The sequence below is a fragment of the Vanellus vanellus genome (genome assembly GCF_965231255.1).
Source record: "Vanellus vanellus genome assembly, chromosome: 3".
Classification (NCBI taxonomy): Eukaryota; Metazoa; Chordata; class Aves; order Charadriiformes; family Charadriidae; genus Vanellus; species Vanellus vanellus.
In genome coordinates this window covers 74,399,518-74,653,095 of record NC_138907.1, presented here as the reverse complement: position 1 = coordinate 74,653,095, position 253,578 = coordinate 74,399,518, and the positions used below count along the sequence as shown (strand labels likewise).

Sequence of the window (253,578 nt, the reverse complement as noted above, 5' to 3'; positions counted from 1 at the left end):
AGTCAGAACATCTAAGCAGGGGAGGCTTCTCAACTCTTACTGCTTGGGATGGGCGTTTTCTTATCACAGATTGGGTCCCGTCATATGATCAGCGGTGAACGTCTGTAAAGTCTGTCTGGGTAATGATTAACCGAGCTGACCTGCCTGTTTCCTTAGCAGTCTCTGACGTGGGCAGCTTGAATATTTCTTTTTGTTTCCTGGTTTGCCCTGGTTTCGGTTCCTGGTGGGAAGCCTTTGCTCGCCCAAGGCTGGCAGATGCCCTCACCTGGAGCACACCTGCGGCTTCTGCTCTCCCTCACACCTGGCCACTTTCCCCTGCTGAGTGCCCGCCCTCCAAACCAGTCCTCAGGTTTTGGTTTGTTTTTTTTTTTTGGCCTTTCTTTTTTTTTCAGCTGGGTTTGGCACTTCTTACAAGGAAAAATAAATATATGGGTCTTAGAGTAATAGAGTTTAATTCATTCCTTATTCTGCGTTTTAAGGAAACAAAGGAACTAGCCAAAAAAATTGCTACAGGTGGTCAGCTAATTATTCTAATCACATATAAAAATAATGGCTGTCTTCCAGTCACCAAGTAAGCCAATGAAACTGAGTTGACCAGTATATTCCCATTGCTAAAGCACCTATAACCTGGCATACAGACTGAGCCTGGATGCTGCTGAGGCAAGCAGCCTGGAGAGGTGTGTGCCACATCCCAGCAGTGCAGCCTGAGATTTATAACAGCTGGAAATCCCCACAGCCTGGGGGACACATAACACCTGGAGAGGGAACAGGAAGCACAGGGGACAGCCTGTCTGCACCATGCGCTGGCATTGCAGTTAAGACGCAAACTCTTAAAGCTAAGAGGTCAAACAAAACCCACACACAGACCTATAGCTTCCTGGTGATAAAGAAAACTGGCTCCCACTTATTTTTTTTCTTTTTTTTTTTTTTTTGTCAGCAATAACTGCTATTTTCCTAAACCATTTGCACATGTCAACTCCATTTAGAGTTGCTGACTTCTGTTGCTTTGCTTTACTAGTGCTTTACTAGAAAGAAAACTCAACTAAACCACTTAGAAACCAAAGCCGCTTGTTTTCATCACGTCTCTCAGTCCTTTGACTGAGGAGATCAGTGGCGCAGGCAGAAGCCTACTGATGGACTAGGGACTGTGGGATGACTGAAAGAAGTCTCCACTGAAGGTTTAGAACTATCAGGTGCATCTCCATCGAAGAGGGATGAGGAACTACTTACTCACTCCTCTTCTGCAATGCTGCAAAAGAAACTGGATAAAGGAGAAAGTACCATACATGTTAAGCAATCACTGCCCCTTACAACCTGCAGCGAACCTTTTGGGTCTGATAAAAAAAATGGCATGCTCATTTTGCAGATTATGAAAAACTTTGTTTCTGAGGCACCACTGGAGATGATTTTTCCCCACAGCAATTGTTAATCACTACCCAGATCAATAAGAACACAGATATCCAAGAGATATTTACTTTTCTTAGGTGTGATGGAAAATATCCAAAGTTGGGAAAAGCCTGTGTCGAAAAAACTATCTTTGTTACTCTTGTTTAAAGAATTATCTACATTTACTGAAACCAGAGAATATTAGAAAAGATGCATTAAATAATCTGGGTTTTTTCAGTTTGTATATTTGATTGGCTTTTCCAGTAATATTTCATGGTTCTGGCAACTTGGGCATAAATCCGGCAAAGGTTTGCATACACATTTACTGCACAGAACAGTTTCATCGTGACAATGGAGCCACTTAGATTGTACAGAACTAATCCCATGCCCAGCTCTTTTCAGGATCAAGATCCATCTTTACACTCAGGTACCAATATATATACACATTAGAAATCACACTGCTTTCACTGACACCACTCAAACAAATATTTATAACTGTAGCTAGAATGGGGCTTAAGCCTACAAACATTTGTGTGTGTGAATATCTTGTATCAAACAAGCCCAGGCATTAAATTCATCTTCTCTCCCAATATTTGCCCCTGCTTGGCTTTACAAGACCAGAAAGGCTTTTGCTGGAAGGGATCAATCGCTATAAATCAGATTACTTTCCTCCCAACCAACTCTTCAGGATCAATTCTATTTATGAATCAAGTGGGCTTTAACAAACAGCCATGAGATTCTGGTCTGATTCAAAACTCTCCTCAAAAAGAGAGAGGAGTGGGGCTGCTGAAAACTGCTGAGCCGGTTCCCGAGGCCGTGTGGGCCAGGACTGTGGCTGAGCTGTGGTGGCCCCAGCAAGGGTTTTGTTCCCGTCCTGGTGACTTCATTGAGGATTCTCTGCATTTCTGAAAATAAAGCCGTACTCTTTATGTTTTAGAGACTATATAATTTTATCACAGGCAAGAAAGAAAATGATCATGCAATAAAAACGTCCTTGCTAGTTTTACTGAATAAAAATAAAATCTGATAAATCCCATAATCCTAATTTTCATGCTCACAGTTTGGAACAAATGAGGATAATCATGTATATTCAGAAGCCTTTCAATATAAACTTTTGTCTGAGTTCTCTGCACTGGTATTGCATATAATTCAACAGGATAATCTTTGCAGCACCTATTCCTGGGCTTAATTTAGTTCTTCTGCCTTGCATCCAACTATGTTTTCTTTTGTATTGCTTACTGGCCTTCTGGATCTTTACTTAATTTTCTTTGGAGGCTGAGAGTCAAACGAGAAATTGTCCAAATAAATAAGCAACTGGATGTAAAGTGAATGTGAAAGACTTAATCAGATATATTGATGAATTTTATTAGCAAATATGCTTTGTAAAGGACACAAGAGTCTCACCTCATTCTTAAGACCAACAATAGCTAGCAAGAAAGATGAATTTATTATGACCAGAATGGCACATTTACAGTATAGATACTGAAATTTACTGTTCTGGCCACTATTTTATTTAAAAAAAAAAAATAATTAATATTGCAAGTAGTTTCTTGAAATATGCAACACCTTAAAACAAAGAAGGATCATTTACAATCTGTCTGACAGGATCATATAATTTAATTTTTAAAAAAGGAAACAAATCTATGCAATCAAGTAGTACTTTCCGCCTTCAAACTATGTGGTTCCCCATTGTTTTTAAAGTAGACTTCCTTGTTCCATAAAGAAAAAAGTGCATACTGATGCTGTAAGTTTGAGGATGACATATCTGAAGTTACTTTTTGCGTTCCATATGTTGCTTACAAAGTCCTAAGTACAAAGACACTTGCAAGGAGCCTTACCCCTGCTTAAAGGATTAATTTGCAGTCCTCTAAGTCCATTAAATCAAATTCTAATTAACTGAAAGTCAATATTCTTTAGGCCTTGCTTATTCTACAAAACAATCATGTTTAAACACAGCGGTGAAACATATTTCTCTTAGTCGCCTGAATGGACAGAAAAATAATGTGTTAATATGATATGTTTTAGTAAGCCTAGTGCAAACCTAATCTGCAACGCTGATATTAATTGAAGTGCTCTTGGAATGAGGTACTGCTTTGCATGAATTGAGGTATCAGACTGAGTCATATTAAATAAGTACAGATAAGATTTGTATCCATATTATTTCAAAAATCTTGTTTTGATAGAATTTTTATTTGTGTTCTGTGCTTTCACAAACTATTTTGTATGAGATTTCATGACAGATGTTTCCTATTTTTATTGACTTGTATGTGCTCTGCATGGAACTATTGGTATAATTACATAAAAACTTAGAGTTGTAGAAAAAATGAACCCTCCTCCACCTCATAAATATGCAGCACCGTATTTCAGAGACAGGGAGTGAACATCGCTGAGCACCACGCTTTGGTACTGATGATACATGATGTTTGAAACAATTCCCCTATGCCATGCAGAGAAGAATTACAGTCAGAACGGTACTCTGCTGAGGAGAAAAGAATATTCCAAGGCAATATCCACCAACAGTTTTGTTAAGAAATATGAGTCAGTTCAAGCTGGAAATTGAAAAAGAGAATGGTTTCTCTTAATAATAAGATGAGATCACAACAGAAACAAACATTTTCTTCTGCAATTGTTTCGAATGTTGTAAGCAGGAAAAAACTCCATGTAGGAAAACGAGAAATTAAGATATAAAATACAAGAATTGTAATTAAATAATGTATGAAACTGCTGCCTGTAGCAGTACTTTCTGAATTGTATAATCTTTTTCAAGTCAGTAGTTATACTGCTGCATTAATATATGCTAATTTAAACATTTGACATAATACACCTCACTTAGAAAAACATCTTAATGCATTATGATAAAGCAAGTAGAATATTCCAGCAAAGTAAAATATTCAAATAATATGATCTTTAAAGAAATTAGAAGAAAAGCAAATGCATACTGCTCTGAATCTGTGCTTGGGAAATAATTTAAATTATTAAACATTTTAGAGTTGTGTTGGTTTTTTAAGGTAACAAATTGAAATGCAGCACAGTGATTTTTTTTATTACAGCTGTCTTTTCAGCTATATTTCTTTCCATTTGCACATTAGAATGGAACACATTACCACCACTTTGTGGCTTTTTTATAATCCTTTTAATCAGCACTTCCATTTTGTTTCTGTAATTTGCAAATTGCCATTCTTTTCAATGAAAATAAATCATGTGTGTAATTTTACTCTTGACAAAATTGTTTACTCTTATTGATTAATCACGTTCCTGGTTTTGTATATTATCTTAAACCATAAATCCACAAAGACATAGAGTTAGATTTGATTCGGCATTTTCCAGCCTTAAATCTTTTGCATTTGTAATGAGAAAACTCTGGCTATTTATTTTCATAAGGCTGATCTAGTAATCCATCTCTACTCTAGAAAGCATTAAAAGTACATTTTCAAGTGCTTTGGTGATGAGGGTTGCTTATTTGTTAGTTGAATTGGGGCCTAAAACAGGCCACGTCTGACAACAAATGAACACAGAGGAATAAGGCTCTGTCAAGGAATGACAGAATAGAGACTTTCTCTATTTGTTCAAACAATCAGATCTCACTCTGCTTAAATTTAATGCGAGTTTTGCCATTATCTGCAATGGGACCAGACTTCAGCCATTATTTTTCATTTTATCATACATTATTCTAAATGATATACAGCGCACACTGTTAAAAATCGTAAGTTAATTTGCTTTCTGTGAAGCAGCCTTTCTGAATAAAACCACGCTGTGGCTCTCTAAGGCATGAAAAATACTTCTAATCGAATCTGTCTCTGGGTGGGAAAAAATATGGTAAGTGGATGACAAAGAATTATCAACGAACATGACTTTGCCATTCTTTTAAGAAAATGTATTCCAAAACTGACCCTGTTATGGATAGTTTGTAAATTTAGAAAGAGTGTATATTTATGAAGATTTTATGATGGGTCAAGATAATTTCTCACATAACTTTATCAAAGTCTGCATGCTATGCCATGGATGACTTATGAGCATGATTTACCGTCTTTATCTTCAGAAGTCGGCATTGCATCAAGAGAAGCACAGAAGTCCTAACAGGGATGGGTGGAAAGGAATAGTGTATCAAAGTACTGTACTCATTGTTTCTCCTGTGAATGAAAGCGGATGTTTTTCCCAAAAAGAAAATTAGCACTGTCTCCTGACCTGTGCATGTCGGAAAGGCAGCAAAGGAGCTAAACCTTACATTCAGAATACATCGATATACCATATAATGGAACACACCTTTTTAATTACTTTAAATTACTAAAATATTACATGTGGTACCATAGAAAAACAATAGCTATCGAGTTTAAAAGGGAATAGGAATGGAATGGAATGGAATGGAACGGAACGGAACGGAACAGAATAGAATAGAATAGAATAGAATAGAATAGAATAGAATAGAATAGAATAGAATAGAATAGAATAGAATAGAATAGAATATTTCAGTTGGAAGGGACCTACAGTGATCATCTAGTTCAACTGCCTGACCGCTTTGGGTCTGATCAAAAGTTAAAGCATGTTATTAAGGGTATCGTCCAAATGCTTCTCGACCACTGACAGGCTTGGGGCATTGACCACCTTTCTAGGACTCCTGTTCCAGTGTTGGATCACACTCTTGGTAAAGAAAGGCTTCCTAATGTCCAGTCTAAACCTTCCCTGGTGCAGCTTTGAACCATTCCCACATGTCCTATCACTGGATACCAGGGAGAAGAGGTCAGCACTTCCCTTTCTACTCCATTTTGCTTTTATTCTTCTGCTAGATAAAACATATTTATACAAATTGCACCACATTAATGTAAATTTTGCACACTTAGGATTTTATACAGCTAAAATCTCTGTAGGAAAAGGGCTGGGTCTAATAGCAGTTCATGTGATTATATGAACCCTGTGCATTGTCCATCCACCTTCTAGACTAGGTGTCCCTCTCTCCTTGTATATTTTCTATATAATTCCTTATGTCCTCTTTTCTTTCTGCTGTATCTGTCTTTCACATGAATGCAGTGAGACACTATACAAAGAACGTTACCCAACAAGGAAGACATGGTCTTTGTAAAAGCAGAGGAAAGCAGATTGGAAGTGTCCCAGAGCGGCCTCAACCTGTGCACTTACATCTTTTCCATATGGAAAGGTAGGCAGAAAAGGAAGCTATAATCCTGGGATTTACGTCAAAATGATGTTGGGAAGCAGCAGCCAGGGCATGTGTTAAACTCTGGAAACAATCTTAAAATCCACAGTGTAGCCAAGGCCAAGGGCACAACTGATTTAAAAACCGTTTTTTTACCTACTCATCTTCAGAAGCATAGGTATAATCTCAAATACCAATACTTAGGTGACTAATTTCTACATTTGATCCAGTATAAAAGGTCTTAAAATCATGTTTTTCTTACTCTGAAGTCAGTGACAATATAGTCATTGGCTTAACTAAGAGTGGGATTTCATTTTTACCTTTAGTTTATGTATCATTATTTTTGTATCAGTTTTTGACTTATGTTTAGAATAGTCCTTATGTAAAAGTAAAGATGCAGTATGTGAAGTTATGTCTTTACTGTTTTAGCATCCATCTGACCTGTTTCCTGTGTGTTCAAAATACAAAGTTTCACAAATGAAACAGATGCAACTTGTCCTGCAAATATGTATACTCTCACTTTTCTTCCTCTCCTTGTGTTTCTGTATTCTTCTCCCCTTCTCTCCTAATATCTTTTCTATATAGTTTTCTACGTCCTCTTTTCTTTCTGCTATATCTGTCTGTCACAGATACACAGTGAGATGCTGTACAAAGAACATTACCCTACATGCAAGACATGGTCTTTATAAACGTAAGGAAAGGGGATAGGAAGTAAGCACCTTTAGTGATACTCGCTTCCAAAGCACTTGCGATGCAGATTTCTGTTGTTACAGACAAAATAATTTACTCTCCTTTGACACAATTTTCCCAAAATCGTATTCCTCTGTCTTTGTTTCCACAGCTTTAAACCTTATCTGAATTCCCCCTCTCCCTGAGAACAGCATGAGGCTCAACACAACAACATAGGTAAATGAGAACATACTGTTTTCCTAAAAATAGAAGGGGTGGCTCTGACCTTCACAGACTTACATAGAAACAGATCTTTAAAAATTTATGTCAGTGTGATGGAATCTTCTTGAGGATTAGTATAGACTTAGAGTTTTAGAATATGTTCTTCTAGATCACTTCCTTCTCATCAAAATCCAGCATACGTTTTTTATCCTTTCATCAGATCATTACTAGACACCCTCTAGAGGCAGAAGCACAACAGTAAACATCAAATGCAATTTATATTCAAAATAAGCTCTTATATTTGAGATTTATAAGCATCATTGTTAGCATGTTATTACTGCAGGTCCAAGGTACATCACTGTCAGTGTCCAGTATACTCAGCAATGAACACATACAGAAGAAAATATTTCTCAAATAGAAGATCAATCACTCCTTAAGAAAGATAACTTATTGTAAAAATAAGGAAAAAAAAAGATCTCTCTACTCATCACAGTGACAGGATAGAATTTGATCTTGAAAACCCTAAATGGTGATGATGGTAACGAATTAAGTAACTTGTATGTTATTTTGAATGCACAGATTGCTGTGTTCATTACTGTGGGTTTATTATTTCTGTACTCAGCCCTAGTAAGGCCAAAACTGGAGCAATGTGTCCAGTTTTTGCTCCTGTGTTCCAGGAAAGAATAGATATGGGCTAATTTGATAATGAATAAGTGATGAATGAATATGATCCAGTTTGAGAATGAAAGCTAAGTGGGCTCAAAACCCCTCAGCCTTTAAGGAAGGACCTTAAAGAACTACACAAAAAGAGAGTGTGGGAAAACATATAGTAACAGCCTTCAAATATATAGAAGGCTGGTGTGCAATGACGTGTTTCTCACATCTGCCAGGAACAGGTCAAGATGTAAGACAAAAAGAATGCATTAGAGCAACAGAGGCTTTGTTTTGACGGGGGATGGGGGGGGTAGGGGACAGGACGACAGAGAAAGCTTAGAGTATTCGGTGTGTAAGGACTGTTAAACACTGGAAGAATTTGCCTCAGTGGCTCTTTGGACCTTTTTAAGAAGTTAGACAATTGGACTATTAGGGATGTTTGTAGCTGGATTGATCCTGCCCCAGGGCAAGAAGATGTCTGTCTTTAGGTCTTTCCCAGTTCTGTTATCTTCAAGCCTGTAGTTTTCTAGTTGTGACCTTTCCCACTGGCTGTTCAATAGCTCTGTCCTCTGGTGCAGACTATGTATGGAAATACATCAGATTTGTCTCTTATGCAATAATTAGCAAGTGTCAGGCTTGAAACGCAAGCCTGTTACTTACTCGAACAACTCAGAAATCCTCAGAATTTCTGAATTAGACCTATTGCAATTTTAGTCATGAAGAAATTGAAGCCATAAGTGATTAAGTTATCTGCAGATGAATACACCACAAATGAATGGGAAATAAGGACTGAGAACTTGGGAGTCCTACTCTGGATTTTATGCTTAAAATTGTAAAGATAAAATAATGGTATGTGAAAAAAAAAAAAAAAAACACAGAAGAAATAAGGCACCGTAAAGCATATCTACTTTGGAAGTATAGCTTCCCCAAAAGTCCCTATTTCCAGTACAATTTGTTTTTAACTAAATGTAGCATCCATCCAGCTCAAAAAGGAAAATCTTTCAAAGTACCTTTAGACAACTATTCAGAGTTTTAAAATATATACTCACTAAGGCTCCAGCAATCAGTCTTAGCTATTAATCACTCTGACAAAATCATTGATTTTCATTTCCTTCTTTCATGTTGCGTGGGAACAGCCTCAGTTAGATTACAAGATCTGAGAGAGGTGATAAGGACAATAAGCAAGCTTTTGAGAGATTCTGAGCACCTGATGGATTACTTCCTGTTTAACCTTTTAATGAACTCTCAGGTTTAGTTTTGGGAATCTTGTCTCTTTAGCACCATGAGTCTCATTTCCATGCTGGTGAGACAGAGAACGTAACCAATATAGTTCTGAGGTGCCAGATGTAATCAGATGTCCCACTCCCAGCAAGGTGCTATAAATTGTATGTGCGTGATTCTACTGAAAAAGTTAATGTGTCCATATTTTGTGCCGTATAAAAAGGCTACTATACAACCCGATAAACAGTAAAACTCCTGAAATTCCTCGAGTTTAATCAAATCTTAAAACCTGATCAATAGTCAAGTATGTTCACTGGGCTTCTCTACCCAGTAACAAGGCACCCCGTGGGTCACAGAGGGATGCCTTGAAAATTACACAGCATTTTGCTAAACTTTTGAAGGTCTGCTAAAGAAATAGTAAGTGCTAGTGACTGTTTTTCAAAGCAAACATATTTTTGACAGCTTTTATTCTCTCGCAGAGAACCAGGATATCCTTGAAGGGAATTAGTGTTGTTAGATCTATGTCTGCTAAAGCATCACTCTGTAATCAGAGTGCCTGCTTCTCTACATTCTTAGCTTATTCCTCTAACGGTTCCTAAACAAAAGTGTTTCCTTCTAAGTGCCCTAAACTCAAAACCAGAAACAAATCCTGCAATCCTGTTTAACTTTAAACATGTGAAGAATCCCCTTGAAAAAACATTTTCATGCAAAATCCTGGAAACATGTGTTGTACCTGTGTGAGTACCACCAACTGCTAATAAGTTTTTCTTTCAAGCTGTGATTTCGGGGTCAGGGATGAAGCTGGCTTTAGGCTCCCTAGGCCCTTTGAGTTAAACAGATACAGCATCCTTATGCCAAAACAACCGCGTTGTATTTGAATCTGATTATTGATCCATGCGTAAGAGAGGAAGAAGAAGTGGTGAGTTGTTGGGAGCTGCCTGCGGGATGAGAGCTGTGTGGTGGCTTTTCAGGAGTTGTTAAGGGTGGTTGTGTGCTGCTGCAACATCCAAAGGGCTCATACGCGGGTCTACCTCACACAGGAGTGACGTTAGAGCAACAGCAGTGTTTGTCTGGGGGCTGCCCCAGACTGTGGTGTGGATAAGGGGAGCTCTCAGGAGAAGTGTATGCAGAGCTGCTTGAGCCAGGACAGTTGGGTGATGCTGAGATGTGGTCTCTGTCCTCCTGTTGGTTGGCGGTGGAGGTAACAGTTCTCAGATGGGGAGTCTGTGCTGTGAAAAGCAGGGAGTTAATCCGGCGGGGAGAGCGGGCATCATACTTCAGTGAGGATGGAGGTACCCTGTCAGTGCCGGGTGGGAACACTGGGCTGTGAGGCGCTCCTCTACCCATGCACTGAACAACTTCATGGGTTAAAAGCTAAATCAAGTGCAAACCTGAGGTTTTGGCTCTTATCAGTGTGCTGAAATAAAATATTAAAAAAAAAAAAAAATTATCACTTTTTGTTTTGACTTATTCTACCCCAAAAGTAATTTTATTTATTTTTAAAAACAAACAGGAAAAAATCTAGAATGATCTGATCTTTTGTGTAAGAAGGTGTTACTTGTCCAAAATGAAAACACATCATGTCTGTTCAAATTATTCTTTTATGCTCACATATCACTATTGCATACCCTTCCATAGGAGTGAGGGGCCCTTTCTCTGTTTTAATTAAATTCTTATAGCCTTTGCCTAAATAGACAAATGGCCGCAACGGTGCAGTTGGGAAAAAACACAACTGACAAAGTCAACTTACACAGCCTGAGGCAAATAAAACCGAAGTTTGAGGAAAGTAGAACAGATTGAGGTGACAATGATTCAAAGTTAACGTGCAGTGATGCTCCATCGTATCGTAATGCTGCCCTCTTAAGGACAAAGAAAGCGAGGAGCTGGAGGACCTGTCTTCCTCAGAGGCCTACAACTTCTGTGTGACAGCTAGGATTTATTTGAGCTATTTTGGCATGGTTCTCATGCCTTTATATATATTACCAGACCCTGTTATGTTCCTTTCACACTCCGGGGCACGTTAGTACACTCCTGCGCTCTAAAACTACATGGTGGTAGGAGCCTCTTCCGTGTGGAAAGCAGTCATGAGGCACCATGAAAAACGAAATGCCCCTTTGCATGTCTGTAAGAGGCTTTGACACACCAGATCTCACACTTCACACGTGTTTCCCGCAGGTCACTAAACGCGAGGGCACAACGTTGGGGGTAGCAACCCGCTGCCCTGTCCTGCCCTCTCCATGGCCTCTGTGCTCCCACGGGTGGCACCCACTGGAAATTTCCCCTGCTAGGGCAGGATTTACGTTTCTTTCCCAATGGATTATTACCACGTATTTACAATATAAAAATAATTACTGTGACGCATAAGTTAACCGTGGGGAAACCTAAATTATTATCAGTTGGGACCTGCTAGCCTAAAAGGTCAGCCTCAGTTACGTGGACATCTCTGAGCAGCTCATGGTACCATCAAACGTCAAAGACAGAGCTGAAAAAGTAATCTGAAAAGATGCTGTTAACACATTAAGGGAGTTCAGTTGTTACGGGGAGTTTCGATTAAAGGCAGCTCTTTTCTGAGAAAGGCCCTAGAGTGGGATGTCAGGATGTTCAAAGGATTTATCTGAAAAGAAGAAGCTGAGAGACAAAGCAACGCTTTTAAGACAAAAGAAAAAGAAATAAAGTTTGGGGGTTGTGTGCTGAAAGTAAACTGCTGAGACTTTCCTGTTATCAGGTTTGTGCTGTGAATACTGAATGTGACAGTGGTATTCTCTCATTTACCTTCTGAAAACCAGTTCTCTTCATCAACATTTTCTACATTTCTTGTTGTCATAGTTCTAATTTAATCTTTAGCCTCCTGCATCTGAAATGTAACTTACTGAATTTCTTCATCGGTCAATATTGTTCCTCACACAAAGCGGTTTAAGATTAAATACGATTAGTACTTTTGTGTTGTAAATTCTAAGATAGCCTGTCGTTACTGCATATATAATTGTGCAGTACTCACAAAATCTGGATGCTCAAGATTACATTCAGTTGACAGTGAATGCAGTGACCAGGGGGTTGAACTAGATGATCTTTAAAGGTCCTTTCCAACCCAAACGATCCTATGATTCTATCAATGAATGTATGATTTTCAGTATCTGTCCAGATGTTTCAATAATGCAGTGTAAGTGTTAAGTTGTTTTTGTGGTGAGTTTTCGTACTAAATGTTTTACAGGCATAGCAAGCAAAGTTATAAATTTAAAATGTGATAATCTAAACACAATTTGGGAAGCTGCATGAGTCCTTGTGGGGGGAAAAAAAAAAGTAATTTTGGAATAAGAGAGCTGTAATGATATAATCTGCAAGTCAGACATACTTTAAGTTAAGGTGAGGATAGTGTGAAACAGCAGCTGTGGGTGCCATTGCGGTCATTGACTTCAGTGGGGCTGGAATTTGCTCTGTGTTTCCTAAATTGAGCAGCTTCAGGAAGAGAGAGAGAATGCCTTGTGCTAAGGGTTCCCAGGCTGCTGCCTCATCTTTAGAGTGGTGACCCCTGGCTGTGTGCGAGAGCCTGGATGGATCTCTTTCTGTATACTCAGGTTTCACACTTGCTAATTTGGAAAATATATACATACATGCGTATGTGTATATATATGTATTCAAGCATATATGCATATATACATTGATTTAACATACATCTAAAACATATGAATGTATCAGTACGTGTATATATAATGTATGGTATGTATATAATCTATGGTGTGTACCAATATATGGTGTGCATATATATACATACAGAACAGGATTAGAAAGTATATTAATATCTATGGGAGATACTGAGAGCCTTTGAAGGAAGCTGCTATACAATCGCTGGAGGTAAAATTACTCGATCCATTTCTTTCTCGCACTGACACCTGAAGTGCTGATCCTCTGCCAGTATTAGTGATTTTTGTTCCCCATTTCCATGTATTCCATGTATTTTCCCGTCTAGTCCATTTTGTAACCTGGTCCTGAACTTCTCATTTTTAAACATATGTGTCAGGTCACACTGTTTAAATTTCTCTCCTCTGCATCCACCTGAGCGCAGCAAAGTGACTGTTAATCCATAAGTACGTGTCCTCTCCTCCAACTCGCCAGGTGTTTTTTCCAAAAAGTGTTTCGCTCTGGAATGCCGAGTCACCATTGGACCCTCTTGCCCCCCCCCCCCCCAAAAAAAAAGAGAACATACCCGAGTGATGATTGGACAGAAGCAAAACGTCGTAATTTCCATACCATCTGAGCCGCTGCTCGGTTATGCCCCCCGTTAAGAGGACTTAGATAACGAAAGGAGGAGCGGGGCGGGGCGAGGGCGGGGAGAGGGCGGGGCGGCGGGCGCCGCCCCGCCCTCTCCCCGCCCTCGCCCCGCCCCGCAGGAAGCCACGCCCCGCCGGGGAAGCCACGCCCCCCTTCCTCCTCCTTCGCCCGCCTCCCCGCGGCGGTGGCGGCGGTTCGGCCATGCAGGAACACTTCTCCTTGGCCGATTGCGACGTGGTGGGCTTCGACTTGGACCACACGCTCTGCCGGTACCACCTGCCGCAGAGCGCTCGGGTGAGCGGGGACCGGGGACCCGGGGGGTTGCGGGGACCGGGGACGCCGTCTGCGGGGGCAGCGAGCCCCGAGCTCGCCGGTACAGCTACCCTTAGGGAAACCTGCAAAGAGCAGAGAAACACTCGCCGGCCCCTTTCTCAGCAGGCCAAGACAGCCATGTCTTCTTCCTTGAAAATGAGAGATTTCCCAACTGTAGAGACGCCGAGGAGAAGGGAGAGCTCCCCCCCCCCACCCCGCCTTCCTCCCTGCCCCCCCTCCGGCAGCTCTAGAGATGCTGCAGACGGAGTTGTAAGTCCGCAGCACTTTCGACAGGCGCCCTTTGCAAACTTTCTGGTGCTTAAAATGACACGCCGGGCTCAGGGGCGCTCAGCATCTCTTGACTTGTCCCCGTTGTCCCTTAGGGCGAGGAGCTGCTGGCGTGTGCGGTGCCTTTCCCGCCATTGGCGCTATTATTTATTTATTTATTTATTTATTTTTCATTTCCTCCCGGCTGGCACATTTTAAACTCCCTGATAACCTTTCGTTGACTCGTCCTTCTTTGTCCGTGTCAGGACTTTGCCACGGAGCGATCTTGTGTTGTGGGTGCTCACGTTGTCCCCCTCTCCTCCCTTTTTTTTTGCCTCTGTGCCACCTGCGTTTTGCACTGCATGGGACTCCTATGCCAATTGCAAGATACTTCGGAACTTGGTATAGAAACAAATGTTTATGAGGTGCCCCATTTATAAATGGGTACGGTTCAGTGCGCCCTGTGTTGAAAAATTGCATTGCTTCCATTAGCTGTCAGTGACTTTCTGTAAAGAGGCATCTTTCTTACAAAAGAAGGTTCAATAGTAGCAAGTTTCTGAAATGTGTGTGCTCTTAAGTTCCTTGTCCTGGAAACTATACAACTCCAGGCTTACCTTCCGTGTTCTGCCTGTGGTGCCACACGTGTTACATCTTGCTCAGCCGTGCTCTTCCTGATAAGAATTTTTTCCGATGAAGACAATTGTTAATTAGAAGAATTTTAGAAAAAAATAGACAATTGTTAATTAGAAGAATTAAAAAAAAAAAAAAAGCCTAAACCCAATGAGCAATATAGAGGAAAAAAACAAAAACATTTACTAAACTTAGTTCACACTTGATCTTCTCACAGCCAGAGACAGACTGACACATGCCCATTGCATGCCTCATTATCATTTGGAAATAAAAAATACTTAAAAATGCTGACAGGCACAGCTGAAGATGCACTTAGTTCTTACTCTTTCAGTGTTGGACTTCATATTAGTCTTTCTCAGACAGTATTCATATTCATTGTGAGAGCAGCTTTTGTAATTAAGAAAAAAAGGCTGGGGAACAGCTTTAAGGAAAGAATTATGAGAAAAAGGGAGCAATTACTGTTTTTGTATGGTCTTTAAGGACGTGGCAGCATTTATGTAGATCTTCTTGTACAGCTTGACCAGCACATTACATTATTAAATCACTGAGTGATATATCAGGCTTTAACAGTGTTATTCCTGAACTTACAAATAGTAAAAATTTACTTAGTAGCTGCCCGTTTCCTTCAAAATACGCTCCATTGGATACTTTTAAAATGTCCCCTAAAGGTAGTTGTTTATTGATTCAGAAGCTGCTTGTTGAGTTTTGGCAACTGTGACACTTTAAAATCAAAAAAAGATTGGGGAGGGTAGGGCAGTGACTAGTCTCAGGTACTTACCATCTTGGTTTCCCAACAGTCCTGAAGCACAGGGGCAGTAAGGTAGAATGCTGCGTACTTGGTTATGCTGAACACATTGCACCAAAACTGTTGTGTGAGCATCTTGAGCTGTTTTCCAGCCATGAGAAAAACACCCTCAGACACTGTTTCCCAGTAGTGGAAGTAGTGGGGCAGGGCCCCTAGGTCCCTGGTTTGAAATTTCTTAGGAGGCACTAACACTCGCATCTTGCCACTTTCCAGGGAAACAGCATCTTTGGCCTCACTTGGTCAATATAATTAATGCATTTATTTTTTCATTTGTAGTTAATATATGATAGTTTTGCCCAGTATCTGGTAACAGAGAAGGGTTATGACGAAGACTTGCTGACTCTAGCTCCAGACAGCTTAGACTTCTGGTGAGTACATTGAAAACAACAAACTTTCTTTCTAACTTCCTTTATGCTATAACCTTTACAAAGCTTGGAAAACAGCTTCTCTTATTGGGCAGTTGTTGTTATGATTCTTGTTTCCAATAGATAAATCCACAATTACAGTTTTAAATACTTGTTCGAAGAAGTATTTGTCATGAGATACTTCTAATGTGGTATTTTGAAGAGAGAACTGAGCATCCAAGCTTGCTTTGTCTGGGCTTCTCGCTGTCTTAGACACAAGCCTTTTAGTCCGACTTACTCTCTTAGTTTATATATGTCCTTTGTCTTCTACCTTCAGTTCAACTGATAAATCCAGTAACCATCAGAATTTAGTAATTTTTATCTTGACAGGTGTGTTTTTGTTTGTGTAAGGCAGAATAATCCCAACAGCCTTCTGAGGAACGGAGGAGGGTTGACCAGGAGGTAGCCCTTGGGTGGCGCATCAGGCACGAAGCTGTGACGCAAAAGGCTGAAATGCGAGTTGCTGCTCTGAGCTCACTCCTCGCTGAGCAGGAGCTTGAAATGTGAATCTCTGATCTTCCAATTTTAACAGGTTATTACCTAGGCCAGGGGGCTGCGAGCTTGAAGGCCAGGTAATCACTACATTTTTTAGGAGAAACACAGGGGTGTTGTTTGTTTTTTTTTTTTTTTTTTAAGTAATGAATGTATTATTGTGTAATTGTTTTGATCAGTTGTTTTTACAATTCAGTACTTGACTGGACAATTTCCAACCAGATCGACTGACAAACAGTCTCTCTGTATTTCTCATATTTTGAGGCCTTTGATGGATGAAATCCTTTGTTAAGATCTAGATATCTCGGCCTCGGTCCCTTATTGGATCTGGAGATTCATTAACCTGGACCTGCAAGCCCTCAATGCTGGTAGCCATCGTGTCAGTGCTACTCACCCAGGTGTCATTCCTGAAAGGCTGTGGTCTGCTTGCTGCCTTCATGGCATACCTTCTTTCCTTTGGGTACCTTATAACAGAGGATGAAGGTGGTACTTTTTCGGTCTCGTTTATTCATTATTATCCTAGACACTGAATGCTGAATTCTTTTTTTTTTTTTTGAACAACCTAAGAGAACGTAGATTCGGTTATCTGTAAGGTACAGATTTACTCGAAGAATTAGGACCTCTTGTTGGATGTCTGTCCTACGCTGTCAACTCTTTGCCTTGTTAGCTCTGCCTAGCATGGTCATGCTGCTGCTTCACATGTTCTTTGGATATTCAGTTGCCTCATTTACAATGATGTTCTACCCGTCTCTCCCTTACTAACTGGTATAATCAGCCTAGGAATCATAAGTAGGGGAGTTACCACCAAGAAAAAAATGTATTTCTTTAACAGAAGTGGCTTAAATATCACATTTCTTAGTTGTATGTGTTTGGACCTTAATTCTCCAACCTTATGTACATGAATACTCACCGAACTCACTGAACAGTGGAACTGGATTTATTTCGTAGGAATTTGCTATGTAAGTGAAATCCAGTCCTCGTTGTAGTAATATGTATTTGCATATATAAAGCGTCATTCAAACATGGAACTATTTGAAGTGTTGTGGTTTTGCTGCTTTTGTGTAGCATCATTGTATACCTTCTGTAACTGCATTTCACCATTCTGATCTATAACAAAGCATTCCTTTGAAAGCAATAATTTTTTGTTTCTTCCTTAAAATAAAATTATTCTTAGTTGTAAAGGCTTGCTCTTGGACATTGAAGAAGGAAACTTCCTGAAACTTGCAGAAGATGGAACAGTTTTAAGGTAATATTGACAATAAGTTTACATTGTTTAGCAAACACAAAAATTTTATCCTCTTTCTGAAAGCCATCTCTCAGTTTTATTAAATATTTAAAATACCAATTTCAGCGTACATTCATTTATTAGATGTAAAAGTTTAAATGCACTTTGGTAATGTGGTGCTCAGCTTCTCTTAATATTACACGTGCAGTTTTTTCATAATATTTCCATGATAACTGCTAGTAAAGAATATCTCACTTTTATTAAACATCTGAGACTCTGAGGACATACTGATCTTGAAAGTAAATTTACTTTTTCAATGGCTACCAGTGTACTCTTTTTCCACTTCTACTAATATCCAGGGTAAGGTTTTCCTTTGAATTGCGATTAACCTGACTTGGAGTCAGTGCTAATGACTAACAGGGCTCTTGTCATTAGTACTATCTTTGTACCATACGCGTTCAAAATCCTTCAGGCTTAGAACATGTAATTTTATTAGCCTGAAGTAAAAATCTGTGTAATTTAGTACTCAAGATAGACTCTACTTTTTTTTCCTGATAGCATATGGGAGAAGGAGCTTGAAGATGCTAGGGAAAATCAGATCTCATTGAAAGAAAGGAAAAAATACCTGTGAGTCTCTGCTGTGTATCCTGAAATTCATTTATTACCATGAATTTCGGAGTATAAATGCAGAATTCGGTACTGGAGGATATACCACAGTGAAGGGAAGAGCAGTACAGGATTACTTCTCCTAGCACTGCCTGCATTTGCTTCGAAACTGGAGCGTGTGCATTCTTTTGAGGCCCAATTTGATGGTCAAGCTGGCTGATTTTTAATTCCTAAAAAGGCTTGTGTGTACTTCTGTGTTACACAGATGCATGCAGGGCTCAAACTAGCACTTTTCCATAGTTCTGCCCTGTGCTCTGTGAATGTTCCCAGGCTTCCGAATGATGTATAGGCTTTCTGCACTGTGTTTTATTGTGCAGTGTATATTGATAGTTCAAGTATAGCGAGTGTCCTCACACAATTGAGAACATTCGAGCAATACAGAGTGATTGTGTTAGCAGGTGAGGCGCGGTACCCGTGCCCCCAGCCAACCAAACCTTTGTGTAGTAGGGCTTTTATCAAGGACTGTAATGTATATGATAAAAGCTTAGGTCCTGGGAAGCTTCTAACTTCTAAAAAGAGTTACTTCTGATCAGCTTGCATGCACCTCAGTATTCAGTTGCAATGCATTACTTTGCATTAGGAGTAGTTTGGCTGGTTTCAACTTTATCTCTTTCTTTTTTTCTAATATAAATGACTTATTGCATCAAATAGGGCAAGCCATGGTACAAAGAGCATCACATCCGAAGAGATCCTGGAGACATATGGAAGGAGGGAGTGGAAGCATTTTAATACAGTCAGTGGAATGGTTTCCCGCTCAGGTTAGCGTGTCCTTACCTTAGCGTGTCCTCTTCTTTGAAATTGCTCTGGCCCCTTCAGTGCCTCATAGTATTAGTTCCTACTGCAAATATTTAAAAATACTTGATCTGAGACTTTCTGGAACAGGTGAATGTTTTGGGGAAGAGTTGGGGTGGTTTTTTTTTTTTTGTATTTTCAACTTCTAATACTAAAGTTCAACTTAAATTTAGGTCACCAGTGATGAGACAAATGAGCTGACGTAGGCGTGTTTTAATTATAGAGATGGGTATGTTGTTCCTTGATGAGGTAGGCTGAGATTACTGGCCTATCTCATTTAGGACATATTTGGTAAATCTTAACTTTTTCTTAATTGTTGACTCGTGAACGCCAGTGCTGTTACTGGAGGCCTAGGTGCAGGTGCAAAGAACAAAGCAGGTCTGGAAACAAAACTTGTCCTCCTGCAACTGTAGTTTCTTGATTTTGAGATGGGACTCACTTTGAAGGCACTGTTGGTGTTCTTGCTAGGTGCTCTGTGCTTCCTCTCCATTTTACTTTCATCTTGGCAATTGTGAGTAATACACATAACGTGCTCAGTTGAGTTGCATTGTCCTATGTAATGGAGGTATCCTCCTTAAGATTTTGCTGATGTAAACTTGTTTGTGGTGCTTATTCTAAACTGGAGATAATCATTTGCGACAAGGTAGAAGAGAAAGGTTTCCTTTGGTCATATGGCAAATGTGCCTTTCTTATTTATTGGAAAGTGCACTTGCACTCTCTTGTGAATGTTAATCCCTGTTTTGCTGACTTCTTCTTTAATATACTTAAGAGACAGCACAGGCAAGAACATGAATACAAAAAAAAAAAAATCACTGGTTAAATCATTTCATTCCTAGGAAAGAGTTGTTGACCATGACCTCGGTCTAGGGGTATGTTTGCACCCTCCTGACTTTGTTCAGATTTGGGGGCTCATGTAGTAATGTGGGCACGCTTCCCCTTGGGCTAAGGCGTTGTCTGCAGCATGTGTGTGCAAAGGACAAGACTACGTGTAAGACATGTCCAAATGTTTCTGAAGCAACTTCTCAAACTCTTTCTTTGTGTTTCCACTGCCAGAGAAAAGGATATTTTGGAAGAGTTGAGTGATACTATCCTGACTCTTAAAACTCATGGTTCTCCCCCATCTCTTCCACCTTAACTTTTAGAACCTTAAAATGTATTTTTAAAATCTTGCTGCCTTGATATAGGTGAAGAACTTTCAGTTGCCCATTATGAGAATCAGAAGTGGGAATAAATGCTAACAAAGCTTGTGAAGCAGATAATGCTTATTTCCAGTAAAATCCAAATAGGAGCTTATACTATTATTTAAATGTATTTTTTTTATTTGTGATTAAAGCATACAATATGGTTTAATAAAAAAGAAGTAGAATTTTTTTATTATTCTTTTTTTCCAGCTAAATACTATTTGTATGATAATTATTTTGACCTGCCAGGCGCTCTCTTGTGTGCAAGGGTTGTGGACAGCCTAGATCAGGTAAGAACTGGATTGTTTGAAACTAAAGTATTGCATTATCTTTCTCTTCCCCCACCACATTTCTTGAATGCATTATTAAATGCATAGAAATAGCATATCAAACAATGTCAAGGTCTTTAGCTGTTTTCTTGTTTGGAATTTTTCATGTTGGACTTAGTGTATTAAAGTTGTCTCTGAAGCTAATTGTGAGCTACTTGGCACGTTGGAAATAAATGTACTTCCACCAGAGGGCACAAATAACTCAGATATGGATAGAAATGCACTGTTTTCCAAGTTTACTCTGTGGTATGCAGAATATAGTTCTTAAAATCTTCTTTAATTATACTTGATGATACTTGAATTAAATCTAATGTTAGTCTTCTAACACAATTTGTTAATCTGCAAGGTGTTAATGAGTTGAAAGCTTAACTCCATCCTTTTTTAAACTTGTTTTTGTCTTAAATATATTGATCTGTGTACACAGATGTAAATACACCTCTAGAATAGTATCCTTTTCTTTTTTCTCTGCTAAAAAACAAATTAAATTCTCAAGGTAGAAAATAAAATTGCTTGACCCTTTTTCAGTGCTTTTTAGATAGGTAGACTGTCCCAAATTCTACCTTTGAAGTTTGATGCTAATTGATTTGGTTGTGTTAAGTTCAAGATTCAAGCCTTCTTTGGGTGCAGCTGGGGGTAGGAGAGGGTTCTTGTGCAGTAAGTATATCGGTGTCAACAAGAGTACTGATGTGATCTTCTGGCTAAAGGTACCAAAGCACTGCAGCACTGAAAATTGCAAATACTAAACTTTGTCTGCAGAGTGAAATTCAGAGGTGTGAAATGAGTATCTGGGATCCCTTTGGGTGTCAGCTGACTTGAGACTTTAGCCTCTGCTCCAGAATAGCATGCTGAGTAGATTGCTGCCTAAGTCCATGTGCTGCATGAAGAGTTAGCTAAAGCTAGCTTATCACGAAACACTGAGGACAGGTGCGCCATAAGACTCTTAATTTTGTGGCTGATTAATCTCCTTCCTTTACTGTTCACAGCTTAGAACCCTCTTTCAGATGTGACATCTGTACTGTATTACTTTATATTTAATTTAGACTCAGCACAAATGACCTGCTTATTGGGAGAGAAAGCATGTCATAGCGTGTGTTTAATAAGCTTGCACCTTCAGTTACTAGTTTGCAAGCTGGAACACTGACCCTGGGTCAGTGCCATCTTCAGCCAGAGAGAATTAAACCCATGCCGTTCCTCCGGAGAGCTACCAGAAATGGGTCACGCATCCTCTTTATCAGCTGGCAGTTCTTGCATAGTTGACAGGGTGATTGGCCCAGTTTCAACAGGAGAGCTACAGGCATTCCCAGGAAGGTTAGCAACAGCCAGATGAGGAAGGTGCAAGGCAGGAGGTTGTCGGCCTCTCCAGCACTCGTGCCTGCAAAGTGCTGCATCTGAAGGGTTAGAAACCATCACATCGTCTTCTCCCACAGTTCTGGAAGGAAGTAGAGGCTTCCGTTTCCTGTTCTGGGAGCCTGGTTAGTAAGGGCTATTTTCTTACTCTTTCTAGAGAACGTTCTAGGATCAGGAAAGCTTCCTACTGGAAACAGATGGGAGGTTTGGGTTCAAACCGGGTGTAAACGTGAGTTGGATGCTGGGCTGCTCTACAGTGTTAAAAATGAATCTGCTGTATCCAGAGCCGTAACTCTGGATTTTTTTGGCTTTCAGACAAAGCAGAGGAGCCTCTTGGTGGTTTGGATCTTCACATTGAAGAGCTACACAAAATACTGCTTTGTCTGATAGTTCAGCTAATGAAATCACATTTGATAATCACACCAAAATCATGGTGGACTGCATGCGCATGCACAGTTTCCTCTCTGGTTTCTGGGAATTGGTCTGGTTTCTTGTATGTCTCATATGCAACGGCTGTGGATTTGCAAGGAATTAGGTTGACAGTTATTTTAGTGTTCTCTGGGGTCAGATGTTTTGAAGGAAGTGTACTCACTTTTAAACTGGTACTCACTTTTAAATTGGTATCCATCTGTCCTTAAAACAGCACTCTGATGAACTGTTAGCTCATTGCACTGATTTTTAAAAAAGAAACAAACAAAAAAAAAACCAAAACACAAAAAAGCGCAAACAAACCCAAACTAAGGAGCAAGTCAGCAATGTGGAGTATGAAGGAAGTGGACAGTTGAATCCTTCTGCCTCAAGGTTAGTGCTAGTGTAGGCTGATGCCATTACCACTGGACAGATAGGTGCTCCCCAACATCTCCTGATTGCGGCTTTGAATAATGACCTTGGTTAGCAGCCAACTGGAGTTTGACATACATGAAACCTTTTCTCTTTATTAATTCTTTTATGTATTTCTGCGGCAGTTTGCTGTACGAATGGATTTAAAAAGAAAAATTGAAAGCCACAGCACTGTATCTTTCCTACTGTTAACCTATAGAGCTGGTGGATGATAAGCAGACTGCTATAGTGCTTGTAAGTCGTGCACAAAGGGACTTGTTTGTGGCACTTGCTAGTTGTGAAATTAAGGGCGGGCTGTTCCTCTGGAAGCCTCCATGGCAGGTTGACTTCAGAACGTATAAACTATGTGGTTTTGGTTGGTAATGTTAAGGGTTGTGGGGTTTGTTTTGTTTTTTTTTTTTTTTCTGTTTCTGAATGTTTCCCTCTCTAGAAAATGCTTTATGCTTACAAAATGGGTCATTATTCAGGTATCAATGCAGTGGTCAGGACACAGAGGGTGATGCCGTGAAATGTTTTAACAGTTGCCTTGAAATTTATCCTAATGTAGGTGCGGAAAGCCTGCAACAACACTGCAAAAATACTTTCTGTGGCGTACAAACTCAAAGAGACTATAGCACCTGCTTTACTGCTGAGTACCTTTTACAAGCTCAGTAGCTAATCCGCTGCTCTGTGATATTGCCTGGCTGAATAATCGCATCTGTTTAAATCAGCACTCCTAAAATTTGTGGAGTTTGAGAGTTCTGTGGGGCTCAGCTGGTTGAGAAGCTTTTCCTCTCCCTCGGTGAGATGCTGAAAAGGCGGTTGAGGTCAGCTGGAGCACTTCTGTGCCTGGGTGGCTTTCTAGGAACGGCGAGAGGCTGTTCGCAAGTGCAGATCGCCTTCCCCTGTCCTCCTGCCAGCGCTGGGGTTTGGCAGTCTTCAGAGTACAATGTGACGCCATGCTGCTCAGCCTGGCTTCTGGGCGAGTGTTTTGTACGGTGTTTGGGGTGGAGTTGCTGGCAGGAGGACGTTACCTCTAAATTAGAGCCAAGGATTTTGCCAGTTCTGAGGGTGGAAGTGCCAGGCTGTAGATAATGTCAACCTGCTAATTAAGTACAGCATCAGCAGCTCTAAACACTTCTTTTTCCCAAATGCCGGTGGGATGGCTCAGTCAGTGAGTTGCTGTTCTGTCTGACACCCCCCCTTTGCTGTAAGGCCTTAGAGTTCCTCACAAATATGAATCCTTTCTCCTTTCCCCTTTCTCCCCCACCATAACCTTCTGAAGTAGGGAGATAACTTGTCTGCGGTTACCCAAAGTTAAGCTGGGTACAGCTGAGTCCTAATGTCCTGAATCCTACTGTCAAAGACTGTTTTGCTCCAAATACTTTTGTTTATTAATGGCATTGCTGTCACTGTTCCAATATGAAAGCTCAAAATAGCTGATACTTGATATAATGACTGGGTTCCTTTTGACACTTACAGCATGATGGTCAGAAAAAATACGACTTCTGGAAGGACATGGTGGCTGCTGTCCAGCATAATTATAAAATAACAGCTTTTAAAGGTAAGTGGGTTCACTGAAAACTTAACTATAATAGCTGAAAATATTACATGTGCTTGCCAGAGCAAATACATTTGCAAGTACACTGTAAGCTACTCAACACAGCTTTTACTTTTCAAGCTTCCGAATAGTTGTATAGTAGACACACATTTATCCTGGAATAGGACATCTTTATCATTACTATTTCTATTTCATTTAGCTGGAATTGTTTTGCTATCTTTAGTGATACTTATGATGTGCTACTTCACTGAATTTAGAAGAAAAATTGTTTCTTACCATGATTTGTATGGTAATGTGGACACACTTGAACTGTAGTTTGATTCTATTCCTTGTGTCCTTGCAGTTATAAATAAAAGCAGAAATGCATTGGGGAAAAAAATTAAAGTACTGACTAATATTTCATCATTTTCTTTAGTGCTTTAGTTTTGATTAGAATTCCTCCTGTAGTATTGACACAATAATGAGGAGACTTGTTTTGTTATAAACATGCTAAAAATTGCAGAGGATTTTTTTTTTTTTTTTATAATAGCCTTCCTCCACCCAAAGCCAACCTTATAATACCGTAATATAAACTAGAGTTGGAAAACACCTTGGATACCCTTCAGCTAGAAATTATTTTCCTTCTTTCAAAGACTTAAATTCTGAGTTTCTATTAGGCATATAAAATAAGAAGTTCAGAAAACAGGTTAACAATCTCGTGTGTGCACGCAATTACTTGAAATTGTTTTTAACTATTTTTTTTTAAAAGATTATATGCGGTTCAGTTCAGAATTCTGTATCATTTTGCTGACAGTATTTTCCAATAGAATTACCTCTGTTAATGCAACATACATTAGGTACGGGTGTAGTTTGGACCCTCTTAAGACTTACCTTTTGTTTGCCACAGCTGTACTTCTTGCTGTATTCCTTTCAAATGTAATTGACAAAATTGTCTGGGAGAAGTTCTAAACAAAAACAGAAGTTGATGTTAGGATGCATATTGTAAAAGACAGCAAGCTATTCCTAAAATGTTTTGTTTGATGTTGTTATTGTGTTTCCGTTGGAGCTTTGAGTGTGATTGGTAGTTAAAAATCCCTCTAGGAAGTCATTGATATGTGAAATAACTGTATCCTTTGTTTTCTGCTGGTATTAAACCAATGCTAATCAACTATAACTATTTTCTCATAATTTTTGTTCATTCTTTTTTCAAGTCATGAAAGCTTTTTGTTTTAAAAGGTGTGGATCATGCAGCATTTGGCAAAAAGAATAATTTTTAAGTGTTTTTTGGAAACTAATTAGATCAAACAGATGTTAAAGTCTGATCTTTGTACTCATAAATAATCGCTTGGGTTTATTTATGTATGAGTGCTTGTGTGTACATTTATGCATATACCACCCTATCAGGTACCTATTTCTGTATGTAAGCAAGGAATCTGCATACAGATGTGTGGTATGACTTAATCCTTTCTAACTCCTATCAGAAGTGGTACCTAATTTAACACACCTCATTGTCTGTTATAAAAGTAATGAGGCACATGAACAACAGTGTTGAAGATGTAAGAAAGCATAATAACTGATAAGCATCAATTATTTTGGGCAAAGCTCTGTAAAATCAGAAGTAAAACAATGCAGATCGTATACACTACTTCAATATTTTAATATATTAATATATGAAAGTACTATGCTCTTTCATGCACCACTTTGAAAGTCCTCATAGTGCTTTTATTTTCCTTTTAATAATGTGGTTCTGCAGACAAAGTCCTAAACAGGAAGTCAGAAGAACCAGAGAATTTCTTCCTGTATCGCTTACCTGTGATATTCCCATGGAATATTTCTTTTCGCCTCGGGTCCCTCAGTGCAATGAGAATAACGGTACTAATCTTCTGTCTCAAGCTTGTGCCAAAGAGATTATTTTTTTTCCCTCAGCTGCAAGCTTAACATAACTTCCTGAGGAAACTCCTAAACCTGGCTCTAGCCCAACGGCTACCTAAATACCAGGAAGCCCCACTGTCTTTCTTAGCCCAGAGCCTGGCCTGAAAACCACAGCCTCTTGACTTAACTCCGTGCCCTCGATGCCTTGTAGAGGGTTTAACCCTTCAGAGAAAGGCAGTGCTCATTACCAGTTAGTCAAGGTAAAATTTCTAAAGCAAACTTACTGAGAGGTCAGTTGAGGAGACGCAAAGTTCCCAAGTCGAAATGCTGTCTTAGTAGTGCCATTGTCAGTGACGGAGCAGAACGACTGACCATTTTATTTCTTGAAATCTCTAAGTGTTTGCAAGTCACTTTGGTTTGTTGTCAGTATGCCCTTGTTTCTCTATGTCCTTTCTCTTTTTCACATGATTTCTTTGATCATAATCAGGTGTCTGGTGGATTTTGCTTTTCATTGTCTTAGCTATGGTAACTGCCTTAGATAATTGCCCTATGATATTTTTTTTCGGTGGCTCTTTCAGATAGCCATGATTGTCCTGACTCAGCTTAATGAAGGGTGTTAACCCACTCTTCTACTTATAAAGGAGTGAAGAACTGAGGCTTGCAGAGGGAGAGCAAGACAGTTCCAAAATAGTCTTGTGCTATTCTGATCTTCCTTTCTAAAGAATAACTCAAAAAAAAAAAAAAAATTGGGGGGATCTGCTAAACGATACCACCAGAAAAGCATGATGTCAGGTAGCAGTGAACACAGATACTCATGTTTTCAAAATGGTCATTTCTTACCTAATAATATCTGCAAGAATTCCCTTTGTAATTGATAGCCAAGTTGAGCATTGAATTACTTAAGCAATCCTTTCTGTAAACCTTTCACTTGTTACTGGAATATTTTGCAGCTTTAAGGTGATTAGCAAGAATTTGTATGTGTTTCTCTTGGTTGATATTCTATATGAATTAGTAAAGAGCATTTTTAAAAGAAATGGCATGTGGCAATGTATTTTACAGTATATAAATATGTGGACAAAGGTCCACAAAGCATTATGGAAACAAAGGTCAATCTTTAGAGGAGTAATGAGGGCTTGAAGTACTGTATAACTTTTTCCACATGAAAAATTTCAGATTTGGTGATACTTGGACAGAAAAATCAATAATTTTTGAAGGAGGAAGTTGCGTGATACAGCTGCTTAAAGCAAAATTTTGTAAAATGTCTTTTCTTAGAGGCTGCTTTCTCTCTGTCTTCCATGACGGTTTTTCCATATCATTTCCCTGACACTTCTGAAAACAGTGGCATCTGTGTTTATATAGTGAAAATGACATATTTTTAACACTTTCAGTCAGCTCATAAGATTATATTTCATTTTGGAAGTAAAAAGGTCATGGCTAATACAGCAGCAGAGACTTCATAAATTGCCCATAAAAAGTCTTGATGGGATCTGCCCTCAGGTTTCAAGGATGCATCTGAGAAAACTTGTCACTGACCATCTTTTACAAAAAGGAAAATGAACAGAGAACAAAGGTGCTATACTTAAAACATGGGTTTTAGTAACTTGCATTTTTTTTCTTTTATGTGGTTGATCAGTATTCTGATCAATAGATCAGCATGCTGATGTGTGGGAAGCACTACTTTGGGGAGGAAAACTTTGGATCTTTCTAAACTACTCCATTCTGTCCCAAAAAATGTGCGCGCACGTGCACACGCACACATGTTCCCACACACAGAGGTTTTTGATTGCAAGTTTATGTTATTACCCTGTTGTCTTGGCCGAAGATAGTGGATCTAGATGTCCGTGATATGTGCATTATGTCATTTATATGCAACTTCAAATGCAACAAACAAAAAGCAAAGATGCTTTTCTGGCAAGAATCCTCCAAAAATCCTGCAAAACATGAGAAATTCCTAATGTTGATGTAGACCAGTGATGAGAGATCGTTATTTGTCTTAATTGAGAAAATGGCAACAAAGATAAAAGCAAACAAATTTGTTATACTTCTCTGCTGAGCTTCCCGGCTAAATATGGAAGGGATTATTTGGGTACTTTGTTTGAATGCTTAAGAACTACTGAAGTTTGTCTCAGAAATGTTTTTGAAGCCTTTGGAAATGAGTTTTGTACTATTACAGGCTCTTATGTTTTCATTTTCATCTCCTTGGATTTTTTTTTTTTCCTCTAATGTCCATGACCCAGAAAAAGATGTGGTATCTGGAAGAGCTTTATTTTTAGGTAGATTGCTGATCTTCATGTGGAGAAAATTAAAAAAAAAATAAAATAATTCAAGAATCTTAGACCTTCTCAATGTCCCCTCTAAACTGAGACTTCAAAGCTAAAATCAAGGTAGAAGTTGTGCTTGTGCCACAACTTGGCATGTAAACTCTGGCTTTTCAGTGTTAAGAGTTGCTTTCTTAATGACTTAGTGTCTGAACAATTACGAAAAGCCTTCAAAAAGACAGGCATGAGGTACAGGCATGAGGTATGAGTGGTAGACTTATTTGAAGTCCTATGTGCTTATTCGAGGAACAAAGATGTTAAAGGACAAAACTTGATTTAAAGTGGATGGATGATAAGGATTACTGAACTATGCTTTTAAGAATACTGTCGGAGCCCAGTTTCTTATGCAGAGACATGTTAATTGGAATCACAGGACAGTAATGTACTGCCGAGCAGCAAGCATCTCCAACAATTTTAGACATGTGCTTTGGCATACATTTCAGATGTAAAGCAATTAACTGGAGACATTACAGCTACTGAGCAGTATTTTCCAGCTGCACAATCCAGTCCCTCTATTTGTTTCTGAAACAAAAGTGGCAGATTGGTTCAATGTGTTGGCAGCAGCAAGTGCTATGTTTAAATATTGGAAAGTGTTGTTGAACTAATGCAAGTGACTGCACAGGAAAACATTTTTAGTGCAAGAAAGAGATAATTCTTAGGAGATCTGTAATTAATATTTAGCCTAAAACAGGAAGGTAGAAAAGTGAGGATAGACAATTCAGACTCAAGTGTCTTGATTTTTATTTTGGCTTGAAAGAACAGTATCGCAGGATTGTTACTTAGAAATTGAGGTACTGTCCACTGTATTATTTCCATACAAACATTTGTGTGCAGTGTTTGTAATAGTGGTACCAATTTGCCTCTGTCTACTTGGCTGCTAAAATAAGCAGATCTCAAGTTACGCTCTCTACTTAAACATTTATTATTTTACCAAAGTATAGCCTAAACCACAGGCTTCCTTATCCAGCAGCACTGAGAAAAAACAGTTCTGCAAAGTTACATTCTTGGTAGTTCTTTACGGTTTCCAAAACATTATATAGTTTTGCTTGCTAATGATGGATCAACCTAAAGGTGTCCTTGCTTTTTTTATTAATCCCAATGTATTATCAAGTACTTAGGAAATTGCTGATTTCAAATGTACACAACACAACAGGCCTCATTCATGAAGGAATGGTAATATCACAAAATTTCTAAATGTGGGCCTACGTACTTTAAGTGCAAGTGATTTAAAACTACTGTTTAAAAAAATGAAGCTAAAAATAATAGGTCAAGAGTTCATAAGGTTTTGGATGTATCTGATACTTTGAAAGCACATGAATGGTAACTGTCATTGGAAGAAATGTATGATCAAACTATTATAGTTTCATAATTTATAAGCACTAATTTTATGAAGCTATCTTTATACCATTAACTTTTCATAGTGTCATAACAGATTAATCTAATGTCTGTTTGTGAGATGTGTGTAAGTATGGTAAATATGATTGTCTACTGACTAATTACTTTCATCACCTCATAAATTTACCATGTAAGTAAAAGATATTCCCCAGACTGTTGTGTTTTAAAGGAATGAACTGTTCAGGGAAAATCAGTGCAAAGATTGTCTCCAAAATGGGGGTGGTAAACCTGTCTTTGTGAGCGTCTGCATGCTTGTGAAGGTATGTTCTTAATGTCTGGACTTGGTGATAGTTGTTTGACAGTACTCTGCATATTGTTGTTTTACAGAATGTTAGGAGCTTAAAAAAATATTGAACTAGTTTGTTACTTCAGACTACAAAATGTGCATCAAACAAAGCTAAGTGGATTTCCAGGCTTAAGTCTAGTTGCCTTTTCATATTGTGAAAGTCTTACATCTTCAGAACAGGTAATAATTTGTAAATCTACCTTTCTCCAAGGTAGTTATTCATTAATAAGGAAAGCAGAACTAAACTAAAACTGTGACAAGGTATGCACTGTATTAAAGCTGTTTTCTTGACTCCTATTTGATGGCTTAAAGATGAAGCTGATATACTTCAGGAACATTCTGCTATATTATCCAGCTGTTGTGATGGCTGTGGTGTATCTGAGACTGTTTACTTTGACTAATACCTTCAGTTAATTCAAGTATAGTGAAGTGGGATCTAGAGTCCTGGAATGGCTACTTCATGTGTCATGAGAAGTGATAGTTAGAAATCCTGATTTTTTTATTTATTTTTTTTTTAATAAAATGAGACAAAAGAGAGGCTGGTGCATTATATTAATTCATAAAATTTTAATGTTGCATTCAGTTGGACAATTGATCATAATTTGAAACAAATTTCTTACGACAATTCTCTAAAAACATACAATATTATTCTACTAAGTTTGAACCAATCTCTTCCACCTTCTCACTCCCTCCTCCATTTCTGTTGCAAAATTGAAGTTGCATGACCTTTTAATGACACATCAGATCAGTGCCCAGTTAAAATGGTCTGAAGGAGAAAATTTCAGGACAGTGTAAGTGGGATGTTGTTAGATATGAGCAAATAGGAAACCTGAGAAAGAAGAGTGAACATAGTCGGAGGAATAGAGACCATTAGATTCTGAATTGGGCAGTTGGAGCCATACTTGATCATTTTCCATGAGATCAATGACAGCACTGCCAGAAGCCTGGTCAAGGTATCCTTTCTTGTACTCATCATAGGTGTACATGAGCGGGGAACCATTTTTGTAGAGTGCAACCCAAACATTTGTTCCTTTTGCATGTACATGGTAGGAGAAATAGTACAGTCCAGGGATCCTGCAGGTGAAGATTCCTGTTCTGGGGTCATAGTGTTGCTGCCTATTGTACAAGATTTTATCAAATTTGATGGGGACTGTTGCCCCAGGGTAGGCTTTTGAGAGGATGACACTGAAAGCAGACACTGGCATCCCTGTAAGAGCTTGGTTTACTCCTTTCGTGTATGACATTCCTGATAGCTCCCGAGACTCTCCTGCTTTAACGTAGCTTTCAGGCATCTGGGGGATTGCAGCTTGGCCGGGGGGACCAGGAGGACCTGGGGGGCCTGGCAAGCCAGGCTCTCCATTGTTGCCTTTAGGCCCAGGGGGTCCAGGTGGTCCCATGGGTCCACTTAAGCCTTTTGTAGCAATACCTGCTGGGCCTGGCAGCCCTGGTGCTCCAGGCTCACCTTTTGCACCAGGGGCTCCTGGTAGGCCAGGGGGGCCGATGGGGCCTCTGATCCCAGGTATTCCTGAAGGCCCTCTGGGGCCCGGCTCGCCATTGATTCCTGGCACTCCCTTAACTCCTTGTGGACCCATTGGACCGGGCAAGCCAGGTAGCCCAGCATGGCCAGTGTCGCCTTTCGGACCTGGGAAACCTGGGTGGCCCTTAGGACCAGCAAGACCCTGCTCACCTGGGTATCCTGGTTTTCCCTCTAATCCTGGTAGACCTCGTTCACCCTTGGCCCCTGGGAATCCCGGAGGGCCTGCAGGGCCCATGTCGCCTTTGGGTCCAGGTAGGCCATTCTCACCAGGCAAGCCTTTGAGTCCTTGAGGGCCCATGTTCCCTGGTGGCCCGACAGGTCCTGGTTCTCCTGGCACACCAGCTGGGCCTCGGTCTCCTTTAGGTCCTGGAAGGCCAGGAGGACCTTCAGGCCCTCTGTGTCCCTTCATCCCTGGCAATCCTGGCTTTCCAAATCCTGGAAGACCTGGGGATCCAGGCAAGCCTGCAGGTCCGGGATGTCCCTTGGCTCCGGGGATGCCTGCTGCTCCTGGCGGTCCCATTGGCCCAGGCTTGCCAATGCCGGCTTCTCCAGGTTCTCCTGGGGGACCCTGGGAACCTGGGATACCAGCTGCTCCGGGTGCACCTGGTAAACCTCTGTCACCTTTCATACCTGGCTGACCTGGAAGACCATTTTCACCGGGCTTCCCTACCCCAGCAGGACCGGGGAGGCCCCGGGGTCCCTGCGGGCCTGGAAGACCCCTGTTACCCGGGCGGCCTGGAACACCAAATCCATTTTCTCCCTTTTGTCCGTTTATACCAGGGATACCTGGTTCTCCCTTCTCACCAGGGAGGCCCCTCGGCCCTTGAGCTCCTGGAGGGCCTTGTGGTCCTGGTTTGCCAGGAACAGAGAGTCCTGCGGGGCCGGGAGTGCCGGGGGGTCCTTGTGGCCCTCTTGCTCCTGGGAGTCCAACAGGTCCAGCTTCTCCTTTCTCACCGTTGAGTCCTCTGTCTCCTGGCTTTCCTGGTAGACCTGGCATGCCCGGCTTTCCAACTGCAGAGAATCCAGGTGGTCCTGGGGGACCGGGGGGGCCTTGGGGACCAGGACTTCCAAAGCCTGGCTTTCCTGCAGGTCCTGGTTGTCCTCTTGGTCCGATAGGGCCTGGGGGACCAGGGGGTCCTTGTTCGCCCCTTATCTGCACACCTGTGAGAGAGAGGAAACCACATCAACCGGGGCAGCTATAACAGATTTGCAGACTTGTAGCATGGTGGTGAATTGTGTGAAGGGTTAACTTAACTTGAACCTCATAGAAGTCAAGTTTCTAATGCTGCGTTTGGTCATTGAAAACCCTATGTTCAGAGCAAAAGTGTCTCGGAGAGTGCTCTTATATGAATAAGTATCAAAGTGCAAATGTGTGAAACATTTTTAGAAACTTTTGCTTTCAATATATTTAGGGTCATCAGGGAGTTTAAGAGATGCTGTGCAAGTAGATGCAAACTATTAAGGAAAAAAAAAAAAAAAAAAAACAAAAACACAAACATAACTGGTTTAGCAATCCATCAGACTTGCATCTTGATGATGAATAAAACCAGAGAAATCTTTTGCAGGTGTAGCTGCTTTTCTGAAACTACTTGGTGCTACATTTAAGTAGTGAGATTGTTGTCCCCCTCCTCCCCCCCCTCCCCAAGTGGGCCATGGCTCTCTTTTTTTGGTAGACATATGTTTTCAAATACTGTCTTAAAGATTTTTGTTTGTCATAAAAATTTCATATGGTGGCAAGGTCACAACTGATAATAATCTTGCTGCAGTCAGAATTCATTATTGTTTTGTGTTTTTAATAATACATTTTCTTAGCTATCAAAACAGCAGGTGGAGCCACTTAACCAAATGTCACAAATAGAGGAATAAACAAACAACTCACTGCTTAGTTTTCTGTGCCCTTTGGGAGAGCTTGCAGTTGGAATTACGATGCTGATTTGTAAGCTATTACAGACACTATTAACATGGACATTGTGAGCCTAGGTCAGTAGTTTGCAGCAAATGGCAGCATTATAGAATGGATTACCATACCTATGAGGAATGATAATTTAAGAATTCATATTAAAAATAAAAAGTGAAGGATCTAGAAAGAGCCTCGATTCTGTGTTGGGTTGTTGGTGTGTTTGTTTTGTTTTTTTTTTTTTTTTTTTGTAATGGTACCGTATTCTGTTTGATGCTTATTTAGAAAAGATTGATGATTGATCAACAATTGGTTCAACCAAAGTTTGCATTTCTCTTTTGAAGAGAGCACTGTGTGTGTGTGTATATATATGGAAGTTTATGGAGCGATTATTCTGCTGTCTCTTAAATAATAAATTGCTTTTTCTAATATTTGGCTAGTCTTGATGAACCAAAAATGAGATGAAGAAGGAAGAAAACTATTCTTGTACATAATGTGTTTTAAAAAATAAGAGATGTTTATATGAAATGCATTTGTTTTTCATTTGGTATTGGGAATGCAAGGTTTCCTTCTTCCTTTATTGCCAGGGAAATTGTTCTTCTCTACCAAGTGTGGAGAGTGCATTTTCTTTTTTGCTGATGCATAAAATCAGCCTAAATGCATATCACCTTGCTTTGCACACCTTCCTATCTCATCCTCCTTAAGGCAATGCAAAGAAAGATAGTTGTTAAAATCCTACACATAGAAAGAAGGCAATGTCTGACATTTATTGACAAACTGAAAATGCAAACATGCATCCTCCTCAGCTGCAAAGGAGACTGTGGAATCTGTAAGTAACAGTGATAAGTCTGGTGCAGTCTTTGGTATCTTACTGATACTGTTGGATTTCTTACTACTGAACTCCCAGATTCAGTAGGGTGCAATTGCAAGTTGGTTTGTTGTGGATTGTTATTTTTATATAGGTGACATAAGATAGGGCAAATTTTAAGAACCGCATTGTATGAAAAAATCATTTGGAAGACACTTTAAGCCCATCAGAATTAACACCCCGCAGTGGAAGTGGCATGTAAATGTTCTTTACACATTTTTCTCTTTGCCACAGATAAGAGCTGCCATCAGAGAAAAAAGCTTGCTTAACTGGAGGACTCAGAATTTATTTCATAGGTTCTACCTATGGATATGCAGGTCAGATCAAAGCCTAAATAGAAATACCTAAACCGGTTCCTGAACACTTTCTTAGCAATGCTTAAATAAGCCATTATTGCAGCCTATGCTAGTCAGGCTTAATTCAATGATTATTCACAACTAGGACTTCTCAAAAATTTCAAGCCAAAGAGCTACTGGTTTAAAAATTGTGTCCTGTTATATTTAACAAATGGTAACACTAAATACATACAGAAAAGGAAAGTATATTCTGCCTGAAGAGCTGTCAGGAGCAAGTCTACTTTTTTTATTCTTCCATGATTGTCTCAGTCTAGAAATGAGACTCTCTAACAGTCTGTCCTCTTTAGACTCTTTTAAAAACTCCACAGGATGCATGTTTTCCAGACTGAAAAATAGCAGTGATTTTCTAGTCCTCTATTTTGATGCATGACTCCCACATCTGTAAGACTGTAGTCTGTTCCTGCTTTTGAGGTCTAGTATATATAGTCTTTATTACCTTTCTTAAATAGCATTTTACACTTCTTTCATATTTAGAATAAGAACAATTATAGCAATATGCATTTTCACACACATTAGATTCTGTGTTAGTATATAAAGGGAAAACTTAGGACAACTGATTTCCCCCTTTCACCCCATTTCCTGTCTACCCTGCTCCTTCCTTAATTTGCTGCTGGTTTCCCCCATTTCAAATGTTTCTACAGAGGGGGAAAAAAAAAATAGTAGGAGGAGAAGTGAAGTGTGGTAGAAGATACCCAAGTAAATATTGTACTTCACTTAAAAATAATATAAATATGTAAATGATTCTGAATAAAGTCATGGAAAAACACTATGAAAAGTTAATGAGGGGAGAGGGAGGAAATGCAACTCTAACCCAGTGGGAATTCCAGTTAGTGAGTCCTCAGAGTAGCTGTTTATGTACATGTACCTAAATTCAATCCAAGAATGCAGGTAGGATTCAAGAAAGTCCTTGTTCTGAAGGCAAGGGATGAAACTGTGACTATATTTTGTACAGCCCAGAAGAACAGTTTGGGGGTAAGTTTCCCAGCCATGCTGCTTTCACTTGGTTCTTACTGCGGAGTGTTCTTGGAGCATGTGGGCTGGAGCTGGTTGGGGTGAGACCAGGGCTGCCTCTTTGGACTCAATGTATGCTGCTTATAAGCATCCAGACCATAGGATCAGACTAGAGCTGTTCTGAAATGAAACGTCCTCAGTGAAGGTATTATGTCCTGAACAGCAACTGTTCTGCTCTCCAGATCTTCTTCTGTTGTGCTACCCTATTTTCTAATGCAGATATAGCCTAAAATGTCCTTTTCTGGTGAAGAGAAGCTTATTTGGAAACCTTATGTTCCGAGTCCCTCATTCAATTTCCTCATTTCTGCCCAAGTATGGTTATTACGACTAAGAGTAGATGGGATACAGCAAAAGCGAAATCTAGTCTGAATAGCCTGTGGATGTCAGAAAGAAAATAATGTTGTTTGGGTGGGTGGAGGGAGGAGAGGGATGTTTACTGGGAAGGTTCAGTTATCTTCATTTTAGTGATAATTTGGAATAGACACTACTGATCATCCTTTGGGGGACAATTTATCAAATAAAACCAGCTTTTATGAAGTCAGAAGTTTTTAAAAAAAGGCTTTGGCCTAAGCATGGAAAAATAAAACTGAACTCAAATAATTTCTAACACTAAGTATAGCCACCCGTTTGACTTAAAAGGACAGAGAGGATACATTGTGACATCTTATTTCTGGGCATGGCATTGCAATTACATATTGCCTGTACAATCTGCCATAAGGCCGATTTAAGAAATGGAGAACTTTTCATAATAAAGCTAAAATTGTTACATTACTGGGAGATAAGTCTGATAGTTAAAATATAAGCTTAAATCACTCATGAAAAAAGCAATAGAGGCTTATGACATTTTTATGACTATATATTAATTTATTTTGTCTTTCTAGACTTTAAATAGGTGTTCATTTGGCCCTATGTATTGGATATGTATTTAAATTCACACCTAGGGTCTGTTTTGACTAGACATAACATGACAAACTATGTAAAAGTTCTTTCTGAATGTTGTAGATGACAGGTCTATTGTTAGAAACCCCAGTGTTGAATAAAGAAATCTGAGGATAATTAGCATGTTCAAAGCCAGGCTGGATGGGACTTTGAGCAACCTGGTCTAGTGGGAGGTATCCCTGCCCATGGCAAGGGGATTGGAACTACATGATCTTTAAGGTCCTTTCCAACAGTCATGTAGTATTATTCCCACTACTGAAGGTCAGATCTGTAGCTGTGATTTTGCTTCTGCTCTATATGCCTTTAGTGATTGTGTTTAAAAAAAAAAAAAAAAAAAAAAAAAAATTATCTGTGACAAGTGTGCCTCTTCGTCAACAGAATTAAATTGCCAGAGCCACTGCCAGTTCTTTATGCAGTCATGACATTATTTTAATAAACCTAAACTGTTAGTGGAAGTTGAATACCAGTAGTATAAACAAAGAGTTTATGTATTGACCCACTAGGAATGACTGTATTATTTTCTTATTAAAAAAATTGTAATCTTACCTTGACTCTTTACATTGAATGGTAGAAAATGTGGCCCCTTGATGCTGGATTGTTTCTGGTATCTCTCAGAGAAATATCCATCACTACCATGGACAATGTTCAGACAAAACAGCAGCAGTAAGGATATTTGTAAATGCATGTTTCCAAATCCGTTCTGTGTTAGAAAGGGGAGAAAGAGTTTGTTATTAAAATAAAGCTGTTTTGTTTCTCATATATGAATAAATGAATTTTCTCAAGGTATTAGTATTGAAAGTAACATTATTTCATGCTTACTTCTTCCTGCTTTTCACTTTAAGAAAATGGAAAGCAGTATTGTTATCACTTTGAATGGTAGAGCTCTTGTTTAGATAGCTTAGAGGCAATACTTTCACTCTTCAGAAAAAGAATAATTTTAAATGGATGCTAGCCTTTATGAAAATCACTGTCTTCAGAAACAGGGATTATCTTCCTAGTTACACTGCACTCCAAAAGTAAGTTCAGGAGTTACATATATCAAAACTCATGAAATGAAGTTTACAGTGAAAATATATAGATGCTCTACCATGACCTTATTACATCTGTCTAATGCTATAGCAAATGAAGCATGAAGTCCTGGCTTCTTCAGCATCGGTGGCAAAAATCTCACATTGCCTTGCTTGAAGCCAAGCTTTTATCTGCAGCCTTTCCAATAGCCCCAGGGGCAGTAAGGGTGCTGCTACCTGACCTTAAATATCAACCCCCTTCCTTCCCCAACCAGAAAACACATATCCTGTAGAAGTTACATTCAAAACCAAATAGAATGAAATGAAATCATGACATACCAAAATGTTGCAGACCTCCAATTCCGAGTGGTAGAGCAGTGATGACTCCTCCTCTATTGAGGAGTTCTTCTGCCACTGGTGAGTGAGCAGAAGCTGATGATTTCAAGTGTCACCCTTGAGTATTTATATGATTTTTTTCCCCCTAATTGGGTGACTGTTGGGCATAAGCTCCTCCCCAAAAATCAGTAAGCAGTAATTATCTGTGTGTATAGGTGTTTTTTTTAGGGGTGGGGGAAGCTATTTTGGGCAGTCATCCTAGATTCTGTTAACTTTTTTTGTTTTGTTTTTTTCTTCTTCTTCCCTTGGATTTCTTATTGTTGATGAAATAGTATTGCTCATAGTTAGTATTTTCTAAAATTTTACAGCCCCTTTGCTTTTAGAACTAAGAAAGGTAACATTGGAAAAAATCATGAACTTGTAAGTAAAATTGGTAATTCTAAGTGCTTCATTTGGATTTCTCTGTAAATGTTTTAAGGAAAGAACTGTACGTTTTGAACTTTGGTGAGCTGTTACTTAGTAATTGCACTAAAGTCTGTAGAGACTACTTATGTGAGTAATTGTTCATTGGGATGTAAGTGTAGAACTTTAAATCAATTAAGATGTTAATAAGGGAGTTGTGTGACAACCTAATTACTTTTAAGCAGTTACTATTTTAGGAGATTGTTATCTTCACATTATATTTCTAGACTTCTGTTTTGATGCTGGAGGTGCAGTATATGATGTATTCTGCAAGTGATGTTTCTGTATTATGCATTCTTGAAATGCAAGCTTAGCTTACACAATGAGAACTTCATTGTGTCTAGTTGTAACAAAAGTATTGAAATCCATACTGCTTAAATTTGCAAGTGTTATACAGGCTGATGTTTGGGGCTAATGGAGCTTTTTTTGAGCTTTTCTGCAGTCAGCAATTAACTCTTTTAAGATTTGTTCAGTCAAATGCAGTTATTGCTGTACTTGTACTAGATGCAAGTTCTTCCTCTTAACTGGTTTCTGTTTAGTAAATTTAACTACTGCTGTTTTACTGTTGGTGAATCAAACTTGATTACAGCTTACCTCATTTTTCTTTTTTTTTTTTTTTTTTAGTTCAGATTATAAACTGGTTTTAGCTGTTAAGAAAGCTTCTTAAACCAGTCTTGCTTAATAGACTGTATCCACACATTGTGACTGATTTTTTTTTTTTTTAATAAATAATGGAATCTTACAGTGTCTTAGCATCACTTTGATTAGTGTTCAGTACCAAATAGGCAGTAACTTTCAGCTCTTTAATTGTTTGGGACTCTGAAACATCATTTAATATCGAAAGGCAAAATAAGAGAGAAGAAACAAACATTTCTCGTTTAGGATGAAACTGCAGAACTAATATGTAGTGCATTTTTCCTTTATCAAATATTCTCAGCAAAAATACCTACTATAAATTATCTGTGTATTAAAACTCCTTTGCCAATTTCAGGCTTCTTTGACATTGTTATGTAGTATTCAGTCTTGTATGAGTTTGTTTTTTGGATGTGTTTGAAATTCTTTGTTTCCATTGCACCGAAGATTAATGGGGAAAAAAAAAAGATAAATTGTATGTGTTGCTACTAAAGGAGGCTGAGCGTGTGCTACACGTTACTATCCTGATGAAGTGAGCCTGCATTTACTTTTCAAGTTAATTTATGCCATTTGTGGAAGATGTCTGGGGAGCCTTTCAGTGAGGTACAAGCAGTATCTATGCAGAAGAACGTGTATGCACTCATATCCAAATACCAATTGTAGAAATAATGTAATCAAGCAAGGGTACTAGCATGTTATATTATAGGAATACTAATAAATAACGTGTTACTGTGAGTTCTCATGCATGGTAGGTACAGAAAGGACACCTGTTACCTTTCCAACCAAAAGACTGAGCTGGTGGCCCTGAACTGTGAGGCTATCCTGTGGAATGACAGGTTAACGAGGGCTGAATTTTACCTGCTTTGTGTCTTTGTTTAATTCCACACTCCGCAAGTGACAACTTTTTTGGCTTTTATGTATTATGGCAAATATCCTAGAACACAAGTTACTGTACTGAAAGAGACCAATGGACCATCAAGTCTATTCTGCTTACAATTGTGCTAATACCTTTGCTTACTAGAGGGCTGTATTAATGTTGTGACTTAAAGACTGCTGCAATAATTTATTTAATGTATTGTTGAACAGTTCTTTTCTTCTATTCTTCTTCCTAGCCATCCTCTAAACAACACTATGTTCCATTTTTCTTAAATAAACCCTTTCTGCTGCAGGGGTCTTCAGACCGAAGCCTGTTTTCTCTGTTAATTTTGTGTGCTCAATCTGGTCAGTGGTTTTCAGAGAATGTTTGCATGTCTGAGATGACGTTTCTACTCCCCATATGTGCATTCAGTTCCTTTTAATCTTTTGGAGAAGGAAGCTTTGTCCTCAAGTTGTTTGTGTAATTTCTCAAGGTGCTTCATTTAAAAACTAGTCTCTTTAAATTCAAATGAGAATCCAGTCATCCGCTTTTGACAGAGGTAGCAAATGTATGGGCATAGAGTTTATTTCCTCCTTGAAAAAATGCAACTCCAGCCCCTTTTTTTGGTTCATGTAAATCCAAAAATAGCTTTTGATTTTAAAACATCTAAATGTACAGCCCTTAGTGGAAAGTGTGGTTGTTGCTAATTTGAAAATATTTGGTTAAGAAAGTTAAGAACAGCAGGCGACAGCTTTATGCACACACAGTTTCATGCTAATTTCTAGCCTAATTCATAAATATCCCCAAAGCAGGCACACTTATGTTACAAAAGCAGCAATAATGTACACTGATATTTGCCCAGCAGCCGTACTTCCTGCCTTGGCTCCTTCTGGCCAGGAAGGTGAATAATCTGTGTGTGTCTCTGCGTAAATAGGGATGATTGTGGGGTCAAAACGTATATACAAGCAAACCCGTTGTCCTTGTGTTTAACTGGAGCTCCACCCTATTGTGCTATCCTGTGCTGCTTCTTGGGTTTGAGGTTTTGTTTTTTGTGGGTATGGGAAACTGAGATAGAATTGGAGTTCAGGGCTTTTGTGTGTTTTCCCGGCTGCTGTGGATATTTCCTATTGGCAGAGCACTGGCACACATTTAGCTCTAAGCATGCATATGAAAGGTGGGCTTCGGTATGTATTTGCACATGCAAAAATACATGCAGTAGACATACTTGTGTATACCTATTTACAGTAGCAGCACACTTTAAACAAGAAAGGTTATTTGCATACCTCTTCAAACTATAAACATTCAGATGCTTCTGTTGTATAGTTATGCATTTAGAAAGTTGTCTGCTTACAAATGAAGGTGTCTCTGCTGCCTCCACTTGTCCTGCCACCATAATTCTCTGGAATAACGTTTGATCCATCGCACCACTCCAGAACTTGCTTTTTACTTATGCGTTGGCTGCTCCTTCCCATGTAAAGGTAGCCATGGTAGATGTTATGGCAATGTAATAGCTTAGGTCCTAAGCTTAAGTGCAGTAAAAAGACTCAAAATAGAGTTTCTCTGGACCATATGACGTAGGTCCTGGAATCAGAGAGTCTTTAATGCCATTCACAGGAGTCTGCAGTGTTTCATCACACTTGCGGACTGAATGTACAAGTTTGCTGTTGAATGTTGTTGGACAACATGCACTCGCACGTGCTTTCCAAAGCTCCCTGTTGCTTCAGTCTTACTCTCACAGAGTCAATGAAAACACACGCATAAGTAACACAGAAGTGACACCATGATTTGGGAACTGGGAACTGACTTTCACCACAACCCTGCAAGGTACTCTCAGTGTGACTTGAATGAGTCCCGCAATAAGCAACTGCTTATGAGGAAGAAGTGTGGAACATCTTAATTAAGCATAAATTGTAATAAAACAAGCAACCACTCCTAGTCAGGCACCCTCCGTCCCCACCCTCACCCCCCAAAAAAGAGGAAAGAGGAGAGGCAAAACTCAGAGAAAGGCTGGGCTAGGTCCTTGCGGTAGCTAGGAACTACCTAAATATGTACCTGATGCTGAGGATTTTCAGTGTGAGTATGCTTAGATTTATAGGTTTGACTTACAGTACGTGATCTTGATTTTTGCGCCAATCTAAGCACAAATGGTGTGCTTGATTTCATTCTTTGAGAGTAATAATTCACAACTTTAACACAGAATTTGTCTTATTTTTAATAATTGTCTTTTAGTCTTAATCCTGAATTTTTTGCAGCTTATAATTACTATTTATGTTAAAATATAGTACCCAAGGAACTTTGGGGTGGAGGTTTACTCCTTTTGTTTGTCTAGGTAATGTCAGATGAGAAGAAAGAGGCAAGAATGTGTTTGTGGGAGATTATTCCTGTAGTTTAAAAGGTAGTCTGAAAAATTTGGAGTACTTTCATTGATGGCATAAAATCTCAACACTGTTAGGAGGACACAATTATTTTGCTGCTTCTGGCTCAGTATCTATGACTAGTGCTTTCTGATGTTGTTGGTTCCACTTTTGTTATCTGCTGGATGTAAACTTTGAAGACTACTCTAGTCTGTGACAAGTTTTCCTCTATTAAAGTGCTTATACCCAAAACTCGTGGTAGCTACCATTTTGCAAAGGACTTTAATAGCCTGTATCACAATGTCTGGTGAAGAAATTCTCCAGTCTCCGATTTTAAGTTCTCAAAGAAAGGCGCTTGGGAATGTCTGAGAAAATTTTGAAAGTCTGCCATGAAATTAAAGGAGTAATTTGGTTTCCCAGTTTGTGGTGCACTTTACGACACTCTGGAAACTCCTAAATCATCTCAGCTCCGTAGTTTAATACTGTCCTCTCTCCTTTCCGTCACACAATGGTGAAGAGTGTTTGCACGCTGCTGTGATAGCAGCCAGGTAAGCTCTCAATGAGAATGCAGAGGAACAAAGAGTTCACTGTACCTTAATGGGGAAAACTAATACAGAGGTTTTTCTGCTTCTAACTGCTCACAGTCAAATGAACCTAAAGAAATAGGAAGCGGGAAAATTTGTGAATTCAGTAGCTGTGGGAAATCTGTGTGTGTGTGTTTTGGTTTTGTTGTTATTTCTTTGTTTTATTTTGTAATTATTGTTGCTTTATATGTATATGGAGGGTATTTTCTGTTCCAACACTAGCCGATTAGAAACATCTTGGTGAATAAAATATTTACCTTGCTAATTGCAAAATAAATAAGATTTCTTTTTGAGTTTCAAAATGCATGTAATTTTGTAATTAATAGAGGCTTGTTGAGGTAATCTGCAGGGCTGTGCAGTCCTATCCATGTTCATATTTTGAGATACAATAAAAAAATTTCTCTTTAAACAAACAAACCAAAAGAAACTGTGTTACTCCTGCCGTCCCGTACTAGTCTTTTTATAAATTTAAAGTCCTTACGCTTTTAACACTTGTAATTGTGGTTGAATAAATGTCCTACTTTCAAGTAGTAATGGAAAGATGGTCTGTATTTATTCTGGCACTGCAAAACTTACTGCTGACCAGTTTGTTCTGTTCAGCTCAGGTAACTGTTGATCACAAGAGCTGTATTTAGTATAGCAGTATATTTAAATAGATGACACCCGGTTAAATATTTATAGTTGTATTCTGACTGAGTTAACTTGCAGAGACACTGAATAACCATGCTGAAACCTCAGGAAAAGATGTATTCCACATGGGCTATAGAGAAAACTTTGAGACTGACGTGAATTTCTGCTTATACATTCCTCAGAGTCAGAAGATATTATTGATGCTTTCTAACAACAGTGTTGTTTGTGGCCCCGTTTCATTATGCTTGTATGAAGATAAGATAGTCTTCATCTATCTTAGAAATTTTATAATACTAGAGTAAAAGATACCAGACAGAAGTACTGGTGTTAAGAAAGCTGTTTTCCAGTACCTTGGATATGCTGCTGGCCTGACCTTATTCCTCCCTCATTTCTATTCCTTCCTCCCTAGCCTCTGAAAGTAAAACCAACAAATTTTGTTCAAATTAATGCATTAATTTGAAACTCATAGCAGATGCGTGGCTTTAAATGAAAACTGACCAGTTCTCAAGATACTGAAAACACAAAGCTGTTTTTATATATTGATATTCATCCTTTCTCCCACAAATGCTTTTCTGATGAAGTAATGTAAATGTTTATATATTTAAAAGTTTGGATTTTCACTGAATCTGTTTAAAAGTGTAAACATGCAGGTGATGGCAAGACTTGGGTCTATGTGATGGAGAAGAGCAGAATTATCCAATTAACTCTGTGCACAATTTAGGAAAAAAAAAAATTCAAGGGGCCTGACCACTGAATAGCCTAAGCAAATACGAAAATTCTACTTTGGATTTTGACGAGGGGGTTCCACAAAACCAGGTGAAGAGGTTTCCAGTTCCTTTTACGTGGAGATGCTCATTTTCAGCCTTCTGCCTGATGCTGACTGCACTCTCAGTTGTATCAGGAAAATGGTTTATGAAGCTTTTCTGTAAGCTGTTTTAGTAAAAATTTGATTTGGACTAAAATGCAATCAGACTTTCCTGGGAGTGATGGAGGGAGGGAGGCTTGTTTTCCATAGGTCCACATCATTTCACAAGATGTGTTAAATGATTGTAAAACACCTGAAACATAGTTGATTTTTAAAGATTACTCCAAGTATTCTTTTTTTGTAAGTTCCTGATGTTCTTCTTGAGAGACCTGATATATAACAGTAAAAGAACCTTCACGTAAAGATGTAGAAATGCTAAATAGTCATATTTTCATGGGAAGGAGTATTTTTATGTTTTCTTTAATTCATGCTCTATTTTTCTCTGATTTTTATTAGATTATTTAATATCTTGCTCTACCTCTGTGCCTGCTGGACTCGAGGTTTCTGTCAGGCTCCCCTGGACCACAGTGAATAAAGTAGAAGCCATGGTAAAAGAAGGGTGGGAACCACTCCTACTTTCCCAAAGGTGAAAAGGTTCAAGCGGCTACCTCAGGTATCCCATAATTAGGGAATCTTCCAAATAGTTCATGAAAAATAGGTGTAACTGAGCTGCTTTTTCAAGTGTAGCCACTGGAGCAGGTAGTCAGCCTGCTGAATAGTCTCATTCATTGACCTTACTACCTGCTGTGGTTTGGACATTTGGCACAGAGTTGTTTTTAAACTTTCTTGTTTAAAAACAGGTGCCAAAGGTGGTGAGGGGGGGGAAATCCAGACTTTTACAGCCAGAACAAATAAAAGTAGTCTGAGTTCACCTTAAAAATAAGAGATTTGTTTGGCTTTTTTAAGTCTGGTATTTTAAATATTGCTGTTTTCTTTTAATTTGTTTTAATTGAAACTTAGGAAAATTCTTTTGGTGGGTGCATATAAACTTCCTATACTCTCTCCCCTATGCAAAATAAGCTTGAGTCCACGGAGCCTAATTGTTCCTGATGGTCATTAATAGGACTGGTTTTAGTTTCACTTAGCTGAGATTGGATTTTAAAAAGCATTATGTTGTCATAAAGGAGAGTCATAATTACGTGCTAGTAATAAAGTGCTAATGAAGTGGCTGCTATTACTATTTCAGAAAATGCAGCAGGGCTGTAAAGCTTTATAGGTGACACCGTATTACCAGATTCAAACCCACAAGCTTCAATGTCTCATGCATTTCAAAGGAGAAAAATCACATGAATGTGAAGGATGATTTTTTGAAGTGCTTTAACCAGTAGACTCTCGCATTCAAAGATTTGAGGATTGAAAGCTAGTTATAAAAGTGGTTTGTTCATATGTGGAGCAGGTAAATACTTCCAAACTACTAAAGTCATGCCTAAACTCAGGACAGGCAAACTGACAAAACTGCCGGCTTGTTTCCAATGGTGATACTTTCTGACCCTGGCTGTTACTGTGGTAAATGGTGGAAAAATGAAACCGAAAATTGAACTGCTAAAGGTGATATTAGATGACTTCTGCTCCTATTGACGGTGACATGTAAGCAAGGATCTCCATGGAGTTAATGGATTTCTGCTGCATCCAGAAGTAAAAGTGGGTAACTTTGCAAGCAGAAATTAAGCTTTGAGATTTTGAATGTGTTACTCTTGGATTTAGGCATGCAGGTTCCACTGAAGCCATTAAACCTTTCTGGACATTCACAGTAAATTTACTGTACCTTTGACCCACTTGAAGAATATAGCTATGGAAAGGTAATGACTGCTTGGATTATATGTGGTTAAAATGCTGTGATGTGAATGTGTTTAAGCCTTAACGGATTTGAGAGGCAGACAAATGAATCCACAAATGCCATGTTCCCATCTGATTCATTAACAAATAAGCTGTTTTCTTCTGTGATCTGTAACCAATAGCCAGCTTTTGTTCTTGAAACGGTTTCTCCGGCAGTAACTTAGCTAGGGATGTAGATAAAGTTTCTGAGGCTCCTTTTGTTTGACAGCTCATGGTCCATAAGCAAGGAGGAGGCTGCTCTGCTGTCAGCAGCTGCTGCCAATGACACATGCTACAGCAGAAACGGATACCAGATTTCAAGGAAGATTTTCTGATATGCCGGTACTGCTACAGGTCTGGAGTAGAAGACTACTTCCACCAGTCTGCAGTAACCAGGATAAAGAGTTAGGACCTTGGAATGGGGTTGAGAAAGAGGGTCATATAGGATAGGAAACGGGATATGGAGGGAAGGAATTGTTTATCAATGTCACATAGTCCAGATTGTGATGTGGAGTCTGAATTTTATGGTTATTTCATGCAACATCTGTCTGGAGGAATTCTTGTAGAACCTGTGGGTTTCTTTAGTAACAAAAGATAAAAGACGAGGAGGGAGGACACTGCAACTCCTGGTGCTCAGCTCATCTGTTTTCTGATCAAACTTCCATGAAATGGGCAAGACCTCTGAGCGGTTCACCCTAGTAGGTGAATGTAAGCCTATGTCATATACAAATTGGAGAGAAACAAATGGTGTTTGGGTAGAGCTTGGAAATTTAACTGTGTTAAATGTACGTACCTTAACCTGGGGCTGAACCCAGCCTTTCTGGCTCCTTGCAGGCTGTTGGACCTTAGTGCCGAAAAGCTGAAGCAGTTTCACTCTAGTTAGCAGTCTAGTTAGCAGTCTAACTAGTTAGCACTCTAGTTAGCAGTCTGGCTGCAACCTCTGTTGATCTGCTACAAAACCAGAGGGGAAGGCAGGGTACATGCCTTGTGGTTAGCATGCACTGTACTCCAGGCTGTTGTGGGAATGAGCAATCTCCATCTGCGACTAATCTGAGATTGCATACTCTGTGTTTGCATCTTAGGCATACTCATGGGTGCACTCGTTTTGTTATGTATTATACTGTTGTGGCTGAGGTTTGAAACTCACTAGAGTATGAAACTGCTAGAGTTTCATTTCATTTTGTTCTCACTACTGAATAGATTTAGTAGATCTTCGCAGCACTTGAAAGTCAACTTTAGAAAACCTTTGGCAAAAGGAGTCTGTTGTCCAAATTGCATCAGTTCTGTGATTCTAATGGGAGCTTTCAAGTGACGTTTTTTTAAAGTGTATTTTGCCTGGATGGAGAATAAATCTAATCATTGCAGCTATAGCATTAAAATATAAGGGAGTGAGAGTTGATCAAGATCTGTAGTGAACATCTACTCCAAGAATCTTGGAGTTCTTTACAGATTCACCTTGGACAGAAATGAAGAAGGGTATAACTTAAAGAAGTGGCTGTCTTTCCTAGCACATATTCCAGTCTATTCAAATGGTGCAAAGATTTGGCCACCCAGAAGATGTACATTTCAGTTTGAGAGCTAGTATAACTACTTGTTGGCAGAGGGAAAATAAATATCATATGATGATTAGGAGGGCTATTTAATGTGTAGAACATAAGGAAGGATGTATGTAAACCTTGAAGGTTCTGAGACAGCTTGCCATGTTACTCTAAATTATTTTTTCAACCAAAAGAAGTGTGGAATCTGGGAAACTAGGGCTAAAATGAATGCTGTTACCTGATATGGTATCTACATTTTGCTTGAAACATTTTATTCATGCTAGTTTCATCACATTTATCATTAAATCTGGCAGAGTCAGTTCAACATTGGCTTATTGCCATTGCATGGCTTATCCAGTTAGCATCTGGTTATCCAGTTCTGCACTAGAAACAAGGCAAAATTCTGTCTTTATATTTGCAATCTCATTCTGCATGCTAGCTTTTTTTTTTTTTTTTTCCTACAGGTACTTCACATTTTTTTGGATAAGTGAGAAGTAGACTTAGTATCAGATTTAGATGCAGTAGAATCAAAAAGGATCCTTACATACAGAAGATCCATCTGCAAATTCAGAAGTTACAGGAATGAGATTTGGAATTTGGGTTTTTGATTGAAACCCTGTCATTTACCAGCTTGAAATATTTTTATATAAAGCTGAGCGTCTTTAAACATCCTGCTTTTTTTCAGGACCTAAACATAACACTGCTTGTCCGTTGGAATATTAGGTCACCAAGAATGCATGTTAGGTCATTCAGAGAGAGCTTATTGTTTCAGAAAATAGACCTGTGTTTATAGGCCTATGGTGGGACGTATTTGCTTACCTACGTATTAATAAGTAAAAGTAAAATTAACGTTAGTAGCATATTTTCCTCCTGGTTCCTTTTTATAACCTGTCTAAATCCAGATATCTTCTGGTATGTCCTGTGTACATAAATTGTATTGGCTTTCAGAGTTGGATTCCACCTTGGGTTGTGCTGATGACCGCAGGATGTTTATGTGAGCTATGCTAAGTTTCTGGCAGACTTCTCCCTCGGAGGCCTTCATACAGTACTCTGTCCCTGAGACACTCATGTCATTTAGAACAGGGGTTTTTTGTTTGTTTGTGCACCAATAGTTTGCAGGTACTTTAAGGGAAAATATATTTAAGCTGGTTGTGTAGGGAGTGTCAACGCTGCTGGGAAACTGAGAGCTGGCAGAAGCATGAGCAAGATTTCTTTGATATGTGAAATAGAATCATAGAATCATTTTGGTTGGAAGAGACCTTTAAGATCATCAAGTCCAACCCTTAACTTAAAACTGCCAAGTTACCACTAAACCATACCCCTCAGCACTACGTATACACATCTTTTAAATACCTCCAGGGATGGCGACTCCACCACTTCCCTGGGCAGCCTGTTCCAATGCTTGATAACCCTTTCAGTGAATAAATCTTTCCTAATATCCAATCTAAATCTCCCCTGGTGCAACTTCCGGCCATTTCCTCTTGTCCTATCTCTTGTTACTGGGGAGAAGAGACCAACCCCCACCTCGCTACAACCTCCTTTCAGGTAGTTGTAGAGAGTGATAAGGTCTCCCCTCAGCCTCCTTTTCTCCAAAGAACCCCAGTTTCCTCAGCCCAGCCATTCCTCATAAGACTTGTGCTCTAGACCCCTCACCAGCTTTGTTGCCCTTCTCTGGACATGCACAAGCACCTCAACATTGCTCTGGACAGCCTTACAAAACTATTTAATAATAGTATAGGGTAATTTTAATACCTTTTCCGTTTTCTGGGCATCAAAAATGCTAAATAAAGATAAGAAACTTTTGCATTGACAAAGGAAGATCTATTTTACAAACTTAATGGGGGTAATAAACATGGTTTTGTCACGTTCTTTGTAAAACTGCTTTGGAATATTTAAACTTCTACTGGATCATCCTTTAGAGCAGAGAACAACCTCACTGTAAAGATTCATATTCTCTAAGAAAACAATCTGCAGTTTCTAGAGAATTTGGTTAGGAGCCGTCACAGTGATATTACCTATAATATCCCAGTTAGGGCTAAATGGGGAACTCAGGATCTTGGTCTTTTGAGAATGAAAACTCACAAACAATCATAGCGATAAAGGATCAGAATATCTGTTTCAGTTGAGAGTTGATTTCTGCAACTTCAAGAGTAGAGAGCAAGTTAACATTTCAATATTCATTTTTAAACTGTCCTTCTGGCTGTTCTGATGGAAAATTGCCTTGGGCTGTTTGTTCAAAGGCCTGGGAGAAGCCTCTCTCCTGAGTTGTTAACATGGTCTCCTTGGAGTCCTTTTTTCCTAGGTTACCGGAAGGAACAGTATGACACATCAGATGCCTAGATGCATGTGCTTTTTTGTGTCTAATAGCTGTGGGCAGTTATTTTGAATACTTATATGCCTGCAACTGCAAAAAAGTGATAGTTAAAAGGACTACATTTTGGTTGGAGTTAATTTACGGCCTACATCTAAAACTCCTACTGAAGTGAAACAGTAGTCAGGGAGAGGAGAGCATCTGTCGTTTTGCCTCAGTGGCCAGTCCAGTCCAAACCATGGCAGTTCTCAGTTATACTTATGTTCGAGAAAGGGCTTGGAGGGCTGTCCAGGTCTCAACAAACAACTTATCACCAAGGACTGATGGCATCTACTTATATTTAAGAAGACTGCACAGTGGCCTCTGAAGTAAAATATTCCTTTTTTTGGCAGTGGCGGCTACTCTGGTTTATGCAAATGTGGATCAGGCCTCAGATTTTTTTTTTTTTTTAAAGGATATATATGGCCCAGATCTGCATTTAATGGAAAATTAATTCTCAAACAGAGTCTAAGAACCTAGTTCTGAGTTTCTGCAGTCAAGCTTATGGCCCATCAAAACTTTACCAGCTCCCTCTACCCCTACAGTGCAGCACTTTCCTCTACCTCTGCATTTATGCCACGTGCCTGGAAAGCACATAAGTAGCATCTCAAATTTCTGCTCTTGTGCTTGGAGGTCAAAGCAGACGGTGTTATATTCTGCTACTGCCTCTTCCAAAAGAAACACAGTCTGTTTCTTTCGAGAGTGGTCCATTAAGCAGCTAAGTAGGTGTGAGGTCTCAGGGGATGAACTTATAGATAGGCTCTTCAGAGCTGTTAGCTGCCAAACTCTAATAAGTCTTTATTGTGCAAATGCAATCTGAAATTTGTAATAATTGTATAGAATTTCATGGCAGTGGCAGAATGGATATTTTGCACATTATACCAATACGTGACAAATTCCAAACCTATGAAAAGAATGAAGGACTTGAAGCTGCTTTGCAAGATGGATGTACAGAACTAGGGCAGAGACTTTTTTTTTTTCCTAATGTTTTTATTAAAGAATGGACAAATGGTTTTAAACAAATCTTTGTGAAAAAGCAAAAGCCTGAGGCATAAGAAATTGGAGTTGGAATGGTGAAAATTTGGCAATGTTTTAATTGTCTGAAAAAAGGAAACCTCACACTTCCCACTAAAGATGAAGCAAACTGTGTTATAACATCGGGTAATTATTTTCATGGTTAAGCTCTTTTCTCTTATGATTTTACAATTCAGGGCACCAGTTTTCCTTTTGAGGGAAACTACTTTCACAGTCTTTACTTTTTCTTATTACTATTAAAGAGATAATAATATTATTATTAAAAGCTGTTTAATCTACAAAAACTGGTGTTGAAAGTGCTGTGTATTAAGACTAAATTACTATGAATTTAAATGAAATCTTCACAAGAAAAAAAGCCAAGAATACAAATGTTTCATATGTGTCTTTTATAATTCTATAACTTAAAGAATGATCACTTATTATCTCTGCATTCTCACTCCTTACTGATATTTGCCTTCCTCTAAGAACCTCTTGCCAAACAGTTCCTAAGAGTAAGAACCTAGTGCTTTGGAAAAGTTTAAGTTCACAAGTACACCAGCTTCAGGTTTGCCATCTCTTCCCAATGGGATTTTTTTCTCTTCAACCCAATTATTTGTAAAGTTTGCATCTGGAGAACCTTTTAAAGATGAGTAGAGCATTGCAATGTTCCTGGCTCTTTTTGAAGAACAATGTTTTTTACTTTTGAAGTATAAAAAACAACAGCATAGTTGTTAAGAACTGTTTTTTTGAAGTCTGTTTTCCCAAGGTCTGGCATTTGTTTTCTTTAGTCTAGTACAGAACGTTTGCTCTGAATTTTAGTTATTGTCCTTCAATGTGGGGACTTAACAATGTTTTCTATATTCTCTATGTTTTGGAGCTGATTGGACTATTAAACTTGTATCCGCCTATATATATGTATATCAGAATAATCTGTAGAGGACTAAATATGGTTAGGAATATCAATACACCTTTTGGGGTGCATCCCTTTTGGGGGGTGGGGATTGTAAGCTATTTTTGGAAAATGGTTGGTAATTCCAGCATGTAAGTACGGAGACAGGATTAGTTTTAAAGCTCTGCACATATGCATAGGTGATCACTCCGGCTTTGGCTGTCAAAGTAATCAGAATATAACTATTAGATAGCCTTTTTTCTGTGGCTGTTTTTCTTTTTTTGTTTTGTTTCGTGGTGATTTTCTTTTTCCTGCATTTTTTTTCATCCTGGATATTGTGGTTGGGCAGGTGTTAAGGATTTTCATGATTATACAAGCCTCTAGCTTTCCTTAGTGTCCTCATGCCAGGAGTACAGGTGACCATAGTTCATTGTGCTCGGTTTATACTGTTGTCTTTTAGTTTAATTAAGCGTAGCCCACAGATCCAATGCCTTCCAAAGAGGTTTGGCCTTGCTGCCTGCTGTGGTGCGCACCGCAAAGTCATGGTGCAGATTTGCAGTAAAAACAACGCTTTCGGGGAGTTTTGTTTCATGGGTAAGCTAAAGTATAGATCCTCTGTCGGAGAAGCCTGAGTTGTCAGACAGGACCTGTAACTCAGAAAATTAGGGATATGCTTTATCTCCCCTTCCAGTCAGGAAGGAGGCAGTGTCTGGGGGCCAGAGTACAGCAGAATGGGAGTCGCTCCAAGGGCAGGAGTCCTGGCTGCTCAGCAGTAAACAGTAGAAGCAGAAGAGAAATGAGAGAGAAAATTCTACTGTAGTTCAGTCAGGTTATGAGAAGGTAAAAAAAGAGGGCACGCTGACAGAATTTTTAGCTCCATACTCATAAAAATAAACTCACTGTGTAGGCCTTAATCAATTTCTCCAAACACTGCAGTTCTTAATTCTGAAAACAAAGTGTGGATTAGTTTCTACTGGAAAATATAACACTGAAAGGGGTTTGAGTAGGTGGGGCTATCGCAAAGAATGCTGTCTCAGATCAGTAAAACTGATCCCTTTAAAAACTTCTGCCATGTTAGGTATTTTGACTTAACTTTTGTAGGTGCTTGAAGTACTCGCAAAATTACCTCCATTTAGGCAGTGAGACATCGAAGCCTATGCCCCGGATAGCCTCAGTCTGAAATAGTGAAGGCAGTTTCATGCTCTGAATACCACTTTTTATAGAGGCAACTAATTGCTGTCCTCAAATGAGGCTGGAGAGAAGATTTCAGATGCACACTTTTCTCCAGGTGGTTGACTAAGGGATTTTGGCACTCAATATACTGACAGTTATAAATCCATCCTGAAGTGTCTCACTGTCTTTGTCCATTGTTTAGTGAGCTTCAGTAATGAATGCTCTGTAATGCCTTCATCACTCTTTGCACCTGACCCTTAGTACCCACTGATGATAAATGGCAGAACCACTCAAAAGGACTAAATCACGGCAGAATGCTGTCCACATTTTAGTCAAACCTTTCTAAAATGTGATTGTAGGGACTTTCTGTGGTGGAGGAGGATGAGCTCATACAGACTACCACGTTTTTAATATAGTTTGTATTTAGAACAGTTAGGCAGTGGAAGATAGGGGGGATTAATCTTATGTCTTTGGACTTAGGGGAAATGTTCCGTTTCTCACTATTTTTGCTTGTACACACTCAAAAAAGAAAAACCTGCTTCTTGGCTTTTAGCTCTGAGAAGCTGCGGAGTACCTCCAGCTTGTGATGAAATGTTTCCGCTGTGATGACAGCCCAAGAATGCCGTCTGCTGTATTGGGTCAGCTTTGGAGTTCATGGTGCTTTTCTTTTGTTTATGTCCGTGAACTTGACAGAACCTTCTTCCAGCAGGAAAAAATACGGATGTTTTTGATATGCCACTTGTTTCAGGTTTCTTCTTGCAGTTGCTCAGTCACTTGTTTTCTTCAATTATATTCAGACCTGGGGAGACTGGAGAGCATTCTTGCTATGAGAAATCACTGCCAGGTTTCCCAGACATTCTGTGGAGTCTTGACATGTGTCTTCAGCTTATTCTCCCTTGAGCAAAACACAGTTCTAAGTATTTTCAGCGGCTAAAGCCAGACTGGGTCATTACAATAATTCATTCCGACTGTCATAACACAAGCCGAAGAAGCTTGCCCAGTAGCTGTTTCTGCCCAAAGCATATCTTTAAGGACATAACATCGTAGCCTTTATTTAGCTGTGGGTTGCTCTGGTTGCTTCACACACTGCTGCTGATTCTCAGGAGGAGAATTCCTACTTCACACCATGTAGGGGAGCTCCCTTTAGATGATTTGTCATCATGTCTTTTGAATGTTTGGCGGGAGTTTGGGGTTTTTTACTTTTAAATGTGAATTCTCTATTAGAGTATTGTGCAATACCATTTTAGTATGCAAACAAAACTGAACTTTGTAAAATTCTACGGGCTTGTTTTGATTTGAGAGAATCTAAGCATCTGGAACTATCATAGATGGCTACTTCAGACGCAATCTGTCCATATCTCTAAAGGAACTTGATTTTTGTTTTCTTAGTTTAGTATTTTCAGAACACCTCTCTCTCTCTCAGTTACTGCTTTAAAAATTAGTTCAGTGGTTCCATGTTCACATCTTTTTCTTTTAATCAGATTTTTATCCTTCCTTCTACTTGTTTGGATATGATACATATTCTGTATTTTGGATACAGCATATATGTTCTTAATATATATGTGCATATATCTGCATATACTTTATGTAAGTATACAAACTGGATAATAGACTTGCACAAATGAACTTTACAAATATGCTTTTTTATACAAGACATCTTTTGTGTGTATGGAGATGAAAAGTTATCTAGCATCATCTTATTTTCAGTATTTGATTCCAACACCACTTCAGACCATATATAAAAATCCTAAATGAAGGGGTTTTTTTACAAAATATTCATTGGTTTTGGAAAAGTGATGTATTCAGACAGATTTATGAAATTACATAGAAAGTATATAACCATATATTTCTGATCTGTGATTTCAACTAGTTCCTGCCTTAAAAATTCAACTTTTATACAAACTGACATCCAAGAGATATCTATCAGCTCTAGGTAAGCTATAGCAAAACTTTGTAAGTATTTTATTTAGTATGTTTATCTGCAAATTCAAAAAAAGAGGAGCATTCTTTCCTTATCAGAGGAGGAACATTCCTCAAACTATTTTTGAGACTTTACTCTTAGGTGCATCAAAATCTCTGCTTTTTCAAGTATCTTCTTTTTTCTTTTATGAGTAGCTTCAAAATTATTTCAGGCTATTTCTGTACACTAAAACTCATCTCCTTTGCAAATGATGGGGAGCGGAATGACAGACTGGACTGTTCACCAGAGCACATGTCTGGACTGGCCCCCTGCGTCTGTAAGTAGAGTCTGTTGGATCCTGACTTTGTCCATATTGACAAAAGTCCTGCCCTCGTCAAAGGTTTTCTATTAGAACAGTCTGCTAAATTAGTCTGAAGTGTATCTTTCAATCTGGAAAATGAGTTTAAACAGGAAAGGGTAAGGTCAAAATAAGGTTGTGGTAGCAAATACGAGTCAACAAAGGAATGCTGTCAAGCCTGGCAGGCCCAAAGCCTACATGACCTACATGAAGCATTTCATAGTGTTTCTATTGACAGATGCTTGACTGAACTTGCATCTGGCAAATTCTGCTGAGAGACACCAAAACAGCTCTCTTCTTTTCGACCGGAAGAGTGGATATAAAACCCTTTCTGTGACTTGGCAAACGCACACAAGTAAATTCGGGACACCAGTTTCTATTTGGGACTGTGGTAGCAGGTTGTACTTTTCCTCTGACGGTCATTAGAACTTGTGAAGAGTTAATTTCACATTAGCACTCCTCACATTCACGCTCTTCGCATCTCCAGTGCTAGTTTCTAGTTGGCCCCATTAGATTTGTTGTGCTTCCGTTTGAGTTACTGGGAGGTTGCCTCCTCTCTAGCAGCAGCAGCTTTACAGGAGGGTACTCCTCAGTGAGTTTCATGCCTCTGGCCAGCTGCACCAAGCAAATCCTGCTTTTTTTGATGTTTGGACCTCTGAGCACAACGGATGGGTCTGTGCAGCTGGCACCAAACTCTTGCACTCCTGCGGCAGTGAAACAGGCCTCAGGTAGAAGCTACGTGATCATCCTAGCGGGTGGAATGAATACACTCGATACATGTATTAGCAAGGGAACATGGCTGCTAATGCAGCTAAACTGCTTCCAGACTGCCACTGCTTCATGTGCAGCCAGCCCAAGGTGTACGCAGAGTCTGGTTGCACCTGCCTGTGTAGATGTCTCTGCTGCATCCAACAGATTGTGTAGAACTGCCAGTTCTGCCCACCTAAAAATAAATTATCAGATCACAGAGAAAAGAAATAGTTGTACCGTGACAGAATATGAGAAGAGTGGAAAAAGAATGCTGCTGGGAAGGGGGAAGGACTTTTTATTTTACAACGAACAATTTCCATCAAAATGCCAGAGCATACAAAACTGGGAATTGGCAGGAGCCTCCTCCACGCAGCAGTTCTTTGTTGGACGCTACGGGGAAAGCGGCTCTGGAGCTGGATGAGTGGGGAGGCTGGAAATCCTATTGTGTGTGCTTCTGATTTTGAACACGAGAACTTCTTCCTTCTGAACTATGGTAGTTGGTATGTGGCAAATGGTGAGGTTTGTAACAAATACGCATAACCGATTATGAAGTATGGTATGAAGCAGTGGATCCAGAGAACAGCTTTGGTGTCTGTTACCCTGCGTTCCTAGAACTTCACTTGGTGATTGAGTGATTTTAAAGAAAGTGAAAGATAAATACTTCCACACCCATTGGAAAAGCAGATATTTTCCATTTAGCAGAGAACATCTGTTGTAGTTAAACTAATATATGAAATACTTTTTTCTGAGAAATCGGAGCTACTGCAGTTTTTACAAACAGTAAAGACTGAAAAGAGGACAAAAGTCCTTATGAATTAAAGGTCCCCTTCTGTATAGAAAATAAATGCTTCCTTTGTATTAACAGATTTTACCATAACTTCCATGACTCACAGATTAAAAAAAAAAAAAATCAACAAAAAATCCCCAACACCCAAACTAAAACAAAATACCAAAAATCCCCACAGCCCCATCCGCAAGAAGAACTCTAGAGCTGTTGTCTTTCCTCATTTTAAATAGATGTAGTTTGTGTTAGTATTCTAGAAATGTAGGTATGTCAAAAGCCCTGCTTTACACACTAGACAATGTGAACAGCTAAATGTTTGTGTAAGTGACATTAGGTAGCATTAGTCTTTGTCTCTTAAAAAAGCTAGTCCAGATAATAGTATAAGAGCCACCTTCTTTAGCTCAAAAGTTGACTCATGCTTTTAGTTACTGATTCAGCTGAACAAGTTCTGCTTGCAGCACGCAAACAGCCCCATATAATCACCCAGACTACTCACATGATTTAGAGAACAATTATCTTTTTGGTTAGTATGATGGTGCTTTTTTTACCTCCATAAAGAACGTCAAGAGTCACAGAAGACAGTTTTATTTATCTTTTAAAAATATGTTTGCTTTGATGCTTGATGCTCTACTGATAAAAGCAATATTCTGGAGCTGATTTGTGGCAGGAGGAGCCTCCAAACATAAGTTAGGAGAAGTAGTGTCTGCTATTACATCAGCCAGCACTATTATAAGAGACAAAGTTTGGGACTCAAAAGTTAATTTGATGAGAATTTAAAAAAAAAAAAAAAAATCCAAGCTAATCAGTCCTGAAGGCTTTTTTACTTTTTGTAGCTATTGCAGTTAGATAAATAGGTATAGTTATACATCAAAAAATGTGGAGGAACAGAAAACAATATAAATATGCTTTGTTTGAGGACCAACCACAGCTTTGATACTTGCAATGTCGGCTACAACTAGGTGTTTTATACTAGCCTGACTTAATTCAGTGCAGTTTGGATTTGCCCAAAGTAGGTATTGATTAAAAAAAAAAAAAAAAAAAAAAAAAAAAAAAAAGAGGAAATGTCCAAATCGTTCAGTGCTGCTACAACTTAATAGCTAGTTCAATCTCTGAATTTCCAGTTCATCTATGCATAATTTTCATCCTGTCTTGGATTAGTTAAAGCTTCCAAAATAGCCTAAGGAAAATGTAGAACATTGATTTACAGTGCTACTAATGCAGTGTTAGAAATGAGCTGTTATGCCTTGAAAGAGCAGCGGAAGCAGTTATATGCAAGATGTGATTGTTTTATGTGAATAGAGATAAAAGTGACATGGTTGATGAAGTGAGCTGTTGGAAAATGTCGTTATATTCCTCAGTAACTTAATTCCCTCTGTCCCTACAAATGGAAAGAAATCTCAAAAATGTTTTAAAATCTGGATTTCATTTTAAAAAGCACTTGTCATTCAAAAAATCTTTTGTGGGGGAAAAGTTTGTAATGTGTTTTTCCCTGGGACCCTTTTTCTTCTAAATATTATTGTGAAAGGCTAGGAAGTTTGTGGCTCAGTTTCATTATTTCATACGGTCTTCATTTTCTCTTACTAAAAGCAAATTAGATGTTATATGTACGTGTGCGTGTGTGTATGTGTATTTATAGTGAGGCAGAGAAGGCAACCTTCAACCTGGAAAAGGTGACAGAAGACTAAGAAATATTTTCCCATCACTAATTTAGCCATTCCAGCTTAGTTATATATGGTCAACTAGTAAATTTCTCTTTCCAAACTGGCCTTTACTCATGAAACACAACATGTTTACTTTGGCTACAGGACCTTTAAGCAGACATGGTACGAGAGGCGGACAGGGCCAAGTTAGTTGAAAGGTCTATTAAAACATTTTAAAGTGGGCAGTGAGGAAGGAACAGTGAACTCAAAGTATTAAAATATGGAACTGCTTTCTGTGGTAGTAGAGAAAGTGTGTTTTTTCCTAGTTGAGAATGTAAGATACCATTGGCAGATGGCTGTTGATTATTTGTAGATTTACAGGAAATCATTATCTTCTATTATAAGTAGAACTATTTGAACTTATCATCTTCTGTAGATCTATTTTGTTTGCTTAGCAGCTCGTGAAAGTAAAATAGTGAAATTCATATTAACAATGAGGATGGAGAAAATATTTAAATTATTGACAGTGCTTTGAGTTTAGTCTGGGAGGATACTGTTTTTTCTGAAGCGGGAATGCAGTTGTTTTCCTTTTGTTTGCCTGAGGACTGAAGTCCACAAATTATGGCAGGTCAACTAGTCTGTGAATAGCTTTTGCTTTGTACATGCATTCCACCTTTTCTTAGTCTTTTTTTATTTTGGGTTTCCTCAATTTGTTCAGATTGTATTTTTTTTTTATTGTCAGCAACATATTTTATTATAGCCTTTTTTAAAAATCTGCATTTATTTTTTTCATTTACTATATGTAATAATATTTCTAGATGGTATCACATAATTACATAGGTAATTATTGCATTGTCTGTTCACATATGCTTAAGGATAAAATGGAAACAAGCCATATCTCTTGTAATCCTTTTGGCTACATAGAACTAAATGAAAATAGGACCTTGTTGGAATTGTTGAGCACTTTTATGTCATTGTTCTAAATATGAGAAGTCTGCTACTATTTTCCATTGGTTTTAATTGTCAAAGGTTTATGTGTAATGGACAAGAGACAGAAAGCAGAGGATTAACCCTTTTCCAAAACTGGAAGAGCAATGAAGATGTGGGAGATAATAACCGACATGAAATTTTGCTTTAAGCTGGTTCATCATAACAATAAAGTTTCTCTGCATGGCTTTTTGAACAACCTTATGTCCAATTCCTTATTTCAGTATGAAAGAGGAATTGCACAAAGGTATGTAGTGGACTGAGAACTCCATAGTTGAAAAGAATTTTTTGCTCATCACAGCACTTACCAACCATCCTATCAAAGCAGCTTCAGCACCCTCTAATAGCATTCGTATATTCATATTCAACATACAAATTATTCCTTATGTTCCTTTACATTATACTTTCTCATTTTAGTAAGAGAAATGAACAGAGAAGACCTGCGTATACACAGGTCACCACAGGTGACAAACACATCAGGTTTTATCTTCCTGCCTCCAGATTAGAAATCTCTCTTAAAGGAAGAAGTGTTTGTAAAGAACAAAAAGAATACATACCTGAGTGCTAAAAGTATTCTTACGTTTCTGTTTAAAACTAGAAGTGTCTCTGACTAATTCCCAGAGATGTTATGGTTACCTTTAATAACTCAGCTTACAATTTCATATGTGTTTTACTACAAGAGTTCAAGTGTTCAGTGTAGCACAGAAAATGTCACCTGCATGGAACAGAAGAGACTGTATTCAGAAAATTTACCCCTTGACTATTGGAGTACCAGATTCTTGCCCTTTTATTTCCCAGTAGTGCCTATTTTTATTAGTACTAGTTAGATTTAGATGTAAGGATGGTAAAAAGGGGCACTCATCTTATGTTGTAGTAGGGTAATTTGTATCACAAAAAAAAAAAATTCTTTACTAAGAATAAAACAGAAGCCAAAGGAAGTAATATCCTCAGCATTTAATTACTATCCAGCAGTCAGGATGGCCGAGCGGTCTAAGGCGCTGCGTTCAGGTCGCAGTCTCCCCTGGAGGCGTGGGTTCAAATCCCACTCCTGACATGTCATTTTTAGTGCCATCAAAACCCACATAATGGGCAACCAGGGGATCATGCCTAGTCAGCGTGGGTTTATGGAAGGCAGGTCCTGCCGGACGAACCTGATCTCCTTCTATGACAAGATTACCAGAATATTGGACGAGGGAAAGGCTGTTGATATTGTATACCTGGACTTTCAAAAAGCATTTGATACTGTCCCCCATACAATTCTTGTGGAAAAACTGGCTTCGCACGGCCTGGATGAGCATATGATCTGCTGGATCAAGCACTGGCTGACTGGAAGGTCCCAAAGAATGGTGCTCAATGGATTTAAATCCAGCGGGTGACCGGTCACAAGTGGTGTGCCTCAGGGCTCGGTGTTGGGACCATTTCTGTTCAACGTCTTTATTGATGATCTTGATAAGGACATAGGGTGTATCATCAGCAAGTTTGCAGATGACACCAAGTTAAGCAGGAGTTTTTATTCCCAGGAGGATAGGGAAGCTCTACAGAGGGACTTGGATAGATTGGATCATTGGGCCAACATCAACGGTATGAGTTTAAACAAGGGCAAGTGCCAGGTTCTGCATTTGGGCCACAATAACCCCATGCAGTGCTACAGGCTTGGGGAAGTGTGGCTGGAAAGCTGCCTGGCAGAAAGAGCCCTGGGGGTTCTAATTGACAAGTGGCTGAATATGAGCCGGCAGTGTGCCCAGGTGGCCAAGAAAGCCAACGGCACCCTGGCTTGTATTAGAAATAGCGTGGCCAGCAGAAGTAGGGAGGTGATTGTGCCCCTGTACTCAGCACTGGTGAGGCCACACCTCGAGTATTGTGTCCAGTTTTGGGCACCTCAATACAAGAGAGATATCGAGGTGCTGGAGCGACTGCAGAGGAGGGCAACGAAACTTGTGAAGGGCCTAGCAAACAAATCATATGAAGAGCGGTTGAAGGAGCTGGGACTGTTTAGTTTGAGGAGGAGGAGGCTGAGGGGAGACCTCATCACTGTCTACAACTATTTGAAAGGACACTGTAGAGAGGTTGGTGCTGGTCTCTTCTCACAGGTAATTAATGACAGAACAAGAGGGAACGGCTTCAAGGTCCAACAGGGTAGATTTAGACTGAACATTAGGAAAGAATTATTCACAGAAAGAGTGGTCGGGCATTGGAATAGACTGCCCAGGAGGTGGTTGAGTCACCATCCCTGGATGTGTTTAAGAGACATTTGGATGTGGTGTTGGGGGATATGGTGTAGGGGAGAACTTTGTAGAGTAGGGTAGATGGTTGGACTAGATGATCCCAAGGGTCTCTTCCAACCTAAACAATTCTATGATTCATTTGTGGCATTTGCAAGTGTCTTGCCATGTTTTAAAAGTCTCCGAGCTTTTTTTCTTTGTAATATAATGCTGCTTCCTAATTTAATAACTTTCAAGGTAATCTTTTGCCTAACAAATTATTGGAATAAACCTAAGAAAACTGTAACACTACGAGACATTTTTGCAAAAGTTAACCGTAACATCTAAATTGACAAGAGGAGAAGAATTTTATTCCAAATTTTACATCTGTCTCTTATTTTTAAGCAATGACTTTAAATAATTTCACGTGTTACACATCTTTATCAAGTGCATGTTTTTAATACCTCTTAAATTGTGTCCCCTACATTTCTGCAAGGTATGTGCTTCTCTCTTACTCAGTAACCCTTTTTTTTTTCCCCCAAAGTGTCATAACTATTGGAATGGTTTATGTGTATTTCTAGGAGTAGGTACTTGGATGTTCACATTTTGTGAGTAGCATGTCCTATTGTGGTCTGTTAATTCAAAGTAATTTGGAGGCAGAAGAATGAGCCACCAGCATGTGGATAGAGTCCAAAGCACAATGGTAACTGTCATCCCTCTGTTTCTGTGCTTTAACTCTGGGACACGCCGTGTAATGAATTACCTTGCATTAAAACAGCAATGTGTGAATATGTGCTTAGTAGCCTGTGGTAAATGTGAAATGATAAGAGTAATTAATTAGAGTCTTTATGGGCTAAGCCAGATTTCACAGCTGAGCCTATCTGGTGGGCTGCTGCCACTGAGAGGTCCGCTTCTCTGCCCTTGCTCTGTCTTCTTCTCCTGCTCCTGTGCTCTCCTCATTCCCTTACGCCACGTGTAGTGATTGTCAGGTTTTTCTGGGAACTGATTTAGTTGAGATATAGCTACAACTAATCAACCTTATTTGCTGGTTTAGTTTTCTCCCATTTTAGAAAATAAAAGAGCGCTACAGAGATTTTTCATAAGCATTGGATCGAAGGAGTAAGCAGAGGAGGAACAGGTCGGTAAATCACTGAGCATGTTTCATAGCCCATATTTTTAATTCAGGTCTTTGGCTCTGGCCATGCACGCTATAGGTAGTTACTACAGTTTAGCCAAGTGGTGTGATTTTTTTATGTTAAACCTGCATCTTGCATGTGAAAGTGAGCCATTTGTTCCCTTATATGGTTAGACATAAACAGAGGTCCTGAAAGTGAGCTATTTTTCAATTTATCTTTTATATCTTTAAAAGTGCACCCTAGATATTTGAAATCCTTTTGGATTACTTAGTAGTTTGAGGCATCTTGATTTAAAATGTGATGTTCTGCAGGAAATCAAACCAGTCTGGGTTCAGACCTATGATGGCCAGTAATTTCTAACTGCTTCATGCTGGAAGACAGGACTGGAGAGAAGTGTATGTTGAAGGAAGGGATCCAGTGCTTGGCTGGTCCAGCTCCTCTTTTTCCCTGTACATCCGTGACTACATACAAGCCACAACAGCAGCATCTGAACAAATCAGATAGCCAATCCTCCAGTGCAGACGTGCAGAAGTCCAGGATGTGACCACCCTCCTGCCCATGCCCACAGGTTGGTCAGAGCTAGTTGCATGTGGACTACGCTGGTGGGCTTCACTGGCTGGACTCCCTTTGTGTGTGGCTCATGCCAGGGCAGAGGAGTAGCACAAGATGTGACATTATCCTGCAAACTTCATAAATATTAAGGAGAGCTGTTTCTTAGTTAAGTCACTTTTCTAAACCTATAGGGAGAACATATTAATCTAAATAGAATGCAGATGAAACCAGGAAACCTCCAATAGTACAAAAGCAACTGTACAGATTTTTATATAAAACTTGGATGCAAAAGAAAACATATCTACTATTTCACATCATTCTATGAACTCTAGGCTACGTGTTGAAACAGTTCCGAAAGGCATAGGCAAAAGATTAGAATATAGTTGGCATTTGGTTTGGTAAATAACAAATATTGTTGTACTTCTTGCTACTATTTGATATATTCTGCATGTTTTTTAAGATCTATGTCCTATATAATTCAAAGTAGACTCCCTGAAGTTTAATTATTCTGAATCGCTCAATTTTCAATATTTTAATTACTTTTTCGTTTCTGTATTTAAACTCATGACATTTGCTTTACTGCAAAATTGTTACCATCTTCCATGCCTGTCCTCGACAAAGATGGACTGTGCTGTTCCAAGGGAAATGGAATGAGGTCACCATATGGAAATGTTTGTCATATAATAAACATCATAGCATAAAAATGGCACATAAAAGTGACAGAAAGAAAATCATCAGTGATTGACAACAGCTGAGAGGAGTAGAAGGAAGCATGTGGCAGCAGGAAAGAGTGCAAGAGGAAAAGGAGAGAGCAATGCAAAAGGAGGTGGAGTGGAAAGTTGGAAATGAGTTCCCATCGTTCAAAAAGGAGAGCACGAGAGCTTTGCATACCCCAGCAGCAGGGGAAGCTCAACAGCTGTGTGTTCACTGAAACACAGACAACATGTTTAAGTCTGTATTTAAAACTGAATGTTGGCTGTAGATGATCTTGTCGTAATGCAATGACGTACTTTGTCAAGCAAATGTCCCTGCAGCCCAGCGTTCTGTCTTACAATAGTCCTAAGCAGATGCTTGGGGAAGAGGGAGGAGCAGGGTAGGCATCCTTAGAGATGAAAAGGTCAAAAGGCTCTTCAGTTTGGTTTTAATTTTGTGTTTCTTGGGATTTCAGTCACATTTTTTGAATACTTGGAGATGACAATACTGTCTCTAAGTACACCTATCATGCTGTCTCCGTTTTATTTCCTGATAAAAATTTAGTTTCTTGGTATGTCTTGATTTTGTTAGGAAAAAATATTAAATATAATCTTTAGATAATAAAAATTGTCTCCTCTGAATATTTTTCATGTCTTAGATTTTGAAAATGGGGATACTTTTACTTTTCCTACTAGGAAAAAGCTAACCAGCTAGAACCCAGCGAAGTATTGTGTCTTTTCCTTTGCAACTTTTTGAAAGGAACCTGATACTTGGGTAAGAGTACTGCTAATGTGCTAATAAGGATTTAGTAGGTTATTTCAGGTACATGGATCATACGTAGGCAACCTTGGCCCGATGGATTGTTGTTTTCCTCTGTTTCATAAAATAGGATATGATTCTTATGTACTGCTCGTTTTGAGAACAGAGGAAGGTATCGATTGCTGTATTCATCCAGACCCCGATGTAAGAGCACCCGCCAATTGCTGTGTATTATATTTGCACATACACTGCCATCTGCAGAGTAGCCTAATGGAGGATTATGATCTTCTTTAACACCACCCATCTGGGAGGCTGTCCTAAAAATAACCAATTAATGCTACTCAAGGTAATTCCCTAAGCACATTGACTGCAACCCCTGCCTACTGCACTTACTTATAAACACCGAGCTATCATCTAAAATACAGATGAGTCATGTTATGCTTATTTTGGTTCTGTGTGCTTTAGAGTTGATCATGGCATGCAGTTTTGCTCTGCTTTTTTTACAGTCTTTTTCCTTTCATCTGTTTGCCACATTATTAGGGAAGACAACCCCTGTTATTCAAAGGATCTGAGTATTGTTTGATGCTGGGGTAGGGAGCTGTGAGCAGCGACACTCGTGAAACGTTACACCAGAAAACTACTACCTGATTGTATCCTGAGACTTAAACAGATTCTGTCCTAATGCATCGCTTAGTACAGGCCCAAAGCTTGTCTTTGCAAAAGGCAGATGTTCTTCGTTAAAGATCTAGATGTTTCCCCCAACTTCATCATTATTCTGCTTTTTTCCTTTGTGTAAATTGCTGAGTAGAGTTCTTTGGGTTCGATCTTTTTGATACTATTTTCTTCTGAACCAATAATCAGTTGTAGTTTCTATGCTCCATATAAGTATTGAGTGTTAGAGAAAGGTAAATGCTGAGCTAAAAGATAACTTTAGTATGATTTAGCCAAATTCTTGTTCCTCTCTTTCATGTTCAGAATTTATTTTCAATAGATTTATTTTTTATCCAAATTGTGTGCTATTTGTCTTTTCCCGTGTTTCACAAAAAATATTTGGGGAGCATGTCTTGGGATCGTTGTTAGGGTTGAGTTGTCTCCCAGACACCACTACCACAATCTACATGGCTGCTTTTGCCATGAAAGACCTTAAATGTGATTACATATTTATTCTTGACCGAACTCCGTTCACTGATTTATTTCTTTCTTTAATGTAAAATGGAAGTTGATAGCATCACCATTGCTGGGCCATTGTGTGTGTGTGGTACCCATGGTCACCCTGTCCAGAGACAGGAGTCACCTGTGACAGTGCTTCCCTTCTCTGGTGGGAAACTGGAGCACAGTTTCATGGCTGATGTGGGCCAGCCATGGCACCCAGACTGCCGGGGAGCAGATAATACTGGAAGTTTTAAATATAAGGTACTAGTGCAGTGCTTTCAAGTTGAATTATTTTTGTTTTCTGTAAAAATTTTCCAGGCTGCAATCAGTTTTTCAGTAATGTCACTTCTCATATCCCTACAGTCAAGGCATGCAAGAAAGTCTTTTACTCTGGTGAAAGGCATGTTTAAGGTGACTTTTTGTTGTTCAAGAAGAATAGTATTTATAAAAAGTTGGTAATTAACTTTTCCCTGAACTATGTAGTGAATGAACATGACAGTGGACATTTTCAAATGAAAATGAAATGTTTGAAAAGCGTAACTAAATCATTGCAAGCTATGGGGCGGGTAAAGGAGTGAGTGCTTTCAGAGTATTAAAAGTTGAAGAAAAATCACTGATAAGTCAGTGAGGAAAGCAATTGTAAAATCATTCAGGTTGTCTAAATTGGTTTAGTAAGCAACTAACCCTTTTCTCATCCCCCAAATAATTAACAACCAATTCCATCTTTAATCAAATTCAAATTTGGCTAAGTAGGACAAATTTATCAAACCTTTAATAATCTTGGGGCAGAATTATGAAATACATTTATGCTTCGAACTTGACCCAGAAAATGACTTAATGCAAAAATAAATAACTAATGCTGTTTCTTGGAAAGTATTAAAAATGAAAATTCAGCACTTGGAACTACTGATGTGGTTGGTAATGAATAATACACCGTCCTGTGAGAATACACTTTGGAGATCCTTTGGCTACCAACGGAAGATATGCTGAATCTCTAAAAATTGTATTCAGTAACTGACTATTATGGGAAAATAAAGCTCAATCAGCAATGGCTGTGTTTAGGAGAAACAATATTGTCTGGTACATTTCTCTCTCACTCCATATTCTCCTTTGATTTATACCACAAAGTAATTGAGGCCATGATTATTAAAATGCATACTTTTCTTTCTCCAAGCTGCTTTTAAAAGGCAGAATGATCAATTTTCATTGCAAACCATGCTAAACTCTTTTACCAACCACAAAGTCTTATGTCTTTAACTTTAGGAAGGCTGCTTAGGTCTTCTGCACAAATAAAAATTATCATGTTACATTTCCAGATAAGTTTGGCTGCTTTATATGCAAAAATGTGTTAAAAAGTAAGTGTTTTTAAATTCTTAATGCTGTTGGGCGACGATACCAATTTAGGCATAAAGGAAGGACATTTTCTTTGGGGTGCTCTCCATCTTTCTCTGATTTTAATGCTGCTCCTGTTGGTAAAGCATGCAAAGATAAGCGTGGGGGTAGGTCTCATGGTCAGCGTGCAGATCTTTGCAGGTGATGACTACCTGCAGCAGACCTTCTGATCTTCCATCTCACACTTGAAGAGTCCCTAAGAACATGCTGGGACGCAGGATGACCCAACTGAACAAACCTCCTTAAAGAGCTGGTGACCCATTACAAAGTTTGTATTATCAATATAACTGCAAATGCCTGAAATGAAAGACTATTAATTAACTTCTCAGAAATGCAAATGTTAACATTCAGTCTTGAGCCCTGAATCAGCCCAACTAAGGTGAGGGACGTGCCTAACTTTAGAAATGCTGATCACTTTCTAAAGGCGTCTTCAGTGTTTTGATTTTGTTATACAGTTATACAGAAAACATAAAAAGCATTGAGCTTATTGAACAATATTGAGCAATTCCAGTACCCGGAGTTACAGGGCTAGAGTGGGGAAAGGTGGGATATGATAGGAGCAAATTTCAGGTGCAGATTAGAGTTGGAAGGAGTGGATCCAGGTAAAGAAGCATTTTGGGACGTTACTTGGCTGACACAAGCTTTAGTGGGAGGGAATTTGACAGTAAAACCTCAGGTGGAGGTCCAGATGACATTAGGAAAAATTTATTTACCAAGAAGGTAGTCGAACATTGGAACAGGCTTCCTAGAGGGTGGTCGATGCTTCAAGCCTGTTGGTGTTTAAGAGGCATTTGGACGATGCCCTTAATAATAATATTTAACTTTAGGTCATCTCTGAAGTGATCAAGCAGTTGGACTAGATGATCGTTCTAAGTCCCTTCCAGCTTAACTACTCCATTTTGTTCTGTTCTGTTCTGTTCTGTTCTGTTCTGTTCTGTTCTGTTCTGTTCTATTCTATTCTATTCTATTCTATTCCAAAAGTATTGGCAAGGAATTGGAAGTAGAGGGGGAAAAGCAAGAGGTTTTGGGGGAGAGTTGTGGGAAAAGGAGATGGAGTTTGGTTGGAAATGGCAGTGGATGGCATGGCCAGAACTTAGGAGAGCGGAACTTTGGGGTGCGAATCATTGGCACTTCGGTATAGTGAAGATTAGATTTGGGAGGAACTGGAACAAAAGAAGTAAAGCTGGGGGCTTTAGGAAGACTAGAGAGCTGGGAGGTTCTACGGCAAAATGGACCCTGAGTCAAGATCACCTTCAGCTGCCAGAGGCCATTTCCCTCTCGCAGACTTATGCATGGTTTTGAAATATCTTTGCCCCGACTTTTTGCCTTTGTAAAGCCCTATGTTTCAAATTTCAGGGACCTTAAAACAAACACCAAACAGCTTTAAGATTCTGATTTTCCTTAAATTCCAAAGTTAAACAAATCCAGCATTCGTATTCCATCCTTGGTTCTCTGCTGTAATTGAGAGCTGTAGCTGTGACAGCTTTTGTGCTTTCCTTTTACAGACTCGTTTTGGGGCACGTTGATTTATGTGTGTCCTGGTGTGTAAGTTCCCACACCAGGCTAAGATACATATGAGAACTCATCACAAAAGCTCTAGTAGAACTGGGTCAAATGCGTTTGAGTAAATATGGTAGAGATATAACACGGTAAAAAAGACAATAATTTAAAATAATGTAATACTAAAAATCTAATAGCTGCAAGACAATGGGGTGTGAAGTACTCTTGTTAATATTGAGCAAACTAATGAGTTCTTTTGAGTTATCAGCATGCACTATTTAATTTCAGGTATGAAGGAAATGTGTGGGCAATGATAAGCCCGTACTTGCACTTTACAATATGAGCTGTAAGATAAGGCACAGAAGAAGTCATGTTGGTGGCTTCCTATGCCAAATTTGGGTCCTCCTGTATTAATGTATAACACAGTAACTCTCGGATAAGATGATTTTTGACTTTATCGAGATGGGTACTTTGAAAGCGTTGCAGCTTAGTCCAACTGTATCCATAGAGTGGAGCTGTAACAGTTGGCACGGTGAGGGTCTTCTGGAATCTTCATTGAAAGTTAATTTTTATCCCTTCAAAAGCCAGTTTTCAAATTCTAAACTTTTAGGTAAAATAAGGCCAACACAACAACTGGTTGCCGAGGAGCCTAAAGTTCAAAGTAGGATTAAACGTCACTGGGTAGATTGTGAAAAATACCTGAAGCACTTCTCCCCCCGTTTGACCTAAAAATAGCCAAATCAATTTAGAGGAATTCTTGGGAGATAGCAAAAAAAAAAAAAAAAAACCAATGTTGTGTGGCAGGTATCTGTTTACATCTTGTTTAAAGTGAAAAAAAAAAATAGAGACGGTTTCCAGTGCAACCTCAGTTTTATAGCTGTGATAAGCTGCTTCCCCAAAAAAGATGGTTATTTGTGCAACCCTATTTTTACAATTTTTCCAATGTATTTAAACCATAAGAGCAGACATCAAAACAAATGTAAGAAAATAAAGTATTTGTTTTCAGTCTAATTTTTCAGCACTTTTGTGCACCTCACACTTTTTTGTTAAGCTCAAGCAATTTTGCCTGCTGCTATTGTAAGTGTTAGAAGGCTGCTCTGGAATATTTTAAACAAAAGTCTTTTGAACACATAGGAAACACTCATTGTTAGTAATTTGTTAAATGATCAGGCTAGTGAAAATCCAACGTATGATTAATCTGGGAGACAAGTAGTATTTCTTTCAGTTGCTTAACGAGTAGGACAAAACCCCCATTCAACAGGCATCCCTTTGGAAATGTGGGTGAATTACGGCAGAAATAGTTTTCTGATTGTGTACACTGCATGAAGGAATATTAAGAGCATTTGAAGGCACAGCTAAATCATTCTACGATTCAAGCACTGAATTTAACATGAGTGGAATACTTAGTGCTATTTTAACATTTTGTGTCGTTTCCCGAGACTTGAATGGAATGTCTTTTTCCGACTTGCAGTAGTGTTTATTACTCAATTATTCAATGCTTGCTAGTATAATCATAAAATATAAGCAAAAATCAGCATATTTTGCGAAGCATCTTGCTTTATATAGTAAACATATTTTTCTTTTTAGAAAACACTATATTGTTGTTGTTTTTTTTCTTTCAAAACACTATGATTGGGGAAGGGTTGTAATTGCTATGTATTTTAATCATCGATCTAGTACGCTTTCAGTGTCCAGCTACAGGAATTCACGTTTGTCCTACCTTTTAGTTGAATGAAAGCTGTCCCTCGATAGAGGGAGTGTCTGCTTGCCAGCTGTCACCGAAAGTCCCTGCTTTCTCAAGTCAGAGGTGCTCCTCTTGCAGCAGGCATGATTCACAGGAGTGCTCAGCAGGCATTTCAGAAGAGTTAGAAGGAGGCAGCCCTCTCACTCAAAACCCCTTTTCTGGTGGCTTTTGGACTTTTTAACTTATAGAAAAGCTGAGCTGAATCATATGCTGGCTACTGACTGACGGGTCTGCCTTCTGATTCAGTTCCAGGAGAGAATAATTTTTTGTTTCCCAGCAGAAAGTGGCTCTGTATGAGAGGTGGAAGGGGATTGGGGATTCTCACTCGTTTAACCCCCATGTTCTTGTTTATCTGTGTTAAAGAGGAGCATGAAATGTATTTGACGTGTCTCTCTAATGGGACGGGCTTTTTTGGAGAGTAGAAAACAAATTCCTTTATGTTCTGTAACCAATAAAAATTGCTTCTTAGGAGGAAAAGTTACAGAATTTTCTTGTGTTTATTACTCTATTCATATTCTTGCAGCAAAATGCAGATTTCAGAAAGGGGAGACAAGCTTCCTAGAAGATCTTACAAATGCCTTCATGTCTGTTATCCATTTTTCTATTTCTGTGAATGTACAGGTCAGATACAATATCTCTGATTTTTTTCCATATTCATGAATGATAGGTAAGTCCAAAGTATTAGTGTTTCCTGGAACCCAAGAGAATCATCTCAAATCAAGATCTTTTCTTCCTTTCTGTTACCACTTCTGAATCTATTAGTTCAAGCATTGGATTTGGATGTTTTGAAAATTCCATCTTTTAAACACTGGTTTAATGACTATGATGGTCCCATACCAGACTTTCAAAGATGACTGTGCTGTGCTTTACTGAATCCATATTTTATCTCTTGTTTTCTTGTTTTCTTGGTTTTATCTTGTTGATATATCTCTTTTACTGATACTTATATTCAGCATAAACAGTTCTGCGTTATCAAAGGAAGAAAAACTTGCTTTGGAGTATATTCAGTCACTGCCATGGCCCTTGGGGAAAGAAAAAAAGATCAGAAAATTAAGTCTTGAAGATGACAGTGCAGGGTGTGAATTATCATCATATCCCTTGATTGAGGCAGATTCATCATTTTACAGTCACTGTTTCATTTTGATATTTCTCTGATGTGAGACTTGCAACTACATCTTAAGAGTGCTTCTTAAAGACCATGAGTTACATTATTGTGCTCTTTCAAAATGCAACATCAGAAAAGTTATATACTTCTGTTAATTTATATAGACAACTCTAATTGTCATGTTCCCTGCCCTTAGTTTCAGAGATATTTCAAACCCTTTTTCAAAATTTAGTGCAAAATAACTTCAGAATTCGGATATCAAAATTTTAATCAGCTCCATTGCCTTGAATTTTATGTGCAACAATATGGGAAATACTTTTTATTTCTGATTCTATTCTGCAAGTAGCTAAAATCTTGTGAGACTAATTTGTCTACAGCTTTTGATCCTGCTACAGGGAATGTATTCCTTGAGAGCTGCTTATCTGCCTGATTTATTTCAGTTTAATATGAGTCTGTCCACTCTAAGGATGAGCAAGTTTCTGAGATAATATTTACTTCATTCAAACTGCAAGTCAGTTACGGCTCTAATCCTGAAATGAAAATCATTTGTCTGCAAATTTTAATTTAGTGCCATAGAGAAGACTAAGTGGGAATGCCGATGTTAGGGCATTGCTGCTCTGGAGGCAGCGATCCCATTCATTTCTATGGCATTTTTGACAATGACTTCAGGAGAGATAAGCTTTTCACTGAACTGCAGAACTTCTCTACATTTGAAGGCACAAAGCTGTCACAGGGCACATCTCTTTCCAGGTGATCATTCGTTTTTTGCCGTTCCTTTGATCGTCCTTCAGGGACTGAGGGCTTGACATGGAGAAGGGCAGAACAGAAGAGCATAGTACAAGTGAATGGGATTTCTGTTTATAAATCAATTTAGATCAAATCAAAAATATGTCAAGTAAAGGGGCACCCGCAGTTACGGATATATGTGCCACAGAATCTCTCTGCTTCAAGAAACTTGGGATTCTTCTAGGATGGGGATAACAAAATACCAGTATCTCACAGGAATCTGATGAACGTTCATAAATATTTATAAAACTCGGAGATGCCTTGATGGGTGGTAATGCTGACAGTCGTAAGAAAGACAGTATTAATAAATTTGTGTGCAAAGTATATGCAAGCATGTAAAAAGCATATCGAAATAGTGTAGAGAGCCTGACATATTAAGAGGAAAAAAAGAAGCCGCATGGTTATAAAGTACAAGGAATATAACATCATTTTTCTGGAACTTCAGTCTCAGCTGTTTGCTTCACATAACGGATGCATAACTGGATTTTTAGGATAGATCTTATAATACAAGTGACATTTCCTGCCCTGTATTTATTGAGCTGGTGCTTTAACATGTGTTTGAACTTCCTTAATGCATCCCTTTAAATTCACAGTTTGGGACTACAGTGTCTATAGTCCAGAGTGGTAAGTGCTGCAGGAGTGTTGAGAAAGACAGGAATTGGCAACAGGTCAGCTATTGACCTCCATAAAATCGTTTCTATATATGTGGGCCTGAATTCAGTGTTTTTCAGTTCTGAATTTTTTTTAGTTGAATGCACTTGTACTTGGCCTTTCACCCAGCACTGCTGGGTAGTTAACGTGGCTGGGATGAGGACAGGATAAACCATCATTCCTTTGTAGTAGATCATTGCTTCTTCACCTCTCCCTTTGTATTTTCCTCGTCCCACTTTCCCACGTCTGTTTCTTTAAAATTTCCACCCTAGTTCTCTTCAAGATTTGTCATTTCTTGGGAGACTCTTTTGTTCCTCTCCAGAATGCCAAGGTAGCTGAGAACTCAGAAGCTCATTGCTCTCAGCTATGGCAGCTTCTCCACTGGGCGAAGGAATTGCAGGCGAAGTCCTCTTAGTGCTAAGAAGACTTGGAACAGGGTGTGTTGAGATTCTAGGCATGTATAATGAATTATGTAATCCTGCTGGCACGGCAGCGCTACGTGGGAATAGAAAATGCATAGGAAAGATGGAATCTTTGAGGAATTTTACTGCCTAAATCCATAATGCAAATTTCAGAAGTGTGTATTTTAGATTGTTGCTGAACTGTAAAAAAAGAGCACTTTAGGAGACAGCCTGTGCCATTACATAAATTTCAAGGACCTATATTGTAAAACATAAGAGTTTCTTATTAATATGATTTGTAGGTGGCAGTGGTTGTTGTAGGTGATGGTGGTGGTGGTAGTTGTTGTTGTTGTTATTATTATTATTAGCATCAAGTAAAAAAACTTTTTCTTGTTCTTTGCATTCATGGCAGTGGCCAAGGCATTTTCCTGAAACTTTGTACAAATAAATTTTTTTCAAAAGGTAAAGAAATTGATCGTGGTGCAGCCATCTGGTGTGGAAAATCCTGACTGACTAGAAGTTTAGCAATCACTCAGTAGGAGTGGAAATGCCAGCCCACCCTAGCTGTAGGTATGGTGCTTTATCTATAGATTCATTCTTTTCATGCCTTTTTCACAGCAAAGGAAATCACAGATTCACAGAATGATAGGGGTTGGAAGGGACCTCCGAAGGTCATCTAGTCCAACCCCCCTGCCAGAGAAGGGTCACCTACAGCAGGTTGCACAGGACAGCGTCCAGGCGGGTTTTGAATGTCTCCAGAGTCAGAGACTCCACCACCTCTCTGGAGAGCCTGTTCCAGTGCTCTGCCACCCTCAAAGTTAAGAAGTCCCTCCTCATGTTTAGATGGAACTTCCTATGTTCAAGTTTGTGCCCATTACCTCTTGTTCTATCACTGGGCACCACTGAAAAAAGACTGTTCCCATCCTCCTGGCACCCTCCCTTTAAGTATTTATAAGCGTTGATAAGTTCCCCCCTCAGTCTTCTCTTCTCCAGACTAAAAAGACCCAAGTCCCTCAGCATTTCCTCATAAGAAAGATACTCCAATCCCTTAATCATATTTGTAGCCCTTTGCTGGACCTTCTCCAGCAGTTCCCTGTCCTTCTTGAACTGGGGAGCCCAGAACTGGACACAATACTCCAGATGGGGCTCACCAGGGCAGAGTAGAGGGGGAGGATGATCTCCCTCGACCTGCTGGCCACACTCTTCTTGATGCACCCCAGGATGCCATTGGCCTTCTTGGCCACTAGGGCACATTGCTGGCTCATGGTCATCCTGTTGTCCACCAGGACTGCCAGGTCCCTTTCCACAGAGCTGCTCTCCTGGAGTTCAGCCCCCAACCTGTACTGATGCATGGGGTTATTCCTCCCCAGGTGCAGTACCCTACACTTGCCTTTGTTGAATTTCAATAGGTTTCTCTCTGCCCAACTCTCCAGCCTGTCCAGGTCACACTGTGTGGCGGCACAGCCTTCGGCATGTTAGCCAACCCTCCCAGTGTTGTGTCATCAGCAAACTTGCTGATGGTACCCTCTGTCCCTTCATCCAGGTCATTGATGAATATATTGAACAGGACTTGAAGGACAAATATTTTTAATCCTGTTTACAACTGTTGTTCTGAATGTAAACCAGACCTGGCTTCTTGTCTTAAGTTACTTGTGATGGCAACACCTGTAATACTAGAAAAGACTTCCAAAATCAAATCATTGATACAAACAGACTTCACTGAAGTAATTCCTGCATACAGCAAAGTATCACAGCTATATCACTTTTTGACAGGCTTTTATAAACCTTAAATCAACTCATGTTGTCGGGAACACTGTAGCTGCATATTTCTTTTCTCAATTCATACTCTACTCGACATATAACCACACATTTTCTTTGCTGTTTTAATTTAAAGATATCATTAGACCTTTTGATCAATGTGAAATCAGTGCCATAAAACAAACGCGCACACACAGAGTCACTGTTCAATTCTAATTGAACTTGCTTCTTTACTCTGAATACCTAGTTACTAACCCTATTATAATGAATGTAATGGCTGTTAGTTTTGTTTCCATTAGGGCTGTAGAGAGGTCAAAGTCTACTACTTATTGTAGAATTCTGGGTTTTGTCTGAGTTGTGTTGGACTGCTTTGGGCAGACTTTGCATTCGAAGTGAAATTTTTGTTTGATTTGCTGACACATTGATACATACTTTTGTACATCTTCAAATTTGATTTCTGTAATTCATTCAGACAGGAATCTTAATACAAGTTTCAATACGTAAATTATATATCAGTATAAAATACTTCAGTTGACTTTTGAGATGTTTTGTTACTAGATACATTGCTTATTATTCTTTGTTAATGGCATTAAATCACACGTGACTATATCCCAGTTTTCAACAACATGAATATATTTAGGGTTGAGGGTTTTTTTTCCCCAACTAAACATGAGTACATAGGATCCAGTTCTGCTGCAATGAAGCAAACAAATAGTCATAATCCATTGGATTTTAGTTGCCAAGGAGGGAGAACCTGAGGCCAGATACTTAACTGAAATTGAGATGTTGTAGAGCTGTAGCTTTCTTTAGCCATCAAGTATGTAATTCTGATGGAGACAGAGAGGTGATCACTAAAGATCTTACTCTGTTTAAACGGAATCTTTTTAGTTTCGTGGTCCCCAGCTCTTACCTTGTTTTCTGTGAAGCTTTCTGCGCTGTTTCTGGAGGCAGAGAAAGAGCTGTTAAAACCAGATAATCATGGAAAACAAATAGAGAGTGGCCAAAAAAACTGTGAGACGAGGTATCGTTGATCTAAAAGGCTTGGTTTAGTTTCAACAGATAAACATTGGATTTGTAAGAAGAGGCTTTTTCACTTTTTCTGAATTAGGGTTTATACGTTTTCTTCTTCCTGTCTCTTGATTAAAGCCTTCTCAATTTTCTTTTTCTTTTTCCTTTTTTTTTATACAATGGTTAATTATGATGATAAATGCATTTCATCCAAAACATGTTATTGTGGAAAATCTGAATATGTACAAATTCTCTTTCATCATTTAGTTTTCATCTTTCATTAGACATCACTCTGTTTACCTTAAGATCTGCCTAAGAAAGCTTTGAATGCATTTCTACTTGGAAAGGAGAAACTGGTAGTAGTTCAGTTTTTACTTTGAATTTTTCCTAGCCCAGAGTGCCAATAAATATTATAAAAAGTAAGAATGTGAAAACAGGAAATAAAAATCGGAACTTGCAAAGTTCCTCACAGTTTTGTCATCTCAGTATTTCACCTCTCTCATTTGTTTAGAAAGACATTTGATCGTTATAATTTGCTTTTAAAAAATATTTAAATAAAGATTTCAAAAGAAGTTGTATGAATGGGATTTGTGATACATTTTTTCAATACTGAAAATTAAAAGATAGCTCAAGCAAAGGAAGAAAGTGATATACTATAATCTGTGACAAACTGAATGATTTAGGAGACTGGTCATGAACTAAGATCCAAGGAATATAATTTCTGATTTGAATTCACCTATCAGATAGTCACTGAAAACAAGTATCATCTGATAACAATAACTTTTCATCAATCCGGGGGCCTTATTTCAAGTTATTGGAAGTCTTGAGCTTATTATAGGTACACCCTGATAGACAGAAGCATATTACTATTAATGTATCTTAATGGGAGAGTTTCCATTTTTCAGTGGTTGTACTGCTGATGGCACAGAGCTAATGCCAGAAGACAGTGGTGTTTCTGTTGCTGGGTCATAAAAGTCATGACCAATAGTCATGCACGTGACATTGCGTAACGGTATAGGAATACATATGGGTTTATCATGATAGTCCCATCAGTCCTGATGACTTCATAAGTTTCTGTGGGCTAGGACAGACTACCTATAACTAAGCATTAATGCACATAATAACCATGTTCACAACAGAAAGGGAAAATATCTTCCAGAAAAATTTGTTCATGCAGCTTAGGTTTAAAGTGTAAGGGTATAATTTTAACACATACGTACAATGAAGTTCAGAATTAGATTCAAAATAGTATCTGTTCTTGCTTTTGTTCCCCAAAATTGCTGCTACAGAATGTGCATGTCATGCATCTTCCTTCATTTGGGGATTGATTTTCACCCTCAAATTTGGAATTTCCTGCTTTTCATTTCTCTTGGATCCTTTATGTTGCCTGTCTTAGGTATTTTTCTAGCTGCAGGTTTTTTTAAAAACAAATTAGACACACATTTGTCGGATTCTGATATTTATGTTTTTTAAAAGCTCATTGAGTTTTAATAGATGTCGATGTTACAAAACTTAAGAATTGTCCAATGTCTTACAAATCTAGAAAAATGCTGTTTCCAGCAAACAGTGAATCTAAATATATTCCTAAACCATCATCATCATAAGATCCAAATCATATTATGTTACTGTGCTTGAAACTCATGTAAATAATGCAAGTGGCAAGGTTTAGGTTCTAGGTAAGTTTTGATCTAGGTTTGGAGGAGGGGTTGGTTGGTTGGTTTTAATTTTTGTAAGGTGCAAAATCTTGAACTTTCCTAAGGATAATACATATTTAGAGTTTTATGATCTGTAAGTTAGCAACATTGCCTTGAGTCTTTAAAACAGTACAAGAAGGGCACATTTTTAATGTAAACTGCAGTTCAGTATTTTAATTTTGTTTGAGCTACATTTGTGGAATTTTATGAATAAATTTCCATCCTATGTACAACGTATTGCCATAAGAATTCCTTCTGCAACCAAAGCAAGTGGAAAGCCCTTCTGTAATTTATAAATCCACGCTTTAAATGTTTAATTGCTTTATCACTTGGTGATTGAAACTCGAATGAAGCAAAACAAGACATTCATAGTTATGTCTTCTGCAGATACTAGAATTCTTTATCCTTCTCCTTTCTGTTACATTGCTGTTGCTTAAGAACTCATTTTTTGTTTGATTTTTTCTTTTGTTTCAAGTTTGCATCATTAATTAGTCTTTGCATCATGCCTGTTTACACCATCCTGTGATAGATCAGCCAGACGACCTCTAAAAGTTTTCACAAATGAATGTTCTTGAGGTATACGGATTTGTCTTTTACCCATGCCATCAGCTGTATTTATTTTAACTTGGTGTGATATTCGTAGGTAGTATTCAATGATGGCCTATTCCTTCGTCATAGTTTATTTTCTTTATACCATTCAGAAAGGCAACAGAAGGTATGTTACCCATATGGGGCACAGGTGCCACATAATATCAGTTATGTCTTGTGCGCTTCGTGGATATCTGTTGTATTCCACTGAGCGCAAGTAGAGACACTGGTGGTGATCCTGTGGAATAAGTCTTGATTAGTAACTTCAAATACTGTTAGCATATAAAGTGTATATTCTTTTCTGTGTACATCTGTGTGACGTTCTTTGTCTTGCCTCTGTGAGTACTTGTCCATGGATGAGTCACATCCTATCAGTTATGAATGCCCTGTTCCAAGTCAGAACGCGCCAAGACAAGCCTTGCACTATAGCAGAAGCCGAGTAGATTGGGTTATATCTTCAGCCTGGCTCATGTCCTTGTCGTACCGGCCAGATCCTCTAAGCAGCTTCCAACCACCTCAGAAAATTTGCTGAGGATTCCCACTTCCCTGCTTTCCTTTCCTCAGATTTCTCTTCACCTAAACAGAACAAAAATTTGGTGCCATCGTACCAAATCTTACTAGATTTTCACATGCGCTCCATATAGTGGTTCTTCTGTTGAACAAAGTAACTCACTATTATAATCTTATTCATTCAGTTTCGATTACAATGCTGGTATAAATAAAACATGAGCCAAAAATCTGCTTTTAATACTAAAAGACTGATCATTTTTCTGTTGCCAAACTTGTTACTAGAATAAACTCTGATTGCCACAATCTTAACTCAACTTTAGGTAATTATTTTAAGTAGGTGGTATTTCATTCAAATACTTAAATATTTTTTTTGTACACTAACTTCAGTAGAGATTTGATCTTTCTTAGTTACTATGTTAATTTCAAGAATACGTATCTCTGGATCTCCTAGAAAACAAAGAGAAAAAAATCTATATGTATAAAATTATTAAAATAATTATGTCTTTGTCCTATGTTTTTTTCAGTAAGTCATTTCAGACTGACTTTTATAGTTAGTCTGAAAAAATATTTACAACTGCTTACTGTTTTTTCTTGAGAACAAAAAACAATTCATGAGCTGTTTTGCAGTAACCTTATCCCAAAGTTAACATTTATTTCAAACATCTCAGAAAGACGTGAAACAAATGCCATATTGATTTGCTAAACTTTTGAATCATGATGCATATATTCTTGGGTTTGTATACTCTTTGTTTCAGTGGAGAGAGGGTCTTTATTTTTACACGAAAGCTAAAATGGCATCTTAATAAAGGAGAGATTCTTTAATGTTCTGTTCTGTGGGAAAGAGAACCGGGTGTTTCTTCAACAGTGGAAAAACTTGTGGTTTCTCAAAAGCTCTGGCTGCAATTTTGTCCTCAACTTCACTTTCTTATACTTAACTGACACTTCTTTCGTCTGTACGCTTGAAGAGTACGATCCCATTCATCCATCAGACGTGGTCCTCCCTTATCTACTTTGTTATTTCCTTCATGTACAGCCATCTTTCTTCAAACAAGCACCAAGCTACAAATGCGTAATAGATTCTACTTTGCAAAAATATTTTAGGTCCTTAGACACACCTAGATCTTCTTAAAATTTGCTTAGGCTTTAGCCTGGCCTAAACAGCTTTTTAAGGCTTTGTGCCATGTAAAAATGCAAACTAATTCTGAAAAGATAAACAGCGCTGGGGGAGGACAGTGTTGTGTTTAAGAATGAAAGAATATAAAACACATATCTGCAACTCATACCTGAAATGAGCAAAATAAAAGAAATGCACTCTTAGTTTGGTGTGAGCATTACTTTTCAGTGTTTTCAGTTGCACAATTATAGAAATTACGCGTAAGTAAGTTTGTTAAGAGGGAATGATGCTGCAAAAGGTTTCCAACTGTCTGCTTTGCTTAAAAAAACCTTCCTTCTTGAAAAGTGTAGTACTAGCATGGCAAACTTTTCATCCATTAAAAAATACCTGCCCGAAATTGCCCTGCTGTTAATGACCCAGAATTTATTTCATTATCACAGCTGCTGCTGCTGCTCTTGAAAAGAAGAAGAAAAGAAAACAAAAAAGTAAACCCCATATATTTAAACCTCATTAGGAAAAGTTTTGTAATGACTACTACTCTGTATGTCAGGTGACATATTACCGGTGCGAAATGGGGATGTTGTTAGAGCCCTGGAGCGGGAAGGCATGGCTGCCATCTGACCTTCCTTCACGTTGTGCAAATCAGTTATCTCTGGACCTTGGTCCCATGGGCATAAAATCGCCCCTACTGTACCGTACATGGTACTTGGTTAATGAAGAAAATGAGCTGGAACTTGTGTGATAAGCCTTTAACAGAGGAACAAGCAAATGTAGAAAAGCTGGAAGAGCAAGCTTGTCATCTCCGGAGAAGGATCTGCGCATCTTTTGATCAGGCTGCTGAGCATCTTCTTAACCACGGGAAGAAGTACTTCCAGCCTGAGGGTTCCAGTGCCTGTTCCCAGCCACATTTCCATATAGCCTGTTCAGAAAATAAATGCATTAAGATTCATAAGAAACCTAGAAATTTCGGTGCGACTCTTCATAGAAATACACAGACAGATAAGCAGGGGGAAACAAAAGCCCTTGGAGCTTGAAACTGAATTTGTCAATAGTAAAGAGATTTAAGCTAAGGCTTCTTTCTTGTTCCTTTAATTAAGTTACCACATGATATTAAAGTATTGTAAAACTAATTAGAAAATATAGATAAGATATATATCTATATAAGATATAGACAGACAGACAGAAAGAAGATAGTAATGCCATACATAGTTCAGTCAGTTCCTTATTTTCTACATATTTCTAATAAAATATGGAAACTATATTTTGTTCTGAATGTATATGAAATACAAAGACATCAACATTTGAAAGTGATTTTCTGCTCTCCTAGAGAGTTTATAGCTTTGCTTCAGAAATTAACCATAAAACCTTGTTCACTTGGCGCGTTACAACTAGGCTTCAACATACACCATTAATTCTGGCACAGTTTCACGTGAGCTCTATTTTAAAATAATTTATCTATTCAAGATATACTTACTCAGTAGCTAATATATTTAGTTACAGAGACCCCACGGTGAAGACTGACTGTGTGTATATATATATATAGGTTTGTATGTCTGTTTTGGATAAGACTGCCCCTAACATAATATCCTTATGTCTTCAACATAAAAGAATGATACTGACGCTTCATGTAAAGGAACAGAGCAAGTTCACACTAAAATCGGTCATTACCTCTTCAATCATTACTATATTCGCATGTTTTCTTTTTGTATTTATATATAGCTGGCAAGATAATGTGTAGTGTGGAAAGACAGTCAAGTTACTAAACATTAAATTAATGTTTATTGACCTCTCGAAAGTGCACTCTTCCTGCACGCTGATTTTTCAGGGAGCCTCTGCCTGCTCTTCTGCCCTGCTTTGCAGTGTTTACTCTTCTTTATCATCGTATGTCACGTCTATATAATTTTGGCTTTAAGTCACAATTTCACTATTATACTGATGCTTATCTTGGCGTGTTTTGAAATTGGCAGAACAATCCTGGATGACACTATTTGAGGTTTGTTTTCCTATCGTTAAATGTTTAGCTTGACTTTCTAAGAAAGCATGTACGGAGTCTATGTGAACACAAAAGGGTACCTTGTGTGGGCGTCACAGGGTAGATTGAAGACCTTTAGGAAATTTCAAAGGAGTTTTAGCCGTTCAAATGTAATTATATTCCAAAAAGCGTCATTAGAATTGGTAGGCAGATGAAAGAAAGATCCAGTTTACTACCTTTTGTGTAAACTCATTTGCTAACAAGCTGTAGGAAATCCACGTGGGGGAGAGACCATATGAGCTTCAGCTAAAATTCAGACTCAGCCTATGCACCAGGAACCCACAGGGTCATCAGATGCCCTCGTTTTGATTGCGCAACCAAAACTCCACCATATGTGTGGAGCGGAGTGGGGATAAGCATGTAAAGGGTACACGGCCACAATGCTCTGAGTATGGAGAAAGCTTTCTTGCGTGAAAGCAATACTTCAGGCTGTAGTTAGGGCTAATAGGCCACGTACCTACAGCTGCCGTATAGCTCTGAATACATAATATCAGTGCATCTAAGAACAGTGCAAGCGAGATCCCTCTTAAAGACAGAAATTAGCAGATTTCTTTTTTTTTTTTATGATCAGATGGAAATAGTTTGTAGAACAACACAGCTAAAATAATTAATTTCAAGATGTACGTATCCCTGTGAATAATGTAATTGATATTCCCGAGTTTGCTGGGCTTCTTTTGTTTGTTAAGAAACAGCACAGAAAAATCAAGAAATGTCTTGATTTTACCCGTATTTTTGGTTTTGCAGAAGGCTTATTGTGTGCTTTTGGATGAACCACTTAAACTTTTCATTTTTTCGTTTCCCTTATAAAATCAAGATAATGTTTGTTTGCTTCAAAGGACTTTTCAAAGATGCAAGAAAGAAAAGGTGATATATCAAGTGTCACATATAATTTATATCTTTTTACTTAACTACCTTCTTTTTCTTGGGTGAGGGGGAGGTTGGGAATTGAAGAATAACAAATTTCTTTTTTAGCATACATTTATTTTACAATTCCAATATTTTTGTCGTAAAGTGCTTGTTTCAGCATGTGCTACCCATGATCTATACTAAAAGATGCATTTGTAAGAGAAATGTAGATTCCGTCCATAGCTATTTGGTACTGCTACAATTATGACTGTCATATGGCAAAATGACAAATTGAGATTTGAAGTCCTAGGGGAAGAAATAAAATTTGATTATTCACAATTTACTTACTTACTCACTTTTTACTTACACTGATATGATTTAAACTGGACACACTGCAGAACCATCTGCTGGCTATGTTGTAGGCTTTGTAAATTCAATTTTTTGATTAAACCCTTCAATCTGTCTTTCAAATTTAGATAAGGACATCAGGAATTAAGTAGATTTATTTCAATGAATTTTAAATCTTCTATTTCATATGAAATTGCAAAAATACAGTTACTGAAACAAATTCAAGTTATAATATTTATTTTGTGCTATACATTATTTCACTAATTATTAAATTTGTTTAACAATGAGTATATACCAAAAAAAGCTCAAGGAAAAAAAAAATTAAACAAAAATAGTTAATAAAATGTTCATGAGGTTGATCTGTCCAAATGAAAAAAAAAAAAACTGTACAGAAATAGTGTTTTGCAACATATTTCAAGGGAAGGCTCATCTGTATTGTTCAAATCACTCTTTCTTTGTTTCTTCCTTAAAAAAATAACAAACCAAAACAAAACAAAAACAAAACCCCAACCCAAAACATAAAACCGGCAACCAAATGTTTGATATGATGAGATTAACATGCCCCCATAAAGAAAAACTCTAGCTTTGGATTCAGACATTTGGTTCTGTTACTGTCATCAGAATTGTCAAATCTGTTATTTCCCTCTGAAAACCTGTATAAATGTACTAAGGTTCACTGGAAAAATATTTTAAGAGCTTGGGAGATGGCTTTTTGTGGGGTTTTTTGGTTTGGTTTGGGGTTTTTTTTAAGTTTAAAATAAAGATTTTCCAGGGCATTTCAGCCCATTTCCAAATTACAGATAGGAATTCAGCTTCTTGAGTCTTCTTTCAAGCGAACATAAAGCTAGCAAGATCCTCCCGCCACACCGAGTACAGCCACTTCTTTTCAGGCCCTGCATCATATAATCTGTTTCGTAAAACTGTCCGGCTCACTTTTAAAACTCTTCAGGTTTCTAGCCTTCAGCAGCTCTTCTGGAAGGCGGTCCCACAACCTCTCTGTTCTGATGGTTAAGAAAGTTTGCAGCCTCAATCTGTTCGTGGCAGGTTTGTAGCCTGTTGCTCTTGTGCTTTTTTTAGGATGAAATTGTCCCTCGGCGTTGCAGGGGGGGCCTAATGGTATGTTGTGTATAATTATTCACGTGATTCCTGCTCTTGCAGTGGTTTTTTGCAAGACAGGCTGTCTGCGTTCGTTTTGAAAGAGTCTTGCAGAATATGGACAGCCGTGTCGAGATCTCACTAGCGGTTTTTACACTTGTATGAACTCTCTGCTGTTTCTATTGAATTTACCTTGTGTAGTGTGTCTGAACAAGTTATTTGTGTTTTACGGAGTCCCGGGTCATAAAAATAAGGCATGTTTTCCTCCTGTCTGATTTCTGGCTGATGAGCCACTATAGTGAAAATTTGTAATAGTCCTTGGGGAGATTTTTCTCATCAAATTTAGAAGTTTAAAAGTTAGGCACCTAAGTAAGTCTTCCAAACGCCCTTTATGAATGACTATAGAAAGAGGGAAGAATCTCCAAAGAACCTCTATCCCATTCAGACACATGTCTAAACTAGATAATATAAAAGTACCAGCGGACTTGTTCACATCTTTCTGGTGATTATACAAGGAGGCTCAACAGCTGTGAAGATATAAAGTTTTCAGATGGGTTGGATGAGATGAATCCCATCTTCACTGCAGGATGCTGTACTGTGTAATATTACATTTCATCCCACGTTTACTATTCTGTCCATTTTTCCCTTCACATGGAGTTCTTCCCCTTCATACTGGCAATGCTTCTCTTTTTTTTTTCCGGACTTCTTGCATTCATTCCTATTTTAGGGGTGAAATCACCAAGTAAAATAGTAAACAAAATGAATGCCAAGACTAATCCAGGAGGAGCACTACTGGAGTAATCTCTTTTCAGCCCAGAGGTTCCCCTTTCAGCACAGTTCATTGGCATTTCCTCTGCAACCGTCACTTCAGACAGCACCTTCATATTCTTTTTCTAATCTTCCTTTTTTCCAGTTTACCTAGCAATTTCCATTGTGACACCTTACCAAATGTTCTGCTGAAATTCAGATAAAATCTAATCTCTCTGTGCAGTTCTTTTGTCTGGAAAATCAGGTATCCTATCAAAGGAAAAAATCAGGCTGGTCTGACATGACCTACCTTTACTAAAGCCATGTTACATTTTATTCTGTTGTCCATTTACCTTCAAGCCATTAATTATTCTTTCCTTCAAATTTTATCCAGAGATTAACATAGAGCCTGAGGTGTGAAAGGATAAAGAGTTTTGAGTCACTTCTTATTCTCTGGTGTTGGCACAAATCCTGTTACAATTCGAGCATTTTTTGTAGCTCTGCCTGAGCAACGTCTCATTAAAAATTCTTTCTATTGCATCTGGTATCATATGGCCATTTTTCAGAGTCCTGACATGAAAGTGGGCTTGTGAGTAGACTGAAGTGCATTAAGCTGTTTAAGGTTTGCTTGTGCCTTGATTGTGATTGGGGGCATATACTTGGCTCGCCACATTGCCTTCACCGAAGACTTCCATTTAATTTGGGGATCACACGCTGATTTCTACTGTGATATTTCTACTTCTTCCCTTGAACTACTTTTTTTCCGACTATATAGAGCATGGGTTTTTTTCAAGTAAATAATTTTTAACAGTTCTTTCTTTTCCCAGTCATTTTAGGCTCTCTGCTTTTTCCAATATTGTTATTCATCCATTTAGATCTGGAGTTTATATAGAAGGATTTCCTTTTCCTTGAGATGCAAGTTCCAATCAATACGTGAATATTGGATCTAAAGAAATTCAGGTGTCCCCTTTATCAAGGTGTTGGTCTTTTTAGCAATTTTTTGTCTGAGAGGACCAGTATTTTCAAATACATCTCAAGGGAACTCTTGAAAAGGTGCTTTAAAGTATGTCATCTCTGCTGAGTAGTTTATTTTACAGGTGAAATAAATAGCTATGCATGTATAATAGTAAAATTAAGCTTATGTTGCTTACACACTTTTAAGACAATTTCTGGTTAATCAAAGTTTGTTTTCAGTGACTGTATCATCGCTTAAGTAGAAAGAAAAAGGCTTTGATATTAGTGACCGAACAACTTTTACAAAATGCTTTGGCGAAGATATAAACGCACTATTTTAAGTCATTAGAAGGTAGTAGACTAAAAGACATTTTGCAAAGGAAATGTAAGAAAATAATGCAGTGGCACTACATCGCCCAGTAACAATTACAGAATTATTGTGCTATAAGTTCACCAGAAGGATGTGGAAAGGAGAAAAGACCAAATGCCTGTAGAGCCGTACCCCACACAGTGGATGTGGCTCTCCCATGACAGTGTGGGGACTTCTGCTCTCTAGATTTAGAAGTGCTTCGAGAGGCCAACATGTTGAGCCGTTCGCTGTACAAGAAAGGAGAAATACAATTGATTAATGCCATGTTGGACCGCAGCTGCTTTGTTTGCTCCTTCATTTGTTTCTCTGAACTAATTGGACCATGATCCTAGCAACCTAGTTCAATAAACAAGCAAGTACAGTTGCAAAGAATATCACGACTGAATATTTTCTTAAGAAATCAAAACACCTCCCCGTCAGTGACACTTGGCTGCATATATTTTTCTTCTGTATTAAGTGGAGAGAAAGACAGTTATTTAGCTCAGAGAAAGAGGATTATTTAGCGAGTTTGTTCAAATGTTTAGTCAATGAGGTTTTGGAAAGTTGCTGATGAAGTACAGAGGCCAATATTCTCTTTTGCAAATGTGAAAGGAGGCTGTTATGTGCCCCACTGGGAATACTCTGCGCTATTTGCTGTATGCAAAAGGCTTTGCATGACAAGCAGGCTTCGGTCAAAAGTCTCCATGTTACCGGTTTCTTAATTCAGGTTATGGAATGAAGCAGAAACACCTGTTATTTCGAGCTGTAGTATCCTGATGTTTAGGATTGGGATCAGCTAGTTACCCTGGGTTTTTTTTTCATTCGTCTTAGCCTAATCTAAAACGAAATACAGATAATTAATTGCAGGATTTGGAATAAAGAGCATAGTTGCAATGTTTTATGAGAAAAGTGAATGCAAGTAAAAGGAGTAAACCCACATAAATTTGCTTGGCATAAATATTAGTTTAAAGGCTTCTTTCGTCTCCCTGCCCTCTAACACTGGCTGTCTTGAAGCTAAGACATCTAATTTTCCCCAAATTATGGGTGTTTGCAGAAGACAGTCAAGATTTGGCATGTGTCCTTCTTATCTGCATATTCAAAATTCATCTTTTATGAAAAGGAGGAGGAAGAGGGTGGAAAAGGAGATAATTCATATTCAGTCTCATGCCTCTAGTCATTTGGTATTCATTAATCCAATTCATTCTTGCCTAACCATTGTTTGCTATCTCCTGTTTTAGAGATGTTCATGTTTAATTTCCCCAGCTGAACAAATCTCATCCTTCCAGCCAGACTGGGTTTCATGTGGCTGAGCACTGGACATCGACAATTAGGCATCTGTTGTCTAGATTCCTTTTTTAAGCAAAGGAAAGAAACGGGCATTTGTAGCGTGTGACTCACATGATCTATTTTAGACAACTGTGTACACTGGGATGGGAGGAGCAGTGTGCTAGAGACACCCGTTTGTCTCTGCCGACTATAAAAGAAGCCTTGCCATCCTGCACAGATTTAAGGATTGTCAACCTTAGGTGAGGTGATTCCCACCCTTAAGGACTGTTCTTGTATTAGGTTAGGTTTTTACTGAAGCAGTGATTCATGAGGAAGTCCTCTCCCCTTCTCACAGAGGTGGGAAATTTCCATGTCCTAGAGAGAAACTTCTCATTCTCCCTCTTTGCTCACCCCAAAATTACAGTGTCACATAGCTGGGACCGTATGTGCATCTCAGGGGAGAGCTCTTGTTTAGGACCAGTCCCAGAAGTGACCCGTCAGTGCTGGCATTAACTGCTTTGGGAGCTTCTGACTCTTCTTCATGACAGTGTGATGAAGGTAATGAAAATCTGCCTTGGAAGATCTGGGGGACAGGCGGGAGCTCCCAGCACTGCTCTCCTCCGTGATCTCATATAGTTTCAGGACTTTGCCCGCATTCTGCTTGCACCTGCAAATGTTCCTGCAACAAAGGGAAACCAACTATGGTAATTGATGTGGAAAGTCAAACTAAGTAGAGCTTTCACAGAAACAGTGTTTGCAGTAAGTAGAAAACATTGTAGGTGTTCTAAAACTGGTGTAATTGTGGACAACTGAAAGGGTGCGTTTAGAAACATCCCTTGTGTGAGAGTATGAGTGTCTTCAGAGACTTTCTTTTGAATTGAACCCAAATGCGTGTGCTCTTAGGTTCAGTGGTGAACTGAAGCTGGATTCATGCTCCGAATGCCTGATCCAGAACACCGCATGACATAAAGCACTGGTGTAGGGTAAAATCACTTTGCTGATAAGATTTCTCTCCAGAAATATCAGGTCGACTTTGTCCCAGCAGGCTTTCTTTGAGGCCTCCGCCACTCAAACTTTTTAAAGGACTGGGTGTTTGATCTGCACAAACCAGCACAAAGTCATAATGTCAGCATAAAGAGCTTATTATAGCGTGCTTAGGGAAATGTGAAATTAACGTGATTATGCCCACACCTGACCTGGTGCAAAATTGGATGATCTGCTAGAGCACAGATCTGATGTAAGTGTCTATGGAGCTTAGGTTTTCTCCTGTTACGCTTCTGTGAACTTACCTGTTTATTCTAAGGAGAATAAAGAGCGAGTGATTAAAGAGAAACCACCTGGTGAAGGTATTAAAATGACAAAGGTGCTTGTGTTGCAACTGCACTAGTATTCCCTTCCCTAAGGAAAAGTGAATATTGTTCTAGTTCCTGGGAGGAATGGCAACAAGGGGACATTCTTACCACAATTAAAAAAAAAAAAAAAAAAAAAGAAGAAGAAAAAAAGCACATTTTAATAAGACAACACTGTTGGTGCTTGATTTATTAATTTTTAGTTCTAGAATTCCTAGTAGAAAAAAAAAACCAAAAAGCATAAAGAAGTAGAGATACTGAACTTTTAGTACTCCTTTACGGTTCAAACAATATTCCAAATTTTTGCTGGTGTAGATTTCATTTATTAAAAAAAAACAGTAATATTCTCAATATCCTAGCTGTTCCTCTACATTACAAAGCACACTAAGGCTTTGGTTTTGAAAGCTAAAATATAGCAAGCTGTTAATGGAATTTTATATTTGTGCTCCCAAGAGATTTAAGTGAAGTCTTGAGGGTAACCACAATCCCTGGCGAGAATCCTCTTTCTGGTTAAAGCTGACCTGGACAGGACTTGCTTTCATGCCACATTTAAGTTGTCCAGAGAAAAGAATCTCTGTGGGAGACATCACGCATTCTTCTTGCCTCTCTGCCTCTGACCAGCCCAGCAGAGCCACTGCGTCTTAGTCATTAGCAGGGGAGAGAAGGAAACCAATACTTCCCAGTTCTGGAAAAGAAAACCGTTCAAGAAAAAAATACTTACTAGATCCCACAAACTAATAATGAAAGGTCTGTTTGATCGCCAGCAACTTACTCCTGACCTCATGAACTGGAAAATATTTTCTGTTCTCCTTGGGTAAGTCTTGTCAGTGAATTGTTTCAGGATTTCTTGGGATGGGTGAAGTAACTTAAAAGGTGACTTGTTTAGGTTTTTAAAATATTTTCTATTTATTTATTCAATACACTTCAGTTTGCTAGTTATTTAGCCTGAGCAGAAGCAATTATCTGCCACCAGAACATTAGCAGTGAGAGTTCTCTGATGTTCCCTCTACAGAGTGAGCATCTGTGTTAAACTCTTGTTCTAACTCACCACCTGGACCTGCCTCAGTCTCTGCATTAATAAATTAAGAAAACTGGTTTGGAAAAGTTACACAATATAAACAACTTCCTTCCTAAAAAAAAAATTAACACATTATTTACATACATTTTTATATCAAGTAGATACTTTAAAGTACATTTATTTTTGCAGTTACATAGTTTGAAGTTGTAGAAGCTGCTTTATAAGTCCAAAGCAGAGATTTGCTGAATATAAACTTGCTTGCTAAATATAAACCTTGAGTGAGTTCTTATGGTCAAATGTGTAAAGTTCTTTGAAATTGGATGTATGGTGGTGTTGCTATTCTACTTTTTAATGAGGTTAAAAACAAAAGAAAGATACAGAAAGAGATATAGGTTCTAACTGCGTATGGGATCTGACTCTGTGTGCGGTGCCAGCTACTTTATAACTGCTATCAAACATCAGGAAAGAGAGATCAACTTCTTTTTAAAAATAAAAATATCAGAAGACTTAAAAAAGGATATGAGCGGAAAAGGAACCAGAAGTTATGTGTACAGTTTAAGTAGGCTGAAAAAATTTTAAATCGTTTTCCATTGAAAGCAGATAAGTGTCTGCTGAATATTGATACTGGTGGTAACTGATTTTCTGACAAAACTGGAAACAAAAAATGATAGCACGTGATCATGTGCTATTTTTGGAGTATTATAAGCGTCAAAGAAATCTGTCAGGAAGCCCGATAACTACTTTAACGCAGATTTATCACTCTGGTAACTTACATCAATCTTAGAAGGTGACTTGAACTGGCTTGCTGGTAAATTTGGAAACAGTGTGAAATATGTCCAGTCACTGGGGATATGGCATTCATCCACCTTCCAGCGTGAAAGCCAATATGTGGCATTAATGTGTATTTCAGAGGGAAACTAACTTCCAAACGTCTGCCTGCAGGGAGAGCAAGAGAAACCAAAACCCAGGGGCAGAACGCCACTGCTGAAATCCTTTAAGTCTCCTGTGCCTCTGCACCAACGATTTGCCTTATAGAGCTCTGAGCAAAACCAAACAGGAAAGATCTTAGACCTGTTGCACTGCCAAATATTTCGTGGTCGCTGGGAGCTTGCGAGTTGAACTACGAGACCTGCGTGGTATGTGAGAGGGCTGGAAAGGATTGTTTCAAGTAGGGAGGCAGTGACGGCGCTGCTGGATCTCAGTAGCCTGCGTAGGTGCCAGATGGCCTCTTCCATGGAGCTCAAAAAGGGCAAGTGGAGTGCTCCGACAGCTAGTAAGTTTATCCAGTAAGGTCAGGTGAAGTACAAAGTCCCTCATTTCAGTGACCTCTCTGCTTACCACAAGAGGGGAAAAAACCACTCTGTGGAGTTTGTGAAATCGGAGTTTTCTTTCTTTCTTTCATATATACCTTCTGGTCTCTAAAAGCTCACTGTTCTCCCATAGACCTGGTATACCCGTTTTGTGATGGACTTGTACTAGTGGCAAGCTATAGTCACAGTATCGTTTCTCTGAGAAAGAGATGGATTAGAAAAAGCTGTGTGGCGAGGCTGTCCCACCCAGAGGTGGCTGTCGTGGTATGAATGGCCATTCTTTGGATGAGGGTTGCTAACAGCGCTGGCTCACCGCAAGCTGCCACTGCATCAGATCCATCACAAACGTAAGAGCGTTGGTTGGAGAAGGTAAATATCAATGAGCCAAAGAAAAAGAGAACTCAGGTGGCTTCTCCTAGAAACTTTAAACTCACGTAACTGCACTGTATCCCTGGGAATGCGTGAACCTGGTACTTTAGATGAAAAGGTACATGCAGAATGAAGGGCTGCCATGCCATTTGTGGGAGCAGAAACATTGCGGTCACTGAGCAGCGAGAGCCATGTGCTCTTTTTACACGCGGTGAAGTAAAACTCAGCACTTCTAACTAGGTATGAAGGCAACTCTGTAAGAAAAAGTTCAACACAGTGTTTCACAGCATAGTATTACCTCAACAACAGGCCCTCAAGTCGCAAAGGAGATGGAAGGAGTCCAAGAAGCCACGACTTGTGTTCGCTTTGGATTCCTTAGAATCTCATTTCAGGACCTCCTTAATTTCTGAGCAGCCATGTGGGCAGTGTGGTGGTGAGGTACCCTGAGCACAGAAATGATGCAGCCATGAGGCAATGAGGAATGCGTTTCTCAAGATCTCTGTCGCAGAGGGCAGGCCCGGCAGGGTGGAGTGGAGGAGTTCTCCTGTACTGCCCCAGTCACAAGGCTGTGCTTGCACCCCAGCAGCCCTCACGTTGCCAGATACTGTGGCAATTGTCCTTTTTTCTGTTTGCTTGCTCCTTGCACACAGATCCTTGCTTATTGTAATAAATATGATGACCAAATCCCTGGGATGATTAGTGCCTTTCTTCCATGTGATCATAAAGGGCTTGGACTGAATGTAATATGAACCATTTTGCTACTGCTATACCAATTAGATCAGGTTGAAAAAAACCCGTAATGGATTCTGCTTTCTGCTGCTGTTGCTGCACCCTGACCAGAAACCCCGCTCACTGCAGAGGCAGCCCTTTTTCCCTTCTCCCACCGCTTCCCAGGCTTGGCCCCATGACTTCCTCCGCCCTTCCTCCCTCTTCTCTGAAATTCATTGTTCTTAGATTGAAAGCAGACTCCAAAGCCACCACAAACTGTTTTCTTCTGTTTGAAACAGCCCATCATCCTGTGCATACTGTATGTACGAAGTGACTTGCTAACGGTTTGGATCAGGCACCCTTCACCGGAGAGGAGAGGAAGGAATAAGGTGATGTGCGTGCACATCCATCCCTCAGTCCCACCGGACTGTTAAAGCACCAGAGGACGTTTTCTTCAAATATTTTGGGTTCACTTAAAAATGGCAAACCAGATAAAAGTCTTCCTTCTGATTTGACAAAACTCAGGTGGATAATCTTTCTTTAAGAATTTGGACATAACCGTGGTCACCGGTGGAATGATTAATTTTACAAAACTACATTGTTTTCCCTTAGGGTCGCTGAGCTACTAACGCCATGAGGGTTGGTTTTGACACTTAGCCAATAAATGCATTGCTCATATAAGGTTTTATCTGCTGAGCATGAAACATTAGAATTATTTACAACTTTCTTTCTAATTCTTCTTCTCTTTATTGGGTCAGGCCAACAGCTAGATGTAAAGCTTTATAATACAGGTATGAGGATTTTAACAAATTTGTGATTGTTAAAGATGTCCCAGTCTGCTGCCCTGTGTGAAACATTTGGTTTCTTGTAATATATTATTTAGCTTCTGAATCATATATTTTCAGTACCCCACACTATTAGATGCCATTTGATTGCTTAGAAGTATATATTACTTCAAGCCTGGTGTTTTGTGTGAACTATGTGGACACTTCTGAAGACACTAGATGACATGAGAGGCTATATAAAATATTATCAAGCTTTAATTTTCAGGCATGTATATGGCACAGTCAATTAAGATGGTGAGTAATCTTTTCTGTATAGCAACAAATACAACTGCCCCCTGTGGATACTACAAACTTGAGCAAAAAGCTCTTCGCCATCCAATCCCAGCAAATAAAGATAATTTTCTACATTACATATAAAACTATTTCTCAATGCCTATAAATTAATTTTGATAGAAATGGAAGATATCCTGACAGATTGGGGTTTTGTAAATGTGGATTGGGATTAAATTATTATGGTTTGGCAAAGAGTGGCTGCAGGTCAGAATCTACGATAAATTTCAGGAGGGAAAAGGAATTAAAATGAAAAAGCTGTATTTTAAACTAAAACGGAAGACCATCAGTAGTCTGAACAGTAAAGCACGGTGAAAAATTCTCCATGAGGAGAAACTGCGCTCATGGTAATGGAAAGACTACTCCTGTCTTTAGAGGTCACTCTGGAGCAGGGCACCACCAGCAACAGGACAGCAGTTGTGATGAGAACCCCTTGGGATCTCACCATGTAGTGGGTGGCAATGTCTTCTGGCCAAATCTGGGCCCCAGAAGGATTTTTATCATCGCTAAATTTTAAATAATATTAAAGATGCAGGCATACATTGTCACTTGGTCACTCCTCAAGAGCAGCTGAACAGTTTCAGTTCAAGGTTAGGACTCAGCAGCACGGTCGCTTCCGATTCGGGTGTAGGGTTTTTAGATGTGAATCATCAGAGAGACAACTGATTTGAGGGGCTTTTTCTTTTGAGCCTTGCCTAGGTTTAGTCCCTAATGGAGCATGAGAGAATGAGTTCTTTTTTTCTTGTAACTCAGTTCACTGCATAGGTGGATTTGCCTTTGATCTTTTCTATGGCTTTTTTAAAATCTTTTAGAGGAGGTACGAGTCACAACTGAATCTGTGACTTTGTGCTGTGAAGGAGGAGTGAGAGCTGATTTTTAAAAACCTGTCTGTACCGAAATAATCTTTATTAAACAAAGGTGGAAAGGCTGTTAGTTTTTCATCCCAACAGTCAGTAACAGAAGATTTTTGAACTTTGTGTGTAAAAACCTGCAGCTGTCCAAATGAAGCCTGTCCTCCTTTTTCTCCTGTTTTGTGGCTCCTTGTTACATATTTCCTCACAAGTTGAAAGTCTTTCCTTCACTGGCATATCCTCAGCCATTCCAGGTAATCTGACTAAACTCTTTTGCACCCTACTAAATGATGAATCACTGGCGGTAGCTGGGAGAGTCTCAATAAAAACATTCACTCCTGTAAATCTTGCTCCCTCTGGTGTTTCAGCAGAGCCACTGCTTGGTGACGTTTGAATCCAGGCTTATCATTTAATTACATCACAGTAATGAGGAAATTTTTGCTTTATAAGATCTGTAAAATTATTTGTAAAACTTATTGTATTCAAATCTTACTGTGAAATAAGATTTTGTTCAGTCAGCGTTTTCGCAGAGACACTCAGGTGTCACTGCAGTGAATATACAGAGCAATGCACACACCTTCCCATATGGCTCTGAATGCCGTCTTACTTATAAATAATCCTTCCATTTTATTATATTATTTCATTCCCAAGTTTTATGCTTACAGAATTAAAGAAAAATATTTTTTCAGTCTCATTTTGGAAACTTCATGTAGAAACATAGCTTGTTGTTTGGGTTTTGGTTTTTGTTTATAATGTAAAACTATTTGTATCTGACAAGCCAGAAAAAAAAAAAAAAAAAAAAGCACGTAAGCATGCTTCTAATTTAAATTATTCCCAGAGTATTTCTAGAAAGCCTGTTTTGGGAACATAAATTATCCTTGATGCTGAACTGGAATTATATTTAAGACTATATTTAAAAGCAACTTTCTGCATCCATCTGACATGAGGTATTTTGAGGGTTTAATCCTACTCCCAGTGAAATTGGTAGTACAAATCCCTTTTACTCCTTGAAGGACCAGTACCAGGCCATCATGAACAGGTCGTGTGAATAGCAATGGAGGTGACAGAAAATCCTGTAAAAAGCTTGAAGGTAGACTGATGCCTGGGAAAGGCAGATTGAAGATAATGACAGAGATACTGCAAGCTCCCTTGCAACTATCCAAAATATGTCTTGTATTAATTTTAGTGGATTATTACATACTTTAATTGCTCTTTTACTGAGATCAGACAGGTGTCCTTAACTAAAAGCATCATTGATGAACAACCAAGTTGAAATTTCTCTTGAACTTGAACAAACAGTTTCTGTAAAAATTAACTCCTCCTTCAATTGATCAGTATAAGACACGTTATGGTCCTACTACACAAGAACTTGGCGTTTCGTATTATGGCATTATTCGGGGAAAAAAAAATCTGTACCTTAACATGGTAGAAAACTTTAAATAAGCCAGTTTTCTTTTCTGTTTTGTTTTGGGTTTGTTTGGTTTTGGTTTTGTTTTTTTTTAATTTGGAGTGATGTAGTTCTGCTGCATTAGAATTTGGATACATGCTTACAACTCAAGTAAGGTTGATTGAATAACACATGAGACACATATTGTGTAGACAAACTTTGCATGTAGCCATTGAAATGTCTCTTGCATGCCTAAGATTGTAAGTCACTCAGACAAGCTTCTTACAGCACCGTGGGGAAATACTGTCACCTCTCTGGTTTATTTCTCCGCGCTTAATAAGCCAGAGTACCTTTCTCAGTCCTGGACTCCTGCAATCATCTCTATATCCGTTTTGTTTGGCTTACGTAAAGGACATTTTAAAGAAGCTGGAAAGGAAGAGTTTAAACTTCCCAGATGAGCACTGTGAAAGGTGTTTTTGGAATGGCGTTTTACATGGGGCATGTTCCTGGGCTTGCAAATGGCATAAAAAGTTACTGCCTGCCAGGGGAGATGGAGTGACTGGTTGTATATGTGCACATTAAACCTGTCCCCACGGGGAAATAAAACGTTCGCCTAAAGGAGGGAGGCAAGGAGGCAGGTGTGCAGGTACAAGTTCTCAGCTGCCAGATGGCAACTGCTTAGATTTGCGTGTTTGATCACTTGCAATCATCTGCAACACAGAAATTAAAATGAGAGCAGGAGTAGGAGCAAAATCAGCTTGTGTCTTTTGAGTGTATAAAGTTCCAGTAACATGCTCAGTCTGTCTCTTGTCATATTTAGGAGGACAAAATCCTTGAAGACCCTTGTTCCATTGAGGTCAGTGAGAATTTTGTCATGGGAATATGAACAAATCCTTAAGAGGCACACTTCTATCAGTCTATAAAATACCTCTTAGTAGTACGCAGTCAGCTATGTTCAAGTATCAACAGATGTGCACATATCAAAGTGTACATAGCTAGAAAGAATCAGATAAAGTTATTTAGACAGCCTATGGCATGATACCTTTTGTTTCCATATAGCACTCCCACTCTTTGAGCAAAAATATTTATGCAAGAATGCAACCATAGATCCGGGATAAAACAAGAAAGATTCTTATTAACACAATGATTGTGGTGAGATAATCATGAAAGACCACGAGGTTAAATAAAAATTAAAAAAAAAATTTGTATTATAGCCTTTCTATGTTTGTGTTCATAACGTGTGCTGCTGTCCTCATATTTTCTAACAGGAATTATTATTTTCTAGAAATGCAGTCACATTACTGATTTCATGAGCAGCAGCCAGTCCTGTAATCACACACTTGGCATTCGTCTTTGGCATCTGAATAGCTACCGCATCAAGGCACTTCAGAGTTGACTCATTTTACCAGTCCTATTGGAGCTTACCTGAATATTGACTGTTGTTCCAGTCCTGCCTGTACCAAGTCTGTCCACAGCTGACTATTCTTGGGTGGATTTCCGTTGTTCTCACTTGCAAGGATATATTTCATTCTTATGCACTATTTTTCCCCTTGACTATCTTGTAATTGCTCACTGTCACGTATCCTCCTCTGTTTTACTTTCTAGTATGGTTTTTACTGTATGCTTAGTCATTCTAGTCAGCAGTAGAATTGTATTACCACAGTTTGAATGTCTGCAGAAGGCGGGTTTAAGTTGCAACAGCCGGATGCAGGTGTTGTGAGTCCATCCTCGCGGTGATATCTTATATTCGATTATGTTAATACAGAAAACATACTACTGGCAGAACCTCCTACATCTTTGATTTATTAGAGACCTTATTTCTTGTATGCAGTGAGTGAAGGGAATGAACACTAAAAGCATTACATTGGATTCCCTGGCTTATCCCGGGATACTGACGTAAACCGTAGGCCAAGAATTCTGAATTCTCAGAGAAAACCAGCATCACGTTTACTATCACAGAGACTTTGGCTGTCTAACCAGTATGAAGGCAAAAAGAGAAATGCAAAGACAATTTTATATACTTTTTGTACTTTCTCACTATAAGGGAATGTGCAAGCGTATGCCCACATTTCACAAAAAATACATTTCTATGAGCAATAATATCAAAGATTACATATTATCAAGGAAATACTACGCTTGCAACTTATGCATGCAGATTTGGCAACTGTGTAATTTATACTGCTGAAGCACCACACAATTTCATAGAATCATAGAATGGTTTGGGTTGGAAGGAACCTTTAAAGGTCATCTAGTTGCTCTTTTTGATTTTCTAATGTATTTATGGCATTCCGAAATGCTTATCTTATCTACTGACTCTGTTCATACTAAGCTGTCCATCTCATGGCAGGATGTTCTTGAATGGATTTTACATGTTCTTCCACAGGTGTGCTTCCGTGCCTTCCATTACATTGGCTCTTTGTTGCTTACAGACTTGGAATTTCCTGCAGCTGAATGAAAATTATCTCTAATTACAACTGAATATATTTTTGTCCCCAAGTTTGTCCTACATCATTTTTAATATTACTGTATTCTGTATTCCATTTTCCATTAGTGGTAACAATACAATTTTTAGAAATTTTACATGTGGAAAAGCCGTAAGTTATCCAAATATCTAACAATTATATGAGCACAGATGAAATTACAGTCCTTTCTCTAAAGATTCTTCAAGTTTTTGTGTATACACAGACATGAAAATTTAAAATTTCTTTAGGTACAATTACTGATTTATTCTATCCACTAGCCCGTAAATTTATAATTGTAATGGTATAATGGCATTTTCCGTAGAAGTGTATTTATCTCTCTGCACAAATACATCTTACACTCACATATGTAATATGCGCACATACAGATTTTGTTTTGTAGCAGCCTTTACCAATGAATACAGATACAGGCAAATTCCTGAAAGGGCTGTGTATAAGCACATCTGGTATAGTATTATCAAACAGAGTTAGGTCTTTGATACTCAAATAGTTTCTGATGCCCGACAATTTCCTTTTAAACAGGAAAAAGAGAATCTTCTGTTTCTTTTTTCTTATCTTGAGTCCTTATACAGCTTTTAAAAAGCAATTGTGACCTAGCTGCTATTGCTAGTATAATTTAAGATTGTTCCTTATAGGAGCATTTTAATGATAAAAATAGAGACCTCTACTTTGTGTCCTATATCACTATAAATAGTCCGAGACCAGCATTAATTATAAATATATTTTCCCTACTCAGCTCATATTTTCTAGTGGAAATGAGGTAATAAAAGAAAGCCCATATAACACATGGTATTAACACAAAAATCTGACATTAATGTTCAGATGTCAGTCCAAAAAAGAAGTGAATGAGCATTAAAATGTTAAGTCTCATTATTGCAGAATGCATAGAGCTACATGCAAACATGCTGTATATGTCATTGCCTTTGGCATGGTAACTTAAAGCCTAAAGCTGAAATGGAACTTCTTATATGTTTGTTTTCTTGGGACTTAATAAGCAGTCCTGCAATCTGGAAAACAAAAGGGCTGTTTGTGTGGCATCTGGTTTCTTCATAAATATTCAGGGATGAGTTTTGTTACTCTGTGGAAGCTGCCTCTACAAACATTTTAACCTTACCATAGTTATAAATACGGATTAGTCATGCAGTCTTTACTTTCATAAATCCTCTGTTCGGTTTGGCTTAGCCCCACGTTAGTGGGATTTGAGTGGCAGGACTTTCTTCCTTGCAGCCTAGTGAGGGTTCGAGTGGTCACCAGGCTCTTGCCTTCTCTTTCTTCTCATCAAAGAAATTTTTAATTGAGGGTGTAGCGGGAGGGGAAGAGAATTGGAGCGGGTCTGGTGGTGGTGGGGTGGTCCACAGAAACCCTCCTGCTCCACAGCCCGCCCACACAGGAGAACAGCGGGAGGATGCTCAGGAGTGTCCACTGCTGCAATGAGCGGCGTGGGTTCTCAGCCACCCCCTGCCAGGCTGCCACCCACTGCACCATGGGGCAGGGGCTCCTCCGACCTCTGCTGTTATCCCTGCCATTTGGGATGCTGTAATATTGGCGTCATTCCTGGCTTCTGCCCTGGGATGTAAGTAAGGCAGAGGCTCCTTCTCATCAGCACAAGGCGAAGCAGAAATGAGCCCTGAGCTTTACGGCACTGTCACCATGTAGAGGAGAGTCCTGAGATCAACCAGCTGTTGTTTGCTGATCAGGGGACAACATACATTTCATAGCAGTTTTATAGCTCTGCGATTAACAGAGGTATTTTCAAAACATGTACCTTAGTCTACATCCTTTATAATTAGGGGGTTTGATGTAAGCGTGTTTGGATTGTTGGCTAGCAAAAGAGAGAGAATCATTTCCAACAGTAAAATGGATGTATTCTGTACTGTTGTAGTTGATGAACCACAAGCAGATTAGTTAACGAGGAATAAAGAAATGTTTTTTTCGAATATTATGCTCAATAAAAAGGTATTGTGTGACTTCAATAGACCTGAGAGATTGAGCCCTGTAAAGTTTGCATCAACAGATTTCAACAGTACTGGAAGAGATTCTGCTGCCATTTAAATATTTTTATCAAATATATAAATTGCCTTAAATTTCCAGAAGTTCCTGCTAGTAGCTGCAGACATCCATACAAAAATGGCCTCAGAAAGCTAAGAGTTCTCACTTGGTAGAGCCTATAGATGACCTGAAATGGCAAGTGGTCGGTCCAAATACTTACAATCTGTGTTACCATCCGCTTGCTGCAAGAGGTTTCTTTTAAAGCCAGAGCACACCAGGACACGTATCCAAATGTCTCTTCAAAAAAAGTTTGGACTCCACTGGCCTAATTGTAAATGTAGCCGCTTTGACATGGAAGTTTCTTCAAGCTTGTGTGCTAGATTGCTATCGACTTGAATTGCCTGTGGTAACATCTCTGCAACTCCTTCATAACAAACAAAGTCTGACAAAAAGTTGAGACATTTCTTACAGGAAAATGGCAGTGGAACTGGCCATAAGAGTACATGACCTCACGTTAACAGTTAATTTCTGATGAGAATGAGAAAAAAAGAGAGATCAAGCATAGCAGGTGTCCTTAGTCAGACATTTACGTGGCGTGTAGGAGGGCCTGTGTTCACTTCGTTCCTTTTCTGCTGCATTTAGGTTATCATTTTGGACCAACTGAGATTTCCAAAGGATGAGCTTGAAATACAGAGCCAGAGACTTAATTCCAGGTTTGATGATTAGGACACCCACCTGCCGAGAGTTATTATAAAGTTTGAGTCCCTGTTGCCATATGAAGTGGAGAGGGTCAGCTAAGTGAGATTAAAGCACAAAAACAAAATCACGTCAGCACCAGGATTCAGCCGACTGGAACCATGTTCCAGCAAGGCAGAGACAGTACTTCTGCCTGGCTTGCAAAATGGACTTGTGCGCAGTAAGCGACTGTCTGTCCATGTGCACGTGTGTTTCTCCCGTATTTCTTTTTCTTTTTTTTTAAGGGATTCTGTTTAATCCTGATGCGGGACAGGGGAAAACCTGGAATCCCAGAGAAGTTCAGGAGCTAAAAATAATTGGTTTTGCACAATTCTGCTTGCAGAAACCCTTTTTTCCTCCTGGTGCTCACTCCTGGAATTAATCTGGGCTAGCCACCATTCATCTGGGATCTATTGTACACCAAGTGATATTTACAAGTTTAATTTTCATCTGTTTGCCCTTCTTTGGATAATGTGAAAACAGAAGATTCAAACTAGGAGATAAAAGCATTCATAACTTTTTAATACAGATTTCCCTGGGTGCTAAAATTCAAAATTCTTGTAGACAGACTGACCAGCAAGGACCTTTCCAACAGCAATTTAGGTATAAATTTAAAGGATTTCTTCTTTTCCATTCTCCCTAGGACAGTGATGAACTCAACACAGAGGCTTTGCACAAAATTATTTAATTTAGTTTTGCAATTTGAAAAACATTTTTAATAGAGACTGTACATCTTGTTAGGTTTCTAGAAAGCAGCTTTTTTTTCTTTGTTCTCAAACTGATAGCACTGTAAGAAGAATATACAGGTCTTTGTGCTCTAAAGAATGGCATTAGAAATCGAATGCTCCTCTCTCGGCCCTCCTGTGGTGAGTTACCTGGTGCAAAGGGGAGAGGGATGGTCTGCAATGAAAGTAGCATGAAGTCAGCCGTCTGTGTCTCTCTCTTTTGTTTTGATGAAATTGTCAGACCTGTAGTTTGTCTATTGTTCAGGTTGGCAAAAAACGTGTTTTTAATAGCAAGTAGTCAAACGCTGTGCTGCTGCTCCTTGCTGAATTCATTCCTTTTACTGCTTACACGGAAATTTTCTTTCTGACATGATCATAGGCATCGTTATCCATAGGTGAGGTGGATAAATACAAACACTAGCATCACTCATGAAAGCAATGGGTGGAGATGGGGCTGCATAGTCATCTGGAATATGTAATCATAGTACTTTAAGGAACTACAGAAGATATCTTGCATTTAGCCCACCACTACCAAAGGGATGGGTTAGGTGTTCACTTCCTAACAGATAATTTTCTAGCCTCTTGTTAAACACCTGCACTTACAAGATCCTACGACCTCCTAGGCAGCTTTTCCAGTGCGTCAATACCCTTAAAATTAGAAACTTTCTTATCATTTCTAATCTAGACTTGCTTGCAGAAGCATAAGCTCACTGCTTCTTGACTCACTGACCTTGGTCTCAGGGGACAGATTATTCCTTTTTTCTTTTTTTAACTCAAGCAGGAGCTTTCTACATGTTTGAAGACTGTTATTATTTCTCTTTTAGATTTGTCTTTAAGCTCTCAAATCACCCAGTCTTTTCTGTTAAGCCTTCCCCCACACCCACACCCTGACCTCCAATGGTTGCTGTTTGCAGATCATTGCCATTTGGGGAACTGTGGAACTGGCTTGTTTCAGTTCTGTTCTGTCTTTTAAAAGTTTTATCTAGAAATTGTAGGGGATTTCCTAAGACTGTTCTGGCTTCATGGAGGCCAATAAATAGAGAAAAGGGGGGGGGGGACAAAAACAAAAACAAAGAAAAAGTTAACATCCCAGGAAATAGCAGGAATTTGTCCTCCCGACACCCGTGTTTTGATGATTCTTGCTAACAGTGTGGTGCTTTGGGCTGAGGGTGCAGCTCCCCACCCGAGGGAGTCCTCCTCTGCACCGCCCGCCGTCCCCGCCGGGGCACTGGGAGTGAGGATGCCGGAGGGCTGCGATCCCGCGGGGTTCCCGGGAGCGGGGTTCCCAGGAGCGGGGTCCCCTACTCGCTAGATGGCACCACCCGCACGTTGTACTGGAGAAACCCCGCCTGAAAGGATGAAAGGATGAGTTTCCAGCCAGAGAAGTTGCTCTCTCTCTTTCCAGTACCATATGGCTGAAGTATATATATGGCAAACAAATATGCTTACATGTAGGTTTTGTTTCCTCCAACTGTGCTGGCTTCTTAAACAAATGCCTTTATACTACGTCTCACTGCGGTGCTAAATGTAACCCGACTCTCTTCTCATATAAGCTCTTTGCGTCTTATCCTGATGGCTCTTCTTGGTACATCTTCCTGATAGTATATCTTTAATGCACGAGGGTTGACTTCTACAGTCTCATCCAGGAACTGGTTTATGAAGCTCTATAGGCCAGAACCATGAAAAGTACTTGGTATATCTGGGATTGGAGAGATGTATAAACAGGATAGCTAGTGTGAGATCACGGGCGAGAAGAGTAAGCCTTTCATTATATCTAATAAGATATGACATACTTGATTCTTGCCCTCTACTCTGCTCTGGTGAGACCCTACCTGGAGTACTGCGTCCAGCTCTGGAGCCCCCGGCATGGGAAAGACATGGACCTGTTGGAGCAGGTCCAGAGGAGAGCCACAAAGATAATCAGAGGGCTGGAGCACCTCTCCTATGAGGAGAGGCTTGGAGAGTTGGGGTTGTTCAGCCTGGAGAAGAGAAGGCTCCAGGGAGACCTTATAGTGGCCTTCCAGTACCTAAAGGGGGCCTACAAGAAAGCTGGGGAGGGACTTTTTACAGGGGCATGTAGTGATAGGATGAGGGGGAACAGCTTCAAACTGGAAGAAGGTAGATTTAGGTTAGATAAGAGGAAGAAATTTTTCACTCTGAGTGTGGTAAGGCACTGGAACAGGTTGCCCAGAGAAGTTGTTGAGGCCCATCCCTGGAGGTGTTCAAGGCCAGTCTGGATGGGGCTTTGAGCAACCTGGTCTAGTGGGAGGTGTCCCTGCCTATGGCAGGGGGGTTGGAACTTGATGATCTTCATTCTACGATTCTTAGACAATAAGCTTAACAGAATGTGTTACATCACCTACAGTAGAAGTAGTTACAAATGAACAGTGCTTGTAAGTTAGAAAAATCATGAAATTACAAAAAGCACACAGAACTTGTAACTTGAATTTTCATCATAAAGTTGAAATCTCCCTTATCGTCACAGTCTTCTATATTGCCTTTTATTTTCTGATATGTTTTTCTAATACAAATCAAAATGCCTCATTTTACACCTAGTTCTTCCCCCTACCCCATTCTTGTGGTTGCTTGCAGTTTCCTGGGGCCCATCAGGTTTCTCTTGAAGTGTGGCTGAGGCATCTGTTCGGGAATATTAAGTAGCAAGCAAAACCGGAGTCTACATACAGCTCCTGGTTCTTCTGTACCCGTTTGGAAAGTTTGCAGCTGTAGACCCAGAGGTTGGAATTGACACCATTTGTTATTGTCAGTGTGCAGTTCCTTGGGAGACAGAAAAAGATTATTTCTTGTTTTCTTCACAATGTGTACACATGTATATATGTACCTTTGTAAGTGTGTGTTAGTGTGTATATGTGCATATATAAGGGGTATATAATGCTACTGCTTCCAGTAAAAATAATTCTGAGAACTTTTAACTTCATTCTTACAGTAACAAGTGCCTCAAAGTAGCTGGTGCATACAAAGCTTCAAAAAGAATTTCAGTTCCTCCCCAGAGCTATTTTAATTTGAGATCTACAGAAAAGGGAGTTACCGGTAATGTCTTCTTGGTGGAGCAGTGCAGCTGAGTAGGACTTTTCGTTTGGTTATCAGCAACCTGTAGACTGGGTGTCATTATAGAATATCTACAGATTGTATTTTATTTCTTCAATATGCATTTCATTTCCGCACCAAACATAACAGCGTGTTTCGTGCAAGCCAACGGACTCAAGTAAGCCTCATCAGACGTATAAATAAAAATGTACTCTAATATTTGACTTCCTGTCAAATTAGGTGCCAGCATTTCTTTTAGACTACAGCAGCATCCTGAAGGGATCCCATTTCCCACCTTCTTAGCTGTATTCAGTTGAACAAAACAATTTCCTCCTTCTGCCCCAAATTGTTCGGCAGTTTTTTATGATGTGTTTACCAGGGGATGTATTTTAAAGGTGTGTGAGTTGATCCCATGTGTAGTTTAACAGGCATTGAAGTATGCCTGTTTGTTGGGAAAAGGAGGTGTTCAGTGCAAATAGTTATAATGTATATAGGAGAATAGTCTCAAATATACTTCTATAGCAAAGAGCAAGCTCGTATGACAAATGAATGTATAAGGATCAGTAGCTTCAGCAATCTGAGCATAGGTGAAGATGGAAATTTCCAGAACTTTTATGATAACTTCCCACTGGTAGGTTAACTCCCTGTAAATACTAACACCATGGCAATACTTATATGATAAATGATTCCTGTAAATCTTTAGCAGGAAGGAAAAATGTGGATTTTGCTGCTTTGAGCAATCACTATATCACCTTTCTATCTTTTACTTCTGAGCTTAAGTAACGTGTTGCATGAATCCTGTAAGACAGACAATCAGACTGATTTCACTGAGTACGTTTTCCCAACAAATAGCACTTACGTCTGCATGGGTTTAGTGCTCAGCCCGGGAGTTGCAAGAGTGTCATCAAAAATTAATTGGTCTCGTACAGTTTGATAAATCTGGTGTGTTATACTGCCAACTGGCATGGTAATGTAAAGCAAGGAAGTGAATTATTTTGAGAAAGAAATAATTTCCTCTAAAATGGAGCAACAGATCCTGTCCTTCCTACCTCCAAAGTACATCCTTCCTGCTTTGTAGTGTACTGTGGAAACATCGCTGTGTTGATGTAAACATTAACATAAAACCAGAAGGAAAAGAAAAAACGAGGAAAGAAAGAAATGCCGTTTCCAAGTTTTGTGTATAAAAAACTATGGAAGGTCTTTCAAACTACCCACATCTAGACACCTTTCTAGTAAATGTCACGTGTTACCAGTCCTCATGATGTCAGGCTGCAAACTTTGCCATGTACCATATGCTTCTCATGACTTTTTTAATTTGTCTTGTTATCCTTTACTAAAGGAAGGGATCTGCACGCGTGGGATGAGACAGGGCAAGGATTGCAGAGTGGGGCTAACTCTGGCAGTGGGAACTGTTGTAGACCAGCAAGGTAGAAGTGGTCTGGGCTGCTCTCAGCTAATGGAACGCTAATAAGCACAGATAACATATGAAGATAGCCTGGCTTTCTCTTCCAGTGCCCATGGACCCCAACAAGAAGGAAGAATAACTTTACATCCAAAAAACCATGCAAGCATTGCACTCCTGGGAGCCTTGACCGTTCTGCAGCCAAGACACTGCTGATGCGATGGGAGATGAGGCAGGACTGGGAAGCAGGAGGGTAAAGATTAGGGGCAGACTGAATGGGGGTGTTCTTTCAGATAGTAAGTGGAGGGGTGGGGCGGGGGTGGTGTCAGGAAATGGTAGTTTTTATGCTTACTTGAAAGGCTTTTGGGAAACAGTAATCAGCACGTTATGTTTTCAAGAAAAGAAACGAACTTTGGTTGGGGCCATCCCTGAAACCTTGAGGTTCGGGGCTGGCTGTCACAGGTCTTCAGTCCACTGTGAAACACAGATAGCAGGGGGAGGATGTTCAGCTAAGAGATGTCAGAGCAGCAATAGCCTCTAATTTCGACATTATGACTTCCATTTAAATAGAGCTACAGGTCCTGTGCTGTTCCTGACAGCCTTTGGCACTGGAATCTCACCTCGAAAACATGAAGGTGGGTGGGAACGTGGTGGTTCCTGCCTCGTTATGTCAGACCAGAAGCAGCAGCAGCTGCTCTTGGCGTCCTTAGCAGAATTTCTGGTTGTTCAGCCTCCTTTTAGTGTGACACCTCTCTTTAGCTACCAAAGCATTTTAATTTTTGCAGTAAGCTTCTCGTAGGCCACAGGAGTAGAAAATGAGTAGAAGACGAAAGGACCTATGAAATATTTGCAGAGGTGATGTTTTGTGTGTGTTCTGCTGAAGTGTTTCGTTCAGTATATTAAATATTTATATAGCCCCGCAGTCACTATTAATCCAAGTAGTTGTGTTTTCCCTAACCCACCGTGGATCCTTACCTTATGGTCGCCTCCTTGAAATTAGTCAAGGTGAACATAGAGTTGTCATCGCTATTTTAGAAAATGCGATATATTTCTGCCTGACCAGAGCTGGATGTTGCTAAAAATATTTAGAAGGTAAATGGTACATGAGCTGTAAACATTTTCTTTAACAGATACGCAGTCAAAAGAGGCAAATGGAGCATCAGCTGACCCTGTGTTTCCATTGGTAATATGTGATTTGTTCAAAACTGAAGTGTCACATGCAAAGGGTTTACTTTGTGATCGTAAAAGTCCTTACTTTTCTGAGAACATAGGAGGAAAAGTTTTCTCTTTAATTTGATTTGACATACTGATACATGTTCCCTATCTATGGGTATGCATTATTAATAGAATACAACTTATCATTAATATTGGTCTGTTTTTCATTTCTCTTCATACTTCCTGGCTCCTCTCTTCTGTCTGACTTCTGTAACTTTTCTTTCCCGTTCTGTTCCACTTGTACATCCAAGAGTAGCTTGAAAGATACTCTGCTTTGTGTGCAGCCACTCGCATATCTGGCACACAAGCTGATTCTGAACTTCGACAAGCAGAGATGCGTCATGCTGCCAAGGTCGGCCTTGTGACAGGCAACAACTCACCAAGGTGTCGTTCTGAATTCCTGGTCTCCACTGGCCAACCCACCCATACTCCTTGCTTTCCCTTTTCTCCTCCCAGAAATACTGCTTCTCTCTTTTTTTCAAGTGAGAATGAGAGATTTGGTACCATAATACTAACATCTACTTTGTCTCCAAACTGAGTGTCCCATTTTCACGTCTGGTCCTTGTTAACTAAGAGGTGTAAATAGCTAGTATTCTTCCTGCCTGAACTGGACCAGGACCCTTTGGTCTGCACAGTAGGGAATTGAGACAATTGCAGAAAACATTAAAATACAGAATATTTTGCATCCATCACACTTCTTTTTTTTTCTCTTATGACATTTGCCTCTTCCTAACCTCCTATCTCCTTGGACTCTCATCCTTTTATTCTGTTTTTAAACATCTTTATCTCTTGAGGGAAGGAGAGGGATGATTTATCTCTTCCTGCTGCTCCCTGTTCCTGATATCTGCCTGAATCCAGCCCTCCAGAACGTAACCACATTTTGCCCAGTCATCTCTGCTTCGTGCTTCACTCAGCTTTCTTATCTTGCTTTATGTTAACATTTCCTTTCCTCTCTCTCTCGTTTTGCTTCTGCTGCTCCTACTAGAATACGCACTTGAGCTTAAATGAAAGGAAATGAAAGACAGCTTGTCTAATGTCATTTTAACCATCACCCCCTTTCTCCTCCACTTGCTTTCATTAGATGAAATGTAAATTATTTTGCAAAATCCTCGTTAATTAATGTACTTTTTTAACGTTTCTGTTGAATGCTCATGTTAGTTGTTGGATATGTTTATTTAGACAAGAGGAGAAGACAACATCAATGTTCAAAGAAGTGTCTTTGTTCACTCTAAAAACCTGAAGTGCTGTAAGACTACAGTGGAAAGCGATATACAATGAATACAGTTGTCTGCATCATTGTTGATAGGAACACTTTATTGCAGCTCTACTCTGTTTATCAGATTAATAACGGTTACCTACAAGACTGCATTCAGACAAAAATTAGGGAATAAGTACAAGTTCTTACTCACGTCAGAGCTGCAGAGAACCTGGCTATGGGTATTGATGGCTAAGCTATCAAATTGCCTTTGAATTTAAAAGAGAAAAAAGTCACATTCCCAAATACTACTTTCGTTGTAAGAGATGGTTAGTTGTTAAAGCCACTAAATGCAAGCTACAAATTGGCAGCTGAAAGTTTATTTTTTTTGGCTGAATAGCAGGGATTTTTTTAGCCTCATACCTCTCTGTTTAGCTAAATTGTATAAATAGCGGATAAATTCTTTTTAATTCAATCAAGTAGGAGCCCCTTAGAAGCAGTGACAATACTGAAAAATACACTGTGTTCCTGTGTTTCAGTTCTGGACTGAAACCTTGCCAGAAGCATGCCTCTTGAACATTTGCCTTTTTTATAATCCAAATAACATTTAAGGGATGAAAACTGCAGTGTCCCGGCAGTGCGGATTTCCAGACATTGAGTCCAAAGGAGTCCAAAGCCCGTGGGGTGTAAACTGACCCTGCCAAGGAGAAGTGCTGGAATAAAGAGCACAAGAGAAATCCACAATTTTTTTTTTGGTTGTTTTTTTTTTCCCCCAAATAGAGGTATTACATTAGAACATCAAACTGCAGACTTCAGTAAAGTAATTCTGGGACTGTAGTAGAGGAGGGCGGTGGGATTAAAGACTGGATTATTGTCTGTGCTGGAGGACTTCTGCCAGTCACAGCAAGCGTATACAGGCTCGCTCTGAGTTTGGTGTGGAGGTTCTGCATTTCCAGCTATACGGCATTCCCATCACACTTGCTATCACAGCTGTATTACAGGCAATTAAACTGTAAGGCAAGACAATGCAAAGAACATCTTGATCAAATCACAGTGTTGGATGAGACAAGAGAAAACTAACCCCAAACTGGACGCTGAGGGAATCGCTGATAATAGACATAGAGGGAATTATATTGCTTTGAAAATACAGCAGGACATAGATCTGATAAGAGGCTCTGGCAGGACTTTAACATGCGGCAGTTCTAGACAACTCATTTTACTTACTTATATTCTGCCTTCTGCTTAAAAACCTTTTCTGCTTAAATATTTTTTTCCAAAAGGATACTTTAAGGATACTTAATGGCAATTAGTATTTTTGAAAGTGTATTTGGAAGATGATTATAAATCCCTACAGAGCCTAGGTGCTAATTTTCTATCCCAGGCTGTATTTCAGAGATGTCAGTTAAACTGCAAGTTATTTACTAACAAGAATGGAAACTGAAAAACTGCATTTGCTCCATGGCAACATACATGTAATAAATTACGAAGCTGTGCATAAAATGCTTAGACATTTGCTTTCCCGCTCCACATCATTGGATGAAGTTTTCTCATACAGTCACTGGGGTTAAATACGTTGATTGTTATGTCGATTGTCATGGTCGTCTTGTTTCCAATTTTTTATAAAATGCTTTCTTATATTTTGGCAAAGTGTTCACACTTCCAGAGACCCAGGGGTTCCTAGTGTAGGCTTTGGCATGCATGCAGATAACTGAAAACAATAGAAACATTCAAAGTGAAAGTTGGGACATTTGTTTTCTTATTGTTGTTTTGCTTTCACTGATTTGCGGGTACCCATTAATACAGGTCCGTGTCCGTATAGCCGTATGTTAAGTGATATTCATAAAACAGAGAGGTAAAGATGTACAGATTTTATTTTAGGCAGTCTACAGATGGCTGTCAGTTGTAGATCTGGTGGTGACCGCAAGTTCCCCGTTTTCATGCGGTGAATCTATGGATCAACAAAGCTTCTCTAAAGAGTGCTTACAGTTCCATTTTTAAGAGTATTTTGAAACTTGGACGGTCCATAAGTGTTATCAGGAAGGTACTGCAGGCTAGAGCCATTTCTTATTTCTCAATAATGGTGTTTGTCTGAAGAATTGCTTTTTTGCTTTTAAAGAACAGAGGTGTATGAAAGTTGCATAAAATCACTCGTTGCCGTTAACTCACTTTCTCCTTTCCTCTCTTGGCTCTGGTAAAATTAGTTCTTTTCTTATTTCTCACTGATGTGCTCAACAGGGTTTTCTTACTATTTTTATGGTTTCCCTGCTTTAGAAAAACAAAGTGCAGCATATGGCATAGTGGTAATAATAAATGAAATAAGTGGTAATAGTAAATAAAATAAATACCCTTGGAAAAAAATGCTTCATTTGCCACTGTCAAATCATTCCATTTGATTGTGAAGGTTTGACATGATGCTATTTCTCCATAACATGTTAAAAATTCCAGAACTCTTTTTGGCCAACAAGGTGCCTGTGCCTCTGCTGTCCTCCTCAGAACTGGCCCTTGGCCTGGGATAACGAGCAAGCTTTTCAGCTTTAATTTTCTTTGGCTTTCAGGAAAATCTTGCAAGCTTTGGTGATTAAACTCCTTTACAGGTGCGAGTATATATTCGACCAAACTGTGTTCACCAGACACAATAGTATGTTAGGAATTAAGTTAAACTCTACTTTCCTGGGCCATGTTGTCCTAATTACAGTAGAGTATGCTTTAATGAGGATTCTTCTAAGGTATCTCTGCCTGATATGGCAAACAGCCCAGAGGCACGCTTCAGATCCCAGTGTCAAGAACTGATTCATTGCTTGTCTGCAATTAACCGTTGGGCTTAAGGGTCTGGATAGAAAACCGGAATAAGAGTCTCTTTCAGCTCGTTTGTTGAATCCAGAGTCGTTGACCTTTTCCACTGCAGATCTAACTCAAAGGCCCACTGCAAATCTAACTCAAAGGCCAAATATCATAGATATCACATAGCAGATACTGCCCAGAGTATGGACAAAGAAGACGGTGTTGATTACAGTTACTGAAAGTCTTTAAATTAGTTACACTTCAAAGAATGGTTTTATCTTGAGTAAAAAGTGATAGGTAGCTGTATATAAAAATGAACTTTGCCATCTCTCTTTTAATTGTTTGAACCTGTGAAAGCTAATTCCATGGCCGCTTTGTTTGTGTCCCCCTTCATTCTCATGTAATGTTGTGCATTTTCCAAAACAACTAAGAAGAAAAATTGTTGTAGCATAGCGTATGAAATATAATTACTTAATGATAATACTGAAAAAAATAATGCAGCTGCTGCTCCTAAAAATATATTGCTCATCGCAAACAATATTCACACCCCAGGAAAGAGGAAGGGAAAACACTACAGAAAACCTTCTTTTGTAGATCTGCTTCATTTAATCAAAAAAAAAAAAAAAATCATTGGTCTTGGCTAGCACTCAAAGCAAATGTCATGGCATCCCATAATGCTGGCTGCAGGAACGGGCTCATATTCCCCTGGTACAGGCTGTTACGCAGCCTGACTTAAGTACTGTGAAGAACTGGACTAGTGACCTGGTTATGAGTTGGGAGATTTTGTTTGAGAGACTTTCCCCAGATATAGTAGTCCACTCTGTAGCTTTTGGGAAGAAATCTGTCAGTCCAATTGTGCCTCTTGTCTAGTTGCAGTGAGAACAGCCAATTCGAAACGCCTTTTGGGAGACTTTTTCCCGCCATCTGTAAATGTTTGAATGTGTAATTTATGAAATAGTGTGACGTTTAGCACCTTTCAGTCTTTCTTTGATACTACTGTTTCAAACATACATGTTCTCTGTCATTAAATAGCTAAAGTTCAAGTGGTTTAAGTCTTATTTTTTCAAACTAGAGAATAGCATTACTCACATACCAGAAGGCTAAGTAATGTCTGGGATTTATTAAATCATTCAGCAAAGTTGACCACAGACAGTTGCATATAGAACAAATGCTGGAAGAAAAATAATCTTCTATGATGGTGTTCGTTATACTATAACACACACAGACTGAGCACCAAATACTTTGTATCATTTCTGTCTCTACGGTTATTATATTTCTTTTTAGACCTTTAAGTAGCTTGACATTTTTGGTTATAGAGGGTTTGAGCACAAAGGAAATATGTAGTCTTAGATCATAGGAATGATAAAAAAACTTAAGTTTAATGTTAATTTGATGTCTTGGTAAAGCAGCTATGGATTATAACAAGGCAAACATTTATTGGTGACTTTAATGAATAGGTAACCTTTACTGCCAACTTAGTGTTATTGCACACTTTTTAAAATCTTACATTCCAAGTGTATTTGCAAAATCATATTGCTGTTATAGTCGGCAAAAAAGAGCATTATTGAAGCTGGAACTGGAATTGAGTTTGGGGTTTTTTTTGCATCTGTTCCTAGTATTCCACATACCTGTGAGTCTTTGCCAGTTTGTTTTATCAACCTTTCATAGATAGATAAAGGGGTAGTTGTGAAAAATGCAAAAATATTAAAATCGATGTTATTAATCAAACAATGCTAACCTAAAGTGTCAGAAGTAACTGAACTGATGTTCTTGGGAATTTCAAGTCCTTACCATTTTCTAAACATTAAACTCATTTTAAAATCACAAATTGAGTATCCAAAAATTGAGCAAAGGCAGCAGGAAGTAATTATTTGATATGTAAGACTATAATCTGTAATTTACGTAATCTTTACTCTTATAAGCAAAAGAACATCAAATAAAATAACTGAAAATTCCACAATAAAAGAAAAAAGTCATACAAACTTATTTCTGCTACAGTGTAACCTCTTGGTTGGATTGGTTTTTTTGGTTTATATTGAGTTACAACCCAGGGAAAATTTTAAATTCTGCTTCGCCTTTTTAAAATTGTATTGTTTGCACATAAAAGGATATTTGTTGTGTGGATTAAGTGGTTTCTGAGTAGGATTGGATAATACGTAATTATGTTTTAATTTTTTAGAAGACTGTGGGATGTATTTCCCAGAAGTGAAAAATCATCCAGACAAATATTTACAGAGATGTCCCGAGTCTGTAAAAAAGTGGCTGAAACAACTGAAGAGCGCTGGGAAGATTCTGCTATTAATTACTAGTTCTCACAGTGACTATTGCAGGCTCCTGTGTGAACATATTATTGGGTAAGTGCGATGTCCATTTAAAATTAAATCTGCCAGACAGCAACTGGAGATAAGCCTGAGCTATAGGGAAGTTAATTTGATTTTCTTTATGTGTTATGGATTATTTGGATCTGAGGTTTCTGGTGGTACTCTCTCTAGTAGAGCGTAGCGGGGAACTCGAGACAAAGTAGTCCATCTATGAGCCTCTGAGCTGTTATCTGACCCACAGCACGTTTACGTCCAGCATTTTTTCTGGACATCAGATGGGATTGAAGAAGGCAGGGAATATCTTTCAGGCCAACACCTGACTGGGGGCATCATCTGAATCCCAATTTTATCATATGTTTTTCCTACGCTGTCTTATTCAAGCCACTTCCTTTCTGTGCTTCTCCAGTGGTGAATGCAAGTAGTAGTAATATTTCATTTCCTTGCGGTAAATCTGCATGGAAAAGCTTACGAAGACTTCTTCCCAATAGTGGCTTCCAGGAGATGGTTGTGCATGAGAAATGTGCATTTACAGATCGCAGCAGCAAAGATAAACCCGGTAGTCGATTGCACTTGGCAATTGGTTGAGGTTGCAGTTGCTGATTACATCGGCTATTTTTTATCTGTAATGTTAAGAACATGGCTGATCAGAACAAATCCGGTGGAATGCAGCAGAACCATCACCTCCGCCTCTAGAAATGAATTCATCAGCGATGCAAATAGCTAGGTGGGTGACATGGGGAGACTCTTCAATAAATGAATCAAAGAAACAAAGTAGTGCAATGCGAGCCAACCTTGGCTGGCTGGGTATGCAGGGGCACAGCAGGGTGAATACAGCAACGCTGTAAGAAAACCACAGGTAAGGTGAAAAACAGAGCTGCCTTCCAAAACTGGTCTTGCCAGTATCACTTCTCTTTTGTACTCTCTGGGCTAAATGCTAAATGGAGCATCAGCTGTGGCAGTGCTCACTGCCTTGCATGAACATTATACTTGCTCATTTGAGGGGAAAATCTACCTCCTCACAAGAAGCAATTCTTCTTGTGAGTAAGATGCCTGTGAATTAACTCTTTTGTGTAGATCTGTCTAGTTGTTTTCTGAATGAAAATTTGGTACAAACCTAAATTCTTGCCCACATATAAAGATTTTGGCTTTCTTTTCCTTGGTGAATCGTTTCAGCTGTTTAAGGCAGCTGTAGAGATCCTGCTGGAAGACGGTAAGCAAGGCAGCAGAGAGGGTCGGTTGCCTTTCAAAAGACAGAAAAGAGATGCTCTGCTAGAAGGATACTGGATCACTCTTTCCACATAAGTGTAAGATGTTCTACAGTGTTTATTACCAGCATATTTTCCAGTGACTCACGCAATGTGGCTTCCAAGACATCTTCTGGAGAACTGAGTGCTCTACTGTCCATTAGACTTTACTGAAGTATTTTTTTTCCTGAAAATAATTCTAAACTTTTTATTGCTTTTGTTTGTTCTGTGCCTCTTATATCAGACAATTAGACTCTCTGCTGCTTTTTGCGATACTGGAATATAGTCCGGGTTCACACCTATTATCTCTGCCCTTAACTTGAATTTGACCAGGTTGATGGCATTTTATTCTTGACACCAACCCTTACGAATTACGTCTATGCAATGCTTTAGTAATTTCTTTCCCTACTTTCAATTAATGAGTATCATACTGAGATGTTCAGAACTGTATAGTATTACATCAAAAAACCCTAAGGATAAAGATGAAAAGCGGAGATGTGTGTGAAATTTTAACCTCTTGCTCCTAATATCCTTACCTTGTAACTGTTAACTTTTTTTGCACTTTGTTTAAAAAGTACCTTTTTGGCTAAGAAGTTATTGTCTGCATAAAATCAGCGCTGGGAAATTCATGCTAAGTGTATCATTTACCATTTCAAGAGCAAGCTATCCCACTTGTGTTCATCTGCCCAAGTTGTCCTTAACTGAAAGACATTTTGGTAAGGAAAGAGGAATTCTAAGAGAAAATTTTATTTCAAAATGAGAACCATTTCCCAGCCAGAGCACACACATATTGCTGGGGTAAGGCACGTAAACCTACAGAAGCAAGTGCAAGTTCATTCACACAAGTAGCAACATCATGGTGTGACTTTTAGGTTTATCTACCGTGAGAACGCATGTCAGGCTAACTGAATGTTTAGGCATTGGCAGGAGCACACCGAAAGATGAGTCAATCATCACGTAGTCACTGAAGCGGAGTGTCATTTCACCTTTCGTATTGGGTTTGTGTGGCAAGGTTTTGGGGGGGGGGGGGGGGGGGGGAGGTGTGGCTACAAGGGTGGCTTCTGTGAGAAGCTGCTAGAAGCTTCCCTCATGTCCAATAGAGCCAATGCCAGCTGGCTCCAAGATGGACCCGCTGCTGGCCAAGGCCGAGCCAATCACCATTGGTGCTAGCGCTTCTGCGATAATATATTTAAGAAGGAGGAAAGACGTGCGCAACAGCAGCAGCCAGAGGGAGGGGTGAGAATATGTGAGAGCAACCACTCTGCAGACACCAAGGTCAGTGAAGAAGGAGGGGGGGAAGGTGATCCAGGCACCAGAGTAGAGATTCCTCTGTAGCCCGTAGTGAAGACCACGGTGAGGCAGGCTGTCCCCTTGCAGACCATGGAGGTTAACGGTATCCACCTGCAGCCCATGGAGGACCCCACACCAGAACAGGTGGATGCCCAAAGGCGGCTGTGAACCAGTGAAAAGCCCAGGCTGGAGCAGGTTTGCTGGCAGGACTTGTGACCCCGTGGGGGACCCATGGTGGAGCAATCTGTTCCTGAAGTGCTGCACCCTGTGGAAGGGACCCACTCTAAAGCGGTTTGTGAACAACTGCAGCCCGTGGGAAGGACTCATATTGGAGAAGTTTGTGGAGGACTGTCTCCTGTGGGAGGAACCCCATGCTGCAACAGGGGAAGTGTGTGAGGAAGAAGGAGCAGTAGAGATGTGTGATGAACTGACCACAACCCACATTTCCTGTTCCCCTGCCCTGCTTGGGGTGAGGAGGTAGAGAATGCAGGACTAAATTAAGCCCAAGAAGAAGGGAGGGGTAGAGGGAAGGTGTTTTAAGATTTAGTTTTTATTTTCTCATTATCCTCCTCTGATTTGATTGGTAATAGATTAAATTAATTTTCCCAAGTCGGGTCTGTTTTACCTGTGACAGTAATTCGTGAGTGATATCTCTGCCCTTATCTCAACCCACGAGCCTTTCATTATATTTTCTCTTCCCTGTCCAACTGAGGAGGAGAAGTGATAGAGCAGCTCAGTGGGGTGCCTGGTGTCCAGCCAGGGTCAACCCACCACACCTTTTCATGAATGTTAGCCATCTAAAAGCTAGGAATTTTTGGAAACTGGTCATTTTGATTCCCTCTCTGATTAGTGGAGGGAAAACACTGGGCATCATCCTTGGCAATTCATTCGGTACCATAGAAATCTGTCTGAAATGAGTGGGATGAATTGCCTTCTAAAAATGTGGATGTTTCTCCATTGTCTCTGTCTGTGGTGTAGACCCCTAGCTGTGAATTCAGTGTGTGATTTTTAGGTGGCTAAAGTTATGTGAGATACATCCTACCCTTTTGTCTTGGCCATTTAGTGTAACCACAGGCCGCAGTGCCAAGCACAAGCAGTAACTGGAACAGGTTTTTATCATGTATACTTTTATGTAGTAATGCAACACAAGGCACAGGCGCTCATAAAATCAGTAGCTTTGGACATGAGATTTATTATGATTCAAAAAAGGCCATAGGTAACACCTCCCGACACAAAACATAGTTTTTTTCTTCAACAAATCAATAAAAGGTTAACCAAATCTTGTGAAAACTCTGTTCATTCTGTTTCGAACAAAGGATTTGCCACTGTTCCAGAAAGTCTTCTTAGTGCTCCCGAAGTGTTGGCTTTATTTTGAAAGTTCAAGCTTAACTTAACTGCAGAAACATTATTTGCACCATATGCAAGTTTACCTCTATCGATACTTTTCACCTAAGGACAGAGAGCCGTGCCTGTTTGCTCAGCTTCTGGAATCTTCTACACAAAACCTAATTTTTAAAACACACCATTGTCATAGTTGGTACTGGTTCTTTTAAAATGGTAGACGTTTACATGTGGTCACAAGTGGAGGAAAACAGACAGAGCTAAAATTTCATTAGAGGAAGGAAATTTAAAGACATTCTACTTTAAGGGTGGAATGTAATTTAGAGCACAAAATAGAAGCTTGAAGATAAGCTCATGGGGAGAGCAGTCAGTTTTTTAGTTAAGCTATCTCAATCTCATGGGAAATTGTAGACTACTTGAAAATAACACAGTTAGCTAGTTTTCTTCTAGCAAACTTCTCCTGTTGATAATTTTTTAGTGCTTCTACCCATACTGGGTTTGCTGTCTGGGACTTCTTTGTGTTCTGTGCAAGAGTATCCATCATTTTTCGGATGTTACAGGCAATACAGTCACCTAAGCAATGAAATATTTCTACTAAAATAAAATATGTGTCACAGATAGGGAACATTTACACTTTCTGGTAATAAAAACTGACCTCTTTTTAAGCAGCATTTGTCTAATTCTATATTTTAGTAATTTTAAAACTTGTAGGTAGGCATTATTGTTATTATGTCTTGCTATAGTTTCCAGCTTAATAATAGAAGTGAGGTCTAATAGATTCCTTAAAGTAAAGACCCTTGCTAGAGTAGGAATAACTGGAACCTTCAGAAATAGTCCCTCTCATGGCAGGACAGGTGGCACAAACGTTTCCCAAGGTTGCCTGGTTTTCCTATTGGCTTTGTAATGTTACTGACTTGCATACTGGTCTCTAGAAGTACCTAAATATAAATAATTTGCACTGCCATGCCATGCTCAAACATTCAGTCCCATTTAAATTGTTGGGATTTCCACAGTTCAGGTATTAATCCGTATTTTCATGGACCTCTTGATCTTTGAAAAATCTGAATTTAGTGGTGTGATTCAGCTGGCAGGTTAAAACTTGCACTTGGTAGGTGCTTAATTTGTGAGCCACGTGTCTAACCTCCCTGTAACGAGCGGGGATTTGGTTAGAGCAGCCAGTGGAGTCTGAAGAAAGAGTTCAGCTAACAAAATGGCATTTCAACTTTAGAGTACGTGACATCACCCTTTAGACTTCATTGGCTGTGTTAATTAGTTCTCTGTTGACTACAGTGGCAGCTTAGACACCTATTAGGCCTGTGCGTACATACAGTATGGATACCAACAGTATAAGCACCTGTATTTAGGTGTCTTCAGTCTTCACTTACTTCCAACCCCATCACTTGACTTCATATATTCTGCTTTATAAAGAAAATCCCTCATTTGCACCTTTCTATACTTGTCTATGCCTATGTTGTCGCCTGAGATTAAAATATATCATCTGTTACCTGTTCTCCTGAGATTTAAAAACTCCCCGGGCCAAAGATCTTTTTACAAATAATGAGTGATCCTGAAGGTACAGCACTGTGGGTTCTCAGCCAGCTGTCTTCTCACTTTTGACAACCTCAGGAAGAGAAGGGCAGTAGTGACGCTGAACAAGCATCAGGAAGAAAACTGATGGAAGAAAGTGCCTTAAAGAAGTGTTCTGCTGTTTTCTTAAGTCTTAAAGAGTACTTAGGGGCATCTTAACTAATTAATCAGTTTAAGTAACTCAATTTCTTTTACTTTCTAGGAATGATTTTGAAGAGTATTTTGACATTGTGATCACAAATGCTTTGAAACCTGGTTTCTTCTCCCATACCCCAAACCAAAGACCTTTCCGAACTCTTGGTAAGTTGCAGTCGTGACTCCCTTCTCATCTGCTTACCTCTATCCAAAAAAAAAAAAAAAAAAAAGAAAAGAGAAATAAACGTAAGAGGACTGGATGACATATTTTGAAAATCTAGCACTGGGGGGAAAAATGGACTCTACACAAGACTCTTCCAAAGATATTGGTAAAAGATTAAGACTGAGGAGCACTGAGAAATTAAGAATTACAGTGCTGAGGACAATGAAAAGACCGAGCTGTGAAGTAATTAAAAATGGCATTGGGGATCAGATATTGCATCATTAATGAAAAGCAAGAATCCTGTATTGTGCTGACAAGGTCATACACAGAAAATGAAATTTAGTTCTGGGAAAAAACAGCAGAAATATTTCAAGAATTTAAAGGAAATTCAAAGAACGCTACAAATAAAATTGCAAGGCCGAAGGAAATTATTTATGATGGAAATCTGACAGAATTAAATGTGTGTACTTTGGCTAAATAATGACAGAGTAGGCGAAAAGGAAGTGCCCCTGTACTCACTTAATTAAAGCAATCTGAAATGTTTGGCAATGTTGTCTATAAGGTAATTAAGGTTGTAACACAAGAGGTTTATAAGAACAGTGTTCATTGAACTGCAAATAACAATAGTAACATGGCTGAAGACAGTTAATTTTTCCATATTTTGGCAAATACCCTTATGATTAAGTGCTACCTGAAAATTAATCTTATATCCAAAATAGCCTAAGTCAGCATATATTGAACTGTATTTTAGCATTTTATGACAGGAAAGTTGGCCATTCCAGCCCAAAAGATATTTTGCCTGTGGAACTTTTACAGTAAAACTAAAATGAGCAGCGGAAATATATATTGAAACTGCATTTTAATGTTTCACCAATTTATATAGGAAAAATAAGTGAGAAATACCTTCAATGTGATTTTTAAAGGATTAGTCCAAATAGGAAACTGCCAAGTTGACAATCTGAGAAAAAATAAGCTCAGAAGGGAAATTGAAACTGGTTATATGAAATGGGGTTGAGGAAGCAAAAGCATAAAGGATGCTTGTTGAGTTCTGCAAGCATTTTATTTAGTTTCATATAATGCAAGTTGAAAATAAAATGTAATTCGCTTTGGGTATTTTTTAAACAATCAGATTAGCCTGACTTCCTAAGGAAATCCTGCTGTGTCCCTCTGTCAGTAATGCAGCCAGCAACTTTTGAACCTGTGGGCCAGTTCCAGTAAATTTAATAGACAGCCAGAAAGCTCCAAGATATTTCAACAGGGGATTTTTTCGTGCAAAAGAGAGCAGAACAGAGGCAAAAGACTTGAAATTACTGTCTCCATTGAGAGAGATTGTGTAGTATTGTCTTAATCACATTATTAGGTTGTAAGAACCGATTTTCATGAAGCTGGTTTTTTTCCTCATGCATTCAAACAGGAACAGCATCCCCTGGAGTCCTCCTACTGACCTACTGGTTTTCATTCACTTTGTATTTTGGCATTGCAAAGAGGCTCAAGTGAGGGTTGATCACTCATTGCATGAATACTTTATTAATACAGAATAAAATGTAGTTTATGTTCTGCTGACCTCACTATCTAAATAGATAAGGGACGCAAATGTAATTAAAGCAATCATCAGAGAAATAATTTGCTGAAACTACTAGCCTGTGAGTGGATTTTTTTTAATATATTTGTATTGGATTGACAGTAACTAGCTGTAACAACCAGAACATTCAAAGCAAAGAATTACACATATAGGAGAGGTTTTTAGAGACATGTTTTGAAGTAGTGAAGAGCTTGTTTAAGAGTATGTGAGGTTTAAACCATCAAAATAGGAACAATAATATGAGAAAATGTCTGAAATAATAATGTATTTTTATAATGTATACCCAGTCACTGCGGATACCAAGGAACACAGTTCATTTCTGGAACGGCATACAGTGGAGTTTCTAATACATTGCAGGGGATGGGGGTGTCCAGTTTCCAGATGTTTTTTAAGGCTTTCTTTCGTATCAGAACCACTGAAAATTCAAAATTTCGGTTTCCCGTTTCTGTCTCCATTTTGCCACTATAGATTTCAGCCAGAAGAGTTTAGCCACTGTGCTTCAGACCCTCTCTTCTCTGAGAGCACTGGACATAATATATCAAAGAGACAAAATTTATTTTTGCTTTGAAATAGGAAAAAAAAATAGAGGTGGACATCATAGTAAATATTTTCTTAAAGCACAAAGAGTGAACTTTTGTTAGTGTAATTTAGGGAAAAAAGCTCCAGTAAGTGAAACAAAGCTTGTTCTGTTAAGAAATTTGTTGCAGAAAATGAACGGAAGTAGCTGCTTATCAATCCTATCCATTTCTCCAGGGCTGCGTTTCATCCATGGATCTGAATTACAATAAATTCCTAATAATACCGTACTCCCTTCTATTCCCAGGGAATTGTGTTATAAATGGACCTAAGGCACAAAATATAGAACATGTTCTTAATTTCAAACACCCCAAGTGTTGCATTGTGTACTGGAGCTAAATTTTATTTATGTATAACAGGACTTTTGCTGCAGATTTCCTAAGGAAAAGGTTTCAAAGTTTACTAAGGCGAAGGATAAATTCTTTTCAGTGAATAATTTCAAAAAGGCAACTATATTCAGTAAACATTTGAAGAAGGATGAGAAACGGGGCAAGATGACAAGGAAGGCATTGTCTAGAAATGTGATACCGGATAACTGCTCTGCAGAAAAGCTTTTTCGGTAGAGCAGTAATTTTAAAACTAATCTGCTTAGAAACTATGAAAAATTATTTTAATTGTGCAATTAAAAGTGCATCACTGCTTCGTTTGAGTCTCAAGACATGCGTCATGTAAAGCAACCAAAACACTGTTTGAGATCTTAAAAGATTCGTGTGACTGCATTTTACTGAACCGGGGCACTGGAAAGCACAATAATTAATTACTTAATTTGCATCATTTTCTTTTGAAGTACCATTCTGTTAAGTGGAGAAGCAGTTTGTACGTATCTTTCCAGGTTTCAGAACAGCTACATTTATTTTTACCTGGCAAAATGGTTTTTATAGTTAGGGGTAGCTTACGTAGCAAAGCACATAGTTCATGAGAAAAGCGCTATAAAAAAAAAAACAACTTTACTCCCGTGATACAAATACCCCATAGTTTCCTTGTTATTCACAAGTTTACATTTTCTTTTACACAGGGAAATTCTTTAAATGGTCTTGAAAGTACTAATAGTATCTTGAGCTATTGGATCTAAGGATCAGGTCAAAAATGTTTGTGTAAATCCTACGTTGAGAATGTAGGATTTTCTTTGCTTTCAACAGCTACATCCAGCTTAAAATAATAGATCATTCTGTGAAGGACTTGAAGGAACACAAATAGCAAATACAGTTGTGACTCATTGGATAATCTGCAGTATACCAAGATTTCTGTAGCATTTGACAGCAGAGCTTTCCCTTTATCACGTCACTCGTTAATGTCTGTCAAATTAGTAGCCTGACTGCCAGTTCTGATGATTGTTGAATATATTTTTTAGAATGAAAAATTAAAATAGAAATGCTAAAGGTAACCCTAAATTCCCCAAAAGCCTTCTATAAGTCTGTGTGCACAGGGAATTCGCACTTGGCCCTCAATTAGACTTTTACATCTTTTATTTCCAGCTCAGGAACAGTTACTGTCTTTTTGATCTGTTTGGGTTTTTTGTTTTATAAACTGAAAATGTGTTGCTGGTTGTTCAGTGTCTGAATGTACAATGCATATCTAAGAGTGTACATATGTCGTAATATATATGTATACGTGTATGTACAGGCCAAAAACAATCCTGTATACGGAGTGGCAGTGGATGCCATATTGCTGTGAGGTCGTGTGCTCTCGTCCAACGCCCAGAGAAACAAACCTGCTCTCCTTCTCCTGCAGAGAGTCTCAGGTTTTCAAAGCCCACTTTCAAGCGCGCTTTCAGGCTCTCTGCCTTATTCTCGCAGCTGAATTTCTGTGCAGCTTACAGTGCCTCTGCTACGTGATACAGCCCCCGATTTAGGAAACTCTTTCAGACCTCCAATTTTTTACAGTTCTCTAGTAACTGCCATTTTAACAATACACGGCAGAAGCTTTTTTCCTCCTCCAGTCATTCCTCACTAGCCTTCTAAAAATGCAGGAAAATGCTATAAACTGAAAGGACCAATTAGAAGAAAATAAGAGGATAGGATATAAAATGACATAGTTGTAGGCTGAAGGCTGTCTTTGATTATTAGGGGCTGCAAGACTTCAGGAGAAGGTGATGTCATATCTGCTAGTTAAGTTTTCTTCTTCCATCTTCTGTGATATCTGGGCTTGAGTATCGCCAGAGATGGAATACAGAACTGGGTGGAGAATCAGGGCTGATCCTATATAACTATTTTTATGCATTTACATTCTAAGACCTTTTAGGCCTAAGGAGTGGGATCAGGAAGGGAGTGCCTTAGTTTTCCTGGAAGTTAAATTTGTAAGCCATATAACTTCTTTTAGGTCATTCCTTTTGTTTGAGACTTCTGTCTTTACTGCCAGAAGAATACCAAAATGCTACCCAGTAAATATTTTAAAGACCTTTAGTAAAACTGTAGAATATCTGTAAAAAATGTGGAAATTTTGAAGCAGATGATATTTCACCATTACAGGGGAATATATTACTTAAATAATCTTGCATTGTTCACTTATTTGAAGAACATAAATGTCATTTCTAGAAAATTCTGATTAAATTTTCAACCGAAACACGTTGAATTGAGTCTACAATGTAGCTCAGTTGCTGTAATTGCTATGTAATAGGTATCTCCGTTGCTACCTCTACAGTGAAGGCCACCTTGATAAGAGTAAAACTTTTTTTTTTTCTTTTCAATCAGCCCGTGAGGTTAGAAGTCCAGAGAGCTTGTCTTGTCTTTTTGCCTATGTTAGTTCTTCCAATCATCTCTTCTTACCAGCCTTGTCTTGCTTTAGGTCATCAGATCTTCTTATTTAAATGTAGATTCAAATTTGAATTTTAAAATATTTTTAGATTTAGCCTTTAACTCATCACAGATACAACAGCACAGTTGTTGGTGTTTTTATGCAGAGACTTGATATTTGGCAGAGCTCACTGTCCCAACAGGAACCTGGTCTTTTGCTGCACCTGTGAATCCTTACCCAAATGTATGGGTTGTGGTCCTCAGTTTGCAAATACTGTTGTATTTTCCACAGATTTGGCCTGTACTGAACTGCTCCAGCCACAAGTCATTGCTGGGATCAAATAGGACTTTTTCTTCCGTCATTTGACGTGGATCCCTGGTACACCCTTATCACTGAACGTGGAACCTCGGATGCCCACTCTTTCCCTCATGAATAGCAGAGGAGATGGGGGGAAGGAAAATCTGGCATAAATGCAGAGGTGTGCAAGGGCATGTGTGTGAAACACAGATAAAACAGAGTGTTCGGGGAGCCAGGTGACGGGAAGGGAGAGAGCGGGAGGAGGCAGAGTAAGAGCAGAGCAGCACATGTAAACACACAGAGGAGAGAGATTTCACTCTGTGGTGGGGTTTTCTGAATTTCAAGTCTTTGGGTTTTGACTTCTACCATTGCCTCCAAGGAGGACTTTTGAAATAAGTCTCCTGTGTCAAACAGATAGCTTAAACTGATTTACGCACGTACTGCGTGGACTGGCCTTGCCCTCTGGTTGCAGCAGGGGACGGGGCGCTGCCCTACCAGGGGCTCTCTGTGCTCAGGAAGCATTTTGGGGGGAAGCCCACAAAGGGCCTCTTTTCCCACTTCTCAGAAGACACGAGCAGATTAACAACACAGAGGAGACCTGTGTAATCTATGCCCCCCCTGACTCAGGGTGTTCCTTTATTTAATGCAACAGTGCTCACTGCCACTCTTCTGGAGGTGGTACCTCTTCATATCATCCTGTCTGGAAATATTCTATAACATGATAATGCATATTTGGTGCTAGCTTGTGACAGAGTGGCATATAAAGGTTGCACTGGCTGCAGACTGCATTATTCAGGAGGAATAAAGTCCATAACTGTTTCCCATATGTCTTCTAAAATGATTGCTTTTATAGTGCTATAACATCTCACAGAGCCATATAGTCTGTGAAAGCAATGCAGTTCTTTTCAAGGAAATCTTGTTTAGCAATTCTTTCTAGCGTATTGGCACTGTTTTTCACGTATTTTCTGGCTATTTATGAAAGCAAAAGAAGGGTTATAACTAATAAATAATCACATTTTATACTCTAGTTTTCAAAACCAGATTGTTTTGTACATCATAGATCATGATGTTAAGATCAAGAGTCGCCTAACTCTTTAATATCAGAAACAGGTTCTGTATGTAGCTGGCAATAGGAGGTCCGCTGTTTTAAGGGATAAGTATCTGATTCTATACCTAAGCCACCAATGAGAAATAATTCCCTACTCTTGTCTCAGCTAGAGATTTTCATTTTATCCATCATTTCTGGAGAAAGAGGAGTTTCTTTTTAAGCAACTAATTGGCGTACATGATGATATAGAATGATGTTCATATTCAGTAATAGAACCTGACCATTTTTATTTTTTATTACGAAAACCCATAAGGATTATGAAAGTGCCTTACAAAGACGATTCCATCACCCTCTTTGGCAGCACGGTCAATGCCTGGTTCCACTTTCTGAAAAGCAGCCTAGGGTAGGCCAGTAGGGCTGACAGTGGGGGACACAAACAAATTTAATGTCACATAACAACGTTTGTTTTCATACAGATATTCACCATCCACCAAAGAAGCTTAGACGGTGTTTCCAAAAATCTACAACGTCAGGCTCCTTGGCTGACTGTTTCACCTCCCATCCTTTGTTTAAATGATCTTAGTCTAAAACTATTTCACTTCATGTACTGCGTTTGCACAGATATCAACCACTCAACAGATTTTTTTTCTGACAGTGTAAACAGCTGTCTCAGGCATTAGTGGTTTCCCAATATTATTTATGTAGACAAACATTTAAAAAAATCAGCGTATGTTACCTTGCAATCAAAGGGATTTACCAATTAATCTGTTTAAAGTTTGCTAGATAGTACCTGTGTGTACTTTGAAATCAACAGTTTGGGAATCATTTGAGAACAGAGGTGATAATTTCCTATCATGTCATCAACGTTTGTAATTAAGCCATGGGATAGGTAAGATGGGAGACTGTAGTTAAGGACCTCTTTTCTAACAGTTAAATTTTATTTCATGTTTGATAAACATAGTCTTAGTTGACAATAACAGTCTGGATTTTGTTTTTTACATGTTCAGGACGGTGGTCTATGTGAAAGCATTTAAAAAAGATAGAAAAAGCAAAATAAAGTTGGGCCGGCACATACCCTCATCCTTTTGGAGAGTAGACTGTTAAACTCACAGACAGACATGATACGTTTTTAACAGATGATAGCAAAATGTTGGCATAAAGCTTCATTGTTTGTGATAGTTTTCAAAGTCCTTGGCTACCCTATTTGATCAGTAATGCAATTTCAACCATATTTGAGTGTGGCCTAGAACTCTCAGAGATACTGTAGCCTCTACAGGCTGGAGAGGAAAAAATAGGTCTGTCACTGCCAACTCAGAGAAAGGCTGCAGTGTAAACTTACCCCTGATTAGATATCGGAGCATCCATCCAGGAGAGCCTGGCCACAAATGACCCAGCTACTGGAAGAGCATCCATGAGACTTTGCACCCTATTAATCATTCAGTGAATCCAACTGCAAGACACAAATTCATAGGAAGACAGGCCCCATTATTGCCCTCTTGTTCATAAACAACTCCTTGTTTATTAGGAAAAAAAAATAGAAAAAAATTAAATAGTCTTTGAAGTATGGCACCTCTTTGTTTCTGAGTATCGAGATGAATGCTGAACTGTGGATGCATTCTCCAATGCCCATCCTTCTTTAGAAGAAAAAAATTAAAGTAAATGCATTGAGCCAAGTCCTTTATATGTCTGCATAGTGTTCAAAGTACCTCAGAGGATAAAAAGAATAAGAAGTTATTCATCCAAAAATCAAAACAGTGAAAAACTGCAACGTGCTTCTGCATAAAGACAGCAGGGGTTGCTTCAGCTGATTACCTTTGATATTAAATACTGTGTTTGGCACAAAGCTGATAGAAAGTTAGTTCAAAGAAAGCTAAAGCTGCTGCTTTCAGAAGAATGATACCAACAATATTCCTTTTGTTAAAACTGGAAAACATGTTTAGCATAATTGCCAAGTACTCCAAAACCAGAATTCTTTGTGTATGGAAAGTGTATTTTCATTTTCAAAAGGAGTTACAGTAACTAACACTAGTGCAAAATCCCAGTTATTGATTATATTACATTATATTCAAGGCCTGGATAAAACTCAAACCCCAATTCTTTAAGGTATTGTGCAAGCACATGATAAGAGTCACTTTCTGTCTTCAAGGAGCCCTCAGACAGACCAGATAAACAAATGGCAGAAAAACAAAAGTGCTGGCATTTCTGTTAGAGACAAGGAACAAAGAGATCGAATGACTTACCCATAACCATATCTGGGACAGATCTGCATATTTAACTAAGATTTCTAATGTCCGAATCCAGAGCGATGAACAACTGTAAACTAAGTTGTCATAAGGACTCCATGAGAGTCTTAAATGTGAAAATCCTTTTAGCCCTTTCCAAAGATTTACCATAATGGGGAAATTAAGAAAACGTTATTGCAATTAATTCTGCTGGATTTACTTTTTATGGTTCAGTGATATATCCTTTATAAGTTCAAGGAATTGGATTTATGAACTTTATGGGTTCTATACTGAAGTTATTCAAATTAGTCAATAATTACTCAGTAATTATTTCAAATTATTGAAAGCAATAAGCTAGAGTAATTGTTTGTTTTGGAAGAGAGTTCCATACGAATGATATCTTAAAATTGGTTTTGGCAATCAGGTCATGTTTATGTTTAATTTTAATTGAAGAAACTTTCTTCATAGAGAAGTATGTCACATGCCTTCTTAATATGGTGAATTATTTTAGGTTTTCCAAGTCTGTGTACTTCGAAAAAGTTTATCAAATAACCCTTGTGAAATAGGTCACAAAATCTGTAAGTCATGATGATGCTTTAAATATGGTTGTCAAAGAGGTGACATCAGGATTTAAAAGTAACAGTTGTTTTAACAACATTTAGTAACTATATAAACTGCAGATAATGCAAGTTAAATATAGAGGCTGTATGTAACTGCATTTAAACACGTACACTATGGGACTGGGAGGTCATTAAAAGTCAAGATCTATAGAAAATCCTCAGCAATAGTTTTATAATCGCCTTCTGGGGTTGCTATCTTATTTTCTTTTATTGCAGGCTTTTAGCAGAGAATGGAACCATGATACAGTCTGATTTGGATTGTACCTGCAGTATCAGAGAGATAAGGCATGAAAGCTCCCACATTTAGGAAGCCCAATTAATCAAAAAAATGCAGCTTGCTTTTACAGCAGAATGAGCTGCTAAGGGCCAGTCCGCCCCATCCTCACTATAGTGAGTGAGTCCCCACAGAACGTGAACTGCCATATCCTAGCCTGTGTTTTCAAAACCAAAGCCAAAATACCTAAATGACCAGTTTGTATTCCAGACAAAACTGTGTTCAGCAAACAGACTTGTCTGGCTTGCGGGAATTCTCCCCCAACATATGAAAAGATTATTAAGAGGAGATGATTTTTTCCTCCGTGGTCTGTGAGAAAACACAGCCAAACGCGATGCAAGATTTAGAAGCAAAGCAGTCAGCACTCAACATAGATCACATTTATAGTGTGATAATACTCTGACAATGTGCGATGCTGAAAAAAGGCATGGGATTTATGGAAGATTTTGCACTGAAAGTGAAGACCCAATTCTATGTGAAAGACAAAAGCAAATGCACATCTTCCACACACGAGCAAGACTCACAACGCCAACTCTCGGTGCAGCTTTAGTAGGACCCGTTCTGAAATAATACCTTCGGTTCTCATGTTTATAGAAATATTCAGCATAGAAATGTGGAAAGTTTGAAAGGGTTGGCTAAGCAATTGCATCTAAGGGACATGTAAGTTCACTTAATTTAATTTATTGAAGAGAATATTAAGATGTAGTCTTAATGATCAACTAGTTTGTGGCTTCTTTGCATTGCATACATGGGAGCTCAGACTAGTGTAACATAATACCTGAAGAATGTCTAGCAATTCCTTATACCGATAATTCAATTCTCGACTAGACTTTTTTTTTTTTAATATTGCTTCTGATTGTATGAAATATTTCTTTTCACCTTCATTCCATTTCCCAGCACACATAAGCGTGTCTGCCCATGACTGGGGGCAAAGAGCTAAACTGGAACTATCAAAAGACTGAAAGGAGCACTAGGGAAACAAACCACACACAAGTCAGCTGTTTTGGCATTAAGAGAAAGCATATTTCCTTTTGATATGTTTTGTGCATTTTTAATAGAAGATGGTTAGACAGATAAATCCATTTTATTTTGTCCACGGAATAATAAAGGTCCCACTGGAAAGCTTATTAACTCATGCAGATCATTACCAGACTCTACTGCTGTTTATAAGTGGGATGTTACACCCTTGGTAGCGTAGTTCAAAACCCGGCTTCTCTTCTTGCCAAACAAAAATTGATTCTCAACTACAATGTAAGGGTGATGCCGTATGTCAAAAATCACAGAGGTTGATTTTGAAATAAGTAAGTAGCAGGAATCATAGAATCATAGAATGGTTTAGGTTGGAAAGGACCTTGAAGATCATCGAGTTCCAGCCCCCCTGCCACAGGCAGGGACACCTCTCACTAGACCAGGTTGCCCAAGGCCACGTCCAGCCTGGCCTTGAACACCTCCAGGGATGGGGCCTCAACAATGCGGATACCACAGTGTGTAGAAACTACTGTGGCTAGCTGTCATTTGGTGCAACTGAACTAAGGTGCTGGAGGACCTTAGGGCATCTCAAAAGTCTCTAGGCCCCAGTATATTAGCAGCTGAATAGAACCAGGCTGCCTGCTGAGTGGAAAGCTGTGATCTGTGCAGGTCTGTTCCCACGCCTGCAGCAGCCAAGGTCTGGCTGCCCGCGGGACGGATCAAAACCAGTTTGTAAACTTTACCACTCCACTAAGATCCAGTGCAATCCTGTGTGAATTAGGTTGGTGGACATTTAGTTTAAACTTCACATTGTAGTTCTTAAACAGCTGTCAAAATCCACAAGAAATTTCTGGAAGAAACAAAGATTACCCATGTCATGGAGGAACTTATCAGTATGAACCTAATGAGGTTCAACAAAAGCAAGTGCAAGGTCCTGCACCTGGGGAAGAAGAATGCAAAGCACCAGTATAGGTTAGGGGCGGACCTGCTGGGAAGTAGCTCGGAGGAGAAGGATCTGGGGGTTGTGGTAGACAGTAAATTATCCATGGCCCAGCAATGTGCCCTTGTCACCAAAAAGGCCAATGGAATCCTGGGCTGCATAGGGAAGAGAGTGGCCAGTAGGTCGAGGGAGGAGGTCATTCTCCCCCTCTACTCTGCACTGGTGAGGCCACAACTGGAATACTGTGTTCAGTTTTGGGCTCCCCATTTCAAGAGGGACAGGGAACTGATGGAGCGAGTCCAGCAAAGAGCAACTAAGATGATTAAGGGCTTGGAGCATCTGCCTTGTGAGGAAAGGCTGAGAGAGCTGGGACTCTTTAGCCTGGAGAAGAGAAGGCTGAGGGGAGACCTTATTATGGCGTACAAGTATCTAAAGGGTGGGTTGAAGGAGGATGGAGCCAGGCTCTTTTCAATGGTTCCCAGTGACAGGACGAGGGGCAATGGGCACAAGTTAGAACACAGGAAATTCCGTTCAAATACACGGAAAAACTTCTTTACGGTGAGGGTGACAGAGCACTGGCACAGGCTGCCCAGGGAGGTTGTGGAGTCCCCTTCTCTGGAGCTTTTCAAGACCCGCCTGGATGCAGTCCTGAGTAATGTGCTCTGGGCAATCCTGCTTTAGCAGGGGAGTTGGACTAGATGATCTCTAGAGGTCCCTTCCAACTCTGAAAATTCTGTGATTCTGTGATTCTGTGACTTTGCAGGGAAAAATCATTCTTTGCATAGATCACATGTGCAAGCGATACGTGATAGAAATTGGGGGGTTTATTCATCTTCTCTGTTTAATTGGTTTCATCTGTTGGATTCAAAAGTAAGTAGATGATTAGACACAGAATTTCATAAAGAATTACCTTGTGATCTGATTTTTAATTAACCTAGAAATTGGGATTGAGGCAGTTTGTAGTAGAGCAAAAATAGAGAGTTGTGTATGGTACATTCCTGGCAGAACAAGGGCTGGCAACTCCTGCAGAAAGCTTCCCTTCAGCATAGTTTCCATGAATTTGTATTGCTGGTTTTCATTAAGAAGCTTTAGAGTTCTCTTGTGTGTTCTTCCAGAATGTCAAGCTTTTATTAAGGTTAGTCTGTAGAATTGTTTGTCGCAGAAAGCACATGTTATTTTTGTACTGCAGGCATCAGATCTGCTACTGGAAGCAAGTAGTGAAAGGAGCTGGTTAGGAAGCCCTAGAAATGAGCTGAGAACACGAGGAGAAATCATGACCAAAGCCGGGGCTGAGATCTGGTTCACTTTGATAAGATAGTGAATTTCTGCCTCAGTTTCCCAGTTTCTACATACCTAATATTTATGAAGCACCCGGGAGAACTGCAAAGCGGTAAGTGGCAGAGGAGAGCTGCAACAAATTGCAGGTGTGGATGGATTTACTGTGCACGGGGGAACTCAGGTGGGCAGAGAGTTACCCAGTTCAGGAGCAGCTCTGCCTCTCTCCGACCCACTACAGGGGAATGAAAGGTCAGAGAACACAAAACTGGAGATTTCTTGTCTGGCAAGCAATCGTGGGACGCTGCATTGTTTAGATGAGTAGCAAGTCCTCTGCAGCTGATGTTCAGAAGGGAATTAATTCTTGCGAGCTGAAAGCTCAAGAAAAGATAAAAGTGATGTGCCAGCTTCTTCCTCGCTCTCTTTGTTCTTTAATCTTTCTTTATTATTCACGTAGGACTCCAGATATCTTAAACTTCAATATGTATGTTGCATGTTTTTCTAGGTAGAGTTAGCGACCCCAGGACTTTTTATCTTCATTAGTAAACATGTTCATTCTAACCTGATTCTTATCTGCTGGGAAACCACTTTATATATTATTACTGTCCACAGATCCCAGGTGTCTCTGTGATACTGCCAGACTAAGGCTGAGCCTTCCAAGACGATTTTTTTTTTTTTTCTGGAATAATAGTAGCAAGAGATTTTATCTGAAATTCCTGCATATGGAGATCTGGCACAATGCTCTTGGTTCTGAGAAACAAGGTAAAGTGCATTTTCATGTAGACACTAAGTGGTTTTGCAAACCACACAAAATGCACAGATAAGGAACTGGAAAAGTATTATAGGAAGTGTCACGGGGATAATTTTTACTTCTTCAGGAAAGTCATTGCTACAAATCTTGCGTGTCCGTCTTCCCATCAAAGTGTAACTAAACATACTTTGCTACAAAAGAATAGTTTCCATTTTTACTTGCCATCTCCAGACTGGTTATATTGTTCTGAGATTTACCGTGACTGTTTCACACGTAAAAACTTTTCCTCTTTGTTAGAACATTAATTTCCTAACGTTTTTCATTTTATTTATTAAATATGAAATTCTACTATATCTCAACAGGTCTAATAGGAACTGGGTTTCTTGATCTTTTTCATTCTGGTGTTCCCTGATGCACCTGGCCCCACAGCAGACCTTAAAAAACATCCAAAGTCTCTGGTAGTTATTCTAACCCTGTCACACTCTTTGCCCCTCCTTTGAATTCATCCAATAACGGTGGTCCACAGGGCCATGAAATTGTCCCCAGACCTCAAGACTGAACTTGCTGTCACCTCTCTGTCTTCTGTCACAAGAACATGCCTTATCCTTCCTTTCTGCTCCCCATCTGCCACGGAACGTTCCAACAGAGAGCTTGGAGGGCACACCCTACATAGACAGGAGCTGCAAAGGGGCGAAAGAGGCACAGAGCAATGGAGAGAAGATGAAAATATTTCTTCGTTTCTCTGGCCCTCAAGAGAAGTTTTCCCACAGTCCCTCATCTCCACATTCATGGCCTGAGCAACAACACAGCGCAGTTACTCGTTCTTTTATCCAGAGTTTGCATAACTCCAGTTCTGCCTCCTGCGTCTTCATCTCATTTTGCCCCCCTGAGCCACTTAACTGGCTGTTGTTGCCACTGTACCAAAATACTTCATGAGCCTTAATATATGTACAGTCATAAGGCTTCTGATATATGGGAGCTTCTATTGACATAGGAAGCGCCTGAAGTCAAGTAGGAAGTCTGTGGCAGAACTGATGACCCCCTGTCCCAAAAGCCAGACTAATCCAGACCAAACCATGGGTGCAGCATCCTCCCCCTGTGCAGCCAACCACTATCTCCCAAACACTGGCTGCATTAGGATGCTTCTCCCGTGCTGCGCCCCAAGGACGAGCACCCATCCAAAGGACATCCTCGGACACAGCTCCCCACACCTCTCGGGCAAGGCACGTGCTCAAGGAGCCGCCTGCGGCTTGGCCATCCGGCTCCCCCACTGGCCCACGCTCCAGCACACCCATGGTCTGGGGAGGTTTCCTCATGTACGTTCTCTTTTTTCTCCTGTTTTGCTGTAACTTGGCGTAGTGCCACCTAATTACTCACCAGCGCAACTCCAAACGATTTTCTTTCTATTAAAGGTTTTCTGTTATGGACCCTAATGTGTGCATTTCTCATGGCAAGGGGGCACACCGCACAACCCCAATTTTTTTAAGGGTTTTTTTGATTTTTCCAGAAGGGATAGTAATAGTATAAAATGCAGTAGAGAATATAGTAAAAGCATCTAAATCATCCTTACTGCAATAAAATTGCAAAATCCCCATTGGGATTCATTGATGATACAGAGATATGTCTCCAAGAGGAGATTCTCTGAAGCTAAAATCAGTGTCAGGTCCTGAACTCTCTATTGGTGCTTCTTGAACATTTTCTTAAGCGAAGGGAAACAAAATATAAGGCAGAAAATATAACAGGAAAGAAAACAAAGTCTCTTTGCTACTGAACAAGAACACCCACTGTGATTGTTTTGATATTTGATTCTTTTTTGGTATGCTTGATATTCGTTCATGTTTATGATTTTAAACTATTAGTGGCGGTTTCTACATTTGCTGTTAGAAAATAGTCCTCAATACTTTAATGCCGTTATATTCTGATTATAATTAAAGATTTTTTCTTTTATTATTACTTGAAGTATTAAGTATTATTAAAAACATATAAAAATAGTCACAATTTAGTACATATATGAAGCAATGCCGAGGTAGTCTCTTCCCTGATAGCCATATTCAAATAGTTTTAATATTGCTATGATTTTTGAGCGTATAATGTAATGCTTCTCTTCTAACATGTGATAAAACAAGTCATGGCTCAACAGGAGCCAGAACCCCTCTCTCAGTATTCTCAGATCGTAGCTTTTGTTTCCGTAAAAAATTGATTATTCTAAGGCGTTCAGCTTAGTTTAGAAATATTGGGAATGAGCATACTTACCAATATATAAATAGCAGGATACCTGTGAAACACTGAGAGAATACGCTGTTTTCAAGTTCTTGCTCTTTTTTTTTTTTTTTTTTCTTTTGAGAACTTTCTCCTTTTCAAAGAGGAAACAAAATGTTTGAGCTTTTTAACCTCGGCAGAGCAGCGGGGAGATGCCCAGGCCCCAGTGGCCGGGCCCCTGCGCTCTCCCGGCTCAGCAGCACCACTGCGCCAAAGAAACTGTTGTGGGTTGAGGTGGGGTTCTTCTTTTTTAATTACTGAGCCAGAGGTTTTAATAACCGCTATCTGCAGCTACAGAATGCTCATACAGTTATTAACAGGCAGAAGGCTGGGAGGGTTTATTCTTTTATTCTTTTTTTTTTTTTTTTAATTCCTGAATTTTATTTTTTACCTGTGGAATCTTGAATCTTCAGTTATTCTTTAAAGGTTGATGTAAAGCTGCCCCCTTCAGAGGCAGCTGATATTTGGAGAGCTGGAACTTCAGACAAAATTTGTCAATGAAATTAAAGTAGGGATTTGAAGTAGTGTAACAAGTTAGGAAAAAAGAATGGAGCTTTCTTATAAATCATAACTCAACTTGGCTGTATAAATAGTTTTCATGTAAAAGTTAATGAAAATGTCTATTGTGTATTCCAGGAAAATGAATATGTGCATTAATTGTGCCTGCTCCTGTCTATTTTGCAATTATTTTGCTCTTTGAAATAACATATTTTAGGGAACTGAAAAAATAAAACACAAAGGCCCATTGCATCAGGGTCCGTATATTGCTTTATGGAGGTACATTTCTTCAGAATCAAATTGTCTATTCTGGTTTACATATATATTTTATACCTGGAGTATTACGATACAGGTTAAGAAAATCCTAGTCTTTCTGTATCTGAGGATTAAAGAACTTTTGTTCTTCTTTTTTTGGTTTTTTTTTTTTTTTTTTAATGTCTGTGGCCAAAGTAGATGATGTCAGGAAGTTTCTCCCCACCACACTGCAGTGTCAGTTTTCAGTGGGGATGAGTATGGTCCAAAAGCAAATTGCAATATGCCTTATTTCAGTAGGTATTACTAGAGAGACTTAGAGGGATAAGATAAATCGAAAGATTACAGTCTGCACAATGCAAAGAAGATGCTTTATGTGTCTCAATTTTATTTTAATTATGAAAACGGAGACATTTTTCTGAAATCACAGGTTAGGTCAGAACTGACTGGTGGCCCTCATCTCATCTTCTGTGCTTCCCTCCAACTTCTGCTTCCATCCACTCTTCAGATTTTGGTACAGCAGCGAAGCACACCTAGGAAGAAAGGTTATAGACAGTTGCTTGAACTGAAGTGCATATTCCTGAAATTATTATTTCACTTTTTTCCTCAATTACCATACCTCTCCTAACTTACTTGAGTTCAAAATGCTTTCTGGAAAATCCTGTCTCTCTCCATAATTATATAGGGATCTGTAGGATGCCTATGAGATTAATATTGATAGGGTTATTTGGGGACATTTGTATGGATATTGGGAGTTTCTCATCTATAAGGCTCCGGAGCCTTCTTACGAAACTAATGAGGTCCAAAATAAAATTGTTCTGGGGAGGGTATTTATTTCTTTTCTTGTGATTTTGTACCTCTCCGAGATCCCAATTAAATAAATAAATAAATAAACCCACAAAACAACCTTACAAAATGTGTGCAAGGAAGAAATGAAAATCTGTATTTATGTCTCCCTTACCCTTCCAAAATTAAAGTTCTCCGAGTTATAAATACAATTAAATAAAATTATGGAAAAAGCTTCACCAAATCTGCGCATAAACTACATTTAAAAATGAACTTGCAGATGAGTCATTTTCCCAAAAAGTGATTTTCCTTTTCCAAGGAAAAAAGGCCTTGCTCATATTTCATCATATCAGTCTTTTCAATAGAAATGCTTTGTTCATTAGCCAGACTGTTCTGGGAAGGTACAGAGTTAATGCTTTGATAGATTTGAAACAAATTACTAAATCTGTAGTGAGCTGTTATTTTCAGTTCCTGTAAAGCAGTAATCAAAACTTTCTAAAGAAACTTACCTGTTGATTTTTCTAAAGGAAATACTGATTTTCTTACAAACAAATACAACTTCGGCCTTGTCTTTACATAGCCTGTTGCTTGGCACAATTAAACAGTAAGGCAGATTTTAATAAAAACTGAAAAGGTTTTAGTAAAACTAAAAATGTAGAACTTTGGGTTTGTTGCTTGTTCTTTTTTTTTTTTTCTTTTTTTAATATATTTCTCTTCTCTAAGAAGTCTGTGGTTACATCCCCAGGGCATTTTGAAAAGATACTATCTTATACTTGGTTTTATCAGGCCTTTTAAATTAATGAAAGAACAGAAGTCCAGTGTGAGAAAAGGAATTGTTAGTAATTGGCTACATAACACTTATGAATTATTAGGAAGTAGTTTATTTTTTTCACAGGATGGTATCTGTAATTTTCTCTCAGCTTTATCGATGGTGTACTTTCAGAGTATTACCAGCTTTTAGTAGTACTGTTAATTAGTTCTCCATATGCATGAGCACATAAGTGTTGGGATTGCTAAGCATAAGAACGATGTATCACTGCCTATGTAAAATTAAAAATAATGTTCCAATTTTCAAAACTGAATTTTTACTGTGATTAGTTCAGCCTCTGTCTCACCAACCATAAGCCACCTAAAAGAAGGCAGAATGATGCAGGGGCAGGAAGGGGAGCTGGTCGTCAGGCTTTTTCTGGAAGAAAAAAAAAAAAAAAATCGGATTAGACAGCCAAAAAAAGAGATGGCCAAAATCACTAGTCACTTTGGGAAGCCTTAACCTTTTCTTTCAGCACATCAGGCTAAGGGAATAATTTGTTCCTTATCGCTTCCCTGCAGTCACCCGGTCAGGCAGGAGACTGGCAGGCGCTGGTGCGCGTGTCAGGCAGATGGATTTCACAGCTGCTTCCAGGGCACAGAAGTAATTCAGGGATGGCAAAACGCACCGTAATACCTGCGTGAACCCTGGAAACCACCCAGGAAAGGTGGTGGGCCTAGACATAGGAATTTGGGGTACTACTCTACAGAAGGGTGCCCATAGGGTATGAAGTTTTACACCCAGCAAGCTTCTCGGTACCTACTTTCTTCATGGAGAGCATGCCCACAGGGGAGCTCTGCAGCTTGTATCATCCCATCTCATTACCTTTACAACTGGAAGAAGCCACCAGAAAGATTTTACTTATGCAGGTCCCTTTGTCTCGACTGTACAACAATGTGGTTTCCTGCTCTGAGTGCCCTTCTGGAAAAGAGAGCTTGTGTTTCTCAAGTGAGCTCGAAATACCATCTAGAATCAGACTGTGCTTGCAAGCCAGGCTGGAACATAACCCAGCTTTCATATTAATGCCCTCGGGGCATGAAATTACATTATTTTAAATTGCAGAGAGGCATATCAGCATGATAGTTGTGGATCATAAAGTGTACTTGTTTTACAATAGCCCCCTGACGTGATAACCAGGGCTTCGGTGTGCCGAACACACATACCCATCTGGGCTGAGCACCCGCGCGCCATGAGAGCCCACCAGAACTGCGCATCGGGAGGGAGAGGCAAGAGCAGGTACCGGCACGAGCAGCGACAGAGTCACCCCATGCTTTTATTCCACTGCACAGTTCAAAGGAACAAAAGATATCAGGAACCCTAATAACCGGTCTAACTAGGTTTGTATGGAAACGAGCGTTTGGAGACGTTTGGCAAGCGTCAGGAGAAAGACGGGCAGGCTGAAGAAGGGGCTGCTGGGGAGCTGCGCACACACCGCGGTTGCCCCTAGCGCATCTTCGGCTGGCACAACCTCTGGGCACCTGGAGTTGCTTTCTTACCCTCCTCTCTGCCCATTCAAGTAGGTGCGACTCGGGCTCTCGGGTGAGTCACTCGCCAGTCCTCGCCCCGGCATGTGACCAACACTGGCCATAGGGCTCCCAACTGGAGGAGCCGTGCAGCATGGTGGCCTCGGGGGTGGGAAGCTGATGAAAGTTGGCCTCAGTGTAGGTGTGGCTGAGTGTAGGTGAATAAAAGTCGAAATGTAAATTCGCCCTCACCTCTTAGCTTCTCTCTTAACCTTGGGCTTGCCAAACGAGAGCCTGGTCCCACGGGCTGGGGTTTAACAGCGTAAACGCCAGCCAGGTTAGGGATAGACCTCCAGGTTCAGCCCCTGGGCTGAACGTGCAGTGCGGACACCACCTGAGCACGGCACGTGTTTAGGTTTCCATCTGGGCAGGTATAACCCATAAACGGATAGCAAAGCAGACGGCAGTAAGCAAGTGTGTGCGGAGTCTTTCCCAAGGAGCGACTCTGTGCCAAAGTAAATTACCATCAGTTGTCATTTAAATGGGAGTAAGCTTCACTGATTACTTTTTGCATATTCATTCAGAATGAAACCAGGCGTTCCTCAGCCCGTGTTACAAACCTGCAACACGCTTTTAAAGGCAGGCAAGAAAATTCTCACAAGAAAAAGGATATTGAGTCTTGTTAGTAAATTGGTTTATCTGAAAAAAACATAGCTGCTAATGGTGACAGGAGTGCCTTTCTGAATCAGAAAACATTTCCCAAGTTGTTAGACACACCAATATGCAAATTGCCATTCCAGCAATATTAATATTGCCCCAGCATGAGTCAAGCTTTGGTTGTTGTTTTTAAAAAGGAATAGTAACTTCCCCTCAGGAAAACTGCTCTGAATCACTGTTGAGGTTTGGGCGAGTGTTTTAATAGATTTTCTGGATTTAATTATTTTAGTTTTACTTGCTTGCTACCTTTACATTTCTTGTTGTGGCACGTTTTCGGTCTACAGCCAGGAATCTGGGTTGCAGTGATATATTAGACTTCAGAAGGAAGCAAGTTGCTCTATCTAAATCATCTGAGAAATTCTTTTTGGTTATCCAGTCTGTTTGAAATTGTCAGGACATCTCCTTTTCCTCCCAGCTTATAAGACCCTGAAGCATTAGCATCCCCACCTATATATGTGTTGCTTCCTGCTGAAGGAATATTTATAACATTTCTGACCTTTGAATGAACTTGTACGAATCAATAACAGCAAAGTGAAAGGAAGGTCGGCAGTAGTTTTCCTCCTGTCTGAGTGTAGCCAGTGTTAGGCTTGGAATATCGAAAATATATAATACCATAATCGCATTTATGCAGCATTTTTGCGGGAAATTTGCAGATGGCTTCAGCGCCGTCATGTAACTGCTATCTGAAGGATACAAGGCCAGACCCAATGGTGTCATTAATGGGTTTTTAAGTAGTTGCGTATCAACTTTTACATGGCAGAGCTACTACGAGAGGCCTTAAGAGCCAGTGTTGAAGGATAATCTTCCTGACAATATTTTGCCACAGGGACAGTGTAAGTGGATTAGAAACCCTTCTCGTCAATGACGTACTGCAACTGAAACACCATTAATTTCTTCATACTTCAGATTACAGAAATAAAATTGACAGAGTCACCCCTACGCGTGTGAGCACAAGCAGCCACATGAGGTGGTTCAAGACAAGGTTTGCCAGTTCAGAGTCATTATCCCTATAACCCTACAACTCAAATATTACCAAAGACCTTTCCTAAGTCCGCAGATTTCTGAAGCTCCTTCCAAAATCAAGGTGTTCCCATAATGAATTAGACATCTCAATGCTGTTTGCTGCCTCCAAGCATAGAGGAGGAAACCAGGTTTTGAAATTTCCCTTCATTCACTGCCTAAAAGCGAAGTTCCTAACTTGATTAAATCCTTTCCTTCTCCAGAGCTGTCACCTCTGCAAAGTGCTGCTTGCGCTCTCTTTTGCCTACCAAGGCATCCTGGCCAAATAGTTCAGACTGTAACTGTAAATTAGAAGCCTAAATTCCGGATGCGTCAGGTTAAGTGAGATGAATCCCATTGCTAGGGGTGACAGTAATAGATCTCACAGAGTGAGAGATCTTCTACCTTGTAATTAGAGTGAATTTTTTTGGTCAAGACTGCCCCTCCTACCTTTCCATAGAGGCAGCAAAGCAAGGTCTTGCTCTTTGCTGGAGCCTTCTGGTGCTGCTTCAATACATAGGGCTCCTATTCACAAACGCAATCTTGTGATTCAGAAAATCCCACTCATAATAGCTCCATTTTTCTCCAATATTTTCCTGACTGACTGAACGGAGAGACAATGATAGCTATGCAAACCTTTACAAATTTCGAGAAATTTTGGATAGCAGCTGAAAAAAGTTGTTTTCGTAGTTTCTTTTTCTATGTCTAAATTGTCTGAAGAATGTGTGTAGTTGTTCAGGCAGCCTTACAAATGTGTCTAAAAATACAGGGAAAATAAAAAAAATTTGCCAAAGTTTGACAATTTCTGTTTGATCAAAAGTTGTTTGGTGAAAAGTATTTCTAAAGTCAGGAAATTATTTTTTTTATGGATGCTATCATTCTTATTATTATTATTATCATCATTAGCTGTCTAAAGAAGAACAAAGGAAAAGACATTTCCACACAAGATCTGCGTGAATTGTTAGTGTCAACTTCGAATTTCCTTGTTTTTTCCTAGTTTATAAAACACCCTTAATATAGAATTGTTTCGTCTGAGAATAAATTCTGTATTTATTCAAATTCTTAGATTCGTATCATTGAAGAATGACTTACTGCCTCTCTCCACATACCTAATTTCCTCTTTTTGCTTCTTTTTTTTATTTCTTTCAAGGACCAATGTACTGCACCATGTACATCTTCAGGGCTCTTAGACATAAAGCTGTCTTGTCATTTCGCTGTTTTCCAAAATTTGCATTCCAGCTTTCAGCAGTCTCTAACCAAATGAAGTTTACTCTCTCTCAGTCTTCTTCCTAACAGATTTTAAGTGCTCAAAAAAATTCTATAAAGCTGGAGAAAAACAAGTCCTAATGTTACACCTAAGTCCAATCAAAGTACTGTATTGGCTTCTAACCGCTGTCTCTAGCATAAAAAATACGACATGTTTGACTGAGACTGAATAACAAAATCACCCTTTTGTTTAAACACTTCAATAGACAGAAGACACTAATAATATTTCTGATTAAATTCTAGTTTATCGGTTCACTAAGTGTAGTATTTTGGCTCCAGCAAGAAGCTAAAAGGAGTTCATCTGGCAATAGCACATGGATGTGAATGAGCAATAAGGTTGCGTGGACACCAGGACAGATCCAGCTGCTTTGGGACCAGCTAGAAATGAAGCCTGTGGCACAGCTGGGTGATGATGGGGGAGGGGGAGTGGGGTGTTCAGCTTCTACTGATTTTTCCAATTCACTGACAGCTCCCAGTGTGGCTATATGGCAATGTGGATTACACCACCAGCAGCAATATTGTCTGCTCGTCGTTTCTTCAAGACTGGATGATAACTGGAACTGCTTGTGCTGATCTAAGGCTGGCGATTGCCCATAAGAGCTGCCTCAGTCTGTTTTGTTGTATTTATATCAGTGTTTATAAGCGGTAGGTAATTTGTCTGTGGGGAAAGGTACATTCTGGCTCTTACAGCCTGTCTTATTTCATAGTTTCACCTTAGGTCTGTAGCAGCTCCTCCATCGATCTGGGCAGTGTGGCTTTCTGCCCTCACTGCTGCAGTGTTTGGGATACAAAGCCCATGGCTTTCATTCTTCAGCTCTTCTGTAGCCCTGGCAGATGAGGTTCAGCTGCTTCTTTTCTCACAAATCTCTGCCTACCCCCAGCTACCAAACACCCAGGCTGATCCCGCAGTCAGTACCAGGACTTGAGCCAGACACCGGAGCTGCTTTAATGTCAAAATAGACCATGATCTCCAAGCTGTGCACAGGCAGCTTCTCGCAGGTCTCACGGATACAGGAGCGTGGGCTGCTCTCACTAACAGCGAGCGATTTTGCTTGGTGATTTCAGAGAATGACGAGGAGCAGGAGGCTCTGCTGTCACTGGACAAGCCTGGCTGGTATTCCCAAGGTAACGCTATCCAGCTTTATGAACTACTGAAGAAGATGACTGACAAGTTGGATCCCAAGGTATGTTACAAGTGAGAGTACATCTTTCTGAAAATACCCTGTTTCAGTCTAAAATTCTCCGGACCAGCTTTCATTAAAGCTATTGATGGGATCGGTCACAAATTATTGTTCTGGTTATGCTTGCTGTTGTCTCACAGGCTGCGGTCCAGAACTGGAAGCAGCATATAAGTCTCCTTATCGGTAGAATATGTAAACTTTTTACATGTTTTATTCTGTGTGCATGGTCATGCATTTCGGCAGCTTTGGGGGGACTCAGATTGTCATCAATCATCATCAGTCATCAACAATCTTCCTGCGGAAACAGATCAAATAGATTAAAAGGTGGCATCAGTGAAAAAGAGGATAACGTTGTTTGAATTACAGGTCTGGATGGGTGAAAATGCACCTGGAGATTGGGGAGGCACCTTTTCCCCAGTGGATAAACTACCCCCTGGGCACACAAGAGTTTTGAGTCACCGAGAGATGCTCCGCGTTCTCCCTTGTTTCCAAAATTGTCCGACGTTCATTCCTGCATTTTAGTGTATTTTCTTGGCAGTGTTTTCCACTGCTTCCTGGCAGGCTATTGCTGTCAGTCAAAAATCTCAGCAGCGTCCCGCCTGCCGGTCGCAGCCGGGCATCCCTGTGCAACGTCCGTACAGGGTGAGAGCCAGGAGGGTGAGCAAGGCCAGCCTTGTCCTTACGGAGCTGGTTGAAGATAAAACCCCAAACTGTGACATTAATCAGATCTCTGTGTGTCATGGCCAACTGTAAACACGGAGGAATTTTTATTATGTTGTTGTAGACCTCTTTTTCTCTCTCTGTGAAATACAGTTTGCTTGTGTTTTCCTTGTATACAACGAACTTTTAATTTGCTGCTTCCCTCGTAGGTTGTTTATTTTGGTGACAGCATGCACTCAGATATTTTCCCAGCACGTCACTATAGCAACTGGGAAACTGTCTTCATCTTAGAGGAACTTCTAGAGGACAAAGTTATGGCACCTGCAGAGACTGAATCTGAGCCCTTAGAGAAGAAAGGAAAATATGAGGTAAGGGTTCCTTGCAGATGTTTCCTGGAAAGGAAGAAAGTAAGTTACAAAAAAGCCTCGTGCCACCTGCCCTGAGAATGAGCCTCCTTATCTTACCGGGCTGCTGGCAGCATCAGCATCCCTCACAGATGTATCCCTCGCAGAGGTACCCTCCTGCCCACACTGGGAGGTACAGCCCTGTCCCAGCTCAGCTTTGCAGTGGGTGACACAGAGCCTCCACCCGCAGCTAAACCGCAGACCTCAGAAAAAGAGCTGTATGTGCAGTCCCTTAACCAAAAACCATAGTCTTCTTTTCAGTAACAGGAACCTGCCCTGAGTCCCACGAGGAGAAATTTCATGGCTGCTTATCACAGGTCCAACGCCTGAACTCCGCCGAGTTTGTGACATTTCCCTGCATGTCGTGGACACCTGTAAAACGGAGGAATTTTTATGAGATTGTTTTGAAGCTCTCTTTCTCTCTCGGTGAAATAGTTTGCTTGTACTTTCGTTCTATACAAAGAACTTTTAATTTGCTGCTTACTTCATAGGTTGTTTGTTTCGGTGACAGCTGGGCTCGGATGAGAGGGACTGTTTTGAAGTCTGGTCCAATGCAGACTACTGATAGTTACCTCCGATAAATAAAGTGATTTTCAGGTTGATCGCAGCTGGGAAGCAGGGCCTTAGCACAACTGCCACACTCTAATTCCCCCACAGACGGTGGAAGGTTACTGTGGTTTATCTTTCTCTCCGCTGCCGAAGAACAAAGTAGACAGGGAATGGTGCTCTTATGGCCAAGGCGGCAGCGTTGTACCTCCAGCATGTCCTATGTAGGAACTACAGTGCAGCCTCGCTATCCGTTTGCAGTGTTTCTTCTTGTCTTATATGTTCCTAAATAAATAGGTCGTTTTCTTCTAAATGCAGAGACATATATATGCTTTTTGCACTTTGCTTTGAAAAGCACTTAACCATTTTTTTCTTTTTAAATAATTACTCTTTGCGATTAAAAAGTTAACTTACTGATAGGAAGTTTTTTTGTGGGGTGCTTTTGTACTAGAGATGTTTTTAATCTAAGAAGCATTTTAAAAGCCCCTGGTTTTTATGGAGAAAAGGATACATCTTGAGTGGAACTAAACCAATATAGATGTGACATCAGTTTCTCTGCTTTTTTTAACAGACGTAGCTAATATTTTCCCCCACTATCCTGATTTCTAAACTAAGATCAGACAAGGATATTTCAGTCACTGAAATAAGGAAATTAATGTTTAGGCTTTTTCCTGGGTTGTAGGAAAAACAAAAACAAAAACAAAAACAAAAACAAAACAAAAACAAAAACAAAACAAACAAAAAAAAAATTCAGACAAACAAACTCTCCTATAAAGAATAATGTGTTTCTCAGTGAGGAGGGAGGGAGGGGGGGCAGCGAAGAGGGAGTAGTAGTACTACATAGGTTAATATAATTTGATTTAATTAATTAATGTTATAAAAATAACTCATTCTCCTCCATAAATTTGTTCATTGTCTGACTGGACACTCTGCTGCACTGCTGCATAGGACTTGCATCTCTGTAAGGTTTGGGGTTTTTTATTCAACCATGGTTTCTTAAGCATGTTCAATATATGCTTTGGATGCACACCTTTTTAAACAGACAGACAGAATATTTTTTTTCCTGGAAGTACAAAGAAAGGGTTATTGAGTGATGTGTTTCTAAGCCCTCGATGATGATTTTGTTTTCTTTTGTTGCAATACCTCTGGTCGACTGCGCACAAGATCCATCTTCTCTATCGCTGCAGTTATCACGCAGAAAATTGGGACTTTTAGACAGGTGCTTGACATTTCACTCAGGCTGTGGTATTCCCGATAAGACATTGCAGTGTCTCGGGGGGACACCACCCCTGCCACGCACAACCCCTGTTCAGTTTACATCCGCTACCCCTGACAGCAAGCAAGCAAGGGAGAAATGAATCGCGTTGATTAAAGGAACCTGAACCAGGGGGGCCGTGGCGGGTCAGGGGTGTTATTTCATTACCACGCTGCTCACTGGAGTCTGAACAACAGGTCACATCCATATCTCTGCAGTTGACTGGACACCACTAACTTAACAGGACTAGTTCAAAGGGACTCCCTTTACAAGCCTATGAAAGTTTTATTTTCATTCCCCTAATCAACTTCTCCCATTAACCCTTTGGTTAAGAGGGGAGAAAAGCCAATTCAAAGGATTGTACAAAGTCAGGTGTTTTGGGAAAACTAGTCACTAACAGATTATATTTAGTCTTGTTCATCAGCCTTATCATTCATTGGCAATAAAAAAAAAAATACGCTACCGTTGCAGATTTGCCATGCCATGCCACGTGTACAGAAGGGGACTGAAAATGTAATACAAGATGCGATCTCGTATTATCTTTACAAAATATTATTAAAAATCTTCTATCAATCTTTACAAAATATTATTAAAGAAATAGAGTATTAGTTCTAATTTCCAATTGCATCTTTCAGAAAGAAATTACAAAAACCTGTTTTCAGTTGTTTGACTGGTATGTCATCACTAATGGAGAGAGAGGAAGAAAACAACCTCCTCACACACAAACTGGGAGGCTAGTAATTTCCATTTTCATTAGCAGTTTTTGTCTTTTCCCTTCAATTAAATGCATGATAGAAGCCAGATACACATAACTGTGAAATTATGGTAACTGCAGTCCTTTCAAGTATATGAGTCATAAATGAATGAGCAAGAGAATAGCAAACTAAAAACTATTCATGCAATTACTTGGCTCCTAAGTGAATTGCAGCATGCGGGGGGGATGGGGGGGGGGGGGGGGGGGGGGCGGGAATACCAAGCATTGTGTTGAAATAAGATTCCCCCCAGATTTGGGGGCTTGTTTGCTTGGCTGGAGGCTTTGTTTTTGCCTTCTGTTCTTTAAATGTGTGATCAATTCTATCAATGAAAGCTCAAAGAAAAGCTGGAATTTGTCCCAGGATTTCGAGGGAAATTATTACAGAGGAGCTAGTCAGTGTGTAAAAACCTTGGGCTATAGGAATGAATGGAGCAGAAATTGAAGAATGTATTGGCAGATATAGATGATATTTTTGCAGTTAGAAGGAAACACTGGTTTTTACAGTATTGCCTAGAGACTGGTTTGTTGGGGGGGTCAGAGCCTTTAACCTCCCCAAATTTCCCTGACTCCCTCAGTATGACCTTAGACGAGGGCTAATTACTCTGTGCCTTTTGGCTCTGTTTGTCTCTTTATTCCTGTTTATCTTTAACACAAATCTAACAGTACTTTCAGGAACAACCTGATGGGCTGTTGTGAAGCCTGGTGAGTTAAAGCAATAACTTTAAAGCAATAATCTTAAAGCAATATCCTGAAGTGAAACACATTTTATTTTAAAGGAAATCTGCTTATAGTGATCCATGTTGTAGTTTAGCTACAATAACTGAGTGAAACGTTTTATATGTGCACATGACTTGTGGGGGGCAGGTTCTGTGCAAAAGTCAGAGCAGTGGCAGGCTTGCCCATTTGCACTCCCAGTGTGGCTGTGTTATTCAGGGACAAGTGGTTGTTGTGATCAGCACAGCTGTGCTGGCAGAAACAACTCAAATACTTTCCGCTACACCGGCAAAAACATATTTTGAACATTGATTTATATTTTTTTTCTGGCCCTACGAGTCAGTGGTGATGTTACTACCTTGGCCCAAAGCATACAGCCATCAGTCGTATCAGATGCAGTAAAGCAATCCTAGTGCTCTGCGCTTGGTACAAAGACGATGGCATAGATGGCAAATTTCCACCTAAATAATGCCTTTATAAAATATTAACAGCTTGATTTTTCACTCCTGTCTCCTTTACAGCCTTCTTTCTTTCATCTCTTTACCAAATGTAGGAAGACTTCAGAGCTCAGCTCCCTGCCTCTTTGTAATTTAAAAAGGTCGTCTGTAAGCTGACAAATCAGTGTTACCCAAGGGTCCTGTTAACAGATTCTGTCTGCTCTGTTAGCAGGCCCTGTTTGTCTGCCGTTAATAAAGCAAAGGTGATAGTAAGTATTCCAAGTGGTTTCACTTAGTGGAAAGCCCTGGGACTTGGGGAACTGCTGGTACCATCATTATTTCTCTGAAGTCCAGACGTAGTCTAGGATGCTTTGTACCCTCAACTGACACAATCAACATCTGACCTGCTACTGTCTGACTAATACGCCTGAGAGCAACACCACCTGCTTGGGGCTTTTGCATAAGAAAGGGGGATTACTCAGCACTTCCCAGGATCTCCGGTCCTGCTGTGAGAGCAAACCCCATGTCTGGGGACTGCAGGAGCGGCTGGTGGTGCACCTTCCAGAGCTCCTGAGCCCCACTGTTGAATGTGTGCCTCCAGGCGCATGAGGAGTAGCAATGTTGATAGGGGACTTTTGCCTCATGTCGCAGATGTATAGATTCGTGATACGTGGTCTGTCCTTCATTGCAGGCTATGTATGCCGCAGATAAGATATGCACATCTTCTAGACATCAGTTAGGGATGGTAGGGGAAGTGACGTCAGATGCGTCCTAAGGATGTGGGCAAAGTTTTGACAGCTCTTTTCAGAGTTGAGATCAAGATGTAGCCTACCACACCACCTGTCATATGGAGATAAGACAGTAGCAAAATGATGGGATTTCTCTACCAGGTGACTTGATGACAACTCTCATATCTAACTGAGCTTGAGCTGTAAATCCAAAACTTAACTCCTTCGTCCTTAGTAAGGAAGAAATTCCCACTCTGAGAATCCGACCTCTGAAAAAATCAATCCATTTCCCAAGATTGCAGTTTTAATTACCTGTTGAACCAATCATACATTTTAAAAAGCAGAAACCTCAGATTTTTTTCTCTTGTCAATAAACAAGGCTCTGTCGTTTGTGCAAATGCTTATGTAGGCCAGAACTGGGGTTGTTTTGATTAATCACCTGAACAGCTGTAACGGCCTTAGGAATTTTCTGCATGTGTCATACAGCTGGCAAATGGATTTTAATTCATCATAGCATCTACATTTAATTATAACTGATGTCAAGTCCTGGGATTTGCACAGAAAAATAATATTTGGCAAAAAAAAACCAGTAAGATGCTGTCCCTGTGTGTAAGGCAAAAAAAAAACCCAAACCACAAAAGAGCCCACCCCTTAAGTTAACTGCTTTTTTTGAAACAAGATATGGGGTTTTTTTGCAACCTGTTTACATCAGAAGACAAACCAATATCTATGTTTTTCTAAATCAAATCAGTACTTCCTCCCCACCCCTAGCTATGCTCAGAGAAAAAAACGTTACACAGAATCACAAAAAGAATGGCTCTGTGTTTACTGACGTGGTCTGTTCAGCTGGATCAACAGCTTTCTTGTGATCAAAAGCCACGGACCTCTGTCATAATCACATATTATTCCAGCAGATTCTCAAAACGATTAAGAAAGCGATTAAATGGAAAATAAAGAACATAGTTCACGGATCTGGAGGTACACGCTAGCATATCTGTTCTTCTATGCTTTGCTGGTCTGAAAAGATACTTTGCACACAAATGACTTGAACAGATTTTATATAGCGTAGTTCACAGTTTTGTTTTCCATTTTTTCATCTTTCTGTAGAGGCCTCCTGGAGCTTTTTCTGGCTGCTCATGGCAATATATAGCGGGTTTCAAGATGAACTGCTAAAAAAAAATCAGTTTTCCCAATGCTACTTTAATGCTTTCTTTAAAACATAATGAGTCTACATGTTGTTGTCTGAAAATATACATGAAAAAGAAACAATTTTTCACAATTTGCTTGGCAACTGAATGGCTCTCCGTGGATCCCGAGGCTCTGTTCTCACTCATTCCTCAGCTCAGAAACAGATGACACGACACAGGTGGCATGATGCATCCTTCATAGTGACTCCATCCAGCACCGGGAGACTCCTTTCTCCCAGGAGGAGTCCCAGGCTAGGTTACAGTCTGTGCCACAGCTACTCAGCTTCTCCAGCAGAGAAAGGCAGCGGGCTATTTACACTATTGAAAACAGAAGAACGGGGAAAAGAGAAGATTTTTTAAGGGAAAAATATTTGAAGCCAACTTTTTATGTCCTAGGCAATCCATAAATTGTGTAAACAGGAGCTTGGGGACTTAAGGGAGGAAGACTATTAGTGTTTTTCTTTATAATATTTTAAAGTCACACTGCTTCTGAGATACAATGCAGTTTTCCCAGAAAATCAGGGAAACACTAAAGTTCCTTAGAATAATGCTTGTGGTTGGATAGAGAAAGATTTCTTAAAAAAAAAAAAATTACATATTTATTTCTTTTTCTTTCTCAGGAAGATCAGGCTCCTTACTTTATATCTAAACAGTGGGGCTCTTTCTTCATGGATAGATTGCCAGGCCTGGAAAATGCAGAGGAAACCTTAGTTCGCACGTGGTCCTGTAAATGTATTAGCACTTACAGCACTATTGCAATCCCTAGTCTTGAAGCAATAGCAGGTAAGGAAGACTGCTTTTTTTTTTTCCTAATGAACATGTAGCATTCATAGTAACTTTGTCATACTGTAGATCAGTATTTGAGATTACATGTATCTGAAATACGTTCAAAAATATTCTGTTCATATCAAGCAGCAGTTAATGCTGGTGGCTGTTAATTACTTGGAAGTTTATGCTTTTGCTAGTTCTCTGCTACAACAGTTCGGTTTTTTGTTAGTGCCTGCAAATATTAGATGCTTAGTTTATCCTGTGTGAGAAAGGCAACGTTTAGCAGATTTGGAGATTAGTTCCTGAATTTTGATTCAGGACTTCCCCACAATATTTTGCTGTGTCTACTTTCAGTGGTGAGTTACCTTAGGAAACAAACACATGCCAAGTTACCTGGGTTTTTAGACTTCCAAATATGTTTCTCTCTGATCTGCCTTGTTATCCTTCCTCAATCAGCTCACTTAGCCCTTTACAGTTGAAATGGAGATGAAGGAACGCAGGGATGTAATGAAGCCAAGAATGCCTAGGACTGCGCTTCTCTCTCTTTAAATGTGTATAGTGCTTTTGAAACTGCATCATTATGAACCAAGCTAGAGCCTAAAATATTCTCCTTATCTGGAAAACAAGGCAACCACAAGCAACGTCTTGTTCTCCAAAAATTCACCTAATTGAGAAACCAGTTCAGGCTTTCTACCTTCTTACATCAAGGCTGCGTCAAAGGTACAATTATGGCTGATCTTCTGATTTCCACTAATGTTTATCCCCGGAGGGACCATATATTATTTTGGATGGTTTATAGCAGTAGTTGTAGCAGTAATACCGCAATAACTTTGCAACTGCAGTATGTATTGGTTGGTTTTGAAGTGGTGGTGAAGGCCCTCTATCTGTCTATTCTTGATGTATCATTTTGCCTTGCTGAACTTTATCGATACACCATATCTAAAGGAATATACAGGGTATCAAATGAATGAGGTGCTTAGCTGTATGAAGAACACAGCAAGCATTTAGTTTACTAACCCCTCTGTCCAGCATCTGTTGCCTACTTCATGCATAAGACCAAGGAATAAAACGTTTTTCCAAGAGAGCAGTTCAGCTTTGCGCAGCAGTTGTTTCTACACCAAAACACGTGATAGACCTGTTCTTTGCAACCGTATTTTACACATGTATGTACATTGAAAGAATATCTCAAACCAGAAAACTCATACAGTGCCACAATTTATGCTTCTGATGTTTGCCATTTTGCAGTCTGTATTTCAGCCTAAAGGTACAAAGCCCAAATATACCAAGGGAAATTGCCAGGAGAGAGGTAACTTCTGTAAAACTCGTTTCTAATACCTTTCCCAGAGTCATTCTGTGGCTTGTTTGGGAAGTGTTGACCTGGAGGGAACACATCGGTCAGCCACGCTCGCTGAAACTCTGCCTCCCGGCCAGCTCCCCCGAACCACAGCGCAGTGTGCAGGCCTAGCAAAGGCTTGAGACCACAAATGTACCACCAAGTTACCAGCTACAGATGAAGGGGTGAGAACCAGAAAGGCATATCTGTGTAAATTAGTGAGCAGTATAGCTGCTTGTCAGCGGCAGTGGAGCCCCTGCGAAGTCTCTTCCTCCATTAGAAGGGACACTGTGAGCCGTCCCCCGCGGCATCGCACCGGTGTTGGGGCAGGGGCTGAGGCCTGCGAAACTTATACCCCAGAGCTAAAGGACAGGGGAGGAATAACGTTTTTTAACTTGCAGCTGTGCGCCTGAAAGCAGACTCAAAGCTGAAGGTACGAGAACATCTATGGTTTCTTACAGCGAGAGGTATTTCTTGTTTGTTTGTGCGGAAGAGCAGATGTTCATTATTATGGATGTTGAGGAATTCCTGACTCCTCTCTCAAATACCTTGTCTGACTCCTGTCACAGCAAGCTGTGAGAGCCCTTGCTTTGCCAAGCCCTGAAGTTTTTGGCTGCAGTTGTAAAGTCACCGCTTAGCTGCAGCTCTTTGGGAATAACTAGCTAGAAGAGATTCAAACGGGTTATGCGAGTTTGATGCACTCCAGCTTTTCCTTTTCTATTCATCTCCCTTAATTACCAGCAGAGGACTTTCCACTGCCAAGCTGCAAAAACACTGGCCTCTCCTCAAGATCCCCCGAGCCCAAAGGTGCAGCCAGGCTGCTGGCGTGCTGACCGTACGAGCCCAGCTCCCGGCCACCAGCCGGCACAGCCCCGGCAGCACCCACAGAATCACAGAATGATAGGGGTTGGAAGGGACCTCTGGAGATCATGTAGTCCAACCCCCCCGCCAGAGCAGGGTCACCTACAGCAGGTTGCCCAGGATGGCGGCCAGGCGGGTTTTGAATGTCTCCAAGTGTGGGAGACTCCACCACCTCTCTGGGCAGCCTGTTCCAGTGCTCTGCCACCCTCAAAGTAAAGAAGTTCCTCCTCATGTTAAGATGGGACTTCCTATGCTCAAGTTTGTGCCCGTTACCTCTTGTCCTATCACTGGGCGCCACTGAAAAAAGACTGTTCCTATCTACCTGGCACCCTCCCTTCAAGTATTTATAAATAATTAATAAACCCGGCTCAACCTGACCCAGCCCAACAATCTGCCACCTCCCTGGAGGTGTGCTCACTCCGGTGAGTGGTGGGCTCACCAGGGGCTTCTTTATCAGCAGCCTCTGACTTGGCTCTTGTACATCTACATGAGCGGCAGTGAGTGCACCATATGAGTAAATATCCCAACAGCTTGCGATCTGCAAAAATATCTGGTGATATGCAGACAATCGCTGCTACGCTGACTTTAAAATTAATTCCTGTTGTTTGGATGCAACATATATCTGTGTGTAAGGAACAGCTTGGTTTACCTCTCAAGACACATTTTTAATTGAAAAAGATGATTCCAAAAATTATTCAATGTTATTCAATACTAGTGCTGGTTTACAAAAATAACTCAGTTTTCATCAAAATTCATGTGAGAATTCTTTTGAGAGAGTTATCAGAAATTCATTTAGTGTAATGAAACCTTTCAAGCCTGTTTCTGTTTTTTGGTTTTTGTTTGTTTTTTTTTTTAAATAGGGAAAATATGTAAAAAAAATAAAAATAAGATATAGATCTGGGTTGAGAAGTTGGAATAGAAACGACTTGGACAGTTGTCTTTTTTCACCAACATGTAAGTTTGGTGCAGATGCCTTCTGATAGTTTCACCTGAAGAATTTATACACGTAACTAAAGGGAACAATGTGATACTGAAGAGCATTGTAGGGAAAGGGTTTCACAAGGAATGCAGCTGTTGTAGTTTTTGGCTATTCAAAGTATAAATTAACAGAGCATATACACAAATTGTGTGTGGAATTAGTTAAGTGACAGCTTGGTAAAAAGGTAATCCAATCCATTCTTCATTAGCTTTCTGTGCTAATCAAATGTTCTTCTACACTTCTATCCCCATCTTTACTTGAAAATTCAGTATCTGACTCAAAAGGGGGTTGCATTCAAAGATGCATCAGAAATCCTAAACTTTAATCTCGCTTCTGACAAGGAAAGTTTTAGTGGGATTGCAGATTACTGCATCACAGTTTGCCCTCTAAACTCCCCTGACATCCCCTGAAGGGAATTTGGCATTTTCCTTGTGCGTGAAAAAGGACATTTTGTATATTGTTGAAATTGCCCAAAGGACAGAATAATCTCCTATAATACCTTCTGTGTACCCTCAGTTTGGAGTGGAAATCAGATAAAGGTCAAATAAAACTCTTAATTCAACGTCAAGTTCTCACCTTGACGTTAAGACGACATGAAAAAGTTTACCTGAAGAGCAGCATTATGGTTATATCTTTGTAATTTCAGAGAAGATGTGTTAAGTTGAAAGTTTTCTAAGCAGTTCATAAGTCTTTTATGGGCTTATTCTCCTTACCCACTTTCAGTAAGCAGTGAAGTTTTTCTCAAGAATTGGAAAGCTGATGAGCTCATTATTCTATTGACAGTACATGGTTAATAAAATAGTAGAAGCCAATGCCCTTACTCCTATTCTACATGCCTCATGCACAAATCCATCTGTTTCTTCACTTTTCTGCTATTGAATCTCTCCTCATTTACAGCTCCCTTACAGATTTTGACCATTTTCAAGCACAATATTGTCAGCCAAATTTTCCAAACCAGGATCCATTACCGTGGGAATGTTCAAGCTCACACATGGAAATTAAAAGGCGTAGGGGTCTGTCTGCAAAAGGACGTTTTGCATAAACCACAATTTATAGTACATCCTCCTCCTCTTCAGAAAGTTTGGTATGAGCCAAGTAGAGGCAGATGGTCTTATCTATCATACCTGAACAATCTGAACTTTGCCTTCAAGGAGTGGGTGACTGCTACTTTGTGGCCATTTGATCAAATTTCCAGATATCCATGTAAATAATTACATGTCCTGTATCACATAGGTATTCCAACAATAATTACAGATTTCTCTGATTTACAAAGAAGATCAAATATAAATATTATCATATTCACTAAGCAAGTTTTTGTAGGAAAAAGTCACTAAGCATCTGTCGTTCGTCTCAGTGGCCAGTCTGGCCCAAACCATGACATCAGTGCCACCATTTCAGGTGGATATTTGATTAACAATTCTTTGATCCCCAAAATGATATGCATATTTCAAGCTTTTCCTTTGAATCTCATTATGGTTGGCATTTTTATAAAAGTCCTGCTTCAAAAAATTCCATGAGGAGTGACTGTGGAGTTTTAGAGCTTATAGGGAAATTTTGGTAAGTTTTGTTCTTCATTACAAAGAAAAGCTTAAGAAAGTGGGCTCTAAATCCTAATACAGAGAACTCAGACAAACTTTTTTTTATATTTCATGTTTGTTAACCTCATCTCCTGAACTTGTCGCATAACTTCTGAATGGTGGCATTTGTGGTAGGATTAAAAATTACTGCAAGCAAGAACAGGAGATTGAGCGACGTTGCAGCACTGGAGAGTGGCATTTCAGAGAAGAATTAGTACAAATGTAAAAGTTTTATGGAGACAGAGTTCATTTCACACTTCGGAGATTTGATAACCAAGCTTGTGTCATGCATGAGGATAATGCATTTTTTTAAATCTTGCGTGCTGTATGAAATCTTATCATGCTTTGCCCATATGTGTGCATAAGTTCTTCTTCATGCCTTATTGTTATTTCGATTAACTAGTACAAGAAAAGAATCTCCGTTATAATTTACCAAAGCCGTCTCTTTAAAGACACCTACGGATCTGTACCCTGCCACTTTCCGTGGGAGTTTGAGTCGTCAGCCTGCATGCTGTATAAATATAATGATAAAATTGCCAGTGAACCATGGCAAAGAAGTTCATGTTTCTGCTTAGAGCTGCAAATTATCTGCACAATGGAAAGCCCAAGGCAGCTGTGACTGGGGCATCAGAACTGGCAACGCCTGGGTCGTAGATGCACGGGTCTGCCCATCACAGATCAACTACAAATTGCAAATCTCACACTCTTTCTTCAACATGTATTTTAAAGGCGAATGGCCTTGAAGAATCAACTACTACCATGGAAGTCATGAATTTCACTAAGCATGTAGCCACGTACTCACTTCTGTGTCCTGAACAGTATCATTCCTAATTATTGCTGAAGTGAAACAAAAAATCCCCCGTATTTTAGTACATTAGTTCTATGTTTTTTCAGTGACATTACATCATTCAAAGTAAAATCCAGCTCCTATTAAAAATAAATTAGTCTTTCCTGTAACTTGAGCGATAATTACTTATTCAAATAATACTATAATAGCATATAATTTCCTTAAACATATAGAAGTATCTATATTATACATTACTTGTTAATCGGCAGTAACATTTTATATTTAATGCCTTACCTTAGAACCGTGCTTTTACTTACCAGCTTCAGTGTAAGAATGTATCTATACAATATCATCTAAAGACAAAGTTGATCAGATTGCTTTGACGATTTAAAGTGCTTTGGGGCTTAGCTGCTATAAATAGTAGTTGCTACTAAAAAGCCAAAGAGGTCATTTGTATCATGAAACGTTTTATGCAAGAAACCTATTTTTATGTTTGGTGAAAAATTGGTATACATATACAATGGCAAGATTTCTGAGGTTTTCTGGTTCTGAGGTTTTGATGCAAGTAAAGAAAAACAGGTAGCAAAGATAATTGACTAGAGAGAAGATACGTGTTCTGAATCTATTAACAGCATCTTGCTCTATGTGTAAATTGAAAAGCATCAGATAACGTAAATCTGATTCATCTGTTCCAGGAAACTAGTTTTAGTGTTCTTCATTTAAGAGAAAGAAAAACATACTCAACACAGCAGACTAATATAATGCATTTATTTTTTCAGCTCCAAAATACAACTGAAAGTAGTCATTTTCAACATAGAAAGGACAGCTTTCACTGTAGTACAATTTGTTCAGCCTTTCCCTCCTCCTCCAGAAAGGTGTATTGACTTGTGCCCCTGAAGGCCGTGTCAAATCATGCAGAACCCAAAAGATTACTTCCCAGCCAATAGCTGACAGAAATGTTCCTGCCATCGTTACTCTGCTCTCTGAGATGTCAAAGTACAGCCACCTCTAAAAGATGAAAGGGAGAACTCATGAGCAACTCATTAAGAAAGGGGGAACCACTCAGTCATTTCTGCTTTAAAGTTATCCTTCAACTCAGGCAGCATAATTTCATTTGCAGGCTGTAATTAAAGCTATAATTGGGTTTTGACTAGATCGTAGGCTTATGGGGTGGGTTTAGATTGCTTCTTTAAAAACACTAGTGTTAATGAAAAGTGTTGATAATTTTTCAGTGTGAAAAACAGTGAAAATAGGTAAGTCACAAGGTATTGGAAATATTTCTTTGACCACGTTAGAATTTTACATAACCTGCAACCTCACATGTACAAGAAAAAGTTCCTGAAAGCATTTATGTACTCTGGATTGGTGCCCAACATATTCCCTCTGGATTAAGATGGTAACACACACACACACAAAACAATGTAGGCTTTGTCTTCACTGCTTAAAAAGCTTAATGTGTGTCTGTGTGTGGCTTTTACCTTAAGGTAAGCAATGTTTGTCACCCATCCAAAGGAAAGAAAATAGGGAAAAGGAAAGAAAACATTTGTTTTACAAGAGAGGGGAACATAACAACATTAACCCGCGTTTGGAGAGTAAGGTTGATCTTGGTTGAGTTTACCTCAAAATAAAAGTAAAGGGGCGTATCATCACTGCATTTAGCTTAATACAGCTCCTTCACGGTCTCAAAATGCATCTTATTTCTATTTCGTAATCAATCAGAAATGCCTGTCATCTCAAACAATTGCTTGTTTTCAGGCTAACTTCTTCATCTTATCTCAGAAGCCCTTCCCACCACCCTGAGAACCCGGATGAGTCATTCAGACAGAAATTAATTAACAAGTCCCTGAAGGACTAACACCTGCTGGTAGGATCCTGGCATTTGCTTAGGATTTTTTTTTTTTTTAGATTAAGTCTTTATCTAATTATTTTAAAATATTATAGCCCAATATTTTATTTTGATCGGTTCCACCTCAAGCAAGAACCACACAGGGCTATTTTCTCAAAGGATCTCCAAAAATCACCATTTAAATGAAAACAAAAATGAGAAAAAATTCCCTGACATACAAATGATGAATTTTCCCATATAAACACAAAACAGCAAAGGAATTTCTAAGGCTTTCCTTCGCTGCAGACTCTGTCGGGCTCAGATGCGAGTTTAGCGCACGCCTCGTGCACAGCTGTTTTGTTCGAACCGGCGTCAGCGGTCCCTTGGCCGTAGGGTAGACCCAAAGTTGGGTCTTCTTGCTCCCAAGATAGTTGCGGTGAAACTGCGTGCCACAGGCAGTCGCAACAGCCACGATGGGATGGTCTTTCCATCCCCCCGGCACTCATCCCTCTGCAAAACTCGGATAGTGAAGCTGCTGCTCCGCATCTCCCTGCAGTTTGCCACTTGGGTTTTCTCCAGTGTCACCCTCTTCCACGTTAGATACAGCAGAAGCGTAACCAGTAAAAAAAGCCCACTGGCAGTGAAGCTCTTCCTCAGGACAAGCTACGGATGTCTGCTGGCAGAGCCACAGGCGTGATCTCCGACCAATACACCTGTGTTGGCAAAAGCTCTTATGTAGGTGCAATTAAAGCAGCAAACCTGCACCATCACTGAGGCTGGTTTGAGTCTTTATTACTGGGTGCCCAGGAGTAAACTGCCCTGGCTCACATGGCACTTCGCGAGCGCCAGCTACACCCAAACTCCAAAGGTTTAGCATCTCCCTTCTATGGAGCATACCGGTGCTTTCCCCCCTTTCTCATACAACACCGCACAGGTACCCTCCCTCCTCCTCCTCCTCCTCCTCCTCCTCCTCCTCCCCTCTTAACTTTTGAGTCACACAGTGTGCAGACAGCAGCAATGATTTTCATGTAGTTTGTAGAAAGAACACTTTCCTTGTGCTGACTTCACTATTTTGGGAGCTTTGTTTTAGTACAGCAAACATCTGACCTCCTGTTTAGGAAAATCAGCCTCAGAAGTTTTGCTAAAAATAACAGCTATCAGATAAATCGACTTCTGACCTTGGGGTTTTTGCTTTTTGCCACTAGTTTGCTCCCTCATATTCTGAGCTCTGGCTGCAAGCGCTGCTTTGATTGTTATAAAACAGAAATGGGCCAGGAGAGAATAACATCAGAATAACATCATCTGTTATAATCTGCCTGTAGATTGGCAAATCACAGAGTAGATCACTCGACCGCGCAGCCAAACTGGTGGGCTCTCCTGCACCAGTTCTGCTTACTCCACTCTTAAGAAATTATTAGTAGAAACTTACCATTAAGAAATAGTTTTTTTTTCCTTTTTCTTCAACGGCAGCTTTGAACTACAAGCAAACTTTTATGGCAAAGCTTCTAAGCCAGTGTAAATTACTGGGACTCCTGTAAAAGCAAAAAAAATTAATACTGGCTGACGATCTGCCCCTATAGTTGTTCCACCGGGGTGCTGAGCCGTAAGATAGAGCTCTCTCTGTGCTTTCTGAGTTATGCCACAATTAAGGAGTTCAAAGATTTTTCAAGTCAAAACTTGGGTATCGCTACTGAGGTTTTAGTTTTCCTCCCTGTGCTTTTTCCTTGGTGATTGATAATCAGGAGGATGTATTTGGATTCACGTAAGAAGACAACCCCGCCGTTTACTAGGAGGTTTCTGCAGTGCCTGGCTCCAGCCCTGCGGACTGGCCGGGAGCAGAGCTCGGAGAGGAGAGGGGAGTTCTGCTCTCTGCAGGGCTTCGCTCTCGTCACGGCCATGCTGCTGTGGTGTCACGAATAAAAAATGTTGGCTTTGCTTTTGTCGGTCAATACTGCAAAATGATTCCTGACATTTCTGCTGTGTATTTCGGGAGGAGTCTGTTTCCTTCTTGGACTGTGCTTTTAACTGAAAAAAAAAAAAAACCAAAAAAACAAAAACCCTTCCATCTAAAGAGCTTAGTTAAGATTATATTTGTTTAATGTATTGGTTTGTTCAAGGAAATCTCAAAAAAGGATTAGATGTGAGTATTGAGTTTATCAAGCAGGCCTGTGTCTGGATTAGATTATAATTGTCTTCCATTCAGTTACTCAAATATTTTCCTGATCACTCATCGAGAATATTATGTTTTCCCTTCTTCTTGTGGTTTCCTTTTGCTTCCTCGCGGCTGGAACTCTAATTTGTCTTCTGATAAAAACCTGTGGCTTTCATTTAGTTTTCTTACACTAACTGAACAGCACACAGCCACTGATACATTGTCAGCTTAATAACTATGAAATAAATCTGTCCGTAACACCTAAATACATGCATGGATGTGGGTATACATAAGCATCAGGGCCCAATGGCGTAATTAATGTCACTTAAGTCCTGGATCTGGATAACTGGAACACAGTAACTGACAGTAGTTACTGTTCAAACATCATCATTGCCATCTTGCTTACACCAGGGTGGCTGGAGTCCTGCAAGCGAGGTAGGGCAGGAGTCCTGCTTCTGAGCTCAGGCTAAGGTATGTAACCCATAAGGGCTGCCCAAACCGTTGGGAAACACTCTTAGCGCTGAACGGTCACTGCAAAGGAAACCGGTTCTCATCACTCACTTGCACTCAGGCACTGGTGTGGGAGCAAAGAAAGGAGTGGGACAGAAATTCAGGGGGGTGCACCTAATAACTGGCATTTCTGTCGATCTAGAAAGGGACATAGACCTTGAGACCCTCATGTCTGACTTTTAGGAGTCTCTGGCTCTAAAAGTGAATATCCCATTTTTCTTAGGAAAAAAGAAAATGAGTCTGGGTGGAATTACCTAAGTACGATAGAAAAATTCTGGGATTGTGGTCCTCAAGCAATTTGGTAGAGCCAGCTAGTTCATTCTTCCAGTCTCAAGCTGTTCGATTTGTTCAGGGTTTGGGGCTTTTTTAGGACAGTGGCAATATTGGATGAGTTTTGTGCTGAATTCACTATCAGCGTAGGTTAGGACTAATTAGAGCCTCGCTGTCAAATTGTACCTCAGAGAGGACTGGGTATCTGCCCCCTGCCTAATTTATGGCTCTCCATCGGGAGAGAAGGTGAGAAGAGGGTGCCGAGGTGCACAGGGCTGCCACGACAGCAGCAGTTGTGAGCGTGCACAGTAGCAGAACCTGGAGACATAGACCTTGAGATTATATTTGTTTAATGTATTGGTTTGTTCATAAATAACAATAAATTGTTATTTACTGGCAAAAACGCTAGGGAAAGTGACAACTTGGAAATAAGCAACTTTCTTTTGTTTTTTCCTGAGACTGGCTTTATTATCAAATACTGTGTCTTATTTTTCGCATGCTTTTGCATCAAGCTGTGGCCTGTGCAAGCATTTCAGTTTAGCAAAATGGAGCCACTTTTGTCTTCTCTGTGTCATCAGTGATAATGTGGAACAAGACCAGATATGAAATGAACTGCTGCTGTGTCCAGGAGGCAGACGCCAGACCTGTATCGATGTTCTTTGTTAATGAACCAGGATTGCTGGACTGAGTGATACTATTGCCATTTGCAGCAAAAGAAGTTGGACTGAGCTTTGGTGTACAAATGACATGGTACCTTTGCAATCCAGGGCAACTGTAATTTATTTTAAGCTGCAAAGTTTTCAAAGAGCTTAGTTTAAATGAACTTAGTTTAACTGAATAGTCTTCATCTATCACATTTTCTGGATTTTCATTTTTTTCATAGATTTTGCATTCCCCCAATAAAAAAAATCTTCATTCTTCTTTCCCTATACACTTACCCTTCTTCCTCACCATGTGTTTATTCATATCCAACAAGATTCCAAGTTCGCATTTCTGGATCAGTCCAGAGCTTTCTCATAAATATATTACACAAATAAAGCAATAATATAAAATCTTGCATATTCCAGGGAAAGCAGATGTAGGAAATGAAATCACTGAGGGAAAAAAAAAAACACCTGGAAACACAGGAAGGTTTTTACTACGTTTGTGATACATAAAATCTGCTTAATGGGTGAGGAACAGTATCTGCTTCATGCAACTTCATGCAGCATTTTTACATATGGATACCTTCTGATCATCTTCCAAAGCCAGCTTGCTTAGACAAAACCAATATTTAAATGGATGGATTGGAGTTTGAATATGTAAAAAAGTGATTATTCTCTTTTGGAGTCTTGTGCATTGTATATAGAATGGGTTTGGTGTTTAAGCTGATTGTGTAAAGCCAGTTTACCGGGAAATATCAGCAAAATTACCATTTTGATCCCACTGGTTCTTTTCTTCAGCATAAGCAACTCTGCAGCAAGTCTGCCCCATTTGTGCTGCTCTTTGGTTCAACTACTCTTGGGACGCTCCAGACTGCTAGACTAAAAAGCTAGTGAAAGCTTTTGTAGAAAAGTAACTGTATGGCATTGAATTTTTATAGCTCATAAAGATATTCAGAAATATTTGCTTTCTTCTTTGGTATTATTTGTTATTTTAGAAACCTTTGGTTTATACAGAGCTGTCATAAATAGACTCAGCAGCCAGTAAATCCATTGGGCCCTCCGCAGACTAGAAAAACATCTGCCTGTTCTGCTGTGCTCAGAACGGGCTCCAGAGATTCCCCTGACTCAGACAAAATGAGAAAATGTACTTCTTTGACAAGCTGAAGTAACCCGCTTCGTAAAGCGTAACTCACTTCCAACCAAGTCTCCTCCCATTCCTACTTCATTCCAGCCTCTGTCTGATTTTTCAGCTGGATCTAAATATTAATTTGCTTGCTTTAGTGATGTTTAATAGGGTTTTTAAGCTGCAGACCTGGATGCTGTCCTGGTGCCTGCCCATGCATGGCCTGTGACACAGACCTGAACTTCCTGTTGTTTGTGCCAAAACTGCTACGATTGTGGTTTTCGGTTTCACAAAAGCTACTGAGCGCAAAAAAAAAACCCAACAGTATTGTAGCATATAGTGACAGGATATCATCACCCCAAATTTACTCCAAATTTACTCAAAAAAAAAAAAAAATTGTCATTAGTTACTTACCGTTCAGATGAGCTGAGTAGTATTTGTGTGTTTCGCTTTGGTTCTAAACAGACAACTTGGGAAGGAGGTAACCCTTTTTGTTGGGTTGGGTTTTTTTTTTTTTTCATTTATTGTAAGGGTAATTGTTTCTTGAATGAAGTTTTATTTGTGTGTTTTTTTAATTTGGTTTCTTGAACTTTGAGTACTTGAGGTGAGCATGGGAAGTATCAGTTTTCTGGCTGTGAGGGTGGGCGGGTCACCGCTGGCAGTAAAGACTTTTTTTAAAAAAGCTACAGAAAAGAAAGCTTTGACTGTTCGGAACTATTTTAATGCATTCAGTGTTCTTTACAGGCTGGAAGCGATGAGTACGCCAAGTTACAAGTGCAGATTTCTAAGAACACTTGGTACAGAATGATGTTGTTAACACTGGACTGCAAGAAGGTCTAAGAGCGGGTGCCTTTGGGGAATCTTGCTATAATAGCCATGAAAAAAAAAACAGAAATGGACTTCTTTGTTTTAAACATAGCCCTCTCGTGAGTAGATTGCTGAGATAAAAGAGGAAGGTGACAAATTGAAGAATGAACTTGAAACTGTTCTGGTGGGAAAATTCCATCTAGGCCCAATGAAGATTTTTGTTTAGTTTTTAAGCATTAGTTAAAATCATTTTCTATGACTGGCATTATTTCAGCAATCAAGGAACTGAATCTCCTTTACTGCAGTTGAGTAAGCTCTGAAAGTCAATCCCTTGGACAGCTGAAGATGTCAAATAAATATGTAATCATGCAATCTGATTGAGTTTTAATGCTGGTGAGCAAACAGCTCAAGGGCTTAAGAAGTACAGCTATTCACCACGGGCTTATTTTTTATGTGATATGGGCTGCGTTGCTAATCAGATGTAGTATGTTTCTGTCTTTCAGATTTACCACTGGATTATAGATTTACACGATTTTCAAATAGCTCAGCAACTGCCGGGTACTACCCAAGCCCTCCGAGAGAACTGCTGCCAAACGAGGAGTCAGTGAAATAGTGAAAACGATGAAATAGGTTGTCGGCTTTTTCCTTAAATAACCCTGTGGCTAAACTGCTATCAAATGCTAATTGGTGAAAATGCTGTGTGATGCTTCATAAAATAGAATGATGGATTAAAGCAGACTCCCATGTAGACTTACGTTTCGCTTGTTGCTCTAGTCCGGCCGGACCAGGCAAGCCATGCATCCTTCTCTCTAAATCTTCTGACCACCACTACCTTTCGCAAAGTGCTGTTGGCTTTTCCCATGCGCTGCACAAAGCCTTCAAGAGAAACGTGCTAGTATAACTCATCCCAAGTTACCTTCTACATTTTCAAGGACATTTTCAGTACTATCCCTATTTAAGGTGATGCTGTTGCTACTCTAAGCCCCAGGGAAGCCATGAAACAGACCCTGAGCCATATTTCATTAAGAGTTACTTTGGACAGCCCAAGTTATCACCATAGATCAGTGTTTTGCAGGCTTTATTCTCTCACTGTAACCGCTCTTGGAGATACAGAAACACTGAGGCCCAAAGAGAAAGATGCATCATACCCAAAAAGAGACTTGAATGGGATATAGGCAGCTAAACGCAGGCTGGCAGTCCTGAAAGCCTTCGTCACGTGCTTTGTATTCCTGAAAGTGCCTAACCACTCTTCAACAGTAAGGTTCCCTACATGCCTTTTCCTCCTTTCGTCTTCAATACCTCAAGAGTCAGAGCTCTTCCGCAGAAGGAGGGAAACCCGTGTACAGTTCCCTTCTCAGCTTGAGTGGATTCAAACCCGCGTTCTCCAGCTCCCTGGGCAACTCTTCCAAGAGTAGGAAGGATACAGCACCCAGCAGTCTCCAGAGCCATCTTTGCTAAGTACAGCCTCAGCCCAGAAGAGGAGCAAGACTGAAGACAAACTGAATATGTGCTTTCTTATCGGCTCACTTAAGCAAATGGGCATCCTCTTCTCTGCAGATTCAGTCCCAAAGACCCGTTCTCCAGCGCTTTGGACAGGGGGCCATCGGTAACTAGCACAGGGTAGCGGATGCAAAAACGTGTCAAAGATATTTGTTTAGTCAGAAGTTTTGTCACACTAGGATGGCAAAAGTTTTGGATAGATTTCCCTCAAAGTTTAAAGAACAATAAACAGAAGCTTTATTTTCTTGTTTTCAGGAAAATGAATTTACTTTCTTAGGCCTAGACAATTATTAGAATGGATTGAAGTTGTGTAAACACTTAACTTGTGTCGCCACAGCTCGCTCTATATTTTTGCAGCTGCACCAGTTAAAATATTTTGTGTCAGAAACAGACACAAACACCATTCCACCTCATTTCAGAGATACCAGCTTTTGTTTCCGTACTTCTTTCCTACCTTTACATAGGATGTTATTTTTACATTCCTGTGGTCCGGTATACTTGCAAGTAATATGCAACATTTCCAATTTAACATCAAGCATTCTTTTTTTGAAAGGGAAACATAAAACAAATGAGGAAAAAAATTGAGAAAAACTTTCCTTAAAACAAGGTGGGTGAGAAAGGAAAATGAAAGGTCCATTCTCCTCCTTATAAACTATAGGCTGAAAATATTTGACTTTAGAAGGTAACGATAAGTAATTCTTGAGTTTATTTTGAAATTTTTAAATTAGCATCAATGTCTTGGGCAGCAAATCTGGCTCATCGTAAGGGTATGATTTGTATTAAGCAGAGAGATACTGAGATTAAAATCTCAGATCCCTGATTACAGCATCATTTGAAATTCTAGCCTGAATCAAATAATCCTCTGCAAATAATTTCTGAGTAGGTTATGGTCCAAATCAATATTGTGTACCTTCAGGATTTTTCTTGTTATGAATTTGGAACTGGGTTTTGTAGGTAGGGGATTTTTTTCTTGTTTCTTTTTTTTTTTTAAAGAAAATCAATGGAAAAAGAATTGTTAAAGAAAGTTAGAGTGAAAATCATCTAAGTCCTTGGTTCATGGTGGCTCAGTGGAGAAGCAGTATTTTTTTCTAGCGGAAAGGTGACAGATTCTAAGGAGAGCCTGAACACAAAGTTCACCAGAACAAATACGTATACGGATTTGCTGAACTGGGAGGTGACGGTACCTGTTTCTGACGAAGGCTGTCACTAGCCGTTTGCACTTGCTGCTGGAAGGACCACACAGACCACACAGAGAAAGAAGTGGATAACAGAAGGCTACTGTAAGCATGGCTCCACATGCCACCGTGTGCTGCAGGAAGACTTAGGAAAAATAATTTTGACCAAAAAACAGTGTTCCTGTGAAATCGGGACTTAACGACTCTTACTAAAAACTCTTCTTATTCAAGAATCTCTGAAAATTATACAGGTCTTATTACAAAGTGGAGGTTGGCAATGGAGGAACTTTAGGAGGGCAATCAGTGCTGTGGCGACAGGAGAGCTCTTGGAAGTGGAGGTGGTGTGGAGACCAGGGAGAAGAAATACATGTGGCAGAGAACTGGTAGAGAGGTGGCAATATTTAACATGACACTGTAAAGACGCCATCTTTGCTTCTTCCTTCTTTCTCTTTTTTTTTTTTTATTTAACCTCTGGAAATTTCTGGGATTTCTTGGATTCTATTGTGAGAGGCTATTGACAGAAAGATTGCTGAAGTGCCTGCAAAGCTATCTTGAGTATTGGCAGGGAGACGTAAAGTTATAAAGATTCATTAAAATCACTGTATCTGATTATATAGCCCTGAAAGCCACAGTTTTGCTTAAAACCAGAGATGAATACCAAGTCTCCTTTGGCGTCTGTTTTGGTATAAAGGACATGTGTCTGAATTTTAAAATAAAGAGAATTTATTTCTGAAACAAATGCATGTTTTGTGAATTTACTTTATAGCTGAGAGGCAAAAAGAAAAAAGGGGACAAGGTCATCACGGAGCAGTGCAAGGAGAGGTTAGTGCTACTGCCTCAAACAAGGCAAAACTTGACCCGCTCAGAATGAAAGATATATAAATCAGCCAAAAACTAGTATAAATTAATACCTTTAATAAATTAATAGCTTTAATCCCTATGGGGAAGTCAGCTTTGATGCAAAGCAGGGCTCACTGCAAGGGTTTCCTGAACAGGGCTTGTTCCTGGAAACTAAAGGCTTCTTAATGCCCAGTGAGAGAGAAAGTTAAATAAACAAATGCAGAGAGCTTCTCCGTGGTGGACACAGGGCGCTGCTGGACGCAGGGCTTTCGGAGGCTGCTGGGGCTCTCCAGCTCCTCGGACCCTCAGGTGTGGGATAGTGCAGCAGTGCTGGAGTGATTCATAAGGGGAATTCCCAGGAAAATTGACCTGATGATAGACACCAGGAACTAGCACTCCCAAAACTGGTTTAAATCTGCGTTAAGAAGCAACCAGCCGTTGTCCGCCCTGGCATAACAGCCTTCCTAGGGAAAAAACATCTATAAAATGGTGACACGGTAACACAAAAAGGGGGGCTTGTATACAGATGTGCAGCGGGGAGATCTTTTGGGATTCAGAAGGGCTCCAGGGCTCCAGGCGGTGTTGCTGGACTGGCCCTCCGGTGTCCTAGGGCTTGAGACACTGCATAACCACTGATCTCCCCTGTCCCCTCCAATGACCCACAAGGCTCCAAATGTTATCTGCGTTCGAATAAACAACCTTTAGCTCTGCCTGCGTTGCCTGGCATTGTGTTTTATAGCAGCAGTTGGCTATAACAACTGAAAACAATATGATCATTTCACTACAAGTGAAAACCACGCATGCTGTGTCCTCCTAGGTCACGTTTTTGCCAGCAGCTGTACTGGCTTTAGGGTTTTTAACAATCTTTTTGACAAATACTTTAGAAATTAAGGAAATATAACATACCTCACTGGCAAACTGGAGATTAGTTATCGGTTGCTGTATTGTAAAATAGGGTGCAGTAAATGATCTGCCACACGCAATACACAACATTGATCTTTGAGGGAAAATAAATATAAACCCTGACCCGGCCCCAAGTCATTGGCCTTCACACATCTGGATCATATCTGGCTACAGCCAGCTTGGAAACCACGTGCTGCCCCAGTAAAGGCTGGTTTATCGAATATCACAACTGAGATCGCTTGAATTCAAAACCGTTTACTTGCGTTTTCCTGAGAAACAGTCATTCTCCTGTAGAAACCTCAGTTTTCTTCTGACCAAGAGTCCTAATCCAACCTGAGGGAGGTATGGCCAGCACCTATTTCCCCAGCGAAACGAAGGATTTTCAACATGGCCTTGGAGTATTTCTCTTTCCTGTGGGTGCACGGTCATACTTTCTAGCTATGTGGAACACTACTCGATTTGTAATCGTCTTTCTCACTGTCAGTAGAGATGTGATTTTACATTTCTCAGAGTGGCCTTGTTTGAAGTGTTTGGCCATGACTTGTCCAATCGCATACCAAATAAATATTGTAGCTTCACCTTCGAGTCTTTCCTCCTGGGGCCAAGCATGCATTAAATCATACCAAGGCCAATGACAGCAGAGTGTAAGAATATATAAATTAGCAGGGAGATGCCAACAGTGAGAAGGCGGAGTCTGAGCTTCCACGTCAACCTTCTTTTGCCACCACAGGGGACAATAATGCAGTAAGTGTAATACACACCATTGTACACAACCTCGATGTTTCACAGCAGAGTTTCTCAGAAAGTCAGGTTTAGAAATAAAGTCATTTCTGTGCAAAAAGGTAGAAGTCTCACGCTCTACACCATACAGCGAAGGATCTGATAGGAAGACGTTGCTTCTGACTTCCCTGGTGAGGGGCCATGGCATGGGGCAGCCTGCTGCTCCTCAGCATTGTGGAAGGAGCAAGTCAAGTTTTCTGGTACATTTAAGCGACCGACTCTTTCTGTACACATGCTTGGAGGGAGATAGTATTTCAGCTGAAGCATAGCATCAGATATAGGAGGGAAAGCACGGGGTAAGCTACAGGAACCTTATCTCTGCAGACGGTGCCAGCCATACTGGTATAATGGCTATAACGGTGTAGCCACAGACATCTATTGTTAACAATTGCTCACGAAACAGCCCTTCCAGCAGCCACGTAGCAGATCCAGAAGCCCCCAGGGGAAAGGCTCAATCCCATTATAAATCCAGTTGCCTATAATTTTGTTTTCTGCAATTCTGAATAAGTGGAACATCAAAACCCCTTGGTGAGTCACAGGACAGAAAAAAAAATGTATAAAAAATTAGAGGCTTTCTTCTGAAAGCTTTCGATGGAAGAAACAAATCCTGCTTTTCCGTAAGCATTATAAATAGAAATGCTTAACTTGAAAACAGAGCCTGGATTAGGGCCAAAATAAGATGGAATCCAGGAAGTTAAACAGACTCGGAGATTTCCAGCTCGAAAAGCTTGCCAGCGTCTTTTCAGGGCAAACTAGGGATTCCTATCTGCAGGTCAATGGATGAGTACTGTGGCTAGCATGACCGATCATTTTCTTGGAATATAGGACAAGGGTGTAAGGGAAATCTTTTCAGTCTGAGGTGGGTACCCACGGCAGTTCTCTGGTGAGCATGGGAAGACCGCAGAGGTTTTGCAGCTGGCCAGATGTCACAGTTCACAGAAGGGCAAACATCTGAAGCACCGCGTCTAACTTCTGCCCCCGCTGCAGCTAAACTGATTTAATCACAACTGTGCTGAAAAATCCCTTGTGCTTCCCACTCAGGCTGCCAGAGCGCACACGTAGTTCTCTCACACATGGTCATAACGACTTTTAAATACTTGCACTGGGGTGAGAAACCAGCGCAGCCACTTCAAAACGATGTTATGGCTTCCAGCCCCTTTTGCAAATTAGAGGGTGCAAGACACAAAATGGTAGCAGCACAAATGGAATAACAGTCTGCACAGCGCACACCGTGGCTCCGAGAGCCTGGGCAAAGCAGATTCTGCCAGCCAGAAAAGTATTTCTATTTTCCATTGACTACTAAATGCTGAGTATAAACACTTAAACACTCAGATTGATTTCCTCTTACAAGGTTGAAGAACTTATGTTCCATTTAAGACTGAAGAAAATCATAAACCATCCTACACTGTATACAGGAGGAAAAAAATAGATGTTCTTGTCCAAAATTTACGAGAGTAGTATTTTCAGGGTACATTTTAAGAAAACAAGCCCATTAACATTCAATAGACTTTCTTCTACCACAACAGTAAGGCAACTCTGAAAATTGTGACTCCACGTGCCTAGTAGATTTACATTTAAAAGATTACTTTTTAAAGCCTCCACCACCTCTGAAGAATAAAAGTATAGGTGAATATAGCAACCCTTTTCTTGTCTTATCTCAAAATAATACCTGAGAATTGCAGGTTTCTTGCTACACCATCCCTCAGGGACCATTCCTAGGCTCACACTGGGAATCTAAATGGGTAGTCCTCGATGCTGAGCAGTCTGCAAATCATATTAGTCCAGAGAAAGACGATGCCATTGTAAATTTTGTGTAAAGTAACATGATGATCTTGAGAGATTAAAAAAAAAAATCCTTATCTTACACTGACAGAAGGCTCCAAAAATGTCTACTGGAGGGCTGCTGTGGAAGCAGCTTGCAGCGGTGTTAGAGCCAGATTGCAGCAGTGAGCTTTTCTATCCCTGTTTTTTCCCTCAAAGCTGCCCTGGAAAAAGGGCATGAATGCCCATACATATACACACATGAACAGGCAGCAATTAATGACTAGAATCCCACAACATGGAAAACCAGAGACTAAGGGAATGAGGGAGTTACCTGCCTTTCATAGAAGGTGTGAGGGCTTTAGGTCAATTAAATAAACTAAGCACTCCTAAGCAGTAAGCAGGGAAATCTCTCAATCAGTAGTCACGGTCATGGAAAATGGAGTATAGATGAAGCTCTAGAAGGTTAAGGTTGAGGGTCAGCATAAACGGACATTAATAGGGCAATAAATGGCTAGAGGGTATCAGGGAACAGAGTTCACAGATATTACAGTAAATAATAACTACTAAACTATATCTATTATCTATTATTCCTCTTTCCTCTAACATTTCTCCTCTTATTTTGCAGCTTTTGGAAGTACCTGGTACATTTCTGATATTCAGAATCACAGAATCACAGAATTTTCAGAGTTGGAAGGGACCTCTAGAGATCATCTAGTCCAACTCCCCTGCTAAAGCAGGATTGCCCAGAGCACATCACTCAGGACTGCGTCCAGGCGGGTCTTGAACATCTCCAGAGAAGGGGACTCCACAACCTCCCTGGGCAGCCTGTGCCAGTGCTCTGTCACCCTCACCGTAAAGAAGTTTTTCCGTGTATTTGAACGGAACTTCCTATGTTCCAACTTGTGCTCTGAGTTCTGTCCCGCAGCCAACTCTCAATCCACCTCACTGTCGCCTCATCTAGCCCATACTTCCTCAGCTTCCTAATGAGGATGTTATGGGAGACAGTGTCAAAAGCCTTGCTAAAGTCAAGGTAGATGACATCTACGACTCTCCCCTCATCCAGCCAACCAGTTATAACATCATAGAAAGCTATCAGATTGGACAAGCATGATTTACCCTTGGTAAATCCATGTTGACCACTTCCAATAACTTCCTGTTCCTCAACGTGTTTGGAGATGACATCCAGAATGAGTCGCTCCATTACCTTCCCAGGGACAGAGGTGAGACTAACTGGTCTGTAGTTCCCTGGGTCTTCCTTCTTGCCTTTTTTGAAGATTGGAGTGATGTCAGCCTTCCTCCAGTCCTCAGGCACCTCTCCTGTTCTCCATGACCTTTCAAAGACGATGGAGAGTGGTCTAGCAATAACATCCACCAGCTCTCTCAGCACTCGCGGATGCATGCCATCGGGGCCCATGCACTTGTGAATGTCCAGCTTGGCCAAGCGGTCTCTGACACGGTCCTCCTCAACTGAGGGAAAATCTTCCTCTCTCCAGACCTTCCCCTTTGCCTTCAGAGTATGGGATTCATGAGGGACAGCTTTAGCAGTGAAGACCGAAGAAAAGAAGGCATTCAGTAACTCTGCCTTCTCTGTGTCTTCCACCACTAGGGCACCTGTCTCATTCACCAGTGGGCCTACATTTTCCCTAGTCTTCCTTTTTCTATTGATATACTCAAAGAATCTCTTCTTATTATCTTTAACTGCAGTGGCCAAGCTGAGTTCTGATTGAGCTTTGGCCCTTCTCATTTTCCCCCTACATAGCTTTGTTATATCTTGATAGTCCTCATAAGTTGCCAACCCCCTTTTCCAGAGAATGTAAACTTTCCTTTTTTTCCCTGAGGTCCAGCCAAAGTTCTCTATTTAGCCAGGCTGGTCGTCTTCCCTGTCTGCTCGTTTTTCGAGACAAGGGGATGGCCTTCTGCGCTTTTAAGTGCACCTGCTTGAAGTATGCCCAGCCTTCCTGGGCACCTTTGCTCTTCAAAACTGCCTCCCAAGGGACACTCTCGACCATGCTCCTAAACAGGCTAAAGTCTGCCCTTTGGAAATCCAAGGTGGCAGTTCTGCTGGCTCCCCGCCTTACGTGATCAAGAATTGAAAATTCTATCAATTCATGATCACTCTGCCCAAGGCGACCTCCAACCTTTACATCCCCCACAAGACTTTCTCTGTTAACAAAGAGTAGGTCTAGTAGTGCACTTCCCCTAGTTGGTTCCTTCACCAGCTGTGTTAGGAAGTTGTCTTCCACACACTCCAGGAACCTCCATGACTGTTCCCTCTCTGCTGTGTAGTATTTCCAGCAGACGTCTGGGAAGTTGAAGTCCCCCACAAGAATAAGGGCAGATGATTGTGAGACCTCTGCCAGCTGCTTATAGAATACTTCATCAGCTTCTACATCCTGACTGGGAGGTCTATAACAAACTCCCATCACGATGTCTGCCTTATTGGCCTTCCCCTTCTTATCCATACACACTCAGTGTTGTCATCCACACTGTTAAGTTCCAGACATTCAAAACTGCCCCTAACATAGAGGGCCACCCCACCACCTCTCCTTCCTTGCCTATCCTTTTTGAAGAGTTGGTAGCCATCAATTACAGCACTCCACTTGTGTATGTCCTCCCACCACGTTTCTGTGATGGCAACTATATCATACTTTCCTTGCTGTACAGTGGCCTCCAGCTCCTCCTGTTTATTCCCCATGCTGCGTGCATTAGTATAGATGCACTTCAGCTGGGCTAATTGCCCTGCCACTTTCTTGGGGGGACAAGCCCTAATTCGCACCTGATCATACTCAGACACTACTGTAGCTACCAAATTATCACTACCCCTCATGTCTTTGCTGTCACACAATTCACCATCCCCCACCATCACTGGGACAGGCTGCAAGACCTTGCTAACACTTTTACCCAGAAGCACTGGTACGCTTCTCCCAGGCACCACTTTTGTAATCCTGGTTTCATCCCCATCCCCCCCCCCAACATTAGCAATAAAATAAAATAAAATAAAATTGTAACCTGAAGACAATTACATGAATTTGAGTAAATAGATTTCATAACTACCATTAATATGACCATCATTACATAGATATCATTAAAAGTAACTGTAAAAGTATTTGTATGCATGTATACAGATATGTGTACACATTTGGAAACCATTGCTGTGTAGAGTGCACTGCCAGTGACTCGCTAATATGGATGTTTGTATGAGTGAACAATCACACGGTGGTTACAGGGGCCCCCAAAATACTCAACAGCTGTGCCCTCGAAAGCACAGGAACAGGATGATACCAAAAGCTCTACAACAATACACGCAATAAGCAATTACTGATGCAGCCTAGCGCAAAAACCTCATGAAGGCCCTAAAACTGGGAGCAGAGATGGAGCTGTCTTTAGGGGGTATGTATGACTACAACCAGAGTGACCAGTTGGTGGGCACCATTGCTTCAGAAACAAGTGTGTGGAACTGATTGCTATGGTAGCTTCTAGTGCTGCGTATGTAAGTATTATCTTTAAGTGGAAATTAATTTTTCATGCCTGTGTTTGTGTTTGATCTAATATCCCACCTCTGAGCCTTGGCTGCAACCAGGATGCTGCAAGTCAGAGTGAGATGGTTACAAAGAGAAATAGAGAGTCAGCAACAAGTTAAAATACAGTCTCTAAAACGTACCTTTTTCATTTACACATCTCTAGTGTAAGGAGGAAGAGAGAGACACAGGAGTGACATGAAACATAAGAATTGGGGGTGGGGATACATAAGCAACTTGTAAATATTTTCATGAATTCCAGCAGTCGTTCAGTTGTCTGCTTGGCTTTCCACATATCAAGAGACCCCATAAAATAGGTAGATTCTAGCCTTAAAAGTTCCATTCATTAGAAACAGCGTGTTACAAATGGAAAACATTATTGCAACATCTCTGGCATCCAAAGAGGGACGTTGTGGTAATCAGCTCTCAGGGAGCACTGGCGAAGTCCGTCTTTAGGAGGTTTCTCTCAGTATGAGCATTCATGGTTTGTGCTCCCCGGGGGATACTGCTCAGTTTATAACATCGTAGAAATTTGGAAGGAAAGATGTTGACGTGTTGAGAAAGGTCACACATTTGAGAACATGAAGTAACAACCAATTCAGCGGAATGAAAAGCCACGTGCTGCTGGGTGCCCCCCCTCCTCCCCCCATCCCATTCCAACCTGTTCTGAGCATCGCCAGAGGAAAGGGTACGACGGGCTAAAGGAGGAGCAGGCCAGTTAGGCAACTTGGCAGCTGCTGGAAGGAGATAAACCTAAACCCAGTTGTCATCTACAGTAATGTAAAAGCAATTAAAATTATACTGTCCTACTGCTGTCATAATGGATTCTGCTTTTGAAAGGCACGGACCAGATGACACACGTAATTTTTATTGGATCCAGATCTTTTTTGGTGTTTCACAGTAAGTACCTATGTACCTGCTTTATGGCTGCTGTCTTCCTGACCACGTCTGAGGACGGTGAATCTGTCTCCACTCACCACTGTTTTACCTCTGTTTGCTGAGGTTACTGATGCTGCAGCTTCCCCTTCACTAAGAAATGGGCAGGAATTTTTTCTCATCTGACTTTCTGTCTGCTGGCCTCGGGCAAAACCAGGCTGAACACATGGTGAGAGCAAGAAAGAGGGAAAGAAAGGAAATGTAAAGCAGAGAAAGATGTTCCATTTACATACAAAGAAGAGCTGTTTAGGAAACACTTCTAGTGCTTTCCCCTTCCAGCTACCCTACTGGTACTTTGGCTACCACAACTCAGAAACGCAAAACTGCATCTGTGGGGAAAAGAGAACCATTTCCAGTCTGTAGGTACAGAGCCAGACAAAGGAGAGAAGAAGCACTTGTTGCACTAACGCATCCTTCCAGTCCCATAAAGGTACCGGGCACCTGACAGACCCGTAGGAAACAACCGCCTAGATCTTTCTTTGAGAGAAATTACTTTGCATGGCACTAAATGTGCCCCAGCCAGAAAGGTACCCTAACGAGCTTAGACAAGATTTCCAGATTTCCAACTCTTTCTGATTCTCAGGGCTCATTTCGGGCCGCTCCTTTTAATTACCTACTTTTGGAGCTGTGACTATTTCTGCCCATTGCCTGCACAGTGAGCCAGAGCCCCAAATCCAAAAGTAGTAAATGCGATGAATCATGCAACACTCTCATAAAGTTGAAGGACGTAGTAGGAACAACAACAAAGTTAGGACACTGTCTGGTCCACGCCCCGGCTGGGAAAGAGGAGACAGCCAACATTCCCCCATTTGAGGCTGGAATTGGGATAAGTTTTGAAAATTAGAGCTGCCTTCAAGTGGCACTAATAAAGTCCAGGGGGAAGAGTTGGGCAGAGCAGCCCAGACCAAGGAGGGCAGGGTGAGCATTATGCAAGTGTCCAGATTTGCAGTTCTGCAGTTCAGCTACAAGAACAGACTGGCCTAATGCTCTTGTCCTACAGATTTCAGCTCACAGCACTAAGATCAGAAATCACCACAGCCGGACACAAAAGACAAAGGGAACACAAGGGTTACTGTCATAAGAAATCAATTGTTTTGGAGAATTAGTGAAAGAATCCGGAGAATTTTATGTTTTTCTCTCTTTTCATTTGAAGAGTTTTGTCACTTAGTGACAAAAGTAGAAGTGCCTCTTACATGGAAATTAGAGACCAAACAGATCATACAGAGAATAGGACTTCAGTGATAGGGAGGTGGTTTAAAAAAAAAAAAAAAGCACAGAGGAAAAATAAAAGGAGAAAAAATGCTGTTGCATGGGCTGGGCAGGACAAAAGAAAAGAATGGCCAAGGCTATGTATGTAGAACAGACTGAATGACATACAGCTTCGCTCTTTAGGCTAACATCTTCAGTCATAAAAAAAAGGGAAACATCCCCCCATTTTCACGATTAAGTGAGAACCGAAGGCTTTAAAATGTATGAAGCACCAGCAGACACTTTGTGTCTCCTCCAGAAAGGATGAGCCCTACATCACCGGCTTCATGCAGCCCTGATGTCTCTCCTTCTCACTGCCTGAGCACAGCAAGAGGGACTTCACATCCTCATGACCCAGCTTGCCAATGCAGCAGGAAAATAAAGTGCATTTCCCTTCCCTGCGAGCCAGATAACCACAGGGCCTTCTTGGAAGCTTTCCCTTCTTGAACATCATTTACTATCAGAGGGAAAAAGGACAGATGTTCTCCACACCTTGCAACAAAGAGCTGGCTGCTCACAATGTCTCTGATGCAGCAGACACTTCCAAGACGTCCACTGCATACTTTGGTGTCTAAGACAGTGACTTCTATGCGTGTGACCAAAAAAAAATTGCCATTGTTGGAAAAGGGCAACATTTCCCACATACATTTGGCCCAGTCACAGAGACCAGACGTTTCATGTTTGTGGTAATGTTGCTACCCATAAAGGCCAAGGGAAAGTAAAGAGCATGTGACATATGAGTAGAACAGCTTCTGACCTGTACAGTTTTCAAACAATTTCCATGGAACAGGCTCTGCACAACTTAGCCAAGTCCATGGTCTTTAGCTCCAAAAGGTAAACTTAGCTCCTCTCCTAAATCCATTCTGGAGCAATGCCACCGGAAAGGTCAGTTTGCTGTATGTTTCAGTGTCGCATGATGTAATTTCAGGGAATGACAGCTACAAAAATTATTAATCTCTATGGGACTTTTCCAATGAAAAAATAAGAAAGGAACAATTAAACTAAGGTTATGATACTTGGGAGCAGAGGGAGTGAGCGATTTCAGGGACAGAAGCACTAAGGGAATGGAAATTGTATGATAGTATGTTACAGGGTCAGTCATTTAAACCAACTTTATGGTTGGTGGCAAGAATAGGTAGCTTAGGGACTTGTCACATCCCAAAGGAGATGTCTAAAACAGGTCAGATGATCTCTGCCCCGAAAGCATTTATTTTCCTCTGTAGTTATAAACAGAGTCTAACGTGACTAGATCAGAGGCAGTTATCAGCAAAGTATAGACCAAAAGTACATGACACATTCAGAGGTTAAATGGATCCCACACAGAATTTCTGCTCTAGATGGATTGTTTTATTCTTTAATTGTTTCCTTCTTGCTGTCATCAGCAACAAATTCACTGGCATGCAGCAAGGCTAGCAAATCACAGGGCGAAGATCATCCTTAGCAAGGGAGGTTATACCCATCGCTAAAGAGGTGAAGGGCATAGGAAGATCAAAGAGGAGCCGTAATCCTTCCTGTGCAGGTAGCATTTTGAACATAAGCATACAAAACAGGACTGGAAAGGACCTTGACAGGTCCTCTGGTCCATCCCTTGCTCTAAGGCAAGATCCACCAGACTTTCCAGACCTGAACTGCTCTTGTCAAATATATGTCCAACTTGTACTTAAAAAGCCTCCAGGGACAGAGGTACTGTTCACTTCTGCTCTATTTACCCTTACAGATGCTTTACAGATACTTTTTTTTTCCTATTTAGCCTAATTTTCTCTTACTGTAACTTACATACTGTTCTCAGAGGATGTGGATAAGAGATTATTATCTTCTCTTAAGCAGCTTTGACGTAGCTGAAGGCTGTTATCACATCTTCCTCCAATCTTCTCATCCTTAGGCTAATTTTTTCAGTCTTTCCATATACATGATGCTTGCTAAACCTGGGGTCCTTCTCACTTCAAAATTAGTAGTGCCAATGCTGAAATTAATCTAGAATGGACAGATTTTGCCTCTCTTAGGTATCTCTGAATCATCCTATATATTTTAGTTTATTTAATTAGCCTGACAAGCATGCTGTGAGTTATTGGAAAGTAAAATGAGCCCCATTTCGCATAAGAGGACATAAGGCAGAAAGGATTTGTCGCTCTCCACTCTGCATATGTATCTCCACCACAGTCTAACTGCACAACAGAGCAAGACCCAAAAACAGTCCAGCTCATGGTCCATGAGACAGAAACCGAGTTCACATGCTATAGGGCAGCCACAGTGTGCTTTGCCCGGGTATTCTGTCGTGACAAGGCAGCACAGTGCAGTTTCTCTAAAATATAAGTAGATCCAACCAGAGACTAAGGTCAGGATTTCAGAAGTCATTAGGGCATTATGCTGTTGAGAATTGTAAGGTCTAAGTCCATTTTACTTAGAGTCAGATACTTAATATATTTAAACACCTAATGACGCAGACATGTAACTAATATTTAGACACCTCCCATCTCATTATTTTAGGCATCCTAATGATTTTAGAAATTCTGAGAGAAATGTCCTCTTATCCACATCTGGTCTGACCAGGGGAGGCTGTAGCTCTTCTCGTGCTCATTCATGTCACAACATTAATATTTTACAACTCTACTATCAATGCAGTATAGGATACCATTCAAATAAGTGTTTAGAAACATATCTTCTAGTGATTAATCTAGTGTTTGCATGACTGAAACTGAAGCACTTAGTGCTTTTAGGCATGTCATTACTGGTAAAAAAGCAAGGCTTCATTCCAGGCTCTGGCATTACTCTCAGAGTTGCAGCAACTGCTTGTGAATCCCTATTCGTTATGTTAAGACTGTCAATAGATATGGCTGGGAAATCCAACAGGAGTGAAGGAGTGAAGAGGAATGTATAGTTTCTAGTTTCGCCTGGTTTATTAATCTTGATAGAAGAGCAGGAAATCATACTGTAAACCACTAAGAGCCTGTTTAAAACCACCCTCAAAAAAACCCAGCTTTTACATTTTAAAGACAGGGAACTGAGCACTTAGAGCCCACTGATTGATTTAGTAACATCAGTAAACATTTATTAAAATTAAGAGTAAGCTGTGTGAAACATAAACTTCAGGTAGTTGGACACCATCCTGATCTATCGCATGTAAATATTTTTATTTTCATTCCAGTAGAGTCCTCTGAAGTTGATAAAACATGCTCAGCTTTCGGCACCCAACATTTGAAATTCTTCACTTTGTATTTTTTTTTTGTTATCGTGACTGAGAAAGCAAAGAGAACTGTTCCAAAGGATCAGTTATTTTATCCTCCCTTTTATTACTTTCCTAAGCTTGAATGGTCAAGGTGTTTCACGTTTTTGTTTTTTTTTGGGGGGGAAACTTTCGTATAAGTAGTCACCCCATACTTCGAGGAGTAGATTGACATATTGGCTTTCTTTTTCATCGCTGGCTTGAGTAATCTTTTGGACGGGTGGTCCTATTGCTCTCATACAGTGCGGTGACAGCCCTAGAGGTGGATACTGCACATGAATGGGTCACCCTGGACGCTTTCACCTCCACAGCCCCCCCTTGCCCTGACGCTGGTGCCGGTACCGCCCGTCCGAGGGGCAGAAAATCAAATAGCCGTCACTCCGGGATTGGGGCCAACGCGTTCCCTGCAGAGAAACGAGCCCTAAAACGCAGAATTAGGGTATTTCCGCCAAGTACGAGATGGTGGGGAGGGGTGGGGGTGGGGAGCGGCCGGGGACTCCGTGTGCACGCCATGGATAAACAAATAAATAAGCACACTTGAGAACTAAACGAGGGGCCCGGGAGACTGTGCAGCCCGTGTGCCCGACGGCGGGGCCGGGTCGGGCGGGTTCCTCCGCTCTCCGGGCCACGGGGTCCCCCGGGCGGGGGCGGGCAGGCGGGGGGGAATGAGCGGTGCCGCGGCGCTGCCCGCCGCCGCCATGGCGTGAGGGGCGGCGGGACCGGGGGGGGCGGGGGGGTAGGAGGAGGAGGAGGACCAGGGAGAGGTAAGGAAGGAGGAAAGGAGGGCGGGGAGGTGGGAGGTGGAGCGGGAGGGGGGAGTCACTTTCTTCCTGAGTTGAAAAAAACGCCCCCCCCTCCCCTTCCCTCCATCCCTCCCTCGCCTCCCCACCGCCCGCCTGCCCGCCCCGCTCCGCTCCCCCGGGGCTGCGGAGGAGAAACTTTCCGGCGGCCGAGCGGCGGGTCCGCGCCGCGCCAGGCAGGGGCCGCCGGCGGTGAGTGCCTGTGGGCTGCTGCCCCGCTCCCCTCCGACCCCTCCATCCCTTCCCCTGCGCTCCGAGGGGCGGCCACCCTCCCTATAACCCCCCCTTCACCCCCCCACCCCGCTCCGCTGTGGGCCCCGGCAGCGCCCCTCCGCCCGCGGGGGGCTGGGGGCGCCGGTTACCGCCGGGTTTGGGGAGGGAGGCTCGCACCCAGCGCCCCCCCCGCACCCCCCTCCCTCCCCCATATGTCCCCATCCCCAAAGCGCGGGGCGTTAGCGGGCACCGGGGACCGGCGGCAGCCGGGGAGGGAGGGCCGGATCGGCCCGGTGCGGGGCCGGGGGTGTCCGGCGGGCAGTAGCCCGCAGGCACGGGCTTCTCCCGGGCCGTCCCCGGCGGAGCGGACGGCGGTGCGGTGCGGTGCGGTGCGGGCTGTCAGGGCCCCGCCGCCGGGACACCCCCCACCCTGCCCGAGGTGCGGAGCGGCCCCGCAGGGTGGGTCCCGTCTGTCCCGGGGAGGTGCCAGATGCGGGGAGACACCGCTCTTTTCCGTTTAACGCTGTGCCTCCGGGCGCCGCCTGTAACAGCCCTCTCCGCTCTTCCGTAGCACCATTAACCGGCGGGAGCCTCCGAAGCCTTCGGCTGACGAGTGAAGCCTCCCAAACATGCGCGTGTGAAAGGTAAGCGGTGGCATCCTCGTCTCGCACCGAGGGAGGCAGGAAAAGAACCATCTGCCCCGTGCAGCTTCCTGCCGCTTTTCTATTTTTAAGTTATGGGGGTTTTTTTCTTTTTTTTTCTTTTTCTTTTTCTTTCGGTTGTTATTTTTTTCGGGAGGGGAAAGCCATAAGTGACCTGGGACCACAGTTGTTAACTCACGAAGCTCAGTCCCCTCAGCCCCAGGAGGGCAAGTCGCGGTTCCTTGAGCTGGTACTGCGGGAAAGCCGTGCATCATCGCTTGGCGCAGCTCCTGCCAACTCTTGAAGTTCGCTTTGGTATGAATGAAAGTAGCCGTTCTCTCTGCTTTCCTGTCATTCCCTCTTGAAGCAATATAAAGCTGTGGTATTCTCCTGCGTTTTCAAGCTGGAGTAGCTTGTTTTTTGGACACAAGTGATGGCAATATAAGAAATAGATACAATTGTGAATGAAATAGAGGAAATATTGCTCAACTAGCTGGAGACTTTTGGTCACCCTTAGAAGATCATTTGCAATTTAAATAACACTGAAGCTTTAATATACGCTAAACAAAGGCAATCTCGGGTAAATATTGCCACATTATGTTTATCATGCCAACAATTATTATAACTCATTGCAGTATTTAAAAAAAAAAGGAACAATTCAGCTGAAGGGCAGCAGTGGGAATCAATAATTCAGATGCTGTTTATTACTCTGAAAGGCTCTTGCTGGGTAGCCTCGGGCAAGTCACTCCACCTCTCCATGGCTCTGTTTCCTTCCTCATAAAACAGATAAATGTGCTTGCTTGCTTCACAGGGGTGTTGAGAAGTTTAATTAATTAATTTGTTTCATAACTGCTTGGAGATCCTTGGGTGCATTTTTCTACAGAAGCGCTAAGTATTATTTTAACTATGAGTTCTTTTACTGTGTGTCATTGCTGGTGTGTGTTTCTGCAGTGACCTAAATTAGCCAAATTTTTAGTGGAAGTCAACAAAGTAGCAGTTCCAGATTGGGATTTTCTTGACTCTCTGTAAACTTCACTAGGATGTGAAACCAAAATATACTAATCACAGCATATTTTATTGGGACAGAACTACTGGTACTTTAACAAAGTGTCATTTTCTTTTCTTGTCACTCAAAATAAGAGTTTGGGTTTGTTGTTTTGTTTAAAGCATTGTGATACTTTGCATAATTTTGGATTGCCATGAAAAAAAAATGAGTGCTGTTATTTAATACAAGAGAAAGAGATGAGAACAGCTTAAAAACATATCTGGGTCCTTTACTGTGGAGACTGACCTCAGAAGACACTCAGTGCTGGTTTTCCACTGCATATTCATATACAGTCTCTTCTAAACCCCATTCTTTTGTCATAGAGAATATGGGTTGCAAAGGAAGAAATATATTAACCGGACAAATTGATTGCCTGTGATGAAGGCTGATAGATCTTGGTTGCCCAAGTGTGCTTAGTTTTTGTTACAGTTTATGTTAGTTGTTTTAACTAGATATTTAGTAAACCGCCACAACGGAGATGAAAATATGTTTGATTACCTGGCTAAATGTTAGATGATGTGATTTTCATAGGTTGCATACAGTTAGAAGTAAAAAGGAGTAGCTGAAAGCTAGTTTTGGAGTGACATCTTGGTTTTGGTACTTTCTAAAGGCTCATCTCAAACACCACACACATGAAGTCTGCACATACCATCTCTTTTCCTCAAGTACAGTACCAGCAAGCACAGATGCTTTTGCAGTGGCGGTAGAAAGTCATTCCCATCACCAGAGAGCTGTTGGGTTGTGAATGAACATAGTGTGCTTATTTGCTGGTGGAGAAACGTCCACGTCCATCAGTACCCTGCACTCTGAGCAGTGAGAGCTAGGGTTAAATGAGGCTGTAAATGAGTCTGTAAAACTGAAGTGTCCCTTCTCTCAGAAGCGACTGCGTTTAGCTGAAACTGAGTCACATTCCTAGGCTCGTGTGTGGAAACTTGCACATCTGGCACCCACAACAGACTCTAGCAACAAGCAGAAAGAAACTTACTACTGCTATTGTTCCTGGACATTTTGCAAGAAATAAAGCCTGTTTTCCGGGTTGGTTTTTTGGTTGGTTTTTTTTTTTTTTTTTGTTGTTGTTGTTTTTTTTTTTTCTGAAGGGATTAGAAACATAAGGAAAGAAACAACTTTCTGTAACCATTGTTTCCTGGTTTAGACTTGGTAGTCCGAGTGTCTGGAGAGTGAGAGAGAATATGAGTTTTGCTCAGCAAGTCGTATTTAATTGGTAAATATGATATCTCAGGAGCAAGTTACACCTTCTTTGCTGTCTCCATTCAGCTGAGGTGGATAAAAGAGCTTAGTTACAGTAGTGCAGTCCCCTAAAGCTGTTAAACCACGGTGCCACTCTGTGCTCATGACTGTAGCCACGTATTTATAAGAAAGAGACTCAATATTTGGCGGAAAGCCCTTCCTTTGAGCTACTTTTCTGTTTAGATAGGTAAACTTTCTACCCATGTCTGTTAGCCCAGCTAAGCCCAGCAGGGGTACGGTGAGGTGTGACACAGCTGCATTAGCAAAAAAAACCCAAACCCTTGTGCGTTGCCACAGGGTCGGTTATCTGTCCAGGATGGGAACAGAGCAGAGGAGGGGATTAAAGCCTGCTAGGAAGAAGGGAATTTAGCTGATGTCACCTGGGACCTTTCTCCTGAATGCTTTGTCAGTAGAAGTTTAGCAGAGGCGAAGCGTTGGTAACAGAGAGCTGACTGGAGGGGTCTTGGGCATTGTGGGAGTCACGTGAAGGACAGAGTGCTGGAAATAGTTTCTCACATCAGGCGCTGACATCACACTTTCATCCCCTCTTAGGACACGGTCAGGTGTGAAAGCCCAGCCACAATGCAGCCATTATGTACGCGGTCTGAAATTACCTTTGTTTGGTCTTTCTTTCTCTTTTTCCCCTCCCCTGTACAGAGTGCACAGTAGAAATCGGCAATAGCATTATGTAGAGCAGGACTGCAGGGACCTCGGTCACTTGGCTCCGGCAGGTATTGTATCTCAGTACCAGGCAAACATAGTTTTAGCATAACAGTTCTTTCACCGCCGTTGCCCTGGTATATGTTCTTGGTTTGGTTTTGTTGGTTTTCATCAGAAATAGTAAAAATGCTGAAGGTTTGATATAAACCCAGCATGCCATCTTAAGTCTTCTAATCAAATGGCTGCCTAGAGTTACTGAAGTATTTTCAAAAGTTGTTTAAAAGCGTTTCTGTGGACGTCACGTCATTTTAAAGCCCTTTAATCAGATCCTTGTAACTGTGGTGCATTACATTTTTTGCCAAAACGATGTGCCAGGTTTCAGTTCTGCTGTGGCTGAACAACCCAAGGTCAGAAATGAGGTTATACAATTCTAAATTTCATCATTAACCTTTAATTTAATGGTTGTGTTGATGCCTGCTCACACAAATTGGTCATGCCAATTGTGAGTAGCTAAATTTTGCAGGAATAACGTAGCCGCCTAACTCCGGTTGAGTCTTCTGCCCATGAAAACATAATCGTCACTTTTTATCAATCAGATTCTAGACAGCGGTGAAGACAGTAGTAATAACCCTGAAGGAACTATGGGACAATACATTTTATTGTCTCTTCAAGTCTGTACCTTGAAAAAGATCACCTGCATCTGGGTACATACGTATTATATCTATGGATGGATGGATGGATGGATGGATGGATGGGTAGATAGATAGACAGACTATATGTTACATCTGTATGTATATAAACCATAGATAATGAGATAACAGATGAAAGCAGCAGAGGTAACAACAGAATTGTACCAATAATAATGAAGAGCATATTGATCTGCAGTGAGCTGTGACTACTGGGTAGAGTGGTGCAATTTAGGTCTACAAACACAGACGCATTTATCCTATGGCAAAAGAAAGAGTAGTTCTTCTATGTGAATACATATTTGAGGTCTGTGTACACATTTATTAAGATGATATATAAATATGTAGATAATATAAAATCAAGTGTTGGTTTAAATTTCTTAGAATGAAGTCTTTTAAGTTCATAAATTGACTTTGCTGAGGCCCCTACATGCTGTCACAATACTTTAACATAAATAATAAATAAAATTTTAACATAGTTTTGAATGCAAGACTGAGTCATAAACAGGATATGGAAACGTAGTTAAAATGAATTTTGATCCCATAGCAACTGAAGTATGTGACGTGTTTTAAAATTCCTGTCTATTGATATGACGTCCTGTGGAAATGTTTCACTAGAAAAAAAATCTATTTGGTATCTTCAGCTACTGAAGTCCGTAGGTAGCTAGAGATATACAGAGAGTGAGAATTGGTTTTTTAAGACTCCAGCTGGAATATTTCATTCATTTCCAACAAGGCAACTGAATGAAGGACAATTAAAACAACAGGCAGGAAAGATTAAAACTGTTAATTATACATGGTAGAGGTGAACAACAAGCCAGGGCACTTAAATCATTTACAAGTTTTTTGAAGAGTAAAGTTCAAGAGTAGCAAAGAAGTATGAGTTGGAAAAGAGGATAGAAATCAAAGTCAGAAATGGAAACACTCGTCACGGTGTCAGAAGTTTCTGATGCTGCAATCGGCCTCCTAAAAAGTGAGGGAAGCTCCATGGCATGCAGCAGTTTGAGTGGGCTGGATTAAGCACTGGGAGGAATTTTGTTTTGACAGCAGTAGAATTGGCTTTCCCCTTTTGCATGTATGATTGTTTGGTTTTTTTTTTTTTTTTTTCCTGCCCTTTTATTTGCACCTCCTGGGCACTGTGTCACCCGCTGCAGGTTTTCCAGCTCTTGCTCCAGCACCGTGGTTGTGCCGCTCGGTCCACGCAGAGACCACGCTCCCGCTTACCGCAGATAATCTCTTCCTTCGCTCGCTTCCTCTCGCGAGGCACGGTTGCGCTTTTGGGTTGTAGGTGGCCGTCAGAGGATGCCCCAAGCGCGGTTCCTGATACTCCACAGCAAAGGGTTCGCAGCCGTATGGCCCGGAGAGGGGCTGCGGGGGGGGGCCAGGAGGATGCATTACTGCCTAGCAGCTGCTGAATGAATACTGTTTCACTACCTGAATTGCTTTTTGGTCTGTGTTTCTGCAGTGACAATGTGGCAGTGCCTGTGACAATCATAGAACCGGACCCCAAAAGTGCCCCACGTGCTATAACTGTGTAACAGATGGAGGAGTGGTTGGCAGGATTGACTGGGGCAGTAATGGAGTGGACATATAGTTAATATATCCTTTAAGCCCATATGAAAATTCTCAAACTGTCTTCCATTAGCGTTAGCTTCTGTGAAAACATTTCTAAAAAAAAAACAAAAAAAAAACAAAAACCAAACTATATTTTTCAGTATCGAAATTCCCTTTAACAACTACTTCAGCTCAGGATAGAACAAAAAATGGTGGAACTCTAAAGGAAATCTTTCCGTCATAGTTTATAGCTTTACACCTTTGATGGATGGTAAAAGGGACTGAGCTTTCATTCGCTGACTGTGGATGCCTCGACGGGCATGTCTGTACTGGTCGGGAATGATCACTTTCAGGATTCTGGATATCAAAATGACTTTCTTACTCATTCTATACAGTGACGTATGGAATAAAAGATCCCAGTAAGGGTTAGGAAAAGTAATGTTAGTGCAACCAAAAAATTATTGGGAAAGCATTTATATGGTAGGATAAATTATAAAATAGAGGAAAATTCCAAATTCCCAGATTATGGTTTGGGCATGCAGACAATTTAAGTCTTGTTTTTGCTTGAGGCAGAGAAAAGGTTATGCATTCAATGTGCGTGTGTGTACGCCCTGTAAATTTTTATATACAGTGGCAAAACAGACAAACAAGCTTTTAAATGAAGGGAATAAACAGGTGAAACTTCCATCACAGATACCTTACACATCCTACTGTAAAATTATAGAAATACCTTGCAGTTGCTGTCCTGTCTGTAGCGTGGCGGAGAATGAGTGAAACCCTTCGTTCTCCCAGAATGATGGTCTCGCACGGCTGTGTACTTCTCTAAATAGATCCACTGAATTTTGTGCGTAGATCAAAGGACCGACACGAGTTTAAATCTTGACTGCTGACATGATGTCATATACTGATAATTCCTACAGGAACTGGTTGTTTCTGGTAGCCTTTACGATTTTCGTAGCACAGCTGTTGTTCAGACACATAAGTTGATTCAAAGCATCTTGCAAGGCGTTGCAGATCGCTTCCTCACAAGTGCAATACTGACACCTGGGTACCTGACCTGTACTTTATTTTATTGTAGATTTACTTCTGAATTATATTTGGGATGTCAGTATTTAAGCTTTTAAATACCTTTGACGTTATATAATTGTGATGTAGCATATTTCTCATAGTGAAAAAAATCAGAGGAAGAAATGAAGCAATGTCCCCTGGTGGTTAAGGTCGTAATAGGTATCTTTCAAATTGTAAGCAGTGATTTTTACACCTTTCCAGCATTTTTATTGGAGAGACAGATGGTCAGTGGTTTTTTTTATCTGACTGACCAGAAGGGTGGTGGAGGAAGGACTTCTGAACTGCTCTTCTCTTGAGACACAGGAGTGTTCTGCACTGGTGTCCAGTCCCACAGCTTTGAGAAGGACTCAGCGGTACCGCTTGCTGATGTGGGAACTATACAGCTTGGGGCACTGGTCTGTAGATTTCTTGGGATTGTTACAATACAAAGATAAGTTTATACTTTTCTTGGTTCCCCTCCGTCTGCTGCCAAATTTTGCTCTGTCAGATATGTGTCTGTGAGTCAGTAGGGACCAAATGGCAACATATATGGGAACTAGTCTCTATTGACCCTTTTACCTCTCTGGTTTTGTGGACTTGCCCTGCATTGTTTAGTACTTAAATGTCATTGGATTTAGTTGGAAGACTTAATTGCTCTTCCAGTTTTAAGTATGTTTGCAAAATATTTACATCAGTGGTAAAAGTGACATCATTGGACAAAATAGCTCTCCACTTGATGCAAGCATCATGATTTTAAAATGCTACTGTTTCCGACCAATTAATTCAGTTTTCTAGATTCTTCTCCTTTATCAGCAACAAAGTCTTTTGCAATGTTTGTGAAATTTAGGATTTGAGGTATTTGGACAAAGTGCCAAAAAAAAGGTCCTACAGAAATTTGGTTTTCTCCATTGTGATCTAACCCAGCACAGCACTTCTCATGGCAAGCAGTTACATCTTGGCAGCTGCCAACTTTGGCACAAAAAGATGCTTACCCATCTACATATAGTGGAACAAGCTACCATGCACATCTTATTGCAACATTACCTGTTAGTTCCATGGCATTAGTGTGGCAGCAGCTGTTGCTGGTGGTTGACCATTTATTTTTAAAACGTCTGTGACTCTCCTACCTCTTTTAGCATTGGGTGCTAAAATTGCGTATTTTATTTTTAGTGCTGGTGCTTTTGAATGGCTTACCAAGGTGATCTTATCATGTAATTTAAGTTGTGACAAAAGTAGAGTGACGGTGGTGTTCAACATGAAATTCAGAACTGCTTAAGTGTCACAAAAAATGAGTCGAAAAAGCTTGCTTTCACTTTGAATAATTTATCAAGAAGCAATGCAAAAAAATTATGGAAGTTAAGCCCTTGCTGATTCAGAGGTCAAAGTCTAAGGTAAAAGTTTGCACACTGAACCTCAAGATTTGCTTTTTGTTAGTATGGTGGAACAGTTTTTCCGTTAAATATTTGAACACAATACTTACCAAACGCTTGTGGAGGTAATTCAGGTAATGAGAACTGTAGCCTTTGTGGAAAATAGGAGCTGCCCACAAGAAGACGAAAAGTTGTAAAATCTATGGAGGTAAATCTTTAAATGGTAATTTTGAGTTTTAAACTAGTTAATTTTTTTTTTTTTTCTTACTAGCACAGAGGTTTGATACTCGAGCTGAGTGTCAGTGCTCCTCGTACCTTCTCTGGAGAGAGCTAGGCACTTTGCAGGGGGGTTCAGAGGAAAGTCAGTGTATCCGCAGCAGAGATGCCAGGAGTTTGCCTGCAACATCTCCTGAGCAATCTAGAAGGAGAAGATAGCGTGGCAGTGGGAAGCCCAGCTCTCATCGAGGATGTAACTCCATCCACTGCCTTCTGGCTGGAAACTCCTGTTCCTGTTTGAGCGTTAACCTTCCCCAGGGTACACAGCGAGGTGGCAGAGGGCCCATGACCTCGGCAAGCCTAGGCGAGAGCTGTGTGCTGTGACAGTCACTCCTGGTGTGACTGAGTGGGCAGGTCTGACTTGTTTGTGTCCCAGCCCTGGGCTCTGGGAAGTTCTTTCATTCAGAAACCTGAGTAAACTGTGGATAAACTGTTGCGATGCCTCCAGTTTGTGGAAGTTCTAGTCACCAGAAATCCCACCTTTTCTGTTCCTGGCTGCAAAGGTTGGTGAGATCCCCATGCTGGAGGTGAGTCACGGGCCTCACCTCCATGTTGGGTGATGGAGTTGCTAGCTAGTTGCTAGTTGGAGATGCTAGCGGAGACACCCTGATTTCTGCTCTTTAAGAGGTGATACAAGTGTCTCAGCAAAAAGCATCCACAAAGCATAGTGCCTCTTCAGAACTGATACTGCAGAAAGCCATGATTTTCTACATGTTTTTATTTTTGCAATGATCTGCAAGAAGGTCAGATTGCTCCAAGGATAGCTGTGCCGGCTGAGGGTCCTACTGATCCTGTCTTATCCTCACCCCCCTCTGCTGCCCCTCTCCCACTCCTCTGCTCTCGCCGCTGGAGCGGCCTTTCTGTGCATAAATGGCAGGAGTAAACAGGGTCTCTCTTTTCCTTTAAATATTGTATTAAATCAAGCTTGTTTGGTGAACTTATTTGTATATACCCAAGTCCAGTTCAGTTATTGGCATCAGTTTTACCATACTTTTTTTTGCTTCAGTTGAACGTCTACTCATTGATGCAGATGGGGAGAACTGCAATAGTTAAGTTTTAGTTTGTTTTTTTCTAGAATAAATGATGTTCTTTACTGTTTCTTTCTGCTGGCAATGGAGTGGAAATCATGGCAAATGCTCTTTCAATCTAGGATTAAGAGAGCCTTTTCAAAGCTCATGATAGCATTTTCTTCAATGCGCAAACATCCTTCACTCTCCTTTTAATTTTTAATACTTTATCAGGTCACGGTTTCCAAACTGAATAAAAAACCCTTCATTTTCAGAAAAGGTTGAGTTGCTCGGTAAAGTTTTTCTTGGAAGTTGTGGGGTGGTAATGATGTAGTGTAATATGAGAGTAAGAAATTCTTTCAACTTTAAAAAAATGTTATTGTGAGTGCAATTTAAGTGATTAGAAAGCCCAAGCTCCTATTCTTTTGAGCCCAGTGTATCAAACAAACTTGTGGCAGGTTCACTCACAACTGCTTAGTTGGAGCTTATGCGGACAGTTATCTATACATGTCTGGCTTCACCTAAGCTATGCAGATAATCAAGGTTCGTATGTGTGTCTTTGAACAGTGCTATGTGTTTCTTTAGCTTTCAATGTGCAAGTAAGTTAACTGAGGAAACATCAAAGTATAGGGTTCAAAACAGTTCAATATGATTTCTGCATCAGTGTGCATCAGCACTGGCTTCCCCCCACCCTGGTACACTTATACCATTGCATTGAATTTTAACTAGTCCCTAAGTATTACTATCTTTGACCACGTTATTCTGCTGAAGGAGCTTTGGTTCTTTTTTAAGTTGTTTTATGTGTATATATATTATTAACTAGTTTAGTTTCTAAACACTGAGGAATGGTGATCGTGCTCATTGTCCCAATGGGATTACCTGGACAAGTCAGTGAAGTGTGTGGTCAGCTCTGGTCCGAGTCAGCACCTAGAAGTGCTTGATGGTGTGCATGGTTGAAGGTAGTTCTGAAATCCCTGCGGGGCTGGTTTGTCATGGCTGTGTCCAGAACCATCCAGTTTGTATTTCTTCACTATTTGGGTGATCATTTTTATTGCAAACCCACATGTTTATTCTATTCGGAGATCTGTGATTATTTGCGTTACTACTTTTGCTAGTCCTGCTTCTTAAGGACATCACAGATGAGAAAACGTGGAACATCTGTCTCTCTCCTCGCTCTCTGTAGCGTGGTTTGAGCCATAGCTATGCCATCCCAGAGTCTCCCATGGGCAATTTTCTCTCCACGTGGTTGTGGCTGGTGCCTCCACAGAGGTTTGCATGGAAGGGAAGGTGGAATCCTCTCTTGCTGCCTCCACCCATCCACCAGTCACACCAAGCTGAGCCCTGCGAAGTGACGGGACAGGGCTCACTGGCCGTACTGGGTCATGGCTGCCGTGGGTTATTGTATTCATATCGTAGGAACGGCATCAGTGTGATTTAACCAAGAATAAATAAGAATGACTTTGTAGGCCTGCTTTTGTCACTACCTATTGACTTTCTTCCAGATCTTGACTCTGAATATGCTGCCTACGAATATATTGTAGATCGGTTTTCCGGTTATGCTCTTGTTAGTCTAAACAATGTGGTATGGTGGTTGCTTCTCATATACAAGGTGAAAAAAGCATTTACCTTTCTCTATTAAGTGCACACATGCATAAAGGGAGAAAATGAGGGGGGTTATTGAATTCTTAAAATTCAGACTATGAATTTTAGACAACACTGGAGGTGTTTGATGATGGTGAAATACCAGGAAATGATCAGATGTACTAAGAGGGAGTTCAGGGCAACCTTATTGTATATTCCCTAATCTCTGGTCAGAAAGACCCTAATTTAGGGAACTCTTAAAACCATCCCTAAATTTATGTATGTGCTTAATTCTCATTAATGTGGAGAAGTACTTACAGAAATCAAACCAAAGAATGCATAAAGTCCTTACTGCTGACTGGGATTTTTTTTCTGACTGTGTAAGCCAGGAGACGTCTTTCAATGGATGATGATCACAGAAAAAGTTACAGGCATTTTTTGCCTTTTTTCAGATTTTTTTTGGGTTCTTTCCTCTGTCCCCAGTTCTAATGAATCATAAAGATTAAAAAAAAAACCCCTACGTGTTTTTTGATTTTTTTGTTTAGTTATGAAAAAGTAGTTATTCTCAACAGTTAAAAAAATGACATCATGTTTCAAACATGTTTCAAACATGATGTACCGGTTTGGCTGTTTTTTACCTCTTTCCTTTTAGAATATGCTGTTGTATAGTTTCCTAATTTCTAGGTGAGAATATGAGTAGACTTGAGTATGTTTGGATAAACTATGGTGTATGTTTCTTTGTATGTGTGTATGCGGTGAGAGAATATGTAGATATAGTAAAAGTATTACCAAATAAACCATCCTGTGATATGTGTAATGTGTCCTGTAATGATTGGTTTACATCCAAAAAAGGGCAAAACTTACCTGCAAAATACATTAAAATACTATGAAAATGTCATCTTCCATTAGGCTCTGTTAAAACAATTACGCTACGCACTGTGGTATATAAATGTAGGCAGTTACAGGGTGCAATATTATTTTTACCCTAGGCAGGAGTGCACAAGAAAAGATGTACTTCTTGGCCAAAGTTGCCTTCTCCCAAATTCATTTTAGAAGCTGAACACAAGCACCCAGAGGGGCTGTGTACCTGGTAATCTTTGAGGGACCAGTCTATCAAGGTTGTCTCATTGTCTATGCACATATTAATGACATTTTTGAATCAGGATGTGGGTGTCTAAATAAGGGTTTAGCAGCCTAAGTTTCTGTTAGAAAATTTTGGCATCTATAGGTAGGGAGCTGTGGGGAGAAATAAAAGGTTGCTTTGTACTTCAGTTTCTTACGAGTTTTATGACTGAATCCTATGAAACAGGTTTTCCATGGGAAAAAAAAAAAGGTTTCATATTTGTTTTTAGGTTTTCTTTCCTTCTGTCTATTTCTCCTTGTAATAATTGAAAACTACTGTTCATTATTTACATAAAACTGTCTCTCTTGGGTCTGCTTGCTGTAACCTTTCCCCTTGGAAGAATTCTAGGAATTTGCTGGCTTTCCTCAGGGGGATCCGGGCCATGTTTTATCTGAGACTTAAGGCTGAATAGTTGATAATTTTTACAAAGTAACTTACTATTTTAAATACTTGCATTTAACCTCTGCATAGATTTGCCATTGGAGCGCATTTTGAGAAGTCTTGTATGTAGGAAAATATACAAATATGCGCTTTAATTTAACCTTCAGCCTTCTTGGTAGCTGGCAGTAAATCTCCACATGCAAAATGGTGAGCCCCTTAGAAAAAAAATAATAATAATGCAAAAACCATAAGTGCCCTAAAGGCAAGGTATTTCAGCTGTTTTTCTAAGGCTCTGCCGCTTTCTGTTTCTCTCTCCTCTCTTTTTTCTTTTTTTTCTTTTTTTTTTTTTTTTTTTTTGAAAACGAGGACGTGTCAGAACCGGAGGCCTCGAGCGCTGTATAAAATGACCCCGGCACAAACCTCCAGCATTCCTCATCCTTCCCTCTCCAGCTGCTAACATCAGCCAAGGCAGCACGCAGGCTTGGCTGCCGCCAGCACAAGCTCCCTGGATCTCCCCCTTCCCGCTCCCCTCCCGCCCTCCTCCGCTTGCCAGTACAGTCAGCACTGCTTCGTATTAGGCACCATTGCAATTATTTGAAATCTCGAGTACCGGAGCTGTCGGTGTGCTCCTTCGCCTCGTATCAGCTACTAGAGGGAAAGATGCGGGAGGGTGGAGCTTTCTTCAAAGTGTGCAGGTTTTTCTTTAGGATGAATCGCTCTGTAGGTATTTTGCGTGAAGTATTCATACAGAAATGATTTGAAAGCCACCTGGACAATACGTGGGTTTTTTTTAAGTCTAGATGGAGTCGTATTTCCCAGAGAGCATCCTGAATTATAGTGTCTCACAGATTCATTTTCTAACTCTCGCTTTCACGTCCATCTGCCGTAGGATATTTCAAAGATGGTTTGGCTGCCACTGAGACTTGGAGATCTGATGCCACAATGAGGACTCACACACGGGGAGCCCCAAGTGTGTTTTTCATACACGCGGTTTGCTTCGCCTTTGCCTACGGCGCCAGGGAGGAGGCGATGGTTCCTTTTGTCAACGCCAACTATGACAGCTACCCCATGCTCTACTTCTCCAAAGGGGACATGGAGGCTCTGCGTCTCCAGGCCGCCACCACGCACCGGCACATTGCGGCTCGTCTGATTGAGGCGGTGCAAACGATGCTGTCCAATCCCCTGGAGTACCTTCCTCCCTGGGATCCAAAGGAGTTCAGCGCTCGGTGGAATGAAATTTATGGCAACAACCTCGGGGCCCTGGCGATGTTCTGTGTGCTCTACCCTGAAAACATGGAGGCCATCAGCATGGCCAAGGATTACATGGAGAGGATGGCGGCTCAGCCTAGTTGGTAGATTTTTGTCTTTTTTTTTTAAAGTTGTTCTTATGGTCTACACTGCTTGCAGTTGGAGGAGTGAGTGGATGAGTGAATTGCTTAAATTATTTCAGTTGTTCTAACATTCACTGTAACAGTGACTAACTTGCTGAATGCATTTACCCTCATTTGGACCAGCAGTGACACACAGCTTTTCACCTTCACTGAACTTACCCTGTTGCAAATTAATGCTGAAAGAAGCAGCGTGACCCTTTGTGTACCATCCTAATTGCTGTAAAGTAAAAAAAAAAAAAAAAAAGAAAATCCAAACCCACTCCCAATCAGAAGGCAGGGCTTCACATCTGATTTGTGGCAAGAAGTGCTAAAAGTATTATTTTTTAATCTTTTTTTTTTTTTCATACTCGTACATATCTTTTGGGTAATTTTTCCGTAGGAAGAATTCAGGAAAGGGGGACCTTAAAAAAAGGTGTAATTAGGTGTAGGTAAAAATGAGACTCTTGACTTTCTGCAGTCTGTTCTAACATCTGAGCTTCAGTTCAGACTTGCAGCTCTACTTGGCTGTACAGTTCTTGGGCCTCTCATTAAGACATACTAGGACATGACAGAGAGAGCTGCCTGTCTGATTACTTTACTGGAACTGCCTGAGTAACTGGCATTTTGATGACCACCTCCTGGATTAACTTCACCTGGGTGTAAGTTGTCATCCACAAGTTACTCTGTCCTCGCTGTGCCACGCTTTCTATGGGGACAGAAGCTAATGTTCTCACTGTACGAGTGAGTCTAGCAATTGGGGACCCCAAGGTCTTTCTCCTCATCTTCCTTTTCATACCCACCAGCAATTTATGTCTCTTTTTTTCTCTCAGGCAGACACATTTCCCCTACCCCCCTGCAGCAGTTGCCACTCGGTGCCCCTTACCAACCGTGGTCCAGGGTTGCTGCCACTGTGAGGAGGTCAGAGGATGGAAACAGGGGCTTTGCCAGGATGGTGGCTTCTGCCCAGGACAACAAGCTGGAGCTGGGATGGGGCACCGCTCTCCTCTATCGCAGCTGCTGTCCTACGACTCTGTGGTGGCAGCAGCTCAGCAGAAGTCTGAGTCAGGTTTCAAGTCAGCACAGGAAGAAGCATTAGCTGTTCAAGCAGTATGCATAGCTCAAACTATTACTCCTTACCTTCTTTGGATTAAGACCAACTAGTAGCATCCTATAAACAGCATCCATCCGTGGACCATCATGGGAATTGTGCTGGATTTTAGCTAGCGTAACTTGGGATCCATATCCTCCTGATAGGCAAAATTTAAAAGGCATTACAGAGCTGGGGTTCCCCTACACCAACTATGAAAGTGGTGAATGCCACAGAAATACAGCTTCAACACCTTCCTCCCTAGTTTCATTTTTTGCACTCTCTTAACTTGTCATGGGTAGCGTAAACACGTAGTTACATGGCCATCTGTTTTAATGGAATAAGAAAGAGAAGCAAGTAATATTTTGAGTAGTGGGGCTTATTTGTGTCTGTCTTTCTCAGTTTTCTGTGTCTCACTCACTGTCTCAATAACCTTATTCGAGTTCCTTGTGTCCTGTCTTTCCTGCCCTGGATTAATTGTGGTTCCTCTGTCCCTTGCCATAATGCCGTCCTTTGTCCCGGCTGACCAGATACCAATCAGAACTGAGCAGATATCCTATTTCCACTTGGCTTTGATGAGATTTACCTCCCCCAAACTACTGTTTTGTTTTTTTTTCAAGCACGTATCTTGCACGTTACCGCAGTGAAAGAGAAGCCATGCTTTTCCTGTCTTTCCCTTCTGACGCAGACGTGTCATTCAGCAATCAGTCAAGGTTTAATCAAGGTTCTCTGCTTTGCGGAAGAAGCAGGTGCAAAACGCTTGGTAGGGGAAGTGCAGAAGGAGGCAATCAGAAACACGGGCGATGGGGCTGGGGTAAGCTGCCCTTTGTGTAACCTCCAACTGGCCAGCTTTTCAAATGCTGTGACAGGGACATGGATGTGGTCTCCATTTTTATTTTTTTCCCTGAGAATTTACGGCCAAGTGCTGTCAATATGGAGTTCACGCTGTAGCTCCCATCAGTGATGGCAGTAATACCGATCCCTCTCCTTTGTCCAACAGCAGTTCTCAGGAAACTGCAGGAATGTCACATCTCTGAGGCATGTACTGCTCCGTCTGGCTTTGCTTCAATAGGTCAGCAGGTTCAGAAGCTGAAGGAATGGACCGACAGATTATGTAAATCTGGGTTTCCTAAGAAACTCAGCTGAAGAGTACCAGAAAACATGTTACTGCACACACTTCTCCACTTAGGATAAGACTAGGAGAACAAACACGGCAAAATAGGAGAGTCATGGCCTGAGCGCTACCAGCAGGCATTTGGATGTTATGGCACCTAAAGCACTGCGTAAGACTGTACCTGAACTGTTCTGGCAATGTCACAGTAATGGAATTTTAAAAAAGAAGTTGTCCAGTCTATTTAGGCATGTTTAGTTTTCCTCAGACTTTGGGGAAAAGAGAATTCTGGGTGACATATTAGAAATGTTATCCTTATTAAATAATTTGAGGGCACATGTGTTTTTATTGGGAGGGTAGAAAGAAGGGGTGGTTTTGATGTTGCCCAAGTTTGGAGCCTTGGATGTTAGGAGACTCATCTGTGAAAACTCCTTATGTCATCAGTAAAGAGGGCTTGTCCAGAGAGGTATCAGTAACATAAGTAAATTGGAGGAACGTTTCTTTCCCTAGAATTCCTCTATAATATAGATGTCTAGACTGCCATGTAAATTGCCCAAAAAAAGTCTTTTTATCACTGACAGATTCATCAATGTGTGTTGGAAAGTTAAATCTCATAGTCATACAGATTCCTTGTTGGCAGGTTGATTTTTTCAACAGTATAATCTGGATTTCTTTTGACTTCTGCTTGCGTGGTATTGACTCTAAAATAGCTCTAGAATTTTAAAAAAAATAATCCAGTTGGGTGAATTTCCTCTAATTTTTGTGGCGATATTAAATAAAATGTAAGTCGTACCAGAAGACAAAAGTGTATTTTGGTAGTATGTGAAGTAGTTGGATGAAATAAATATAGTTTAAAATGTCACTGGTTATTTGTCCCAGAATGCCAGGAGATTAAGGAGTCTGACATTTTCAGTTTCATCTTTACATTAGTGAGAATCCTCGATAGTCCAACTATGGTTTAATATCTCAGGATGTAATTATGAGAAAGTCTGCTGGTAATTGATACGTGCATGGAGAGGGCATGTAATTAAGCATTTTTGTCATTTCTCATCTATCACAATAGTCGTTTTATATCACGTAATAAAAGTAAACCCTTAATTGAGTTCCCATTCATGTAGGCTAACAGAGCTTAAGCCTTTTGTCATAACAACTGATGTTGATAGGCACGCGGCTCATAACAGAGCATCCCTAATTGCTACATCCTGGAGTAGGTTTACATTTTAAAATAAACAAAGGGGCAATGGCTAATAGCTAACTATAACAATCACCCAAAATCATATGGGAACAGGCAAAGTTTTGGAGACTAGCAAGACCAGGGAAACACAGTGCATTAATATTTCAATAAAAAATAGATGAACTTTAATGGTTTTGCCTGTAGGAATTAAAAGCTGGTGTTAAATAACTTGCTTGGTTTTCCTGGGATTTGGTATCTAGATGCTGTCTAAACTCTTAGGGAAAGTTTGTCCTTATATTTAAGCCGATTTATATCTTATTTTACAGAGAACAGAGGATATAAATGCATTTTCTGACATTTTATCTCTGACTGGCCCCTGGAGCACTCCCCACCAGAAGTGCGTTTTTGGCTGAGGGAATCTGTACTCATGATTCTTTCCATATGCTGCCTCGGCCCATTCCCGCACCGAGCAGAGTGATGTAATCGGAGTCACACACCGTGCAGAAATAAGAGTCCAGTCAGATTCTGTGTTTTGGACAAAGCGGAGAAAAGCTCTCTTCTTTACTAAGCCCGCCTTATAAACAAATGCCTTAGAAGTTCACAAATTCTGCACCCTTCTTACAGCAGGAGAGACGTCTCCATCTGCAATTGCCAGACAAGAGATTTCTGTACTTTTTTTTTTTTTTTTTTTTTTTTTGGCACATAGTCGACGCACCGTTTTTAAAGACAAGTATGTTACCAATGTGCAGTGAGGTGTGGGATTTGACAGTACGCCTGGCTCTATGGGTTTCATAGGAGAGATAATTACTGTCAAGCACGAGCAAACATTCCAAGGAAATAGCAGCAAGTAAGGAAAAGCTAACAGGAGGCTTTGGCGTAACAAATCTGTGAGCTTTCTGCTATGTCTTATTAACCAGCAATCCTATAACCTTCTGTTAGTCCCTGTTTATTAAAAGTACTGGAGGATGCTATAGGACCGTTGCCGTTAGTATCCAGACAGTGCTCGGTGTTGAACAATATGGATTACAAAGTAAAAATGCAGAAATATAAATAATTAAATGTGTAGATAAATGTATAACTAAAATAAATTCACATGCGCCGAGTTGAAATAAAGCGAGTCTCTGTGCTGACACCACAAATTTAGAACATGTGTTTGACTCCCAATAATCAACCAGCAGTCACATTCAAAGAAAACTTAGGAGGGTTTTATAGGACTGCAGCATAGAAGTTAGTATAAAAGAAGCTTGGGAGATGCTGAGATAGTCTCCTACAGGGAGGAAAAAAAAGAAAAGGAAGGGTAGGAGGATGAATTTGGTATCTGGAATATATATTATGTTAGTAAGTGAAATATCAAACCCTCATGCTGTTTTTATCTTTTTCATATGTAGCATTTAAAAATAGAAATTGTGCATGACTGTGAAATTAAATGGCTAGCTGGATTTTGAAGAGTTTCTTTTATACCTTCTTTTTTAGTTGGTAGGATCTCTAGCAGATAAATTGGTGCTGGAGTTCTGCGGTAGCTACAGGGAGCTCACTTTGCCTGGTATAAAAATTTGCTACAAGAGCTAGAGGTAATCTGTTGAAATAATAACGTAACTAAATTTCTGTGTCTGCTTAATATGGCATTAAGAACTACTAAAACAGACTCAGTTCTTGTTTATTAATGTGTCAACACAGAAGGATCATGGTTGATACTGAGAGCGAGCCCAGTGTGAAAAGGACTCTTTTGCGATCAAAGCCAAAAACGAGAGAAGAGGATGCAAAAGAAGCGTTGGAAGGGGCAGAACGATGATCATAGACCTATGGGGAAACAGAAAGAGGACAGAAAGTAGATGAAGGTTTCCAAAGGAGCAAAGTTTTAGTTGTCTCCTCAACACCTAAGCAGTACAACCCTACTTTTATAGTAAGCTCTTTGAACTTCTGAAAAATGCTGTCTGTATTTTGCCTTTTTTTTTCCATATTGATAAGAAAGTAGCCCTTTACATTTAACCACTCCTTTGCCTGTCTTCCTGTGAACTGAGCTGCAATGAACACGAGCATGTCTGGCTGCTGCTGAAACACCATGGGTAAAAAATAGGGGCAAACTTGTCACGTTTTACCTTAGACACCGGAAACATAAATCATCAATGTTTCGAGGACTTTTTTTATTCTTAACATTTTTGTTGTTGCAAATGACCAAGCACTTAGGTTGTGCAGATAATGGGGTTTTTGTTTTGGCAGCCAACCAGAAAAATGTGGAAAGGGTGAAAGCTGAGAGGTTGTTTTGGATGAAAGAGATTTTTTTCAAGGATTTTCTGTTTTTCTTTCCAAAACAAAAATTGCAAGATATTGTTCCATTAGTGAAGAAAATATCCCATTTGAGCACAAGAAAATATTTTGTTTTGGAGGCTTTGGAAGAAAAATACTGAAAATTGACTCTGGTTTATAAAATAAATGTTGGTGGTCTCATTCCCCTTGGTAGGTGTGCTCCCTCTTGGTATGTATACTCCCTCTGGCCACGGAAGGATATTTCTCTCCTTTGACTGAGGGAAGGTTTAAAGCTGTATCCCCTTCCCCCCAGCAGTGGGCCAGAGCAAATAGCGAGGGTCTGTGGAGAGCCAGGGCATTGCCATTGCTGTTGCCGTTGATGCTGGGAAGACTGTACAATTACGCAATCGATTTCAGGATCAAGAGGTCGGTTGGCCCCATTACATGCAACATTTGCATCCAGGCTTGACATTTAACATGCATTAAACTCAACCGTGCTGTCAACTAGCTACCATGCCTAAGTTAAGATTGCATCAAAATGCGCTAGAGGGCTGCCCTTGAACTGTTCTTCACCTGTAAGCCTTTAGAAAAGAGCCCTGACTCATTTCCTTTGCGTCCACCCAGTGAGAGCGAGAGGCTCAGCGCTGAGGAGGGAGTACCGATGTGCTTCCTCCAGTCATTAGCTTAATCTGCCCTCAGCCTCCAAGAGTGGTCCTGCAGTAAGTAATTTGTCATGGGGAAGTCTGGAGCATCAAACTCCAGGATGTGGATTACTCCTCTAATATATGTGTCAGGACATGCTTAATGCTTCATTTTACATGCGGTGATGCCATATTACTGATTGACATAGAGGCTAGAAATCAGGTCTCACACTGCATGGAAGGGTATTCTATTTCTCAAGCCTAGAGAGTGTTATTTTCCTACTTACTTGGGTTTGGTTTTAAGAAGTGGATACAAAGTGAAGGAAAGGCGATTCTAAACATCCCACAGGCCTTGGTCAGGGAACTCACTTAAGCAAGAGAGTTTGGTTTAAATCCTGCCTTGAACTGGGCAGACAGTGGTTTTTCCCTCTTGGCTTATATTTCTTAGAGAAATGCTAATACTTCTGGTTTCGGGAAGAGAGTAGTTATTAGTAGAGAGAAATGAGGGAAAGGTACAGAAAATCATTTCTACTGAGAGAAGAGACGTTAGTAGCATTAGGAATGTTGTCAAGACACGGAGAGGTTGTGGTAATCTTACCACAGTTTTTCTTGTTGTTTTTGTTGTTGTTGATTTTTACTCCCCATCCAAAATTTTATGCAATTGCTATACTTATTTAGAGCACGGAATCGCATTTAGTGACGGTGGTATGTATATTCTTAGCCTTGGACAACACCGTGCATGCGTGATGGTTCTTGACATCATAAATCGATGATTGAGGAATTTGGTCTTAACCCCCACTTCAGATTTATTGTTCCTTGTAGAAGGTGGCAAATCTAAAAGAGACAACCACACTGCACCGTGCTAAAATTCTCAACACATGTAGGAAAACCATAGTACTTATCCATAATACCAACCTTATCCATGATCTCTTCTTTTCTCCAGTTTCTTCATGGAGGATTTATATCAAACTCTAAATGTTTAAAATAAAGTAACGGAAATATTTTATATGACACAGATGAAGAGAACTTAAAAGAACACCCCAGACATGTAATTGTGCTGTGCCATTCACAGTATTTGTCCAGACAGCAGTTCTTTGTGCGGAACAATGCATATGGCTTTGGATGTTTATGGAGTTTGATCATTAGGCAGCAAACCCGTTCAGCACTTTTTGCTCTGTTATAAACCTTCTCAAGTTTCCAGATAGGCCCCACTTTCAAACACGGGTATAGGTATATAAGTTTGAAAAAAAACACTTTTTTTTTGTACTGTCTGTAAGGATGCATTTATGGTTTAGCTGTTATGTTAAAATAGGTTTTAGAATTTTTGGAACAGGTGCCTTTGCTAAAAGTGCTTATGTTTGCAACTAAGTAGTTGCTCTATACTAAAGAATCCATTATAGGTATTTCTATTTACTTTGGATTATTTTTTTGTAACATCTGATACTTTTAAAAGACCAAAGAGGCCAATGCAACGTTGAGGTAAAGGTTGCTTGCTGTCTTCAGACACAGTTAATTGCTAAGCTGAGGTTCATACTATCTGATGTTAAGTTTTACTCCTGAGCGGCTTAGAAAATAGCTGTTTTCCAGTGCAAAGCATTGGCGTGTTTTTGCCTATCTTTATTTCTATAAATACACACAATTTTTCTGTAATAATTCAGAGCAGAGTAGTTAATAGGTAGCCCTGAAAACTCTTTTTTCACGTACTATTTTCAGTGCAGGCCTATGGTACCGTGCTTTCCCACGGTTTATCAGGCAGGCTGTTTACCAAATCTGACACTGGAGATCCATTTGAAAAATGAGAGCGTAATTTAGATACAAAAAGCATTTAATGCTTGCTACTTGACCATTCTTCTTGTGAATCATGTTCCACATTGTTTGGTGTACATTGCTTGGTTCCATTGAAATTCAGTTAATGGAGGTGCACTGATTTATATCAGCTACAGACTTATTACTTCAAGAGAGCTTCATTTTAAGAACATATGTTGACTCTGGTTTTGTATGTTTAGAAATGAGGGTCTTTAAATCATCATCTTTAATTCTCTCTACTACTTGTGTGTATCTCCTGATAAATACTATACAACACTTACTATACAGAATTGCAATTTGAGGGAAGTTATGACAAAATTACTTTGTCTAATCTGAGGTGAGTAACTATGCCAGTATGTAGGCCAAACATAAGGTTTTTTACACTGGAGGTTCGGGGGTTTTTTTGATGAAGAAATCAACAACCTACAGTCATAACCGGTCAATTTAGCACTTGCCGTGTGGAAGAGTGCTTTCTATGTTATCACAAGTGGTGCCGCAGAGACTAATATGTGCTCTTATACTATAGAATTGGATGCAGCGTTGCATTCAAAAGCAAACATAAAGTTAGCCTGCATCTTTACAATGAAAGTTACAACAGATGAGTTACACTGACAGATCTCATTTAAGATGAAGTCAGGTAAAGATCATTAAATAGCCTTAAGCAAATTCTAATTAGCAATGAGTATGGTGTTATGCACCGTATATGGTGTATAACTGAACTTACGGTGTTATATTGAACTTTGAATTAAATGTTTTAAATTAACTCTAATTCTTTCATTGTTCTTTTCTTCCCCCCTAATGTATAGCTTAGCCTCAATAACTTTGTAATTGTTCCAGGCAGAGGCCTTTAAAGTGGTATTTCCTGTACTGATCCAGTTAACTCAGATTTTCATATTTTGTGCCTCAGTGACACAGTAGAAATAAATCCGGAGAGTCGGAAGAGTTGCTTGCCCAGTTCTGCTACGTGTTCTTCCATTGTATCTGGAGATACGGAAAGAATGAACGTCTAGGAAAAGCATGTAAATGTTTTGGCTTACAGGTCCAATTTTTTGCACAACAATCAAGTGAAACAGCAAGTAAGAAATTTTACTATACCTGGCTGGAAGTCTTCACTGATAAGTTCAGAGTTTGAACCAGGATAAAAACGACAGAAAATTGTTCCCGACATTGACCACAGAGAATGTCATGTGGATGTGGAGAAGATGAATAGTAAATTTCTAGAACTCTTTTTCCTAATGGTTTGACAGTTATTTGTTACTAAACTTACAGTCTTAATTTTGTTCACATTTTCTGTCAGTGCCTGTCTGTTAACCAAGAAGCAAAATTGTGCAAACAAAATAGTCTAGTCCAATAAAATCCCTGGTTCAAAAAAAAAAAAAAAGGTCAAATCCTCAATGCTCAATGCTGATTTTAGAAATGCTCAATGCTCATTTGAAAAAGGAAAAAATGAATGTATAACTTCGCTCAGCAAAAGATGGGATTGAAGCTGAGGGAAGGTGAACACTTAAAACTGTTGCAAATTCAGCTAATCAAAAAGCATATAGAGGCTTCCTTACACACAGGTTTGAATGTGCCAAGTTCGTTTCAGTTCTTCTAATGATGTTAGTTACACTGAAATAAAAATTAAAGGTAATTTTTCTCACTTGTACATGTTGTGTTTTACCATAGTTGCAGTGCCCTAGGCTGATGGTCATAATTTCTATGTGGGTCATTCATGCATTTTGAATGCAAATAAATGCTCCTATAGCAGAATGAGGATTTTTTTTTTAAATCTTGCTCTTCTGGGACTTTTTCTCATCTGTTTGCTCATACCAGTGTTTATACATATTAAGATGTTTATAGAGTCATAGAATAGTTGAAGCTGGAAGGTGCACGTCTTCAGGAGCACGACACAATTTCCACTGATTGTAGTAGGACAGTCCCTCATCTCAACAATTTTAAATTAATTTCTGTAATAAAAAATATATTGCAAAGAAAGTGAAAGAAGAGAACAATCATGAAAGCAATTTTTGATTATTCAGTTTATCAAAGATATTTTTTAACTATGTATTCCTTCACATTTTCTTTTCTGTAGAACCATGGCCTGAAAGTACTGCCAGTACTGGAAAGTAATGTCTTTCATACACAATATATGCTTGATTTGGGAAAAATTTTTGTTCTATACTACCTCTACCTCCATTATGAATTTTCTCAATACAAATTTACTATTTTGCTAAATTCAATATAATCACTGGATACAAGCAGGTAGTTCCTAGAAAATAATTTTGAGTAGTGGTATCATTTTACCTCTACTTTATGTTAAACACTGTTTTTTTAAATGCATTTTAAAATTCAGGATGACTTGCCTGGCTTCAGAGACATTCAGTCATGCACACCTCACAATATGTTAATGGAGAAAACTAAGTAGATGAAACTCAGTTAATTGGTATCTTTCTTTATTGACAGGCTAGTGAAGGATGCCCCATGGGATGAGGTCCCTCTTGCTCACTCCTTAGTTGGTTTTGCCACTGCGTATGACTTCTTGTACAGCTATCTTAGCAAGACTCAACAGGAGAGATTTCTTGAGGTAATTGCCAATGCCTCGGGATATATGTACGAGACATCATACAGACGTGGATGGGGCTTCCAGTACCTCCACAACCACCAGCCTACCAACTGTGTGGCCCTCCTGGCTGGAAGCCTGGTTCTGATGAATCAAGGTATGTGCTAAACCATTGGAATGTTTTTCTGAAGTGTATATCAACTCAATCAGCCATTTATGCAGCAAAGTTCAGGAACTGATAGAAATGCTTCTGGGAGTACAGTGTTATTGGGTTTCCTCTTTTGCTGCTTAGAAAAATTGAATTTACTGAATAGAATGAAGGTCTTTGGGCAGATGTACAAGGCATAACGTATGTGCATATATACCTGTGTATATAAATTCAGTTGTTAAAGTGATTCTGAAATTCTTACCTCACTGTTTGTAAGAATTAGAAATCCCCTCGTGTCCAGTCCAGATTTGCAGACAGGGTCTTTCAGGGTAGACTGTCAGTAAAGAGCGATGCACTCGGTCTCCTTACACGATGCATTGAGAAGGTCAGCAGTCAGAAACACCCCACGCTCTGAGCTGGTAGCTAGACAACAGCATAACCTGGAACTTCATCCAAGACTGCTGTCCTGTATCCTTGAGAGAGCTGCAAAGGAGTAACTTTATCCACTCAAAGCCACAGCTCAGGACCTTTCTTTCCAGCATCCTTTTCTATGGAGATGAGCAGGGCTTTACCTTTTTACCTCTGAACTATGCCCTTCCACCCCACAACCTTCATCCTAGAGGTGTCTGTGCCAGGTGTCATCTCCTCTGCTTTGGGGACGTAAACCTGTCCTTCCCAGTTCCCAGGTGAATAACCTCACCAGTTGCTTTTGGCTGCTTTTTTACAGTGTAAATGAGAATGCAAGTCATGGAGTCAGTGGGAGAGAGCAGATAAGAAATCCTGACTTTAAACCCCAGTGGTACTTTGGCTGAAAGGTAGAAGTCATGGAGCCAGCCCCTGCTTTTGTAAGAATGCGTCAGTATTTTTTCAAGTGATTATTTAATATGTACTAGAAGTATTTTGAAAAACATGATGCCCAAGGGAACTGCTTATTTGCTGCAAGTCAAGGAAAGTCTGGTTTCTGGATGCTGATGGCATTGCCAGGCTGCACAGCCCCACCAAGCAAAGGCACATCTGCACATCGTTGGAGCTTTCAGATGCCCGAACAAGTGTGACAAAAAACTGTGGCACCTACTGTGTTTGGGGGGAGGTCATCTTTTTGTTAAGTGCTTGTTAAAACAAGCGCATTCACTGATGCGCATAATGCCGAAAAGCAGCAAGAGTATGTGTGGAAGTTAGTCGCTTTCCTCCTATCTTGCCTTCCACAAATTGAAATCTCAGATCATGTTTATTCACTGGGTTTTGCTAAATTACTTGTAATTCCATTCTTCCCCAAGCCTCCGTTTATGCAGAAAGCTGACAGTTTGTGAGAGGACTCTGCTTTTCATTAGAATATAGACCATAAGTATGCTTTGTGCCAAACTATGGTAACATCGCAAATAAAATTCAGCAGTATTTCTTTCACCAAAGGTTGGTGGGTTGTTTGGTTTTTATTAAAGAAAAAAAAGCAAATTCAGCAACACTTAAGCAGTTTGAAAATTTGTGCTGATATTTCAAATGAAAATAGGTCAAAACATCCAGACGATATTTCTAAATGAAAATTCTGTCCTTTTCAATATAGAGCAACTTCATTTAAATTTCAGGTTTTTTTAAATGAAGTTTTTCTATTGGGCTAAAATTTTTTTTAAAAAAGGTTTCTTAAAAATTCTCTTTTCAAGATGAAAGGCTTTTTCAGAAGGATAAAAAAAAAAAAGGGAGGGAGAAAAGGAGTAAGCATACTAATCTCCCTGCATCAGATGCATAGAAATTGCAAATAGTGTATCCCAGTGTAGACCTTTCTTCCAAAAGGTTTAAATTTGAACTAATAATTTTAAACACTGTTCAGCTGTTGAAGCATGCAGAGACTAAATAGCCAGCTTAAAAACATGTAAACATTGTCATAGCACTGAAAAATGAGACTAATTGAAATGAATTCTAGACACGCACTTGAGTAAGGGCTAATTTGGTAAAGATACTGCTATTTGTAGGTGAGATTTGTTCTGTTTTGTTGTGTAGCCTGACAGAGTGCTGTCTGTTACGTTTTTATTCTAATGTATTGTTATTATTTTAATATACTACAAGTATGGGGTTATAGCATAGATATAAACTAAGTAAACAGAACATACATGCGTTACAATGGTAAATACGCTGTGCTGAACCGTGGAAAATAGCGTTTTTGCTAGTGCAGTAGGCAAAAGCTAGATACTGCGGCTGTTAACATCAAAAGGGAAAACAAGTGTGGAAGCATTTGGGTTTTGATTCAGACAGACTGCTGTGCTGCCAACTCCATCAGAGTAATGAAGTAGTGTCAAGATAGCTGTGAGCAAAGTAAGCAGAAGTAGAGCAGCACCACCGGCCCCTGTTGCTCAGGCCTTCCCCATCGCATTTATCTCTTCCGCCAGCGGATACAAATACCATTTTAGATCCAGGCTGTCTTTTTATCTTTTTAGGCATTGTAATTTCCCCCCACCCCCACCCCGCCCCTCTGTTAACCGAGCAGGATTTGGCAGCCTTGACAAGTAGGAAGTCTGAATTGCTCATCACTCGGCTGAGCGTAAATGCTGTAATTGTGACAATGACATGAAACAGTCTTAGCGGCGGTGCTGGAATGTCGCTCACACTCGCTTAGCCTGGCACCTGCGCTTCGTGCAGGAGGCACCGCTTCACCACGTAACAGGGTGTAATGTACGCCAGCTGAGCTCTGCTGTACGGTGGAAATAAGTCTGGTTAAATCTGCATCCCGGCACTTTGAGTGGGGCGGACACCAGGATGTCATATAGAAGCGCAAGGCAGTTGGTCTCTGGTTAGTCCTACCTCTCTTGCCAGTGGATCTGAAAGAGAATGAGAGAAGGCACGTCGCCTTTCCTCTGCTGGGCTCCACGTGCTGCCTTCTGCAATGCATCAATGCAGTGCTTGAGGCTCTTCGTGCTTGTGCCTTGTTCCGTGGTGAAGGCAGACAAACCCTGAGAAGGTCTTCTCGCGACCTCTACCCAGCTCTTGATTTGCGTAGAGCAGAGCAAATAATAAGATCTCTAGAAGTCTCTAGAAGTCTTTTTTTAGAAGAAATATAACTGGGTTTAGGGCTTGTATATACAGAGGCTGAAACAACCTAGTTTAATTTTATTCTGTAATTGAGGAATCTACATTTAGAATTAACCATGCAAATCTCTTCCAAAATTACTTTTGTTTGGATAACCCTTTAGGTTATACAATAAAATGAAAATGTAAGTAGAACGGAGCATGTCTTAAAATAGAGCATGTGTTAGTAGAATACCAGTTAACTGCAGCTCAGATGTGAACTTCTTTGTAGTTTTAAACTGAGGATCTCCTTACCACGCTGGTGATCATGCCAGTGAAAAATGACTGATTAGAATATTTGCATTATTGGAACCCTCTAGTGGTAAGTTTGTTTTCATACGGCTTTGACTTGAAAAAAAGTAGTCTTGGCGTGACTCTTCCCTTTGTGCATGTCCTGAGTGCGTTGAGGAAATTTTCCCTTTAAGATGGAAAGCATAATCCCACATTACTAGCAAAAGGTGTTTGATGGATTTTCCCTTCTCATGTGACCTTGCTTTCCTATGTTTAAATGTGGTGGTTTATTTTTCACCCAAGAACTACAGGGCCGCTGCAGCACCGGGTCGCATTTTGGAGCTCTGGATTGCAGGTTCCTTCCCGTAAAGGACCCCACTCTGAGAGTACAGATGACATAATCTGTGATCTATGGTGTTGTAATTAGATTCGCCAACATCTTTTTCTTTCAGGCTACCTTCAGGAAGCTTACCTGTGGACCAAGCAAGTGTTGGCGATCATGGAGAAGTCCGTGGTCCTGCTGCAGGAGGTCACAGATGGGTCCCTCTATGAAGGGGTGGCTTACGGCAGCTACACGACCAGATCGCTGTTTCAGTACATGTTTCTTGTGCAAAGGCACTTTGATATCAATCACTTCAGCCACCCCTGGCTCAAGCAGCACTTTGCGTTTATGTACAGGACTGTCCTGCCAGGTAGGTCATTTCATTTGGGTGAATGAAGGTGAATATTCTAATTCTTGAAGCAGCAGTAAATGTCATACTTGAAGTAGGCCATTGTTAAATAACACGGTACTTGGATTTTTAATAAATAGCTTTTTCCTTGGATTTTACCTTCATCATCCATCAAAACAGTGACATCCTTGTTTATCACTGCTTAGTAAAGATCATTGTTTATTAAACTCTAGCTTTTAAAGCCAGTCAAAAAATAGGAAGGTCATTTGGGAGAAAAAGCAATGGTTCAGGATTTGATTTCTGGTTTTCAGAGTTTGAAATAGACCTGTTTCTGGGGTTTTCCATTTGAAAAATAATATTCTTCAAGTTTCTTACTGATTTTTTTCCTTTGCCAAATATCACCCCACTAAAATACCAGGTGAAAGGAACAGAAAATTATGAAGCCAGGGTAAAAGTATCAACAAAGTATAGGAAAGTTATATATGATCACCAGTTTTCCATAAAACATCGAAATAGGTTTTTATAGATTTTTATACCATTTTTATTAAAATATTTTTCATATGGAAAACGTAATTGACTCAAATGATAGGTTTCTCTGTGCAGGGCTCCACACACCATTTTCTTTTTTCAATGTGAGAATTAAGCAGAAGTATCTGACGTCACCAATGGGTCAATTTTGCAGACTTTTTAATATTTCTGTTCTTTTGCTGGATCTCTTTGGTGTCTCACAGTGTGTTTTAGCATCTCTGATTTGAAGTCCTAGTTGTGAACCAAAAGATGGAGATGTACAAATACAAAACCAGTTATAAGTTAGTAAATATTGCTGACCCCTTTGAGCTTCCAGAAGGGATTTAGTTTCAGGCAGCCTTGCAATTTTTCACTGATGGTTTTCTGTTGCTTATTTGCAGGACAATTCATTAGGAAGGATATTGTTCAAGTTCCTGGTTGAAAAGACAGTGATAACTTTACTGGCTATAAGAACCCCAGCTGTAGCCGTGTGTGAGCGCAGCTTTGGCAGGCCAGCATAGGCACGTAAGGAATTGCACGGACTCCATGTGAGACCTCGGGCATCTACTGGGGAGAGGTTTCTAAGAGCAAAGTGAACTCATGCTAGCTGTTTCAGGGTGAAGCTGATTTTTTTTTTTTTTTCCCTTGGGGGAACCTCTGTTTTCTTGCTTTAGAGAGTTCGGATTTACATAGGAAAAGTGAAAGCTGTAAAGAGAAAGTTACCTTTGCCAGATTTGAGTGAGGAGAGGAAGTGGATGGGACATTGCTTCTTACATTTTTTGTAGCTCATAGCCGAAGAAGAAAGGTGAGCATTCAAGTTAGCTACAGCAGAAGGAAACAGCTCCTGTGTAACCTGTTTATGGCTCATTTACAAGTAGGTCTATAAAAATCTGAAAAGGCTGTTTCTGTTTGTGTCTGTTTGTACTGCTTGGCTTCACCGTCATGCTCTACAAACGCATCTTTGTACGTTTATTTGTTCTTTCTTACATTCCTTTTCACTTTTTCCCAAGGGTTTCAGAGAACTGTGGCCATCGCGGATTCCAACTATAACTGGTTCTACGGGCCAGAGAGCCAGCTGGTGTTTCTTGACAAATTTGTCATGCGCAACGGCAGCGGGAACTGGTTGGCAGAGCAGATCAGAAGGAACCGAGTGGTGGAGGGCCCGGGGACACCATCCAAAGGGCAGAGGTGGTGCACCCTCCACACTGAATTTCTCTGGTATGAAAGGGAATGAGTGGGCTCAAAAGGAACCTGACAGCTGTTTGCTGTTAGTGATAATTCGTTATCTTTAGATCTGTACTGTAGAAGCAGAGATCAAGCTGGCCATGTGCGACCCAAAGAGTTTTTAGACTCAGAAGAACTTCTTTGCTTGGCATAGATGCACAACGTGTGGTGCTACAGGAACACCTCGTTCTTGTCCTACATCTGCTTTTGTGTTTTCATTACATTGTCTATTGCTTTTATAGAATACAAGCAGTTCCAAAAGGACTGAAAATTTGCCTGCATGTATTCTTTGGTTCATTTGCACAATTCTAATGGTTTTAAATCTTGTTGTGTTCTTTAATAAGTAATTAGGTGAATATTTAAAGCATAGTTTTCTTTTTAAAGCTGTAAGTAATAATATAAGCTTTCTTTTAAAAGCTAAAGTAATGTAAGCAGTAAGGCTACTCTTGGTTGGTTTTGCACACTAATTTGCAAGTAATGCTTAGAAAAAATATCATGATAGATTACTAGATCAATATTTTCCATGTAATTTACAGCTCTGCTAACGTGTATGTCAGTCTTCTAAAGGTAAGAAATGAAAAGGCCCAGGAGGCTTTAGATATACATATAAATTCCCTCAGTTTGTGGAGACAGGTACACTTTTGAGGAGTCAGTATAGCTCTATTTCTCAATTTTATAAGAAAAATATTATTGAATATATATTGTTTTGCATTTATGATATGCACATTAGAATGCATGTTTATTAGGCTCCAAGCACCCTTCATTTTGTTGTTAGCAAAATACAGAATCTCTCCTCTACAACCCCGTTCCGTCATTCTTTTCTCCTGCATCTCCACGGAAATCTTGGGAATTTATACTTCAAAAATTCTTCTTGATGTCAAAGGGAAAGAAATTTTTAAGAGCCCCTGAATAAAAATAAAAAAAGAAAAAAGAAAAATTATCTGACTATTCCAACAATTGCCTTTTCCCTGTGCTGTAGCGTTGCTTTTGTGATGAACTTGTCCACTTGCATCGGAGTCTCAGGGAAGAGGTCTGCTTTTAGAGGAATCTCCATCAAGGACCACTAGACATAGAGCGCTGGCTGGAATTACCCGAAGCCGTATGCAGGACATGAGCTGCGATTGTCTAGGGCCTGACAGAGGCTCCTGGTTAGCTGTAGAGAATAAATCTGATGAGGAACTGTCTAACAGAAATGTTACTGGGCTTAATGATGATTTTGTTTATTTTGGTTGCTTAAAAACAGTGCCAGAAGTTTAGGTTTTGTTTTCCATGTTTTTTTGGGGTTGGTTTTTTTTTTTTCAGTTCCTGTAGAACAAATAAAACAAAATTTATAAGTATTGTAACCTTTTCTGGAATTAAGACCTCTTTTTAAACCAAATGTCTTATATATTACAATTTATACAAAAAAGCCATGCAAATTTTTCTTCAGCCTAGTTGGAGAAGGAAACTAACATACAGTAAGTGCTATAAATCATAAATATTTATCCTTTAAAATGCCTTTTCATTAATTTTTAGTTTATCGCTAATTCTGTTTGGAGACTACAGACTTCTATAGTCCTCAGTTTGGGGAAACAGATACTCTGCTTCTCTTGGTTAAGTAGTGAATAAATAGATGCAAATGTTGACATCTAGTGCAAAATAGACAGTGTCCACAGCCTGGTCTTAATGTGCCTTTTTTAAAGTTTTGTATTGCATCAGTAGCTTCATGATGTTATACAAAACCTGGCTAGTTTGAGATTAGTGGTAAGTCTTGGGTTTTGATTGCAGAAGGATTGTTTGCTTTAAACATGGAGCAGATGCTTTCAGTTATTATTCTGTAGAAAGCACACAATAAATTTGTATAGGGATCAGTAAGATAAATATCGTTACAACCATATGGTTAGTTCACTCAGGAAGCATATGTGTGGGCTTTATACTGTTAGTTTGCTCCTTGATGTAAATATTGAATTGGTTTTAGGGTTTTGTACAGGTGCTGATAATGGAATCAGTCAAGTGATTTTTAAACCCATTTTCCTCATCTTTTTGGCAGGTATGATGCAAGTTTGCGCTCCGTACCTCCACCAGACTACGGGGTTCCTAAGCTGCATTATTTTGAGGACTGGGGAGTGGTAACCTATGGAAGTGCTTTGCCGGCTGAAATCAACAGGCCTTTCCTTTCCTTCAAGTCAGGAAAGCTGGGAGGACGTGCAATATATGATATTGTTCATAAGAACAAGTACAAAGAGTGGATCAAGGGGTGGAGGAACTTTAATGCTGGCCACGAACACCCGGACCAGAACTCCTTTACTTTTGCTCCCAACGGCGTACCTTTCATAACAGAAGCTCTGTATGGGCCAAAATATACTTTTTTTAATAATGTGTTGATGTTTTCCCCTGCCGTGTCCAAGAGCTGCTTCTCCCCATGGGAAGGGCAGATTACAGAAGACTGTTCCTCAAAGTGGCTTAAATATAAACATGATTTGGCTGGTGACTGTCAGGGACGAGTGGTTGCCGCCATGGAGAGAAGTGGGGTGGTTTTTATCAGGGGAGAAGGAGTGGGTGCATACAATCCTAAACTGAAGCTGAGAAAATTGCAAAGAAACCTCATACTTCTCCATCCCCAGCTTCTCTTGCTAGTGGACCAAATCCATCTAGAAGATGACAGCCCCCTGGAGGCAGCGACCAGTTTCTTCCACAATGTGGATGTGCCTTTTGAAGAAACAGTTGTTGATGATGTCCATGGGGCCTTTATTAGGCACCGTGATGGGATATATAAAATGTACTGGATGGATGACACTGGCCACAGCGAGAAGGCTACCATCACCTCAAGGATGTATCCCCGGGGCTACCCGTACAATGGAACAAACTACGTGAATGTAACGACCCTCTTGCGGCACCCCGTCACGAGGGCCATTTACCTGTTCATTGGGCCCTCCGTTGACGTGCAGAGCTTCACTGTCCGTGGAGATTCTCCACAGCTGGATGTTTTCATTACCACCGGTGAGCACGCCTACACGGTGTACCTGTGGCCCATTGAGGATGGGTCCCGCTCTGCCTTTGCACAGGTTATTGCAGACCGCCAGAAAATTGTCTTTGACCGAGCCTCTGCTGTTAGGAGCCCCACGGTGCCAGAAGTGAAGGACTATGTAGGGATCGTGGAGAGGAACCTACAGCATTTTAAGCCCGTTTTCCAGCAGCTTGAGAAGCAGATCTTGTCTCGTGTACGCAACACGGCTAGCTTTAGGAAGACTGCTGAGCGCCTGCTGAGGTTTTCAGATAAGAGACAGACAGAGGAGGCCATCGACAGGATATTCGCAATCTCACAGAGGCAGCAGCAGCAACAGCACGGCAGAGCAAAGAAAAACAGAAAGGTAGCCAAAGGCTACAAATTTGTTGATGCTGTTCCTGACATTTTTGCACAAATTGAGGTAAATGAAAGAAAAGTGCGACAAAAGGCACAGACTCAAGCACAAAAAGAGTTGCCTGTAGATGAAGACGAGGAAATGAAAGATCTTCTGGATTTTGCAGATATCACTTATGTGAAGCACAAAACTGGGGTGTCAATCAAAGGCCGATTGGGGCTGGCACAGATGGTGACGACTGCTCGAAGTAGTGCCCCATCAATATCAGCTTCTTATACTCGCCTCTTTCTAATTCTCAACATTGCTATTTTTTTTGTCATGTTAGCAATGCAGCTCACGTATTTTCAGAGGGCCAAGAGACTGCATGGCCAAAGATGTCTGTATACAATACTTTTAGTAGACAGCTGTATATTATTGTGGCTGTATTCTTCCTGTTCTCAGTCACAATGTTAGCAGAAGACCTCTACTAGTTGACCAGTTTATGGTCATATACGTCTATGCAAAAGCATTAACCCTAATAGGGCCAAAGTTTATCTTTTTTTTCTGAAACATTCCAAACACAGCTGGGGAAAGATTGGTTTCAGACCAGAAGGAGTAGAAGAATAGGGCGAGCAATGAATATCTCAGAAAACTAAGTACTTAATAAGTACTCCTCTTTTGTGTTTTGACTTGGGCCTCACATCTGAGGGAATGTTATGCTTTGTTCATCAGAGTTCAGTGATGTAAAGTTGTAATTAATTTTTGGTGGGAAGAGCCCTCATAAAGGATTTGTTTCTAAGGGCTTTCTTTTTTATGCAGAATGGGGTTTGCATTTAGTGAGATTCCATTTCAGGCTGCTATGGATGTCTCTGGACATTCTCTTAAGAAAAGGACATTCAAACACAAATATGCAAAGCAGATCTTAGCAGTAGATGTCATTTCTCTCTGCCAAACCAAAGAATGCTTCAAGGTGGGACAGTCCCGTATAACTATCACAGACCCTTACATCATGTCATCTCTTCCATGCTTTACAGTCCGGCATGGTGGGAAATGGCAATCATGTCGATACTTGCCAAGTAAGAGGCGCAACGCCTAGTAGGCAGTGGCAGAAGGCAAATACGGGACTAATTCAAAGTAACACAATTCTCAGGAAAAAAAACCTTTATCTTTCAGTCAAGTGTAGACTGTAGAAGGATGAATGCTGTAGGGCCTGTTCTCAGTTTTACAAGGCAGAGTTTCACAAAAGTTTTCTCTAGTTTGAAACATGTCTTGGTAGGGAAATAATGTCCTAGATCAGTGCCCTTCCATATGCATTTGTAAAAATACAAACAAAAAACCAAAGCGATCCTGTGGTAACCTCAGCAATTGCCAGTATGGAAAAAGAGGTAGTAAGGAAGTATTTAATGTCTTTTTTCTGTTCATATGGCTAGAAACAGAGGACAGTTAAAATTGTGTGAACAGCCTGTTCTCTATAAAGCACCAGCAAGGGTTCTGCAAGCTCTCGGTGGCCCCGGGTCAATTATTTGGGGATTAGTGGTAAATGAAATCATGTGGTTTATGACAAAAATAAGTTTGACGTCTCCACATACATCCCCTTCTGTTCATTAAACTGATTTCAAAAAATCATAGCTATTTGAGAGAATGGAAGCTCTATGGAATTGGGGCATATCTGTATGTCTTTACAGAAAAACAATTCTTCCAGTACATTTGCTAAATAAAAACATTGTAATTGTCTCCTTGGAAAAGTTGTTTTTCTTTCATTAAAATATTTTTCCCAATAATTACAGTAATGATGTTCATCACCCCTTGGTTAAACCACTAACCTTCCTTACACACGTTTCTTCTTCCTTGCACCTGTTCAGATATCTGTTATCTACATTGCTGCTCTTAAGCCTTCTGCGAGTCGGAGTGTTGAAATGTGATGACCTTTCCTTGTCTAAACACCTTCAGTGAACGGAACGGAACATGTTCACTAGGTTCCAGCTACTGAGCCAGTACTGAGCACTGTATACACATACATAAGCCGTACTGCAGTCTCCAACGCCAGGATTTATCCAATGAAATCTGGTACATTTAGCCTGAGCAAAGATTTAGGACTCCAGCTAATTTCTGATCCCTGCATAGTCAGTGGAGGAGGAGAGCCTTCAGATAGCTACTTGGTCCACCTAAGACCTTGAAACACCCTCAAGTCATACCTTTCCCTTTTCCCTAATTGCAAAAAGGCATGTCGAGTGGTTAATCACCCATTTCAAATCACCCACTTAATTGCTTAAGGTGAAGGGAGCTGAGCCTGGGGAGTGCTGCCCAGTATAGCTGCATGTTTGTAATGGTGCCTGCTGAAAGTAGGACTAGATTGTGACAGGCTGTGTGTCACTGAACATCTCCTTATTTCTGCCTTTGCACTGTGATGACATGAAGGCATGCAGAAATAGCTGTTGGGTTACGTTCAGTTTCAAAGACACGGTTGGTTAGTTTTTCAATATTAGATGATACTTTTATTGGCCATGAAAGACTGAAAAATCAAGATGGAGGTACTCTTGCAGTTTAGTTGTACGGCCTGGCACATCCCTCCACTGGGAGCCAGTGCCATAAAATTGCCCCAGGGTAATTCAGGGGATCGTTATGCCTTATAAGCAAATAACCTGTGCTTGTGTCTTCATGTCGTCTTTGCAGACATATGAAGCTTCAGGAAAATAAAGAGCTGTGGTAGCTTTTAGACTGTATCAGGCTAATGTCAACAGTGGAGTTCGTACAAATATTTCACTTTATTTCATGTCTGTGCACATTTACCCTGTGTCAATTTGCTATTGCTTCGAACAATCAGCCATAGAAAGGCAACCTATAGTCTAGAAATGTTTTGGGGAATACCTGCATTTTTTGGTCTGCTTTGTAGTGTGGCAGCTGAATTCTAGTATGGGATTTGTGTAGCTGTCAAAAGAAACTGCAGAATTACAGAGATTAGAAAGTAAGTTATGGACGTGCATGTTAGCTCTCATTTACGCTACGCTTCTCTGCACCGTTCTAGCAATGCAAAGGGAAAGAGGTGGTTGCAAGAGCTGCCCATGCTCACAGCCAGGTCTTCAAGCAGCTTTTAAAGCAGACCAGCGTTCAAATGAGTAGTGTACGTGCGATGATGGAGTGAAGGGAAATGAAATGTACCAGCCTGTCCTCCTGAATGGGAGACCAGACCCATTTCAGCATAAAGTGGGAATCCAAGGGTTTTCCAGCCTGAGCCTGGTTTGCATCCGCTATACCTTTCTGTTAAAGATTTATGAGTTACCTGTGTATGATTGTCATTACTGGCCACTTTGAACTCCACTGACACAGATGTAACTTTGATTCAGACAGGGCACCTGAAGTTTGCTTCAACTAGTGATGAAGCTGTAATCGTGCTGAGTATATTTTGGATGCGAAAAGAATCTTGTGTACTTTCTTACTTATTCTTTTCCAGGCCAGAGCCTTTAAAAACTCCCTCTCCAGCAGTCAAATGAGTTTTGTTTCCACTCTTTGCTTCCATTCTTTTTGTCCCTCTCATTCCTTATCAAAGATCATAATTTTTTAATGGAATTTGAAACAAAGGGAAGAAAAGATGGTTCCGTGCCATCAGCAACCAGCAACTTGGGCTGTTGGGTAGAAGTGGCTGTGTCACATTGAAGAAGCAGTTCAAGCCCTCAGATGGCAGCATACCCTGAAAAATCTGAGCTGCCCTTTATTAGGAAGTGCAGTGGGGAAGAGCAGGCAAATGGGATCAGCCCATATAGCCCTACTGGCTGGTGGGAGGGCTGGAGAAGGTTGGTGTTCCTCAACGCTTGCTGACACAAGAGAGGATGCTGTCCTCACCTTTGTATCCTTTGTCTGAAGTGCAAGAGAAAAGCAGCCTCGGTGAGCCCTATGTCCACGGCAGAGGCACTCGGCACTAGTTTCATCTGGATTGGGTGTACTGAACAACTTTTGAAATGTCACTGTATGGTACCCAGTAGCGAAGTTAGCTTTCACTCCCTATTTTAAATGAAGTCACAACACTGGAGTGTTTCTGGCACCTGCCTCTGCTCCAATTCTTATTCTGCATCTTTGTGGTTTCTAAAGATTTTAATTTTTCGCATCTCGGGCCACAGGAAAAGATGGCTGTTCTACAACTGGGTGTATGTGGATGGGTTTCTGTATTCATCTGAGACCCTGCTGACTTCACACAACTTCTCTTCAATAGCTGATGTTCAGTCATGCATGCTTCATTTCAGGGCTGCAGTCTAAATTAGTCTAAAGTTAGTTCAGTGTATTCTGAACAAAGTGGATGGCAATTCAGCCCACAGGTAGTGGTGTATATGCTTGAGGGTGGAATCTGGTTCTTAGATTTTTTAATTATTTTTGAGTCTAGCTAAAAATTGGCTATATATGTTATTATATACATCATTGTGACTAAAGGGAGCAAAGGGAATGGAGCACATTACCTCATTTCTTAAAACTTGTAAGATCAAAGCTTATTCTGAAGGATTATATGTCTGAAATACATCAAATTCTTCTGTTGGCCTATGTATTTTCCACTGACGAAATTTTTTTCTTTGTGTTTGAAAGCATAGAGTATTTGGAAAATTGTTGTATTTCTGCACAGGACATTACATTCACATTTATTTGGTCTGCAAAAGTCTTAGTTAGGATCAAACATACTTTTGCCTAACTTTAATCCTTTTGCCCTGGCTGCTCTATTAAAATGCAGTAGAGTAACTTCCAGCTGGTTAGTCAGACTCAGCTAACAAAGCCAAGGTGTTATTTTCTGTCCTTTCTTGGCAGTTGACTCCAGGAGCACTCTGCAGCAGAAGGCCTATGCGATCCATACTGTCTGTACTGTCATCAGTACACAGACTGTTTTCTAAACAAGGTCAACCCTGAAACAATGTCAAAGCACTTCAAAGAAAAGAGCCCAAGCTCTTTCTGTGCTCCTTTCAATGAAGGAGCATAGCGGTTGTATGCTTGAGGCAGGGAGGAGAACTGGACCCAGCTACACAATATATCATAGAATCATAGAATTGTCTAGGTTGGAAGGGACCTTTAAGATCATCAAGTCCAACCATCAACCTAACACTGCCAATACCACCACTAAACCATGTCCCTTGGCACTACCTCTACCTGTCTTTTAAATACCACCAGGGATGGTGATTGAACCACTTCCCTGGGCAGCCTGTTTCAATGCTTGACAACCCTTTCTGTGAAGAAATTTTTCCTAATATCCAATCTAAACCTTCCCTGGTGTAACTTGAGGCCATTTCCTCTTGTCCCATCACCAAATGCATTCTAAAAAATACTCTGAAAAATGGGTTTATAGTTGGGTCTTCCTCAAAGCTGGCATCAGTTTTTCTTCTGATAATAACTGATACAGATGAGTGACTAATTCAAATTTGTGCTTGCCTTGGTTGCTACTCTACACTGCATAGTGGCTGCAGCCATTTAAGTCAACAGGAAAAATATTGATTTCATGAGAATTTAGATTTCATCTTCAGTATTCAGTGAAAGTGAACATGACTGCAGTGGCCACGAGATACTCAGGAGCACATGAATCCGTATATACAAGGCCATATCATCTCTGCTTTAATTCGTATTAATAAAAATAGCAAGAGAACAATGTAAATCATGCATTGTGGTAGCGATGTTCCTGTGGTAATGGAATTATGCTGTTTAATCCCACATATTTGTTCTCAGTCAAATTCCAAAAGGCAGAAAAAAGCAGGAGGAGACATGTCTTTATATGTCCATGCTCTCCACAAGAATGCCTGCAACGCTACCAGAGTTACTGTGGGAATCCTCATTGTACTGAAAGACAAACGGTGGGATCCTGATAGTCCCCCTGGGCCTCAGTGATGCAGTGAAAGTTGTGTTCTCCTCATCTATTCTCATGTAAGCTTTAAATTGTAGGTGTAAGGTGAGCTGGGACTTCAGAGCTCTTCAGCTCAGCATCTGACTTGGGGCTGCCCAACAAATGGCCCCATCCACCTGGGCTGCAGATATTCACCAGTCACAGAAAGGAAAAGCGCTGTGGGATCCCCGAGGAAAGATAGCTATGAGGAATGGGCCACGACCACCATTTGTCTGGCTGGTAGCCTGTTCTGTGTACGAGAGACCCCTGGGGAAGACATCAGTCTGGCAGGGCCTCCGTGACTTGTCACGGTGGTGACAGCCCACTCCCAGCTTCCCTCTTTTTTAAGAACCTCTGACACATGGACAGGCAGCAGTGTACTGGTGTTCACATGCACAGCATACACACAGACAGAAAGGCTGGCATGTGCCAAGCCTACTACACGAGTTGTATCACATCCAGTCATTTGACAGGACAGGGTCCAGTACATATGTCCTCCATCACATACCAAGTGTATCCCACTGCAACAGTGAAGTTGGGCATTGCCATCTCAGCAAGGGGCACTTGCTTTTTCTTCATACCTAAGCCTGCTGTAGGCAATGAGCTGTGACACAGACGTATGCCTCTATGAGGAAAGTTCCCATTCTTTGACAATTTTATCCCAGTGTATTGAGCCATTCCTTCAGCTAAATGCACCAGTAGCATTTCCCCCAGATGCTACCTTTTGTCCTGGATTGAGGTAAAACAGGACCAATTTTGTTCAGTAACTTTGCTTCTTAGCTAAACCTCTTCTAACTACTGAAATTAACTGCATATCATGCAGACAGTGTTCACTCTCAGAGTGATAAGACCTATGTCTATAGCCGATGCCCAGGCGTGGGATGCAGAGAGGCTCCTGCTTACACTTATTGCTGTAACAGCCACGGGCAGTGAACTTTGTTATTTGCCCCATTGGAGGGTCAGAAGCGGAAAAGCGTAGAGGAGTCCCACCTGCGGGGAGGAGCAGACTGGACAGGCGACCCAAAACTGACCAACAGGGTTTTCCATCCCATCTGCCTCGTGCTTAGTATAAAAGCTGAGGGATCAAAGGGTCAGCCCTCTTTCTTCAATGTCCAGCATCCAAGGAGGACTCTGTCCATCTGCCTTTGATCTCAATCCTGAATCCAAATCTGGAATCCAGTTCCCATCTGTCACTGAGACCAATTTGGGACTTCCCCAGTGCCAACCAGTGACATGATCATCATCCTGGAAGCTTGATATGGTTTTGCATATAATTCATTATTTTCTTTTTATTTTATTATTAATATTTCATTAAAGTAGTTTAGTTCCTTCTGAACTCCTAAGTCTCTTTTTCCCTCCTCTGCCTCTCTCTTTGAAGAGAGGTGGGGAGGAGCATCTGTCGGTCCCATCTGGGGTGCCCCATGTCCCCAGGGGTCAATTCAGCTTAAACCATGACACCTTTCCTGCCAGATTCCTCAGGCTGATAAAACAGTATTCATAGCATTTGTGATGATTTTGCAAAAGCTTAGGGACTCAGAGAAAAATTGCTTAACATTTGAAATGCGTTGTTGTGTAAGAGATTTTGCATGATATTGTGTCCTTTTTGCCCTTTGACTTGTGCCCAAAACCACCAATGATTTTACTGGTTTCACTCTGGCTCTGGGACAATCAAGAGGAAAGCTGTCACCCTCCAACCCCCAGGGCTGCGCTACCATAATCCATAGCGAAAGAATACAAGAATTTGTGACTTTCCCCAAAACACTAGCATATTTTCACCAGCAAGCACTTTCACTCCAAATATTACACACTCAGTTTACATAGGTATCTACCACCGGTTGGAAGGCAATCTTCAAGGAGGTGGAATGATTCTAAAATCGTGAGTATAAAATCCCTGTTTTTCCACTTTGTCTTTTCAAAGGTTGTAACACAGGAAGGCAGAAATGCCAGGGAAGATGGGCCCATTGAATCTGCCCACAGGAAATGCCAATGAAGAAAACTGAAGGAGGACGGGACGCGGAAACTTCCCTAGATTGCCACACTGCTGTGAGGGTAAGCTAGATGAATTCAGCCTGTGGCAAAATAGAGTAGGTGATCGGCATATGCATTTCTTTTTCTCCCTAAAGAACAGGACTATCCTTAGGTTGAAGAGCTGAACTCTTCAGGACACGCTAAGAAAGGCCAAGTTGCTTCATGACCTGGTAAAGATGCTAAAGCAGTTATATTAGATCTTAACTGATAACTATAGTCTAGAAATATATTCACTTCTCTCATGCTTGTCTTTTTTTATGTGGCATAACCCTCATTTCAATCAAGTAAAGTAATTGTATTCTTTCATTTATTAAGTTTGTCAGGTAATGAAGGTGACTGTGATTGACCCGTTGGCAATGATGGGATCCCATTTCGCCAGTGGATGGTGAACAGTATGCAATGGTTTAGCCTTAAAATGTCATATATCTCACTCTGCCTCAGAAGGCCCAAGGCTGTGTAGGATATTCCTCCAATAAGCTGTGTGGAGGATCTGGCTCTGACAGCAGAAGTGGTAAACACTGGTAAAACAAAAGCTTGTATGCCTCCTGAAGTTCCCTCTGGTGGCCCCAACTGCAGATTGCTAGCAATGGGAAAATGGGCAGAGGACCAGAGTCCCTGGGAGGGCACTTAAATGACTCTGCCTTTACGTAAGGTAGAGCAATATAGAAGATGTTCAATAATGCTATAACAGCTGCAAACGCCTTGCAAATAAAATGGCAATGATGATGGAGTATTTGGACACTACAGAATAAATGAGGGCAGATCCAGAGATTTGGAAAGTTAGTACTAACATAAAATATAGGCAGCTGGGAATATTTTCTGCTTATGTTGTCCCAAACCTGGGTTCTTTACCCGGTGTGCAAAGAGCCAATCAACACACAGAGTAAAGATATTTGTTTATTTCATGTCTGGGCAGAGATGGGTGCTAGGTGGAAACTCCACAAAGCTAGCACACCTTGACTTATATATTGTAAGCTTTTATATTTTACAAAAATCAACTACTTGGCATACTATAGTTATCATTGGCAGCTCATGATTTCACAATAAGCTCCTATTGGCTACTTGCATTCTTGTTTTGAATTAAATGTGTAATACATTCATAAATTACTATGCATGCTCAGTGAGTAGGGGTCTCATCTAGGATGCGCATAGCTTAAGATTTGGAGGTGTGGTTTTCACATTATGATGACCTAAGTTCACATACTTTTATTTTCAATACTTTGTAACAACCAGCAACTTTGCAGTTTTAACAAAATGCCCCATTTTTCCCGAATTAGGGTCCTTGTGTCTTTTTGCTATCTACAGGCTGATATTTTCTTTGATTGCCCAAGGTCTTTTCTTCCTTAGCAACGTTTTATCTGCTTTGCCTTCAACAGTTATGTCCCATCTATCATTCTTTCCATTTGAATCATATCTTCCTAGGGAAAAAAAAAAAAAGAAAAACAAACCCAAAACCTAAAAAAATGATTAAAATATTTTCTCTGCCAGTTACAATGTCGTAGATTCGCCCAAATGGCAGGATGGGCTGAGAGCAGGACTAGCTGCATATAAAAGGCAGGCACTGAAAGCCTTTAATACAAGCCAGAGGTAGCTACCATGGAGTCTGACACAGCTCCTGCCTTTGCGGTAAGCGGAAACAGCCTGGGTCTTCTGCAGGTAAGGAATGAGGTTGATTAGAAAAACTATATCAGCAAGTGAGGCTGAGGACCAGAAGCCAGAATCTTCTCAATTCTGTAAGAACAAAACACAGTTACAGGAGACCGAGACCTTTGCTAAGCCTCCCTCGTGGTCATCATTGCTGAATGAAGAGTGGGATCAATGGTTATTCTGCAGAGATAGATGTATGCTAAATGTTAACTATATGCTATGTGTAGTATATCATGTAGGCTGTTTGCTGGGAGAGGGGTTGAAAACTTTGCCGTGAAGTCTACTTACCCATCATTTCCTCTGACAAAGTAGTGCTTCCTGGTGAAGTTATCTTCTTCCAGGGGTTTGTTAGAAGTAGTAGCTGTTAGCTATAAATTTATTTTCACTGGTAAAAGCGTATTAATATTTTTGAGCAGTTTCCTCCATATGGATGATTGGTTTGCCTGTCTTCTAAACTTTGTAAGAAGAAATGACTGGCGTCCCTTCACAAGAAGATTCGTTAGGTTTCTTTTTTTCACTCTCAACTTGCTCACCTGATTTTGCCCAGAGAAGGCTGTGAACTCATTGACATAACTAAGACAGCTGCCCGTGGACAGCTCTGAAAGTAATAGGGTCTCAGCTCTTGCACCGCCTTATTGTTAGAAAAAAATCCTTTTAGTAACAAAATTTGGGCAGTGAAGGAGCCCAGGATGGGAAACTGGAGATGGGGGAAAGGGACATACTACCATGAACTGAAGAACTAGTTGATTAGTTATAGTTTAAAACGAGGAAGAAGGATTAATTGAATGAAAAAGTACAGAGCATATTTTGTAGCCTATGATCAGACAGCATTAGGCCATACACAAATACACACACACACACACACACACACACACACACGGAGTGGAACAGGATCAAAGCTTTCAAATTGCTATGCAGCAATTCCAGACAGGAAGATGTGACAGCATAACCTGAAGAGAGCAAGGGCACACGGAATATGAAACATATTTTGGGTTTAATGTGCCTACATTTGCAAAGACATTTTATGGCATTTTGTTTTCCATAGTAAATGAAAAAGACTAAGCTTTGTTTTCTTAGAACTGACTAGTTGACCACCCAGCATGATTTACCTGATTACAAATGAGTTAACTCTATAATCTGCCTCACTAAGGCTCCTTAATTTCATCATAAAACCTGACAACTTCTACCTTTCTAATCCTATGAAAATATCATATATTTTCTTATAAACTCAGCAAATATTTTTTGCTTAATCCACAGCCGACACTTAAAGAATCACACAGACTTATTTATGGCACGTATAGATTGTAGATTAGTGCAGACTGAACAGTAAAGCCCTCACATTGCTGGTTGCTGTAGGACACTTGGACTGGGTTACAGGACCCTCCCCGTCCAGAAATGAGACCTGTGGTGGACCTGTAGTGTTAAAAGACCAGCAGTAAATAATAGCAAGAGAAAATTAGTGCAATGGCTTGTGTGACTCTACCAGAGCTCACCTGTCAGAGCCTTCTTCAGAGCTGCGCTGGCTTTTGCAGACCTGGTTCCTTCCTACCCACTAAAATTCATTTTCGGCCAAAAACTGCTAATAAATGTAATGCCTTAAAATAGCAGTATAATGTACACAAATGCTTATGAGCTGTACATGCCCAGTCACAGTGCTACTTCTCAGGCTGCTGCTCTGCTAAGTATTACTACTATTAATGATTTATGTGGTGCCACTGAGCTGTGTGACACTTCACAAACATGTAACAAGACTGCTTCAACCGTAAAGTCAGAATAAATTCCTTGGTTTCCCAAACTGGGGTAATGGGCCTCCAGGGGAGGTCAGTCCACCTGGAGGGTAGGTACAGACCTGCTTGCGGAGAAGCACTCTACTAGTTAAGCATTAGTTTCACCTGGAACAAGACAAAAGGTGTTACAAGAATTTTCCTAGGAAAAAAAAAGACTTTTCCATATGTGCTTCTGAACTGGGCACTGAGAAATACAGCTTTCAACTTTTTCACTTGAAGAAGCAAGTCCTGTTATAAAAAGAAAATGAGTGCTGAGGCGCGCTTTTCCATTGCATCCGTGGATGTACAAGATTTTAGATTAATAACATGAAGAGGAAGTTGAGCCTGATAAGACTAATGACAGGAATTTGGGACAGGATGGGACTTGATTAGAGCAGCTAGAAAGAGAACTACTCGTAGAAAACCAAAACCTTGCTATTCCGAACAAATAGCAAATGTCCCAGCAAAAAAACCCAACCTATTGTAAGGACTTACTAACATGACTACAACAAGATCTACTCAATATGTACTGGCAAAGCCCCCAGCACATGCACACACATGTGCACACACACATGCACACACACTGCATTTAAGACCAGTGTTATGCATTTGATACGACCACAGAATTAGCTAGACTGCAGCTTTTCCACCTAGAAAATGTTTGAGATTCATTCAGCTGCAAATCATGGAATCATGGAATCACGGAGTTTCAGAGTTGGAAGGGACCTCTAGAGATCATCTAGTCCAACTCCCCTGCCAAAGCAGGATTGCCCAGAGCACATCACTCAGGACTGCATCCAGGTGGGTCTTGAACATCTCCAGAGAAGGGGACTCCACAACCTCCCTAGGCAGCCTGTGCCAGTGCTCTGTCACCCTCACCGTAAAGAAGTTTTTCCGTGTATTTGAACGGAACTTCCTATGTTCCAACTTGTGCCCATTGCCCCTCATCCTGTCACTGGGAACCATTGAAAAGAGCCTGGCTCCATCCTCCTTCAACCCACCCTTTAGATACTTGTACGCCATAATAAGGTCTCAGCCTTCTCTTCTCCAGGCTAAAGAGTCCCAGCTCTCTCAGCCTTTCCTCATAAGGCAGATGCTCCAAGCCCTTAATCGTCTTAGTTGCTCTTCACTGGACTCGCTCCAGCATTTCCCTGTCCCTCTTGAACTGGACACAGTATTCCAGTTGTGGCCTCACCAGTGCAGAGTAGAGGGGGAGAATGACCTCCCTTGACCTACTGGCCACTCTCTTCCCTATGCAGCCCAGGATTCCATTGGCCTTTTTGGCAACAAGGGCACATTGCTGGCTCATGGATAATTTACTGTGTACTAGGACCCCCAGATCCTCCTCAGAACTACTTCCCAGCAGGTCTGCCCCTAACCTATACTGGTGCTTTGCATTCTTCTTCCCCAAGTGCAGGACCTTGCACTTGCTTTGGTTGAACCTCATTAGGTTCTTCTCTGCCCAGCTCTCCAGCCTGTCCAGGTCACGCTGGATGGCAGCACGGCCCTCTGGGGTGTCAGCCACCCCTCCCAGTTTGGTATCATCAGCGAACTTGCTGAGGATACACTCTGTCCCCTCATCCAAGTCGTTAATGAATATATTGAACAAAATTGGACCAAGTATTGACCCCTGGGGGACACCACTGGTTACAGGCCTCCAACTAGACTCTGTGCCGCTGATCACAACCCTCTGAGTTCTGTCCCGCAGCCAACTCTCAATCCACCTCGCTGTCGTCTCATCTAGCCCATACTTCCTCAGCTTCCTAATGAGGATGTTATGGGAGACAGTGTCAAAAGCCTTGCTAAAGTCAAGGTAGATGACATCCACGACTCTCCCCTTATCCAGCCAACCAGTTATAACATCATAGAAAGCTATCAGATTGGTTAAGCATGATTTACCCTTGGTAAATCCATGTTGTCCACTTCCAATAATTTCCTGTTCCTCAACGTGTTTGGAGATGACATCCAGAATGAGTCACAACATTACCTTCCCAGGGACAGAGGTGAGACTAACCAGCCTGTAGTTCCCTGGGTCCTCCTTCTTGCCTTTTTTGAAGATCGGAGTGATGTCAGCCTTCCTCCAGTCCTCAGGCACCTCTCCTGTTCTCCATGACCGTTCAAAGACGATGGAGAGTGGTCTAGCAATAACATCCGCCAGCTCTCTCAGCACTCGCGGGTGCATCCCATCATGGACTTATGAATGTCCAGCATGGCCAAGTGGTCTCTGACACGGTCCTCCTCAACTGAGGGAAAATCTTCCTCTCTCCAGACCTTCCCCCTTGCCTCCAGGGTATGGGATTCATGAGGGACAGCTTTAGCAGTGAAGACCGAAGAAAAGAAGGCATTCAGTAACTCTGCCTTCTCTGTGTCTTCCACCACTAGGGCACCTGTCTCATTCATCAGTGGGCCTACATTTTCTCTAGTCTTCCTTTTGCTATGTAAATGTAAGAACAGAAATTAATGTGTCAAGAGGAAACTTGATAAAATATTAAACCTGTCTATTTGTTTTCAGCTGACCCTTTCATTTTAATAAAATATTTCAAAATGGAAAGATGTTTCAAATAACAAAAATAATCATTTTTTTTTCTAAAAATGTCTGTCTTTTTTATTCTGGCATTGTTTTCATCCCCCTTGGAAGGTATGAAACTTTATGCAAAAACCAGCAATTAGGTTGGAATTCTGGGCTCTTTTAACAGAAAGCTATTTTTCTGAACACTTCCCAGTTAATGCTTTATGGCTGTCGTGGTGAGACAAGTGTTAATTTAGAGGGCAAGAAGGAGCTGCCCTGGGAGAAAAATGCTCTGAGGTGAAGAGGACACCAAAACTCCGCACTCCCCTGCCCCTCCGGCGGCTCATGCCTGGGACCCCCTCCAGCCCTGCTCTCCCGAGGTTGCCCACTGGCCAGGCTCGCCCGGGCCACCCCTGTGCCCCGCTTGGCTCCTACTGCAGCTACTCCCCCGCTTTCCAACCAGGGTGGTCTCTCCTCCCTCTTCCACCTCTTTCGGAGAGTATTTACTGGAAACATGTTTGCTTGGAGGCGAGGGTTAATCCTTTTTCACGCAGAGCTCCCTTTCCTTTTCCCAGGAAGCTGGTTCCTGAAATCATGTTTTATTACAGATAAATAAAACACTGCTAAAATTAGGCTCAGAAAGCGAAGTAGCAGCGTTTCTTGGCTGTACTCTTTCCCCTGTGTGGTCGTTATCTGCTCCAGAGAGCTGCCACGGCCGTTAAGGTCCCCTGTTAAACCAGTGGTTCTCAGAGGCAGCCTGTGTCCCTGTCGCCATAACGAGGCGCTTTTGCAGCAATTTCACTTTGCTTCTGTTATTTCTGCCTTCCCAACATCTGTAAGACTTTTTCAGATATGGTGAATTCTGGTTTCAAGGTACGCTAACCATGGCCTCTAGCTGCCTCCAGGTAAGAATTAGGCAACGATATTTGCCAATAATACGAAGTTATTCTGGATAGTGAAAAACAAACCTCTGCTTTAAAGAACAGCAGATATATTTTCTTAGACTGCCTGACCAGAAAGCAAAACGGCAGGTCAAATTCAGTGCAGAGGAAGTGGTGTTGAAAATGAAACGAAATCCTGCCTTCATATGTGTGCTGATAGACTCTGAGCTGACTGAGATTACCCCTCAGGCCTGAGATTTTTTTAATTATAATACATAGCTTGCTAAATTATCAAGCCAGTGCTTCACAGATGACCAAAAAGCAGTTAAAATTCTAGAAACTGTTACAAGGAAATAGAAAACAAAGTCAGGTCAGTATGCTGCTGCAGCAAACTGTGATTCAGCTTCAATACCCTGCGAATCTGGTACACCCCCCCATTTCCCCTCATGTAAAAAATGATACCTGAATCCTAGAGAATGGTTCAGGTGGCAACAGGGATTTTAAAAAAAAAAAGTATACAAAGGTATACATCAGACAAGGAATGACTAAATATATCAGGGTCTCTTCAGCCTGGAAACGAGGGGGCTATGATGAAGGTGTACAAGATTATGAGTTGATGGAGACACCAGGTTTTATCTCTGTTTTATCTCTTCCCCTTCCAGAACCTGGGGGCATCAAATGGGGTGGTTTGAATGAGGTTAAGCACACTTGCTATACAACGTTTTGTCTATTAAAAAGTCCGCATGGGTTAAAACTGAAACCAGACAAATTTACAGGAGAAATACCTCAACAGGTGTGAGATGCAAAGGAAATCCCTGAAATGCAGATTCATAGGGTGTGAGTGTGCTCCTGAGCTTGCTTCCCCTGTCCCTGTGCTCCTCCTCAGCTATCCATCCGCTGTAACCAAGAGGTGACCAGACTAACTCAATCTCCAGTCTGATTCACTCTTGCTGATTTTACGTCCTTTTTTGTTTTATGTTGTCACATTATACTGCTGCATAATAGCAATGCAAAACCTCCTCCAGACCAAGGCAAGTGTTTCAGTTAGTGACACATTTTCCTCTGCAGCAGCAGCTCGCTGCTGAGCACGGCACGTCTGGTGCGAGCCCGATGGCCACCCAGCACTGCCTGCCATCTACTCAGCTGCCCAAATAGCTACAAGGACCCTTTGGAAGGCTTAAATGACCTTCACAGCTCATTGAAAGTAATTTAGGTTCTCACAGAGTTTTGACAAGCTGTTGTGTTTCCACCGCGGGTGGCTCCTGCAGCCCTGGGTATGGCATGGAGTGACACGGGCAGCATCAGGCCTTGCTGTCTTGCCTCAAGTAGCCGGTACCAAAAGCAGGCTGGCCCAGCCGGAGGCTGTGTTTGCCTGAGCCTGGGGTGAGGCTCTGGCTTCATGGTTAACCTCTGTGCCACGATAACGCCCAGGAAGAATCAGTGCAGTACAAATTACAGCATTTGGAATCCGATCAGGATGAATTCATACGGCTGATGCACCCAGTGGGGTCAGAGAGCTCTCAGGTCATGCAAGAGGCAGGTGATTCTGACTTTAAAATCCAGGACAAGTGGTTGTGGCAGAGAAGATGACAGTGACCACCAACTCTCCAGCTGGCATCACATCTGGGTGTCACCAAGCATGTGACAACAGCAAACTACCGCACTGCCTACGTGGCCTCAGAAAGCTTCAGCTACACGGCTAGGAACAAGCAACAAATCTTCGACTTCCTTAGTTCTGAGTGCCAGTTCATCTCAACTACATTTAGACAAGACAAACCTTAGCTAGGAACCTTGTTGAGCTCCCCCAGGGCGTGAATGAAGCCTACGGACTATGGGAACAAATGTTTACATAGGCAGCTCAGTCTTCCAAGCCTTTTCCGTCACTTTTCCACTCCATGCCATCTGTTTATTTTCTGCTGGTTTAGGGGTAGCTTTTTTCTGGCTACAAAGCTGCCACTACCTGTTATGGAGGAGGGAATCCAAAGTCTGGTTCCTGGCAAATGCTACTCTGGTAGCTGGACCTTCAGTGGAAACCATTTGCTATGTGCAATCACCAGCTAATTTGCTCTTACTGCTTTAAAAAGATTAATTGACAAGCTTGAAAAATAAACACGACTATAGTTGAATTTTCTTCCATAAGAGAACAAGCCATATTGTATTGCTAATAATACGGCAGGATAAAAAACTGTACACAGTCCTGGGTGGTTTTCTCATGTTTTATTCACATGTTGAATCTGTTGCTTCACTGAAAAGTTTCACTGAAAAAGATGATGAGGTTTAAGCCATTGCTAGTTACAATGCATGGGTGGACAAATACAAACTAATTTCACAGAAAAAAAAAGATGGATCTTTGCTGTTTTGATGCTGATTACTGGGGTCGGTTTCCATTGTGGTCTCCACTTGACTTTGACATTGTGCAGTGAGCCTCTGCTCTTCTGTTTCCTCTAAGGAAAGCTGTTCCTATGCCTCACTGTATCCCCACCAACAGAAAGTGAAAGCTCAGCGAGCTTCTTTAAGCTGTGAGAGCTTCAGGACATTTGCCTTTCTCTTTTCCTTTTCTGACTGAGATTTCACCCTCCTGGTGGAGAGGGGAGGCAGAAAATGGATAAGTTACGCGGGGCGATGGATTTCTGCATCCGCCACCAGACCGTTCTGGGTTACAGCATCGTGTCCCTGCTGACAGCTGCCAGCGAGCAGATCTTCTCGTCTGTGGTGTTCAAGTGTCGCTGCAATGCTGGGAACATGCTGTACGGCTCCGTCTTCCTCATCGTGCCTGCCTTCATCCTCTTTTTGCTTGGCTACATGGTGAACACCACGGTGTGGAACCTGCTGACAGGTAGCTGCCCTCTGGAGAAGTGCTGCGGCTACAGCTCCTGGGGGACCTGCACCCGGTACTGCTTCGTGCTGCTGTCAGTGACAGCCAAAACCTCGGTGGCCCCCCTCACCTGGGTGGCAGCGGCCCTGCTCAGAGCCAACTTCTATGAGTGTGCGGCCAGCGGGAACAGCCCGATAAAGAACCTCATGTGTAAAGATAAAGAAGAGTGCCACAAGCTGCTGGCCAGAGTACCCTGTGACGAGAAGTTATCGCAGAATGTATCGAGTGAATTCCTCAGCCTTCAGGCACAGTCCCAGGTAAAGCCTCATTGCTCTTCTCTCCACCCAATGGGCTTCAACCCTGGCTCCTCAATGTATGGTGGTGCCTGCTGGGGACTGTAAACAGTCCTTCTGTCTCATGCTACATAATTACCGAAAGTACATGATTAGCAAAAAAGCCCCAGTAACAGAAATGTCGCAAATGTATATTAGTGCCATTTTCTGGTTTTGCATGTTTGCATGGCAACTGTTTGGCACTGCCATTTACAAAACCTCTTTCAAAGCTGGGAGGGGAACCAGCCTAAAGACTAGGACTTTCCATGGCTAGTTTTCTTCTCATTTAACTTAGGCATGGTGCGAGTTCTTCTCTTTTTCCACTTTTACCCCTCTAAATAACTCAAAGTTTTAAAAGTATGTATTAGCTGAGGGGAAGCTGAGGTCACAGATAGAGAGGAAGCTGATGTCTCCTTGCAATAAAGAAGTGGCAACTGAAACAACCAAGGACAGCTTGTTTGACTGTGAATCTCAACACTTGAACCTATTAAGGGGTGCAGAAGCTGAGAGTGGTGAAACACTGGACCAGGTTGCCCAGAGAGGTGGTAGATGCCCCATCCCTCGTAACATTCAAGGTCAGGTTGGACGGGGCTCTGAGCAACCTGATCTAGTTGAAGATGTCCCTGCTCATTGCAGGGGAAGTTGGACTAGATGACCTTTAAAGGTCCCTTCCAACCCAAACTGTTCTATGATTCTGTGATTCTAAGCTCTGTAAGGCTGGCTGAATTGTGTGCATGGGATCCTCTCTTTCCACAGTGAGCAGACTGTTACAGGCGCTCCAGGGTGTCTTCGCTCACAGTTTTCATGCCTGCTTCAATGTTAAGTTCCAGACTCCTACGTATGACCATGCAAAACCACCATTAACCCATCTATCTCTTTTCCAAGCTCTTAGGATGGCTCCTAATAACCATCATCATGACTGTGGCACTGATTTCAACGTGTGTCAGCCGCTGTTCCTCCCCAGTGAGCTATCTTCAGCTCAAGTTCTGGAAAATTTACTTAAAGAAGGAACAGGAGCTCTTTGAGATCAAGGCTAAAGAGCACGCAACCAGGCTGGCAGAAATAAATATTAAATGCTTTTTTGACGCCACTGACCCAGTACAGTTTCAGACTCCCAGCAATGAAGACTGGCGGAAGATTTCATTCTTGTACACCTTCAGTTCGCAACAGCAATATTACAGCATGATACACAAGTACGTTAACACAAACAGAAGCAACAGCGTCAGATTCGGGGAAGGGGATCAGAACCCCCCTGGTTTAGGATTTGTGGATGAAGCAAGCACAAACGAATCAGGGTTTTAATGAAAAAAATCCTTTGCTGCACTGGCTGTCTTTTAACCTACTGATATAAGAAGAGTTTTATTCTGTACTCTTATTGAAATCTATGCAAATTGTATGGAAAAGCTGACAGTTGTAACCCTCAGCAGATTTGTTTTTTAAATACACTTTATTACTTTTGCCTAAGTACATTTAAATAAATACATTGGTCATGATGGGAGTTTTCATAAGTTGTTCATTAAGAAGGATCACATGTGTAAAATAATAAGCATCCGCAAAGATGTCAGCACGTACTGTATCAATTTATTACCAAACACCTGAAGGGCATTTGGCAGCTGGGGTGACAATACCAAACCTTCATACCTGGCAGCATCAGAGAGGCAAAAAGGAACGGAAGTTTTGATGAGAAATTCAGCTTAGTTTATTAGCTCCCACGTGACAATATATCTTCCAGTGGAGCTTAGAGCAAGCTGACTAAAATATTTACTTTCAGTCAACTAGTTTCTCAAGGCAAGGACCATATCTTTTAAAATCTGGGAAGCCATTAGCATTTTGGAGCTACCTGTGCATAACAAAGGAGTCCATCAAACAACTTCAGGTGCTTATCAGTTTGCACAGATGAGGAAAATATTACAGACATTTTCCCCCTACCTGCTCAGTGGCTTTAGGTAATAATAGTGAAATTAACAACATCTATGGTGAATTTTCTCTACCACTGCCTGATCTTGATCACCTTTTGCAGCAGGCCTTCTTAATTAGCCCTACTGCTCATTTTCTGTAACTCTCAAGCGAACGGAAAAAAGTAGGCATTTGAATGCTGGAAAGAAAACACGCCTACATTAAACATCCTGTTTATATTCCACTTCTATTTTTTCTATTTTTTTTCTGAAAAAATATGTAATTATTATGGGGTTTTTTAATATATATTACATATGGGGGTTTGTCCCTGACATCAGTACCTAAGCTACACCTGGATGTCGCTACCAAATACACTATTAACTTGATCCATGGAGTCTAAGTGCAAATTAGCACATCTTGAGGGGTTAGGCTTATGCATAACAGAGCTGTATAGGTGAAGTTTATATTAACATTTATAGCACAGCTACATACTTAAGGACATTATAAATCTGCAATCCATATTAGCAAATAATAATGTTCCTATCAAAGAACATCTAATTATAAGAAACAAAGATACCAGTTTTGAGTGAAGAACGATAAAGTTCATTTTTTCTTTGGAAAGTTTTTACTACAGACCATTCTAGAGAGGTGAGTCCAATTGTTTGGTCCTTTCACTCCTCCCAGAAATCTTCTCTTTCTAGGCAGTAAACTCTAACTTGGGAACTATTCAGGCAGAGAGGAATCCCGTGATGTTGTTCGTTACAGTCATTTTCCAAGGAAGAAGGAAGGGAAGAGCCTGTTTTAACTAGCTGAATATAACTAGCTTGGAAGCTTCATTCTTGTTACACACTGAAAATACAATGCATAAAGGGAAAACAAGATTTAATCCTGTATGTAGAAAAGAATTTTAAAAAGCATTTGTTTTGTCACAGGCACTGACTTGCTCAGTGCTCTTCTCCCTCCAAGAAACTTCATGATAATAGAGTAACAAGTACCCAATTTGCTACCTGTGCCTCCAGGAAGCACGGTTCAGTTAAAAATGTCCCATTTTACCTCTCATATTGAAGAGTTTGTTTGTTCATCGACATCTAGAGAAAGATAAATCTACTCTGGAATGTTGTAAATGGGAAGGAAACAATGTCCTGGCCCCACTGCAATCAGTTCCAAACTGTTCCTTGACACAGTGGGGCCAGGCTTTACCTTAGAGATGTAAGAAAATACTTCAGGATAGACCGAAAGCCTCCAGGAATGAGCCATTTTTTCATTTCCTGGCGAGAAGCTGCAGTGAAAACACCCTCAGAATTCATGTTAATCCTCTCAGCTGCATCTGGGTGGGCTTTTGCCACTTCCCACTCGTGGTCACAACTGCCAGGGTCTCATTACCAAAGCTGCCTCAGCTTTCCAGGGAAGATACAAAGCTGGCACTTCTAGTTAAAATTAACAACCAAAGGCTCCAAATGGGACAACAATATGTATCTTCGCTTGCTGGCAATGATGGCAGCCTGTTTTTCATGGGTAAAGTGACTTTTGGAGGAAAGAAAAAAATTGTATCTATGTATAAAGATAGAAGCAGAGATTTATATATTGCTATGCAGCCATGTTTGAATTTTGAGCTTTCCTCACCTTTATATAACACTTATATCTTCTGCACGTAATTACATATATAGTGAAAGACATTTCAAAGAGAAGCTTCAGCATGCTTGTGAGCGCTCCGTTAGACACCTTCAAAACAAGGGCTTACACTAAAATGAAACACTGAGGAACACTTCTATGAATATGCTACCGAGCAAGACAAACAAAAAACTCTATGTGCATGGAGTAGCTGGTGTCAGCAACTAATGGTAACGTAGTGTGGGTCACTGTTTTTTCTACTGTTTAATTACCATTTTTCTACCTAACGTTTACTTGCTCCATCCTTAGGATACAACGGATGAGGTGATCCAGCGTAGGAAGAAAACACAAAAAACACTAACAGCAAGACAAGTGTGCATTGAGCACGTCTGCCCAGCACCGAGCTGAGCTGAGAGGAGTGATCACTGCAGATGCACGGGCGGGAAATGACATGAGTATGAACTAGCAGCCAGTCTAGTCTGGCAGTCTCTTGTTGCCCTTGATCTCAAATCTGTGCTGCCTTGACTGGCTCAGGCATTTCTGCTATATGTTCCTTTCCACAGTGGAAACTTACCCTTCAAAACTTACCGTGTCCAGGTAGAAGTAAAGATTTCCTCAGGCTGTTTATTCTGAAATACTGAAACCTAAAGAAACAGCTTTGATGTCCTACCTGGAGCATCACCGCAAATGTTTGGTATTGAAGGAAGGGGAGGAAGCCTTGGCCACACCAAAGCCAGTGTGACAACACTGCAAAGGCCCCAGGATGACACTAATGGTCCTTGCTTTAAAAATATTGGGATATCCAGCCCTGACTTTGCTTAGTGAATGCCTGCAGGCAGAAACTCTTTGAGAGGCCTTGAATACAGAGGAGTCAGACTACGTGTCACTGCAATGTAGCGACTGATGTTTTTTAGCTGGTGCAGAGCTCAACAGAAAATGTTACCATAGGTGTGTGCATGCACGCACACCTGTGTGCAAGTCCAGTGCAACAGAGGTTTAAGTAAGAGCATTGTATCTCACAACAGGACAGAACAGATTATTCACTTTCAAGATAATAATAAAAAAAGGAGACTTTTTGTTGCTGGAAAAAGGATAAATGACCATCGCCTTGTAAAGAATCTTTTTGTGGGTGACCAAAGTTGCCACACGTCCATCTCAGCCAGCTGGGCACAACCAGCAAAAACCCCACCGAGGGTTCCTGCACAGGCAGTGAAATCAGGGAAATTCCACAGGACCTTTCAGCCCTGACCAAAACAAAAACAAAACCAAAACCAAACAAAAAAGTAGGGAAACTTGTTACTGGTTGTAACACATTGTTGCATGTTATAACTCGTTACCGGTAGCAGGTTAACAGAATGCTGGGCTGAGCCCAAGGCTGGGTAATGAATAGCTCAGTTTTTGTTCTGTACAAAATTGTTCTCTTAAAGCTCCATTACACTATGCCACCACCGTAAAACACTGTTAAGACAAACAAAGGGAGAAAGATTATTGTGAGGACTGTACAGATCTGGTTGGAATGAACCTTGCTGTCCTCAAGTGCCCCTCACTTAGCAGGGTTAAGAGGTAGACTGAGGTAAAAATAGGAGATGAGGGTAAAAATCACAGCAATAAAATCAGAGTTAACTCTGGGCTTCACTGAACTGAACTAAGGTTTTGTATTTCGCTTTCAAACAAGTGCTTTGGTGAGAAGAAGGTGAGCTGGCTTTGTGGGCAGGGTACTGCACTAGGACTTGGGGTTTGGTCTAACCCTTACCCAGATATCCTGCATTACACCAGACAAATTAAACCTTTCCTGTAACTCAGGTCTCTGCGAGGCTGCTATTTCTCTGCTTCCCAGTCACATTGTGGTAACAAGTCCACTGCCAAGGGGAAGATGTTCAACAGCTGGTGATGAAGGTCAGGTAAGAACAGACACAACGACGAGCAAACCACTTGTGTGGCAATCTCTTGAATTTTTATTCAAGTTTCTTTAGGTGAGTACAGATACACAGTGACTACACATTCAATATGCTATGCTTTGTTCAGTTTGGTCATAAGATCAGTGCCCTTGAAGAGAAGACTGACATGAAAAGGCCCATAGCTTGAAGCAACACAAGCATTGCTGAGTTTATCAGAGTGCTGCAGCCTGCTGCATACACAAGGCTGAACAGGCATGCCAGCAAAACTGCATTTGGGGCCCAAAAAAGCCGTAAGGAACCGGCTCCTGCCATCAGTGAAGCCCCATCCCTCTCTGGTTTCAAAGGGAGCAGGAGCAGGATGTCTGGTGTGGAGGTATCAGAACAGGCACCTGGCAGCGAGACGCTACACACAGCAGTCACAGCAGATGAATTCACTATTACTAACCACAAACAGCCAGTGAAATAAAGCACCTCTTAGCAACCATGCTTTGAAACATTGCCAACAAAGAAAATGGGAAAAGGTGGTCATGTTTAGCTGAAAACAGTTGGTGTCCAAACATTTTACTTTGCATGTAGTGTGCACTAAATACTGAGATAAAACTTCAGTTGAGATCAAGAGCATGGTTATGTGAGAAGGAAGGGCAGGCCATTTTGATCTTCTATACTAATACTGGAACAGGTTACCCAGAGAAGTGGTAGATGACCCATCCCTGGAAATATTCAAGGACAGGTTGGATGGGGCTCTGAGCAACCTGATCAAGTTGAAGACATCCCTGCTTATTGTTGGGGAGGTTGGACTAGATGACCTTTAAAGGTTCCTTCCAACCCAAACTATTCTATGATTCTATATCTGTGTCATGTCAATTAGCATTCCTGCTGCTCTGCCTCTCCTGTTTGCTGACCAGCTCTCTTCACCATTCAAATATATGACTGGTGCAGCTGGCTTAGTGAAGCCATTTTTACCCTGCATGTCTTCTTCAGAAACAAAAGGCGCAAAATATCCCTCAGCAAGGGTTTCTCCCAATATTTCTTTCATTTATTTCTTTTGTGCTTTCTGTCTTCAGCCTTCCTTAAAAACGTAATTCCTATTTCTGTCACAGCATCGCCCTTCAGTCTGTCCTGGAGGAAGGTAACTTCTGCTGCTAAGTGAACCTAGAAGGAATCAGGTCTGATCAGTTAAGCAAAGAAATGCCCAGTTTTTCCCCTTCCTCCAGTATAAGGACTTTTTTCTCTCTCTCTTACCACAAGGGGACCCCCTTTCTCAGGTTTCATATGAAACAGATTTCTAGATTGTTTTAAAATATATTTCCCAACTAAGTTAATAAAAAGGAAGTTCATATACACTGGAATTTGTACAATACATTACCCTTCATTCCAGTGCTTTGCTTTCTCCCGAGAACCTAAATTGTGTACTTGATGATTCTGTGATCACAAAATTTCCTGGTCAGGTACTAATACTTATGATATAATACTTTTGTTAATTAGTCTTATATCAGATACTATAATTCTAAGACTGACGTACATACATAACACTTGTACAGCTTTTGTCTTCTTGAAACATAAGATATATGACAAATTGGATACTGATGGAAACATAAAGCAGCCCAAAAGTTATCTTCCAGAAAACGCTGCAGAAGCTGTACAACTCAATGACTTTCAAATGATGTCTTTTGTTTATTCTTTTGTAAAAGTCTTAAATTTAAGAACAAAATTCGGAATGCCATCTGATACACTTCTGATGCTTTGGTTTTCACATTATACTCATCCACGCCCTGTTCTTCCTTTCAGCAGGCACTGCAGTAACCTGAGACTATTATTTTCACGCATTTGGAAAGAATCAGGGATGCCTATTACTGGTTGCACCTATGCAGGAAAACGAGATAGGCTCAAGGACCAGTGGAGGAATCCTACGTGCTCCCCTGGCTCTCCACATTATGTGTTAGCTGGCTCCCCGGTCCCACCTGGCTTTTGCACTGGAGTCAGCCACTGAAAAGCCAAGCAGGGACAGTGTGGAGGTGAGCCAACCTGTGTCCTTCTTTGCCTCAGAATCCAGGATCAGCCTGGCCCTCTTTTATTTAGATATAGACATTTAATCTGAGAGAGAGAGATTAAACCCTACTAAATTCCCTTCATTTATCTGAGCGAGTGGTTTTGCTTTCTTGTGCCTCTGCATATTAACAAAGAGTGGAAAAAACAGATGTGCACTTGCTTACCATTTCCAAGGCACCTCGGATCACCCCACAGAGGAGGTTACAATAGCAAAGTGATGCTCGTTCTTCTGGCAGCTCCTCCACAAAGTCCACTAGTGGGTTTTTGTCCAGGATTAAGGAGAACTCATTCCCTGCGGCGCTACTGCAGCTCACACTTGCAGTGACTCCAAGGTACATCTTGAAAGCAACCTGCAAAAGGATGAAACTCTGCTGCTTCAATCTGTTGTGTCCAAACCAGAGGACAAACTTTAGGATGTAGCATCCTGCAGACCAGCTCTACCCCAGGACAACAGGGGGAAGGGACAGACAGGCTGAAAATCAAACTTATTTCTTCTGTGATCAGCTTGAGCCAGAGACGCAAATCTGGAGCTATAGGATACTCCAGGGAATATAGCAGAAGGCTGCTTATTCTGTCTTTGATGCTCCTACATTCACAATCCCATACAAAGTGGTTTTACTGTTACCACTCATCTGCTCTCAGTCATGTCACACTCCCCTGGGACCATCAGCATCTATATTCACTAGGTCCTTCACTACATTGCCAGCAACTTTGACAATCACAGTTCAAGAACTCCTGCAACTGGAGAGTGTGTGTTTTTACTCTGGTCTCCATCTGCAGTCACAAAAAAACAACAATGCACCAAGAATAAGACTGCCAAGACTGCAAACTTATTTGATTACACAGAGCATTGCTTGCTTTCCTTGTCCTACCAATGAATGTTACTGTAAATGTGCAACATCTGCTCTGCTGGTGGAGGGGTCCCCTGTGAGCATGTTTTTCCAGACAGTGACATCACGGCGTTATCTAGACAGCGCGCAGGCAGGCAGGCTAGCAGCAGGCTGTTCCTCCTCTGGAGAGCTCTCCCCTGCTACACCACTGCAGACTGCTACGACTGAAGATAAAAGTGTCTTGATTTTTACCTCTGTAGTGAGTATCAAGCATGGATGGTTTCCAAACAATCCTGAAATTCTTTATGAACCAGAAAACTGCTATAGGTTACAGCTTTATGGCGCTGCTGACAATGGGAGGTGAGCGTGTGTTTTCTCTTGTTGCTTTCAGATGCCCCTGCAGCAATGAAAACTTCAGGTACGGTTTGGTATTTCTCTTCTCCCCAGCTTTTGTTTTGCTAGTTATTGGATATTTCTTGAACAGCAAGACCTGGAAACTCTTTACAGGCTGCTGGGTGAATCCCAGAAAAATATTCCCCAGAGGGAATACCTGCCATTTCTTTAACGTCTTTGGACAAATCACTTTAAACGCTCTGGTAGCCCCAGTGATGTGGCTTTCTGTGGCTTTGCTCAATGGGACTTTTTATGAATGTGCCATGAGTGGCTTGAAAAATCCTGTCTACCTACATGCAGTTTGCCACAGCAAATCTGCGAAGTGCTTTGAAGAACTGCACAAGGTAGCCTGTGACAAAAGCTCCATGCCCTTTGCAGAGAGTGATGAACTGAAACGAACTCTTCAAGCACAGTCCCAGGTAAGAAAAATAAATAAAGAGCATTATATGGTTTGTACCACCGCTGTGATTTATCTGTGGAAGATCCTGATGTGAGATGCTAAGATAAAACCATTGGTTTCAGATAAAAAAAGTTTTGGCATGACGCAGCCTTACAAAATACTTTCAATCATCTTTTCGTTCAGTTTGAGCTGTGCCGTACTTCCTGGGGGGTTTCACTGATGGCAGGATCAATAAGACTGGATAACGTAAAGCTTTCTTCCTGAATGAAGATTGCTATAAAGAAAAAAAGATACTGTATTGTTTAGGAGGCTGAATTAACAAATGTCACCCCATTAAAGGGGGTCTGTCCTATTAAAAAATCCATACGACTCTCCTGTTTTTATACCATCATGATACTGTAATGAAATCTTAGATAACTAACAGTAGAAAAATACTGGAAAACAAGATCTGTGATAGATTTGTGAATGCTTACATAATACGTTCCTGTCTGCATTCCTCACGTTCATGATGCCAGAGAGCATGTTTTTGTCCTGCTTGGAGGAAGGGAGAAACACTAAAATAAAACAAGCAGAACACGCAAGGCTGAGATTGTATTACATTTTACTATATTTGTGTGATACAGTTCTCACTGCCTTGTAATGTAAAAAGATTCAGAGACAAAAAATCAAAAAAAAAAAAAAAGAAAAAAATGGCTACAGAAAATGATGGAGACATGATTGTCAGCAGGAAGGAAAAACACTCTGTGGAGCCAGCAAGTTTTTGTCAGACAATTGTATCCATATGGAACCATTTCCTCCCCAAGAGCCAGTTTTATTTTCAAGTCCTCGTGCACATAGGAGTGGAATGCAGACAAATCCTGCACTGCAGACAAAGCAATTTATTTGAGAGTTTTAGAAGGAAATACAAATAGTGCTTAAGACTTTAAGTTGAATGTATGGGAAATAGTGAAAGACCAGTGACTCAGTTTATAGCATTAGACTACATGGGCTCATTCTCCAAGCTGCAAGAAAGTGAAAAGCTCCTAAAAAGAGCAGTTTTACAAATACCCATAGAAATCACCAGTTAGTGTGAAGTCACTGGAAAAACAAAAGAAAGCGAAGCTATTCTTCCATAGCAGTCCCTAAGAATAATTGTTTGTCAAGCTTCTCTGTTTCACATACCTCCCGGAGAAAACTTTCTATATCCCCTCAGCTAAATATAGCTTTTTATTGGCAGTTGTTTTTTCAACATCAGTGCAAGAGTTCACATGAGAAAGGTTGCAGCTCTCCCTATCATCACCATTAAAGCATGGGAAAACAGTTCCAGTTCATATAAGTCTCTGAAACCTAGAAGATTTGTTCCACACTGGAATTTGTTCCACTGCTTGAAAACAAGGTTGTGTTTTTTTTTTTTTGCAAATGTTACACATTGCAGTAGAGTAGGTGAGTAAAACTATTGGCTAGGCCAGTGGCACTAGGCATGAAAAAATTGTGTTTGCACCCTGCTCTCCTTAAAGCAGGACATCCCACAATAACAACCTCAAGCACATTTTCCCACCCTCTGCCCTTGCTCTAATCCTGGAAGTAGCTCTTTCCTTTAATATGTCCCTAACAGAATTTTGTCAAACTCTGAAGTTGCTACAAAAATAAGTTGAATGATGCCGGAAAAGCATATTTCAGAAGAAACAAAGTTCTCTGAAAATACTGCAACTATTTCCCATCAGTGTGTAGATGAACTGGACTCTGTTCCAGTGCCAACACAGACCTGCCAGTGCCCATGCTATTTCTTCTCTCTCGTGCCCTGTTCTCCCAGCATTCTCACAAGATTGGGCAAGAAGATAATTTTAAACCCATTTTGGCATAAAAATCATTTTCCACTACAAAGGGCTGATTCATCAAAGTCAAAAATGTTCACAAGAATAGCTTAGATTTCAGTGAACCTCCTGGTAAAAGAATTTGGGGAAAACTTTTTAAATTTAAGACTATCTTTTATATTCTTTTTTAGCTAATTAATAATAAAACAATCCTAGTTGTTTGTTTGTTTGTTTTTAAATTAAAAAGAAGTCTGAAAACAACACATCTAAAAATGGCCTCAGCTTAAAAGGTTGATAGATCTGAGACAAATTTTTCTTTTTGTAGTCTGTCACAATTCAGAATTGTATCTTAATTGTAATTTTTGCTGGGTAATTTTATTTAACGCTTTCAGGAGACAGAAAACCATTTACCATCTAGTGATTATGAAATTTTATTCTCCCTATGCACTCTTCCCTTTGTGTGATAGAATTCAGTGAGCAATCCCAATACACCACATGCCAGATGGTTATAGCTTTGCAAGAAACTCTCATCAATATCCTCTCTAAATTACACTACTCCTGCTCTCAGGTCCTCTCTGTTTTCTGTACTATTTAGCCATAATATTATTTGATTGATCATTTAGACCTTTGATTGAATATTTAGACCTCTTAGATTTTTCTTCATACATAGTCCTGTAGTTGAGGTCTGATTCGAGATCATTTGTTCCTGAACCTGAACTGCCGTTGCGCTGGACGTGTCTCTTCAGCTATTGTTATCCGAGTTCCTTTTGTTGTAACACCGAAGGGAGAGGCAACCACACTCTAGTATAAACCAACTTTTCTTGAGAGTAAAAATCAACCAGCTTTTGCCTTCCTGAGAAAGAGACATCAAAATGAGCTCTATTGAGAAGTCTCAATCCTGACCTCTTCTGCTTCTCTTTCGTTTTCATGTGGAAGCTCCATTCAGACTAATGCCAGGCATCAGATGCAAACTGGGATGAGATGCTCGCAGCAGGGTCCCAAGAGGAGCGGCAGGCCCTCCGTACAAAGTGTGGTTGTTCTGTCTGACATTCTTGATTCAAGCAGCATTGTCACTTGGGCCTTTTTAACCTGAAACTCATTTCTTTTGTTTTCCCAGATTTTAGGCTGGTGTGTGATAGTTACCACAGCTCTTCTCTCCCTGCTAACCACTTGCTGTGCCAGCTGCCAGTCGAAAGTCAGCCACCTCCAACTGAAGTTCTGGAAGGTGTATGCAGAGAAGGAAAAGGAACAACTGGAGCAGATTTTCCAGCTGTATGCCACCAAGCTGAGCGAGCGAAACCTGAAGTGCTTTTTTGAGAACAAGGAACCAGAACCAATTCCCCTGCCAGCTTTTCAGGCATGGGAAGATGCTTCTCAGATCTACTCTTTCAGCAGTAGCAAACAGCATTATAGCACAATTCACAGGCTAGTTGAAGAAGGCCAGAAAGAAATCAATGAGGAAAGAGAGAGAACGCTGGACATTGCAGACAGAACGGAAATACCATAGATAAATATATTTTCAGCTTTTTTATATCTTGCTAATACGGATTGCTTTTAGCTGGTTTCATCTCTATATTTTTTCCCAATGGCCTCTTTCTTCTTCATCATGTTCCCTCCCAGTTACAAACTTGCTCCAAAAGGAAGGAACGAAATTATTTCACTATATCAGTGAAAAGGCTGCAGTCCTCCACGGCACCTAGGGTTCACGCTCTACTAACGTCGCTGGCTCCAGCTCAAGAGCTGACAGCAAAAAGAGATGACTAATGACTCCTACAAGAGGGTTTTAACAATACCTTGTGTAAAAGGTGCTATAGTATCCTCATCCTGTGTAAATCAAGAGACTATCATAAAGTAACACTATTTAAAAGGTGTAAGTATAATATAGAATATCAAAAATGTGTGTGACTTTCTGACAGCCCACAGAAAACACAGGTTTTACTTCCAGGTCATTTCCAGGTCATTTGCAGGTACAGCACTGTTTTGAGGCACCAGTGGTCACTCAAGGCATCTCTTGTTGCACCTAGAATGCCACAGATGGTCACAGTGATCAGCCCTGGTCTTCTAGTCCCTGAGACAACTACCTGTGACATGGGGCAGCAACCTCCGTTGACAGTGAGATGCCGGGTAATTCTTTAGACAAATCTTACAGCCAAAGTGCAGGGTACCAAGAACCTGAAATTATCAAATGGTTCAGCATTTTTGTGTTTTTGTTAAAAAATAACCTGCTATTTTGAAACATCATCAGTTGTTGTTAGTGCTTTGCTACAATAATGAAAATGCATCACTGATATTTTGCCTCCATACAGTACTTGGTATTATCTTCTCCCACTGCGAATTTCCCTTTGCATGGGTATAAAGCTCCTGTTTTGAGTGGCTTGTTAAGGGTTTCGGGCACTGAGTGCAGTCTGTAGAACTGCGTAATATTGTTTGTACTGGGTCTGCAGCCAGTGTACGACAGAGGGCCTGAAAGAAAATATTTTTGCAGCAGGCTGAATTTCATTTTGTCAAATATCTTAGGAAAGCTAGTATCTGGAGCAAGAGGAACCAGCAGGCAATGCAGGTGAGGTGACTGCACAATCAGTGCTTCTGACAAATGCATTTCACCTCAGAACCCTACGCTTTACCTCACTCACTTGGAATTCACCACGTGGCTCTCACACAGGGTGTCCAGAGTCTGTGCAAATACTGTATAAAAGAAGAACAAAGTTTCTGCCAAGTTTCTTTCCCTGGGGTGACTGGGCAGGCTTTTATGAAGCATTTTACTGCCAGTCTCTCTGAGTCTGCAAAGAATCATATTTTTGCTCTGCTCAAATCAGGCTCTTATCAACAAAACAGGGTACTCTACCCAACTTTCTCACTACTCACTGTGCTTCTTCGGCAGAAAAAAGCATCTATCTGGATTTTCAGACCATTATTCTTTTTAAAAATAAAATCCAAGAGCTAATTCCACTGTCTGCTTAGAATTTTCTCTGCGTGTTTTGAAGAACTTGTGGTCTTTGAGCAAATGTTTCAAAGCTTTTTATCCCAGCTGAACCACTTTGCAGCAGACTGCAAAGCTAGTTAACTGTGCTAGGCCCTCATATGCTTTCAATTTAGTTTCAGCTGTACTTTGCATTACGGTATGACAAATCTGCCCAAATTCTATTGTTAAAATTTCCTGTGTAAAAGAGAACTTGCATGGAAACTATGCAAAAACAGTAGCTGGTTTGCAATGGAGCACCAAATTAAGGCAAAATTGAAAAGCTATAAAATGAAAATTGTAAACAAGTCTCAGCAGAAAAAAATAATTTAAGTACATTGATAAGTACTTCAATGAATAGATATGAACATTTTTTTTAAAGCCAGGCTATGACTGGACAGAAATTCCTTTAGAACTACCATATGCAACTTCTCAGAGGGTAAAATATAGGTCTTTTCAATTCTTCTTTGTGACTCCAAAAGACAGGGAAGTAAAACAAATGAGCAGTTTTGAAAGTTGCATCCAAAAATCTGTCTCATTTCTATCTATATGAAATGAAAGAAAAAAGAATATCTATTTAGACATGTACATAGGCTGACCATCAAAACTACCCATGTAATGCAAAATCTCTTTTGAAAATGTTACTTGCAACTCTATGGGTTTATATATTGCTTAATGTCAAACAAGGAATCTATGCAGTCAGAACCAAAAATCTACCACTGCCCTTTTTCAAAGTCTCAACCAGTGTCCCATCTTTATCAAGCTGCAAGAACAAAATTCATTAACATTCTGATGGTGCTCAAATACAGTCTAGAATTACTGAAATATTTAGGAGGCCACTAACTTATCAGTTCCTTTATACACTACTGGGGACTTTTCATTACAAAACATTGTATGTGTAAGTAATGTTGCAAAGTAAGTGATAGTACAGGCTGCTAAAAAAAATGGAAACCATAATTTCAGATGACATAATAACAAGATTAATGAAGGACCAGAATTAATCTGCTTAGAAGGGAAAGGCAGCCAGAATAACATTTTTGCTAGCATACTTTTCATTCTTAGTACTTTTCCACAGTCAGTGTCTGGGAAGAGCAAGATGCTTTAAAGGTCTTGCCATCTGTTGCTGATTCCATGTACTCACAAACTTTTCCTTACTCTTCATTTTTAAGTTTACTGACTACCACTTAGCACAGCAATCTGCTGTATGCATTTCCCTCTCACTGTTGAGATCTGAGAAGCAACATTTACCAGCTTCTTAAATTCTGCCAGCTTCTGTCAGACTTTCAAACTGGTCATATGTCAATATATAGGGACCTTGTATGTCAGGACCTCCCATGGGAAAGGGAATCACATCTCTTGTCCTATAACTCTGGGCTTGGGGGTGACATGGTTGGATTACCCCAGCCCTGGCGGGCCCAACGGCCTCTCTACAAGCAGCTGCAGAGACGTATATTTGCTGCATTCATGGGGTGCTGAGCTTCCACAACAAAGCCCATCTCTCCAGCCACTGCTTTTCAGCAAGGGATGTATCCTTAGGCACAGCAGTGTATTAACACAGCTATGTAGCCTGTGAGCCAGCAGTAGCTCGCTGTGGACCAGAGGGTATGGCCCAGCTGCTCCCACCTGCAGCACACACAGACACATTGTTATAGGATTAGATCTAAAACCAGCAGTTGTTTGTTTTTTTGCATCTCTTTCAATCAGATCAATGATGTCAACATCTTGTGAGGAGGAACTGAAGTAAAAACTTGATTTTGTAGGATTTTAGTGCAAAATTATCACCCTCATCTCAAAAGTAATCCTCAAGTTATACTCAGACCCAAATTCTGAATCCAGTCTTGGACATTACTTCTTCAACTGACCTTTGTTCTTAATACCATTTCTCAATTAGTTTCCATTTTCTTATCCCAATTTACCTACTTCTACCTGGCCTGTTTTATCTTTTTTTCATTCAGTCCCAACTGTAACCACATAAAGTCACAGCACCAACATGAGAAGTCAGTGAGCGCCATGGGAACTCAGTGCAGAAGGACTCGCTTTGGCTCACCATCAAGACTTGTTGGCCCTTCTCCAGTCCAGTATAAGCTAGCAGTAAATCCCAGGCTTTGCAGTCCAAACCAGTGGTTGAACTTTTAAGCCCTCAATCACTGCCTTAGGTGCACCTTTCCTCCAGTGTTTATTTCTTAATATGGCAAGCTAGCTTTGTACTCCTCATTTTATGTTTTTTCCTTTGCTTCATCTCTTTCCATTTCCACAGGGAACACCCACAGCCTGATCTTACAGACTTCTTTGCGTTCCAAAGGACTGCAGGATAACAGCTAAGTTTACAGGATGTTCGGCTCTAACTACTCGAACTGCTTAACTGCCTTAATTACTTTAACTTTTAACTGGTTTTACTCTGCACACTCATCCTCAAACAGATTTCTACCTCAGAAGAGTTACTGCAGTTAAGAGTTTAAGCACTTTTTCCTGGCTGGGAACACTACTGCTGAAGAGTTAAGGAGAACATGTAAACAGCTGTGTAATTCTTAACTGGTAACTTTAACAGCATATTTGCAGTTACTTGCTGGGTCATTTTACATATGTTTTGTCAGTACCTGCCTCAGATAAATGTGCTTGAAGACTATTTAGAAATGTTTTGCCAAAGAAATGTGAAAACACTTTCCATGTCACATTTTGCCTGAGAAAGGTTATACTCCTACTACAGAACTCTTTTAGTTTGCTAAAAATAGTCTTTTCAAGAGACTGTGTACTTTAAAGTTTGTTTCAATCTTTCCAAGTAATTTTATTTCTCTCAGTAAGTCTCTTTTGAAGTATAACTGCAGAGAAATAGTGTCTTTTTCCTTACTTTGATGGTTAATTTTTTACTGTATTTTGTTGTTGGATCCCCTGTACTTAATAATGATGGTTCAGCTGTACTAAAGCACTTGTAAATAAGGGAACTGTGAGGAATAAGACCCAGAAAACCAGATATCTGGCATATACATGAAAATCTAGAGAAAATAAAGTACAAATACCACCTGAAGAAGAGCATAAAAGTGAACAAAACTGCGATTTTGCAGTCTGTTATCATTCTTTTAACAAGACAGTGTATTTTAATACAGTGATAGAAAAGCTGCTTGTGTCATGGTTTTCATTCAGCTGCCCTCACCGTCTCCAATGGATCTTCTACCCCCGGCTCAGCTCCTCCAAAGGAGGAGCTTTGTTATACATCATCCTGATTTGAGACTCCAAAATACACTTTATGTCAGGAAGAAATTTAGTTTCCACTATTTTATGAGATAATGGGATCTGTCTGGCTCTTATTAATGTCATCTGCTTCTGCTTTAAACTGGCAGATCATGGTGTACGTGTGTGTTGTGCACATGTGCACTTTATATCCCTACCAGCAACAGCAAATGTAAAGAGGTCCTTTCTCTATTTCTGTGACAGCCATTAGTTCCTCTATGACAAGCATTTTGGAATGATAACATAACTTCTGTCCCTTCATTTCAGTCAGATGTAACGTAGGTATTTCTGACACAGTTAATGTGATCACATATCAGCTGATAACATCCACGTACACTTTGAACTAAGATTCTCCTGTATAACCAGCATATACGGGTGCCTTAGTTCACTGTATAGAAAGCCTGCTGTTTCCCAGCTCTGCAGTCAGCAGTTAAACATAATGCTCACATTCAGCTGGTGCTGCTGGTAATTCTCAAGCAATCAAAAAGTATGCCAGGCATATTTTTTTCTCCTAAAATGGGCCAAAGGAAATTAATCTCCATTCAATTAACTGATGCCCTGATCTCTCCTCTGAAAACAAACAACTATCTAGAAAACAGTTCTTTTTTATGTGTTGTTAATTTTTGCCATTAGGAAAGGCGAAGCATATCTTCACTGGCAACACTTCAGAGCTGAAAATCATAAAGGATAAAAGGGACCATTCACCATGACCTCAGCAGGTATAAGTGTGAGCTAACTCAGGATCTATGAACTACCACCTCTTATACTCAGCAGTCTAAAGGGGCCGGACTTCTTATGGATTTCCCTTTGAGCTTCCCCAAGAAATCTGACTTGCCCTGGGGGCAAAACTACATCTTTAGAAACCCATGTATTGCCTCTAAATTTCCTCCTAGATCTTTCTTGTCTCACAGTAGTGTGAAAGACTACTCAATAAAAGGGAAATGTCCATCAAAGAAGGTGAAAGTACCCACTCTGATTTTATCTTTTTGATTTTATTATTAGATTTGTGGGTAGTGAGGAAAATGTTCCTCTCATTTTCCTTTCTTACAGTTCGTCTCTGCTACCACTGAGCCTTCCTTTTGCAGAAAACCCTGCAGTTTATTCCTAATATTACCATTTTGAGGTTAAAAACCATCTAAGATAATTCTGGAGATGCTGAGGAGATTCAGGTGGCAGGAGTAAGAATATCAAAGTTTAAGATCTGTATGAGATGGTTAAGGTTTATGTTCCTAGAAAAAGAAAAAAAGTAAGGGAATATATAATTTGAAGTTTGATTAAAACTGGATTATTTTTTGTTGTTTGCTGCATTCTCTGGCAAGAGTAGAAGAAATCGGTGTAAGCTGCAGCAAACAAAAAGAAACTTTCTAATTCTTCTAATGGCAAAATGCCTCATAGGCTACTAGGAATAGAATAATTTTAATTTCATCTTAGCAACTGACTTTAAGGTCAGTGTAGGTCAGGGGTTGGCAGCCTCTCACGGGTGGTATCCCATTTTGTGTTCTCTGTCCTCAACTCAGATATAAAACTAATACTCATGTGAACCAATTCTGTCGTTCTGACAACCCTTTGTGGTAAACTCACCACTGTGGGTTTATCAAGACCATCTGCAAAATTCTTATCTCACTAAACATCGCATTTTTTGTGTTCTGTTGATTGTTGATTTTTTTCCCCAGCCTGACGCAGCATTATGCTACAGAGGTAGAAACTGATGTCTCCTCTCAAGTCCATCGACTGTGAGATACTGGTTGATATGAAGTTGTAGATAGGGAAAAGGCTGTATTTCACCCAATGGAAGCGTGGGTGTGATTGTGGAGATGAGCGTTTATTGATAAGAAAATCGTGACGTAGCAGAAAACGTAGGTAACCATTCTGGAGCAAACTGATCTAGGAGGAGGAAAAAGCTAAGACCACTGAAGCTGATGAAGCTCTACAGAATGTAAATCTTTTTACCTGTGCAATCATGTCAGCAGTTTCAGAATAACTGCGGCACTTTTTCACAGCTGAACGAGCTAAAAAATCATCAATCAGCCTTATGCCAATGCCGTATCCCCTAAGGAGAAAACAAAGAAAGTTAACATTCAAAATGGGGAACTTCTTTCTACCTACCATTTCTCTAATCTGTCCCTTGCGCTTTCTCGGCAAAACAGCTACGTGTTCCTGAATGAATGGCTTTGAGGATAAAGGATTTTGCTGGTCTAGATTCTTCTTTCTACCACATTTTGCAGCACAGTGGGATTGATCTTCATGTAGTCACTTAAGGAATAATACCCCTTTAAGCACGATACTCCTGGCAATGATGATATGAATGTTGTTTATAAACACATTGTCTATACATACTTTTATATTTACATATATGAATAAATATTAGAATAATATACAAGTAATTCAGCTGATTAATACTGCTTTGTTACTAAAAATAGGATAGGATAACATAGCACAGGATTTTCTCCATTCCTCTGTGATCCCCAGGGTTCATCTCACACTGTCTCTGTCAAGGAGAACAAAGCAACTGCCCCTTCAGGTCACAGCATTCACCTCTGGGCTGGTATGGCATTCAGCAAATCCTGGGCACCCTCATTGCGGTGTTCAGGTGCCAGGAAAACCCATAGGAAATGGACTCACACCCGATCTCTTTCACTTTATCCTCTTATCTCTCCACTTCATTTTATGCTCTTCCTCCACAATTCCCTCTTTGTCTTTTTTCTAACATGTTCTCTCCCTTCATCTACTAGTTGCAGAAATAATTCAAAAGTTGGTAGGTAATATAGTTTCAGTACAACACCACCTTCATTTTGGATTTAAAACACTACAATTTCAGAGAAATGAAATAAAAAAGGATGGAAGTTAATGGATTTTTTTGTAAAACAAATTTAATCCTAGCTCTCGCATATTAAGAAAGGTCAGTAACTACATAGTGTGCAAAATAGCTATGCCTCCAAGCATTTTTCGAAAAAGGGAAAGAGATTGACACAAATGTTATGAAAGAATGTGAACTCAACCCAGAAATATTTTTAGGGAATTCCTTTCTATTTATGTGGATGGTGGCAGTCTCTGCCTGTTTGTCAGAGGCCCTACACCCTCAGTGAAGCAGCCTGAACTCAACGGAATTTCTTACTGTTTTTCTACCATGTCTCTGACAAGAAGCCAAAAAGTGATCTGATGTCTAATGTTATGACAAGATCAAAAAGTGGTTTTGGCAGCATGATGTTGTATGTCATGCATCAGAAAACAATGAAATATTTATTTATTGCCTAAGTATCAATACCAATAGTGTTAGTAAATATGTCATCAGCAGTTAGCAAGGTATTTATTGATGATGTACAAGACTACTTAGAACCTTTTCAACTTTTATGCCTTAGATTTGCCAAGTCAAATAAATAATAAATTGACAAGCAGCTATTTGGCAGCAGTGAAAAACACCCTTCTCACTACAGATTATATATGTACATATATAAATAGCAGAGAGCTAAGAATACTGTCTCCAACTGTCACAGGTCTGTTAATCTATAAGGTTTCTTCCACAAGCTGGGCTGTTTTCATCTTCATAGAAGTAAAGATGGCCATATTGCTTTAATGAAACCTGTAATTATTTTATCAAGTCTTTATCAAGACAAAATGAAGAAGATTTTATAGAAACAGCTATAATAATAAAAACAAAAGGAGCAAAATATGTCTCCACATCTTCCAAACCCACCCTTTCGTAATTTCTACCACAGCATCATAAAGAAGCCTGTGTGTTTTTGAAATGTATGATTTTCATCAGCACTGAAAGAGAGATTAATAGAAAATAAGTATCTGAGGGATGTCACCCCTTCTTAGTTTGTGAATAAATTACTTTTCTTTTTTCCGATCAATGATTTTTTTTACTCACTTCCATCAATAGTTATCAGGCTATATAGCTTGTTTGCAAACTTTCAGATTAATAGGAAAGTATAGGAAGGTATTCTGTCCCCTGTGATTGTTGTAAATCTATTCTGCATGTCCATTTTGCGTGAAAACACAAGCCTTCCTTTTCTGCTGAAGATCTTAGTATATCTTCTTGCTAATCAGTTCAAAAGTTTTTTCTTGCTGATTTTCTGTGATATGATTATTTTTACTGTGATAATGCCTAGGAATCTCAGTCAGGATGACAGGATCTTATGAACATAGGATCTTCATTTTCCAAAGGGTTATCCGTGTAAAAATCAGTTCCTCATTGACCATTTGTGCTATTCCACTCACTGCTGCATGGTCTTTTAAAGGCAAGAGGCCTGTCTGCCCCTAACCCAGGGAGGGGGGAAGACAGCCACCCCACAGGGGAGACAATTCAGGGTGCCCAAGTCAGACACCTGAATTATACCCTTG

General features: G+C 40.4%; 7 protein-coding genes across 7 annotated transcripts in view; 5 read left to right on the top strand and 2 right to left on the bottom strand.

Annotated features, from left to right (window-relative positions):
* Positions 1 to 13,761: 13,761 nt before the first annotated feature.
* On the top strand, positions 13,762 to 164,309 carry NT5DC1 (5'-nucleotidase domain containing 1; the record flags this gene model as incomplete). Its single annotated transcript, XM_082480729.1, has 12 exons — positions 13,762 to 13,864; positions 15,861 to 15,952; positions 17,655 to 17,726; positions 19,023 to 19,129; positions 20,555 to 20,634; positions 24,322 to 24,403; positions 113,958 to 114,132; positions 119,764 to 119,861; positions 143,260 to 143,378; positions 144,245 to 144,403; positions 150,681 to 150,843; positions 164,200 to 164,309. Exons 1-12 carry the CDS (start codon positions 13,772 to 13,774, stop codon positions 164,307 to 164,309), a joined length of 1,350 nt encoding a protein of 449 aa, XP_082336855.1. The 5' UTR covers positions 13,762 to 13,771.
* COL10A1 (collagen type X alpha 1 chain) lies at positions 31,042 to 37,567 on the bottom strand. The gene is made up of 2 exons (XM_082481095.1): positions 37,405 to 37,567; positions 31,042 to 32,948 (listed from the first exon to the last, which is right to left on the bottom strand). The coding sequence occupies exons 1-2, from the start codon at positions 37,541 to 37,543 to the stop codon at positions 31,057 to 31,059; spliced, it is 2,031 nt and encodes a 676-aa protein (XP_082337221.1). The 5' UTR covers positions 37,544 to 37,567; the 3' UTR covers positions 31,042 to 31,056.
* Positions 164,310 to 180,534: 16,225 nt separating the features above from the next.
* Positions 180,535 to 210,249, top strand: LOC309669932 (dermatan-sulfate epimerase-like; the record flags this gene model as incomplete). The annotated part of the gene is made up of 6 exons (XM_082480728.1): positions 180,535 to 180,575; positions 181,168 to 181,240; positions 194,105 to 194,567; positions 205,097 to 205,350; positions 209,082 to 209,321; positions 210,209 to 210,249. The coding sequence occupies exons 3-6, from the start codon at positions 194,158 to 194,160 to the stop codon at positions 210,247 to 210,249; spliced, it is 945 nt and encodes a 314-aa protein (XP_082336854.1). The 5' UTR covers positions 180,535 to 180,575; positions 181,168 to 181,240; positions 194,105 to 194,157.
* Positions 210,250 to 210,795: 546 nt separating this feature from the next.
* Positions 210,796 to 216,082, top strand: LOC309670443 (dermatan-sulfate epimerase-like). Its single transcript, XM_082481397.1, has 2 exons — positions 210,796 to 211,025; positions 213,061 to 216,082. The coding sequence occupies exons 1-2, from the start codon at positions 210,907 to 210,909 to the stop codon at positions 214,823 to 214,825; spliced, it is 1,884 nt and encodes a 627-aa protein (XP_082337523.1). The 5' UTR covers positions 210,796 to 210,906; the 3' UTR covers positions 214,826 to 216,082.
* Positions 216,083 to 231,631: 15,549 nt separating this feature from the next.
* Positions 231,632 to 233,479, top strand: CALHM6 (calcium homeostasis modulator family member 6; the record flags this gene model as incomplete). Its single annotated transcript, XM_082480494.1, has 2 exons — positions 231,632 to 232,162; positions 233,063 to 233,479. 2 exons carry the CDS (start codon positions 231,632 to 231,634, stop codon positions 233,477 to 233,479), a joined length of 948 nt encoding a protein of 315 aa, XP_082336620.1.
* A 5,135-nt stretch (positions 233,480 to 238,614) lies between these two features.
* Positions 238,615 to 253,578, bottom strand: part of TRAPPC3L (trafficking protein particle complex subunit 3L) — a gene marked incomplete at both ends in the record, with an annotated part of 18,408 nt that continues 3,444 nt past the window's right edge. Inside the window, 3 exons of the mRNA XM_082481112.1 lie at positions 238,615 to 238,734; positions 239,796 to 239,981; positions 251,185 to 251,284. Coding sequence (XP_082337238.1) covers positions 238,615 to 238,734; positions 239,796 to 239,981; positions 251,185 to 251,284 — 406 coding nt within the window. The remainder of the gene's footprint in view (positions 238,735 to 239,795; positions 239,982 to 251,184; positions 251,285 to 253,578) is intronic.
* CALHM5 (calcium homeostasis modulator family member 5) lies at positions 240,734 to 244,744 on the top strand (the record flags this gene model as incomplete). The annotated part of the gene is made up of 2 exons (XM_082481111.1): positions 240,734 to 241,273; positions 244,165 to 244,744. The coding sequence occupies 2 exons, from the start codon at positions 240,734 to 240,736 to the stop codon at positions 244,552 to 244,554; spliced, it is 930 nt and encodes a 309-aa protein (XP_082337237.1). The 3' UTR covers positions 244,555 to 244,744.

Coding starts and splice junctions, on each gene's coding strand:
- LOC309670443 (XM_082481397.1), top strand. CDS start 210,907: ATGCGCAACGGCAGCGGGAACTGGTTGGCAGAGCAGATCAGAAGGAAC. Junction 211,026..213,060: donor CTCCACACTGAATTTCTCTG/GTATGAAAGGGA, acceptor TCTTTTTGGCAG/GTATGATGCAAGTTTGCGCT.
- COL10A1 (XM_082481095.1), bottom strand. CDS start 37,543: ATGCATTTACAAATATCCTTACTGCTGCTGTTTTGTCTGAACATTGTC. Junction 32,949..37,404: donor ATTCAATGTAAAGAGTCAAG/GTAAGATTACAA, acceptor TCTCTCTCACAG/GTGTGCAGATAAGGGGCGAA.